The sequence below is a fragment of the Mesoplodon densirostris genome, chromosome 3, assembly GCF_025265405.1.
Source record: "Mesoplodon densirostris isolate mMesDen1 chromosome 3, mMesDen1 primary haplotype, whole genome shotgun sequence".
Classification (NCBI taxonomy): Eukaryota; Metazoa; Chordata; class Mammalia; order Artiodactyla; family Ziphiidae; genus Mesoplodon; species Mesoplodon densirostris.
In genome coordinates this window covers 134200664-134489021 of record NC_082663.1, presented here as the reverse complement: position 1 = coordinate 134489021, position 288358 = coordinate 134200664, and the positions used below count along the sequence as shown (strand labels likewise).

General features: G+C 43.7%; 5 protein-coding genes and 1 pseudogene across 13 annotated transcripts; 2 read left to right on the top strand and 4 right to left on the bottom strand.

Moving 5' to 3' along the window:
• Positions 1-46727: 46727 nt before the first annotated feature.
• MRPL22 (mitochondrial ribosomal protein L22) lies at positions 46728-91016 on the bottom strand. 3 transcript variants are annotated; one of them, XM_060093718.1, is made up of 8 exons: positions 90919-90941; positions 90802-90844; positions 67803-67895; positions 67058-67193; positions 63076-63141; positions 61973-62050; positions 60177-60246; positions 46728-47021 (listed from the first exon to the last, which is right to left on the bottom strand). In XM_060093718.1, exons 5-8 carry the CDS (start codon positions 63094-63096, stop codon positions 46810-46812), a joined length of 381 nt encoding a protein of 126 aa, XP_059949701.1. In that variant the 5' UTR covers positions 63097-63141; positions 67058-67193; positions 67803-67895; positions 90802-90844; positions 90919-90941; the 3' UTR covers positions 46728-46809. The 3 variants fall into 3 exon arrangements, with proteins under 3 accessions (XP_059949701.1, XP_059949700.1, XP_059949699.1); XM_060093717.1 differs by lacking the exon at positions 67803-67895 and having other exon boundaries at positions 67058-67175; positions 90919-91016; XM_060093716.1 differs by lacking the exon at positions 67803-67895 and having other exon boundaries at positions 90919-91015.
• Positions 91017-92592: 1576 nt separating this feature from the next.
• GEMIN5 (gem nuclear organelle associated protein 5) lies at positions 92593-135595 on the top strand. Of its 6 annotated transcripts, none has more exons than XM_060093708.1 (28): positions 92593-92822; positions 93635-93795; positions 94518-94699; positions 97536-97687; positions 97901-98017; positions 99430-99562; positions 100585-100750; positions 101619-101831; positions 103060-103145; positions 106907-106989; positions 108615-108751; positions 109991-110064; positions 110767-110948; positions 114672-114811; positions 115808-115979; positions 117805-118032; positions 119064-119168; positions 120099-120221; positions 120991-121089; positions 121516-121653; positions 122658-122805; positions 125850-125969; positions 126732-126942; positions 127994-128248; positions 129696-129858; positions 130480-130984; positions 132403-132499; positions 133278-135594. In XM_060093708.1, the coding sequence occupies exons 1-28, from the start codon at positions 92657-92659 to the stop codon at positions 133443-133445; spliced, it is 4524 nt and encodes a 1507-aa protein (XP_059949691.1). In that variant the 5' UTR covers positions 92593-92656; the 3' UTR covers positions 133446-135594. The 6 variants fall into 6 exon arrangements, with proteins under 6 accessions (XP_059949691.1, XP_059949695.1, XP_059949692.1 ...); XM_060093712.1 differs by having other exon boundaries at positions 120994-121089; positions 133278-135593; XM_060093709.1 differs by having other exon boundaries at positions 97898-98017; positions 120994-121089; positions 133278-135592.
• On the bottom strand, positions 97678-149138 carry CNOT8 (CCR4-NOT transcription complex subunit 8). 2 transcript variants are annotated; one of them, XM_060093714.1, is made up of 7 exons: positions 149001-149138; positions 144444-144625; positions 143060-143253; positions 140785-140946; positions 139903-140047; positions 139091-139201; positions 97678-97724 (listed from the first exon to the last, which is right to left on the bottom strand). In XM_060093714.1, exons 2-7 carry the CDS (start codon positions 144558-144560, stop codon positions 97719-97721), a joined length of 735 nt encoding a protein of 244 aa, XP_059949697.1. In that variant the 5' UTR covers positions 144561-144625; positions 149001-149138; the 3' UTR covers positions 97678-97718. The 2 variants fall into 2 exon arrangements, with proteins under 2 accessions (XP_059949697.1, XP_059949696.1); XM_060093713.1 differs by lacking the exon at positions 97678-97724 and adding an exon at positions 136704-137191 and having other exon boundaries at positions 149001-149136.
• Positions 149139-156592: 7454 nt separating this feature from the next.
• FAXDC2 (fatty acid hydroxylase domain containing 2) lies at positions 156593-183837 on the top strand. Its single transcript, XM_060093706.1, has 9 exons — positions 156593-156704; positions 169150-169197; positions 171236-171327; positions 171459-171562; positions 174860-174981; positions 180016-180221; positions 180718-180823; positions 181223-181389; positions 182154-183837. Exons 2-9 carry the CDS (start codon positions 169150-169152, stop codon positions 182308-182310), a joined length of 1002 nt encoding a protein of 333 aa, XP_059949689.1. The 5' UTR covers positions 156593-156704; the 3' UTR covers positions 182311-183837.
• A 3865-nt stretch (positions 183838-187702) lies between these two features.
• On the bottom strand, positions 187703-241889 carry LARP1 (La ribonucleoprotein 1, translational regulator). The gene is made up of 19 exons (XM_060093705.1): positions 241000-241889; positions 209330-209391; positions 208998-209063; positions 207880-208054; positions 206826-206954; positions 206542-206748; positions 206282-206444; positions 205311-205455; positions 201136-201310; positions 200864-201033; positions 198296-198688; positions 197370-197493; positions 197042-197247; positions 196473-196579; positions 195459-195610; positions 192549-192693; positions 190552-190661; positions 190248-190375; positions 187703-188725 (listed from the first exon to the last, which is right to left on the bottom strand). Exons 1-19 carry the CDS (start codon positions 241436-241438, stop codon positions 188516-188518), a joined length of 3306 nt encoding a protein of 1101 aa, XP_059949688.1. The 5' UTR covers positions 241439-241889; the 3' UTR covers positions 187703-188515.
• Positions 241890-253152: 11263 nt separating this feature from the next.
• On the bottom strand, positions 253153-287152 carry LOC132486897 (eukaryotic translation initiation factor 2 subunit 3-like; annotated as a pseudogene).
• Positions 287153-288358: the final 1206 nt, after the last annotated feature.

The following is a 288358-nucleotide window of genomic DNA, read 5'->3' as shown; positions in this document are numbered from 1 at the left end:
GGTCTGGGAGGTTCCCACGTGCCGCGGAGCAACTGGGCCCGTGAGCCATAACTGCTGAGCCTGCGCGTCTGGAGCCTGTGCTCCGCAACAAGTGAGGCCGCGATAGTGAGAGGCCCGCGCACCACGATGAAGAGTGGCCCCTGCTTGCCACAACCAGAGAAAGCCCTTGCACAGAAACGAAGACCCAACGCAGCAAAAATAAATAAAAATAAATAAACTCCTACCCCCAACATCTTCTAAAAAAAAAAAAAATTAAAAACATCAATTCCACTCCTGGGCATATATCTGAAGAAAATTAAAATACTAATTAGAAAAGATATATGTACCCCTATGTTCACAGCAGCATTATTTAAATAGCCAAGATATGTAACCAACCCAGTGTCCATCAATAGATAAATGGATAAAGGAGATGTGATATATGTACAAAACATAAACAGAGCTATAGATACAGAGAATAAAAAGGTGGTGACCAGAGGGGAGGAGGGTTGGGGGAGGAAATAAGTAGATGAGGGAGACTAAGAGTTACAAACTTACAGTTGCAAAATAAATGAGTCATGGATATGAAATGTACAGTGTGGGGAATATAGCCGATACCTATGTAATATCTTTGTATGGTATTACATAACTAGATTTATCATGGTGAACATTTTGGAAATGTACAGAAATAGCGAATCACTATGTTGTGTAACAGGAACCAAAAATAGTGTTGCAGCTCAATTATACTTCAAAAAAAAAAAACAACATACAAACAAACTCATGGATAAAGAGATCAGATTTGTGGTTACCAGAGGCAGGGGTCGGGGAGGGGGAACTGGATGAAGGCAGTCAAAATGTACAAGCTTCCAGTTATAAGACAAGTAAGTACTAGGGATATAATGTGCAACATGATAAATATAATTAACACTGCTGTATGTTATATATGAAAATTAAGAGAGTAAATCCTAAGAGCTCTCATCATAAGAAAAAAATGTTTCCTATTTCTTTTTGTGTCTGTGTGAGATGATAGATGTTTACTAAATTTATTGTGATAATCATTTCATGATATATGTAAGTCAAATCATTATGCTGTACACCTTATACATTGCTTTATGTCAATTATATCTCAATAAAACTGGAAGAAATGAAAAAAGAAAAAAAGAAGGTGTTTAGTCCAGAAACCATGAAAAAGTTACGAGGAAAATTAAACCTAATGGTGGTTCATATGTGACTAAAAAAGGAATACCTCTGAAGCTAAGATTCCTTATTTTAACTATATTGTTCATCATATAGTTATATTAGCAAAAATTAGAAATCATCTAAATGTTCAAAATGGGAAAAGTGTTCAATAAATTCTGATGTAGCCCTATGAAAAAATATTACATAGACATTAAGTAATCCTGCCCTAGAAGAATATTTAATGATTTGGCCATTGCTTTCCAAAAATGTTGTTTAAACAACATAATACACAACTATATAAAACATAATAATCCTAATTCTGTAAAAAAAAAAAAAAGAGATACCTATTTAGATTTATGTGCATAGAAAAAAGACTGGAAGGAGAAAATATGCTAACAGATGTCATCTCCAGTGAGTCAGATCATGGATTTATTTCAATTGGTCCCTGGTTACCTAACAGAAATAAGGACACAGAAAAACAACTTTCTCTATTTCCACCCAAACCATCCAATTAAATTCAACCCATCAAATGCCAGCTTTCTTAAAAAGAAAGCAGGGCTTATTTATTGGAGTTGCAGACAAATAAAGAAAAGTTGGCATCAACTTTATGTTTTTCTAAATGTTCTACTCTTGGTCCCAGGCAGGATGTTTTCAAATCCTAAGCATCACCCTCAAGCTAATTAATCAACATAAATCACCCTTTGTGAGTCCAGTTTGCCTTGCTCCCAGGTTCCTGCCAAAGATGCTTGTTCTGAGGAAACCAAAGTGGTCAAGGTAGCCTCAATGTACCCTCCGATCAAATGAAGGTAACCTGTAGCACCCCAGCCCATTACCTGGGCTTTGTCCTCTCATAGTACCCACCTTGCTCCTATCATCACTGGTCTCCCTCTTGCAAAACTGACTCTACAGAAGCAAGGGCATAGTTTTCATTGGTTATTTACTCATATCTAACAACCTGACTGGCACATCTACCATCCAATCAGAACAAGTACAGGAGTGTTCTGGAGGCCTTCGCTGAGTTTGGCATTAACCTTTTAGTTCTGGATCATGGGGAGGGTCAGGGACGTGGTCTTTAAGGAGGACCAGGTCAGCAAGAGTCCTGGGGAGGGATCAGGTGGGTCTCAGAGCAGCATGTATTACCAACCATAGGGATGTAACTCAACATTTTTAACAACCACTAGGGTCAGATCAGTGTACAGTACCACCCAGAGACTGACAGGAAGGGTCCTACTCTGGCCCCCACATTTTAGAAGACCTCACATGTCAGAAAAAAATATATTCCTTGACGAACACATGGGCACCTTTGTCCGTCAGTGTTCAACACTAGAGCAAGCATGGCCCGTTCCCTAAATACCTGCTTTTCAGACCAATGCCATTCAGGCTCCAGGGAAGCAGTTCTGCTCGCCTCTTGCCCCATATCCTTGAAGAGATGGCTGAGTCCAAATGCCACGAAGGTTTGTGGATCGTAGCTCTGCTGACATCAAAGACAGGAAGGCAGAGTGCAGGAGGGTTTGTATGGTGGGAGTGCTTACGTTAGAGAAAAGACTAATTTGTCAAATCCTTCCCCAAAGGTAGCATAAATGTGATAGGTTCTTGAATAATGAAGTATAATTTCCCAGTAGTGCTGAGGGTCCATTTTCTTTTTGCTTCTTTGTGTTCTAATATGTTATTCACAAATTAGCATGGTATTCATAATTGCACATGGTGACTAATGAATATTTGCCATATTAAACAATTCATCTGTGATGTACGATCCTGAAAAGATGGCCAAAATGTCTTAAGTAAAAAAATAAGATGCAGAATAGTATGTACATTATGTTCCCTTTTTTTTTAAGTTCATAGACACAGAGATACACAATTTGAACAAAGTAAATTTCTGGACTTTCTGTCTGGAATTTTCTCTTTCTGGGGGTCCATTGAGAGGGCATCTTACTGTATTTCATGCTCTTCTAAAGTGTTTGAATATTTTTTACTGTTCATAGATTACTTTTTCAATTTCAAGAAATAGTATTTAATAAAAAAAGAAATTCCTTGTACACTGAGTAATTTTCTTTTTTGTTTATCTATTTTCTGATTTTTCTACATTGAACCTGTATTATTTAGTAATGTCTAAACAATTCACTTCTAGTGAATTCATAAAAGCTATAAAAGTTATAGTCACTAGTCACTTTCCCTCATTAGCCCAATGTGCTTCCACAGGATTTTCTGTCTCTATAGCTCAGAATGTGGGTTTCTGGTTATGCTGCAAAAGGAAGCCACGATGCAGGGTGTGTGTATGAGAGAGAGACACAGATACAGAGACAGAGGCCGACAAAAACAGAGACAGAGACAGAGAGACAGACAGAGAACAATCACAACAGCTGCCACAATCTCCCCAGAGTAAACCCAGGAAAGCAGCAAAGATAACACCTTGAGAAAAATATTTCCACCTGGGGGTGTCCAGAGAATCTTCCCGGCATCACTCCTCTGGAAATCACAACTCCAACACTGCTTGGGAAGCCTGGCTAAGAGAAGCTGAGGCAGAGAGAGAACACAGTCCCAGCAGTTGATGGTAGGTTCTTATCAGCCCTTCAGACTGCAGAGGCCACTCACACCCACCAGCTTGCTAAAACCTCCCCTGTGCCTAAGCTTCCCAGTCATCCCAGCACACACTGCCGGCCCCCTAGCTTTGCACACAAGCTGTCCAAAACTCTGAAACCAAAGCAAGAAGTCTCCACAGTCCTGAGTTTCAGACCTCCAGCTCCAAACCCTTCTCTTTAAAGAATGCCTATTGGCTCCATTTCATCTCATCTCATTCTAAAATCCACTAATTCATTGGGGGAAACAAGCCTTTTGATCTCTGATTGCCTAGCCATTCATAATAGATAACCTGCCTTGGGGGGAAAAAAAAGTCACCATTAGCTGTTCCATTTGATATGCCCCAGAGCTTCAATTATGGAACCCTACTAGTGGAACAGAACTTTATTCTAATGAGGCGAATCAATAACGGATGAGGGGGCAGGGAAGAGCAAGAGAGACACAGAAAGAAACAGAGAGATAGACAGAGACCAAGAGTCCAACCAACAGACATAGAGGGAGGAGTCAGAAACAGAGAGAGGATGAATGGATCAAACCTCCAACAGCCAAAGCATCACCTAGGAAGGTTTTTAGCACAATCCTGGTTGTTTTCCAAACTCAGACTTGGTAAAAACTGCCCCGGGACTTCTTACTTCCTTCATCACAGATAAAAATGGGAAGCAGGGCTTCCTTTTCCTGACAGTTCCACTACTGCCTAGACCCTCTCAGCAATGACCTTCCAGTGTGCAGAGCCATTATCTTAAAGGCCTTGGCAGCCAGCAGCCTTGAGAGTGAGCAGTAATGGGGAATCCGTGCACACTTCAGGATGCTTACGTCATGAAAGTTTAAGTGTAAAGCAGATAAGGTTGGGGAGAAGGAAGCGTGGGGAGATGGTTCACGGGGAGTGGGGGAGAAACCTGGGAACAAGTTCAAAGGAAATACACTTTACTGTCAAGGACTTTGAAGTAATCAGCTCTTCTTTAAAGAAAGCTCTGTTACTAGGTCATTTATGTGTCTTGGGTACAATTTCACTACTCAAGAAATATGTGTACAGGGTTCAGTCACATCAGTTCTGGTGATAGGGGAATGCTTAAGATATCTGAGCAGAAGGTGCTCTTCTGGAATATTCTGTTCCAATGCAAAACACTAAATACACACACACACACACACACACACACATATCAAGTGACCTGACCCCAGGATATTTTCAGAGGCATCCAAAAGCCCCAACAGGGTGGTTGCCCATATCAAATCTTATGTACAGAGGCTCAGTAGGAAAGAAAGTTGGAATTCAACCCGCACAAAAGACAGCTTGCAGAACAGGGCTACAGCGTCTACTTAATTCCTATCAATTTGCTTTGAAAAGCCTGACACAGACATTTTTGAGCCCTAAACAGGGTAACTGCAGCTCTCCTCAGAAAATTTGATCAGCAAGCTATTTGCATTCAAAGTCCAAATCTCTTAATCGTGGGTACCATGTTTTCAAATAATGATACCACCTGGAAACTGTACAGCACTTTATGTTTTTAAAGTGCCTTCACCCACTTGGTCTCCCAGTGCTAGCAGCCAGGCAGGGCAGGACACAGAGAAGGAAGCCACTCAAGGCAATGTTGTGCCTAAGGTCACACACGTGAGAAGTGATGTCCCAACTCTACATGTGGTTGAGTCAGGGACAACTGACTCCACGGATCTTTCTGCGATGCCCGGAAAGCCTTGTACGTTGACAGAACCTCACATTTTAAACGTCATTACTCTGCTGGCTTGCATGGGCATTCACATTCACTACCTCTGCTCCTCCTTCCTTCTGCCTGGAACACTCTTCCCCCGGGGAATAGCCACTCGTTATTCACATCTTGGCTCAAATGTCATCTCCCCAGAGAGGTCTTCCCTAACTACCCTTTCTAGGAGGTAAGTCTTCACTCTGACATCCCTTGCTTTATTGCCTACATAGAATTTAGCACTTTCTGAAATTATTTTCTAAACTGGTGATCACGTTAATCACCTGTTCCCCCAGCAGAACCATGAGGACAGGAACCCTGCCTAGCTTGTACACCACTATATCCCACATGCCTAGAACAGTGCCTAGTATACAGTAGGTGCCCCCAAATATTTTCTGAATGACTAACCTATTTCATTAATACTCATAACCAACCTTGTAAAACAAACACAAAGCATTGTTATTCCCATTTTACAGATGAGGAAACTGAGGCCCAGAATGATTGACTTGCTCAAGATCTCAGCTAGAAAGTGACAGAGTTGAGAAAAGAGCCTGGGTCTTTGACATCCAGTCCACTGCTACCTGCACTATATAGCTTTTTTATACCAAAAGTTTGAGAAGTGAGAAATTCTTATTAATCAAGAATTACTTTACATACCATTCATTTACTCAACAAAAGATTCTGAGCAGTTACTAAATCCAAGAAATATATTAAACACTATGGGAGATAAAAGGATATAGGCAAGATATATCTTACCATCTTTTAGGGGAGTTAAAATAATCACACAAATATTAATAAAATAAAACTGAAAGTTGTAAGTGCTGTTATGGACTGAATTGTGTCCACCCCAAAATCCAAATGTTGAAGTCTGAACCCCCAGCACCTCAGAATGTAACCTTACTTGGAGATAGGGCATTTTAAAGAGGTAAAGGTTCAATGAGTTCATACGGGTGGCCCCTAAACCACATAACCATATCTGGAGATGGGCTTCAAAGAATGATTAAGTTAGAATGAGGCCATTTCACATATATACAATGGAATATTACCCAACCATAGAAAGAAATGAAATTGAGTTATTTGTAGTGAGGTGGATGTACCTAGAGTCTGTCATACAGAGTGAAGTAAGTCAGAAAGAGAAAAACAAATACCATATGCTGACGCATATATATGGGATTTTAAAAAGCGGTACTGATGAACTTAGTGGCAGGGCAGGAATAAAGACACAGATGTAGAAGAGAACAGACTTGAGGGCAAGGGAGATAAGGGGAAGCTGGGATGAAGTGAGAGAGTATCACTGACATATATACACTAGCAAATGTAAAATAGATGGCTAGTGGGAAGCTGCTGCATAGCACAGGGAGATCAGCTCAGTGCTTTGTGACGATCTAGAGGGGTGGGATAGGGAGGGTGGGAGAGAGACGCAAGAGGGAGGGTATATGGGGATATATGTATACATATAGCTGATTCACTTTGTTGTACAGCAGAAACTAACACAGTATTGTAAAGCATTTATACTCCAATAAAGATGTGAAAAAAAAAATGAGGCCGTTAGGGTAGAGCTCTAATCCAATAGGACTACTGTCCTTATAAGAAAAGGAAGAGACACCAGGGAAGCTAAGGAGAGAGGCCTCAGGAGAAACCAAACCTGCCTACACCTTGATCTTGGACTTTTAGCTTCCAGAACTGTGAGAAAATTAATTTCTGTGTTTAAGCTACTTAATTTGTGTCTCTCTCTCCCCTTCTTATAAGGACATCAGTCACACTGGATTACTAGCCCACCCTGTTCCCGTATAACCTCATTATAACTTAACTAATTATATCTACAACAAAGCTATTTCCAAATAACATTACATTCTGGAGGTCAGGACTTCAACGTATCTTTTGAGGGGAGGGGGGAGATACAATTCAATCCATAACAATTGGCTGGTTCAATCTTAGTCAAAAAGACTCTTTCTAAAACATTTTCTGGAATTAATGGAAAAGATAAACCCCACAAGGCTTGGGGCTTCCCTGATGGCACAGTGGTTGAGAAACCGCCTGCCAATGCAGGGGACAAGTGTTCGATCCCTGGTCCGGGAAGATCCCACATGCCGCGGAGCAACTAAGCCCATGCGCCACAACTACTGAGCCTGCGCTATAGAGCCCATGAGCCACAACTACTGAGCCTGCGTGCCACAGCTACTGAAGCCCGCGCGCCTAGAACCCGTGCTCCACAACAAAAGAAGCCACCGCAATGAGAAACCCGTGCACCACAACGAAGAGTAGCCCCTGCTCACTGCAACTAAAGAAAGCCCACGTGCAGCAACAAAGACCCAATGCAGCCAAAAATAATTTTTTTATTTAAAAAAGTAACCCCCACAAGGCTTGATGTAAAGATTATGTTAACACAGAGTGGTCAGGGCCTCACCAGCCCACCAGTGGAAAGAGACTGGCAGAAAGCAGAGCCTGAAGAGGGAGAGATAGAACAAGTCCTGATGGCTTTCTCTGAGCCCCTGGATCCACCCACACCTGATGCTGGTTTTCCTCAACAGAAAAAAAAAAAAAGAAGAACGGAGCAGGCCGGAGCTGCTGCCACCGCCATGACCCGTGGTAACCCGCATGAGCTCACCTGCCAGAAGAACATGAAAAAGCAGAGCGACTTGGTTAAGGGAAAGCGCTGAGCTGACGGGCTTTCTGATGCCGCCCGCAAGCAGAGGGACTCAGAGATCATGTAGCAGAAACAGAAAAAGGCAAATGAGAAGGAGGAACCCAAGTAGCTTCGTGGCTTCGTGTCCAACCCTCTTGCCCTTCGCCTGTGTGCCTGGAGCCAGTCCCACCACGCTCGCGTTTTCTCCTGTAGTGCTCACAGGTCCCAGCACCGATGGCATTCCCTTTGCCCTCAGTCCACAGCGAGTCCCTTTTGTGCTTCCTTCCCCTCAGGTAGCCTCTCTCCCCCTGGACCACTCCTGGGGGTGAGGGGGTTACTCCTTCCCAGTGTTTTTTATTCCTGTGGGACTCACCCCAAAGTATTAAAAGTAGCTTTATAATTCAAAAAAAAAAAGAACCTTTTTTTTTTTTTGGTGAAAAAAAGAACCATCCAAAATTTATTCTCCAACAGACAGCATCAGCAGGTAAAAACTACAGCGGTTTCTCCGTAGATCATACATTCACAAGGAATTATTACAAGTGAGAAAGCCTCTGGTGTATTGTCTGTAATAATATCCACTTCACAGTGTAAACGGGTACTATTATTGTGTTCACTTACAATTCCAGAAGGAAAGGCACAACTTGGCAAAACAAATTTTTTTTGGATCCTAAAGTCAGGTGCAATTACCAAAAGACAGACTTGAGAACAGTCGCAATCCATTTTTCCACACAGAAGGGCAGACTTCACCCAGAAATATGGGTCTTTCTTTCTCCTTCCTTGTTAAATCCTCAAAAGTAACGTTTCATCATCTGCTTAGTATCACATATACAAAAGAGGGATTAAGAAAAAAGAATCACAACAACATCTTGAACTTCCAGCTGCTCCCATCAATACATCAACTCTTAGGTTTACAACTGGGCCTAGGAACACTTCAGTGGTCATCAAATAAGAAAATAGAGACTATAGCTACAAAAATAACACGTGAGGTAGATAATTAAAGCTTTCACATCCAGTACTTGCCTGTTCCAACTTGGTAGCCTTCATGCAATACTCAGAAGAAAAAAAAATATTCATAATTACTTGGCATAAGTCACAATCAAGGAATTTCTGGTACAAATTAGTATAAGACGTTATTACTTATTAGACTTAACTGAAGTAGGGGTTAAGTCTGTAGAAGTGAAAAAGAAACATCATTCCAGGTAGGAATGCTTGGCATATAGTGAAGTGCTCAATCATGATTTTTTAATGAATCGTTAAGGAAATGGAATGATAGAAGATCATGTATGTTTGGGGAGAACCAAAAGACCAATTTGACCACAGGGATCTCACTGAGACTCTGTACACTTTATTTTTTCTAATTTCATTGAAGTATAGTTGATTTATAATGTTGTGTTAATTTCTGCTGTACAGCAAAGTGCCTCAGTTATACATATATATTCTTTTTCATATTCTTTTCCATTATGGTTTATCATAGGATATGAATATAGTTCCCCATGCTATACAGTAGGACCTTGTTGTTTATCCATTCTATACATAATAGCTTACATCTGCTAACCCCAAACTCCCAATCCATCCCTCCCCCAGACCCGCTCCCCTCTGGCAACCACACCTCTGTCTGTTCTCTATATCTGAGTCCCTTTTGTAGATATATTCATCTGTACACTTAAAATGGGAAAGTTGTATGTTATGTGAATTGTATCTTAATAAAGCTGTTTAAAAAACTGTCAAAAAAACAGTTATTCAGGTTACTACAATCTCTGTGTTCATTAATCCAATATAATTGGATAACTTAAAACCAACCATCCCAACTAATAAAGAAAATAGAATCAATAAGATTTGACAAGTACACTACAGCAGGAAAAGGAAAGACAAAGCTACCTCCAAACCCAAGTTATTGGGGGGAAGTAGGAACGAGAATGGACAAAGGGAAGTCTATAAGAAGAGTAAGTTTGGGAGGGAAAGTAATGAGGTTGGTTTTGGATTTCTTGAGCTTAAGATTCTAGGATGACATGAATGGAGCTATATTCTATAGGACATAGGAAACATAAGATCAGGATTCATGGGAGAAAGATTTACCTCCCATAAGTGTGATTTGTGCTAACACAGAGGGGTGTGTCAGAGTTCAGTGCAGGAAACCGAAGTCACTCTACGTGTCAAGCAGAAGGAGATTTAATACAGGGAATTAATTACTCAAAAAGGAAAAAAAAAAAAAAGAGCACTGGAAGGCTAGAAAGGGTAGAAGTCAGGGGGTCTCCAAAGGACTGGGGAGATCAATGACATGCTACCATAGCTGCAATCCCACCTGCTGCCACTCCTGCCCCTAAAGCCCCTGGAGGCTGGTGGCTAGGCAACGGGATGCTGAGTGAGTCACCACTGCGGTGGCCTCTTAACACATTTCCACCACCTTGACTCTCAATGGCCATGGCTGCAGAGAGATCTCACGCAAGGGCAATGAATTGGGGGAACTTACCTTGCATCTGGAATCCTAGCTGCAAGAAAGATGAGTTACCTTTCCAATCTCTCCAGGTAGAAGGAAGAGGAAATGGCAATTGAGAATGCCAAGGCATGACTTCTACTACAAGGGATATATGAATACGATGACAAACTAGGTAAAAGAGCAACTAATTGTCAGTGAGATCACTGTACAGCTTTCAACAAGTGCTTTCACACACTGAGTTTGTTTCCCCATATCTAAAATGAGGCAACTGAACTAACCAATTTGTAAGGTCCTCTTCAGCCCGGCTCTTTTAGATAGATGTCTGTGAAAGCCACTCAAATCCTGACCTAGAGTTAAACAATTTTCTTCCTGGGAGTATTAACTTCCCAGCCAACAGACCAGCCCTACACATTTGAACATAATCATTAAACACCTGGCAAGAAGTGCCACCCCACAGTTTAATAACTCACATTCCAATCCAATTACTGTGCGTTTCATAAGCAAGTACTTATTAGAATACAGTTGTTTCTCTGAGCAAGCAGCATTTTTAGAAGGGAAATTACAATGATTATCTTCCAGATATAGGCATGAATAATATAATTATTCTTCCTCTCTCCTCACTGTTAACGTTTCCCTTCCAGGCTGTCTTAGTTGGGAGGCTTCTAGCCGGTGGCTCAATGCAGTCACCTTTCCCACTCTGGACCCTTTTGCCCCTTCAACTTAGGGTCCTCCCTATCTCTTTATCAAAACACATCTGTCCTGGGTCCTAGAGGAGCTTAGGGATTTGACAAGGGTCCTACTTATTACCTCTTCTTCTCTGACTTATGACTGCATGTGAAGTTGGAGGGAATTTGGTGGGGAGACAAGCAGCACACTGACAGTGAGGCAACTGTATGGTTTGGAGCATCTGTGACCTCTTTCTGGGTCTCTGAATCCCCACCTGTATATTAAGAGGATTGAATTAGACCAGGAATTCTTAACCTGGGATACATGGGCAAGCTTTGGGGGATTTAAGGATAAGCCTAAATTATATGAAGTTAGGTCATGTGTGTAAGGAACATTCGTGTCCCCCATTTCTATTTGGGGGAATAATGTGGTCATATCAGCACCACAGCAGAGCAAGTGATCTAGCTAAAGCAATCAGTGCTCTCTATTTCCTGGCAAAGGTACTGGTTTGGAGAGGAGCATGTGCCTAAAACTTACAACCAGATCAAATCTTGTGACTTTTATTGGAAATGCTAAAACAGAGACATTCTTTCCTGCTAGACATATACTATTAAGAATGAAGTGCCAGGAGCTTCTACCAGCCATCTTGGAACCCACAGGGGAGCCAGCCTTGGGATAAAGCTGACATTGTAGGAGGCAGAGCAGAGAGACAGAAGAAATGAGTCTTGGCGAAACTGTTGAAGTGCTGGATCAAGGTTCACCTGACACCCCTAAAGTTTTTAATTACATAAACCAGTAAATTTCCTCCACTGTTTAAGCGGCTCTGAATAGGGCTTCTTCTGTAACTTGAAATGAAAAGCAACTTAAATGATAGTATTATGTTTATCTGTGAAATGCTCTAAGGAGAGAAGCCAGAGTTTTCAGGAGGTCTTCAAAGGAACCTGTGACCCCCAAAAATATTTTAAATCCTTAAACTACGAAAATCTTTAAGGTCTCTTTGCAGCATTAGCATTCTGAAATCTTATGACTCTATGAAATTCTAAATTGTTAGTTTGACTGATAATGTGTAACCCGCACCATTCTAAAAATAGCTTTTTAAAAAATAAAGTTGATTTTTTCCATTACAAAAGAAAAAGATGCTTATTACAGAAACTTGTAAACTACAGGGAAAAAAACTGAACAGAAAGACAACCACTGTTAATATTTCTGAAGTTTCCACGCAATATTTTTATTTTTCTATGCATAATCTTAGGGAGATTTTCATACAGCTGAGTTCACACTATATGTGCAATTTTGTATCACACTTTTTTCACTTGACATTATCATATCATTCCCACATCATTATAAACCCTTTGTAAACAGCCTTTTTTAACGACTTCTTAACATTCTGTTGAATGAATATTCTATAATTTACTTTATCATTCCCCAAATGTTGGGCAAAATGAGGTTGTGTCCAGGTTTCGTTTTTGGTTGTTTATTTTCTTGGGTTTTTTGTTCTGTTTTGTTTTGGCTATTCTATTTCCTTTTATAACAGAAGCCTCTTTGCTGAACGTAAAGGAAGGAGGCACTGGTCCTAGAGTGCCTATCACGATGTCAGACCTTGTGGGGAAAGAGGTGGAGCGCCATCTGGACATGGGGCAGCCTCCGCCTTGGCATGGAGACAACTCCATCAATCCAATGTTAAGCCACCTGTGTCCCTCTCGTACTTCTTCCATTTGGATGGGGCGCCACAGGCAGCATTCCTGGCCTCTCTTCACCTTGAGATGGAGTGTCTGCCCTGATCGGTGAGCTTGGGAAGGAGCCCCTTTCACTGAGGACCAGCACAGCCCTCTGTGCCTTCCTGCTTGTTTTTAGCAGGTCAGGCCCCAGTTTGGGCAGATCTGCAGTGATCCAGCTTTGTAACAGGGTGAGCAGTCTCATTCTGTTGTCCAGCAATAAAAATTCCCTTTAATCTCCAAAATGTCTGATTATGATAAAGGTGATATTTTGGTCACCTATCTCCTTAGGTTTTGTCTAATTTTTCCATTGGTTCAAGCAAAGAGGAAGGATGCTATTTACCCAACCCCTTCAAAACTACAACTAAGACAACAATATCCTCCACTGTTGCTGAATTTCTTCTGTCCTCATCCCATAAGCAGGCTATTGGGATTTGGGATTCTGTTTAGAGGACTTAGCTGAAGGTAAAACTTCTTGCTACCTGTGGATCTTGGCAATCAGTACTATGCTCAGATACCACAGATAATAGAATGTACTATTATTTATAACAGCCACTCCTGTTTCTTGAGTGGTAATCATGCACCCTGCATTGTGTTAGATGCTTTACACACTTCGTTCAGGCTAACAAAAACCCTATGAGGCAGGTAGTCACCTCCATTTTACAAGTGAGGAAGCCACAACTCAGAGAGGTCCCATAACACCCAGATTCACACCGGCAGCAGTGGCCAGGCTAGGATCCACACTTAGATTAAAGCCCATGCTGAAAGCCCGTGCTCTTAACCTCTTGGCAGCCCAATGGGTTCCTCTGAGGAGGGGGCAGGACAGGGGCAGGCAAAGGAGGAAGGACCCCCATACTCCCTCAACACTCAGGCCAGGGAACTGCACCAGGCTCAGAGCCCCAGCAGAGCCGTTATCTTTCCCGAGGCCACCTCCACAGGGTCGGTGTGGTTTAAAGGCAACTGCGGGGGTGTGTGTGTGGGTGCTATTTATTTTGGGCTTCTGTTTTATGCAGTAAAATTCATATAACATAAAACTCACCATTTTAACTTGTACAATTCAGTGGCATTTAGTACATCCACAATGTGTGCAATCACCACCTCTATCTAGTTCCAGAACATTTTTATCACCCCGGAAGCATACGTTATTACGCAGTCATTCCCCATCCCCTCCTCCCTCAGCCTCTGGCAAGCACTCATCTGCTTTCTGTCTCTATGGGTTTACCTTTTCTGAATATTTCATAAGAATGCAATTACCTGTAGATTTCTCATGGGTGATAATAGCTCACAACTCATTCGTTCTGTAGATAGGGAAGCAGTCCTCAAAGCACAGGGTAGAAAGAATTCTCCTCTTGCTGCCTACCCTGACTTCCTACTTTGCCACTGGGCTGAGCACCCACCCCCTCTCCCTACCTCCCTTATACATTCACTCTAAAAAAAAAAAAACCTTTCCCAACCAATGAGCCGATGACTAGGACATCTAATGACTCAACCCTTCTTCTCCTGGCTCAAGAAGGTCAAGGCCAAAATGACAGAGTTTTAATCACAGTTTCAATTTCATTACTTGTGATTGGTCCGTTCATATTTTCTATTTCTTCCTGGTTCAGTCTTGGAAGGTTATACCTTTCTAAGAATTTGTCCATTTCTTCCAGGTTGTCCATTTTATTGGCATAGAGTTGTGTGTACTAGTCTCTTAGGATGCTTTGTATTTCTGCGGTATCTGTTATAACTTCTTTTTCATTTCTAATTTTATTGATTTGAGTCCTCTCCCTCTTTCTCTTGATGGAGAAACAGTATGGAGGTTCCTTAAAAAACTAAAAGTAGGGGCTTCCCTGGTGGCACAGTGGTTGAGGGTCCACCTGCCGATGCAGGGGACACAGGTTCGTGCCCTGGTCTGGGAGGATCCCACATGCCACGGAGCGGCTGGGCCCGTGAGCCATGGCTGCTGAGCCTGCGCATCCGGAGCCTGTGCTCCACAACGGGAGGGGCCGCGATTGTGCGAGGCCCACGTACCGCAAAAAGAAAGAAAAAAAAAAAAACAACTAAAAATAGAATTACCATATGACCCAGCAATCCCACTACTGGGCATATACCCAAAGAAAACCATAATTCAAAAAGACACATGCACCCCAATGTTCATTGCAGCACTATTTACAATAGCCAGGTCATGGAAGCAACCTAAATGCCCATCGACAGACGAATGGATAAACAAGATGTGGTACATATATACAATGGAATATTACTCAGCCATAAAAAGGAACGAAATTGGGTCATTTGTAGAGACGTGGATGGATCTAGAGACTGTCATACAGAGTGAAGTAAGTCAGAAAGAGAAAAACAAATATTGTATATTAATGCATATATGTGGAACTTAGAAAAATGGTACAGATGAACCGGTTTGCAGGGCAGAAAATAGAGACACAGATGTAGAGAACAAATGTATGGACACCAAGGGGGGAAAGTGGAGGTGGGGCAGTGGTGGTGGTGGTGTGATGAATTGGGAGACTGGGATTGACATGGATACACTGATGTGCATAAAATGGATGACTAATAAGAACCTGCTGTATAAAAAAATAAATGAAATAAAATTCAAAAGTTAAAAAAAAAAAAGAAAGAAGACCAAAATGGCACTGATTATGTCAGAAGTTCAGGAGTCCAAATAGCCTGGGCTCCTACAGGAGTCCTCCGTCAATGAGCACACAATTCCACTGTCATGTCCACCTCCACCCATGTTAGCCTTCACCCTTGGCATGGGAGCTCTGAACACTGTATACATTCTTAGAATGTGTTATCTCTTCTTTCAAGACGCATTCAAGTCTTCCTGCAGTAGCTATGGCAGTGAGCAGTGAGCCTGGTTCATCATTCCTGTCTGTGAATGGAGGAGGGTGGAGAAGGCAGAGGAGAACTTCAGAGTTACTCAAAGTGAGACTGCCAGAGTACCGAGTAGGAGAGGCAGAGAAGGACTGACTGATGGGAAGGCAGGACCAATGAGGCCAACAGGGATGGAGGGATTCTGTGCTGGAAAAGGACTTCTACATCTTTCAGGACCACCCTGTGGAAGTATGAATTGAGACAGAGACCACCTGGCTGTCTCCGGGAAATTATACAGGCACACAGCATTTCCCTGGAATTTCTCTCCTGGTCCACACCTGACATGAAGAAAAAGGTATTCACCAAGGACTTATAAATTCCAACAAGTTCCTAGGTTGGTTCCAAATTCTCTGCATCTCAGCCCAACAAGCGAACTACCTATATTCACATGACAGAGAAGGGGAAGGAGGGAGATGTAACAGGAGAACTGGGACAGATGAGACAGAGCAGCCCTTGTCCTTGGTCCTACTGTGTCCCCTCCTGCCTTTGCTGAGTGGCATTCTGTGAACCTGAATGTCCAGTCAGGATCATGAAGGCTTCTCGCTCTCATTATCGTAGAACTCGTGTCACGCCCACCACCATCACCCACCCCCCCCCCACACACACACACCCCTCCAGTATCACTAAGTCAGTAGGCAAACACCCAGGATCTCTTTGGGAGGTTACCATTCAATGGACTGAAAATACAGAAATGAGTGTTCTGTAGCTAACAGTCCTAACCCTAGAGGCTTAACTGGGAGCACAGAACACTCCCCGCCCCACTGACACCCTGTTTCCTAGGGCTGCCACAACAAATTACCACAAACTGGGAGGCTTAAAACGACACAAACTTATTGTCTCATAGCTCTAGAGGCCAGAAGTCCAAAATCAAGGTATTGACAGGGCCATGCTCCCTCCAAAATCTCTAGGGAAGAATCGTTCCTGGCCTCTTCTGGTTTCTGGCGGTTATTAGTAACCCTTGCCGTTCCTTGGTTTGTGGCAGCATCACTGCAATCTCTGCCTCTGTCTTCACATGGTGTTCTCCCTGTGTGTGTGCCTGTGTACACATTTCCCTCTTCTTATAAAGACACTAGTCATGGATGAGGGCCCACCGTATCCAGCATGAGCTCATCTTAACTTGCAAAGACCCTATTTCCAAATAAGGTCACATTCACAGGTTCAGGGAGTTAATACTTGAAGACATCTTTTGGGGTAAAATAATTCAACCCCCCACACCCTCTAATAAGGACCAAACCAGAGGCGTGTGGCATGTTAACAATAGAAAGAGTTCCTATTATCAGTTCCTTGGACCTCAAAAATATATCATCATCGACACTACAAAACAGAAGTATTTATTTAGCATTTACCAAGTGCCAAGCGTTGTGCTATTTTACGTGGATTTTCTTGTTAATCCTCAAATTGACTCTGTGAAGTAGGAACTATTATTAGTCCCATCTAAAAAGTGAAGAAATTGGAGCTTTAGAAAATTAAGTAACTTACCCAAGGAATATAGTGATCGATCCAGAATTTGAACCCAACTCTCTCTGACCCCAAAGCCCACCAAATTTCTTCCATGCTTTATTTTTCACGCCAAGCTGTGCGATTTGGGGCAAGTAAGTACCCCTCTCTGGGGCTTCAGTAGCCCTATCTGTAAAACAGATCAGTTCCCCTAGTTTTCTAAGGGCTCTTCCCGCTGTAAGTCCAGAGCTCTTTGAGTCTTTTCACCCAGGGTGAACAACCACTCTGGCCAGCTGCTCCACATTTAAAATCCACTGCAGAGGGCCTCCCTGGTGGCGCAGTGGTTGAGAGTCCGCCTGCCGATGCAGGGGATACGGGTTCGTGCCCCGGTCTGGGAGGATCCCATATGCCGTGGAGCGGCTGGGCCCGTGAGCCATGGCCGCTGGGCCTGCGCATCCGGAGCCTGTGCTCCGCAACGGGAGAGGCCACAACAGTGAGAGGCCCGCATACCGCAAAAAGAAAAAAAAAAAAAAAAAAAAATCCACTGCAGAAAGGTCTGCTCCCGGACCCCCTCCCCTCCCCTCCCCTCCCCTCCCTTCCTTTCCCCTCCCCAGCAGTCAGACATCTTACAGAGTGTGTTTATGCATGATTCAAATAAACAGGACTGCAAATAACTTTTCCAAACTCCAATACCGGGTTCTGACAGCCTCATCAGAAGCAGGAATCATTTCTATCTGCACATACACTTCAGAGAGAGCCTAACTGACCCACAGGGAAAGACCAGCTCCACCAGCAACACGTATCTTTACAGCACTTGGGGAAAAAAAAAAAAAACCTTGGATTTCTAATTTGTTTCTCATCAGCTGTGTGCTTCTGGAGCTAAGCAAGAACCATCAAGTACGCAAAGTCTTTCACTTGACTTAAATGAAAGTTCAGGTTCCAATGCCACATTTCCTGACCCCCTCCTCCTGGCCTTTTTCCTGTGCTTTTCATGCCACTTTCCAACTAGGCCACATATGTGGGGCTCTAAATATCACCACAGGAGAGAAGCAAGCAAGGGAAGGGGATGGGGAATAACTACAAGATATGGGGCAGTAAAGGAGCTGGTGGAAACATAAAGAACATCACTAAGAGGAGCTGGACCCAAAATGATCACAAAATCATAAGATGAATCACATTTATTGGATGCTACTGGTTTCAGGCATATTTTCTCTTGTAAAGCTCTCAGCAGTTGAGAGGCTGTTGTGTATGGTCCCACTTTACAGATGAAGAAACCAAGGCTCAGCTAGTAAATGAGATTCAGGACCATGTGTGGCTGATTCCAAAGCCTCTTCCTTCTACAGTCCTGGAGCCCCCAGGGACCACAAAGAATAAAGTCCCTGTTGTGCAGCTTACGCTCTATTGGTGTCACAGCCGCTGACTTCCAGGAGTATATTCTCTACTTTTTCTCATGTAGGAAGAGACAAGGTTTTGTTTTAATGAAGCAATTAACAGGTAAGATTACCTCAGATCCAGAGTCTCAGACAGAATCAACGCTTGTCAAGAAAGTGGTCATCTTCATTCTCTGTTCTCCTCCCTCTGCCTCCTGTGGCAATGTCCAGATCAAGGACTAAAGGATGGCTGAAACCTCTCGAAGCGACAAGATTTTACTCCCCTGAGCTACACTCCCCATCCCCTCCCAGCAAAGTCACACGTTGTGCAAACCTACGCTCACGTCCTGGCTCCCTGAGCCTCCCTCACCTGTACGGTGAGGGTGACAATGCTGTATACATCCTGAATCCTACAGCTTCTCACTCCACCAATCCCTAAGGCCCTATCCGACCCCAATCTCCTGCAATAGCCACCTAATTTATCTCTTGCCTTTCACCCTTGCTCCCTATAGCCATGCTGTCTACCCAGCAGACACAGTGATCTTTTTAAAATGTAAATTAAGTCACGTAACTGTCTTGATCCAAACCCTCCAGTGGCATCTCATCATGCCTAGAATTTAAAAAACGCGTTGTCATGGGGGAATTCCCTGGCGGCCCTGTGGTTAGGGCTCCGCGCTTCCACTGCAGGAGAGCGGAGAATGAAGATGACCACTCTTTACAAGCGTTGATTCTGTCTGAGACTCCGGATCTGAGGTAGTCTTATTCGTTAATCGCTTCATTAGAACAAAGTCTTGTCTCCTCCTCCATGAGAAAAAGTAGAGAATATATGGTTCCGTGGTTAGGGCTCCATGCTTCCACTGCAGCAGGTACAGGTGACCAGGGAACTAGGATCCTGCATGCCACGTGTCTCAGCCAAATAAAATTAAAAAATAAGATAAAATAAAATAATAAAATAAAACAAAATACTCTATGTCGTGGTCTCCAAAGCCCACTCCTGCCTGCTTCCCTTACACTCTCCACCTTGATCCCTCCACGCCAGCCATGTGGGCGCCTTCTATGGATAGTTCCTGGAACTGCCAAGTCATAGCTGTCTGCACTAGCTGGTCCTTCCGGCCGGCATTCTCTTCCCCAGAGTTTCACACACTTCCTTCCTCACTTCATCTGGGTGTCTACTCAAATGTCCCTTCTCCAGAGAAGCTTTCCCTCACCTCCCCAATTGCAGCTTCCCTAGCAAACTCTAAAAACTTCTTTGCCTCATTTTTTTCAGAACATTTATCACTACTTAAAATTTTACATGAGTATAAATTGTTATGATTGGTCACTTCCACTAAAATATAAGCTCCATGACAAAAGAAGTCTTGTCTATGTCGTTTATGCAATACTTGTCAAACAGTAGGTGCTTAATAAATATTAGTATAATGAATGAATGAGACTACATAAGTTTTGGCAAAGACTGCTAGCTGTCTCCAATATCCATTCTCCCCTCTTCCTTTAAGTAATCAAAACCCCAAGCTGTAGTTCAACACATTACCACCCACCTAAAGACTATGTTTCCCAGACTCCCTTGCAGCTAGATGTGTCTATGTCACTAAGTTCTAGCCAATTAGGGTTGCCAGATAAAATACAAGATGTCCAGTTATATTTGAATGTCAGATTAACAACCAGTAATTTTTTACTAAAGCATGTCCCAAATTAAAATTCCAATAATTGTTTTAGTATAAGTATGCCCCATTAGGACAAAAAAAAAGTATTGGTTGTTTATCTGACATTCAAATTTAACTGGGTGTCCTATATTTTTGTTTCCTAAATCTGGCAACTCTATGGCCAACAGAATATAAGAGAAAATAATGTCCACAACTCCGAGGTCACACCCTTAAAACTAGGGGACGTGTCCTCACTTTCTTTTCCCCTCCTTGTTGGCTGAAACACAATCGTAGAGGAGGTGTGAGTCATCTTTGACCCTGTAGACCAGGAGTCCAGGCCCCAGGCTGATATGATAGAACAGTGCTTCTCTGCTCTCCAGATTCACCTGCTAGCTCAGACTTGTACATGAGAGAAAAACTACCTTCTGCTTCATTAAAGCCTCTGTTATTTTGTTCTCCATTAAAGCTGCCAAATCAATATCAGAACAAATGCAAAATTATGAATGAATTATGGTAATTCGTGTGCCTGCTAGATCATCAGAAAGCCTCAATAAATGTTTATTTCCTATTCTTCTCACTAACAGCGTTGTCCCCTCTTTACCAAATTTCACAGCCCTGTTTTGAAGGAATTTGGCATCTTCATGCTTTATCAGCAGCTCTTGGAAGCGCAGACTGTTTCAAAGCGGGGCTGCAGGAATTCAGCAGCCAGCAGAGGCTGTGCACCCTCTTGGCCTCTGAGGAGAGGGGCTCAAGGTGAAGCTTATTCATAGGGTAAAATTAGGTAAAATTAGGACCAATAAGATTTTCAGTTCTCCCAGCACTGATTGCCAGCTGCCTGGAGAAGCTCCGGAGTTCCCTGACACACAGCTCTGAGTCCTGGAAATACTCTCATCTATGGAAACCCAGGGAAAAGAGAAGCAGCTGAGAGTTCTTCTGCACGGGTGTCACCATCAGCTCAGCCACAGTCACAGACGCCCAGACCAGGGAGGAACCTCCGGGTCTCCGTGGCAAGTTCTCTCCTCCACGCCCATCCACTGCTCCCCACACCTTCAGATGGCTGGTCTCTACTCCAATGTCACCTCTTTAGAGATACCTCCCCTGGCCACTCCATCTAAAGGAGAAGCCCCTGTCACCCTCCATTCCTGCCTTGAACTTTACAGCATCTATCTCTTCCTATTGATATTATATATCTACTGGGTTATCGTCTGCCTTCCCCACAAATTCCCTGAGGGCAGGGAATTTGTCTCTCTTATCCACTGCTTTACACCCAGCACCTCAGACAGTGCCCAGGTGATGAGGAGGTACTGGATAAATATTTTTGAATAAACAAACAAACAGAAGATAGATATGGATACAGATATAGATGTAGATATAGATCTAGATATAAATATAGACATATCGGGGTCACCAACAAGCCAAGCAGATTTTACCAATGGCTTCCAGCACAGGGTGACAAGTGACAAAACCTCCATGTGCATGATAATACTGATGTTTTGTTAAAGAAAACTCAGCTTTTAGTGTAAGCTTTGACTCCCTATTGACATAGAAACCTCTGCTGGGTAGAGGTAACGTTTGCACAGAATGTTAGAGCCAAAGGCATCTGAAGTTCAAGTCCCCGATGGAGAAACAGAGCCCAGAGAGATGATGGCATCACACTAACAGTAGCAAGTAATATCTGCAAAGCACTTTTTAGTTTTGGAAGCATCTTCACTTCCTTATTTCTCACTTGATCCTCACAACAATTCTACTGGGCAAGTGGTGGTAATATTAATAGCATTATATTATTTACAATTGCCAAAGTATGGAAGCAACCTAAGTGTCCATCAACAGATGAATCGATAAAGAAAATGTGGTATATATATACAATGGAATATTACTCAGCCATAAAAAAGAATTTAAATTTTGCCATTTGCAGCAACATGGTTGGACTTGGAGGGCATTATGCTAACTAAGTGAAATACATGAGACAAATATTGCATGATATCACTTTGATGTGGAATCTAAAAAAATACAACAAACAAGTGAATAAAACAAAAAAGAAGCAGACTCACAGATATAGAAAACAAACTAGTGGTTACCAGTGGGAGAGGGAAGGGGGGAGGGGCAATTTAGGGGTAGGGGAAGAAAAAGGGTTATTATGGGACTACATGAAATCATGTGTTTGAAACTTGAAAACTGTAAAGCAGTATAGAATTTAAACAATCTTTCATTCAGTAAAAAATAATACAATGCAATAAAATTAAATTAAAATGTTGGTAGCATTATAATTATATTGAAAAACAATAATTAACCTCCTGAACTGTGCACTTAAAAATGGCTAAGATGGTAAATTTTATGTTATGTGTATTTCATCACTACCAGAAATTAAAATTATATATGGGTATATATATATAACTATTAGCCACAACTCTATTTTGTACATAAAGCCAATAAAGCTCAGGGAGGCTGTGATTTGTAAAAGTCACACAGTAAGGGATGTGTGGGGAAGCCAGCCTCACATCAGGACTTGCTCTGGACCTTTTCTACAGGGAGAAGGAAACTTCACTCCACAAACATGCCAAAAACCAACCTCAAGCTAGAAGATCAGTGCCCTGAGTTTTCTAAGGAAGCTTCTAATACACTTAATCCAGCACAGCTGTTCATGCAACTCTGCTGGAGAGGCCTGCCTCTTGTGTGATACTGTGCCGAGGGGTAGCTGATCCAACAGAAAACAGCTCAGTACAGACTTACGTGTCATTTACTCTCATTTCATGACAATTAATTTGCTTGGGGACCAAGGGTGTTCAGTGGTTACATTAAGATGCAAAGACAAAGTAAACATTCATGCATCCTTTATGTCCTCATTTCAAGACAGATAAGTCCCATCAGTGTCTGCAGAAGATATTCTCATTGACATTGTTTATCTGTTCCACTTGACTCCAAATTACACTTGAGAAACAAGAACTATCATACCACAGTGTTTTTATACAGCAGTGGTGGCTATAGGGGGCCAGATATTAAAGAGAAAACATCTAGCCTGAGATTCTACTGCAGCATAAACTCAGTGAGATATGACACAAAGAATCAGGCCCAAACATGCAGGAGAGCAAGAAAGCCTTCCTGGAAAAACCCATCTGGACTTGAGCCCCTGCTTAATATGCAGCACTGTGCATGCTGGGTTTCATTTCATGTGCCAACTTTGCTCCAACATCTAAATCACTGTGTTACGAAAGAGTGTGAAGCCTAATCAGAAGTTACAGTCATAGCATGGAGCATAGTACATCATAAGTACCTGTGTTCTGATCCTCCTCCAGCTCTCCCACCTCACTTAGATCATGCATCTCTCTTTCATACCGGCTGTCTGGTCTTGATTCAATATCAGGCTTCTCAAGATAGGGTGGCAAAATGGTTAACTTTGGAACCAAAGAGAGCTACATTGGAATCTCAGCTCCATACTTAGCACTTACATGACCTTGGGAAGTTACCTAACCTCACTGATCTTGTTTTCTCATCTTACAAAAGGGGAATAATATTACCTACCCCATAAGATTGTTGTGTGAATTAAATGAGATATTTGGTGCAAAGCACTGGGTACAGTGCCTGGTGGCAGCAAGGGTTCGATAACTGGGCTATTCATGATGCCCTATTATGCCTTGCACTGTTAACCCCGGGGCACATTTTCAATAAGCATTTATTAGCGGTTATCTCAGGGTCATGAGAATGAATGATCTCTTGGTTGGTTTTTACTGTACTTCATTCAACACGAATTATGCTTTATTGAGCACATATTATGTGCTAGACCCTGCTGCACGTGGTTTGTGTCTCAACTCATCTAATCCTCACACCGTCCAATCATTCTGTGGGCGGGGGGAGCAGGAACACGCACCCGGGCAATCTGGCTCCGGCACCTGCCCTCTTAACCACTGCTGCCTCTGCCCAGGAGCAGCTGCTACTTGTTTTGTAACCAGAAAACAAGATATTTTAAAAACAATGTAAGACAGTAAATACACACTTGTTGAATGACTGTCAGCTCTCATCTGAATTTGCAAGAAACTGATGACTGAGAGATCGACACTTCTTTTTAATTCAGTCGAAAATTACTGAGAGCAGAGTGTCAGGTACAAAGCAAGATGCTGTGGGAAATATAATAGAAGAAATGATGCCTTCCCTTCAGGGCCTTTAGATGTGGAAGGTGAAATATTATTGCTAGTAGCTGACTTTCATTTACTGTGTGCCGTGTGCCCAGTCACTGTGCTAAACACTTTGTCTACATTATCTCATTCAATCCTCATGACAAATCGATGAAATAGGTATGATTAACGCCCGCATTGTGCAAATGAGGAAACCAAAGCTTTTAAATCTTAATAACTTGCTGGGGGTTCCAGGAAGAAAAACCTGCACAGGTTAAGTGCCACGTGGCTGCCACAGGCAATGATTCACATCCATCTTTCTCTTCCCCACTGTCTTAAAAAGCAGGCCACCTGGTGGGTGCTTGAAACATTCCTGGCAAAGTGAATACCCACTTTTCAATACACTCTCATTGCTAGACATCCGTGCATTTACCAGACATTAAAGTTTACAGGCACATGATTACAGAGTTAGTGAGTTCTAAAGAATTCCACCTTCAGAGTTTATGGGCCTCTTCTTACATCCTCCCCACCAGCATCTCCTCTTCCACCTTCAGCATTTGGAGATGGGCCTGAAATGGAAAAGACATTGCCATCTCCCTGCTCTCACCTGTTAATTCTCAATTTCAAGATGTTCTATTACACCTGATTTATGGTCTGACACAGCTCATTCTAGCCCACGACCTTGAGCTTCTCAAATGCATGGGGGAAAATTTACTAACGACTGTGTTCATCTTAATGCACTGTAGGGAATTTTTTAAGTGAAAAAGCCTCAAGAAGCAGGGACATTTCAAACAGCCAATTATGAATAACAATCGTTTGATGGCTGAGCACTGTAGATCTTCCAGCTCATTCGGTTTTCATCTAATTAAATCTTTCATTTCCACGGGCAGCGTGCAGTACAAACTTGTGTCTCCTTTTGTTGGCAGGAGATAATCAATAGGAGACATGTGGATGCATTTCAGCATTTATTAGCAGCTCAATCGGAAGTTGTTTTATTTTAATAACATCCTTGCCTTTGTTCTGTTCAGGATAAATCGACAGCTTTGATGAATAACAGACAGAAAACTGGTTTATATTATCCCATTAAGAGTAAAGAAATCAGAGAATGAAAGGGAGCTGAGAAATTGAAAAACACTTTAAAGCTGTATTTTCCTTGTTATCAAGAAAAGGGAGAAACAAAATGCCTTCCATTCACTGTAAAGTATCATCAAACCTATTTGACTTCAGTTAGATATCCCTTCCAAGACCAAAACAATAAAATCCCTCATTCTGAAGCTTTCCACCACTTTTATTTGCTGATCATAGTTAGTAATTCTTGGTTAATTTCCACTGGAGCTGCAATATGGATCAGAAAGTGGAGAACCAGGTACAAAATGTCATTCATTCACCAGAAATGAACCCAAATGCCCAAAAGCTCACATCCTGAAATAGCAGGTGCAGTGGCAGGGGTCGGATGCCTTAAAACAAATACACAAGGTTCACCATAGTGAGGCATTTACAAGAGCCTGCTGCACTCCTTAGTCAGTGGAATTTAAACTGATCTGTGGGCCAGAAGATCTCTCTTTGAAATCTCGCTTGGTATAGCCAACCATTTACTTGACAGTGCCATGTAAATATCTCTCAGGCATTTCAAATATAACATCTAAAAATCTGAATGTTTTGCCATAATACCCATTAGGATGGAGGTTATCCAAAAAATTAATAAATAACAAGTGTTGGCAAGGAAGTGGAGAAACTGGAACCCTTGTGTACTTTGAGTGTGAATGTGAAATGGTGGAGCCACCGTGGAAAACACTTTGGTGGTTCCTCAAGAAACTTACAATAGAACTACCATACAATCCAGCAATTCCACTTCCAGGTATAAACCCAAAAGAAGTGAAAGCAGGGGCTTGAACAGATATTTGTACACCCATGTTCATAACAGCATTAAATAACAAGCAATAAGCAAGAGCTGAAAGGTGGAAGCACACCAAATGCCCATCAATAAGCAGATGAATAAATAAAATGTGGCATATACATACAATGGAATATTATTCAGCCTTAAAAGGGAAGTTCTGACATAGCCTACAGCACGGATGAACCTGGAAGACATTGTCCGAGTGGAATAAGCCAGTAACCAAAGGACAAATACTATACGATTATATAAGGTACCTAGAGCAGTCAAATTCATGGTGACAGAAAGTAGAATGATGGTTGCCAATACACAGATTTTTCTTATTGTGGTAAGACATATATTACCACAATAAGAAAAACCTGAGTATTATAACACCCAGATATAGTTACCCTCTGATATTTCCCACCTGAGCATACAGTGCATCCATTCACTCAGGGGCTCCAGCCAGAGAGCCGGAAGCCAGTCCTGGTACCTCCACACTCAAGCCCCGAGCCCTCCAGGCATTTCTCCACTAGCAGCCAGACTGAGCTTTTACAGACCTAAACCGGGTCCTACTACCCTTCAGCTTCAAGCTTCCCCTTGCACTCAGAATCCAATGTGGACTCCTCACTCTGAAGCCAGGTGACCTTGCCAAATTCTTGTGCCATATCCTCCCTCACTCTGTACTTCTGTGCTTCTCCTCACACTCTGTACTTCCACTAGTTCCTCAAACTAACCAGGTTCCATCCTCATGCAGGGCCTTTGCCTGGAACATTCTCCCCTCATCCTTTGCAGGCCAAACACTCCTTAGACTTTAGGCCTTAGCATAAATGGAACTTCCTCAAGGGTGCTTCACAGTTGCCACATTGCAAAAAGAATGCCTCTTCTCTCCTGTCAAGTGCTCTCTTAGCCCCTTGGCACTTTCTGCATGCCCCTATTTGTATATCCCTCACTACCCACGAGACGGTCAGATGCCTGAGGTCAGCGCCCAAGTCTGCCTTGATCCACAGTCCCAGCACTTATTGCAATGTCTGGCACATAGTAGGTATGCACTTGTTGATGAGTGAATAAACAAAGGAATGCATGTTCTTTTAAATCACCCAAACAACGGGAAGCAGAAACCTTGCCTTTAACCCAAACAGCCCCCACCTTTTACTTTCTTAGACACCCAGACAGGCCTTTGTACAGTAACGTGAAACACGTCCCACCTCCACTATCCCACATACCTGCTCATAACCATTGGGACGTTCGCACCCAACGGCACCCTTACAAAGGGGCCTTGCTTTTCCTGAGATGGGGCTGAGAGTGACACCTGTCGAAGACAAGGTGATTGCTTGAGTTGTTTCCTGCAGTGATACAAATCCACTGACAAGTGCCATACAGCTGTTCCCATACTCAGTTTTCAATGGCACACTGCCTGCTGTATTAGTGGGCAAATTCCTTGAAACAACATGAGATCAGCAATATTGATGGAATATAAAATTAGGTATGTAGCTCCCAAGCACCCCAGAAAGATCCCGATTCCTTACCTCAGCAGTAATGATGAAGCTGGAGGCTCCCCGGCCATTCTTCCTCCCTTTGGCAAGCATCTTCCCCTAGGTAATGCTCCAACAAACAGTAACTTGGGTTACAGTGATGATTATTATTATTATGGACTCTATTTTATTCTCATTTAATTAGTAATTATTTTAAATTACATGGCTGAAGAGCTGCTACAATGGGTGTTTCTGGCAGTCAGGGGTTAATTCTCCAAAAATGCAGAAATATGGGCTACTTTCAGTTCAGCCGTTAGACGCTGTAGTGATGAACGCCTCTCACTGCCATATGGTGTAGTCTAAACCTAGTGTCTTTTCACAACAATAGTTTCACTTCTATTACCATTAGAGAGAAATATGTAAAAACAGTTTTCTCTCTAAACAGAGCTCCCATGCCAGCAGGCCGTAGAGTATCCTAGAGAAGGAAAGCAAACAATCCTGCAGCAGAGATCGGTGCCAGTTGCTTTCTGCGCCCCCCTCAGGGATGCTCAAGTTTACAGCTGATATTTAATTGGCCATAAAATGCACATGTCTTCTTTTGGACTCACGAATCCGGTAACAAACCAGGGGTGAAATCCCAAACCCATGGGGCTCGCTGGTGGTGGATGCATGTGAAGCTACCTGGTAACACCCTGTTTTTGCATTTTTGACATTTAGGGGTGGCTTTATTTCTACAGAAATATGCTCTCCTCAAATCACTGAATCCAGGGAAATAATAAGATGAGCCTGGAACATCTTTTTGTGTCATAAAGTAAGAAAGTCCTCAAACGATGAAGAAATGTCAAAAGGACACAGGAAGCAACTTGCAATGGCTCCCACTGGCCAAATCTGGGACATCTTGAGCATGAAAAGGAATACTGATAGCAACAGATTAGTATACAGTGAATAAAGTAAGTACTCATGAAGCTATACTGATAGAAATAAATGAATAAATAAATTAGAAAAGAAAGCTATTCTTTATAGTAAACAACTAATAAATGCAAAAGAAATAATGGTTATTAGAAAATCACCATTTACTAACCATCATAGTAATGTTTAATTCAATCAAGAAACATTAAAGGATGCTAAACTCTAGTGGGTGAGAGATTGATGAGGAAAGAGATACTTACATAGTCTCAAAGTATCTCCTCACAAGATACTTATTAATTACAAAGAGACCTTACAATAATTTTACAGTAGAGACACCTGGCAGACAGCAGCACAATAAGTGAATCAAAGTTAAAAATACCAATAACCAGGGACTCCTCTGGTGGTCCAGTGGTTAAGAATCTGCCTTCCAATGTGGGGGATGCAGGTTTGATCCCTGGTCGGGGAACTAAGATCCCACATGCCGTGGGGCAATTAAGCCCGTGCGCTGCAACTATTGAGCCCGCGTGCCACAACTAGACAGCCCATGTGCCACAACTACAGAGCCCAAGCACTCTGGAGCCTGTGCACCACAACTAGAGAGAAGCCCACGCACTGCAACAAAGGAGCCTGCATGCTGCAACGAAAGATCCCATGTGCTGCAACTAAGACCCAACGCAGCCAAAAATAAATAATTTTTTTAAAAAAGAGAGTAACTTAACAAAAAAAATGCCAACAACCAAATAGACATCGTGTGCCACCCTGTGGGGTGTGATTAAAAGAAAAAAAAAGCATCTGTGACATTCCAGTCAAAACACATAACCTGAGTCTAACCATGAAGAAACTGGTCAAGACCAAACTGAAGGAGATTCTAAAAAATGACTGGTCTACAATCTTCAACCATGTCCGCGTCACAAAACATAGGATTACCATATGATCCAGCAATTCCATATAAATATATAAATATGTATAAATACTCAAGAGAAGTGAAAGCAGGGACTTGAACAGATATTTGTACACTCGTGTTCACAGCACCAATATTCACAGTAGCCAAAAGGTGGAAGCAACACAAGCCTCCACTGAAGGGTGAATGAATAAACAAAATACGATATATTCATACAATGGAATATTGTTCAGCCTGGAAAAGGAAAGAAATTCTGAAACACGCTATAGCATGGATGAACCTTGAAGACATTACGCTACATTAAATAAGTCAGTCACAAAAGGACAAACAATGTATGATTCCCCATATATGAGGTGCTTATTAGAGTGGGAAGATTCACAGAGACAGAAAGTAGCATAGTGGTTGCCAGGGGCTGGGAGGAGGGAGAAATGGGGAGTTCGTGTTTACCGGATACAGAGTTTCAGTTGGAGAAGATAAAAAGTTCTGGAGCTGGATGGTGGTGTTGGTTGCACAACAATGTAAGTGCACCTAATGCCATAAAAATGTACACTTAAAATAGTTAAAATGGTAACTTTTGTGTTGCATATATTATACGTCAATTAAAAAAAAAGTATTCAAGCTTTCGCGTCAAACCTGGGTTCAAGGGCTGGGAGGAGGAGATGGGTACGTTTATGGCTCTGACGGTAATGAGAGTTTCACAGGTGCATACTTATCTCCAAACACTTCAAGTTATATACATTAAATACCTATAGCTTTTTGTACGTCAATCATACCTCAATAAAGTGGCGAAGGAAAAAAAAACCTGGGTTCAAATTCTAACTGTGCTACTAACTCACTGGGTGACCCTTAGGAAAGTTATTGAATGTCTTTGAACCTCAGGCTTCTCATTTAGAAAATGGAGACAATATTCAAGCCTACAAGATAGGATTGTTATGAGGCAGAAGATAATACATTTAGCACAATGCCTGGCACATAGTAGGCAGTGGATAATATTAGCAAGATGATAAATGTCCCCACACATGAGATAACATGCCACGTTTTTAGAGGACGAAGCTACTTTGGTGTGGTTGGAGTATGTGGTGCTGAGCGAAGGTACTAGAATGAAAAGCAGATCTTTTATGCCAAGATGAAGAGTTTACACTTTGTCCTGAAGCCTGTGAGGAATCACTGGAGGGTTGTAAGCAGTGGAGGGAAATATTAGAGAAGAAGAGAGAGAGGGCAAAGACATCTGTATATTTCACTCCGTCATGGGCTTTCTCCTCTCAATCAACACAGATAATTAACACCACTGGCTTCAGGGAAAACAAACCATTAACGGAAATGCCACATTTAACACTCTCACTTTGCAGCAAACACCTTATCAGAACAGGGAACTCTGATATAAAGAAGTAACTAGCCACGTAATAAAGTTAGGCTTAAGCACAAACTCCAAAAAGACCGCTCTGCCTTTTTCTCCCACTTGAATCACTGGGTGGAGGGTAGAGGAGTTCCCATGCTTCTATGACTTAACCAAGGCTTCCCACTGCCTTCTCCATCTGTCCCTTAACCCGTGCCAAGCTTCCTTTGGCCCCTTAACATCTGTGATGAGCAGGGCTGGGTCAGAAGCATTTTGCTCGGGTTCAACCTGCACATCAAGAATGGCCTGTGTCACATAAGCTCATCTCGTTTCAATGTTCTAATGTGGTCACATTTTCACAACTGTCACTGAATGTCATTTTAAATAGCCGCTCTCTACTGATTTCTCTCCATCGATAACGCTTAAGCATTTAGGTGAAACTCAAGGTAATGAAAGTAGCCAAAAGCACACATTTCTCCTGGCTAAGCTGCATTTTTCACCTGGTTCTGCTCAGTACTCTAAATGAGATTTTTGATTTTACTGGGTTTTTTCCTAATTACCTAAGTAATATACATTCTACCTAGAAAATGTCAAAAATATAGAAAAGCAAAAAGGAAAAATAAAAATTACCTATAATCTTATCAACCAGATATAATACGCTTAAAAATATTGGTATACATCCTTCTAGGTTTGTTTTTTTTCCCTAGTTTTCTATGCATATTACTACTTGCTCTTTTTAAAATTGGACTCATGTTGTACACACTGAAAAACTTATGTTTTAAATAATAACTAGTAATTAGTTTTAACACTTCACATTTTATGTCATTGATAGCATAGTGAACCTATCCCTATGTCATTCAAAAATGTGCTTTAATGACTCCATAGCACACCATCACATTGTGTGTATCAGAGCCATAATCTCTGCTGTCCAAGTTGTTGCCTGCACAAGCTGTTAGGCCTGGTGTGGGGTGGGGTCCCCGTGGAATAAGAGGAGCCTTTTTTCTAAGTCACACAATGGTGCGCATTTTAGCTAGAAAACACCCAGGTACACAAAGGGAACATAACCTAGCCAGTTCCCCATCATTGGAATGTTTTAGGTCATTTCCAGTTATCTTCATTATGAATATCTTTGTACATATCTTGTTAAATCAAAGAATAGACAATTTTTGAGGCTCTTGTTAAGGTTGCTGGACTGCTTTCCTACCAAGTGTTTCAGAGTGTTCTTTTCTCTACAACTTTCCAATTCTGGACGTTTCCCTTCTTTTTAATCCTGGACAATTATATATGTGACAGGTACACACTTTTAATGTGTAACTACTTGATTACTAGGGAGAATGAATATTTTTAAATGTTTATTAGTAAAATGTATTTCTTCCCTTAAAAATGCTCTATCCATATTTCTTGCCTGTTTTTCTACTGCAGTATTGGTCTCACCGATTGTAGGGCTCTTTGCATTTCAAGAATGTTAACCCTGTAATAAATACATTTATTTATTTTTGGCTGTGTTGGGTCTTCGTTGCCGCGGGCAGGCTTTCTCTAGTTGCGGTGAGTGAGGGCTACTCTTCATCGTGGTGCGCGGGCTTCTCATTACGGTGGCTTCTCACAGGCTCTAGGCATGCGGGTTTCAGTAGTTGTGGCACATGGGCTCAGTAGTTGTGGCTTGCGGGCTCTAGAGCACAGGCTCAGTAGTTGTGGTGCACAGGCTTAGTTGCTCTGCAGTACGTGGGGGATCTTCCCAGACCAGGGATCAAACCCACGTCCCCTGCATTGGCAGGCGGATTCTTAACCACTGCGCCACCAGGGAAGTGGCCTGCCATATATTTTTAAAACATTTTCCCCAACTGTACGTTGTCTTTCAATTTTTGCTTTGATGTTTTAAAATTTGTACATTAAAAAAAATTTTTTTACCATTTTTTAATTAGTTTCTGCTTTATAACAAAGTGAATCAGTCATACATATACATCTGTTCCCACATCCCTTCCCTCTTGCGTCTCCCTCCCTCCCACCCTCCCTATCCCACCCCTCCAGGCGGTCACAAAGCACCGAGCTGATCTCCCTGTGCTATGCGGCTGCTTCCCACTATCTACCTACCTTACGTTTGGTACTGTATATATGTCCATGCCTCTCCTTCGCTTTGTCACAGCTTACCCTTCCCCCTCCCCATATCCTCAAGTCCATTCTCAGTAGGTCTGTGTCTTTATTCCTGTTTTACCCCTAGGTTCTTCATGACATTTTTTTTTAATTCCATATATATGTGTTAGCAAATGGTATTTCTCTTTCTCTTTCTGACTTACTTCACTCTGTATGACAGACTCTAGGTCTATCCACCTCATTACAAATAGCTCAATTTCACTTCTTTTTATGGCTGAGTAATATTCCATTGTATATATGTGCCACATCTTCTTTATCCATTCATCCGATGATGGACACTTAGGTTGTTTCCAGCTCTGGGCTATTGTGAATAGAGCTGCAATGAACATTTTGGTACATGTCTCTTTTTGAATTATGGTTTTCTCAGGGTATATGCCTAGCAGTGGGATTGCTGGGTCATATGGTAGTTCTATTTGTAGTTTTTTAAGGAACCTCCATACTGTTCTCCATAGTGGCTGTACCAATTCACATTCCCACCAGCAGTGCAAGAGTGTTCCCTTTTCTCCACACCCTCTCCAGCATTTATAGTTTCTAGATTTCTGGATGATGGCCATTCTGACTGGTGTGAGATGATATCTCATTGTAGTTTTGATTTGCATTTCTCTAATGATTAATGATGTTGAGCATTCTTTCATGTGTTTGTTGGCAGTCTGTATATCTTCTTTGGAGAAATGCCTATTTAAGTCTTCTGCCCATTTTTGGATTGGGTTGTTTGTTTTTTTGCTATTGAGCTGCATGAGCTGCTTATAAATTTTGGAGATTAATCCTTTGTCAGTTGCTTCATTTGCAAATATTTTCTCCCATTCTGAGGGTTGTCTTTTGGTCTTGTTTATGGTTTCCTTTGCTGTGCAAAAGCTTTGAAGTTTCATTAGGTCCCATTTGTTTATCTTTTTTATTTCCATTTCTCTAGGAGGTGGGTCCAAAAGGATCTTGCTGTGATTTATGTCATAGAGTGTTCTGCCTATGTTTTCCTCTAAGAGTTTGATAGTTTCTGGCCTTACATTTAGGTCTTTAATCCATTTTGAGTGTATTTTTGTGTATGGTGTTAGGGAATGATCTAATCTCAAACTTTTACATGTCCCTGTCCAGTTTTCCCAGCACCACTTATTGAAGAGGCTGTCCTTTCTCTACTGTACATTCCTGCCGCCTTTATCAAAGATAAGTTGACCATATGTGCGTGGGTTTATCTCTGGGCTTTCTATCCTGTTCCATTGATCTATCTTTCTGTTTTTGTGCCAGTACCACACTGTCTTGATTACTGTAGCTTTGTAGTATAGTCTGAAGTCAGGGAGCCTGATTCCTCCAGCTCCGTTTTTGGTTCTCAAGATTGCTTTGGCTATTCGGGGTCTTTTGTTTCTCCAAACAAATTTTGAAATTTTTTGTTCTAGTTCTGTGAAAAATGCCAGTGGTAGTTTGATAGGGATTGCATTGAATCTGTAGATTGCTTTGGGTAGTAGAGTCATTTTCACAAGATTGATTCTTCCAATCCAGGAGCATGGTATATCTCTCCATCTATTTGTATCATCTTTAATTTCTTTCATCAGTGTCTTATAATTTTCTGCATACAGGTCTTTTGTCTCCTTAGGTAGGTTTATTCCTAGATATTTTATTCTTTTTGTTGCAATGGTAAATGGGAGTGTTTTCTTGATTTCATTTTCAGATTTTTCATCATTAGTGTACAGGAATGCAAGAGATTTCTGTGCATTAATTTTGTATCCTGCTACTTTACCAAATTCATTGATTAGCTCTAGTAGTTTTCTGGTAGCATCTTTAGGATTCTCTATGTATAGTATCATGTCATCTGCAAACAGTGACAGCTTTACTTCTTCTTTTCTGATTTGGATTCCTCTTATTTCCTTTTCTTCTCTGACTGCTGTGGCTAAAACTTCCAAAACTATGTTGAGTAAGAGTGGTGAGAGTGGGCAGCCTTGTCTTGTTCCTGATCTTATGTACATCATTTTTAACTTGGGAGTAATCAAACCTATCCATCTTTTCCTTATGTCTTCTGCCTTTACTTTGATATTTAAAAAGGCTTTCTCCATTCCAAGCCAGATTGATTTCACCCATATTTGTTTAATTTTTTATTATACACCTCATAACTGCAACCTAGGTTCTTTTAAACTGGGTTTGGTTTATAAGGTTCAGTCTTTTAACCTGTGCTGAACCATGTGGTTGCTTTGGCTGGCAGAGCATTGGATCGGGAATGGGGAATTGGATGAGGAAATGGATTATCTTCACCAATGGACTTGGATGCTCTGTGCCTAAATCCTCTGTGTGTAAAATATAGGAAATTACATTTGGAACCCAAGTTTTACCCTTTTAAAAATTATAAAATATGGTACCTATACAGAGGGTTGCACAGTGTGATGAACAATCATAAAACAAATGTTCACATAATTGCTATCCATATTACTGGGATGGAGAGTGAGGGAGAGGAGGGAGAGAGAGGAAACGAGGGAGGTAAGAGGAGGAGGAAGGGAGAGTGGAGGGAGGGAAGGAGGGACGGAAGGAGAGAGAGAGAAGCCAGAAATTCCTACAATGGGTTCTTTCTCAAGGACTCACTCCTTTTATCTCTTGATAATCACTATCCTGACTGTTTCAGTCTTCACTTCCTTGTTTTACTTTATCCTTTGCTCTGATATGTATTCATCACCTATCTTTTCTGCATGTTTTTAAGTTTCTAATGGTTTGATTTTTATTCACTCTTATTTCTAATCCATTTGGAATTTATCTTATCATACGATGTGAGGAATCAAAAGTTAATTTTCCACAAATGGTTTATCTATTTTTTCAGCACTGTTTAGCATAATACTTTCTTCCTGAATCCGTTTTTTAAAGTCAGATCTCTCAAGATGTAATTCATCCTCTTTAAGATTATAATGCCATGAATTTTGACAAATATATAATGTGTAGTCACAACAATCAAGACATATAGATGGAGTATTTCCATCATCCCAAAAAGTTTGCTTGTGCCCTTTTGTAGTCAATCCCCCATCCCCACCTGCCAGCTCCTGGAAACCACCAATCTGTTCTCTGTCCATACAGTTTTGCCTTTTCCCAAATGTCAACCGAATATAATTATACAATGTATAGCCTTTTTTTTTCCCAATGTTTTTTCCAGCCTTCTGAGTCTGGCTTTTTCACTTACCGTAATGCTTTTGAGATTCATCCATGCTGCTGCTTGTATCAGGAGTTCATCCATCTTATTGACGAGAAGTATTCCATTGTAGGGATGTACCACAATTTATAGATTCAATCTTCCAGCATTAAGTATAATGGTAGCCATAGGGTTTTTGTAGATGTCCTTTATCAGATTGAGGAAGTTCTAGTTTGCAGAGTTTTTATCATAAATGGATGTTCAATGTTATCAAGTGCTTTTCATGCAGATACTAAGCAACACATCTTGGTCCATCTGCCCTGGGAGTAATAGACTCTGCCACTCCAGAGACTTGAGGTTGTAGTCTACTGTCCAGGGAAAATTGTCCAGGTTAGTAGGCAGGGCCTTGGGCCTCACACCCACTGATCACTGTGAACCCTGTGGGTAATTGAGTTTGCTGCCCTACCCCCAGTAGCTTAGAGCTTTTGATACCTAAAGGAGGAAAATCCAGGGAAGCCAATGGCATTTTGTGTCCCCAACATCCATTGATTGCCTCCCTCTGCCTGGACCTCAGAGGTGGGCTCAAGAGGGCCAGCTTCCTGCCCTGCACCCAATATTTCTTGTGAGCACCTGGTGGAAGTCCGTGGAAGAGAGTTTGTAGCTGAGTGGGAACTCCTCTTCTACCTCAGCTTTCCCAGATTTACACACTCACCCACACATGGATTTTGTGTTACAATTTAGCTGATTTCTTCTCCCCACATGGATAGTGGCTGTGCCTCTCCTCACCATGCTCTGCCAGAATGAAGACAGTTGTGAAGCCCATTTCTCCTCAGAGGGGTTTGTCTCTCTTCTGAGTGAGGTTACTTGGTTGCCTCACAACCTCATCTTTCTCACGAGCTCAACAAAAGTAACGATTTTGTAGTTTATCTGTCATTTTCTCATTATTAGGACAGAAGCGATGTGCTTAGCAGCTTTCTGCATCTTAAGCAGAAATATAAGAACATTTCAATTCCACCTTTATCCTAAATCATATGTATATACTTGAGCCTGTTTGGCGGGCTGTTTTTATTCTTACACAAGAATCATGCTACTTTTATTTTATTTTATTTTTTAATTTATTTATTTTTGCTGTGTTGGGTCTTCGTTTCTGTGCGAGGGCTTGGCAAGTGGGGACCACTCTTCATCGCAGTGCGCGGACCTCTCACTATCGCGGCCTCTCTTGTTGCGGAGCACAAGCTCCAGACGCGCAGGCTCAGTAGTTGTGGCTCACGGGCCTAGTTGCTCCGCAGCATGTGGGATCTTCCCAGACCAGGGCTCGAACCCATGTCTCCTGCATTGGCAGGCAGATTCTCAACCACTGCGCCACCAGGGAAGCCCCTCATGCTACTTTTATAATAAATATTTCTTTCTAGCAGTGTAAGTCACCTCTCAATCTTCTAAAAATTCTTCAGCCTTTTATTAAGCTTCCCAGGTGACCTTAGGATTATATTGTCTAATTAAAAAGGAAAATACTTTTGACACTTTTATTAGAATTGAAATGGCTGAATTATTGAGTTATGCCATCCAAGAATGTGGTATGCCCTACCATTTGTTTAAGTCTTCAAGTCTCCCAGGAAAGTTTTACAGTTTTATTTATATGGGTCCTGCATACTTTTCTTATGTCAAGTTTATTCCTAGATAATTTCTATTTTATTCTCTATTTTAATGCCTTTTTAAAATTGTATATTCTGATGATTGTTGATTTAAAGCATAAGCATTGACTTTTATATACTAATTTTGTAACCAGCTGCCTTACTGAACTCTCCTTACTTCTAATAATTCTTCAGTTGGTTTTCTTCGGTTCCTAGGGAGGTAATTATACGCAAGTAATAATTTGTCTCTTCCTTTCCAAAGATTTTTCTCTTATTTCATTTTATCTTACTGCTTTGACTAAACTTGGGAAATATTAAATAACCATGGATAGTGGGCATACTTGACTTGTACCTGACTTTGGTGGGAAACTCCAGAGCTTCGTCATTAAGTATGATGAAACCTGAGGCAGATACAACAAATTCACTTACTGAGCAGTCAGTCAAATTCCCCTCCAGGCTGTACTTGAAAAAGAAGAGAAAGGAACAGCCCCTAACATTCAGAAGCTGGCCAGGCACTCAATGCCATTATTCTCCTTTTGGACGTAAACCAGGTATCTCACAGAATACCAACTCAGACAAGGTCATTCTGAGAACATGATTAAATCAGATAGAGCAAGTCCACAACATAATTTTGTCTAAACACAGACAAAAATAAGGTTGCTGTGCCATCCACATAATACCAAACATCACCCTCTTTTTGCTAAAATGAGTGACTGTTAATTCTTTATCAATTAATGACACCTGTTTCCTCACCCTAGTCTACCCTCCCTATGTATAAAATTTGAGATAATCATAGAATTCCCCCCCACACACTTTCTGATGGCATCCAATCCAGAGCAAACCTTAGCTTCCTTAGTCTCTCCACAACTCAATCAACCAAAGCCCAAATCCTATAAAGTCACTCAACCAAAGCCCAAATCCTAATATCCTCTTGCTGAGGATTCCCCATGGTTCCCCACAGTGTGTGTTCTACCTTGCTGCAACAAGTAATAAACCTGACTTGTTCAACTATAATTGGCTGTAGGACATTGACATGTTTTAAGAGGCTAGAAAAATAGAAAGTACATTTCTATACTCCTTTATAGCTAAGGTTCAGTCCTATGACATTTCTGCCAGTCACTGATACCCATGCTTAAATTAGTCTAACAAGATGTTGGAATGGGACACTTGCTACCTTAGTGTGGTGTCTTAGACTGAGGCACCACTGTGATAGGTATCAAGATGCCAAAATGATTGTGAGAGAATCACTTCTAACTCCCAATTATGACTCAAGTTCATCTTTTGATCAATTCTAATCCAGAACTGTACAGAGAAATAGAATGATCCAGCTCATTCCTACAAAGAATTTTAAATTTTTTCTGTATGTTTTATGCCCTTGTCTCATACGTATTTTTTCATTTGTATTTTTTTTAATTGAAGTATAGTTGATTTACAAGGTTATGTTAGTTTCTGGTATACAGCAAAGTGATTCAGATACGTATATATATATACACACACACATATACTTTTTCTTATTTTTTCCATTATAATTACAAGATATTGAATATAGTTCCCTGTGCTATACAGTAAGACCTTATTATTTACCTATTTTATATATAGTAGTTTGTATATGCTAAGCCCAAACTCCTAATTTATCCCTCCCCCACCCCCTTTCCCCTTTGGTAACCCTAAGTTTGTTTTCAACGTCTGTGAGTCTGTTTCTGTTTTGTAAATCATTTGTGTCATATATTAGATTCCACATAAAAGTGATATCATATGGTATTTGTCTTTCTTTCTGACTTACTTTACTATGATAATCTCTAGGTCCATCCATATTGCTGCAAATGACATTATTTCATTATTTTTTATGACTGAGTAGTACTCCATTGTATATATATACCACATCTTCTTTATCCATTCACCAACTAACAGATATTTAGGTCACTTCCGTGTCTTGGCTATTTGTGTCATTTGTATTTCTTACTGGACTTACAAGATCTGTCCATTTCAATGATTCTTTCCCCCAAAGAACTAAGAATTAGGAGTGTTTTATTATCAAGTAGATTATGCTTAAACTTTCTTTTTAAGAACAAATTTCTGGTTTTAGGGCAGTATGATTTTAAAAAGTGACCTAGGGCTTCCCTGGTGGCGCAGTGGTTAAGAATCCACCTGCCAATGCAAGGTACATGGGTTCGAGCCCTGGCCAAGGAAGGTCCCACATGCCGCGGAGCAACTAAGCCCATGCACCACAACTACTGAGCCTGTGCTCTAGAGCCCACGAGCCACAACTACTGCACTCATATGTCACAACTACTGACCTCACATGCCACAACTACTGAAGCCCGTGCACCTAGAGCCCGTGCTTTGCAACAAAAGAAGCCACTGCGATAAGAAGCCCGCACATCGCAACAAAGAGTAGCCCCTGCTCATCACTAGAGGAAGCCCACGCACAGCAACAAAGGCCCAATGCAGCCAAAAATAAACAAAAATAATTTTTTTTAAAGTGGTCTATATAATTCTTATTTGAGAGAATGTGAGGTCTTCTTTGTAAATCAATTTTACAATTGTAGAATCAATTTAGAGTCTACAACTGTAGAATCTAAAATTTGTAGAGTCAATTATACAAATTGTTATGGACATTTGAAAAGGATAGGTATTCTCCTTAAGAGTACAAAGTTTGAAATACTTATCACAGCTGCTACTATGTAGCAAACTACCTCAAATTTTAGTGGCTTAAACAATAAGAACTTACTAATTTTTTCATGAGTCTGTAGGTCAGTTTGTGGTGGTTTACCTATTCTCACCTGGGCTCATTCATGCTTCTGTCATCAGTTTTTGCTGCATCTGCAGCTGTGCTGATGTCTGCTGGGCTCTCTGGTGTTTTGTGGTTGGCTGGCTGTAAGCTGGGGCCCACATCTCTCTTCCACGTGGTCTCTCGTCCTTCAGCAGATCAGCCTGGGCTTGTTTACATGGAGAAGCAGAGGTCCAAGAAAGAAAGAGGAAGTAAACAGGGCCAAGGCTGTAAACCTGCAAATTGTCACTTCTGCTACATTCTATTACAAAGTAAGCCCAAATTCAACAGGTCAGAACAGACTCCACTTCATAATAAGAGGCGCTGCAAAGTCATACTGCAAAGATCATGGATATAGGAAGAGGCAAGAACTATGGCCAGAGAAAATGAACTTAAATCATTTCTTATGCTGGGGTCCACTATGGAAACTTGGAACTTTTCGATGACCTTCAGGAGGTTTAGAAATGGTTTCACATTGACTGCAGAATGTATTCCTCCACATGTGCATTAAACAACGCTTTTAGGTTCATTTATGCCTTTTCCTTAAATTCCACTTTGTGATATTAATATTGCCATCCCTTACTTTCCAGAGTGGAATTTTTATGAGTCTCCTCGGGCCATAAGTGAAAATAAAAATTCATTCAAGTCCCTATTGGACAAACATAAAAAATATTTTACTTGACTGCACAAGTATGATTCATTTCCCAATATTTTCTCTTTGACCCAATGTATTTGTGATTCCATACAGATAAATCCTAAGTTATGTACTAACATAACTCAGAGTAGGCTGGTTTGCTTAAGAATAAAGGCTAGAACCTGTCTTATACAGAGGTCTGACCCTAGACAGTTATATCAGAGACAGTGGGTTAAGAAGAGGTGCCTATTCCTAGAAGTGTTAATAATGTCATCTACATAGACCAAACTACATAGTTTTGTCCTGCTTTAAAATCTTTCTGGAAGCTCACCTACGCCAAAACATTTCCTGTTTTAAACCCACACATGTGACTGAGTTCTTCTTAATCAACTAATTACAACCTCTGTACTAAAATGAAATGCATGGAAAAAAATCTAATCGTTTTCATCACATAGAAAAACATATCCCTTTTATTTTGCAATGTTTGCAGTATACTCACTTCGCATGCCTTTCCACTGAGTGTTAGCCGGAGCCTCATAAAGTTTGGTAACTCTGAGTCAGCTCCAAAGACAGTATATTCCCCATCAGCATCACACATCCCACATCTTATTTCTGGAAGGATGAAGTGATCCTAACATTTACAGAGTTGAAAACAAAACCCAAGTTGGCATTCTGACAACATAACCCTTTACTGATCCATATGACATTTGTCATTTTACCCTTTCCCCTCATTGTATCTTTAAGAAAATAAACTTTCCCAAAAATCCAATGACTGTTTTCCAGGGCACCCTGATGTCTGCTCCCATAGGCCCATGTCCCTCTGCTTTTGTAACACTCAGCACAGTGAAGACTTGTAATTAGTGATTTACTGAATTATTCTGCTTTTCCCAGCAGAGTGTGAGCTCCAGGAGCAAGGGCTGATTCCTCTTTCACTATCTGTATCCTCAGCACCAGGCATATAACAGTTGTCCAATAAATTATGTTGAGTTAAAGAAAACAAAAGTTAACTTAAAAACTAAATCTATCATGGTAGCAGTCGGGGTGATGGTTACCTTTGGATAGGTGGGTAGTGACTGGGAGGGGGTATGAAGGGGACTCAGGGTTGCTATCACATTCTATTTCTTCACCTGTTTACCTGGGCACGTTCACCACTTGATCAATTATTGAGCTAAACTTATGATCAGTGCACTTCCTGAATGTGCTACACACCAACTAAAAAAGTTTAAATCTCTCATAATTCTCTGACAAAGAAAGAAGGAAATCACAAACATTCAGATATTGCCATTAAAGAATAATTAAGACATTAGTTTCTGAACCATGTAAAATAAAGTTAATTTTAAGTGGGGACCAAAATGTTAATTTATGTTAGAAAGTGCACTCTCAGCCACCGAAACTAACCAGATGTACTTAGCAACAGTCACAATGGGAAAGATTCATTGAGAAAATGTATATATACAGTGCTTAAAACAGTGTTAGGTACCTAGTGCTGCATGTTAGCAATTAGTACACTTTAACAAACCAGAAGCAGTTCCAAATAAAGGCTGAATCTTAGATCACAAGCAAACTTTCTTCATTAGAATCTAAGATCTGTTTTGTCCTTAACTCTTTCAAAACAGCTTTAACAGCCTGATGAAGCAGCAACCTCATTTATGTAATTTATAGTTACGGAGTCCACATCACCACCTGGCGTGTTTTAGTCACGCCCGAGGAAGTCAAAACTCAAGGCTAGGGCTTCCCTGGTGGCACAGTGGTTGAGAGTCCACCTGTCGATGCAGGGGATGCGGGTTCGTGCCCCGGTCCAGGAGGATCCCACGTGCCGCGGAGCGGCTGGGCCTGTGAGCCATGGCCGCTGAGCCTGCACATCCAGAGCCTGTGCTCCACAACGGGAGAGGCCACAGCAGTGAGAGGCCCGCGTACCGCAAACAAAACAAAACAAAACAAACAAACAAACAAACAAAAACCTCAAGGCTAAAACTCATGGAGCATCTGCACTGAAAGAGAGCCCAGAGACCCTCTGGCCCACTGATTCTCTAGCCACACTTCACTGGGGCATTCATTACAAGTGCAAACCCCCTGGTCTCCCACACCAGATCCTGACTCACTAATTCTGAGATAGGGCCCAGGGATTTGGATCTTTTAACAAGACCTTCAAGTGATTCTGAAGAAGGTGGTCTACAGACAACACTGAGCCTCTTATCTTCTAGATGAATGAAATGGAGGCCAGGGAGGGAGGAGACCTGCCCAAAGTCTTCTTCTGGTTAATGAGTATGCCAGGACTAGAATGAAGTTCGCTTTCCACCACTCCTGTGTTATTTCCATGATTCCATGCTATAATAGTTTAGGACCCAGAATGAATCTGCCCTAAACCTCAGTGGCTTACCCCACTGAGCTCTTTGCCTTTTTACCCACACATTAAGGTAACTGCAGAGGCCCAGAAACATACCTGTATATTCATTAGGTATGCAGAACCAGGTACTTAAACCTAGAGTTTAAATCATAGCTCCAATATTCACAAGCTGTGTGACCCTGAGACAGTTATTTGTAAAATATAGCAGGGAGCATGTCAAATAATGAGGTCCCAGTAAATGGTATCTATAATTAATGCCATCTTAAAACATGGCACTAAAGCTACATTCTTCATGTGACTAGAGGGATAGTCTCAAAGTACAGTACCCTACAACAGAATCACCTGCAAGTGCTTGTTTAAAACAGATTTCTAGTGAATCAGAATCTCTTGGGCGAAACCCAGAAGTCTGCATTAATAAGCAAGCACCCCAAGTTCTTCCTCTACATACAAACGTTTGAGAAACACCGGACTAGGGCTGTGGACAGAGGGCCTATTGTCAATGAAAACAGGTGTATCAACGAGAACCAGGTAGTGCTCAACACTCTTAACAATTTTCTGCTAACAAGAGGGAAGTGAGTGCCACCTACTGCCTTATTTTTATTTATTATTTGTTTATTTATTATCATTATTTATTTTTGGCTGCACTGGGTCTTCATTGCTGCACGTGGGCTTTCTCTAGTTGCAGTGAGCAGGGGCTACTCTTCGTTGCAGCGTGCGGGCTTCTCACTGTGGTGGCTTCTCTTGTTGCAGAGCACAGGCTCCAGGCACACGAGCTTCTGTAGTTGTGGCATGAGGGCTCAGTAGTTGTGGCTCATGGAATCTAGAGCACAGGCTCAGTAGTCGTGGTGGTGCATGGTCTTAGTTGCTCCGCAGGCTATGGGATCTTCCCGGACCAGGGCTCAAACCCGTGTCCCCTGCACTGGCAGGCTGATTCTTAACCACTGTGCCACCAGGGAAGTCCTGTGCATTAATTTTGTATCCTGCAACCTTACCAATTCACTGATTAGTTCTAGTAGTTTTCTGGTGGCATCTTTAGGATTTTCTATGTATAGTATCATGTCATGGGCAAACAGTGACAGTTTTACTACTTCTTTTCCAATTTGTATTCCTTTTCTTTCTTTTTCTTCTGACTGCTGTGGCTAGGACTTCCAATACTACGTTGAATAACAGTGGCAAGAGTGGACATCCTTGTCTTGCTCCTGATCTTAGAGGAAATGCTTTCAGTTTTTCACCATTGAGAATGATGTTTGCTGTGGGTTTGTCATATATGGCCTTTATTATGTTGAGGTAGGTTCCCTCTATGCCCACTTTCTGGAGTTTTATCATAAATGGGTGTTGAATTTTGTCAAAAGCTTTTTCTGCATCAATTGAGATGACCACATGGTTTTTATCCTTTAATTTGTTAATATGGTGTATCACATTGATTGTTTTGCATATACTGAAGAATCCTTGCATCCCTGGGATAAATCCCACTTGATCATGGTGTATGATCCTTTTAATGTGTTGTTGGATTCTGTTTGCTAGTATTTTGTTGAGGATTTCTGCATCTATGTTCATCAGTGATATTGGTCTATAATTTTCTTTTTTGTGATATCTTTGTCTGGTTTGGGTATCAGGGTGATGGTGGCCTTGTAAAACAAGTTTGGGAGTGTTCCTCCCTCTGCAAATTTTTGGAAGAGTTTGAGAAGGACAGGTGTTAACTCTTCTCTAAATATTTGATAGAATTTGCCTGTGAAGCCATCTGGTCCTAGACTTTTGCTTGTTGGAAGATTTTTAATTGAAATTTCAATTTCATCACCTGTGATTGGTTTGTTTATATTTTCTAATTCTTCCTCAGTCAGTCTTGGAAGGTTGTACTTTTCCAAGAATTTGTCCATTTCTTCCAGGTTGTCCATTTTATTGGCATAGAGTTGTTTGTAGTAGTCTCTTAGGATGCTTTGTATTTCTGCGGTGTCTGTTGTAACTTCTCCTTTTTCATTTATAATTCTATTGATTTGCATCCTCTCCCTTTTTTTCTTCATGAGCCTGGCTAAAGGTTTATTCATTTTGTTTATCTTCTCAAAGAACCAGCTTTTAGTTTTATTGATCTTTGCTACTGTTTTCTTTGTTTCTATTTCATTTATTTCTGCTCTGATCTTTATGATTTCTTTCCTCCTACTAACTTTGGGTTTTCTTTGTTCTTCTTCTTCTAGTTGCTTTAGTTGTAAGGTTACATTGTTTATTTGAGATCTTTCTTGTTTCTTGAGTTGAGCTTGAATTGCTATGAACTTCCCTCTTAGAACTGCTTTTGCTGCATCCCATAGGTTTTGGATTGTTGTGTTTTTGTTGTCATTTGTTTCTAGGTATTTTTTTATTTCCTCTTTGATTTCTTCAGTGATCTCTTGGTTATTTAGCAGTGCACTGTTTAGCCTCCATGTATTTGTGTTTTTTACTTTTTTTTTCCTGTACCTGATTTCTAATCTCACAGTGTTGTGGTCGGAAAAGATGCTTGATACGATTTCAATTTTCTTAAATTTTCCAAGGCTTGATTTGTGACCCAAGATGTGATCTATTCTGGAGAATGTTCCATGTGCACTTGAAAAAGAAAGTGTACTCTTCCGCTTTCAGGTGGAATGTCCTAAAAATATCAATTATTTTAGAATGCAAGGCTGAGACTGGTTCAATTCCTCTCTCCATAATTGAATGCACTCTGAAAAATGAATCAATCCTAAACGAGACAACCAAGCAATAGAAAGCATTGTTTGTAGGAGACATAAAAATAGTCATTATTTAAGTAAATAAAACTTTCTAAGTTAAATGGTTTTTGGAGTTTTAGATTAATATATCTAATAAACTCCTGTAATTTCAAGTTACTGCTAAAACAGTAAAGGTAAATATAATCCCTCATCCACTGGCCTATGCCAACAGTGAAAGGAAAAACTGAACTATAGAATGCCCTAAAATACTTCACTGAAACAATGTGCAGGGATGCTCCCATCCACCACCCCCTCCCCCAGTTCCAGGAGAAAAATCAAGTGAAGTAATAAGGACAAGTTTTCTTATCCTATAACTTTCTACTCAAGTCCAGTATCAAAAGTACCACCTGCAGGGCACAAGCTAGAAAGCTAACATTGCCTTCAAACATCACTCAAAAAAGCCTTCTGAATTACGTAGTCTGTCACTATGTTTAAAGCTGATTTCTCATTGCTAGTTGCAAATACATAAAATATACCCAGAGGCTCAAGAGAGATGGGGAGAGCTTTATAAATATCCATATAAAACTAGCAGTTGTACTTCATATTTCAATAATTCAATGACAAATCATAAAAAGCATCTGTCTTTAATTTTTGTTGGTTTTAGGAAATAAATGGTAAAATATATACACTGTGGAGTCTTAATACCACCATCATAGAGTGTGAATGATGGTCCGGTTGCGAAGCTCCTGGATATACTCTTTGGCGTGGGTGACTGCTGTCTTTGGTGCCTCAGGTGGAGGTGGAGGGCCTTCCACCAACTTCACAAAATAATGGCAAAAAACCTTCTCCATAATCCCAAAGCGACCTCTGCCATGGTATCGGATGCGTTTCAGGTACTGGCCTCGCCCTGAGGTGGACTGAGCTAGACAGAGAAGAAAAAGAAAATTATAGGAAACAACTATATCCACAAGATTACAGCTTGATCAGCTGAGCAATTTCTGCCCTTTCCTCAGTTGGATTCTAAGACTACATGAGCTCACAGGCTGGCTAGAGCAGGTTTGTCTCAAGACAAGTATCTCCTGAGTCCTTCCTTACTAAGGACCAGGCTCTACTACAGGTGCTGGAGAAATAGGAGTGAACAAGAATAGCAAGGGCCCGGGCTCTGTGCAGTGCACACTCTAGAGGAGAAAGAGAGAAAACAAACATGATCATTTTAGTTAGTGACAAGTGCTACGAATAAAAGAAAACAGTGATGTGAAAGAGACTGATGGGGTGTTGGGAGGCAACTTCAGACTGGGGGGTGTCAAGAGGCATCCTTGAGGAAGAGACATTTGATCCAAGACCAGAATGAATCATTCATGCAAATATCTAGGGGCAAGGTGTTCCAAGAAGAGGGAACAGCAAGTGCAAAGGCCCAATGGTAGGAACATACTTGGCTTGGTTCAGGAACAGAACCTGATGAAGCATAGTAAGCAAGGGAAAGAGTGATACAAACAAGGGGACAAGATCAGAGATGAAGGCAAGATTACACAGAGCCCTAGAGGCTGAGGGAAGACGTTCTGATTTTATTCTAACTGTATTATATTCTAACTGTTCCTTTGGAACCAATGATTCCCAAATGCTGTCCTCAGGCTACTACATCAAACTAACTTAGGGAACATATTTAAAATGCTGATGCTGAGATCCCATCTCTAGATACTCTATATTTGGGGTGGGCTTTGAAAATTAAATCCTGAGCAAACAACACTACGCCCCACCCCAAGCAATTCTGATTCACAGCCAGGCTTAGGAACTCCTGTATCACATCTGTCCCCTCATCTCCCCTCCCTGATTCAACATGTCAAAGTTTGACCCTGCAAAATTTGAAGAAACATTTTAAACAGTACAAGAAGAAATCTGTTCACCCACAGTAAATCAGGGTAGTAATTACCTTCTACTACCTTCTGAATTTACTTAGTCTTATGTTTTTAGTTAATTTAATAAGCCTTTTAAAAAGGCAAAATCTATAGCATATGTAGCAAATTAATTCACTTCAATACTCACCATTCTTTTACTGTGACAGAACTTTATATTACAGGGACCATATCAAAGTATGTGCTCCACAACCCTCTAACTACAAACCTCTCATGAAATAGTTTCAACAGAAGCACCCTAGCTTTGCCAAAGAGAAAGCTAAGGATGAAAGTGATTAAGAAAACTGCCTAGGGGGCTTCCCTGGTGGCGCAGTGGTTGAGAGTCCGCCTGCCGATGCAGGGGATACGGGTTCGTGCCCCGGTCTGGGAGGATCCCACATGCCTCGGTGAGGCTGGGCCCGTGAGCCATGGCCGCTGGGCCTGTGCGTCCGGAGCCTGTGCTCCGCAATGGGGGAGGCCACAACAGTGAGAGGCCCGCGTACAGCAAAAAAAAAAAAAAAAAAAAAAAAAAAAAAGAAAACTGCCTAGGGTCTCAGTGAGATAAGGAGAGAACTACTACCCTTTTATCAACTTCATCTACTGGCATTAAAGAAATGAATATAAGAAATTCCAAAGATGGGGGTGGGGGACAGGTGGGTGAAATGGGTGAAGGGAGTCAAAAGGTACAAACTTCCAGTGATAAAATAAATAAGCCATGGGAATGTAATGTACAGCATGGTGACTATAGTCAATAATACCGTATTGCATATTTAAAAGTTGTTAAGAGAACAGATCTTAAAAGTTCTCATCACAAGAAAAAAAATTCTGTAACTATGTATGGTGACAGATGTTAACTAGACTTGTAATCACTTTACAATACTGAATCATTCAGTTGTACACCTGAAATTAATATAATGTTATACATCAATTACACCTCAATAAAATTTTTTAAAAATTTTTCCAAAGAAAAAGCAGCATTACACAAATCACTTTATAATAAAGTACTACCAGGTGCCCTGAATCCACTTGTCAGGAGGAATCCTACAAACAAAAACAGTGACACTGGGAAGAGTGTAGAAACTTCTAAAAAGATTTTACAAACACGATAGCTAATTTTATCCAAAACTGCTACTCTACCCAATTTGAGCACCAATTTCCAAATACCCTGAGAATAAGGAAGTATCAAAACTAGCTAACTGGGGCCTCCCTGGTGGCGCAAGTGGTTGAGAGTCCGCCTGCCGATGCAGGGGATACGGGTTCGTGCCCCGGTCTGGGAGGATCCCATATGCCGCGGAGCGGCTGGGCCCGTGAGCCATGGCCGCTGAGCTTGCGCGTCCGGAGCCTGTGCTCCGCAACGGGGGAGGCCACAACAGTGAGAGGCCCGCATACCGCAAAAAAAAAAAAAAAAAAAAAAAAAACTAGCTAACTGTGCAGGACTACATAATCTATCAAAACACAATGATCAACCCTATCAGGGTCTATGTTAACTACCATTTTCCTTCCATCTCTCCCAAAACACATAAGACACTCAATACCTGCTAAATGCCAGTTATGATTTCCTCCTTAATCCACAAAATATCATCTGTTTACCTTTATGCATATAATGCTATCCCTTTTTTATGTCAAAACAAAAACATTAATTCTTCTGGAACACCAGGATTCTTTAACACTCTGGGATGGGAATACCCAACACAGCCACTCGGACATCTGAATGAAATCAGTGCTTAGAATATAAATTCCAAATTGGTTTTTTTTTTTTTTTTTTGGCCGCACCGCACGGCATGCGGGATCTTAGTTCCCTGACCAGGGATCAAACCCGTGGCCCCTGAATTGGAAGCGTGGAGTCGTTTCAGACTGCTTTAGTACGCAACCATTTCAATTAAATGAAACAATACATAGACGCCTACTTTCAGGTGAATCTGTTAAGAATGAAACATGGGTGAGGGTAGATCTAAAACTGCTGCCATTCATTCACCCAACATAGAGAAATTCCAAGTTCCTGCTGGGTGTGAAGCTCCATCCTGGGCTCTAAGGATACAGCAGTGACCAAGATATCAAGAAGCCTTTCTGCTTGTCCCAGGCCCCACCCCTGGAGGCCTCCGAGCACAATTTCAAAAACAATGCTTAGAGTTAACAGTCTTAAAACACTGCCTTAATAACATAAATCTCTTACCCAAAAACTTCCTGTGGTTCCTCTTCAATACTGTTTTAACCAAATGCCACAGCTTGCCATGTTCAGCCCTCTGGAATCTAGGCCGTGTTCACCTTTTCAATTTCATCTCCTCTAGGTCAAGCCTCTACTTCCTCTGCACTGTTCTACTCACTGTACCACATACTTACTGCTCATCCCAACCTATGTGCCTTTGGCTTAACTGGTTACCTCACTTTGAAAATTTTTCCTCTTGTACACTCCTTCAGATCCCAAAAGCGTATCTTTAAAAGCCAAAATTTTCTAGAAAATCTCCATGACTATTTTAACCTATACTGACCTCCTCTTCTCTATTCCAACAATATCATTTACCTGTTACTCTTTTTGGTCCCAAACCATATGCTACCTTGTGTAAGTGTTCATGTTTCACCTGTAAAAGTTACTTCCTCAACAAAACTTACACTCCTCTTGTATTGTCCCCAAAGTTCATGCCCCATAAGGAACAGAAATGATTTTGAAATACAACTTCTGCTAATTAATATCATTTTTTCAATACAGATGTCTGGTAAATTTGCTCAAATTCTAAAATAAATTTCAAAGTTTTCCAAGTACATACAATACTAATAGTGTACATGGTTTTGTTCCAACTAGGGAGAACAATTTATGTATTCTTCCAAAGGGCTATTACTGTCAAAGAACAAAACTACTTGTGCTAAATGTTTTAAATTGCTATAAAAGATATACCATCACCTAATTGTGTGCGTGGTATACTCACTGAAGGCACTCAAATACTTTTTGAATGAAAGAAAAAACATAAAGACATCTCCAAAGTGGAAACGACCTTCTAAAGATAATGCCCAAGATAATGCTCTTCTAAAGATAATGCCCAGCAGGTACCATGTATTTAAAATATTGTCAATATTTCCTATTACTTGTATTTAGGTAAATACGAATCTTGACATTTTAACTTTAGAAACTCTCCCCCTTCCCCCTTCATCATTCTTAGCCCAGAAAACTGATTTACAAAGTCAGTCGTTCACTTTCCCTGAAGTGAAGTACTATAGATGCCATGAATCATGAAGCAGTGACATTTTATTAGTCCATGTCCAGTTGTTAAGGCCTGTTCACAGTGTCATTAGTCATCATTGTAAGTTTGAAAAGGAAATGAACTTTCAAGGTCTGTGGTCATGCAACACCAGGTATTAGCTTTAGACTGATGACAAGCATTTGAGGGAATTACCACATAATGAGAACATATGCTACCAAAAATGCAAGTCCCTTAAAATGCCTGTACTTACTTATTTCAGGGGACTGAAAGAGCTATTGCTGAGCCGAAAGAGTAGCCAACAAGTAACTAGTCTTTCAAAGCTCTAAAAGAAGTCTATGGAATAAAATGTCTAGGCCTTTTCAAAGACTGTAAGAAGATAAATCCATTTCCCACATTTTATAGGTAAGAATGAATAGAACTTACCCAGGCCTCTCCCCTGGGGTTTCAGATTCAGTAAGTCTGTGGTGAGGCCTGGGAATCTGTATCTTTAATAAGAACCTCAGACGATTCTTACCAGGGAAGTTTAGCAAATACAGGGATAAAATGCCTGTGTCGTGGTCAGATACTTCATCTTCCTGGGGGTACTCATCTCTTTTTCCTTCATAATGGAATTAGGCAACAAAATACTTAGCAAGTGAGTTTTTAAAATCATAAGACAAATCCAAACTTATTAGCCCTACTTAAGAAAAGAGATTTTGACCCAGAACTATATGAAAGGGAGGTATAGGAGGGGCAGAGGTTTTTCAGCAGAAATGTGCATAAAGAGACCAGTGCATTAAAGGACCATTCGCACGGGACTGGTTAAGTTGATTTTTGCTTAAAGGCAACATTGGACTTTGCTCCTTCATTTGGGAAGACAGGATTACAGTACTACAACTGTTGAAACAGATTTAACACAAATTCCATTTCACTTGCATCTGATTTCCATTATGAAATGTTGCCTATCAGCTAAGAAGCCAATATTCCTATAAAATTGAACAAAATTAAATAAATTTGATTTCATATTCAGTCATGGAGCAGGAAAGGTCACCAAGAGGTTTTAAGCAAACGGTCTTGCTCTTCATTTCATCTCTTCCAATGATTCTGGGTCCTTTTAGCATTATTTATTCATGCTGGTCCCAGAAGAAAATGCTTATGATTAATTACTATGGACTGCATCTTCTGAGTTGCCATTTGATTCCCTTCTGTATAAGAGTATAACTAGTTATACAAGATTCAGCTTTAGGGTTTCCCTGGTGGCGCAGTGGTTGAGAGTCCGCCTGCCAATGCAGGGGACATGGGTTCGTGCCCAGGTCCGGAAGGATCCCACATGCCGCGGAGCGGCTGGGTCCGTGGGCCATAGCCGCTGAGCCTCCGCGTCCGGAGCCTGTGCTCCACAACGGGAGAGGCCACGACAGTGAGAGGCCCACATAACACGCAAAAAAAAAAAAAAAAAAAGAAAAGAAAAAAGATTCATCTTTAAAATAAGATATTTCAGTTGAAAATCATAACTCATTTGAATTTCAGAAGTAGGTGTGGTTGCCAGCATCAATTCCAGGTGAGTTGAGGTAAGATATTAACTAAATCAGAATAAATATCTCCAGTGGACAGGGCCCGCCCCCGCCATCTTGAATTGAGGTGTTCTGAGCAGTGGTCTCTCGCGCACTCTCCACTGAGCCGAAGGACTGGGAACAGCCACCTAGCACGGGGAACTCTGGTCTGAAGAGTGCAAGGTGCAAGGCCTCTGAACTCGGCACCCTATGAGTAAGTGAAACTACACTAAGCACAAAGGAAGAAAAAAAGACTCTGGCCTCCTTGGAGAGCAAGCATCAAGTGCAGTCCCTCCCATCCAATTCTTGAACAGTGGACACATTGTTTCAAGGGCACTGATGACTTCCTGATCCTTCAATGGCTGGCCAGATATGTAGTTGGATCACACCCTGAGGTTACCTTGGCTTTCTGTACAGCTGCCCAGATCTTTCCCAGGAATAGAAGTCTGATCCCTACTCCAGTGTAGAAGCTGGGATGCATCTTATCACTGTGTCTGGAGAAACCATCCAACTGTCAAGCAGAGGGCTGGGTGGATGAAAGGCTCTTGGTGCTGCAGCCAGGAGCCAGTGCTGTGCCTCTGAAGTGGGAGAGCCAACTTCAGGACACGGGTCCACAAGAGACCTCCCAGCTCCACATAATATCAAGCAGCGAAAATCTCCCAGAGATCTCCATCCCAACACCAGCACCCAGCTTCAGTCAACGACCAGCAAGCTACAGTGCTGGTCACCCTATGCCAAGCAACTAGCAAGGCAGGAACACAACCCCACCCATTAGCAGAGAAGCTACCTAAAAACATAATAAGGCCATAGGCACCCCAAAACACACCACCAGAAGTGGACCTGTCCACCAGAAAGACAAGATCGAGCCTCAACCACCAGAACACAGGCATTACTCCCCCCCACCAGGAAGCCTATACAACCTACTGAAACAACCTTAGCCACTGGGGTCAGACACGAAAAACAACGGGAACTACGAATCTGCAGCCTGCAAAAAGGAGACCCCAAACACAGTAACATAAACAAAATGAGAAGACAGAAAAACACACAGCAGGTGAAGGAGCAAGATAAAAACCTACCAGACCTAACAAATGAAGAGGTAATAGGCAGTCTACCTGAAAAAGAATTCAGAATAATGATGGTAAAGATGATCCAAAATCTTGGAAATAGAATAGACAAAATGCAAGAAACAGTTAACAAGGACCTAGAAGAACTAAAGATGAATCAGGCATCGATTAAAAACACAATACATGAAATAAAAAATACTCTAGATGGGATCAATAGCAGAATAACTGAGGCAGAAGAACGGATAAGTGAGGTGGAAGATAAAATAGTGGAAATAACTGATGCAGAGCAAAATAAAGAAAAAAGAATGAAAAGAACAGAGGACAGTCTCAGAGACCTCTGGGACAACATTAAACGCACCAACATTCGAATTATAGGGGTTCCAGAAGAAGAAGAGAAAAAGAAAGGGACTGAGAAAATATTTGAAGAGATTATAGTTGAAAACTTCCCCAATATGGGAAAGGAAATAGTTAATCAAGTCCAGGAGGCACAGAGAGTCCCATACAGAATAAATCCAAGGAGAAATACACCAAGACACATATTAATCAAACTGTCAAAAATTAAACACAGGGCCTCCCTGGTGGCGCAGTGGTTGGGAGTCCGCCTGCCGATGCAGGGGATACGGGTTCGTGCCCCGGTCTGGGAGGATCCCATATGCCGCGGAGCGGCTGGGCCCGTGAGCCATGGCCGCTGGGCCTGTGCATCCGGAGCCTGTGCTCCGCAACGGGGGAGGCCACAACAGTGAGAGGCCCACGTACCGCAAAAAAAAAAAAAAAAAAAAAAAAAAAAAAAAAAATTAAACACAAAGAAATCATATTAAAAGCAGCAAGGGAAAAACAACAAATAACACACAAGGGAATCCCCATCAGGTTAACAGCTGATCTCTCAGCAGAAACTCTACAAGCCAGAAGGGAGTGGCAGGACATAATTAAAGTGATGAAGGAGAGAAACCTGCAGCCAAGATTACTCTACCCAGCAAGGATCTCATTCAGATTTGATGGAGAAATTAAAACCTTTACAGACAAGCAAAAGCTGAGAGAGTTCAGCACCAGCAAACCAGCTTTACAACAAATGCTAAAGGAACTTCTCTAGGCAAGAAACACAACAGAAGGAATATACCTACAATAACGAACCCAAAGCAATTAAGGAAATGGGAATAGGAACATACATATCAATAATTACCTTAAATGTAAATGGACTAAATGCTCCCACCAAAAGACACAGAGTGGCTGAATGGATACAAAAACAAGACCCATATATATGCTGTCTACAAGAGACCCACTTCAGACCTAGAGACACATACAGATTGAAAGTAAGGGGATGGAAAAAGATATTCCATGCAAATGGAAATCAAAAGAAAGCTGGAGTAGCAATTCTTATATCAGACAAAATAGACTTTAAAATAAAGACTATTAGAAGAGACAAAGAAGGACACTACATAATGATCAAGGGATCAATCCAAGAAGAAGATATAACAATTGTAAATATTTATGCACCCAACATAGGAGCACCTCAATACATAAGGCAAATACTAACAGCCATAAAAGGGGAAATCGACAGTAACACAATCATAGTAGGGGACTTTAACACCCCACTTTCACCAATGGACAGATCGTCCAAAATGAAAATAAATAAGGAAACACAAGCTTTAAATGATACATTAAACAAAATGGACTTAGTTGATATTTATAGGACATTTCATCCAAAAACAACAGAATACACATTTTTCTCAAGTGCTCATGGAACATTCTCCAAGATAGATCATATCTTGGGTCACAAATCAAGCCTTGGTAAATTTAAGAAAATTGAAATTGTATCAAGTATCTTTTCCGACCACAATGCTATGAGACTAGACATCAATTACAGGAAAAGATCTGTAAAAAATACAAACACATGGAGGCTAAACAATACACTACTTAATAACGAAGTGATCACTGAAGAAATCAGAGAGGAAATTAAAAAATACCTAGAAACAAATGACAATGGAGACACGACAACCCAAAACCTATGGGATGCAGCAAAAGCAGTTCTAAGGGGGAAGTTTATAGCAATAAAATCCCACCTTAAGAAACAGGAAACATTTCGAGTAAACAACCTGACCCTGCACCTAAAGCAATTAGAGAAAGAAGAACAAAAAACCCCCAAAGCTAGCAGAAGGAAAGAAATCATAAAGATCAGATCAGAAATAAATGAAAAAGAAATGAAGGAAACGATAGCAAAGATCAACCAAACTAAAAGCTGGTTCTTTGAGAAGATAAACAAAATTGACAAACCATTAGCCAGACTCATCAAGAAAAGAAGGGAGAAGACTCAAATCAATAGAATTAGAAATGAAAAAGGAGAAGTAACAACTGACACTGCAGAAATACAAAAGATCATGAGAGATTACTACAAGCAACTCTATGCCAATAAAATGGACAACCTGGAAGAAATGGACAAATTCTTAGAAATGCACAACCTGCCAAGACTGACTCAGGAAGAAATAGAAAATATGAATAGACCAATCACAAGCACTGAAATTGAAACTGTGATTAAAAATCTTCCATCAAACAAAAGCCCAGGACCAGATGGCTTCACAGGCGAATTCTATCAAACATTTAGAGAAGAGCTAACACCCATCCTTCTCAAACTCTTCCAAACAATTTCAGAGGAAGGAACACTCCCAAACTCATTCTACGAGGCCACCATCACCTTGATACCAAAACCAGGCAAGGATGTCACAAAGAAAGAAAACTACAGGCCAATATCACTGATGAACATAGATGCAAAAATCCTCAACAAAATACTAGCAAACAGAATCCAACAGCACATTAAAAGGATCATACACCATGATCAAGTGGGGTTTATTCCAGGAATGCAAGGATTCTTCAATATACGCAAATCAATCAATGTGATACACCATATTAACAAGTTGAAGGAGAAAAACCATATGATCATCTCAATAGATGCAGAGAAAGCTTTCGACAAAATTCAACACCCATTTATGATAAAAACCCTGCAGAAAGTAGGCATAGAGGGAACTTTCCTCAACATAATAAAGGCCATATATGACAAACCCACAGCCAACATTGTCCTCAATGGTGAAAAACTGAAACCATTTCCACTAAGATCAGGAACAAGACAAGGTTGCCCACTCTCACCACTCTTATTCAACCTAGTTTTGGAAGTTTTAGCCACAGCAATCAGAGAAGAAAAGGAAATAAAAGGAATCCAAATCGGAAAAGAAGAAGTAAAGCTGTCATTGTTTGCAGATGACATGATACTATACATAGAGAATCCTAAAGATGCTACCGAAAAACTACTAGAGCTAATCAATGAATTTGGTAAAGTAGCAGGTTACAAAATTAATGTACAGAAATCTCTGGCATTCCTGTACACTAATGATGAAAAATCTGAAAATGAAATCAAGAAAACACTCCCATTTACCATCGCAACAAAAAGAATAAAATATCTAGGAATAAACCTACCTAAGGAGACAAAAGACCTGTATGCAGAAAATTATAAGACACTGATGAAAGAAATTAAAGATGATACAAACAGATGGAGAGATATACCATGCTCCTGGATTGGAAGAATCAATATTGTGAAAATGACTCTACTACCCAAAGCAATCTACAGATTCAATGCAATCCCTATCAAACTACCACTGGCATTTTTCACAGAACTAGAACAAAAAATTTCAAAATTTGTTTGGAAAAACAAAAGACCCCGAATAGCCAAAGCAATCTTGAGAACGAAAAAAGGAGCTGGAGGAATCAGGCTCCCTGACTTCAGACTATACTACAGAGCTACAGTAATTAAGACAGTGTGGTACTGGCATAAAAACAGAAAGATAGATCAGTGGATCAGGATAGAAAGCCCAGAGATAAACCCACGCACATATGGCCAACTTATCTTTGATAAAGGAGGCAGGACTGTACAGTGGAGAAAGGACAGCCTCTTCAATAAGTGGTGCTGGGAAAACTGGACAGGGACATGTAAAAGTATGAGATTAGATCATTCCCTAACACCATACACAAAAATAAGCTCAAAATGGATTAAAGACTTAAATGTAAGGCCAGAAACTATCAAACTCTTAGAGGAAAACATAGGTAGAACACTCTATGACATAAATCACAGCAAGATCCTTTTGGACCCACCTCCTAGAGAAATGGAAATAAAAACAAAGATAAACACATGGGACCTAATGAAACTTCAAAGCTTTTGCACAGCAAAGGAAACCATAAACAAGACCAAAAGACAACCCTCAGAATGGGAGAAAATATTTGCAAATGAAGCAACTGACAAAGGATTAATCTCCAAAATTTATAAACAGCTCATGCAGCTCAATAACAAAAAAACAAACAACCCAATCCAAAAATGGGCAGAAGACTTAAATAGGCATTTCTCCAAAGAAGATATACAGACTGCCAACAAACACATGAAAGAATGCTCAACATCATTAATCATTAGAGAAATGCAAATCAAAACTACAATGAGATATCATCTCACACCAGTCAGAATGGCCATCATCAAGAAATCTAGAAACAATAAATGCTGGAGAGGGTGTGGAGAAAAGGGAACACTCTTGCACTGCTGGTGGGAATGTGAATTGGTACAGCCACTATGGAGAACAGTATGGAGGTTCCTTAAAAAACTAAAAATAGAACTACCATATGATCCAGCAATCCCACTACTAGGCATATACCCAGAGAAAACCATAATTCAAAAAGAGACATGTACCAAAATGTTCATTGCAGCTCTATTCACAATAGCCCGGAGCTGGAAACAACCTAAGTGTCCATCATCGGATGAATGGATAAAGAAGATGTGGCACATATATACAATGGAATATTACTCAGCCATAAAAAGAAACGAAACTGAGCTATTTGTAATGAGGTGGATAGACCTAGAGTCTGTCATACAGAGTGAAGTAAGTCAGAAAGAGAAAGACAAATACCGTATGCTAACACATATATATGGAATATAAGAAAAAAAATGTCATGAAGAACCTAGGGGTAAAACGGGAATAAAGACACAGACCTACTTGAGAATGGACTTGAGGATATGGGGAGGGGGAAGGGTAAGCTGTGACAAAGCGAAAGAGAGGCATGGACATATATACACTACCAAACGTAAGGTAGATAGCTAGTGGGAAGCAGCCGCAGAGCACAGGGAGATCAGCTCGGTGCTTTGTGACTGCCTGGAGGGGAGGGATAGGGAGGGTGGGAGGGAGGGAGATGCATGAGGGAGGGGATGTGGGAACAGATGTATATGTATGACTGATTCACTTTGTTATAAAGCAGAAACTAATAAAAAAAAAATAAATAAAATAAAAAAAAATAAAATAAAATTAAAAAAAAAAAAAAAAAAAAATATCTCCAGTGGAGCAGAAGTTATATGACAAAGTGCAATTTAGATGTTTTTTTAAAATTCTAATTTTTGAAAAACTATAAGGCACAGCTAACATCCCCCAGAATGATTCAGCCTTTTACCTTCCATTTGGAGAGTAGCAGTTCCCATATCTTGAGTTTAAAATATCTTTAGGTATAACAGTCCTTCTTATATGCAGGTTTGGCAGATTGAGAAAATTTTGCTTTGACATCAACATCTGTTTGATTACAAAACTGCTGAGGTTAGCAGTAACTGCAGTAACTCCAGCCACTGCTCTACTTTACTGTGGTGTTAGGGGAGCGGGGGGAGAGCTTTGTAATAACCATTGACCTCTTTCTAAAAGAAGAGCAGTATGAAGGTATGCTACCAAAAAATCCCTTACATTTGTACAGTGTACCAGGCTTCCCAAAACATTTTCACATACATTTAATTTGATGTGGAACAAGCATACAAAGCTGAGATTAATGCTTCAGGATGTAATAACAAAGGGGAACCAACACATCTGGGTCATCTGAGCCTTCGAAGGCCCCTTGGCTTTTATAATTCAACAGATTTTCCATTCTGGTAATTGGAAGACTAACTTATAGGATACCTTTAAGGATTAGGCACCTGGCTTGACACATTATAAATAAAGATTTTTTAAAGTCCACCTGTGATCCTTTATATATCTCCTTAGGGTTGACAATTCATTTTTTAAAAAATCAGTTACATTCTTCCGTAGTTTCATTATGATTAAAGGACCACTCTATATATCATCTTGATATCCATTATTTAATAATTATCAGCAATAGGTTTCATGATCTCAGTCTCATTACAGAACAGGTAACAATAAAGCAGTAAAGTTAGGACCATTTACAACTGACTAACATTAGCATGCTGAAGGCTGAAGAATAAGCTATTACCATCAATTTTCACTGGCAAACACAGTCCAAAGTATTTAGACATCAAAGACTGTTATTAGATGAAGAACTTGGCATCACTGTTGGAAGCCATTTTCCAAAGCTAAGAATATTAAAGATCTTACCTATATATAAATTGGATCTGAATTCCACATTGTGGTCTCTCACTGCCATATCTTGTGCTTCTAAGAGAACCTTAAATAAGGAAAAGAAAGGCATTCATATCGCTGACCTGAACTAAAACAGAATTAAATTTCTCTTTTCTTATTGTTATCTCTATGACTGCTAATCACATGCCTTCCTATTGCAGTCAATTTTAAAAAGAGAATATCAAATTATAACAGTACTAAGGAAAAGGGATACAACAAGCTTTCCTTCCTCAGACAAGAATTGCAAATGCAAAGAACACAGTCCATCCTGCTAAGTTTTAAATGGAATGTGTAAGCTGTAAAGGAGGAGATAACAACACTTGCAGCAGTACCCTTGGTAATGGGCATTATGACTTTGAGTCATAGACTTGTCAAAAAGTTCAAGAAGCTCAAGGGCTAAATCTTATTGAAAATTCTTAAACTTTAGATCCAGAATAACCATTAACAACATCAGACAAGTAGAGAAAATCATACTTGAAAATTTCCTTTAAGAATTATTAAATTTGGGACTTCCCTGGTGGTGCAGTGGTTGGGAATCCGCCTGCCAATGCAGGGGACACGGGTTCAAGCCCTGGTCTGGGAAGATCCCACATGTCGCGAAGCAACGAAGCCCGTGGGCCACAACTACTGAGCCTGAGCTCTAGAGCCCACGAGCCACAACTACTGAGCCCGTGTGCCACAACTCCTGAAGCCCACGCACCCAGAGCCCATGCTCCGCAACAAGAGAAGCCACCGCAATGAGAAGCCTGTGCACCGCAACGAAGAGTAGCCCCTGCTCACTGCAACTAGAGAAAGCCAGTGCACAGCAAGGAAGACCCAATGCAGCCAAAGATAAATAAATAAATTTATTTTTTAAAAAAGAATTATTAAATTTATACTCAAAGGATATTTTGAATTAACTTCCTCCAGAACACATTTTTTAAAATAGGACAATTGTTGTCAGAAATAACAGAAATCAGATCTTTTCCTCCTTTAAAGATGAAGAATGTAGTACAAAGCTGGGTACACAACAGATACTTAGTAACTGCATTCTGAATGGAAATACACGCATTACAATAGAGCCTCTTAGAAGTCTGAATCCAACCACCTCAAATATTCACCCACTAAAAGATCTGACTTTATATGAAAATTAACTGAACTATAGGAAATAATGCTAATATCCCCAGATGTCCTCAACTCAGCTTTTTGAAACAAAAACACTCATGTGCCTAGAATGAGTCAGCACAAATATCAACAGTCACGTGCACCTAGTGAAGCAGCTACATTTAGAGCTAGAAGTGTCTTTAGAGATCATCCAATCCAACCCCACGTAGTTTACAAATGCAAAAAATGGAACCAGACAAGTGTCTTGCCCAAAATCAGGACAGAAACTGTCAGAGGAAAGATAAGACTCCAACTCCCCTGAGTCCCAGTCCAGTGCTCTTTCCACTCAACTAGTTATAAAATCCCAAGCTCTCAGTTGTGGAACTGACAGAAAAAAAAAACTTTTTAAAAAATTTATCAAGCCCCCAATCATTAAAAATAAGATGTATCACTTCACAGACAGACCATAAAATATAAATCACTATCTGGTGCAAATAAAAGCATCTCAGGAAAAAAAAAATACTTAAAGCACAGAACATTCCTAAGGTATAAGGACATTAATAAAACTGAGTCCCCTAAATCTGTATTATATAAACTATGCATTTACACTAGCGAATTCAGGATTTAGGCAAAGCTTACTCACACCTGCAAGCCAACTATTCGCTCCCTCCCCACCAATCTTAGTTTACCTCTTTAATTATCTGGGCCCCTTTTTTGTCACTGAATTCCAACTGAGCCAGAGCCTGGTCAATGGACATTCCTTGTATCTACAATTAAAGGGTAACAGACAAGAGAAAATAAACAAATTAGTTTACAAAGTCAGCATTCCCTTTTCAGTGAAAAGTAAAAGTCTTACATAATCCAAATAACTTCTAAAATTAGCTGACTAATTACATGTTTATTACATCTCAATAAAAGTGGGGGAAAACTTTTTTCATTAATAAAAATAGCTAACTAGGGGCTTCCCTGGTGGCGCAGTGGTTGAGAGTCCGCCTGCCGATGCAGGGGACATGGGTTCGTGCCCCGGTCCGGGAAGATCCCACATGCCGCGGAGCAGCTGGGCCCGTGAGCCATGGCCGCTGAGCCTGCGCATCCGGAGCCTGTGCTCCATCCGCAACGGGAGAGGCCACAACAGTGAGAGGCCCGCGTACCGCAAAAAAAAAAAAAAAAAAATAGCTAACTAAACGCAGGCAAAAGAGAAGAAAACAAGTTTGAGAAGGGATGCCACCACCCTCTGTAGGTCAAAATCAAACTTAAAATTTTTAACCACTAAACCTGGATTATAATGGTTTCAATAATAATAAGAGAGCAGACATGACAGAGAAAGATCACAGGTTGGCAAGGATCACAGTAGGCACTAAAGGCATCTCCTTCTCCTATAGAAGAAATGTATTACATGTGTATTTGCTGCTTTTGTCTTCTCTCATATATAAATTTCATTTTCAAGGTAAAAAACTTAAAAATGCAACAGTTTTGAAATAGGTTGAATCAACTTTTACAGATACGTAAGTTTACTTCCTGGATTCTCTAACTATAGCCAGGTTCTTGATGCCTTTCTTCTAAAGTATCTATGTATCCAACATGATTTAGTTTGTCAGGAGGTAAAAATTAAGCAAAATCACCAATCTCTGAACTATCACTTTTGGATTACCGACGAAATGTCTAAAAATGTAATTATATTCCTCACTTTTTGGAAAAAACAGGGCAAGTTTTTTTGCTTTTTTCAAATCCTGGGGTAAAATTTGTAGCTCCTTTCCCTATGTATTATATGGTAATAGTCATTTTAGCTTACCAATTTTGCCAAATACCACATCTTGTCTTTGCTGTACTTTATTTGTCTTCGACAATGGTAGATTTCCTTACAAACAGGAGAAAAAATTAAGCAAGTTTATCAAAATGACAGTAAAACACTGTTAATAAAGTTTTTACTTTCTATGCTTAATGAAAACGCTGCCATAAGAAATAAAAACATTATTAAGAATTTGGAAGTCTTCCCTGTGGCGCAGTGGTTAAGAATCCGCCTGCCAATGCAGGGGACACGGGTTCGAGCCCCGGTCCAGGAAGATCCCACATGCTGCGGAGCAACTAAGCCCGCGAGCCACAACTACTAAGCCCGTGTGCCACAACTACTGAAGCCCGTGCACCTAGAGCCTGTGCTCCACAACAAGAGAAGCCACTGCAATGAGAAGCCCACGCGCCTAGAGCCCATGCCCCGCAACAAGAGAAGCCACTGCAATGAGAAGCCTGCGCACTACATCAAAGAGTAGCCCCCGTTCACTGCAACTAGAGAAAGCCCATGTGCAGCAACGAAGACCCAAGGTAGCCAAAAATAAATAAATAAATTTATTTATTAAAAAAAAAAAAGAATTTGGAGACCCTTTTTCCCTATACAAAGTTATATTTTTCCAAATTCTCACTATGTTATAAAGATTACTAAGGGAAAAACAAACTGTAAAATGGCTAGTTTGTGACAAAATTTGCAACGCTTCTATACAGAGGAATAGTAAAAGACTTAAACTAAAGTATTTTGAAAACATTTAGCTGGCTAAAAGAACAAAAGAAAAGGTACAAAAAGGTTTCTTGTTAGTGAGGAGAACAATGGCAAAATGGATAAAGTAACTATTTTCATAAGAAAACCAATATTGTAAGTGTTCGTTCGGTCAAGAGCACAGGTTCTAGAATCTGACTACCTGGGTTTGAATCCCAGCTCTACCATTTACCAGCTACAGAACCCAAGCTACTTAACTTCTCTCTGCTTAAGTTTCTTTTTCTTTAAAATGAAGATAATAGTACCTAACACATAAAATTATAATAAGGATTAAATAAAGTTACCTATATAAAGTAAGTACTTTACAGTGTCTAGCACATGGTAAGATCTTAGTAAATGTTAGCTTTTATTATCTTGTATTTATAGTGGTAGGTATATCCTACTGAATTTTTTAATCAGTCATCCATTAAACAATTTATAGTTCACAAAGCACTTTTCAAGCCCATTATTCTATATGATCTAACTCTATGAGTTGGGAGAAAAAACATTTTATAAACCTTTTACAAAATGAAAATCAGAGAAATCAAGTGACTTGTCCAAGATAGCAAAGTTTGTAAGCTAGTGCCACCCAGGGAAGTATGTGACGGGCTTAATACAAAGTCTGGCAGGTGTATCTTTAAAGTTCCCCTCATGACTCTAAAACCCACATTCTTCCTACTATTATACCATAATGCCACTTAAAAAAAATTAGAGGGCCTCCCTGGTGGCGCAGTGGTTGAGAGTCCGCCTGCCGATGCAGGGGATACGGGTTCGTGCCCCGGTCTGGGAGGATCCCATATGCCGCGGAGCGGCTGGGCCCGTGAGCCATGGCCGCTGAGCCTGCTCCGCAACGGGAGAGGCCACAACAGTGAGAGGCCCGCGTACGGCAAAAAAAAAAAAAAAAAAAAAAAAAATTAGAAAACATTTTTCAAGGCAAATAAAAGCAGAGAAACCTCAAAACTTTCTAACATTCTGACTCCTACTAGAAGTTTACAAGTGCCTTAGGATTTACTCATTGCCCCATCTACTATTATTTAACTACATATTCCAAATGCTGAAGATCAGAATGAGATAGAATAGTAAATATTATCTGGCCTTCTTCTAAATAAGAGATAAAACTAATTTTTAAAATGTTTGCAGGTAGCGGATTGGAAAGCCTAAGGGACACTGCAAATAATGGCACAGTGTATCAACTATGTGGCTAGGTGAGCAAATTATTCCCTGTTAATAAGCAAGGTGTTTATAGACATCATTAATAATTTAGTCATAACAGGTATAACTGTCACACCAAAATCAATTTACCAAATACTATTTAAAATCAGAAAATGTTAAGGTATTTTCCAAAAGTCTTAATTTGTCCCAGAAAAGGATTACTACCTCAAACAAAATCTGTGCAAAATAGAGAATTAAATTAGGTTTCTCCAAAGTGCCTATATAAAATCTAACCAAATGTCTTCACACAGGCACTTATAGAAGTATATATGATGCAAAAGTTAATCAAAATAGTTTCAGTAAATTACAATATATAACAAATGAATTAATTGACACTGTTCTTCATTTGCTAGAGTTAGGTAGATGATCTACTGTTAACTATTTGAATTTTGCTATTTAGGATGTATCCTGAAGGGTGTTTAACATCCAAAAAGACTGGTACTTACAAAATACAAAATTTTGCTTTAGATTCTGGACCTGACAAATACTATTATGATTTCTTTATTTCCAGTTAAAGCCAAGTCCAAAGAGCTCAAGTAAGAAGTAAAGAAAGCTCATTAATTATAGAAAGTATATATATTTTTTAATTTTTACTTTATTTTTGGTTGCATTGGGTCTTTGTTGCTGTGCGTGGGCTTTCTCTAGTTGCGGCGAGAGGGGGCTACTCTTCGTTGTGGTATGCAGGCTTCTCACTGCGGTGGCTTCTCTTGTTGCAGAGCACAGGCTCTAGGCGTGCGGGCTCAGTAGTTGTGGCGCATTGGATTAGTTCCTCCACGGCATGGGGGATCTTCCCAGACCAGGGCTTGAACCCATCTCCCCTGCATTGGCAGGCGGATTCTTAACCACTGTGCCACCAGGGAAGTCCCTAGAAAATATTTTATTTATGATATTTGTACAAATGTGTAAATTTTTGTAAATTTTGGTTAATTACAAAATGGAGTCAATGCTTAATAGCACAGAGTCTATGACAAATCAAACTTTTAAGCTCTGATGGCATAATAAAATATGAAAGTTAACAACTCATTTGTTTAAGCTATTAAGATCTCTTTTTCTTCTTAGTTCCCAATCAGGTAGGAGGTCTTTAAATCAATAAATTAACTCCCCTAAATGAGAAAAAAAAAAAACATAAAACTGTGCTAATTCAGATTAATATCTAGATAGCAACTGAATTTTAATGAAATGCACGCTGTCAAGTTCATATAAAAACTAAGCAAGTGACATTACTTAGATTATATTGATTATCCAGTAGCCTTAAATCCCAAAGGACCTTAAAAGATGTTTGCTAAACTGAATGATTTATAATTAACACAGTAATTCTATTTCTAAAGTACTTATCACAGTTCATTTTCTTAAGGATTCAAATGTTCCCACCTTGTTTATGCTATTATTACTTACTTAAACTTTTTAACAGATGTGTATGTAACCCACAGAAAATTCATTAAGCTAGAAATTTGTCTTTTATTTCAGACTAGAGCAATGTCTAGCAATTTGGAGAGGGCAAAGGGATTCTGAGCAACTAAAGATAAGTTAAAGTCTGGAAGGAATAAGGTATCTCTGGAAGGAATCCAATGATTAAATTCAAACCTTAGGTTCAAAGGTTTGTAAACTACAAAAAAAATAAGGAAGAAAAACCTCACAACCAAGTGTGTCTATACTCAAGTATAAAACATTGGAAAATCATACATATGATTTAAATATTGGCCAATGGCTTAAGCCATTCTTGCCAACCCCTCATGCTCCATTATCAAGCCTCTTGAAATCAAAAATCAGTCGAAACATCTCAAGCTATTAGCTCAGTTTTAGAGTTAAGGTTCCTATCTAGGAGGTTAAGTCAAGGCAAATAAGTAAAACAAAGACAATCATTTTAACTACAAAAAAGATAAATCTAGAACATTTTCTGTACCAATTAAAGGATCAAGCAAATTCCTGTATAATTTTTTTCTTTTCTTAACATGGAATAATAAATCACTGCTAGCCACATAAGAGCAAGAGTGCTTTATCAAAATCAAGAGATTAGTTCTACCCACAAACTTACAGCTGGTCTCCGAGGTTCTCCAGGCAGTTGTGGAGGATAAACAATTTTATTCTTCTTCTCCCATTTTCGAGATATTTCAAGAGAAGCACTTGTGTGAATATGTGATTGAGGTAAAACGCTGTGAGATGAAAAAAGCCTGTAAAGCAACAGACATTTAGAATCTTTTCCAAAGCTTATCTATCTTCTGAACCACATCAGCTTCATTTTGATGGAAACTATTTAAGGATCACGAGTGGAGACATTCTAGACATATTTGTTAACAAAGAATTGAGATTACATAAAATACCACAAAGAGCTAGTAGTTTACTGAAGGCTAAGAAGAGTGAAAAGTCAGTAACTCATGTAAGTCAAACAATAAACAGATATTAACCCAAGATTTTAATTGAGGTATAGCTGGTGTACAACATTATGTAAGTTTCAGGTGTACAGCATAGCAAGTCACAGTTTTTAGAGGTTACATTCATTCACAGTTATTATAAAAGTTTGGCTATGTTCCCTGTGTTGTACAGTATATCCTTGGAGCTTATGTATTTTATACATAGTATAACCTCTTAACCTCCTACTCCTGTTTTGCCCCTCACCCCTTCCCTCTTCCCACTGGTAACCATCAGCTTGTTCTCTACATTTCTGTTTCTTTTTTGTTATATACACCAGTTTATTTTATACTTTAGATTCTACATATAAGTGATATCATACAGTATTTGTCTTTCTCCGTCTGACTTATTTCACTAAGCAGAATACCAACCCAAGTCCATCCACGATGTTGCAAATGGCAGAATTTCATTCCTTTCTATGGTGGTCAATGACTATTGATTCTCTACTGTAAGTCATCTCAGTCCTAAAATAGATTTAAAGACACAGAGGATCTCTGACATGATCTGTGGAATTCCTCAACTTTGTTGAATAATCAAGACAAATAACATCACTTTCTAATCCCTAAGAAATTAATGCATAAAGGTGGCTTCATTCGCCTCCTGATGTAAAGACACCACCCACCATCCATGAAGTAGTCTTTCTGCAAAAACAAACTCGAATTAATCAAGCCTCTAGATTCAATGCAGAAAATACAGAGACAGGGAAATCTGTTAAACAACACAAAGGGGATGCACTCAGCAAAATCCAAGCTGTACAAAACTCTACAAGACGAACAGCCCATTTTCTTCAACGAATAAATTACAAGGAGAAAAAAAAAGAGCTGAATAAAGAACCTACAGATTACGAGAATTAACAAAAAAGTCAGTTAATGGGTGGACTTTTAAAAAAAATTTTATTCAATGTATTTAAACTAAAAAACAAACAAAACAAACAAACAAAAAACCCCAATTCACCCATTTCTCTCACCCCCAACCCACTGCCTCTTGCAATCACCAATCTGTTCTCCGTACCTATGAGCCTGGTTTGGTTTTTGTTTTGTTTTGATTTTTAGATTCCACATATAAGAAATATCAAATGGTATTAGTGTTTCTCTGCCTGACTTATTTCACTTAACATAATACCCTCAAGGTCCATCCTTATTGTCACAAATGGCAAGATTTCATTCTTTTTTACGGCCGATTAATATTCCTCTGTGTTTGTGTGTATGGTGAGTGTGTGTGTGTTTATATATTTACATATATTTACAATTTCTTTAACTACTCACCCACTGATGGAAACTTAGGTTGTTTCCATACCTTGGCTATTGTAATGTAGCAATGGACATGAGTGTGCATATATCTCTCCAGATTAGTGTTTTTGTTCTTTTCAGAAGTGGAATTGCTAGATCACATGGTAGTTCATTTTTAGTTTTTTGAGGAACCTCCATACTGTTTTCCACAGTGGCTGCACCAATTTACATTCCCACCAACAGTGCACAACAGTCCCTTTTCTGAACATCCCTGCCAACACTTCTTATTTCCTATTTTTTTGATAATAGCCATTCTAACAGGTGTGAGGTGGTATCTCATTGTGGTCTGGATTTGCATTTCTCTGATGATTAATGATATGGAGTATCTTTTCATGTACCTATTGGTCAATGGCATGTCTTCATGGCAAAATAGCTGTTCAGATCTTCTCGTTTTTTAATTTGATTGTTTGGGGGTTTTTTTGCTATTTACTTGTATGACTTTGTTGTATATTTTGGACATTAGCCCTTTATCAGATATATGACTTACAATTATTTTCTCCCATTCAGTAGGCTGCCTTTTCATTTTGTTGATGGTTTCCTGTGCTATGCAGAAGATTTTTAGTTTAATTAGGTCCTATTTGTTTACTTTTGCTTTTGCTTTTGGTGTCAGATTCAAAAAATCATTGCCAAGACCTATGTCAAGGAGCTTACTGCCTGCTTTCTTCTAGGAGTTTTATGGTTTCAGGTCTTACATTCAAGTCTTTAACCTATTTTGAGTTAATTTTGGAGTATGGGGTAGGATAGGATCAAATTTCATTCTTTGGCATGTGCCTGTCCAATTTTCCAAATACCATCTGTTAAAGAGACTGCCCTTTCCCCAACGTGTATTCTTGCTCTACTGTCATAAGTTAATTGACAACATATGTGTGGGATTATTTCTGGGCTCTATATTCTGTTCCACTGATCTATGTGTCTGATTTTATACCAATATCATACTGTTCTAATTACTATACCTTTGTAATAATAGTTTGAAATCAGGTAGCATGATGCCTCCAGCTTTGTTTTTCTTTAAGATTGCTTTGGCTATTGAGGTCTTTGGAGGTTCCACACAAGTTTTAAGCCTGTTTGTTCAGGCTTCCCTGTTGGCACAGTGGTTATGAATCCGCCTGCCAATGCAGGGGACATGGGTTCAAGCCCTGGTCTGGTAAGATCCCACATGCTGCAGGGCAACTAAGCCTCTGTGCCACAACTACTGAGCCGGTGTGCAACAAATACTGAAGCCCATGCACCTAGAGCCTGTGCTCTGCAACAAGAGAAGCCACTGTAACGAGAAGCCCGTGCACTGCAATGAAGACCCAACGCAGCCAATAAATAAATAAATAAATAAAATTAAAAAAACACAAAACACTGTTCCATTTCTGTGAAAAATGCCATTGACATTTTCATAGGAATTGCACTGAATCTGTAGATTGCTTTGAGTGGTATGGTCATTTTAACAATACTAATTCTTCCAATCCATGAACACAAAATATCTTTGTATTTATTTCTATCTTCTTCAATTTCTTTCATTAATGTCTTGTAGTTTTTAATATACAAGTCTTTCATCTCCTTGGTTAAATGTATTCCTAGGTATTCTATTCTTTTTGATGCAACTGTAAATGGGTTATTTGATTAATTTACCTATCTGACAGTTCATTATTAGTATAAAGAAACAAAAGATTTTTGTTTGATTTTGTATCTCACAACTTTACTGAATTTGTTTATTAGTTTTAATAGTTTTTTGGAGTCTTTAGGGTTTTCTTATCATGTCATCTGTAAATAGTGATAGTTTTACTTCTTCCTTTCCAATCTGGATACCTTTTATCTCTTTTTCTTGTCTAATTTCTGCAGCTAGAACTTCCAATACCATGTTGAATAAAAGTGGCGAGAGTGTACATCGTCATCTTTGTTCCTGACCTTAGAGGAAACGTTTTCAGCCTTTCACCATTGAGTATGATGTTAGCTGTGGACTTGTCATATATGGCCTTTATTATGTTGAGGTATGTTCACTCAATACCTGCTTTGTTGAGAGTTTTTATCAAAAATGGATGTTGAATTTTGTCAAATGCTTTTCCTGCATGTCAATATTGAGACGATCATATGATTTTTATCCTTCATTGTGTTAACGTGGTGAATTGCACTGACTGGTTTGCAGATGTTGAACCATCCTTACATTTTTGGAATACAGCCCACTTGATCACGATGTATGATTCTTTTAATGTATTGGTGAATTCAGTTTGCTAAGAATTTGTTGAGGATTTTGCATACATGCTCATCAGGGATACTGCCTGTAACTTTTTGTGTGTGGCACCCTTGTCTGGTTTTGGTATCAGGAAAATGCTGGCCTCATAAAGTATGTTTGGAAGAATTCTACCCTCTTCTATCTTTGGGGAGAGTTTGAGAAAGACTGATTTTAATTCTTCTTTTAATGTTTGGTAGAATTCACCAGGGAAGCCATCTGGTCCTGGACTTTTGTTTGTTAGATGGCTTTTAATTATTCATTCAATCTCCTTGCTAGTGATCAGTCTGCTCAGATTTTCTATTTCATCATGATTCAGTCTTAGTAAGTTATATGTTTCTAGGAATTTCTCCATTTCTTCTAGGTTGTCCAATCTGTTGGCATATAATTATTCGTAGTAGTCTCTTAAGATCCTTTGTATTTCTGTGGTATCACTGTCACACTCCTCTTTCATTTCTGATTTTATTTATTAGAGTCCTCTCTCTGTTTTCTTGTTGAGTCTAGCTAAAGGTTTGTCAGGTTTGGGGTTTCTTTTCTTTTTTTAATCTTTTCAAAGAATCAGCTCTTAGTTTTATTGATCTTTTCTATTGTGTTTTTAGTCTCTAGTTCATTTATTTCTGCTCTAACCTTTGTTATTTCCTTCCTTCTACTAACCTTGGACTTCATTTCTTCTTCTAGTTCCTCAAGGTGTACAGTTAGGCTGTTTCTTCAGACTTTTCTTATTTCTTGAGGTAGACATTTATTGCTGTGAACTTCCCTCTTAGAACTGCTCTTGCTGCACTGCATAAATTCTGCTATGTTACATTTCCATTTTCATTTTCCTCAAGGTACTTTTTTATTTCTTCTTTGACCCACTGGTTATTCAGCAGCATACTGTTTAATCTCCTGAACTCACATCCTCCTACAGACACACTGAGTCTACAGCTACATGTGGAACAACTTCCTCTTTAAAAAAACTAAAGGCTAGCTGGGTAACAACTACGTATCAGGCAAACAAGAAGAAAATGACATAAAAGCAGGTAGGAAAGGTTGGCTCACAATCCTGTCATAAACCCCACCCCCAGTATGGCAACCCACACCTGGGAGGGAACTCAAAACCCAGAGCTTCTCCCTGAGAAACAAAGGGTTCAAACCCCACATCAGGAAATGCAACTTTTAAGACACGCACTTCAGATGAACCCCCAAAACACCTAATTTTGAAAACCAATTGAGCTCATGGCCTGAGACCCACAAGATGGAGACAATCAGAGAAACACCTCTTAAAGAGTCATGCTCAGAAACTCACCTGCCCCAATGCCCAGCTCAGGGGCAGCTGATTGCACCCATACATAAAGTAAAGGAGGCTCACCTGCTTACAGTAAAACCTCAGGCTAGGGGGACTTCCCTGGTGGCACAGTGGGTAAGACTCCACGCTCCCAATGCAGGGGGCCTGGGTTCAATACCTGGTCAGGGAACTAGACCACACATGTGTGCCACAACTAAGAGTTCACATGCCACAACTAAGGAACCCGTGCGCCACAACTAAGGAGCTGGCAAGCCACAACTAAGGAGCCCTGGAGCCGCAATTAAGGAGCCCAGCAGCCACAACTAAGGAGCCCACGTGCTGCAACAAGGAGCTAGTGAGCCACAACTAAGGAGCCCACAAGGAGCAACTAAAGAGCCCGCCTGCCACAGCTAAGACCCTGTGCAACCAAATAAATAAATAAATATTTTAAAAAAAGAAAAAAAAAACCTCAGCCTGGGGACTTCCCTGGCAGTCTAGTGGTTAGGACTCCACACTCTCACTGCTGAGGGCCCAGGTTCAATCCCTGGTCGGGGAGCTAAGATCCCACAAGCCATGTGGCACGGCCCAAAGCAAACAAACAAACAAAAAAACACCTCAGCCTGTGGATCAGGTATCCAATTTAACACACACATTTAGGAGCCTGCTGGAACACTCACTGTACGGGGATGGAGACTCGTGGACGCCATCTTTGCCCTCTCCCTTTGCCGTGTTCCCTGCATTGGCAGGCAGATTCTTAACCACTGCGCCACCAGGGAAGAAGTCCCTAGGCGGTAACTCTTTATTGCCTGGCTCTGGAGGTCAGGGGAGCTTGCGCTCCTGGTCACATGGGACTGTAATAATAGGTGTCACCCAGAAAAGAGTTCATAACCCTGTTTGACACCATGATTTTTATGACTGCTCCTAGGGGACACTTCTACATCGCCTGACTCTGGTGACCAGTAGGGCTTATGCTTGTGGGCCCCCTAGGACTGTAACCAACAGAGAAAGAGTTCCTAAACAGCTGCCATCCCCAGGGCACAGCAAGAGGCAATAGACCTTTGAGGTCTGTCTTTCTGTGAAGGAGGCCTATTAGCTAATCATCACGACTGTGGCCTGGGGGCAGGCTTCTAATTAAACAACATATGGAGGGACTGACTGTATAATCCTTTATACACGGCTGGTGCAGTATCTGCGGCTGACATCCAGAGGATGCCCATCACCTGTCCCTGATGGCCAAAGGGGCTTGTGTTCTGGGGTCTCATGGGACTGTGGCAATTAGGGAGGGATGGTTCTTGGCAGGCTACCATCCTCAGGAGACTGTGCAGACAGCAGACCAAGGCACACTCCCCATTCTTTCTGTGAAGGAGGCCACTCTGCCTGTCCAGGAGCTTTTGACTGAGTGGCAGGCCTCAAGTCTGGCACACATTTGGTGGCCTATGGAGCTGCTCTCAACAATGCAGGCTGTAGACACCATCTTGGTGCTCTTTCTCTGCCTTGCTCCAGCTCACCAGTATCTCCCAAAAAAGAAGCTTATACACTCATCTGGACAGTGTATCCTGATTTTTGCAACTGCTGCCCAGGGGACAGATCATGTGGCTCTGGGGGCCAGCAGGGCTTACATTTGTGGCCCCCCAGAACTGAATATATCTGCATACTTATAAAGCTGCTGCCTGAGGGTCTAGCTTCCAGTCCGACTGAATCTAAGTGCTGAAATCCTCCTCTTTGGGACACTGTCTATTCTTGGCACATCCTCAACTACTGGGAGCTACTAATAACATAACAGGATGCTTGGACAAGCACAAAAGTTTGAGAGATGACCAAAAGCTGGGGCAGGGTTGAATAAAAAGTTTTATCTCTTACATGAGGCCACTCCTTCAAGACTGGGAGAAGTGGTTGTTTCTTCTACTGTATAGAAACCAACACAGAGAGTCAAGCAAAATAAAGAAACAGAGGAATATGTTCCAATTCAGTTAACAAGATAAAACCTCAGAAAAATATCTTAATGAAACAGAGATAAGTAATTTACCTGATAAAGAGTTCAAAGTAATGGTCATAAAGATGCTCACCGAACTGGGAAGACAAATGGATGAACACAGCGAAATCTTCAACGAAGAGATGAAAAATATAAGAAAATACCAAACAGAAGTCACAGAGCTTAAGAATATAATAACTAAACTGAAAAATACACTAGAAGTGTTCAACAGCAGACTGGATAAAGCAGAAGAAAGAATCAGTCAACTTGAAAAAAAGGCAGTGGAGCTCACCCAAGCAGAGCAGCAAAAAGAAAAAGAATGAAAAAATTTGACTATAGCTTAAGAGACTTATGGGGCAATATCAAACAGACTAACATTTGCATTACAGGGCTTCCAGAAAGAGAAAGAAAAGGGCAGAAATCTTACTTGAAGAAATAATGGCTGGGGAATTCCCTTTTGGTCCAGTGGTTGGGACTCCGTGCTATCACTGCCAAGGGCCAGAGTTCGATCCCTGGTCAGGGAACTAAGATCCCGCATGGCCAAAATAAATAAATAAGTAAATAAATAAATTACTATCCCTCTGCTCTACCATTAAAACTCCTCTTAAGAATGGACTTGAGGACATGGGGTGGGAGGGGGAAGCTGGGGTGAAGTGAGAGTAGCATGGACATATATACACTACCAAATGTAAAATAGTTAGCTAGTGGGAAGCAGCAGCAAAGCACAGGGAGATCAGCTCAGTGCTTTGCAATGACCTAGAGGGGTGGGATAGGGAGGATGGGAGGGAGGCTCAAGAGGGAGGGGATATGGGGACATATGTATGCATATGGCTGATTCACTTTGATGTACAACAGAAACTAACACAGTATTGTGAAGCAATTATACTCTAATAAAGACCTATTTTTTTTTTTTTTTTTTTTTTTTTGCGGTATGCGGGCCTCTCACTGTTGTGGTCTCCCCCGTCGCGGAGCACAGGCTCCGGACGCGCAGGCTCCGGACGCGCAGGCTCAGCGGCCATGGCTCACGGGCCCAGCCGCTCCGCGGCATATGGGATCCTCCCAGACCGGGGCACGAACCCGTATCCCCTGCATCGGCAGGCGGACTCTCAACCACTTGCGCCACCAGGGAGGCCCAAGACCTATTTTTTTTTACAAAAACTCCTCTTAAAAAAAAAAAAAAAAGAGGGAAAAAGAAATAATGGCCGAAAACTTCCCTAACTTGGGGAAGGAAACAGACATTCAGATCTAGGAAGCCCAGAAAGTTCCAAGTAAGATGAACCCAAAGAGACCCACACCAAGACACATTATAATTAAAATGTCAAAAGTTAGACAAAGAATATTAAAAGCAGCAAAAAAAAACCAAACAGAAAGTCTTGTTACATACAAGGGAACCCCCATGAGCCTATCCACAGATTTTTCAGCACAAATTTTGCAGGCCAGAAGGGAGTGGCATAAAACATTCAAAGTGCTGAAAGAAAAAAAACTTCCAACCAAGAATACTCTACCTGCAAAGTTATTCAGAATTGAAGGAGAAAGACAGTCTTCCAGACAAGCAAAAGCTTAAAAGTGTTCCTCACTACTAAACTGACCTTACAAGAAATAAGAAATGTTAAAAAGACTTCTTTAAGTGTGGACTACTATAATCTTAAAAGTACAGAAGTTATTTAACCATTGGAAATTTGAACATTAACTGGACATTTGATATTTTTTAATAATATACATGGTGAAATATTTATGGATGAAATACTATACTATCTGGGATTTGTTTCAAAATATGATGGGGAAGAGCAGGGGCTCTAGATAAAACAAGAAAACAAGATAGGCTATGAGTTAATAATTGTTGGAGTTGGGTGATGGGTTCATGAGGCTTCATCATACTGTCTACTTTTGTTTACATCTGGATATAGCCAAATAACAACAAACTCTGGTGTTTCCCTACTGCTCAGAATATAGTCTAAACTCCTTAACAAGACACAGAAGGCCTTCCACAATCTAACACCAGCCTGGCCATCTCAGCTTATTCACCTTAAAACCTAACCACACAAACATTCATTGTTCCCTGAACAAGCCACATTCTTTCGTATCTTTACACGTTTGCTCATGTTGTTTTCTCCTCCCTTATTATCTCCTAAATGAAATGCTTGTCCTGTTTTAAGTCCCAGCTCAAGTCTCACCTCAATGTGAACCTGATCCCTTCTCCAAGACAACCAATCCCCCCATTGCCTTAGTACTTTGTTCTTGCCAGCCGTAGAGCAATGAGTTGTACTACTCCTGAACTGTAAGGTGGCTGCAGAAGAATGAGTTCCTGTAGTAAGTGTATTGATTTGAGCATCTGGAGGGCAAGCATGACATCCTTTGTATTTTAGCACCAAAGACAATATCTGGCACATACATACTGAGTAAATATTTAACCCAGACTTACATATTCAAAGTTGTTGTATATTGGCAGATTCTCACACAATATATGCAATTAGATTATATACTTGGCAGTCTTTTTTTTTAGTCCTCAAACCATTCAGGCTAAAGAATTTTAAAAATCTATTCTTCTAGTGGCTCACTTCTCCTACTCTACCTCAAGTTCACTGATCAGTGCCATCAAAATACCTAACAAAATCTGTACTTTTGCCATCCACATTTAGCTTGCACTATTTTAACTGAAAAGCACAAAACCAGAACATATGATGTAAGAGGACAGAATTTTCTAATAAAACTATAAGCCAGGTGATGAGGGCAGAGACTACAGAGTCAACTAGACCTGGGTCTAAATCCTAACTCTAATACTAGATGAATGGCCTTGGGGAAGTCACATAACTTTCTAGACCTCAGTTTTCTCACCAGTAAATGAAGTAATATTTGTAATTACCTCATAGGCTTCTTCTTTTTTTTTTTGGCCACACCGCAAGGTATGCGGTATCTTAGTTCCCCAACCAGGGATAGAACCCACGCCCCTGCAGTAGAAGCACAGTCTTAACCACTGGACTACCAGGGAAGCCCCCCACATAGGCTTCTTAAGGAGCTCAAATGAGATACTTTAAGTAAAATACTTAACCTGACACATAATAGGGCTCAATAAATTTGAGATTATTACTTTTAGAATGAGAAGAATACCTACTTCATTCTGTTGGTGGTATATAAATAATTAACAAACAACACCCTACAAAGTCTAGCACAAGATAAACACTGGTAGCTAGTATTAACTTTAAATTAGGCCCTCTGAACAGTTCATGTCTCCTGTTCTCAAAAAAAAATAAACAGTTTGAACTGTTTGAGTTGTGTAAACTTCATATTACACAATTTCAAACCTTCTTCTCATGTTTATAATCATGATCATTTGTTTCTATGAAGTTGTAATTCGTGGGTGCACTAAGTTTGTCAATTTCTTTATCTATGAGAAGAGGAATTGGTGTACTTCATCTCCAGGGTCTCTCCAAACCTTAATTCTTCTTTCATCTCATGGATGACAGCAGGATTACAGAAATATGAATGCTTTGGCTTCTATTTAACTCTTCAGTGAAACCACTAATATACTAAACAGTCTGAAAGACTGCTTGAGGGTGAGACCCATGCCTTCTATATCCCCCATATCTAGCATAGTTTTTGATACTCCTCAAATCCTCAATACACATTCAGTGAATTAAATATAATGGCTAATAAATTAAACACATTATGAATTAATAATGACAAAGCTTTTTGAATGCCTACAATACTTTCAGGGCTCAAATGCTTCATAAAATGAATTATCAACCAAATACTAAACAACTGTAATCAAATCAAAGTAAAATATGATTACAAACGGGGTCTTTAATTCATAAGTGTACTAAATCAAAAAGTTGTATGCGCCCTCTCCTGGCCAACTATTGGAATAACACTAAGTTAAAGCAGGAAACGAAGCGCTCATAAAGTACAATTGAAAATAAAATTAATTCAAAATTTAAGGCTCTTTTTTTTTTTTGCCATGCCACTCGTCTTGCAGGATCTTAGCTCCCTGACCAGGGGTTGAACCCAGGCCACGGCAGTGAAATCACTGAGTCCTAACCACTGGACCACCCGGGAATTCCCAAAACTTAAGGCTTTTATGATACCACTTTATGTAAGAAAGCCTGTGAAGAGTCACTAAAGAAAACAAATTCAAGAAAAGGAAGTTGGGGGACTTCCCTGGTGACACAGTGGTTAAGAATCAGCCTGCCCCATCATCAAAAAATCTACAAACAATAAATGCTGGAGAGGGTGTGGAGAAAAGGGAACCCTCTTGCACTGTTGGTGGGAATGTAAATTGATACAGCCACTATGGAGAACAGTATGGAGGTTCCTTAAAAAACTAAAAACAGAGCTACCATACGACCCAGCAATCCCACTACTGGGCATATACCCTGAGAAAACCATAATTCAAAAAGAGTCATGTGGGCTTCCCTGGTGGCACAGTGGTTGAGAGTCCGCCTGCCGATGCAGGAGACACGGGTTTGTGCCCCAGTTGGGTAGGATCCCACATGCCGCGGAGCGGCTGGGCCCGTGAGCCATGGCTGCTGAGCCTGCGCGTCCGGAGCCTGTGCTCCGCAACGGGAGAGGCCGCAACAGTGAGAGGCCCGCGTAACGCAAAAAAAAAAAAGGTTCTGAAGAACCTAGGGGCAGGACAGGAATAAAGACGCAGACATAGAGAATGGACATGAGGACATGACGATGGGGAAGGGTAAGCTGGGACGAAGTGAGAGAGTGGCATGGACATATATACACTACCAAATGTAAAACAGATAGCTAGTGGGAAGCAGCCACAGAGCACAGGGAGATCAGCTCGGTGCTTTGTGATCACCTAGAGGGGTGGGATGGGGAGGGTGGGAGGGAGACGCAAGAGGGAGGAGATATGGGGATATATGTATATGTATAACTGATTCACTTTGTTATAAAGCAGAAACTAACACACCATTGTAAAGCAATTATACTCCAATAAAGATGTTAAAATAATTAATTAATTTTTTAAAAAAAAAGAATCCTCCTGCCAATGCAGGGGACACGAGTTCGAGCTCTGGTCCAGGAAGATCCCACATGCCATGGAGCCCGTGCACCACAACTACTAGAGAATGCGCTCTAGAGCCCGCGAGCCACAGCTACTCAGCCCATGTGCCACAGCTACTGAAGCCCACACACCTAGAGCCCACGCGCCACAAGAGAAGCCACCGCAATGAGAAGCCTGCGCACCGCAACGAAGAGTAGCCCTGCTCACCACAACTAGAGAAAGCCGTGGGCAGCAATGAAGACCCAATGCGGCCATAAATAAATAAATTTATAAAGAAAAGGAAGTTGGAATTAACAAATGATAGCATGGTTTATTGCTAGAATCCATTTTCTTCTGTAAAATTTCTTCCAACAAATATTAGATTTTAACTCTGCCTAGAGCTCTAGCTAGCTTACTGCTAGCATTCTAAAGAATGAAAATAAATTAAAATCTTAAAAAAAAAAAAAACGAAAAACAAAAAGAAACCCAAAAGGCAACCAGGATCAACTTTTATCATTTTGAAACTCAAATATCACTACTGGTATTTACTATACCCTTTCATTTACTAGGAAACCCAAATCCCTTTAACTTCACTGCATCTCCGTAAACTGGGTGAAGGAAGGTAGGCATGAACCACCACTCCAGAGCGCTTGTACATGAAACACACACAGGTTCCCACAGTACGGTGAGATTGCCTGAGCTCAAGCAGAAAGTGAATGGTATGCTGGAACTAGCATATGAATTTCCCTTCTCTCATGATTCTGGTGTTTTCTATCTACCAATACTTGAGGATTAAGTTTAAGTACCACGTTTCAAATCCTGCCCATAGTCATTAGGCATTGAAGAGTAGCAGATACCAGCCAAATTTTAGGATTAAGAGTTAACTCGGATAAGACAGAGTATCTGAAACTTTCTCATGTCACAATTTGACAGAATACTTCCTCTTTGTTACTCAAAGTTTACTTTGAAATTTAGTACAAGGTATACTCAAGTCCCAAGTGAAGATAATACTGGCCTCTGGCTCAATCTTAAGAAACTCATGTTATTAGATGCATCAAGGAAAAAGTGCTTTGTTCCAAATTTACTTCAGATAACATTAATCCCACACTTGAGGCTGAATAAAAGAACATCCTCCCTCTTGCCTCCATTAAAATCTAAAATAAAAAGCTGAAGTGATATGTATATTCTCATAACTCAGTATAATTTTAGTACTTTGTGAAAGTCAAGGACAATCAAACAAGGCAACAAGAATTTAGCAAACAAAAAAAGTGAAATCCCAGCAACTATGGACCATGGTAAGTTCAGAGTTTTTCGACCTCGGCATTACTGACATTTTAAGCAGGTCACTCTTTGTTGTGAGGGCTCTCCTTTGTCATAAGGATGCTTAGTGGCATCCCTCACCTCCACCTACTAGATGCCAGCAGCACCCCCTGCCTTGCGACAATCTTGCAGCGCCTCCAAATGTTGCCAAATGTCTCCTGGAGGGAGGTGAGAGGCAAAACTGCTCCCAATTGGAAGTCACTATTAGCTAAAGCAGCATTAAAACAAACAAACAAACAAAAACAAAACGACAGTGCTAGTTTTTGCAGACTAGGGAGCATGACCTTTCTGTTCCAAAAGGTTCCAGTTATCATGCCATACACATGTGGATGGTTAGTAAGTCAGATTTTCTCACTGTGTAAAGCAATAATGACTGAATGCCTAAATTTTACATTCTTATTCATAAGAATAAGTGGGCCCTTAAGGCTGCCTGGCATTCCTACTGTATTTCTCTAGTCCATTTACTCTCCTAGCCCCTGTAGACAAACTTCCTACCTCTTCCTTGCTAGTTAAACCTCCCATATCTCCTCCCTCATCCTCAGTCTCAGCTGAAAATTGTGCTTATTCGCTGAGAAAATTGAACAATCAAAAGAGAACTTCCAGGGGACTTCCCTCAGTTAAGACTCTGAGCTCCCAATGCAGGGGGCTGGGGTTCAATTCCTGGTCAGGGAACTAGATCCCACATGCATGCCACCACTAAGGAGCTGGCAAGCTGCTACTAAGGAGCCCGTGAGCTGCAACTAAGGAGCCTGCCGGCCACAACTAAGAAGCAGGTGAGCCACAACTAAGAAGCCCGCCTGCCGCAACTAAGACCCAGTGCAACTAAATAAATTTAATTAATTAATTAATTGTTGCTTTAAAAAAAGAAGAAGAGAACTTCCACAAGCTCCCACCACCTAATCTATATACCCACCAGCATCCATAGCCATACACACTTACTATCTTCACTTGTTACTATGAATGCAAGTCTATGCCCTAATCAGGACCAATCTCATCCCTTGCTCCCTAGATCCCATTTCTTCCCATCTACTCAAGGGCACTGCTTCGGCAATTCTTTCTTCCCCCTTTAAATCATCAATTTTTCTTCTCTATTGGAACACTACCATCAGCAAACAAATATACTCTAATATCTCCCAACTTAACTGTCCCCTGACCAACTCCCTCTAGCTACTCCTGCAAAATTCCTTGATTGAGTTACCTCAACTCCCTGTCTCTAATTCCAGCCCTCCCATTCATCCTTAACCCTCTCCCATCATTCCATCAAAACTGCTTTATCAAGGTCATCGAAGATATCTGTCTTGTAAAATCCAGTGGACAATTCTCAGTCCTCATCTGAGAATGATCTAAGTATCCCTGGTAAAAGGGCTCTCTGACTACCCAACAATTCCAGTGTTGGAGGGTGGTTCCTCACACCACCACTAAGCAACGCTCTGACACCAGCTGGGTGTCCTACAATTAAATTCAATTCTGACACTCTCTACCTAGGGACAGCATCACATTAAGGGCTCTGTCCCACAAGACCACCCTCCACTTCAGATGCCAATTACAAGCTCAGGTTGTTACCTGTGCTTCTGACCAACTGGCTATAAATCAAGAGGTTCTCATGATGCCCTTCTTGGGTTTGATTAATTTGCTTCACCAGCTCACAAAATTCAGGAAACCCATTTACTCACTAGATTACTGATTTTTTATGAAAAACAGTAAAAGATATGAATCAAAAGCCAAATGAGGAGATACATAGGGCAAAGTCCCAAACAAAGGAGCTTCTGTCTTCGTGAAACTTGGGGCCCAGCACAGTGACGTAGCAACATTCTGGTTCCCCACTCAGAAGCTCTCTGAACCCCCTCCTTTTGGCTTTTTATGGAGGCTGCATTACATAGGCAGGATTAACTAACTCATTGGCCTTTGGTAACTGATTCAAGCTCCAGTCCTTCTTCCCTCCCTGGAAACCAGGAGGTGGTGGGACTAAAAGTTCCACCCCTCTGTTCATGGTTGGTTCCCCTAGCAACCAACCCCCATCCTTAGGTGCTTCCCCAAATTCACCTCATTAGCATAAATCCAGTTGTGGTGGAAAGGGGCCATGTCAGGAATAACAAGACACCCATTTCACTTTATGGCTCTGAAGCCATAAACTGAGGACAAGAGAACAAATATGATGACAAAAGAAGCTCCCATAACCCTATGGCTCAGGAAGTTCCAAGGGTTTTGGGAGCTGTGAGCCAGAACCATGGACAAAGACAAAATATACATGAGAAATATATTTTGGCCTATTTGTCATAAATCATAATATCACATCTCTTAATATCACCTGCTCTTCCTTGAGGCACTTTCTTTACTTGAGTTCCAGGACACTACACACTCTGTGTTTTCCTCTCACCTCTCTAGACACTTCTCTAGTCTCCTTTGTTTTGTCCTCCTCAACCTGATCTGTAAATGTTGGCTGCCTCAGGTAGGAATCAATCCTTGGACTCTTGTGCTTTCTATCTACTCTCATAGTGAAGTCAACCAGACTCATGGCTTTAAATACTGTTCATACACTGATGGCTCCCGAACCCACAGGCCTTCTATGAACTCCAAACTCATATATCCAATTGCGTCCTCACATCTCTACCTGTATGCTTACCGGCTACCTCACACTTCACAAGCCCCAAATCGAGCTCTTGATGGTCTCCCCAACTTGCTCCTCTGGAAGTCTTCCTATCTCAGCAAATGGTGACTCCACGCTTCCATCTGCTCAGGTCGTAAACCCTGGTGTCACCCTTCTTTCTCACACCCCACATCCAATTCAACAGGTCCTGTCAGCTGCTGTTAATGCACTGCCAGAATCCAACAATTCACCCACCTTCACAGCCACCCTAATCCAAGCCACCATAATCTCAAACTTGAAATATCCAATGGTCTCTACTTCTATCCTTGCTCCTCATCCCCACTCTGGTCTGTTCTGAACACACAAAGAGCCACCACCCATAAACATAAGTCCGATCATATCACTCTTTTTTTTTTTTTTTTTTTTTTTTTTTTGCGGTATGCGGGCCTCTCACTGTTGTGGCCTCCCCCGTTGCGGAGCACAGGCTCCGGACGCGCAGGCTCCGGACGCGCAGGCTCAGCGGCCATGGCTCACGGGCCCAGCCGCTCCGCGGCATATGGGATCCTCCCAGACCGGGGCACGAACCCGTATCCCCTGCATCGGCAGGCGGACTCTCAACCACTTGCGCCACCAGGGAGGCCCCGATCATATCACTCTTATACTGAAAACCCACCAATGGTTTCCCATCTCACTAAGAATAAAAACCAAAGTACTTACAATGATCCATAAGGCTCTACATGATCTCCTATTCCTTCTTCTGACCTCATCTCCTACTATGATCTTCCCTCCTCACTCACTGCTTTTGACCATACTAGGTATGTTCCCTCCTCAGGGCCTTTGCACTTATGTTCCATCTCTCTAGAATGGTGTTCACCCAGATGCTGGCATGCCTTGACAGCCTGCTCCCTGGTTTCTTTCAGATCTTTACGCAAATGCTATCTTTTTTTTTTTTTTGGCGGTACGCGGGCCTCTCACTGCTCTGGCCTCCCCGTTGCAGAGCACAGGCTCCAGACGCGCAGGCTCAGCGGCCATGGCTCACGGGCCTAGCCACTCCCCAGCATGTGGGATCTTCCCGGACCGGGGCACAAACCCGTGTCCCCTGCATCGGCAGGCGGACTCTCAACCACTGCGCCACCAGGGAAGCCCTCCGCAAATGCTATCTTAATGAGGCCTTTCCTATTAAAACTGCAACCTCCCTCTTGTATACACACACTTCCTATTCCCATTCTCTGCTCTCCTTTTCTCCTAAGCAGTTGTCACTATCTAATATACTCTGTATTTTACTTATTATTTGCCTCCCTCACTAGACTGTACACTCCATGAGAGCAATGATTACGTTCTTTGTTCACTACAAAATTCCTAGTGCTAGAATAGCCTGGCACACAGCAGGCACTACATACATATTTGTAGAATGAATTAGAGAATACAGGGGACAGCCAGGTAATATAAATAAGAGGGCTGGGTATAGGTACCTATGTAAAAATTTCACACCTGGTTGGAAAATGAGGAAAACTGAAGAATATACATCCCATCTAAAGAGTGGTACACTCTTCTGCTCTAGAAAATTGTTGCCATGCTTTGCAATGCAAAATAGAATCTAGAAACCTAGATTTTCATGAGCAAGCTACTACTTTTTAAACACTGATTGAAAAAGAAGGTTTTAAACACAATATAACATACAGACAAAACATATCTGTAGGCTTGATTCATCAGACAGATCTCCAATCTGTAACCTCTCTGGGTAAGCTAGCACAGCCCCAAAGCGGCTAGCCGCATAGCACAGGGAGATCAGCTCGGTGCTTTGTGACCGCCTGGAGGGGTGGGATAGGGAGGGTGGGAGGGAGGGAGACCCAAGAGGGAAGAGGTATGGGAACATATGTATATGTATAGCTGATTCACTTTGTTATAAAGCAGAAACTAACACACCATTGTGGGGCAATTATACTCCAATAAATATGTAAAAAAGTAAAAAATAAAATAATGTCAAGAAAAAAAAAGTTTCATTCTTCCCTGCCCCCATGTTACTCTTCTTTTGCATGATATAGCACATATTTATTCATTTGTTTTTATTTTTATTTATACTTATATACTTTGGGGAGTTTGGCCCACTATAGAGGGGATGAGAACAAATTTAAAAAGTCACAATTCTCAGTAGAACAATTTTTAAAAAGAATCTGAGAATAAATTAGAAAGTTTATAAATATATTCTTGTTCAACTTTCTAGTTCACAGATCTAACACCTTCCCTCAGAAAAGCTAGTGGAAGCCTCTGGTGTCAATAATCATGTGAAAATAAGGCATTAAATCTTTCAGATCACTACTGTATCATTCAGAGCAATAACAGTCATATTCTAGTGAGTAACTAACTGCATGGGTATATAGAGCTTCTAAAGCCCTCATTTTGTCCTAAGGAATACTTAAAAGAATTTGTATAATCAGCATATAAACTATTCTATTACATAAAGCTGGAAATCTGTACCTATACTTAATTTGCCATAAGGGTTCCTTCTTGGCACTGTTGTGGAAAAACCTGAATCTCATTTCTGGCAATCTCTCAGACTACAACTTGCATCTGTTCAGGCTAACTGATGGTTCAACTTACACTTACTGACCAAGTAATAAGGATAGGGTACTACAGGTACTATTCTAGGTGATGGGAATGCAAAGAGACATAAAACCTATTTCCAGCCCTCAAGTGACTTAAAATTCAGTTAGAGAGATAAAGGATTAACCATAATGTGCAACAGGCTTAAAATGTCAGAAGAAGTCACAAGAGGGCTGGGGTAATCAGGATGGCTTTAAGGAGTTGGGACTTGAGCTGAGTGTTGAACAAAGTATGGACTTCCACATTCAGAAACCTGGTAAAAGAGCACTCCAGGTTAAAGGCATAGCAAAAGTAAAGGTGTGATTTACAGGGCATCTTTCTGAAAAAAAAGACCTGAAGATGATACAATAGACCTCTTTTTTTTTTTTTTTTTTTTTTTGCGGTATGCGGGCCTCTCACTGTTGTGGCCTCTCCCGTTGCGGAGCACAGGCTCCGGATGCGCAGGCCCAGCGGCCATGGCTCACGGGCCCAGCCGCTCCGCGGCATATGGGATCCTCCCAGACCGGGGCACGAACCCGTATCCCCTGCATCGGCAGGCGGACTCTCAACCACTGCGCCACCAGGGAGGCCCTACAATAGACCTCTTTTGAAAGAGAATATAGTGGGCGGGATGGTGGCCCCAAAGATATGTGCACATCCTTACTCCCAGAATCTGTGAATAATACATTCTATAGAAAAGGAGGTAATTAAGTTAGGGATCTTGAGAGGAGGAGCTTATCCTGGATTATCTTGTTTGGCCCTAAATGCAATTCTGTTTTTCTTAATGAGAAAGATGCAGAAAAAGTTTTAAGCAGAAAAAAGGAGGGAAAGGTGAGGTAAAGACAGAGAGAAGCCAGAAGAGGCAAGGAATGGATTCTCCCCTATAGCCTCCAGAGGGAGTACAGCCCTACTGACACCTTGATTTTGGATTTCTGGCCTCCAGAACTGTGGGAGAATAAATTTCATTTGTTTTAAGTCACCCAGTTTGGGGTAATTTCTTACAGCAGCCCTAAGAAACTAATACAGAAACCTTTCATATCCATGAGTTAGACTTGAAGGAGATACAAACTCTAACTGAAAGAAGAGTCTTGAGAGTGCTTTCAAAGGAATAAAGTGTCACATAAACAAGAGACTCACTAAACAAACATAAATATTATGGAATTGAAAATGTCCATCTATAAGGTCTCCTTGTTTTAGCGCATGGCCATTTTAGGGCTTATTGTCAAGCCTCAATAATGGTCAATTTTTCTTTTTTCAAAAGTAAATGTCAGGGAACTTGCCTGGTGGTGCAGTGGTTAAAAATCTGCCTGCCAATGGAGGGGACACAGGTTCGATCCCTGGTCCAGGAAGATCCCACAAGCCACAGAGCAACTAAGCCCGTGTGCCACAACTACTGAGGCCGTGCTCTAGAGCCCACAAGCCACAACTACTGAGCCCACGCGCCTAGAGCCTGTGCTCCACAACAAGAGAAGCCACAGCAATGAGAAGCCTGCGCACCGCAACAAAGAGTAGCCCCTGCTTGCCACAACTAGAGAAAGCCCGGGCACAGCAACGAAGACCCAGTGCAGCCAAAAATAAACTAAAAAAAAAAAAAGTAAATGTCAAGGAATTCCTTGGCGGTACAGTGCTTAGGACTCTATGTTTCCACTGCAGGGAGCACAGGTTCAGTTTCTGGTCGGGAATCTAAGATCCCGCAAGCCACACAGCACAGTCCACCCCCCTCAAAAAAAAAAAAAAGTAAATGTCAGAATACACTTGATTTCTATTTGAATCCTTTTAACTAAAACATAAAAATAAAAGATCATTAAATCATACCATTTTGATCATAGTTTGTAGTTCTTGGGGACTGTTGTCACTTTTAGGAAATACAACCTGAAGTGATGAGGAGTAAAGTACCATAACGTGTACAATTCACTTTCAAATGATTCAGGGAAAAAAGCATGTATATTTATAGAGTTATGTTTACAACTGATGACATTGTAATCTTTCAACTTTCCTGCAAGACTGAAATTTTTCAAAATATATTGAGGAAAATATTTCACCCATTAACACAAGGGTCACTGCCTGACACATTTTCCAACATACTTTACACCACTAATCATTATTGTGTAGTTACGTTTATTATTGCGTATCATTATTGTCCTTTTGTTTAGTTATGATGTCCCAGTGCAAAGATTCCTATACTAAGGATTATGAAATTACAAGCCAAACTATGAATGGGATATGCATTTTTCTGGGAACATTTCTTGTGGCTTTTGTCATACTCTCAAAGAGGTCTGTGACTCAAATTTAAGAACCACTGTCCTAAAGGGCAAGGAATCACAAGCCCTCAGATCATAGGGTAAAGATCTATTTAAGAGAGCACAAATCAGCGGGGCTGTCAAATCTGCTGGCCATAGCAATCAGAACACTGAAAGCATGGATGCATAAAAACAAGAGATAATTACTACCCCTTACACTGGAAAAGTCTCTTAAGAGTGACTCAACTGAATAGGCTAATGTATATTTCAGTTTCTTATCTTCCTGCCAATTGTTCTACAAAAGTAGGGCTGATAGATGAAATATGTAATTTCATCTAAGAGTGTTGAGTAACTACTGATTGGTTCCAGCATTAAATCTGATTCCTCTCAAGCAACTTCACAGCAATATCATCCCCAGTCAAAACACCTCCACAGTGCCAGGCGCTAAAACAGACATTTTACGTATTAGTCTCTTAGTTCTCACAACCACCCTTGAAGTTAAATATTATCCTCATTTTTTGATATGAGGAAACTGAGCCTCACAGAAGTTAAGCAAATGGCCCAAGACCACAATACTTGTCCCTGACAGAGACCTGAAATCCAGCTCTATCACCTGAAGCCCAGTATTTATTCAAATATATCACACTGTTCTCATCATTTATCCACCAAACTGCTGATTCATGACATTTCCAACTTGGTTTCTCTTGTGGAGAATTTTAACCTATGTACAGCTTAGTAACCAGTGCCTTCAAACTTTTAAACCACCAAAATATACTCTTCACTCTTTAAACTCAAACTCACCTCTTCCAGAAAGACTCCTCTGACAAACCCCTTCAGGGCTCATGACTCAGTCTCTCCCAGGATATGATACAGCACTATTTTAAGCCAGAGAATTTTTTGTTTAGATCCTAGGTTTGCCATGTAACCTTCAGCAAGTCACAAAAATTCCCAAATGCATGCATCAGTAAAATGGGAGACTTGAAATTCAAAGGTTGGAAATTGTCAGTCTGCTACCAAATATAGCCTGCAGAAAAGTTTTATTTGGTCAGCAGCATTTTTAAAATCTAATTCAATGCCTTTACAGGAGGAATGCACTCTATGACTGCCACAGGCCCTACCATTCTCTTTTTACAAAGACCACTTCTGCTAGTTCATTCATTTCTCTTACCTGTCTGGCAATTGGTATGTAATTAAGTTTCCAACCACTGACTTAGATATCTCTAAAATTTTACACGGTCATCATAAGCATTAGTTATGCCTTTTCTACTTAGTTTTCATGTGGTCATTTCCCCACTAGAAAGTTCAGAATGGGGACTTGTAAAATTATATAACTTCAAAACTAGAAAGAGCCTCCAAGACTACCTAGCAAAATCCAACCCTCTTGTATTACACAGATGACAAGACTGAAGCCAAGCTGCTTTAGTTACTTGCTCAGAGCTTCCCAATACAAGTCAGTGTGGGACAATTTAAATCAACAAAAATCAACGAAATATTCACTTTGTGCAAGACCCTATACTGGAGCTACAAAAAGAAACAAGAAGTGTCCCTAACTGTCCAGGATACACAAGGTAGCAAAGGACACAGACACATATACATGAAGCCATTATTTAAGGAACACATACTAAAGGAAAGGAGAAATTGATTTCTTTCATTTTTAGTGAGATCATGAAGGGGAAACAGTTAAAGAGGGGTCTGAATAATGAGGACTGCTGTTACTGACAGAAAGTGAGAGAAAAGTATGAAAAACCAAGAAACAAGTAAAGGCACAGCATCCTCAGAAAAAGTAAGTAAATCAGCATGGCTGGGGGCAGAGTGATAGAAGATAATCTACGAAAGCAGTGAAGACAAATCCTAAGTGCCAGTACTTCCTACTTTCTTCTTTAGCCCACCTCTTCCTCCCTCGAGCCGAGAATCTAGATATAATGGGAACTCAATAGTAGTTCATAATGATAAAAACACTAATGGCAGCTAAGATTTTGGGCGGGATTATTATACACCATGCACTGTACAAAACACTTCATAAGCATTATCTCATTTAATCCTGATTAAAAATCTATGAGGTAGTACTAATTTTCCTCTCATATCATAGAAGATAACTGAAGCTTAGAAAGAATAAGTAACTTTTCCAAAATCGCAGTTAAAATGTGGACTCACACTCAACTTATCTGTCTCCAAAGTCTATGGACTAAACCAAAATTAATGTTAACAAATACATCGATCAGAAAATTTACAATCAGATTGTCAACCTCCAAAGAGCCACAGCTGTACTCCAGAAGAACAATGAGAAGGGAGCACAGAAAGCCTCTTGCCAGTACTGACTTCAGCTGCATCCCCTAACCTTAAAGAACGCTTTGTCCTGAGGTCAAAGAATGCTCTAAAAATATAGTATAAAGCTTCAAAATTCCTGTAACTGAGGGACCTTGGGCAACTTACTTTACTTTGAGGGCTTCAATTTCCTTGTCTGAAAAAATGGGTAGAGCAGTACCTACACTACGTAGGATGCTGTGAGAAAGAGATAAGGCGTACAAAGATTTTAACACAATGTCAGGCACGATGTAAACCGCACCTGGCTACAATACAGTCCCTGCCCACATAAGCAAATAATTACAGAGATAACTAGAAAAGTACGCTCCCAGTTTGGGTGGGAGAATCTAACCATATCCAAAAAGATTAGAAAAGAGTGTTCAAAAAAGACATTTACTACGTCCCTTGGGTCATAGATAATCCTGATACCCGCAGGGCTATGCAGTACGGCGGTGAAAACACAGGGTGGCAAAGCAGAGACTCTGGCTGTCTCGTTCGCTAGCCTCAGAGCCTAAAGCAGAGCCTGGCACTTAGGCTCTAAGTAACTGAGACTAGTAAGACTAAGGCTTGGACCCTTCCCCAACTCCGAGGCGAAAGACTTACCCCAAGGCCAGCTTCCCCCTCAGATTCTGCATCCATAACGCACCTGCAATATCAACACACGCCGTCAATTCAGACTCCCACCTCACTCCCTTCCTCCACCCACCAAGAAATCCTTACCCAAATGATCCAGTATTGCCGCCGCCATCTTCCTCCCGCCCTCTACGGAAGCCTCCGAGTTCAGAGGCCGTGTGGGCAAAACGCATGCGCAATTCTCCGGATTTAACCCCCCTCTTATCGCGAGACCGAGCCGCAACTGACACGCGAGGTGTTGTCATGGAGACCCGTGAACACGCGGACGGCGCTTAAGGTGTGGTCTGATCACCCTTGCTTGGGAATGAATTACTTAACAAAGGTCAAAGACTAGCGAGTTTCCGAAAATTCGTCGGGATCCAGAAAAACTGCGAAGCCTCACCTCACAAATGGTCTGAAAGGATTAGGAAAACAAGAGACCGTGAACCAAGCCAACTAACCTGGGAGGGCTTCAGTTTTCTTAAAAGAACTAAGTATCCCTACGGCACAGGCTTGTGAAGATCACTAGAGATTGTGTGAAAGCTCTTTTAAAGAACAAACATACAAACTACTATGTATAAAATGAATAAGCTACAAGGATATTTTGTACAACACAGGAAATATAGCCAATATTTTATAATAACTTTAAGTGGAGTATACTCTTTAAATATTGTGAATCACTATGTTATACACCTGAAACTAATATTGCAAATCAACTATACTTCAATAAATAAAAATAAAGAACAAACAGTTCAAATACAAAGTATGATGCTAATCTCCAGGTTGACCTCCAAGAGATGAGTTAATAATCAGCAGGCACTTGCTACCATATATGGCCAGCAGGCATTTCACGAAATCTCATGTATTCCTCACAGCAATCCAACTAGACCTGTATTATCAGGTCTTCAATTGAGAAAAAAGATTTAGGATAGGTTAACGTCTCTCAGATAATACCTGGCAAATACAGTGGTCAATCTAGGGTTGGGTGCCTCCAAAGTTAGTGCTCCTACCTACATCCGAATAAGTAAATATATCTATCTATATCTATCTATATCTATATATCTCTATCTATCTATCTATCTTTATATATATCTTTTCATTAGCGTAGATAGCTCAGGTTTCGTTTGCTACATATGCAAGAGTTCCTGGTATCCAATGCAAACAAGCAATACGGAGTAGAAGAGTGTAAGCGCAGAAACTGAGCATTTTAGGACGTTTGAGTTGGAAGGAAATTTTGGCTCTTTTTCCTCCACAGCACTTAACACATACAGCCCCTTCATAGAGTTGGCACTTAATCAGATCAAGAGAGTCACTCTATTCTGCTGCTTCTTGGGTATCAAAAACCAGAGCCAGAATTTCCACCCAGTTGCAGAAATTTCTGATTCGAACTTTTATCTTTTTGTTAATTGGCTTCTTGTAGATACGTTTAAAGCATCTCCAGAGCTACCAAGGCGCCCCGGCACATAGCTTTTAAAATATATTTGATGGGATAGGGTTGAACAGGTCCAGAGAATAAACTAGCAGTGCCGGGAGGTGACTCCATCATTCTAACCTATTAATTAACCTTCCTTGCTGTAGCAAGTGAGAATACCTAACCAGCAGCACCAGACCCTCCCGCCGCAGGCGGCATTGGTGGGGCAAAGAGCCGCCCGCGGGGCCCAGCCTTTCCCAGCCCCGAGGCCGCAGGAGCGGCGCGCGCAGTGAGACCTGGACCTCCGCGCGCGCCGTAGCGGCGGGCCCAGGAGGCGGGGCTCTAAATTAACCACGCCCCCTTCCCGTCTCCGGCGTAGGGCTACGAACTGTCTGCCTCAGAGCCTGCTTCCCTCGTCCCCGGTTGCTCGTGATCATGGGACAGGAACCGCGCACGCTGCCCCCCTCCCCTAACTGGTACTGCTCCCGATGCAGCGATGCCGTGCCCGGGGGCCTCTTCGGCTTCGCGGCGCGGACCTCTGTCTTCCTTGTCCGCGTGGGCCCGGGAGCGGACGTGATCCCAGGGACGTCCCCATTTCGAGGTAATTCCCCACCTCTTGGCCCCAGCCTTCCTGCACTAATTGCGTTCCCCGGGGGCGCCGAGTGGGCGTGTCCAATCACCCCCCTCTCTATAGATGGGGAAACTGAGACTCGGGCAGGGAGGAGGGTCCGCTCACAGTCATCTAAACTGAGTCGTGTCCGGGTCTCCAAGGTTGGCTGTACACCACGCTGCGGCTGAGTGGTCCCGCCTCCTGGCGCTCTCACGTGGATCCGCTGGCTTACTGAAGAGTTATCCATGTGTCTCGCCAGGCATTTATAACACCTAGCCCTTCCTCCCCAACCCAGTGCGTGCGGGCCCCCTGAGAGCCTTCCTGGGGTTGGGGGCTGCCTACAGCTCCAGGTCCTAAGAGAGAGCCTGCAAATATATGATACTCATTTCTGTAAGATGAATGACTTGAGCCGGATGCTTTCAGGCTCCAAACTAGGTTTTGATTATGCCTTGGGATATGGCATGCCAGATATTTATTCTTTTCCAAATGACTTCTGGCCAGATCTAAATAGGAATCCCTTTTACATTCTTCACTTGAGCTGCTCCTCAGCCTAAGAACTAGGCACATCAAGTGATATGAATGGTATTTTATAGTTGAGAAGACTAAGACCCAAGAAGATAAAAAGACTTGTCTGAAGTCAGGTGGCAGAGCCAATACCAGCACTTGGGGTTTCTGATTGTGAGTCCCTGGAAATTTTTGTTATTCCATGGGATAAGTGAGGCCCCAATCACCATCTAACAACACAAGGACTCTGCCAGGAATCCTAGGTAGCATTTTAATCTGGAGTCTGGTTTTGCTTGAAGTCATAGGGGAGTTGGTGGGACACACCGAAAGGGTGTCTGGCTTCACGTTTTGTCATCACCCGGGTCAATACAACCTGTGCGCCACCAGCTCCGATGACGGGACTGTGAAAATCTGGGATGTAGAGACAAAAACAGTTGTGACGGAACATGCGCTCCATCAGGTACCATGACTTGCTGGTTTCTCAGACCATTATTATTTATCTGTACCAGAGTTCTCTTTCTTCAAGTATAGTTTTTCTAGCTCATCTGTGCAAGGTAACTTTTATAATTGTGTTTGTTCATTAGATTAGAAGCTCTATATTGTAAGGTACCTCAAAACTTTTTTGGAAGGAGATGCATATAAATCAGAGGTCAGCAAACTGCACTGCTGCCTGCTTTTGCGAATTCTTTCATTGGAATACAATCACAGTCATTCATTTAAGTACTGTCTACAATTTTAAGTATTGGCTGCTTGCACACTACCGTGGCAGAGTTGAGTAGTTACAACAGAGACAGTATGGCCCACACAATCTGAAATATTTACTCTCTGGCACTTTACCATGAAAAAGACTCCTGATATAAACTGTAAGTGAATGAAACTTCTTTCCAAACTAGATGATTAATTGATATACCTGCCTAGAGAATGTAGGAAAGGACTCAGTTAATCTTAGTAAGAACTTTGCATTAATCTATCGAAGGAAGAAATTTTTTAAATGGCTCTTTGATCCCCAGTAGCCTAAATTCTCCTATCATTTGGTTATAATGTAGTCTTGCTCTACAAGTGGTCCTAACAGTATTTATTAAGTACCTATAATGTGCCTAGCATTAAACAGGTTAAAAACTAAGTAAAAAAAGTTCAGCATTGACAAATGAAAAGCAAAGATATCTTTGTTTTGTTTTAAAGCATACAATATCAGCACTGCATTGGTCTCCTCTAGTAAAGGATTTACTAGTATCTGGAGATGAAAAAGGAGTAGTTTTCTGTTACTGGCTTAATAGAAATGACAGCCAGCACCTCTTTATAGAACCCAGGACAATTTTCTGTCTTACTTGCTCACCTCATCATGAAGATTTAGTAGCCATTGGGTAAGTACTGTGCCATCTGCATTGATGATCTATTTTTGTTTATGATCTTACTTTGCATTTTCTTTACCTTCTGCTGTCCCTTTATTCCTCAGAGGAAACCATTTACAGGTATTAACCACTCTCCCTTCACCCCTGGTATCATTTATTCTTGTGACCTCTGGGTCCTCACTGTCTCTCCCATTCTATTTTTGTTTCCTTGGTTTCCATGATACTGTACTTTACTCATTCTTCATATCTGATTTCTTCAGTCAACCTCCAAATGTCAAAAATGTCCTCTTTCATCTTTTTTTCCTCCATACTTACCCTTGGTTATAACATATACTCCCAAAGTGTCAAATGACTCAGCTCTGTCTCTGGTTCTTAGCTCTCCCACTCAACTGGGAAAGCAATCTGGCATTAGGATCTGTCTCCCCAGTGATCACCAAGGTTGTTTCACATGAGCTGCCTGAGAGCACAATCCCCTCTCCTTCACCACTCCATTTACTTCTCTCCCAAAGATGTTCATTCTCTCTAGTTTGAAGACTAGACATAAGCACAAGCATGTAGGAGGAGAAAGTTCAACTGGAGTGGATTCAAGAGACTGGGAGGTGAGGTAAATACATATGGAGACAACGTTTCCACAGTTGGTTGTGACAACGTGCATATAGATATGAAGCCAGAGGAGATGTATGGGGGTCAAGGGAGTATTAAATGGAAGATAACAAAGGCATGTTTTTATGCTGATGCTGAGGCAGAAAAGGGGGAGCCTGTGGCAGGGGTGAACAGTGAAGAATACATGAGTGATAATGGGAGGTCAAGAGGAAACTGGATCCAGACCACAAGTAGAAAGAACAGCTGAGAATGTGGAAATAGGTGCAAGTAGGTTCACAGATCTTGTTGGAAGAGGAGGGTGTTTCATTCTGATGGCTGCTGATATTCTTAGTGAGGCAGAAAGAGGTGGAGAAGAAGTCAAAGAGGTGGAGTCAAGTTCAGGGTGGGGAAGGAGCTGGATGCAGGAAGAGGGTATGAAAACAGTCATCTCAGAGAAAAGGAAAATGAACTTACTGAGAGAAACTGCAGGTCCTGTGGTCCTGGTTGAGTGCCAAGTCAAGGATTGTGGTCATGAATTTTAAGTAAACTACTCAAACTGGTTGAGAAAGGAAATGGTTGGATTCAACCAGGTTTGGAGTTTTGTGGAGTAAACACCCCTGAGAGAAAGGGGGAACAAAGGAGATAAGGGTGTTTTTTAAGGAGTGAATATAATGATGGATCATGAAATCTGCACTGCATGGGGAGAAGGACAGGAAGACAGGTGTGGGTGAGTTAACAGTGAAAATGGAAAGGGTCTGTGATCGGAGGTCTCCATGAAATGGGAGCATTGTCTTGGTGGGAGTATAAGAGAGGGAGCAGAAAGGGTGGTAGGCAGGGGTCAGAGAAGCGTGAATCAAACTGACCTTGAAAGATAAGCAGGAATTCACAAGAGTCTTTCAGGTGGAAGACAATCAAACAGGATTGAATCAGAATTTGTTTTTAGAGGTTCTTCAAAACAGTCCCTGAAGTCTTGACTGAAATTGCAAAACAGGTTAATCACATGACTATTAGGTTATATATCTTGATGGTTTTCAAAGTCTGTGTCTTCAAAGATTTGATATATTCTATGATTTCATGTTTTTTAAATAAAGCTGTAATGGGGAAAATTTTTTTTAATAAAAGGAGAAAAATAAATAAAGCTGTAATGGTATTTTTCCCTGTAGGACTGTCTAGTGTATAGGAAATGTAAACAGGTATGTCCACTTTGGAGAGCAATTTTGCACTTTCTAGTAAAGCGAAAATGTGTATATCTTAACATCCTATTACTAGGCATCAAACCTGAAACTTGCTTAAGTGTGTATAAAATTATTAATAGCATTTTTTGTTTGTAATAGTAGAAAAAAATGGAAGCCCTTCAAAAGGAAAATGAGTAACTAAACTTATGGTATATTCACACGGTGGAGTACTATGCAATAGTATAAACGACTGACCAGGAACTAGAGTTACACGTGTCAACATGAATGACTCACAAAAAGAATGAGTGAAAAAAGCAAGCTACAGAAAAACAGACAACATGATACCATTTATATGAGTTTCTAAATGTACAAAGTAATTCTGTATCTTATTTAGGAATATATACAAAGAAAGGTTAGGACTAATGTAACACAAAATTTAGGAATAGCAGTTTACCTCTGGGAAAGAAAGGGAGAGAGGTTTGATTGGGGTGGGATGTACAGAGGACTTCAACTGTATAGGTCATATTTTTTTTTCTTAAGCTAGAGAGTAGATATTTCTTGTGTCTGAAATACTTCATCATTAAAAAAAAACAAAAAACGATTACAATTTCTGAGTTTCTTCTGAATTCAAAAACTGACAGCCTTGGAATATCCAGATCTATAAGTTAGAATCCTGCAGCTTTTGTTAGAAAAGTAAGATCATTTGTAAAAGGAAGGAGATATTTTTAGTTTATTAGGACAAATTCATTTCCAATTAGGGAAATTGCTGGACCCCTGTCAGAACTATTCTTCTATAAGTTCCCCTTGAGCACAGGCATGGTCCACTGTTTGAGCTTCGTGCCAGGCAATGTGTATAGTATAACTTAATGCCAGCAGTTTGGCATGGGGGAGGGTTTTTTTAAAAACTGGAAAACATGAAATAAGTACTTTGGAATAAGGACAGAACAAGATTATTTCTTGCTCTTTTTCCTTCCCCCTACCCCAAATGCACTTAACTTTTAGAAATGCACAATAACTCCTAAGCCTAAATGTTTCCTAGAAAGACAGTCTGTCTTCATTTTTCAGTAATATTTCTAACTCTTGTTTTTTAGCTACAAGGATGGCATAGTGGTTATAATTGACATCAGCAAGAAAGGAGAAGTTATACACAGGCTTCGAGGCCACGATGATGAGATCCACTCCATAGCCTGGTGCCCCCTGCCTGGTGAAGATTGTTTATTCACAAATCAAGAGGAAAATTCAGGTAGAGATGATTTAATAGGGTTCAGTACTCTTTAGACCTAAAGAACAAAGTGGGTAAAATAGTATAATTTGAATTATGTTTAAAACTAGATTTTACAGATCAAATCTATGAAAACAGTAACTAAGTTTCAGGAACCCTTGCAAACTAATTTTTCTTTGATAAGTGCATGTTTAATGCAAATTAAAAACAAAATTACCATCTCTACCCTAGAAGAACTTGAAATCCCCAATGGGAAAGTTATAGCACAAACTCCAGTAAAAAAAGGCTGCTACTTAGCCACTGGAAGCAAAGATCAGACCATTCGTATTTGGAGCTGCTCTAGAGGCCGAGGTAAGACTGACATTTAACGTTTCCGTTGTGGTATAACCTATTATCAATCCAGTAGAAGTAGAAGCTTATTATTTCTTGTTATCCTCAGTGTGTGTCATCTGTCAGAAAGCAGTTCTTTACTTTTCTATCCAGAAAGTTTTAGCCTGGGCTAGAGCTCTCTGCACTCTGAACATCTGGCTTTGGTGTTGGCAATGAGGTTTTCTACTGCATTCACAGAAAGATCACTGTTTGGCCTGGAGGGCAAGATGTTTGTTATGAGAATGGGAATACCTGAACTTGGCAAGGCCTGGATCAAAGGAATGGAAAAGATCTCTAGAGCTAGAGCTTTTAATGCACAAGTGCAGAATTAATAATATATACCTAATATAGAAGTACCTGTTTAAATGTAAAAGCTCACTTTACCCAAATTACAGAGACCCTCAATCATATAGCTTTCCCAAGCTTCTCTTCGAACAGAACTTTTACCTTAAGTTTATATTGAACAGATTGAGAGGAACTCCAGGCAGAATGAATTCTACCTTTACAGTAAAAATCTAGCTTTTCTCTTTACAGCAGTCTTCTTTCTCCAATTTATGTAAAACCATGGAAGTTTTTTCATCTTTGTCCAAATGCATTAGTACACGTAAAGCAAGTAACACAGTGCTTGGCACATAGTTAGGGTTCAGTCAGTGGTAACTAGTCGTATAATTTTGGAAAGCAGAATTTTTTAAGGTTTGTGGACTGCTTTTGGACACACTTTGGCTGATACTCCCTAGCGGGGACAACATCGGGCTAGGAATCCCTCCAAAAGGGTAATCTCTGAACTTACAGATGTCTAATACAATGGTATTCAATTCTGGTCATGCAGCAGAATCAGCTGGAGGTGCCTAGACCCCACCTCAAATCTGCTGAATCAGAATCTCTAGGGGTAGAGCCCTGGCATATGTAGTTTTAGAAGCGCCAGTGGTAGTTCTCATACACAGTAGGGACTAAGAACATCTGGTCAGTAGCATGTCAGGAGTGGAGAACTTACCACCACAGCTGTCAAATTTGTCCCCTTTGTTGGATTTCTTGCCAACTAGAAGATGGAGTCCTACTCTCTGTGCTTCCTACCCTCTGTCCTTCCAACTTTGAAGAATCTTGGGTTGTGTTACCACCTGGGTTCTCCATCCCAGTTGGAACCTCATTTTCCCAGACACACCATATTCTTAATGTTTAAGTTGCCAAGACAGCCTGTAAGAGCTTGTTTGACCAAAATTTGCTAGACTAGTATTAACCACTATATGCATAAATTTCCATGAGAAAATGAGGTCTGAATTCTAAGCAACCAAACTAACAAACTTTGAAACATGAACTGTATTGTGAACTGCTGGTGGCTTCATGCATGTACTTTCATTGTCTTGACTGTCCATGGACCTTCTTTTAATCTGCAGTGGTGATGACTTTGAAATTGCCCTTTCTGAAGAGAAGAGGAGGGAGTATAGACCCAACTGTTAAAGAGCGCCTTTGGTTGACACTCCATTGGCCCAAGGGTCAGCCAACACAGCTGGTATCCAGCTGTTTTGGGTAAGTCTTTTTGGTCATGCTCTCTGACATATTTTGTTCTCTCTAGCCTCAGGAATTCCTAGGCCTTTCTTTCTAGACACAGAAGATGGAGAAAGCAGTGACTAAGGTTTATATTATAATGGGCCATTTGTAATGGAAAAATCATGGAACTAATACCTGTGCTGTCTAATAAGAGTTGTGGTGCTTAAGTGTGGACTCTGAAGTCAGGCGGAACTGAATTTCAGAATCAGTCTGTTACTTACCGGCTGTTCATAAGCAAGACCCTTCACTTTTCTGAGCTTCATTGACTTCACAGGAAAAAAGGGGAGGATATAAGTGTTTCCTCTCTCTTAGGATGAATATGGCCATTCACTAAGCAAAATTTATTGAGCACCAGATTCTAGTTGCTTGAGATGATAAGTGAATTTAACAGACAAGTTCCCTGCTTTTAAATGAGGTAATACAGGCAGAGCATATAGAAATACCCCAAAGTGTTAGTCACGACCCAACTACCGCCACTGCTCCAAAAGAGACATACTATGTCTTAAAGCCTTTGTGGCTCTGCAAATTATGGTGGCATTTTATAATTAAAGCTTTTAGGAAAAATCTGTTCAAAAGGTAGTCCAGTACAATTGTATGATTCAAAAAGAATTAAAGGATACAGTAAAGCTCCCTTTTTTTTTTTTAATATTTCGGCCACACCACACAGCTTGCGGGATCTCAGTTTCCCAACCAGGGACTGAACCTGGACCGCTGCAGTGAAAGCACCAAGTCCTAACGACTAGACCACCAGGGAACTCCAAAGCTCCCTCTCCACCTCTGTCTTCGCTACTTGGTTCCCCTCCCCATAGGCAGTGACTTTTTCTGTTTTTGTGTGTGTTTTTCCAGAGGTATTTTGTGCCTATTTCAGAATATGTAATTTTTATCTCCTTTAAGGAACAATGAACAGAAATTATTTTGCAGCTGAGGGCCCACACTCTCTGGCCCAAAATCACTTGTTTTCAGATTGCTCATGAAAGAGAATACTTGTTTTTCCTTCACAGAGGCGAACTGCTACTATGGGATCTCACTCAGTCTTGGAGACGGAAATATACCCTCTTTAGTGCTTCATCAGAAGGGCAGAATCATTCAAGGATTGTGTTTAATTTATGTCCTCTACAAACTGAAGATGACAAACAGCTGCTGCTTTCCACATCAATGGACAGAGATGTAAGAACAGCTTATTTTGCATTCAGCACTGTACAGCAGTGATTGAGGACTTGCATGGGATTAGAGAGCTTTTTCAAACCATACATCATTTCTCACACCTCACCTTGCCCCCGCATTCCAATTTCAGAGTTACTGTTACTGATTGGCATTAAATACATTAGCAGCAGAAAAGTAGGGGAAAGCTGAGAAACCACCAAATGCCTTTTTGTTAAAGCAGGTACAACAAGGAAGAGTAGATGTGTCCATGGAAGGCTGTGCGAGATCATCAAGCCTTAGCTTTCAAATACCCTCGTCTATAGTTTAGGTAGCAGAGCCATCTCCTCTTGGCACAGTCTCTGTAAGAGACAATTGGCTTTACTTGAGACACCTTTCTGTTTTACAATAAGCTAGGCTTGTTTGACCATTCTCTTCCAAGTCACTGTTAAACAAGTGACAATTAAAAACTCAGCACTCCTCTTCCACTGGCTATGAGAAAATATTTTGCTTTTGAAGATAATGATTCTGATTCTTCCACTGTCCTGAGGCCACCTGTATCTTTTTTTTTTTTTTTGAGTTTGCCAAATGAGAAAATTACCAATGCTGTAATACAGTGATACAGTAGAGTAGAAAAGCCGCTGAACTCTGGGAAATAGGAAGCCTGGGTTCTAGTTTATTGTGCTTTCGATTCACTTGGCATCTTAGGAAATAAATGTATTCTAAGATCCCTCTGAGCTCTACAATTTATAACTGATTTATTTTTCTCATTCCTACTGGAATAGTTAAGTTACATTATCCTGATGTACTCTGAGCCCATCCTATTTGAAGTGTTGATTCTTTTTCCTGTTTCTCTGACCTTCTTTATAAAGACCCTAACCCTTAATCTTTTCAGGTAAAATGTTGGGACATGGCCACCCTGGAGTGCTGCTGGACCCTGCCTTCCCTTGGTGGGTTTGCCTACAGTCTGGCTTTCTCTCCTGTAGACACAGGCTGTTTGGCGATAGGCGCTGGTGATGGCATGATCCGTATATGGAATACATTCTCCATAAAGAACAACTATGATGTGAAAATTTTTTGGCAGGGTGTCAAGTCCAAGGTTACAGCGGTAAGGAAGCTTTCTTTGAGCTTGCCACGAACTTTTTTCAAATAACTAATTCTCTTTTAGAGAGTACCTATTCATAGAAATGAACTCTATTGGGAATTCAGACTTCTTCAAGGGTATTTTCGATGCAATTTGAAAGTGGAACAGCAGAAGGACTCTCTCTGACCAAACCCATTACATACCTCCTAATTCCGAAATTTGGCTTTGTTTGTAAAATTAAGGTTTTGTTCAAGTCACACTATTTTCTAACAGTAAGAAATTAGAAATAACCTGGATGTACATTCATAGGAGATACATTAAATTATAACCACATGGGGAATAGTATTAAACTATTAAAAGTGATAATGTAGATGTTTCTTTGATATGGGAAAATGTTAATGATTCATGAAAAATGCAAATTACAAAACATGGAATGCAGATTACAAAACAGTATGTATAATTTTTTTGTTTTTCTTCAAAGTGATATCTTTGTTGTGGCTATTTAGTCTAAAAGCAATAAAGGTTTGTGGTTCAAAACGAAAACCACAGTACAGAAGTGTAGGAAGCAAAAAATGTTTCCTACCCCACCCTTGACTCCATTCTCCCACTTCCATCATCCAGAGAACCACTGTTGACAGTTTGTGACGTATCTTTCCAAGCTTTGTTAATGATGAATAGAATCATATTTTCTAAATTGTTCTGGAATCTTTTATTCCCCACTCAACAATGTATCATGCATATCATTTAAATGTTTGAACCTATTTTTTTTTCAATTATATATAAAGTTCATCCACAAAAAATGTCTAGAAAGATACAGAATTGGCAATGGGGTGTTTTGTTGGATGGTGAGATTACAGGTGACTTTTACTTTGTTTGTTTGTTTTTTTGTGGTTTTTTTTGCGATATGCGGGCCTCTCACTGTTGTGGCCTCTCCCGTTGCGGAGCACAGGCTCCGGACGCGCAGGCTCAGCAGCCATGGCTCACGGGCTCAGCCGCTCTGCGGCATGTGGGATCTTCCCGGACCGGGGCACAAACCCGTGTCCCCTGCATCGGCAGGCGGACTCTCAACCACTGCACCACCAGGGAAGCCCTACTTTGTTTTTAATACTTCTTTGTTTCTCTCTTTTAAATAGTGAGAATTTGTTACTTTTAAAATTAGAAGACAGAAAGAACAAGAAAGTTTTCCAACTGAACACTTGAAGTATAACCTAAGGATTCCCTTAACACTGCCCCTTTCCTCATTTTTTTGTAGCTGTGCTGGCACCCAACCAAGGAAGGCTGCTTAGCTTTTGGAACTGATGATGGAAAAGTGGGATTGTATGACACCTACTCCAACAAGTAAGAAATAGACGATTCCTATTTAGCCCATTGACCAAACTGTCAGTGAGTTAATTTTGAGTTCATAAACCTGGATGTATATCATAATAGGGCTAGGAAGCATCTTTAAGATTCTGACTCTGAGATTAGGCTTAGAAGTCAGAATTTTATTTAAAAAATCTTTTTCAGGTGATGGTGGTTCAGCCCATCTGACCTGTGGGAACCACTAAAATAAACCATTTGCTTTTGTTTTCCCTCAACATTTTTTTACAAAAGTTTTCAGACATGAAAGAATGTTAAAAGCCGAGAACAAAGAACATCTCTGTACCTTCCATCTTGATTTACCAGTTGTTAACATTTTGCCATACTTGCTTTATTTGTCTACACTTAACAAAAATTAACAGTAATCTATAATATGAGCTAATATCCAGTGCATATACAAATTTCCTCATTTGAGCCAAAAACATTTTCCCTAGTGGTTTTTTTTTCAAACTTTTTTCAATCAGGGATCACACGTTGTATTTTGTTATGTCTCTTTAGTCTCTTATTCTAGAATAATCCCCCACTTCTTTCCATAACATTGCCTTTTCAATTTGAAGATTCCAGATAAGTTGTTTTGTAGCATATTCTGCATTTTGGACTTGTTAAATCTTTGTGGTGACTTGTAACTCATTTCACTATTCCCTGTATTTCCTATGAACTGTCTAGAGCTGCACTGTCCATTACAGTAGTCTTTAGTCACAGGTGGCTACTGAGATGTGCTGAGTGTAAAACATACTCAAGAGTTCAAAGGCTTAGTCCCCAGAAAAGAATGTAAAATGCCTCAGCAATTATTTATTTTCATTATATTTTAAAAGATAATACTTTTTATATACTGAGCTAAATAAAATACATTCTTAAAATTGAATTTCACTTGTTTCTTTTACTTCTGTTAACTTGGCTACTAGAAAGCTTTGATTTGCAGATGTGGCTCACAGTATAAATCTACTGGGCACAGCTATTCTAGATGCTTGATTAGATTCCAGACTTGCACTGTTCAGTTTGGTAGCCACTGGTCATGTGTGACTATTTATAGTTAAACTAATTAAAAATAAATAAAATTAGAACTTGAGTTCTTAGTTGCATGAGCCACACTTCCAGTGCTCAAGGGCCATATTTGGCTAAGGGCTACTTTATTGGACAAGCACTGTTCTAAGCCAGGGATTAGAGAATTATGGCCCATGAGTTAAGAATAGTTTTATCTTTTGAAATAAATGGAAAAGAATCAAAAGAATATTTCACAATGTATGAAAAGTAAATAAAATTCAGATTTCTCTGTCCATAAGTAAAGTTTTATTAGAGCCCAACCACGCTCTTTTTTTTTCTTTTCTTGGCCGCATTGGGTCTTTGTTGCTGCACATGGGGTTTCTCTAGTTGCGGCAAGCGGGGGCTACTCTTCATTGCGGTGTGTGGGCTTCTCTTGTTGCGGAGCACGGGCTCTAGGCACGCAGGCTTCAGTAGTTGTGGTACACGGACTCAGTAGTTGTGGCTCGCGGGCTCTAGAGTGCAGGTTCAGTAGTTGTGGCGCACGGGCTTAGTTGCTCCGCAGCATGTGGGATCTTCCTGGACCAGGGCTCAAACCCATGTCCCCTGCCTTGGCAGGAGGATTCTTAACCACTGCGCCACCTGGGAAGCCACACACTCATTTTTTTCACCTCTTGTCTGAGGCTGCTTTCATGCTACCACAGCAGAATGGACGAGTTGTGACAGAAATTGCATGTTTCACAAAGCCTGAAGCACTGACTATCTGGCCCTTTACAGAAAAAGTTTGCCGAAAGATCATTTGCATCTAAGTGAGAATCATTCATTATACTGTGCAGCTAACCTTTTTATATGCCAGTTTTTTTGGTACTTATGTATAACTGAATACACGTTAACTATTTTTCTTCATTTCTAACTTTTTTTAAAACAGGCTACACTATTTCAAAGAAGTATTTAATAAAGTAAAACTATATATCAATTTAAATAGGTTTGTGTCATCACAAAACTGCTGACTAATTCTGGTAAATTACTATCATTTGGTTATTATAAGCTGAATATCCAAACTGATACCAGCAAAGGTATGTAGTAGGAGGAAGGATGTTGCTGTAGATACATTGTTAATATTGAGCCAGAAATGCTTATTCTACTTCTTTCAGCCAAAGAAAAATTGGTTCATTGTCTAGTGATAATGATAAATGTGTCAGATACATGGAAATAAAGAAGTCAACAGCTAAGTTAGTTCAGTCATAGGTTCTAGAATCCTGGAATTCTAAAATCATACAAAGAATACAGTATATGTTAAAGGTAATAACCGCACTGCCCTGTCCTGACACATCACATATCATTAATCACCATAGCAACCTTCAAAAATACCCTGAAGAGCAACATTTCTTTAAAAAAAAAAAAAAATCAAAACCTCAAAAAGAACTACCATATGATCCAGCAGTTCCACTCCTGGGTATATATCCAAAAAAAAACAAAAACACTAATTCGAAAAGATACATGCACCCCAGTGTTCATAGCAGCATTATTTACAACTGCCTAGATAGGGAAGCAACCTAAGTGTCTATCAACAGATGAAAGGACAAAAAAGTTATGTGTACACACACACACACACACACGAATAACTGCAGCCATAAAAAATAATGAAATTTTGCCATTTGAAGCAACATGGATGGGTGTGGAGGGCATTATGTGAAGTGAAGTAAGTCAGACAGAGAAAGACAAATACTGTATGCTATCACTTATATGTGGAATCTAAAAAATACAACAAACTAGTGAATATAACAAAAAGAAGCAGACTCACAGATATGGAGAACAAACTAGTGGTTGGGGTGGGGTGGACTATAGGGTGGGGGAGTGGGAAGTACAAACTATTGGGTATAAGAGAGGCTCAAGGATGTACTGTACAACAAGGGGAATAGAGCCAGTATTTTGTAATAATTAAATGGAAAGTAACCTTTAAAAACTGTAAAACAAATTTAAATTTTTTTAATTAAATAAATAAATGCATTATTAGGTAGAAAAGATGGAAGAAATGAATGTTTGTGAAGAATAAAAGTATTAATCCAAGAAAAAAAAACTTTAAAATCTATCTACTCTAAAATCTTGGGAATTCCTGGCAGTCCAGTGGTTAGGACTCCGAGCTTCCACCACAGGGGGCACGGGTTCAATCCCTGGTTCAGAACCAAGATCCCGAAAGCCAAAAGGCACGGCCAAAAAAATAAAATGAAATAAAATCTTGTCTTAGTTTAAGAATGTTATGTTAACGACAGGGTAAGCCAAAAATGACTTCCAGTCTTTTACTTGAATATAAGGTGGATACATTTGAATGGTGATAATATATGCTTAGCAGTAACCTTAGTTCTGGGCTTAACAGTTTGCATTTTCTGTCTTGTCCTGTTTTTCTCTAGTTGTGATAGCCTTTACACTGGTATATAACTACAGTAACATTAGAATATTTGACAGAGAAGGGGAGAATGACCCCAAACTGGCCAGTTGGGGAGGTTAATAACATTTTTTTATTGGGTGAAGTATGTTCGGGACTTAATTATTTTGTTAGTAGCTATCATTACATGGTATATTATTTAAGTGTTTGCTTGTTTACAGTCAGTTATTTGGAGAAGGGTACTGTTAGATTATTTTTCTTTAATATCAGCAACTAAGTTTATATAACAGGCAACTTTTTGAAAAAGATGGTCTGTTTTCCACTATATCTTTTTGTTTTAAGTCTTTCTGTTTGTAATCCCCCTTCCCCCCAGGCCTCCACAGATTTCTAGCACATATCACAAGAAGACTGTATACTCATTAGCCTGGGGGCCACCAGTACCCTCCATGGCACCCGGTAAGTGTGACTCATTCTGTAACAAACGTGAGAGTATTCTCTTTCTTTCAACTTAATCCTAGGATGTGCAACCTGGAAAGAGTCATAAATATTCTAGTGCAGTGATTACTTAAGCAAGCTGCTATGTCCCCAGGGGTCCATGAGGGCAGTTTTAACAGGTGACAAATTAGAAAGCATTCACCCAGAATAAGCCTCTCCAAACTCCAAACTAAAGCATATTTGGTCTCTTTGAGCTGAATTTTTTCATTGTGAATATAGTTACCTCATGCTGGGTCCTGATACCTAGTCTAATGATTTTCACCAAAATTTGCTATCACCTTTTAATTTTATCAGAATTATAATGTTGGGAATTCCCTGGCGGTCCAGTGGTTAGGATTCCGTGCTCTTACTGCCAAGGGCCCAGGTTCAATCCCTGGTCCAAGAACTAAGATACCACAGGCCATGCAGTGTGGCCAAAAAATAAATAAAGTAAGATAAGCAATTTATTAAAAAAAAACAAAATTTTTTTAAAAAAAGAATTATAATGTTAATGATCATCTGTTTTCACCTACAGTTAAAGCAAACTTAGAATTTCTCAAATGATCTCTTGTTGCCTTTGACTGTATTCTGACCCTTTTCCTTTTCTAACCCCTCAGCCTTATCTTTCTCTTTCGTATGCCTACAGTGGTAGGTCTTGCAGAATTTTAAAAATGAGTGTGTTCAGCAAAAGTCTTTGGTAATCTTTTCTTCACCATATATAATGGAACATCTGTAAATTTCCATAATAATGTAAACGTTTACAGTATAAATCATCAGAACTCAAGCAGCATTACAATGGTAGTTCATTCATTCATTCATTCAACAAATGTTGATCCTTGATTGTGCCAAGCATAGTTCTAACAGTGGTGAAAATAAAACTTGCCCTTACAGAAACCCACCAGAACCACTGTTTGCTTCTTAAAAATCAACAGGATGATTGCTGTAACACCAAAGAAATCTTTGCTTTGAGTACAGCTTCTTACAGTTAGTCATAGCAAGTCCTGCAGCTCCATATATTTAAATGCCCAAAGAGTACTTGTTTCAGTAAGAGAAGGTAGATTCCCCAAAACTTTGAAAACATGTTTTCTGATCCCAGCTTTGGCACCCCTACTATTTTGAGTGGCAGAAGAATGTTTAAAGCAAAGATGTTGTATTATAAATATTAATGTAGGGGCCTCCCTGGTGGCGCAAGTGGTTGAGAGTCCGCCTGCCGATGCAGGGGATACGGGTTCGTGCCCCGGTCTGGGAGGATCCCATATGCCGCGGAGCGGCTGGGCCCGTGAGCCATGGCCGCTGGGCCTGCGCGTCCGGAGCCTGCGCGTCCGGAGCCTGTGCTCCGCAACGGGGGAGGCCACAACAGTGAGAGGCCCGCATACCGCAAAAAAAATAAATAAATAAAAATAAAAATATTAATGTAGAATTAATATACCCTGTTTACTTCTGCCCCCAACAACTGTGTTCAGATGCAAAGAACAGTGACTTTATTCCAATAAATTAATGTAATTCTTTTAAAACATCTCATAGTATGATATGGTCATACTATAGCAACAAATAGTTAAGCTGGTAAAGTACAAAACTGATAAGCTTTCTTTTCTTATCTCATATAGGAGGAGAAGGGGACAGACCTTCCCTCACTTTATACAGCTGTGGAGGGGAAGGGATTGTCTTACAACACAACCCCTGGAAGCTTAGTGGAGAGGCCTTTGACATCAACAAACTCATCAGGGACACCAATTCAATCAAAGTGAGTTCTTGTGGTCTAAAGTCTTCTCATGATCTCTCCATCTTCTTGGCTTCTCATCTTGCATGATAAATGCCATTATAAGAGGTATCCATTATGCTCAGGCAGATTTCAAGCTTCTCTCAGTTGCAATGGTGATTTATTGTAAACTTTCCGATCTTGAATATAAAGCAGCCTTTTCACGCCAGCCACTTTCTCCGGAGTGAGGTGTTCGTAAAAATAATTTTGTAAGATGGTATTCAAGTGCGGCTATAAGGTATTTTGCTCAAGACAGAATTGTCATTTTGTTTTTAATTTTTTTAGTGAAATAATTACAGATTTATACAAAAGTTGCAAAAATAATACAAATAAGTTCCTTATATCCTTGACTGAGATTTCCACATTTAGCCACATTTTCTTTACCATCCTATCAATGTATCTGTATGCCAGAACTGTCTTTTTAAATGAAACCATAAATGTTGAGATTTCCTTACTCTTTCAAATGAGCCTCTTTTACTGTTGCTCATTATTTTGTATTGCTAGCATAAAAATAACATTTAATCATAAATTGAATTATTTTTGTTGACTGTATTCCTTCATGTCTTAAATGTTATCTGAACATTAACATTCAACAATGAATAAAAGAGACAAAATTCCTATTCTTAACAAACTTTTAGTTTTGTGACAGTTAAATGTATGGATCAGAGGCTCATATAAGGAGTTTGGGCTAGAAATAGAAATTTGGAGTCCCTTCACATGAATGGTAGCTAAAGAAGCTGCAGGTATGTATGAGGTGATCTAAAGAGACAAGAAAGAAAAGAAGAGGGCCCAGGCAGCTTTGGGGAACACCAAAAAAAAGTTAGGAAAAAAAAAAGATTCTGGAAAAGAAACAGAAGAGATAGGAAGAAAAAAGGGTAGTGTGTATGACTTCTATTAAAAAGGCGATGACCCCCATGTTATCAAAGCCAATGGATATGTTTCATGTCTTATTGTGGGATAAAAATCATTAAGTTCATTTCACAAGGTTATACACTGCAGACATGTAGTATTTACTGGCTTCTCTTTTTTATCCCATTTAGGAAATCGTATTTCAAATACTTGCTCTTAGTAACTCTTTGGTGAATTATGTAGGTTACTTCTAAGAATGACTGTTGTACAATTAGAACATTTTTAAACTAGGGATTTTCTTTTTTTTCCCACACTGTCATCACTGATTTGTAAGAACAATGTTTTCAGTCAAGATTGGTTTGTTTTGCTTTCTAGTACAAATTGCCTGTACACACAGAGATCAGCTGGAAAGCAGATGGCAAAATCATGGCTCTTGGCAATGAAGATGGGTATGTGTTTTGTTTCTTTAAAAAAAAAAACTTTGTAATTGCATATATATTTGATCACAAGCTAATGCCATCTGTAATGTTAGTTGGGAAAACCTAGTTGTATTTGATATTCTGACTTATCCTTGACATCCTTAAATGACTCAGCTCTCTGCATCTTTGAGAACTGCAAAATAAGTTAAATATTTTCAGCCCAAAGAGAATGTTTGCCTACTCTGTGTTTTGGCTGTTGTGTGCTTCACAGAATCCTCATCTCCAGAATTAAACTGCCTAAATCTCCCTTCATTTTTTTTAAAGTAAACCTAGGCAGAAATGCTTTTTAGGCCTCACCATGCCCTTTCCAACATCTTTTTGTTTTTGTTTTTGTTAGGTTTTTTTTTTCCCTTTCCAATGTTGATCATAATAACATAGTCCTATTTCAGCCATTTGTTTATTAATTCTTCTTTTTAGCTTCTCCCTTGCACCATTTATTATAAGAGCCTGATAAACACAACTTTCCAGAGATTGTTGAGATTTGTGAAAACTGTTTGAAAGAACTACTTTTTGTATCTGGTTCTTTGTGAGAGAGTAACCTCTGCAGTTTATATAGGGTTATCCTATTCCATTTCACCTTTCTTTGACTGATGGGATGAGGGAGATACCTGTGTGCACTGGACTGTAATTTGAGCATCCATCTTTCTTGTCTTGGTGTGTTTCTTATTTCAGATCAATAGAAATATTCAAGGTTCCTAACTTGAAACTGATCTGCACCATCCAGCAGCATCACAAGCTTGTGAATACTATTAGCTGGCATCATGAGTATGGCAGCCAGCCAGAGTTGAGCTATCTGATGGCCTCTGGGTCCAACAATGCAGTCATTTATGTGCACAACCTGCAGACCGTCATAGGTAACTTTGGTTTCTTTCCATATTGGGGGTGGTATATGTGTTCTGCTACTTCTTGTTCCAATTTCTGTGCCTTTTTCCTTTCTTTTTGGTATTAAATACTACTTTTATTATTTTTCTGCTTTCAAAAGTAGTATATTCACCTTATTTAAAATACAACAAAAGTTTCAAACATGACAAAATTCCCTAATCCCATCCCTCAGTAAAAACCAGTGTTATTAGTTTGCTGCATGTTTTCTCCAGATTTTCTAAAGTATAGTTATTGCTATAGTTATTCCAGGCCAGGGGTAGGGATATGACTTTGCATCTTGTGTGAAACTGTCACTCTCCAAAAAGATTTTGCCAGTTTATATCCCCTTCCCTCAGTGTTTCCGTGTGTGACTGCATCTAATTCTCACAGTCCTGGGAGGTAGGTTTTGTTATCTTCATTTTCCTGATTAAATTGAGGCTCAGAGAGGTTAGCTCACTTCCTTAAGTCCCACAGCTAGTATATGATAGAGCCTAGATTCAAACCCAAATTGTCTAATTGCAGAGTCTGCATGTGTTCTAGTAACTACTAGTCCCTGCCTGGCACATTGATCTTTTTCATATTTTCATATGATGTATTCCTTAATGAATCTTAAACTTCTCTGAATTTCTTCAGCACCCAGAAGAACCATAATAAGTGGTCAGAGGCGCCTGTTCTTTTAATGTGAAGGAGATGTAATTACTTTTTTTTCTAATATGAAGAAATTATAATGTGACACTAATCTGTTTCCAAAGTGCTGGAGAGTATGTACTGTCAACCATAGTGAAAATTTCAAGTTGACACTTTAAATTTCTCTAGAACTAACTTCCAGTGATTTCCTGAGAATCTTTATTTGTAATAACAAAAAAAATTTTATTCTAGCAGTGACTCTCTCAAGTTAAAAGGAATATAGGAAAACTAATAAAGTGTACATAGATTTTTCTAATAATAAATAGTAGACAGTTTGTAACTAATAAGCATGATATGTTAGAAAGCTTATCCTAGTCTTCTGATTCCAAATTAAATATCTACTTTGGCAAAGGACATAAACTTATTTTTTTTAAACTGAAGTATAGTTGATTTACAATATCGTATTAGTTTTGAGTAGACAACATAGCTATTCAGTATTTTTATAGATTATATCCATTTAAAGTTATTATAAAATAATGGTTATATTTCCCTGTGCTATACAATATATCCTTATTGCTTATTTATTTTATATACAAGTCTGTACCTCTTAATCCCACACTCCCATCTTGCCCCTCCCCTCTGCCCTCTCCCCACTGATAACCACCAGTTTGCTCTCTATATCTGTGAATCTGTTTCTGTTTTGTTATATTTATTCATTTTATTTTTTAGATTCCACATGTAAGTGAAAACATACAGTATTTGTCTTTCTCAGTCTGACTTATTTCACTTAGCATAATACCCTCTAGGTCTCTTCTGTTGCAAACAGCAGAACTTCCTTCTTATGACTGAGTAATATTCCATTGTTCATATATACCACATCTTTATCCATTCATCTGTTGATGGACATTTAGGTTGCTTCCATATCTTGGCAGTTGTAAATAATGTTGCTATGAACATTGGAGTACATGTATCTTTTAGAATTAGTGTTTTCATTTTTTTCGGATACATGCCCAGGAGTGGAATTGCTGGGTCATATGGTACTTCTATTTTTAGTTTTTTGAGGCACCTCCATACTGTTTTCCATAGTGGCTGCACCAGTTACATTCCCACCAGTAATGTACGAGAGTTCTCTTTTCTCCACATTCTCACCAACATTTGTTATTTGTGTTTGTGTTTTTTGTTTTTTTTTTCTTTGGCTGTGTTGGGTCTTCGTTGCTGCACGCGGGCTTTCTCTAGTTGCAGCAAGCAGGGGCTACTCTTTGTTGCGGTGTATGGGCTTCTTCTTGCAGTGGCTTCTCTGTTGCAAAGCACAGGCTCTAGGCGCGTGTGCTTCAGTAGTTGTGGCACACGGGCTCAGTGGTTGTGGCTCGCGGGCTCTAGAGCACAGGCTCAGTAGTTGTGGCACACAGCCTTAGTCACTCTGCGGCATGTGGGATCTTCCCGGACCAGGGCTCGAACCCGTGTCCCCTGCATCGGCAGGTGGATTCTTAACCACTGTGCCACCAGGAAAGTCCCTATTTGTGTTCTTTTTGATGATAGCCATTCTGACAGGTGTAAAATGATATGATTGTGGTTTTGATTTGCATTTCTCTGATGATTAGCGATGCTGAGCATCTTTTCATGTGCCTGTTGGCCATGTCTTCTTTGGAAAAATGTCTATTCAGGTGTTCTGCCCATTTTTTAATTGGGTTGTTTATTTTTTTGACACTGACTTCTATGAGCTGTTTAGGTATTTTGGAAATAATCCTTTATCAGTCATTTGCAAATATTTTCTCCCATTCAGTAGGTTGTCTTTTCGTTTTGTCGATGGTTTCCTTTGCTGTGCAAAAGTTTTGAAGTTTAAGTAGGTTCCATTTGTTTATTTTTGCTTTTGTTCCTTTTGCCTTAGGAGACTGAGCCAAAAAAAAATACTGCTATGATTTATGTCGAAGAGTTCTCTTCTAGGAGTTCTAAGGTTTCAGGTCTTACATTTAGGTCTTTAATCCATTTTGAGTTTATTTTTGTATACGGTGTGAGAAAATGTTGTAATTTCATTCTTTTACAGGTAGCTGTCCAGTTTTCTCAGCATCACTTATTGAAGAGCATTAACTTAATACTTAAGAGCAGTGCAGATCTTTTTCTATTGTAATACTATCACCCTAGTTTGTTTTTTATTTCATATCTACTGAATAATAGAAAAAGGAAAAAAATGGCCAGAATCCATTTCATTTTATTTTTACCTTCTTATATTTAAATAATTGAGACTTAGAGGAAAGTTGCAAGAATAGTACAAAGGACTCCCGTATACCCTTTCACAGATTCAACAACTTGTATTTTGTCATATTTGCTTTGTTCTGTGTGTATGTATGTATTTTTCCAAACTGTTTGTGTTGCATGTGTCATGCCCCATATCCCTTAATATTTGTGTATTTTGTAAGAATAAGGCTATTCCCTTACATAACCATAATTCCATTATAAACTTCAGTTAATTTAATACAATAGTTTGATCTACCGTGCTTTTTCTAGTGTTGACAATTGATCCAATATTGTCCTTTATATCTAGAACAGTCCCTCAGCCTTTTTTTTTTTTTTTTTGCCACACCACGCAGCCTGCGGGATCCTTGTTCCCCAACCAGGGATCGAACCCGTGCCCCCTGCATTGGAAGTGTGGAGTCTTAACCACGGGACCACCAGGGAAGTCCCTCATCTTGATTTTTTTGAAGAATGCCAGCCTGTTATTTTGTAGATGTCCCCTCAATTTGGTTTGGTCTCCTATTTTCTCATGACTAGATTCACGTCACACATTTTTAGCTAGAGTGCCATATACGTGATATGTTCTTGGTATCACATCCAAAATGTATTACTTTCATTTTGATGGCTTTTAGAAAGAAAGAATGATAGCTAACACTTCTTGCAGTAAGCCCATGTGCCAGGCACTGTGGATATGCCTACACACTTAACTACTAAACAACACTGCCCACGTAGAAACAATATTGAAAATCACACAGAAAGCACGTGGCAAAATCTTGACTCTTGCCATGTTAATACCCTCCTTTATGTCTTTCTGTCGTTGTTGCTGGTAGAAATGACATCATCCCCTTGTCTTACAGAGAGCAATCCTGAATCTCCAGTGACCATTACAGAGCCCTACCGGACCCTCTCAGGGCACACAGCCAAGATTACCAGTCTGGCATGGAGCCCACATCATGACGGAAGGCTGATATCTGCTTCCTATGATGGTACAGCTCAGGTACTATTGCGTCCTTGATTCAGTGGGTTCTTCACTATGTACTCTAACTTAAACTCTTCCCTCTTTTCCCCCAGTTTTGTACAGACTCCTTCCCTTACCATTATCTTCTATAGAAAGGGATTTTTCTGAGCTCTAGAGGGCATTTTAGTTTATTAAACATATCTGGGCCCTTGGCAGGCTAAGTTTGGGGTGTATTTTACTTTGATGAAAGGGGAAATATTAATAGGAACTAGCTAAATTCTGATGTTTTTAAAGATTTCATTCTGACCTACTGTCAGTTTAATGGACTAAAGTTGATGTGAAAAGTACTCCTCCCATTCTGTTCTATCACAGAATGGTGACTATAAATAATGAAAAAATATTTCTAATAATAAATTGGTAAGTCAGACCTCCAAGTTCTCAAAAATAAAGATGAGATGCCAAACCGGAGGTATGGGGTGAGTTTCGGATATCAGAACCAGAAGAGACCTTAGGATCTATCATCTGTGATGGATGTCTGTCTCAGTATTGAGTGGTAAATAAGCTATCTGCACAGAGCTGAGAGCCATGACGGGCCACCCTTTGTGCAGTGCAGACTGGAGTAATTCAAGAAACAGCAAGGAAATTGATCATTTGCCCACAGACAGAAGAATCACCTGTGAGAAGTTAGAACCCTAAGCATCCATCACATGTGCAGGTGTGGGCTCTGAATTAGAATTCTCTTCATGGTATCTGAATCCCCAGCCCAAAAATAACATATGATACTGGTTCAGGACAGTGAAATCCATAGGGCACCATTAAAGCTTACTCAAAATCATCCACATGGGAATGCCTCTATATCCCAGAATACATAAACCTCCCACAGGAAATAGCACTTTCTGAAACTGAACTCCTAAAAGTACAAATCACAAGAGGAAATAAGAGTACACAGATTTATAAGATTTTTTTTTAAATGTATACCCCCAAAAAAACAATAGAATAACCAGAAATTATTCTCTGTGTGACTTTTGGTTCTAGGTGTGGGATACTCTCCAGGAAGAGCCTCTATGCAATTTCCGAGGACATCGAGGTCGACTGCTTTGCATCGCATGGTCCCCGTTGGATCCAGACTGCATCTACTCAGGGGCAGATGACTTCTGTGTGTACAAATGGCTCACTTCCATGCAAGAACATTCCCGACCTCCTCAAGGTCAGTCAAAACCTGGAGCCCATAAAGGCTTGCCTAATTCCCTTTCTCCTTTCCTCAGTAAATGAGTTGACTGGAGTCAAGCAAGGAAGACATTCCTGCAGGGCGGCAGCAACAGGATGGTAGGGTTGGAAGCCCAAGCAAGGATAGCAGCCATGAGGGGCCTGAGGACAACACCCAAATAGTAACAAGTATACCTAGCACCCAGATCTTGTTTTCTAAATATCATTCTCCATTAAAAGGGACCGACCAGGGCTTCTGGAGAAATGGCTAATTCCAGGTTAGGACAGGAAAAATACAAGATGAGCCTGCAACATCATATGCCACAAAGGAAGGAAGTGCTCAAAGAATAGAGATCATCAAAAGGACAAAGAAGCCAGCTTGAAGGGGCTGGCTACCCAAATCTGGGACAAGCTGAACTTGAAATAATTAACAGAATTCCATTTCTGGCTGTAAAAGAATAACTGGTACCAGATTTGCCCACTCACCAGAAATAGCTAGAAAACTAGACAGAGTATATAAACAACTAGAAATATACCTGAAGAAATGAAATAATACATCCATATAAAGACCTATAAAAGAATGCTTATAGCTTTATCTATAATTGCCACAAACCAGAAACAACAACCCAAATGTACATCAGCTGGTAAATAAACTATGCTATATCCTGTAGTGGAATTCTACTCAGCAATAAAAAGTAACTACTTTTAAACGCAACAAAATGGATGAATCTCAGAAAGGATTATGCCTAGCAAAAGAAGCCGGGCACAAAGATTAAATACTGTATAGCTAATACAGAGTATGAAATGTAGTTATAGGGCTTCCCTGGCGGCGCAGTGGTTAAGAATCCGCCTGCCAATGCAGGGGCCACGGGTTCGAGCCCTGGTCCGGGAAGATCCCACATGCCGCGGAGCAACTAAGCCCATACGCCACAACTACTGAGCCTGTGTTCTAGAGCCTGCGAGCCACAACTTCTGAGCCCACGTGCCACAACTACTGAACCCCAGCACCTAGAGCCCGTGCTCCGCAACAAGAGAAGCCACTGCAGTGAAGAGCCCGTGCACTGCAACAAAGAGTAGCCCCTGCTCGCCGCAACTAGAGAAAGCCTGTGCACAGCAACAAAGACCCAATGCAGCCAAAAATAAATAAATAAAATAAATTTTTAAAAAAAGAAATGTAGTTATAAATCATATGAATTTCTAAAACAGACAAAACTAAGCTACAGTGACAGCAAATCAGTGATTGCCTGAGGCAATGAAATGCATAACCTAAATCTAATCATGAAAAACATAAGGCAGACCCAATTTGAAGGAAATCTGACAAAATAACTATCCTGTAATCTTCATGAGTTTCCAGTCATGAAAGTCAAAATAAAATCTGAGCCTGTTCAGGCTGAAAGAAAGTAGAGACATAACAAGCCAGTGCGACATGTAGTCCTAAATTGATTCTTTTTGCTATAAAGGACATTCTTGGTACAACCGGCAGAACTTAAGTGAGGTGGGAGTAGATAGGAGTAATGTATCATCGTTAATTTCCTGATTTTAATGGTTGTGCTCTGATGATGTAGGAGAATATCCTTGTTTGTAGGATACACACTCAAGTATTCAGGGGTAAATGGGCATTGTGTTTATGATTTAATGAAATCCCAAAAGCGTTTGGTTTGGTTAACACTTTGATAATATAACTAAGAATTCATTGGGAAGGAAGGGAAAGGGCCAGAATGTTATCAAAAAGAAGAGTAATAAGGTTTTGGAGATGATCTCCTAGAGTGCTTTTAACTAAGAATATATACTTTAATCTATCCTTTTCTGAATTGTGATTTCTATAGGCAAGAAAAGTACTGAATTAGAGAAAAAAAGGCTCTCTCAACCTAAGCCAAAGCCCAAAAAGAAGAAAAAGCCCACCTTGAGAGGGCCTGTAAAGCAGGAATTGTGTAACGGGAATGAAGAAGAGAGTGTAAAGGAGAGCTCGGGCCCTGTTGAGAATGGAGTGTCAGACCAGGAGACTGAAGAGGAAGCCCGGGAGCCAGAGCTACCCTGTGGTGTCACGTCGGCAGGTATGTGGCCAAATCCTGTGTTTCACTAACTCTCTAGGACTTAGTAGCCATGACCAGGAAACTAAGCCAGGTCTACCTTTGAACTGTTAAGGGGATCTAATGGATGATTGGGATGGAAATATTGAACTTCTATAGAGAAAACTTCTTATCACCTTGAGCAGGGTAAGACTGTGGGACAAAGTGAAACTAGGGCAATGTATACATAGAAACTTACATGGGGAAAGTTTGAACAATATGATGTCATCAGCCATGTTTACTGAAAGAAACCATTGTCCCTTACAAATATCTGACCTAGAAACTATCACCACTCTGGGAACTTGCAGGCAAACAATATAAATAGGACTGACTCATGTTCAATTCTACAGCAGAATATTTTGATGTGACAGAATTTTAAATGGCCAAAATATATGGTACAGAGTCCTCCCTGACCCTCTCCATCCCAAGGGATGGCCACTGGGACCCACAGTTTGGGTAAATAAAGATCTAAAAAGTTTAATGGATTTATTTTTTAGATTCATCAGAATACTTCTTTATCATAAAATGTTCTTTTACCCCTGTAGCTCAACAACTTAGTTTGGGTTTTTTGTTTTTTGTGGGGTTTTTTGAGTTCATGGTGTGTACACTCAGGATTGTGACTCTGTATCCCATACACTTTAAATTTCTATTGGTAAAGTTGTTCCTCGTTTGTGGAATTAAATATGCAATTAGTCCTTTGTCACCCAAGCCAAGTTTGGAACTCCTAGACCTATGGTATAAAGCTGTGGAGGCTAGAACCTTTATAACTTTTCCTTAGATCAATTAGTCAAAGAGATCTAAGTAATAAACCTACAGATTCCTGGAAGGCAGTTTGTGAGATGGGGAAAGGGAGACTACCCATGCTTCCTATCTGAAATATTCCATCTTATATTTGGGGTAATAGATAAAATCACACCATTAAGACTGGTATACTCTTAATTTTTAAAAAGAACTAGATTCTACGTTGTTCTTATCCACATTTTTTTTTCTTTTTCCCCATGATGTACTCTCTAAAGAACCAGTTATCTGCACTCCAGCATCCTTAGGTTTTGATAAGTCAAAAGTCACCATTAATAACAAAGTCACTTTACTGAAAAAGGAGGCACCTAAAGAAAAGCCAGGTTGGTATTTAATAATTAAAATATTTGGGGGGACTTCCCTAGTGGTGCAGTGGTTAAGAATCCGCCTGCCCCGGGAAGATCCCACATGCCGCAGAGCGGCTGGGCCCGTGAGCCATGGCCGCTGAGCCTGCGCAGCCGGAAGAGGCCACGGCAGTGAGAAGCCTGCGTACCGCAAAAAAAAAAAAAAAAAAAAAGAATCCGCCTGCCAATGCAGGGGACACGGGTTCAATCCCTGGTCCGGGAAGATCCCATATGCTGCGGAGCAACTAAGTCCGTGCACCACAACTACTGAGCCTGCACTCTAGAGCCCGCGAGCCACAACTACTGAGCCCGCATGCTGTAACTACTGAAGCCTGCGCTCCTAGAGCTCGTGCTCTGCAACAAGAGAAGCTGCCGCAATGAGAAGCCCGCACACCACAACAAAGAGTAGCCCCCTCTCACCACAACTAGAGAAAGCCTGTGTGCAGCAATGAAGACCCAACGCAGCCAAAAAATTTTTAACAACAGAAGAATAAAGAACAAATTAATTTATTTGGCTATTACAAATAAATAAATAAAATATTTTGTTAAAGTATCCTCAAATATTACATGCAACTGAAAACTCAAAAGTTTTCAGTTTTTCATTTTGTTTTAGATTTTAAATATTTGTAAGTGTTTTGATTGTTTCGATTTGGGGTCATTTTTTTAGTACTTGAGGAACTGTCATTTTGCAGTTGTTGATATTGCTTCACAAGTTTCACAGGGACACGTTTGTGTGTGTTGTGAACATTGCCCCCAGCTAATTTAATTTGAAAGCTTCCTTATAAGAGTGGGAACTTTCTCTGCCCAGCAGTATCCCTCCAGTAGGTTACATATACAATGGGCATGCATTCAGTTTTGTGTTTTTGATCAACTCTTCCTCAGACAGTCTGTACTTTTATTACATTTCAGAAGCCTTAATCAAGAAGCGAAAAGCTCGTTCCATGCTTCCACTGAGTACAAGTCTGGACCACCGATCCAAAGAGGAGCTTCATCAGGACTGTTTGGTATTAGCCACTGCAAAACACTCCAGAGGTACAGAAATACACTTCCTTGGCCCATCCGTAGTCTTCTGGGAACTGACACATAAGAAGTGCTTGTTTATATGTTGTTATGAATGAGCCAACAAATGTCCAAAATTGTTGTTTTTCTGCATCATCCCTCCCCCACACCCTGCTGCCAGGTACTGTCCGCACTCTGACCACTGTCAGCACTCTCCAGTGCCTTGGAGACATAATGCTCTGCTTTTCTATTATAAATCAAGTTGTTGCCACCCATATGGGTGCTGGAATTGGTATGATGGCTTAAATATCTCAGCGTGAATCAGTTCCATCAACTGTTTTTCCCCAGTAAACAGCACGTACATGTAGAAAAAAAAACCATTTGCTCATTGGAAATAACCCTTAATACGGCAGTTCGTTTAAAAATTTTTGATGGAAGTTTTTGTTTATAGAAGGTTTTTTGGTTTCAGTTTTTCAAAGCCCTCACCTCATGTGTGTTATTTTGACATTTGAGCAACTTTTTTCTTTTTAATTTTGAATTTTATGTGTTGAAAAGGGATGCACATGATAAAATGAAATTCAAACAGTATAAAATCTGAGCCTGACAAACCTAACAAACCTAACAAAGTATTTTCATATTTTGCTATCTTTGTAACCAGCAGGGGTCTCTGTTAGGGTAAACAAGGGCACAGGACTCTCTTTCTCAGCATCTGAAATGGGTGTTACATACATTCGGAAGTAACTGGACAGAAAACGGTAACCTATTAAATGACTTCATCTGAATTTTGGTCTTTTTGAATTAGCAGAGCCAAAGGAGGATGTGTCTGCTGATCTTGAGGAAAGATTTCACCTGGGGCTTTTCACAGACAGGGCTACCCTGTACAGAATGATTGAGGTTGAAGGTGAGACTAGTCCAATCAACGCAATCCTGTCCATCTTTACGCTTCCCTAACGCTTTATACGTACCTCTTTTACGGCTGCCATCCTGTGGTATGGTAATGGTTAGTTTTACACATCAGCTAACTAGGTTTTGAGTTCCCCTATTTGCATGTTCACAAACAACCCTCACTCGCATCTGTCACAGGACCCTAAACATACAGTGTTCATTCTGAGTGTCTGAGTGCAAGTGAAAGTGGGTGGGTGGGTGGACAAGTGACTGAGTGGGCTTCAGTCCCCATTATGAACACTCTGGGAAGTGACTTACCCATCAGCCAGTGACTACATATTATAGGAATTTATTCCTTTCGTTCATCCTGCCTTCCTTTTTCTAGAAGACAGTACAGACAGATGTTTCTGAAACATCTTCCAAATATTTCTCCTCCAAACAGGAAAAGGTCACTTGGAAAATGGCCACCCTGAATTATTTCACCAGCTCATGCTTTGGAAAGGAGATCTAAAAGGTGTTCTGCAGACTGCAGCAGAAAGAGGGGAGCTGACAGACCATCTTGTGGCTATGGCACCAGTCGGTATGTTCTTTTCAACAAAAGCCCTAGCATCTCTAGGATACATCCACTAAAGATAGACACTGTCTTGAAGGACAATTTGGCCATGTCTAATAACTAAATTTAAAATCCACATCCCTTTGACCCAGCAGTTCTAACTGTAGGAACTTAACTGCACCTACACATGCAAAATGGCAGATATATATGGACTAGGATTGCAGTGGTATTTGTCATAGCAAAAGATCGCAAGAACCTCTATGTCCATCAGTATAAGACTGGTTAAATCTTGTATATCTATACAGTAGAAACTCCTAGAGATACCCCAAAAACGAGGCAGCTCTGTACATTCTGATACAGAACGGAGCTCCAAAATTTAGTAAGTGAAAAGAATCAAGGTATAGATGCACAACAGAATATTTACTACTCTGTCACTGATACTTATACATGTGTGGTTATATATTCATAGATTATTGCCAAAAGTTTCAAAAGAAACTAATAATAACGGTTGTCTCCAGGGAGAGGAATTGGGACAAGTTTGGGTAGTAGGATGCCAGAATAACAAGGAAATTTTTTATGCCATGCCTCATTTTTTAGCTTTTTATTGAAGTATGCCAGAGAGAGAGATGGAAGTACACAGGTCATGAGTGTACTTGACTTTCACTAACTGAATACACCCTTGTAACTAGCACCCATATCAAGAAACGTAACCTTACCAGCACCCTAGAAGCTTCTCTTGTGCTCCCTTTCAGTCAGTCTACATGCACCCCAACAAGGGTAAGCACTGTCTGACTTCCATACTCACGTACATTTGAATTTTGTACTATTTTTTATGTATTACATAATCAGAGAAACGATTTACATTTCAAAAAATAGGGATGGGGAGAGGTAGATGAAACATGATCAGATGAAACAGCAACTAAATTACTATCTCAATGTTCTGCTTAATGCAGTGACTAACAACAAGCATTTTCAACCCAAATGTACATGCTTTCTTTCCTTAAATCTGTTCTTTGTTTGCTTGCTTTAAGCTGGTTACCACGTGTGGGTATGGGCCGTGGAAGCTTTTGCCAAACAACTGTGTTTTCAGGACCAGTATGTCAAGGCTGCCTCTCACCTACTTTCTATCCACAAAGTGTATGACGCTGTGGAGCTGCTCAAGGCAAACCACTTCTACAGGTCTGTATGACGCAACAGTTGGATGTAATGTGAAATTAATCTACGTCACAGTTCTGTTTCACTATAACCACCATAAAACCTTTATTGTCATTAAACATCTCAAATGTACACAAATGTACGTTCACTAGCTTAAACATCAGTGCACCCACCACCTATACTTAACAAATGGTCACTTTCAGCAATATTTGCTATTGATACTTTTTAAAATTTCTTGATTGTTAATACAAATAAAGAAAAGAGCATGACACAAATGAACAGCTTAATGAATTACTAAGAGAGGAACTTTTTTAAGCCCCACCTGGGAAGTGAGAAGTATAACATTCCAGACTTAGTTGAGTTGCCTTTCCCCAATTCTGTCCTCATCCCTTCTCTAGCAGTAACCACTCTTCCGAGACTGGTGTGAATCCTTTCTGTTCAAGTTATTATTCTTCCACTACAGTACATATTTATTTAAGTACAGAAAACAAAAGCAACAAAATACTTCTTGTAGACAGCATACAGTTGGGTCTTGTTTTTTATCCAGTCTGATAGTCTCTGCCTTTTAATTGGAGTGTTTTAATGTAAATATTAGTGCAACTGATTTAAATCTACCATCTTGCTAGTTCATTTCTTCTTTTCCTGCTTGCTTTCTGATTAAATTTTTTTTTTAATCTCCAGTACTGGCATGTCAGCTATAATCCTTTATTTTTTTTAATGGTTACTTTAGGGTTTACGATGAGCATCTTTAACTTATCAGTTTACCTTCAGATAATATTGTACCACTTCTTGCATACATCATACTTCTTTCTTTCTTCATGTCCCTTCCACTATTGCTGTCATATATTTCACATACTATATACATGTTATAACCCCACATTACAATATTAGAATTCTTACTTTAAACAATTACCTTTAAGTTTTTAAACATTTTCTTATATTTGCCCATATATTTATTTCCAGCACTTTCCATTCTCTTACATAGATCCAAGTTTCCAATTGCTGTCAATTCCTTCTTTCCCGTGAAGAACTTTAACCTTTTTTTTGTAGTGTGGTCCCACTGGTGACATATTCCATCAACTTTTGTTTGTCTATAAAAGTCTTTAATTTTGCCTCTATTTTAAAGGATCTTTCAGTGGGTGTAGACTTCTAGATTGGAAGGTTCTGTCATTTTGTGCTTCATAGATATCGTTCCATTTTTTCTTGGCTTGCATTGTTGACTTGACTACTGCATTTATTCTTATCTTTGTTACACAGGAACTATGTCTTTTTTCTCTGACTGTTTTTAGGACTTTCTCCACCACTGATTTTCAGCTATTTCATATGATGGCTTTGGTGAGACTTTCTTTTAATCCTATTTTGGTGTGTTGTCTTCCTTTAGAGAATGCCGGACTCTGTTCTGGCAAGCCGTAAAGTTACCTGCAGATCAACTTGATCTTTTCCTGGCTGTTTTAAGCTTTCTTAGGGCAAGTTCAGAGAAATCCATACTCTAGAATTAGTTTGCCCTCCTGCCTTCTAGTGTCTTTACCGAATGCCTTGTGTAAGTCAACAAATCAGAACTCAAATGTCTGGGTGGTCAAAACTCGTATGTCTCCACACCCTGAGTGAGCCCTGGGAATTATTCAGCTTATCGTTCCCTGATTATTCTTTGTACAGCCTTAAGGACTTTCCTACATATGCACAGCTTTGTGTTTAAACCAGAGACTCAACAGGATCCCTAAGCACCGTTGTGGAGCTCTTTCTCTGGACAGCTTCTTCCTTCCTACTATCCTGCCCCACAAATTCCAGTTGCTTCGTCTCCCCTCAGCCCTGACTGCTGAAGCTCTGCTGGGATTCCTTCTGGGAAAATGGTTTTAGGCGGAAAGCCAGGGCCATGATTGGGCTCACAACATTTGTTTCCTTCTCTCCGGGATGACAGTCCTGTGCTGCCTGGTGTCCAATGGCTGAAAACAGTTGCTTCATACCTATTTTCTCCAATGTTTTAATTTTGCAACAGGAGGATACGTCTGGTCCTAGTTGTTACTCCATCATGGCTGGAAGAAGAGGTCTCAAATTATGTACTTCTTAAATATTGCTGTGTCTAAACCACCTTAGTCTAAAACACTTTTATTCCAGCTACAACTTTATGTTGGCTGCAACTCAGAAGCTGTATGTCATTTGGCAAATAGTAGTTCCGTCAGTTAACACGTATCCTCCAAATGTTAACACATCTCACTATAAAATATCCAAAAAAAATCACATTCCTTACTTCATCAGAAAAGTCTTTAACTTTGGGGAAGCCGTCAAGCTCACAGTGGCAGGCACAAGTTTCCTAAAACTCTAATTTTCACCTGAAAGCTGAAATTTTATCATTAGCAACAGTACTGTTGGTTGTTTTCCATGAAATGACAGGCTTACTTTGTTCATTTTTGAGAAAACATCTGCCAAATACTCAACACTAAATAACTATAGTTTGTCATTCTTTCAAGAAGTAATGAGATTCCATCTTAAAAAAAAGCAACTAGTTCAGCTTGCAATTCGTTCATACAAGTTTTTCATAGAGAGAACCATTGTACTTTGGAATTCAGCAAAGAATACAAAATGTTCTTCCCATTTTGTCACACAGAGTATTAACAGGATGTGCAAGATTTACTGAAATTAATCATTTCTCCTTTTCAAGGAAATTTACTTTTTTTTTTTTTTTTAACGACAAGGGCCACTAACTGGATTCTTGCTCCAGATGCCAGCAGTTTACCCACCATTGCTTTCGCATAATCAGTACAAATGTCAACACACTGAGAAAAGGCAAATAACCTCTTGACATTATTGTGAAAATAGTCTTGACCTCATGAACCCCCTGAAAGAGCCTTTGGAACTCCGGGAATCCACAAACCACACTTTAAGAACTGATGACACGGGTGAAGAATTGAGCACGGCACGCAGTTCTAACTTGCCCTGTAATGCAGGGATACAGTTTTTTTATGGGAAGTTGGAACAAGACAGACAACTCAAAGGGAATGGCTTATCCTACCTTGCAGCCCCTCCTAGGGCCTCTTTCAGATTGGCTAATTACCTATTCTTGCCTCTAGGGAGGCTATTGCAATTGCCAAGGCCCGGCTGCGCCCAGAGGACCCGATCCTGAAAGACCTGTACCTCAGCTGGGGAGCCATCCTAGAAAAAGACGGCCATTATGCCTTAGCAGCCAAATGGTAAGTCTGAGGGAAACAGGAGTGCACCCAAACAAAGAAGAGCTTCTGAAAGAGCTGGACGAGGATGGAAGAAAGAAGTTTAGAGGTGGGGGTGAAATAACTAGCAAATTAAAAAGCGTATATGTAGGGCCTCCCTGGTGGCGCAGTGGTTGACAGTCCGCCTGCCGATGCAGGGGATACGGGTTCGTGCCCCGGTCTGGGAGGATCCCATATGCCGCGGAGCGGCTGGGCCCGTGAGCCATGGCCGCTGGGCCTGCGCATCCGGAGCCTGTGCTCCGCAACGGGAGGGGCCACAACAGTGAGAGGCCCGCATACCGCAAAAAGAAAAAAAAAAAAAAAAAAAAAAAAGCGTATATGTATTAAAGCCAGCTTCATAAGATTCATCAGGATCTACCTACTTGGTATTTATGTAAGTCACCATAACTTCAAGAAATCCAAGTCGTGGACTTGGAAATCACTCCTTTCTTTAGGGATGTCTTGTATCATTAAATATGGGAAATGGCAGGGAATGACTCCTTTGCTTGGGTTCAACTCAGCAACTGCTGAAGTTCCTTTATTTCCTTAACCTGTATAACGCTGCCTCTTCGGCTTCTGCTGCACTGGCCTCAGCCTTCACAGGGACAGCCGCAGGTAATGACACACCTGGGACCACAGAAAGGCACGCAAGGCAAAGTGGACAGAAAGAAATGATCCAACCCTCTGGGGAGCAGGTGTAGGCGATCTGTTTATGACACTCTGCTTGAGTTTTCTTTTGTATTTTAGCTATTTAGGAGGCACTTCAGCTTATGATGCAGCCAAAGTTTTGGCCAAAAAGGGGGATGTGGCATCACTTAGAACGGCTGCAGAGTTGGCTTCCATCGTAGGAGAGAATGAGTTGTCTGCTACCCTGGCTCTCAGATGTGCCCAAGAACTGCTTTTGGCCAGGAACTGGGTGGGAGCCCAGGAAGCCCTGCAGCTCCACGAAAGTCTAAAGGTTAGTCTGTTACTGCCTCTCCTGCTTTTAAGAGGGATGAGCCCCAAACCCTTTTCTAGTCAAATTCCAAGTGAATTACCCAGTTGCACAAGCTGTACCAATTTGGTAAGTATCCTTAGAAGTGTCCAGCAAGCCCTGGCCATACTATCCCATTTAAGTACTGTGGCTTGTCAGTTGCCACATTCAGAGTAAAAGATAATGTGGTTATTGACAGTAATTCCCACTGCTTAGCAGTCGAATAGCCTTTAGTCAGTTCAGCCCCTGTGTTTCTTCATTGATGTCATCAGCACAAAAATGAAGAGGAAGAGGGTGTGCTTTGAAGAAAATGGATTGGCTTTAACAGAAATCATGTTGCTCTACCTGTAGCAGCCCTCTTCAGCTGTTAGCTGTAATTCTGCCTATATGAAACAGAGACCTTCCCAAGCTTAAGTGAGAAAATATTATAGGGATATACAAGGAATCTCATGGCAACTGAAAACCCAGCAGAAGTAAGGATTTTTTTTAGGCCTTTTCTCTGTGCTCTCTTCTCTTCCAGCTGATTCCCTCTGTTAAACCTACTTGGATACAGCCCTTAACCACTGCCCCAGCTCTCAGATCTACACAGCTTGTCTGCTCCAGCACCTTCTGCCTATGATGCTTTAACTTCTGTATGCCTTAATCTGAAGTTTGGGCAGAGAAAAAAACTAGATGAGTCCAGCCCATCTTTTCTCAAACTGGGCCACAAGTCTTAAGTGGCTGGCCTGCATGTGGCTTTAATTTCAGTGAGTAGGGCTATAGCTGGGGTGTCATATTATAAATATGGTTGCTTAAAAAAAATGTAATAAATATGGTTGCTTGAGCTCCAAGACCTGTGGGTAGGAATCCCCCAAAAGGCATTTGGAAAAACTGTCTGTTAGATCACCTCTTTTCCCCATCCCACAAGACTCACTGGGCTGGCAGCACACTGGCTGCTGCAAATGCAAAGGGGGAGAATCTGAGAGACTGGGGAGAGCTCTAGATAATGGAGCACTTCCCTGCATAACAGCTCCTCTCCTTTGTTATCGGGTTCCAGGGTCAGAGATTGGTGTTTTGCCTTCTTGAGCTACTGTCCAAGCACCTGGAGGAAAAGCAGCTTTCAGAGGGCAAAAGCTCCTCCTCTTCTTACAATGCGTGGCCTGCAGGCAGCGAAAGGCCCTTTGTGGAAAGGGTGACTGCAGTATGGAAAAGCGCCTTCAGCCTCGACTCCCCAGAGCAGTCCCAGGCAGCATTTCAGCAGCTGCAAGATATCAAGTACCCATCTGCTACAAGTAACACTCCCTCCAAACAGGTACCCCTTCTGCATGAGCTTTTGATATTAATCACTCAGTAGTCTAAGACTTCTCTAATCCATGTCTAGTATAATAAGGAAACATGCAGAATGCCAGTTTGTATTTCAGAAAAGATTAAGCCAGGCCTAGGAAACCTGGAAAGATCCCTTCAGATTAATTAGAGCCCTTTATCTTTAAAGTTAGTCTTCGATCAGAATTCCCTTCTAAAAGAAAAAGAAAAAAGTCTAAAAACAAAGAAAAGCACAGAAACTAATATAATAATAGGTACCCATCAATTAGAATTAATTAACAGATGTTCACATTTTGTCATTTTTGCTTCATGGAGTCTTTTGGTTTTGTTTTGTATATTCTTTTGCTTTTGGTGAAAGAATCAAGTTGAAGTCCCTCATGTTCCTGTCCCCGGTGCCATTTCCCTGCCCTAGCTCACAAAAATTTCAGCCCCTGCATCAGACCACATGTGTTATTTTGTGGCTTCCTTATGTGATCACTGTTTATAAAATCTTAAACATACCTGTGCACGATGACACCCAGCAACCCCATTGCTTAGGTATTTCACTAAAAGAAGTGAACCCAGGTGTCTACACAGTCTTGTACAGAAATGTTCATAGCATCTTAGTTCATAATAGCCAAATAGAAACAACACAAATGTCCATCAGCTGGTGAATGGATATACAAACTGCAGTATATCCATATAGTGGAAAACTACACTATGCAACAATAAAAAGGAACAAATTACTAATGCAAAAAGAGTATCAGTGAATCTTGAAAGCATTATGGTAAGTCAAAGAATCAAGTCACAAAAGACTACATACTCTACTGTTCCACTCATATGAATTATAGAAAAGCCAAAATTATACTGGCAAAAACTAGATCACTGGTTGCCAAGGGATGAGGAGAGGGGAGTTGAATGCAAAGGGGCACAAAGGAGTATCTTACAATGAAAATGTTCTGTGTCTTGATTTTGGTGGTAGTTATGCCATATGTATGTGTGTATATATATATATGTATACATATATATATATACACACACACATATATTTGTCAAAACTCATCAAATTGCACACTTAAAATTGATAAATCTTAATTACACTCCAGATTTTTTTAATTACAGCTTTTAGTTCAAGAAACTCACTTTTTGTTTTAATTTTTGTTTACTTTTTAAAATTTTGTTTTAATTTTAATTTTTTGTTTTAATTTGCATTTAGCAAATGTCAAGGCATTTTCTTAGCATGAACAGACTTTAACACCAGACAGTGTATGCTGCGGTACAACTAAATATGAAAGTTTCCAGTGAGGAAGCAAAAATGGGTGGTGGAGATAGGAGGACCTTTCTTAATTGTGGACTGTGTGTACTTCCCAAGTGCAGTTAATAGGAACATTTCTGGTGTCATTCCCAGTGCCTGATGTGAGAGGATGTTTAACTGAGATTCTGGCTCCTCTCTCCAGCTCCTGCTTCACATTTGCCATGACCTGACCTTGGCAGTGCTAAGCCAGCAGGTGGCCTCCTGGGACGCAGCTGTGGAAGGACTGCTTCGGGCTGTGATCCGGAGCTACAACTCAGGAAACTTCACCATCATGCAGGAAGTGCACTCAGCCTTTCTTCCGGAGGGTAAAAGACCCCCAGCTCTGCTGGAGCACACCCACTAAAGGATGATATAAAGTGTTGTGGCACCAGGAGTACATAGGTTATTGAAAGACAGACATGGGCCAGTGTGTCATATAGTAGACAGTTTGAATTCTCTTACCCAACCCTCCTTAAGAGGTAGCCAGAATGACTAAGCTGTTTTCCTTTACCTGGTCCTACCTACCTACCTCACTGCCTCCTATGTACTTTCCTACACACAGCTCTAGAAAAATAGCAATGTGCTCACAAGTTATTAAGAATGGAGAAGACATTCCTTGAGCTGCACAATTAGTCACTAACCTAAAACACTGTGGTTTTTCAGAGACACAGTGGGATCTTACCCCCAGAGCCTTCAGTGGGACAGATGAAATACTTTTTCTATCATGCTTTAAATGGCCTGTAGCAATGAGGACACTGCCTTAGGCCAAGAAATGTTTAGCTCTGGTTGGCTTCTGGTGGAAAGCATGTGGTCCCATGGATCACTGCTTTTCTGTTTCTTGGGATCTGATCTGCCTCTTGGGTGATAGGAAACAACATGCGGGCAGGAAGCCAGATTTCTGACAGATAAAGAAATGAACAACCCTAAATCCTCTTCTTCTCTCCTAGGCTGTGACCACCTAAGAGACAAACTGGGTGGCCATCAGTCCCCCACCACACCAGCTTTCAAAAGTTTGGAGGCCTTTTTTATTTATGGACGTCTGTATGAATTCTGGTGGTCTCTCTCCGGGCCTTGCCCCAAATCCAGCATCTGGGTAAGGGCTGCTCACAGAAGGACAACCTCTGTTGAGCAGAGCCAACAGCTTGACAATGTCAGCCCTGAAGAAACTGACCCCAAAGCTTCCCAGCCAGAGCCAAGCAGAAATCTAGAACTAGACGTGACACTCACAGAAGAAGGTGAGCAAATGCTGAACGCTTGTAAGGAGCTCTTGTCAGAAAAGCATGCTGGTTTCCAAAATGCACAGAGAACCATTGCTGAAGTCCAAGATACCTTGGCAGAAATGATCCGCCAACACCAGAAGAGTCAACTTTGTAAAGCCACAGCAAATGGTCCTGATAAGAATGAACCTGAACAGAAAGCAGAACAGTCCCTCTCTAGTCCTCAGAACCAGTGGTAAGTACTGATTCAATACAACATGGAACTAAAATACCCTGCTGGATTCTCACATAGTACTTGATGAGATTGATCAGGTCACTTGGAAGCACCACAATGCAGTCATTAAGGCACAGGCTTTGAAGTCAGATGTGGGGTTCCAATCCTGGCCCTGTTCAGTGACCTCAGGCAGGAGTCTTAATGTCTCTGAGCTTTAGTTCCCTCATCCATCAATGGAGTACCAACTCCATCCTTGCTTGTTTTGAGAATTAAACAGAATCACAAATATTGTTAATAACAACAGTACAATAAAACCCTACTTTTGTGCAACAGATTCCTAAATAATCAATCATGTAAAATAGGGAGTTGCATTATTGCATCATTAATGAAAACCATTGATTTTTTTTTTTTTCGCCGTGCCACGCGGCTTATGGGATCTCAGTTCCCCAACCAGGGATTGAACCCGCACCCTCAGCAATGAAAGCAGAGAGTCCTAACCACTGGACTGCCAGGGAATTCCCAAAACCATGGTTTTTCAATTGTTCAGTACTATCCCAAAAAATACACCAAAAGGGTAGTGTACAGAATTACATACTAAACTGTAAAAAAATCCCAAATGGTCAGATTGCTGCAGCATCCTAATCATTTCCATTGAAAATAAGGGCCAGGTAGATATAGATGATTATTAATCACTTTAGAGCCCTTTTGCATTATCACAGGGCACTTCGCTATGGGCATTTGCAGTGATTAACAGTTACTGATTAGTTGTTATGCCGAGTGCCTTTAACCTTGATTATGTCCCCCCCAGCACAGGGCCTAAAATATAGTAACTAGCACAGTCAATAAACTTACAGCTATTATTACTAAACTTTTAAAAATTAAACTTACATTTGTTGCTCTAAAAATACTACGAGTGAAATCTTGAGTCAGAGTTTTGAGTTACTTCTCTAGTGAGCTACCACACTCTAGGCAGTGCTTTATGTTTGGTTTTAGTAACAAGAAAAACACAAAAAAGTTCTCTAACCCAGCGGCTCTTAACCTTTGGATCAGAGGGCCCCTTTGAGAAGCTTAAGACACTCTTCCCAGAAAAATGTGCATCCATACACCCTGAGGGTAGGAACGCCAGCTCTGTCTAACCTATTCCCCAGAGAAATACAGGCCCTTTGCATTTGGCTGCATATTGAATCCCCTAAAGGTCCTTAATTTTCACTAGAGCTCTATGTCTAGGAAGTGGGGATTTGGAAAGTGGTGAGGAACAATACTGCATTTTGAAAATTTTATATCACATCACATTAAATTCCCTTCTCTTAGCCTTTGTATTTAAAGATAAGAGATAAAGACCCAGGTGACAAAGTAATTTTATTTACAGGATAATAGATTTAAAAGTTATGTGGGGCAAGACATATAACTTATACTTTTTTTATTATTATTATCACTAGTAAAGAAGAAAAAAATGAACCAGTTTCTCTGCCTGAATTAACCAAAAGGATTACAGAGGCCAATGAGAGAATAGCTAAGTTTCCTGAGAGTACTAAGGTAAGATTTATATAGCAGTTCATTTGATAAAACATTACTTTCTTTTTTTTGGCGGTATGCGGGCCTCTCACTGTTCTGGCCTGTCCCGTTGCGGGGCACAGGCTCCAGACGCGCAGGCTCAGAGCAGCCATGGCTCACGGGCCCAGCCGCTCCGCGGCATGTGGGATCTTCCCAGACCGGGGCACGAACCCGTGTCCCCTCCATCGGCAGGCGGACTCTCAACCACTGCGCCACCAGGGAAGCCCAAAACATTACTTTTTATATTATCAATTGACTACACCAGATTCTTTAATGTCATCTGAAATCTGTACACATTTGTATGTGCTTAAAAATGGAAGATCCAGTTGCCTTTGATGAGCTAAAATGTTTTGTGAGAGTAGAATTATTGACACCACAAGCAATTTTATACCTTAGCCTTCAGAGAAATCTAACAGATTTTCTAATTACGAGGTAAAGTAAAATTACAGTTGGTACCATGTATTTGATCGCTTACAAATGGATAGGTATATTTGGATGTGGCCCTAGTAGTAACAGAAGCATCATGTTTTAAATTCATTTGAGTAGGGCTCTAGGAAAAGACTGTATCATTTGAGAGGGACATCTCAGTTTTGAGTATCATCTCTCCTTAGAGTAACTGATGAAGTCTTAGGAGAGAAATGGCTCAACTGTGCCAGAGAAGTGTCATGAGATAAGACTTGAGACACTCATGCCTTCCGTGCAGGTGTCTGTGGCTTTTTTTTGGCAAATGCTTCCTTGTTTATCCCGTGTCATCTTTCAGACCTGGCCCTTCCCAGATGTGCTGGAGTGCTGCCTCGTCCTGCTTCACATCGGGTCCCAATATTCCGGCTTCGTGACCCAGGAAATGCAGCAACAGGCTCAAGAGCTCCTTCAGAAATACGGCAGCACTAAAGTTTACAAACGACACTACCAGACCCTCTGCACGTGAACTTTCAAGGACCTCTAAGAAACTGTGCCAAATTCAAAACATCCAACACCTTTCACCTCTGCATTTACACCTCTCCAGACATTCACTTTGACCCCTGTATGTTTCTGCAGTGAGCCAGATAATACAAATGAGAGTCAAGTTTCAATCAACTCTACACTTAAACACAATGAAATCTGACTTTGGACTCAATTGTGGTTTCCTACTGGAGGAAAGTTCATGAAAAGCCAGCAGTAGTTACTCAGAACTAACAACTGCAAAGTGATTGTTGATAATCTCTAAAGCCTTGCCTTATGCAGGTTTCGCCCAAAGAGGAGAAACTTTTTTAATCACCCAAAGTGTTACATTCTTAAACACAAGCTACCTTTATAAATGCTTTGCTTGATCATAAACATGTACACTCTTGTTTGAGGGTAGAGGTTATGTCTTCCCTTTACTATTTTACCCCTAGCACTCATTTAAGAGTGTCTGGTATCTAATAGGTACATAATGGAAACTTTCAACTGAATAAGTTGGGAAACTGAAAGAATGCTCATTAATAGCTTAGACTTAAAGGACTCTAAACTGAGCTCATTGATACCAGCACTGGCTGACAACTAAGGCTTGTGATTGGTAGTTGACCTTACTGCGTTAGCAGAACACAGGAATTCAAGAACATCTGGCAGTACAATAGCACCCCGTCAGCCAGGATTTCACTTTCCACAGTTTCAGTTACCCTCAGTCAATAGCAGTCCAAAAATATTAAATGGGAAATTCCAGAAATAGACAACTCATAAGTTTTAAGCTGTGGCCATTCTGAGTAGCATGATGAAATCTCACGACGGTCTCACTCCGTCCTACCCAGCACATGACTCATCCCTTTGTCCAACATACCCATGCTGTATATACTACCTGCCCATTAGTATAGGAAAAACAAAGCATACATTATAGGGTTTAGTACTACCCATGGTTTCAGGCCTCTACTGTGGGTCTTGAAACATAACCCCCACAGATAAGGGGAGACTACTGTATATGCAGAGGCTGAATTACACCCATAGTTAGTATTCTCTTGGTTACTCTTCAGGACCATCCCTTTCTGAGGATGACCACTAACACAGCCCTACACACACATATATATACAAGGCAAAGTTCTTTACAGTTCTACTACACTTGGGCCCCTTTCTTTAGCACCACTTTATTTATTTTTGGGGGCTCTGAATATTTTATCTTAAAAAAAAAAAAAGGAAAGAAAGAAAAGGGGTGGGGGAACCGTCCCCACAAGGGGGTAAGGCCCCCAGTGGGCCCTGCCTGTTCTCCCCGGCTCCAGAGACTTCTGCATAGGCCTTAGCTGCTTGCCGGCCAATCTCCTCTTCCTGGGGCAGCAGCCACTGCTAACCATCCTATCCCCACTTCTTACTGAAGCCTGTTCCCCAGAGTCCTCAGGTGCACATCTGAGCTCCAGGGAAAGGAAGAACCAGTGGAAGTGCCAGTGTCCTGGGGCAAGCCAGAGCTTTGCTTGTCAGCAGACCCTCCACTGGCACAGCACCACTTTAATAAGCTGTTTCTTATCTCTCCCATGCAATGAGCACACCCCTACTCAACACTCAGTTCCTCAACCCTTCATCTCAACATTTCTCCTGACATGTCAGTAAGCCTGTTGTCAAAAATAAACACCTATTTTAAATCCAAATTTGTTAAGGATATATGTGTAGGGCTCACAGTCACCAGCATGCTAAAGCACCTTGGTTGAGAACCACTGACTTATGCTGCTTTACCACAAATCTTACGATAAATATATCTCTTCCAATATGTGAACATCCCAGTCAAAATCCTAGATCTGCTCCTGTACCTGACTTCTTACAACCCTACATTTTTGGGCCAATAGATAGGATTGGAAACAAAGTCCTGAACCAAGTCTAGGATATCAGACGTTCAATTTATCCAAAAGAAGTCCACTAATTAATAAGTGAATCTGCCGTATATAATGGAGTAGCACCAGGAAGTAGAATTGAAACTGATTTCCTAGTAAGGCCCAATAATCAGCGAGGCGAATGAAGTAGAGAGACAATTCCATTTACACAGCTGCTCATTAAAGGCTTCCTACAAAGAGACATTTTGTATGCAAGCCAACTTGTGGAAAATGGAGGCAAGAGTTAGGGAACAGACAAGATGCTTCCATGTCACTGACAGCGAACAACCATCTTCTAAAGCCAGCAATTCAGAGCTTTGAAAGACCAAACCTTCATGCCAGTGGTTAAAAAGAAATCTTTATTTTACAAAATTAAAAACATAAATAATATTTACAAGCATCTTAAATACCAGCTTATAATACTTGACATTTTAGAATCATTTTAAATTGAGTTTTCCATAAGCTTTTAATATGCAAGACTTCAACCACTTCAGTGAGTGACCAGTTTTCATTTCCACTATTCCAAAGGAGTTTTTGGTTTTTTGAAATTGTCCATACTGTAGTCATTCAAAAAAAATACAGTGTACTTTTTAAATGACTAGTTAAAAAAAAAAAAAACCACAGTCCTGAGCTTCCTACCCCAGTTGTAGGATATTACTCCAAGAGAACCCTATAACCCAAATTCCTTACTGTCCTGTTTACATGTAACCACTATAACTTTAAAGACTCACATTTCTGGTACTCACCATAATCCATCTCCCTAACTTCTCCTCAGTTTGCTGAAAAGGAAAGGCAGGGAAAACAGAGAAGAGAGGCAGGAGAGTACAGACGACCATCTGAAATCACATTACTGAAAACGTAACAGACTTATGATCCAAAAACCTGCTCTTAGTAATTTCCTTCGGGATCAAATCCAAGGTATTTTATGAAATGAAAACTTAAAATGATTTCAAATGATGCACATGTGACAGCAAATCTCAGTGGCACAATGGAACACAGACTTAAAGGAAGTGGTTAAGTTAATACCCATTCTGGAGTTCCTTGTGAATGAGGGGTAGACAGATTCAGTAGAATTTTGTTTTTAAGGGAAGTTTTCATTAGCTGGTCTTCATATTTCAGCACTGAGTAATTCATTTCCACGGAATAATACATGAAGACCAACAAAGTGGGAGGAAAGCAAATGTCCTCGAGAAGGGTCAAAATAAACGAAAAGAAAGGAAGGAAAGGAAAGGCTCAACATCTATAACCCGCTTCACAAGACCACCACTTGGTTCCACTTTCCCTTGAAGCCCTCAGCTCAGCTGAGAGTCACAGCAAGAAGTCTTCATCCTCAGAGATTAGCAACAAATTTAAAAGAAAAAGAATGACACAAGTAAGAGTTATACACATTTTACTAGTTTGTTTCTGACTTGTCCTGGATTTTAGAAGGTGTCAAAGGAGCCATGGATGCTGGTGGCAGGAGGCAACTGGAGAAGAGAGGCTTAGGGATGAGGAATAGGGAAGACTTGTTTACAAATTCAGAGCAAACTCCCTTCTTCTGGATCTAAAAGACATCTTTTGTCTTCAGTAAAACAAGTCTTTCTGTCAACGCAGATGGTAGGTACGGTTTGCTCAAAGAAGCGTCTTCTCTTGGGGAGGAAGGTAAGTATACACAGTCAGCACACTAAGCACCACTCTGGGACCAGGCCCGCCGCGCAGAGCCTCGCCGCCATCACTGCTGCATGTTGTTGATGATCGCCAGGATGCTCATCTTCTCCTGGGCAGAGTCCACATCCTCATTCTGCTTCTGGGCCACTCCCGTGCCTAGGCCATAGAGCCGCCCACAGTACTTGGCATCATCAATACTGTCCTCAAAAAACAACTGCAGAATAGGACAGAGAACCCCTGGTGAGAATCATGCCAAGAGTCATGCCAAGAATCAGGCCAAGCCGCAACACTACTACATCAGCACCTCCCAGCTCTCTTAAAGCCTTGAAAATCTAGCCAACTAGAAACTAACTTCATAAAGAAAGGCTCCAGACCTTTCCTACACAGTCTTTTCATGCTCCTTTCTCTCTACATAGGCTCCCCTTTCTGAACAGACTTCCACTTTCCATGAGTTTTTACTGCCAGGATCCCTGTGCTGCTGTTGCTGTTTAATACAACTGCCTCTATCTCCTCCCTTCTCTTTAACAGGCAGTGCAATGGTGAAGAGCTTGAGCTCTAGACTCAGATTGACTCACTGTGTGATCTTAGAAAAATCACTTCAACGCTCCTTAAGCCACGGTTTCCTATCCGTAAAATGGGTAATATAATAATAGGTTGTTACGAGTGAGAAAATGGACAGGAAGCACATACACAGCAAGGTATCTCACCCTTTTGGGCACTACTAGGCAGGATAACTCTCTGCTGGGGGGTGAGGAAGGTTGTCCCGTGTATTGTAGCACTGTAGGATGTTCAGCAGCATCCCTGGCTGGTAGCACACAACCCAACTCCCACAGGTCATGACAGCCGAGAATGTCTCCAGACATTGCCAAAGGCACCTCAGAGGGCAAAATTGGGAGCATGATGCTTCCAGCTATGTTCTTCCTCCTCAAGATTGCTTCGGCTATTTGGAGTCTTTTGTGGTTCCACACAAATTTTAGGATTATTTGTTCTATTTCTGTGAAAAGTGCCACTGGAATTTTGATCAGGATTACATTCAATCTGTAGACTACTTTGGGTAGTATGGACATTTTAACAATATTAATTCTTCCAATCCATGAGCCCGGAATATCTTTCCATTTATTTGTGTCTTCTTCAATTTCTTTCATCAATGTCTTAGAGTTTTCAGTATACAGGTCTTTCACCTCCTTGGTAAAATTTATTCCAAGGTTATTTTATTCTTTTTGATGCAACTGTAAATGGGATTGTTTTCATAATTTCTCTTTCTGATAGTTCACTATTAGTGTATAGAAACAACTTTTTTTTTTTTTTTTTTTTTTTGCGGTACGCGGGTCTCTCACTGTTGTGGCCTCTCCCATTGCGGAGCACAGGCTCCGGACGCGCAGGCTCAGCAGCCATGGCTCACGGGCCCAGCCGCTCCGCGGCATGTGGGATCTTCCCGGACCGGGGCACAAACCCGTGTCCCCGGCATCGGCAGGCGGACTCTCAACCACTGCGCTACCAGGGAAGCCCAGAAACAACATATTTTTTATATTAATTTTTTATCCTGCAATTTTACTGGATTCGTTTATTCTAACAGTTTTTTGGTGGAGTCTTTAGGGTTTTCTATATATGTCATCTGCAAATAGTGAGTTTTCCTCCTTTCTGATTTGGATGCCTTATATTTCTTTTTCTTGCCTAACTGCTCCAGCTAGGACTTCCAATAACATGTTGAATAAAAGTGGAGAAAGTGGGCATCCTTGTCTTGTTCCTGATCTTAGAGGAAAAGCTTTCAGCTTTTCACCACTGAATATGATGTTAGCTGTGGGACATTTGATAATTAATAGAACGTAGCATAAAATAAGTGGGTGGTTTCACAAATGTGTTCATATTATAGAAATCAGAAGAAAAGCAAATAATTCCAAGGATGAGAGGTGCTAGGAACACCAAGTACACTTGAGTGACCTCCATTTCAGAATGCTTCTTTGCCTCCCAAATCACATCTAATATACTGAACACATGCATAACAAACAAACCAAAAAAAAAAAACAAACACACTGCTTTCAAGGTGATCACCAACTTCCAAGAGAAACTATAAATTTTCAACAAACCTCAGCCCAAAAAACCTTTGCCTTACCTCTTTCATCCTGAAGAATGCCATTCCCGTTAGCAGTGAGTCTGAGCCTGCCTGGTGCTGCCTTCCAATTCTCTGCAAATCCAACTGATCAGCAACTTCCTGAAGACCTCCCTGGAGATGTAAGGAAAACAAATATAATATTACAGACCCCACTTCTCTACTGGAGTCAACTATGTCTATTCTTGAGTTTACTTCTTGTGGTGACAGGAAGTAGGAACAGGCCATTTACTTAACAGGTCTTCCCCAGCAGCATCCCCTTTTCAGCCCTCCAAATGATACACTGTGTTATATTCCACTTTTCACTCCGATCGTTCTTTTCTGTATCGTTAATTTTGTCAGACCTCCGCCCCTGAAAGTCCTCACTGCTGTAAAACAAGGTTGGGGAAATAGTAAATGCCAATCCAATTCTAGATGGCAAACTTCTTATATCAACAATTTATTAGAGGAGGGAGTTCTTAAATTGTCTCGAGCTAGGAACCCCTCTGAGAGTCTGGTACACTGTAGACCCCATTCCTAACAAATCATACATATACCTCATGTCTCCAACTGTTTCACTAGGTTCGTGGGCCCTAAGTGAAGAATGCCTGCCTTAGGGTGAGAGTAGCAGAAGGCTCCCTTCATGCCCAGGTTAAAGACAGTTACCACACAAATCCCTGTGCCAATCGACTCTCTATATACCCTGTCTAGCACCATGCTGGCACCTAGCAGGTACTCAAGGACACATGCTGAACAAACTGCAATAAAGCAAAATGATAAGTCTGCATTTTTGTCTTCTTGTTGTCATTACTGCTATTAAGAAAAATATTGTGTACCTTAAGATTTTTGCAACTTTTCATCAGGTATTTCACATCATAAATGGATGGGAAGAAAAGGTTCAGAATGTGAAAGAATTCATGTTCCTCTTCTGGCAAACGAGAATCCGTAAGTAACTTTACCATGTAGCCAAAATCATAGCCACTACGAGGAAAGGATGAGGCAGTAAGGTGAAAGAGCAGGAGTGAACAGGCCCCAGCACTGAACTGCTTTATTTCTCAGAGCTTAGGACGCTACCTCATGGTAGGAACTTTCAGTTTTCCCAAGTAGTTTATCCTGTCCTCTGAGCTTCCCATTAAATAACCACATAACAGATTAATATGGGAGATATACAAGAGAACCCAAGGGTTTATAAATGTGGGTTTTATTCATCAAAAATTTAAACGTACTGAAAGGTATGGAGTCCCCTGGGGGGGCTAGTGGTTAGGATTTGGCACTTTCACTGCTGTGGCCCAGGTTGAATCCCTGGTTGGGGACTGAGATCCCACAAGCCAGGCGGGATGACCAGAAAAAAAAAGAAAAGGTACTGAAAGGTAAAATAACTTCTCCTAAGGGGAATTTGGCTTTTGAGTACCCAGGAAACTCCAGGCCAGCCATTTAAATGACGAGAAAGAGATGACCAAGTGCTTCCATCCTTCCCACCCTCCATCTTTCCACTTGGCATATGCCCACTGCAGCCACATGATACAGCCTAGTACTGTGTGAAATAAACCAGCATGTGCTCCAAAGTGTTTTCTGAAAAACTGAAATGTAAGCAACTGTTACCATTTCAACTTTATAACTGCTAGTGAGCAACAAAAGAGTGCCAGAGGACTGCAAAAATAACATAAGAATTCAATTCCTTGCTTCCAAAGGAAGAGAGAAATACTCTCGAGACTGACCTGTGAAATGAAAGCCATTTGACATTGTCACAGAGAACCACCCCTGATGTCATAAGCAGCTCTGCAAAGTGCAATGTGTCAATCCCTTCCTCTTCATGCTTCTGAAACTGCAGTCCTGAGTTAGCAAGGAGATCTATGGAATCCTGGGAGTACATGTCCTCTCTAAAAAGAGAAGGTGTTTATTTCTTAGCTGGTGGTAAGGTAACAGAGTAGTGGGCAACAATATTACCATCACCTTATAAATTACAGAATAAGTATTCTTTTTTTTTAATTTATTTTTTTATATTTTATTTATTTATTTTTGGCCGTGTTGGGTCTTCACTGCTGCATGCGGCCTTACTCTAGTTGTGGCGAGCGGGGGATACTCTTCGTTGTGGTGCGTGGGCTTCTTATTGCAGTGGCTTCTCATTGTGGAGCACGGGTTCTAGGCGTGGGGGCCTCTTGCAGTGGCTTCTCGTTGTAGAGCACGGGTTCTAGGCGCGGGGGCTTCAGTAGTTGCAGCATGTGGGCTTCAGTAGTTGTGGCATGCGGGCTCTGCAGTTGTGGCTCATGGGCTCTAGAGCACAGGCTCAGTAGTTGTGGCGCACGGGCTTAGTTGCTCCGCAGCATGTGGGATCTTCCTGGACCAGGGCTCAAACCCATGTCCCCTGCCTTGGCAGGTAGATTCTTAACCTCTGCGCCACCAGGGAAGTCCCTAGAGTAAGTATTCTTGAAATACTTTAATAATTTAAGAATAAATCAATTAATTCCTTCCAGTATTCCAGCAAACACACAAAGTAATCTTACCTGTGACAGAAAGAAAAATGGGATTTTTCCCCCACAAAATAAGTGTCTTAATTATGAAAGATCCACATTTTCTCATTATTTAATGAAAAGCAGGACTTCCCTGGTGGCGCAGTGGTTAAGAATGTGATCTTTTGTGTCTGGCTTCTTTCCCTTAGCATAATGTTTTCAAAACTCATCCATGTATAGCATATGTCAGTACTTTCTCTCTCTGTACTGTGCAGTAACATTCCATGGCATGGATATACCACATATAGCCATTCCTCAGATCACAGACATTTGGACTGTTTCCAATTTGGGGCTTTATGAATAATGCTGCTATGAACACTCACATACAAGTTTTTACATGGATGTATGTCTTCATTTCTCTTGGGTGGAATTGCTGGGTCATATGCTAACTCTATTTTTAACCTTTTGAGAAACTGCCTGTTTTCCAAAGAGGCTGCATCATTTTATATTCCCAACAGCAATATATGAGAGTTCTAATTTCTCCACACCCTCACCAGCATTTGTTATTATGTTTTTTTGATCATAGCCACCTAGTGGGTATGAAGTAGTATCTCATGGTTTTGGTTTGCATTTCCCTAACGACTAATGGTGGTGACCATCTTTTCATAAGCTTATTAGCCATTTCTAAATCTTCTTTGGAGAAATGTCTATTCAGATCTTGTGCCCATTTTTAAATTTTATTTATTTATTTATCTATGGCTGTGTTGGGTCTTTGTTGCTGCGCACGGGCTTTTCTCTGTTTGTGGCGAGCAGGGGCTACTCTTCGTAGCAGTGTGCAGGCTTCTCATTGCAGTGGCTTCTCTTTGCAGAGCACAGGGTCTAGGCAGGCGAGCTTCAGTAGTTGTGGCTCGCGGGCTCAGTAGCTGTGGCTCGCAGGCCCTAGAGCACAGGCTCAGTAGTTGTGGGGCACAGGCTTAGTTGCTCCGTGGCACAGGAAATCTTCCCAGGCCAGGGCTCAAGCCCGTGTCCCCTGCATTGGCAGGCAGATTCTTAACCACTGTGCCACCAGGGAAGTCTTTGTGCCCATTTTTTTTTTTTTTTTTTTTTTTTTTTTTTGCAGTACACGGGCCTCTCACTGTCGTGGCCTCTCCCGTTGCGGAGCACAGGCTCCAGACATGCAGGCTCAGCAGCCATGGCTCACGGGCCAGGCCGCTCCGTGGCATGTGGGATCTTCCCGGACCGGGGCACGAACCCGTGTCCCCTGCATCGGTAGGCAGACTCTCAACCACTGCGCCACCAGGGAAGCCCCCTTGTGCCCATTTTTAATTAGGCTGTCTCTTTATTGTCGACTTGTAAGAGTTCTTTAAGAGGGACTTTACTACTTTTTCAGATTCCTTACTCCATCTTCTGCTTGACTACTCTCTCGAACCCCTACTTGGGTTTGGTGGAAACAAAACTTAAAATTAATAAAATCAGTTAGAAATCAGTCTGTACAAATATAGCAAATCTAAGAATAACATTGAAAAGTGTCTCAGACACTTACGTAAGGTTGAATTTGAAGTTGAACTGCCAAGTGTTGATTCCAGAAGGATATTCTCCCTTCTCATTCGTGAATGTAAGGCCCAGCTGGATAATTTTTAAAAGGTCAACATTGCACCGTAAAAGCTGATACTGGTAATCTATGGAACTACGAAATTCACCAATGGGTCGCACCACAACACCTGGAAATTCTGTGTCCTAGAAAAGGAAAAAGTCTCTCATTGTAAGGTTTCACAGAACACTGAATGCTGAAAACAATAACAACAACAACAACAACAAACACTGAATGCTGACTTGACCATTTATAAATAAAAGTTTTATCTCAATTTATAAAAGTTATGTGAGAAGCCCCAAGCTCAGGCACAAAAATTCACCTTAAAATACTGATTTCATTGATGTATACAGAAGGAGCAGTAGAAACATGAAGGTTTACACAACAACTTGGAGATCCTAAGCAGGATGTGAATAGAAGTAGTTGAGTAACTCTAGGTCTATTAAGAACATTCTAGGTTCGGGAATTCCCTGGCGGTCCAGTGGTTCGATCCCTGGTCGGGGAACTAAGATCCCACAAGCCACGCAACACGCCCCCAACCCCACCAAAAAAAAAAAGAACATTCTTGGTTCATATACAGTTAATTAGGAACAGTCTAGGTTGAGAACAAAACACTATATAAATAAAAATACAAATATAGGAAAGTGAAACAGCCATTCAACAAAACTAATAAATAGCCACATTTGGCTTAAAGTAAAAAACCTGGAACAAGATCAGAGAGAGTTCTGAATACCAGGCTAAAGACATAATTCTATACCCTCCACAGCAGGAGTTGCAAACCAGGCAGCTAACGTAACAGAGTAAAGTGTGCAGGGTATTAAAATGGTATGAGTAATGGGGACTGGAGCAAACTAAAGGGTACATGCCGCCCCTAAAGGAGGCTCTTGATATCACTATGATACGTGCCTCCCTCCAGCCACTCAGTGTCAGGCAGGAATGTAGACCCTATAATGCCCGATCTGTCCATTTCTTCCAGAGATACCAGAAATCTGGAATTTAAGGAAGGTCTCTTGATTTTTAAATGTTGGCAACTACTTTTTAAAAACTGCTTTAACACTGCCAGTCAAATTCACCATACCTGTGGAAGAGATGTGCCCTATGGACTGAGAAAACTTCTGCTTAGAGACTTGCAGACAAAAGTAACATCATAAACACTAGATACTAGAGGTTACGTCCTTTTCAGACACACAGGCTACCTTGATGTTTCATAAAAGCAACATAACCTTCCATGATGTTTAATTTACCATGGCTTTAGTATAATCATTTCTTTCAAAAATCTCACATTAAATATTCCCTAAGTCCATACCAGAAGGTGAGTCAGAGTAAAGCTCTTTACCATGGCAATATAACTGTAACTGAGCACGATTTCTCGGATCTTCCTCATCTCTTCTTCTAGATTGCTGGCCCAGACTTCACAGATGACCTGGCTGTTCTCCACAAGTGCTGCAGGCATCCTGAAGAAACTTGAAGTCGCCTTCAGCTGACTATGTTAGAGGGCAAGTCAATGGTTGATCTGATCTACATTCAAAAACATATTTTGAAATCACATTAATTTACATACTGGCATTAAGACATTAACAAAGACATCAAAACAGTATTTTACCATCACTTCATCAGCTTAAGCTAAAACATTAGGACTATTATATTTATTCTCCATTTTATATGATGAGGGAACCTGCCTTTGTCAAAACAGACACACATACAAACACACACACACACACACACACACACACACACTCACTCTCCCTCCCTCAGTTCTTTAACTTGAAGAAAATAAAATTACTTAAGAAACATGAAGAAACTTTTGCCCAAGCTGCCCTTTAGCATAGAAATGAAACCATTGCTCTAAACCAGTTTTTGAGCCCTCTCCAGACTACCTAAAGACTAAAATAGTCTCCTGTTAACACAAATATGCCCTTACCATGACTTTCACATCACTTTGCACAGGGACCAAATCATGGAAACATTTCTAAAGGAATCACTTTAGCCAGTTTAAATGTACTGGGATCTCCGAAAGCCTGAAAGAATGTGGACCTGAACTCTCACACTGAAGTCCTAATACCGTATGATGAATATGGACGTGGGACTTGCCCCTCCACTCCCCCAAAAAAGGAAATTCTTTTTCCCAACAATCCAAAAGTCAAATACAACTAGAGGCAAATAGATCATGAAGTGAGAGATGTAAGTTGTAAAAACCAATCCCAAGTTGAACAACCACAATGAAAATCAGAATTTATTAATGTCTACTTTTCAACATACAATATTATAAAGAAACTAAGTATCAATTCAACAATAAAAATAGAGAAGACAGCAGGTATAAATAATTCAACCAGAAGCAGAATGATTTATAGTGTATATTCTGGGAGGAAACTGGGGAGGCAACAGTATTCTACACGATAAAACTCAACATGGTTCAGCCTCAGAGTAATGCTGTTATTATAGCAATGATACACTTAGTTATAAAAAGACAAAAAGGAGCTTATCATAAGGGGATTTCCTTAAAACGCAAGCCCACGCACAGATCCTCAACACAATGTAAGAGTGGGCTCCAGCGCACATATTTAAGGAACAATTCCTAGAAAGAGTAACGAACCTTTGCTTTCTACTTTCAAGATAGGCAGATACAACAATAAGAATCTGGATCAAAACAAAATTGGCATTCTCAAGTGTCATCATTTCTCTGAGGCACTTCCGAGAAAACAATCTATTGGTTTGTCACCAACCCTTGAAGATTCCATTTATTCAAGTTGCTCTACACTTTTACAGATGCTTCTCTGAAATTACAGTAGACTTACTGTAATTAAACTTAAGTAGACTGTGGTAGCTTCCTAACAAATACGGGTGAACACTTCTTAAAGGCAGAATCCACTTCTTCTCATTTTTGTTCTATACACAATGGGCATGAATTAAAGGCATGCAGATGAAGAAATCAAGAATATCAGAAAATGGCAGAAGTTCAGACTGAGCGTGTAGTAAATTCCACTATCTGACCACAATTAAGAACATGTTGGGGGAATTCCCTGGCGGTTCAGTGGTTAGAACTCAGCGCTCTCACTGGGGGGGGTGGGGGGGTGGGCACAGGTTCAATCCCTGGTCGAGGAACTAAGATCCCACAAGCCATGCAGCAAGGCCAAAAAGACAAAAAAAGAAAATGTTGGGGCTCAGAACTTTCGATTCTAAACCATGCTTAAGGTTTTCCCCTGCAAAAGGGCATAAAACCATTTCTATGCCCATTAATGTTAAATCAGTACCACTTCGCTTCCTTATTTCCCTAACTGAAACAATGCACTCCCTTTTAGGTGTCACTTTAGACACAACCATAAACTACTTTAGGGGAAGTGGGTATCACTAATTGAAACATTTCCATAAAAGCAAAAGCAACTAAAGGGACTCAAGCAAAAAATGTCTCTGGCCTCCAAGCAGCAAAGAGCAGACTTAAAAAGAGGGCAATTAGATATTTACATTAAACCCTTAGAACAAGGCTCCCCAGCTAAGAAGCTCTTAAGGTTTTATCAAAAGAACTCAGGAAACAATATGAAGAGGCTCCCTCTCATCAAATAAAATATGATATGAACATCATTATGGATAATTACTACGATGCATCACGACTTTTCAGATAGAGATTTAAATCCAGGGGTTCATAATGAACTAAGAAAATTAACTTACTTGGCCACCATTGGAGAATGCTAATGAATGGACTTATTTTTAAAAATACGTATCTTGTCTTTCCTATATAAACTGTAACCCCAAGTAACCAAATAGTTGAAGGAAAGTTTCTCTTTATAAAAGTTGTATAAATAGAGCTTCCCTGGTGGCGCAGTGGTTGAGAGTCCGCCTGCCGATGCAGGGGACACGGGTTCGTGCCCCAGTCCGAGAAGATCCCACATGCCGCGGAGCGGCTGGGCCCGTGAGCCATGGCCGCTGAGCCTGCGCGTCCGGAGCCTGTGCTCCGCAACGGGAGAGGCCACAACAGTGAGAGGCCCGCGTACCGCAAAAAAAAAAAAAAAAAAAAAAAAAAAATTGTGAATCACTATGTTGTACATCTGTAACATATAACACTGTACATCAACTATAATTTTAAATTTTTTTGGATTATTTTTAAAAGCTAACCATTGTTATACATATCTGACAAACAAGGAAGTCAAAACCAGACCAGTGGCAAAACATTTAAGACATTCTTCCACCAAACCCTTACCTAGGAAAACTTGCAAGCCCCAAATGTAGTGCCACACAAACAATGAAAAGGAATCACACTGCACACATTTAACTTAGCATAAATTACTGGATATGCTAGCCAAAAAAGAAATAATAATAAAATAATACTAGCAATTCTGCCTGCCACTTTCCACTCAGTGAGCACATGCTCCAGTATGAGCCTAAAATGGGGATCACAAACATACCATTCCCCTTGGTTATTAGTCTTCCTCCTTCTAAGCCTCTCAGAGCCAGCACTGCACAGTGCGCCTCACAGTGCAGAATAACTCTATGCCATTCACTTATGTTTATTTGTGCAACAGGGCCCCTAAAAGTAAACCTAATTACTCTACTTGGGTTACAACCAAAGAAATAGTAACAAGTTTCAAAACAGAAGGAAAAACGACTGTGCTGGATTTACTGAGAAACACTATGGCCACCTCCAACTCCACACCTTCCTAAGGAATTTTTAAGGATAATTTTGGTTGCATGCACTGCTTGCCTTGCAGGCTGACTTTAAAACTTGACTGCCACATGAGCTACTCTACATGAAAGCAAAATACAAGCCCTGATATCTGCTGTTTCCCAGTACTAGACTGTATAAGAAGGTAACCCAGGAGTTACTGAGGTCTCTGCCCTGCACTCATCTGTAGAACAAACTGTGCAGTTCGCCCCCCAATGATCTACAGTGTAAACTTCTCCAAAACAAAGCTCCTTACTAACCCAGGAAAGCTCTGAAGAGCAAAGTAAATGATAAAGGCAACCGAAAGCTTTCTCTGCAAGCAATTCAGAGTGCCAGACCTTGCTGGAGAAAAGCACGTTTTGGTTTTTCTGATTGTATTTTGTTTAAGGCTAAGAGTGCAAGGAAACAATAAACATCACTTCCCCATTCTAGACGACCGGACAAAGGCTTTGCCGCGCATGGGTAAGATGGAAAAGGAAGTAGCAGCACTTCACAACAAATGGCAGCCGTTTGGAAGAGGGTTCTCTCTATCCACGGCCGCGGGGGCCGCAGTCCTCCGTCCCCGCCAAACACAGTATCCCAAGACACCACTCTCTTGGCTCATCCAGAGTCAAGAGCTCGGGTTCATAAAGCCACCGAATAGCAAGGAAAAGTTGCGGGGACGCAAGAACCAAGAAGGGGGAAGCCCGCAAGGTTCCAAAGTCAGGTCCTCTGACTCACACCGTCTCTCGTCATCCTTCTCTTCCTGTTCAGGATCACTCTCCCTCTTCAAACCACCCTCATCCCTCTCCTCCTCCTAACTCCCTTTCTTCTTCTTTTTTTTTTTTCTTTTTTTGTAAACCGAAGATTTTTAAGTTGCATGCCTTAAGGACAGAGAGACCTAAGTTCGAAGCCAGGACACGGACGAGCTGTGTGGCTTTGCATAAGTTACTTAACCTCTCTCGTGCCTCAGTTTTCCCTTCTTGTAAAATGGGTCGTCTAATGGTGGTACACACCTCGGAGGACTGCTGTAGGGGGTAACAGAATGAAGCATATAAGGTGCTGGCACATATCACTAGAATATTAATATCGTGTGGTAGTGGTGGTTATTATGACGACTAGTCGATGGACCTCTTTCTCTTTCCACACACCCTGTCCCTCTCGCACGCTCCCACTCCCCTTCCTCCCGCAGGCCCCCGATGGCCTCCCACACTCTCTCATCTCACGCTCCTCTCTGATAAGCGGGAGCCCGCTTACCCTGACCGGCAGGGCCCGCGAAGCGCGGGCAGACGGGCTGGCGGACACACTACCCGGGAGCGGCGTGACCCGGTGTTCTCCGCCCGCTGCCCCGGATCGGCTCCTGGAACCGAGCGGCTCAGTGAGATGAGCGCCCTCATGCCCAGAGCGACCTTACGCACAGCCCTCCAAACAACCCGGCCGTACCGCTCTACCCACCCGATCCTCCCGACTCGCCTGCTCCCTTCGCGTCGCTCCAGGCGGGCGCGCGCCTGACGCTACCTGCCCCTCCCCTTCTGCGCGCCCCGGCGACTCCGTGCGTGTTCGCCCAACCTGTGAGCTCGCGGGAGCGGCGCGCAGGCACAAAACCAAGAGGGCGCCGCGAAAACGCCGGGGCGGGGCGACCTCAGACGACGCAAGTGAAATACGGCCCCCTACGGCCTTCGCTGGGTTAGTTTCGCTGGTTCAATTCACCAGGATCACTGCTCCTCCATTTCGGTTTTACTTCTGTGCGCTCAGAGGGGGCGTGGTCTAGAACTAGCCCCCCCGTGGTGGGCGCGGCCTAGCTGAGGCTGAGGAAAGGGCGTGGCCCGTCTGACCAAATCCTCCGAATTACAACCTGCCCGTCTACCTTCTTTGGAGGGCAATTAAAATCGGCGGGAGCTGAGTTGGGAGGAGGTTCGCTGGGGGAGATCCTGACCGCTTCCTTCTGTACTAATGCGGCCCCCTGGACCCTTCACTTACAAAACCTCTACCATACGGCTTCCTTTCTGGCAAACAGTGGGTTGGGGGTGGGGCAGCACCCCGAAACCGAGTTTGGGTGACGTCAGCCAAGGCCCGCCTCCCCCCTCCGAGCCTCTGGGAGCTGAGCGAGCAGCGTTACCATAGCAACCGGCCCGCTAGGGTCAGCTCGAGTTACAAAGAAGATGCTGCCTAGGTTGGGGAGACGCAGGGCGAGCGCTGGCGCCCTCCCGCTTCCCGAGAAGGTCCGAGACCTGGCGGACGCTAAGCGAGCTCGCCAGATCTTCGTTGTGAGACCAGTGGGGTCCAGGCCTATATTAGGAGGTTCCTTCAAAGCTCCCACCCGCCCTCCTACTCTCTGTGAATCCTGTTTGGAAAGAGCTCTTTGCCAACGCCTGTCCTTAGCAGCGTTTGTTCTACAGTGGTGGGAGAGAAGACAAAGCACGACTTCCCGCACACAGCTATCAGTTCCGGGCCGCCCTCCTAGTCAGTCGCGCAAGACCTCCACCCTGTCCCTACGAGATGGTGCGGACTCCCCAGAGCATGGCTGTGGTCATACTCCTTGATGCCTTCCCTCGAAGGGGGCTGTTAAGTAGATAGCAAATTCACCCCCAAGTCCCTGCACCTTCCTACTTTTAACCATTTCCCCCTAAAGAGGCTCTCCAAAATCCTACCTCCGTTTCCGAGACTGGAGGCAGGGCAAGTCTTCAGCGGCAAATTCCAACCTGGATTCCCAAAAGCTAGTCTCCAGGGACGTGAACCGCCCCCCCCCCCCCAAATGCACTTTCTGAACACTCCTCCCCTTCTCCCCTTCACATGAGTGTCTGTCTCCTTATCTGTAACATACGAATATAAATAACTATCTCAGCGGATGTTTGCGTTAATAAATGGAAAAACCACCCCACACTGTAGAAGATATATAAGTGTATTCAATAAATAATTGTTTCTGGCCTGTCTCAGGTTGTTATCCCCGAGACATTCAGTGTTTGTTAGCTCTGCTGCAGACTTAGCACTCTTGTCATTCTGTTCAGCAATACTGTGATGCAGAAAGCAGGTAAGCCGCTCCCTTCCCCCTGTCCTGTGAGTTTCTAATATTCTGTAATCCACTCTGTAATTACATTCAGGAGAGCGTAGGCCTATCAGCAGCTAGTCGCATGAAGAGCAGCCTGTTTTTTCCTGCAGCACTGGGCCTGGTGTGCACTGAAACAATCAAGCAGGAAACATACCCCATCTCCTTCCCCCTAATGCCCCCTCACCCAGAACTGATTGTTCATTTCTCAGGTTACTGAAGACAAGGGTAACACAAACACAATGACGGCTTGTGTTTCCAGAGACCTTGGAGTGTTTGTTGCAAACAATGGATTTTATGCTGCTCTTATTGCAAAATTAGAACAATTGTGTAAATCACTGATTCCTGATGGGAGGGAGGCCCCAAACAAATAAGAGGGTAGTTGGAGTAGAATATATTCATTAATATAATATCACATTCGAAAAAAAAATATTGCTTCTGAACTACAAACTACAGAAAGTAAGGCTTAAACATCTTCTCAGCTGGGAGAGTAAAGGTTTTAAAAAACCGAGGAACATTGGTTGTAAAACGGGTCTCCTTAAGAACCAGACAGGGTGATTTCCTTAGCCAGCCAAGCCTTTCCGTTATTACCAACTCTAAATAAATGTAACAAGATGAATTTCTTAAACTGGAATATGTATAGGAAGATAAAATCTAAAAGACATATTTGGGTTTGAAATATTTTGCAAATGGAGAAAAAGGTAAATGCCTCCAGGCATATACTACTGCTATATGAGCCCAAATCTCAAAAACCTGTATAGAGTGCTGACACACCTAGATGCCTGTCAGCTGATTAATTCCATTCCATTACAGTACCCACTGCCCCAAGCTTAGACAAGATCTGTCACTTTGTATAATGTTGTTTTTTTATCAGATAATATATATATATCTTTACATTCAACTGAAGATGCATCCAGCTGTCTGGTTTCCTTGGTATAGTTGGATAAATTTCCTGCTTTTGAAGTGTGTTGTCCCTGCTTTTCCTACATAATAGAAAAACCTTCTGACTCTTGACAGTTATCAGCAGAGCATCAAACTTCCCCTAAATGTAAAGCAAAGATCATGTTTCATGACTAAGCATTTGAGTATTATTTTGATCTTTTTATTACAACCTGAAAAACCTTCTGATCTCTGATTAGATCAGAGATCAGAGTTCATTTTTTAAAATCCAGAAATAGGTATCATTTTATTTGTATCTCATTTGATTTTCCTTCTCCCTTGGAGTCTACTAAACTAACATTTCAAAATCTACCAATAGTGATCATAAGACTTATTTCCAGGGCTTCCCTGGTGGCGCAGTGGTTGAGAATCTGCCTGCCGATGCAGGGGACACGGGTTCAAGCCCTGGTCTGGGAGGATCCCACATGCCGGGGAGCAACTAAGCCCGTGCGCCACAACTACTGAGCCTGCACATCTGGAGCCTGTGAGCCACAACTACTGAGCCTGCGCGTCTGGAGCCTGTGCTCCACAACAAGAGAGGCAGCGACAGTGAGAGGCCCGCGTACCACGATGAAGACTGGCCCCTGCTCGCCACAACTAGAGAAAGTCCTCGCACAGAGGCGAAGACCCAACACAGCCAAAAATAAACAAACAAACAAATAAATTTTTTTAAAAAGACTTATTTCCACAGCTGAGAGGGTCCATCAAGGTGTCCTAACTAATACATTCCCCTAATTTCACAATAATTAAATAATTTTAGGTTACCCAGCTCCCAAAGATAGGACCAGGATTTGAGTCTTCTGATTTCCAGTCCAGTATGGGACTGGGTGTTCACCCAATCAGTTGTGTTTACGGTCCATTTGCTATGGGCAGGGCTGCATTTTGGCACTGGAGGATGCACTGGTGAATGAAACTGATATGGTTCCTGGCCTGGTGGAGCTTAACATTTGGTGGCAGGGACTGACCATAAAACAAGTAAGCAAGCATTCAAGTAAGAAATAAAAAGATAATGAAAATTGTGATAGCCGTCATGAAGGAAACTAATGAGGTAAAAGTCTTGGAGAATAACTGGATTGGGGGAAGACATAGGCAATTACTTAAAGAAGACCTCTCTGAGAAGGTGGCATTTGGGCAGAGATGAGAAGGACAAGAAGGACGAAACGAGAGAGAGAGAGAGAGAGAGAGAGAGAGAGAGAGAGAAAGAGAGAGAGAGAGAGAGAGAGAGAGAGAGAGAGAGAGAGAGAGAGAGAGGCATGAGCAGCAGTTGGGAGCAGTAAAAGGATTAGAAATGAGTTTTCTGTGTTAGTGAAAGACCAGGGCAGCCGCCAAGAGGTGGAGCAAAGGCAGAGTGGATCCACAGGAAAGCAGAGGCCCAGTGAGCCTAAAGGCTGGGAGGCTTTAAACTGCACTCTGTTCAAAGCGCATCAGGAAACCCAGAAGGATTTTACTTACAGGAATGACCTGATCCAATCTATGTTTGTTTTTTGTTTTGTTTTTTGGGTTTTTTTGGCCACACGGCATGTGGGATCTTAATTCCCCGACCAGGGATTGAACCCATCTGTGGCCCCTGCACTGGAAGTGCTGAGTCTTAACCACTGGACTGCCAGGGAAGTCCTCCAATCTACGTTTTTAAAGATTACCTTAAAAAAAAAAAAGGGACTTCCCTGGTGGCGCAGTGGTTGAGAATCTGCCTGCCAATGCAGGGGACACAGGCTCGATCCCTGGTCCAGAAAGATCCCACGTGACGTGGAGCAACTAAGCCTGTGCGCCACAACTACTGAGCCCATGTGCCACAACTAGTGAAGCCCGCGTGCCTAGAGACCGAGCTCTGCAACAAAAGAAGCCACCGCAACGAGAAGCCCGCACACCACAACAAAGAGTAGCCCCCGCTCACCACAACTAGAGAAAGCCCGCGCACAGCAACAAAGACCCAACACAGCCAAAAATTAAATAAATAAATAAATAAATAAAGATTACCTTGACTCTCAGGGTCAGAGAATGGAGTAAAGGCAGAGACATCTTAAATTTTTTAATTTGAATTACAGTAAATTTGATAAGAAAAGAAAAGAAAGCTAGCTTCCCCCAGGCATGATAAATCTGTTGCCTATGGAAATATTTGATGACAACTTAGGTAATTTTACTAGGTGGGTCTGATTAAGAGTGACTTGCCACTACTTCTTTTGATTTTTGTTACTGTGAAACTCATCAAGGCTGCTAAATGAATATTCAGTACTTTATAAAGAAGAAAGTTGATCTCTGTCTGTACAGAGCAAGGCAAATAGAAATACAAGCCAATGGAAAGAGAGCAGGAAAGCACATCAATATAGGTAAGAGTAAAACTTTTACTTTGGGACTGTCTAGTCACTTCTAAAGATCTCTTCTCTAGCTCTCCCTTCCTCTCCCTGTTCGTGAATGTAACAAACCTATCTCTGGTGTTACAGCCAGATCTCAAAATCCCCTGTGATTTTTTTTCTTTTAATGTGACCAGTGTTGAGAATCTTGTTTTGAACTTCTGTAACATTCTGTAATTTTCTAGGACCAATGGGATCCAAAGGCTTCAGAATATCTCTGAAGTTTCTAACCAGATGTGTTTGTTTGTGGGATAAGGGATATATTCCAGAAAAATTGGTAAACACAGTTATAAGTCTCAACTCCATTAGAAATAGAATGGGCCTCAGAGATCCTCTAATCCAACTGGCTCATTTTACAGATGAGGAAACTGAGACTCAGAGAGGCCGAGGTCACAAAGCTGCTCAGTGGCAATGCTCAATTTGAACCCAGATCTACCTTTTTCCAGGATCTCAGGGCCTCTCCTCCTTTAAAGGAGATCAGCTAAGGGAGGGGCCATCTTACACAACCTTGAAATAACAGGAAAGCTAAGCAAGTCCTCAAAATTAGAATGGAGAGAAAACCCAGAGGACCAGAGAGATATTCTCGTTTGTGCAAGCTCTACTGAGAACCTACTATGTGTGAGAGTTATTAGAGCCATGAAGATACATAAAGCTCCTATTTGACCTGATTACAGAAAAAATTACTTGCTACTCTAGGGAGTGTTGAATACATAAGCTAAGAAAGTTCAGAAAGAAAAGAACAAGTGATTTCCCTGGTGGTGCAGTGGTTAAGAATCCACCTGCCAATGCAGGGTACATGGGTTTGAGCCCTGATCCAGGAAGATCCCACGTGCCACAGAGCAATTAAGTCCGTGCGCCATCTAGAGCCTGCGCTCTAGAGCCTAGGAGCCACAACTACTGAGCCCACGTGCTACAACTACTGAAGCCCGCACGCCCAGGGCCCGTGCTCTGCAACAAGAGAAGCCACCGCGATGAGAAGCCTGTGCACCACAGCGAAGAGTAGCCCCCGCTCACCGCAACTAGAGAAAGCCCATGTGCAGCAACGAAGACCCAGCACAGCGAAAAATAAAATAAATAAATTTATATATAAAAAAAAAGAACCAGAGGCAGAGTAGTGGTCAAGACAAGGAAGGAAATTCTGGGTGGGAGGATTAGTATAAGCAATTACTTGGAGGTAAGCATGACAGAAAATAGAAAAAATTTTTCTGTACATAGCGATCAATAAATATTTGCACATGACAGTGATGCTTAGAGCACAGGAAAATAGGAAGTAGTGAGGAATAATGTTACATGAGAGGAGCTAGATTAAGGCAGGCCTTGGAAGTGAGGTAGCAAAGGTTTGATCAGTGCCCAAGGCAGACTTGGATGGCCAGGAATATATACATTATACAAATATCTGGAATATTGAAAAAAATATTGGTGCCTCTAAAAGGACAGATGATGAAAAACAGGAACAAGTTGTACAAAATAAAATGTGTAACAAACATTGAATGTTTACTGACCTTTGTGCTGTGCAAGGAGTTAGTCAGGGAAAGATGACTAAGACATGGTCCTTTATTGGCCAAATAGAGTATGACGCATCTAGACAACGGGACAGCACTCAGCCTTAAAAAGAACATTGTAGCTCTTAACGGCACTAATATGGAACAATCTCCATATGTGCATGCTAAGTGAAAAAAGCAAGGAGCGTAACAAGTATATATGGTAAGCTGTTTCTCAAGATGGGGAGATATATATGTTTCTATTTACAGAGACAAGCTCTGGATGCATATACAAAACACTCGTCCCAGGGGTTGCCCCTTGGGAGAAGTAGAGGGCTGGGAAGGAGTAAGAAAAGCCTTGCTTTTTACTGTACACTCTGTTTGACCCTTTTGTTTTTTATATTAGACATAACTATGACCTATTCAAAAATAATTTTTAGAAATTTAAAAATAAAAGCTCACTTCTTTTTCAAAGGTCTCACCTTTTTACATCACGGGTCAACCTGTATTCTAACTTCCCGTGTTTCAAAGTGTAAACTTCACCTCTCCAGGGGTTCCTTTCCTGCATCTAGACTGAACAGTAGTAGTTGATACATCTCTCCTCCCTTGGCTGCCCTCAGCAGCAACAGAAGCAATCAAAAATGAGAAAATGAAGACCTGTGTTCCATGTCACCTTTTCATCCACTTGAACTGCCCGTCTTCTGCCTTCAACATGATCTGACCCCCATGCCTCTTATCGAAACTGCCTCCTAGGGGACCGTGACATTTTCTTAAGTTGAGGAAGATGCGGGAAGCTTGTAAAAAGAAGAAAAACAAGCCCAGAGGTCAGCCAAATGTGCTTTCTCCAGCTCTGGCTTGAACTGCGCACTTCCTCTCAGCTTTCAGGAGATGTCCTTTGGCAAAGAAGGGCGCTTTTGTCTCTCGTCAAAACAGACCCAAATTCTTTCTCCCGTCACGTGCCTGGCCGGAGCCAGTCAGCTGCTCTGTAACCTGATCACCTTGGCCAGCCTCCCAGCCTTCCGACTAATAACAGGGCGAGGCGGCAGCACAGCGACAGCAGCTGCCAACGTCGGGGCTGAAGGAAGAGAAAGGGCTTGAGCTGTGCCAGGACCTTGGAGGAGCTGGGAGACAGCCCACTGCAGAGGTGAGCGGGAGCTGCTGGGCAGGGAAGCTGGTCGCCAAGGTCAGGACGCGTCCAAGTTCACTTAAAGAAAGGCAAAGCGTACCCTTCTCACCTCTGTGTCCTCTCCACTTACAGGGCAGGTGAGATCTGCCTCTGAACAATGTCCTGGGATGTTTTCTTAGTACACAGAGTCCCTTCCTGTCTCACTAATGTCTGCCGTCCTCTGCCCGTGTTTGTACAATCCACCTCCTCCGTAGTCTTGTTTTTCTAGCAATTGACAGCTAATTCTGTCAAACGGACTTGCTTTGGCTTCAAAACCACATGAAAGAGAAAATCCAAAATCAGAACTCGAAAATCCTACTGGAAAAAGACTGCCAGGAAGCAACTGTGGTTGAACTGTTTCTCCTCTCTAACCTGCCAGGGTCACCTGGAAGGGTTGGGGCCAATTACAACAGTCTTAAAATTGCAAAGGCCCCTGGTCGATGTGGGGACTAGAAGGTGGACAGCCACGTCAAAGCTGTTTTGATCGACATACCGGGATTTATCAACAGATGCTCCACTTTCAGACTTGCTGATGTCCTGGTAGTAGCTCAGGAAGGATTCCCACAGAGGTTACCGAGGGAGAGGAATACAGTGTGTGTAGATGGGTGTGAACAATGGGCCACTGGTTTTCAGGATGCTATATGGGTCTTTTGGGGCATAATGCAAGCAAGACAAGACAGAGACTTGTAGGGTGCTTCAGTTTCGTATGCAATTCCAACTAACTTTCTCTAGTTGGGATATAAAGATTCAATTCAATTTGGTAAAACAAGTGCTCTGAGCGTTAGCTTCTGACCTTAGAAAGGTAAGTGTGTAGTATAGGAAAAGGTGCTGAAACGTTCAAGAGCAAATGTTGGACACATTCTGAGGGCAAAAAATAAGGCTCTTAATTCTTTTCCCCTTCTTTCGTTTATTCAACAAATATTTCCTGAGTATCTGCTACATGCCAGGTTTGTGTTTGGTACTGTGGATCTCATAGTAAACAAAATAGGCAGGCTTTCAGCCTCACGGGCATGCAGTCAAGTGGGGCAGTAAATCATAAAGAGTATAAGTACCCAAGGCAAAAGCAGTGAAGGGAGCATTGCTAAAACTGTCCAAAGGGAATAATTTTTGTCTCAAAATTCAACCTTTTCCTTCATGCATTTTACCTTCTTGAATGAATATCTTCCCCTCCGTAAAAGTCTCACATACGTACAGACCTTGGTCATAGCAGCTCCTTGAAACCCTCTTCATCAGAGGCTTTAAGCTAGAGGCAGGCTGTTCAGCTTTTCCCAAGAATACAAACAGCCTGAGAACAGAGGCTGAAGTAATGGGAGTTTCAGTCCTCAGGAGAGTAGCCCTCTCCCGTATGAAATAGAATTTATGCTATTCTGAAAACACATGTGGCACCAGGCAAAGTGATAGGAAAACTGGATTTTGCCAGAAACTGTGTGGAGTTTGGAACAAGTCAGTTTTGCTATCTGAGCCTATCTCCTTAGCGATAAAAATGGAAGGGGTAGACTAGATGGTCCATCAGGTCTTTTTTTTTTTTTTTCCTGATAATTTCATGAGATATTTACAAAGAAACCATGCACATTCACATAAAGATAATATATCTTGTACCTATAAAATGGGAACCTTCACCAACCATGCAGAATATCCAGGAAGCTAGAATCTGAAAGAATCAGGCTGCAGACAAATAAAAATTAAAATTCAACTGTCTACTTCTCCCACCCTCATCCCATTCCCCTTCCATGTCTTCAGATTTTTTTATGTTGTGAACATGCACTATAGCCTCACTGTGCTATTTACCTAGATTGGGGATTCCGCAATAAATCATTGCTTTCAAAACAGTCAGAATCATCTGCTTTCAAAACAACCACACTAAAAAGTATCTAATTTGGATAATCTTATAATATCTATCGAAATCCCTTTAAGGGAGAATCAATTCATTGTTATTAAGTATTAGAATATTTACTTTTAGTGAATTTAATTTCTTTCTCTCTCTGAATGCATTCTCATCATAAATGTTATTTCATATCCTCCTCCTACATACTTTCTCACTTGGAAAATCAAAGTATATAGTATTACATTATTAAATAGGACCAAGAAGCATGTCTTATTCACGTTTGTATCCTCTGTAGCTAGCATTGTATCTGGCATACAATAAGTATTTCTTGAAAGAATGATTATTATCTTAGAAAAACCATGCTCTATTTTACCTTTTGTATTAAAAAAAAAAAGCATACACACAATATCTAATCCATTATTTGTGGCTGACAGAGGCTGATCTCATTCCTTTGTGTCCTTTTACAATCCAAATGCCCACCCTGCATTCACCGACATCAGCACATCCTATACCTTTCGCAGACTTAATCGGTATAATAAGCACTGAATTCAAGTTCTGCCTCTAAATAACTGTGTAATTTGAAGCTGAATAATGAAGATTTCTATGCCTCCATTTCTTCAAATGGAACATGGGGGCATCAGAATAGATGAGCTTAAGACAACTTCTAGTTCTTAGATGGGAGACTTCAAAAGGTAGAGAAAAAGAGAGGAGGTACCATAAAAATGTAATGATTATAGTACCTTGACATAGTAAATATTTAATAATTGTTGTTGTTGATTTTGTTTGCCAAAACTTCTAACTTGAACAATACCACTGGCAAACAATGTCAAGGAAATTCTTTGGGTGAAGACACATCGGCCCACCATGTCTGGGGTCCCCCCTGGAACCTTTCTGACTGACTCTGTTCAGTTAAAACTGAAAACAAGTCTACAGATGTAGAGAGGCACAGAAAACAAGCTGCTTTGTCATAAACTATTCAGAAGAATGATACGGTTGTGTAGCTTAGAGGAGTCAGCTACCTAGACAAACATCTCAGGAAATAGCATATGGGCCTATTGGCTTAGCCGAAGAAAAATGGCATATCACGAAATGTTTCATTGCTTCTAATGAAGTCAGATGTCAACAGATAAATGCTATGACTCCTGCAGTCAAAGGGCCTTCCAGCCACCAAAAGATAAAGAGTCACTTTCCCTTTGACCAGAAGGCTGATGTTTCAAGGTCAAGCTTATGTATCAGCCCCTAATCACTCAGTCTCAGCAAAACAGTTTCTATGACATGGACGCAGCAGGCATCAGCACCCTGCCTGTGGAGTCAACAGAGCTGCCTCCTCCCAGGGTCTTATTGTACTGACAGCCATCCTAGTCTCACTTAGGTGTTTAATTTTAATACCTACTTAATACTTTACATCCAGCCTCCATCTCAGAAGAGTTTGAGATAGCTTCCAATAAAAGGATATATGCAGTAGAACAGTTGCAGAAAAATAAAAACTGATTAGAACCCATCAGGCACTCAATAAATACCTTTTTATACTGTTTTGATGTGGGGGGGGCAGTGATCTGTAGAGAGAAGAACCAGGTGCTTTACTGCTATTGCTTTGTTTTTGGACCGTGTAAAATCATTACCAAAAAAAAAAAAAAAAAAAAAAAGAAGAAGAAGAAGAAACAGGGCACTGGTCCTTGTCATAGTTACCTTTAATAATCTAATGAATGCTATAAATATGAAAAATGAACATGGAAAAATCAGCATAGAATTTCAGGGGAGACAAAGATTTCTCAAAGCCCTTAAGGAACTGCAATTAATATGATGAAGAGTAAAGTAAAAACGAATTACTCTGTGAATCTTCAGTAAAATATTTCCTATGAATGAGCACTGAATTCATTAAAAGTTTTTTAATACTTCTGTAATTTTCTGAATAGGTAAAATATACTCATGGTACAAAATTCAAAAGGCAAAAAATAAGGCACATGGTAAAAAGATAGCCTTCCTTCTGCATTGTCCCCCAGCCACCGAATTCACCTCACCAGAAGCCACCACTGTAACCAATTTCTTATTCTTCCAGCAATAGTCTAATATTTTATGTATTATTCTATGTATACATAAACAGCACACACACACACACACACACACACACATGTTCCACACATTACTTTTTCACTTAAGAGTTCTGGAAAGTACACATAGGGCTGCCTTATTCCTTTAATGGCTACAGAATATTTCATTACTAGATGTACTATAATTACTTAACCAACCCTTTATTGATGGAATTCAAGGTGTTTCCAATTTTTAGTCATTAAAAACAATGCCACAATGAACATCCTTGGACACACATCATCTTTTATATACTGGATTATATAAAAGGAAAAAAAAATCCCAAGAAGTATAATTGAGCATTAAATTTAACTCTGAACTTACAGGCAGCCAAAGCAGAAAGGGGTGAGAAGGACCAAAATGGATTGCCTTTTTGCATTCCACAAGTAAACTTCTTCCAAAGAGGAGAACTTCTTTTAAAAAAAAAAAATTTAATTTTTTTTATTGAAGTATAGTTGATTTATAATGTTCTGTTAATTTCTGCTGTACAGCAAAGTGATTCAATTATACATATATATACATTCTTTCTTTTATATTCTTTTCCATTATGGTTTATCATAGAATATTGAATATAGTTCCCTGTGCTATACAGTAGGACCTTGTTGTTTATCCATTCTCTCTATATATATTAGTTTGCATCTGTTAACCCCAAACTCCCAATCCATCCCTCCCCCATCCTCCTCCCCCTTAGCAACCACAAGTTTACTCCCAAAGAGGAAAACTCCTGTGCACTAATTTCTTTATAAGAATTTATCAGCTGTATTCTCATAAAAAGTGCACTACTTCATTTGGGGAACTAAATAATGGGGTAAGGAATATATTCGATGGCAGTTTTGATATTCACGTGGCAGATTCTTACATCTATCTTGATTTTTTTAAAAAAGTATGATATAACTAAACCCCAGCATTCCTTGGATAAGCTAAAATGCAATTTAGGAGGAAAAGGCTTGGTTATAAGGTTGGAGACCACGAGAAAGCCTGGGCACTGTCCTCCTTTAAAGATTTCTTGGGCATGCCAGATCTCCTGCCCTACTCAGTGTTTTCTTAGCTCTGGACCAGAACTTAGGCTAGCACTTTTCATATGGATTTTTTTTTTTTTTTTTTTTTTTTGCGGTATGCGGGCCTCTCACTGTTGTGGCCTCCCCCGTTGCGGAGCACAGGCTCCGGACGCGCAGGCTCCGGACGCGCAGGCTCAGCGGCCATGGCTCACGGGCCCAGCCGCTCCGCGGCATATGGGATCCTCCCAGACCGGGGCACGAACCCGTATCCCCTGCATCGGCAGGCGGACTCTCAACCACTTGCGCCACCAGGGAGGCCCTCATATGGATTTTTGAAATGATGGGTTCATGTACCTAGACTGAGAGTTTGCACCTCCAGGAATCCTTGTACGTAGTAAGTTCTTCGTAAATGTTCCTGGAAGGAATAGATGAGCTTCAAAAGGTCAAACACCGTGTCTTATTAGCTTTGCAAGCTCTTGGCAAGGCTAATGGTGATGATAAGATATCGGGGAAAAGCTAGATGAGACTTTGACTTGTAAGTGAAGTTCCTGTGGCGTGGCATGGCATGGCAAAAAGAGTCCTGGTAGCTAAAGAAACAAACAGGCAAACAAAGAAACAAACCAAAAATCCCCTCAGCTTCCATCCCAAACAGGATGGATATCTCGACAGGGTCCACAGAGCCTTTCACACTTCCTAACAAGCACTGAGGAGGGAAATCCATGGTGATGTGAAGGTTCTACCTTTTTGCACATGGTTTGCAGACATTAAGATCTCCAAGTTGTTCCCAACTTGAGGTGTTTCCTTTAATATTTGGTTCCTTGTCATTAAGACACTTTACAGGCTTAGCCCCCAAAGTACCTAGCACAACTGGGTAGTTAAAGATCTGTGCTTTCTGGGACTCCAGGCAGAAGGCAAACTGCCAGACTGAAAATGACCCTGCTTCATCCCAGAATTCTACCACTGTGTGAAAGGTAACTTCATGAATGGGCCCATATCCATCTTGAGGATGTGGGCCAAACTTGGGAATTGGGCCAATAGGAATTGCTCAGCACAATGAAGGTGGAGAAAATCACTATTTAAAGGAGAATTCTTAAGGACCTACTGTATACCACAGTGAACTCTACTCAATACTCTGTAATGGCCTATATGGGAAAAGATCTAAAAAAAGAGTGGATGTATGTATATGTATAACTGATTCACTTTGCTGTACACCTGAAACTAACACAACACTGTAAATCAACTATACTCCAATATACAATTTAAAAAAAATTTTTTTAAGGATAATTCGGGCTTCCCTGGTGGCGCAGTGGTTGAGAGTCCGCCTGCCGATGCAGGGGACACGGTTTCGTGCGCCAGTCCGTCCGGGAAGATCCCACATGCCGCGGAGCGGCTGGGCCCGTGAGCCATGACCACTGAGCCTGCGCGTCCGGAGCCTGTGCTCCGCAACAGGAGAGAATTCTTGGGAATCCTTATAAATTCAGGTTACTGAGTAACATCTGTTGTCCCCAGTGTGGCGCAGGGCTGTTTACCATAGTTTGGGGCTGACACTTGTCATCCTGAAACGCTTGTGCAGTTATTCTCTGCAAGCCTCAGGCGGTACAGAATATGACTATAGAGCACCCCTAACACTCAGGTAAGCAAAGGAATCCTGACTGCCCTCCTGGGTCAGAACAGGGAGTGAATGCCTGCAGTTTCACTTTATTCCTTCTCTTCTGTTGTGTGTTTTTCTTTCTTTCTTTTTTTTTTAAGAACTCAGCACAGGGTGGAGCTCCACACCTCCAAGCTACAGCAGGTTCTGCTACTGCTGGCCAGGCAACAGAGGGTGCTGGAGGAGGGAGTGGAGGTGACAAAGAAGCAGGCCTAGAGGGGTGGGGCTGGGGGGCTATAGTGTGGCTGAAATCCATTCCCCTGCCTCCAGGTAGAGACTGGGCTGACACTGCACCAAACATTCAGGTGCCTTTTCTTAAACCAGATGCTATCTCCCTTACTGGGAATCAAACCTCCCGGTATTTCTCCCTGACTGGCTTTTCCTCTGAGCTGACTGCCTCCCTTCTGCTGTGATGTGAGTCACAGAGGAGCTGGTGAGCAGCTTATCACCTCCCTCTGCTGTGCTAACTTCTCAAACCCCTGGAGGCACTTTATACATCACCATTCCTCTCTTCCCTTCTCCAGCCTAAGTATTCTGTAAGAAATGAGGGTCAAGGGGAAGCTGTATCTCCTAAGGTCAAAGCTGGTAAAAATGCATCTAGAATAATAAAACCAAGCATAATCATCCACAAAAGAATAAAACATCCTTAGAGATATTGGAAGCTGGGCCTGATCCTGGCTCTGCCATCCATAAACTCACCTGGCCTCCTTTCTCTAGGTTCCTTCACCCTTGTCACATGGCAGGACGATGATCTGTAATGCTCCTCTTCAGCCAGGTTATGACACTATTCGATAGCGACAATAATAAGTGTTGGTGAGGATGTAGAGAAGTTGGAACCCTCATACATTACTACTGTTGGGAATGTAAAATGGTGTAACCACTTAACATTCCTCAAAAAGTTAAATACAGTTACTATACAACCCAGCAATTCCACTCCTAGGCATATATCCAGGAGAAATAAAAACGTGTCTACACAAAAACTTATGCAAAATTGTTCATAACATTATTCATAACTGCCACAAAGTGGCAACAACCCAAATGTCCATCAACAGAGGCCTGGATAAACAAAATATGATACATCCATATGACAGAATGTTATCTGGCAATAAAAAGGAGTGAAGTACTAATAGATACCACAACGTGGATGAACCTTGAAAACAGTACGCTAAGTATAAGAAGCCAACCACAAAGGACAACATACTGTAGGATTCCATTAATATGAAATGTCCAGAATAGGCAATGCCACAGAAACAGAAAGTGGATTAGTGATTATCGGGGGTTAGAGGGGGGTGAGGATAGGGAGACGGGAAATTCATGGCTAAGGCGTGTAGGATTTGTCTTGGGATGATGAAAATATTCTAAAACTGACTGTGATGATGAATGCACAACTCTGTGAATATACTAAAAGCCATATATATGTACACTTTAAATGGGTAAATTGTACTGTATGTGAATTTTACATCAATAAAGATATTTTTTTAAAGAACAAATACAATTTTAAAGTCTCCTCAGCCTCATCAGCAGAGCATGTGGCCAAACTTTTGGATTTTTGTCACGCTGGAAGGTGAGAAATAATATCTTATTATAGTTTTAATTCACATTTCTCTTATTATGGAGCAAGTTCAGCATCTTTTCAGTTTAGAGTCCATTGATATTGATTTCTTTTTATTATATACTAAATTCCCATGTATATTTTAAGGTCTATTTGCAGACTTTCTAATCTGTTGTATATGTCTGCCTACTCATGTGCTAGCACACAATTTCAACTATTAAAACTTCATGGTGGGGCTTCCCTGGTGGTGCCGTGGTTAAGAATCAGCCTGCCAGTGCAGGGGACACGGGTTCGAGCCCTGGTCCGGGAAGATCCCACATGCCACGGAGCAACTAAGCCTGTGCACCACAACTACTGAGCCTGCGCTCTAGAGCCCCCGAGCCACAACTACTGAGCCCACGTGCCACAACAACTAAAGCCCATGCACCTAGAGCCCGTGCCCTGCAACAAGAGAAGCTACTACAGTGAGAAGCCCGCACACCTCAACGAAGAGTAGCCCCCACTCTCAGCAACTAGAGAAGCCTGTGCGCAGCAACGAAGACCCAACGCAGCCAAAAATAAATTAATTAAATAAAAATTTAAAAATAAGAAAAAACTTTATGGTGGGACTTCCCTGGTGGTGCAGTGGTTAAGAATCTGCCTGCCAATGCAGGGGACACAGGTTCGAGCCCTGGTCCGGGAAGATCCCACATGCTACAGAGCAACTAAGCCCCTGAGCCACAACTACTGAGCCTGCGCTCTACAGCCCGCGAGCCACAACTACTGAGCCCGTGTGCCACAACTACTGAAGCCCGTGTGCCTAGAGCCCGTGCTCCGCAACAAGAGAAGCCACCACAATGAGAAGCCCGCGCACCGCAACGAAGAGTAGACCCCGCTCGCCACAACTAGACAAAGCCTGTGTGCAGCAACGAAGACACAACACAGCCAAAATTAAAATAAATAAATAAATTTATTTTAAAAAACCCTTTATGGTAAGACAAGTAGGGGGACAGTCAACCAAGTCAAGCTGGGCAGCAACTCAGGGTAAGTGCAATCCCCAAGCACCCTCCCACCAAACCCAGCCACCGTCCCAGGCTGTCACCTTCACAGAGAAGTCATGGCCTTATTTCAAATATGGAGAAACACAAAGTTTGTTGCAAAACACTTAATAGAAGTGCCAAGAAATGTGATAAAGAAGAGACTGAAAAAGGTCAAGATCTAAAAGGTCATTCAGATTGGCACAGAGAAGTCACAAGAACACGCTCCAAAGACACAAACCATCAGAAAAACCTAGCACTTAATTTTGTGAGAATAAAGCCTAGGGTAAATGCTGTGGCAGCTGGAGACCAAACTGCAGTAGCAGTAAGCAAAGGCAAGTCTGGCAGGTGTAGTCAGATCTTTGGATGCTACATTGAGGAGTATGAACACGGACAAAGACTTCTGCCTTGAAGGACAATTTAAACACCGGTTTGACACATTGGATGTTCAAATGCAACAAATGGAAGACACAATGAATAGCATTTCAACCCTAACAACACCACAAAGCCGAGAGGCTATGTCTCTTCAAGAAACACACCAACAGCAACAACAACAAAAAGAAACAGCAGATGGCACTGGCCTTAACCTCACTATGGAGCCACCACAGGGTCAGTCAGGTGGTGTTGGCACAAGAACAGGATGAACTGTCAGAGACGTACCCACATCCGTGATCAAGTGTAAGGTGTAAAGAACTGATGCTTCTGAAATATTCCCTGGGTGTATATGTATATGAATGTGTTACACCAGAGTTACATAGGAAACACTGCCTGAGTCAGCATGCATACTTGTCTACAATGCTTTCTTTTGGCTTGCTGTACCTTGAAAATACACTGGAAAATTCCAGAAAGTTTCTACCTTGCCAGATTTTATAGTTCTGTACAGTATGTGTGTAAGTGTGGAGGATATACTCTTGTAGATGTTTTTGACAGTATAGAACTAGCTTGTAGTAAAAGGAATATCATCCTCAAAACTTAGATCAAAACTCTAGTACTGGGCTTCCCTGGTGGTTTAGTGGTTAAGAATCTGCCTGCCAATGCAGAGGACACAGGTTCAAGCCCTGGTCTGGGAAGATCCCACATGCCGCGGAGCAACTAAGCCCGTGCGCCACAACTACGTAGCCTGCGAGCCACAACTACTGAAGCCCACGCACCTGGAGCCCGTGCTCTGTGAAGAAAGGAGCCACCGCAATGAAAGCCCGCATGCAGCAATGAAGACCCAATGCAGCCGTAAATTAATTAATTAATTAAAAATATTAAAAAAAAAAAATTTTGGAGGGGCCTCCCTGGTGGCGCAGTGGTTGAGAGTCCGCCTGCCGATGCAGGGGATACGGGTTCGTGCCCCGGTCTGGGAGGATCCCATATGCCGCGGAGCGGCTGGGCCCGTGAGCCATGGCCGCTGGGCCTGCGCATCCGGAGCCTGTGCTCTGCAACGGGAGAGGCCACAACAGTGAGAGGCCCACATAACGCAAAAAGGGAAAAAAAAAAAAAAAAAAAAAAATTTTGGAAACAAAGTATTGTATAATCTTTAGAATAAAGCTTTTTATTTTTTAAGTCAAAATAGTTTATCTCTGCATGCATTGACTTGTGATGCATAAAAATAAAAGCAGGGAAAAGCACACCTAATATGTTGACATGGCCATAAAAAGAAACGAAATTCAGTTATTTGTAGTGAGGTGGATGGACCTAGAGTCTGTCATCCAGAGTGAAGTAAGTCAGAAAAACAAATACCGTATGTTAACACATATGTATGGAATCTAAAAAAAAAAATGGTTCTGATGAACCTAAGGGCAGGACAGGAATAAAGACACAGAAGTAGAGAATGGACTTGAGGACACGAGGAGAGGGAACGGTAAGCTGGGACGAAGTGAGAGAGAGGCATGGACATATATACACTACCAAATGTAAAATAGATAGCTAGTGGGAAGCAGCCGCATAGCACAGGGAGATCAGCTGGGTGCTTTGTGACCACCTAGAGGGGCGGGATAGGGAGGGTGGGAGGGAGACGCAAGAGGGAGGGGATATGGGGATACATGTATACGTATAGCTGATTCACTTTGTTATACAGCAGAAACTAACACAACACTGTAAAGCAATTATACTCCAATAAAGATGTTAAAAAATATGTTTACATGGCCAAAAAAATCTCATTCAGCATATATTATGGACAATGCCATTTTTTATCCTTTTTGTTTCATTTTGCTAAGTAGAGATGCAATTGGTTTTTAATCTGTGTTCACCACCTTTTGACATCAGAATTTTTTTTTTTTTTTTTTTTTTTTTGCTGTACGCGGGCCTCTCACTGTTGTGGCCTCTCCCGTTGCGCAGCACAGGCTCCGGACGCGCAGGCTCAGTGGCCATGGCTCACGGGCCCAGCCTCTCCGCGGCATGTGGGATCTTCCCGGATCGGGGCACGAACCCGTATCCCCTGCATTGGCAGGCGGACTCTCAACCACTGCGCCACCAGGGAAGCCCTGACATCAGAATTTTTATTCAGTTGTCTAATAACTACTATTTGGATTCCTTAAAATAACTTTTATTTTTCATTTGATCATTATCTTTATATAACCAGGAAAATTCTGCAACGTCACATTAGAAAATAAAAATGATCAAACCTTAATTTCTCCACTTATTAGATATTGGTTTTATTAAGACTTCCAGAAAGATTTACCCTGTCATACTTTCAAATGGAGATCTCAAACGCATTCCTAATTATTCTCCTTCTAGCCAGTTCTTGTTTGACTGCATTTTAGAAGGAGTTTCATGCATGGCATTCCTGTCCATTTACTTGGCCATAGAATTGTTGACTGGTTTCAGGAAAACCTTGGTGGTTGTTTTTAAACTGACAATAACAAAGAATACAAAACTGAACCAACTCAAGTTAGAGCTACTCTTTAAGTCCTGGTTAAGAGTCCATTGATATTCTTTTATCTCGCAGGAACAACTCTTTACTACCTTGAAGAAATGAGAAGAGCGTAATTAAGTTTTTTAAAAAGCCTTAAAATGTGTTTTAAGAGTTGCTAGACCTAGTATCCCTCGTGCCCGTCCCTCTACTCTTCTGCTGTATTCCTGGCTATTCTTGCTTATTTGTTTCTCCATGTAACTTTTAGAATCAGTTTGTCTGCCAGGGGTTTTTTTGGTGGGTTTTTTGGGGGTTTTTTTGGTAACTCCCAGGTGATTTTAATGAGTTGCCAGCATTAAAAAACAGGGCTGGCCATTCACCTTGACTCTCTCTATTCCTTGCTTCCTTGGTTGCATGTGAAAATGACATCTAGGCTCACCTGTGCTTTTTTATTCCAGATGAAGGGAGAAGCTGGAAGTGTGCCACACAATGAGAAGCAAAAGCAGGTAAACGCGAGTACCTCACCCACCAAACTGGTGAGAATGCAGCCAGTGACCATTTCCACATCTGCGCCTGCAGCATAACTGACACCACCACCCCCAAGGTTTCGGGATAGCTGACACATTAGTGAAGTGCTCGCTTCAGTAGCTGAGCAGAATCACTTGACTCCAGCTGCCTGATTATCACTCAAGCCCCTTTGCCCGCATGAAGGTAGCTGAAGAGCCCCGTAGCTGTCCCACCAAGGTCTCATGGCCCTTAGAATGCCCCAGGCTCAGGCCTTTGGAACCACCCCTTTCTACAGTTGCTCTGGGAACAAGAGAGGCCCACTGGGGGCTGGGAACTGGGGGTGGGAACCAGCTGTTGACCCCAGATAACTTCTGTGCTGCATGCTCCTGCCCTTCACAGAGATCTTTGTCCTGTCTATTTACTTGGCCCTCAGGCTGCCAGAGAGAGAAAATACCACGATCCCTGAAAACACATCTAATCTTACATGTGAAATTGAGGTTTTAAATTTGACTTGGCTTGATTTGATTAAACTCAAATGAAAAATTCCTAGTGAATCTGGAAAGCTCATGAAAAGGGTCCTTTGAATCCTAAAAAAGGAATAATTGCAAAAGCCCAAGATGAACTGTCTGGCCAATTTGGGGGTGACCTTTGAACAGCCTGTATAAAAGAACAAGTTTCTGTGGTCTTAGCAATCCAGCCCTTAATGGGGGGAGACAGAGAGAGAGAGAAACAGAAGGTCATTTTCAGAGCTCAGAGAGAGAGAAGGTCATTTTTCAAACCTCAGGACCCGAGGGGTACTAGACCTTTAAAAACATGTCACTAGCCATGGAAAATGACTTACTAACTTCTTTTTGGTCTTCTGATCAAAGGTGGGATGGGGTAATCAAAGAAGAAAAGAGTCAGTGCAGAGATTCAGGTTGCTCTGAATGAGTCAGTCAAAACGGTCTGCTCCTTTAGATCTCCAAAGGCTGGATTAAAACATGGCCCCCTATTAGATCAGCTTCCCCTACAATAGTGTATGTGACCTGGTTCACTAACTGCACACACCTATAGGGACCACCACCTCCAGTCCTCTCTCATGAAAGAATATTAGCAGACTGCATCTGGGTGTAGAAACATAGGCTGTAATGGACATTTGTCATTCCTGCCCAAGGTACTATAGAAATTGGTGACAAACCTGGCAGCCAGGGTTTTCCTTCTGCAAGTCTGGGACCTGCTGGTTGACCGGCGAGCTTGCAATGGCCACTGTTTTAGGCTTTTGGAGGAGAACATGTAAGGACTGCCCAGTGATGGCCAGCGGTCTGCTCTCTGCCCCTAGAAGCCATCACTGTCCCATTCAGCTGGCAGTCCAGACTAATATCTCTGGAAGGCAGAGGACATATTACAAGTCAGAAAATATATTTATTTACTCTTTTCTTCAAGGACAAAAGGGTAATGGGCATGGGAAAGTAGGCCTGGCTCAGGAACACAGTTGAAGTCCCTGTGGCCTCATCAAGGATTCTGCAGATCCTTCTGTGATGGCCATCCCAGCTTCACCTGTCCATTGGAATTAGCTGGGGACCTTTAAAAGACAGGGAGGCCCAGCCCCACCTCCCCTGCCCCCGCACAGACTCTTATGTAATCAGGCTGGGGAGTAACCCGGATATTGGGATTTTTTGAAAGCTCCCAGGTGATTCCAATGTACAAATAAGCTGCATCTCTGTTCAACAAGAAGACTGGTCATGAAATCCCATGGCTCTTGGAAGGCTCATCTGCCCTTCTCTGGGTGACGAAATTGCATGCTAGATTCTCTGGATCAGGTTTGCTCTCTTCCCTCCCCCAACCTTAAGCTCTAACTTTCATACTCACCTCCGCACACAGCCTGAGAGCTCTTGATAAGGAAGAGCCTTCCACGGAAGCTGGGAAAAGGTCAGCAGATGTGCCATGGTGGCACGATTCAGATCCTGATGGCACCTCACTCCTGCCGGGCTTCAGCAGTGAGCTGCGTGGGAAGGCAGGAGGCTTGTTGGGACCTGACGCTTTCTTGTCCTCCCCTAGGAGGGACACATCTGGGGCTCCATGAGGAGGACGGCTTTCATCCTGGGCTCTGGCCTTCTCTTGCTTGTGGCCCTCTGGAACTCAGTCACATGGTGAGTCTTCTCGGCCAGCTCTAATTCGGGAGCTGGGGGCCGTGCGGTGGCGGTCTATGGGCAGAGCATGGATTTAGGAGCTGTCCACCCACCAGTCTTCACCCAGAAACATGAATGAGTTTTCTTTCAAGGCATCTTCAGAGATTTTGGGGTGCTTCTGGCTACTTCTGGCAAGCCCAGTGGGAGAGGCTGCTGTCTACATTTGAAGGGAAGGAGTGGCTCCTCTACATTCTAGGTGAGATTCCCAGACCACCAGCACTTAGGGTTTGGGTACATGGTTATAGCTTAATTCTTTTTCTTTTGTTCTCTACCTTGGGACTTCTCAGTTTATTACTCTAAGGAATGAGGACTTAAAGTTTAAGGCACTGGTAACCCCAGAGTGCTAAATTTGGGGGTTAATCTGGAATGGATGTTTAAGGATATCTAAGAAAAGAAGTTGAGACATCTCCTCCATCCCCCCAAATAGACAAATAAAGAAATAGTTTGTGTGAAAATAAATGCTTGTGAGAGCAGTAATCCTGCTTCTAGATGTCAGGTCCAGAAGTGCAAAGGGCTGTTCTGTCTCATGTGAGGCTGTGTCCTTGGACCTGGTGCAATCTAGCTAGCTGTTGGGCCTTGACAGCAAGTGTTCACTCAAAATGTATTTACTGACAGTGCCAAAGCCTGAAAGCAAGCTCAAAACATAGTAGAAGAAAAAAACTATTTTAACATCAATACTTATGACAGCATTATCTACAATAGTGACTGTCCTCCATCATACATTCATTCACTCACATAATATTTATTAAGTTATTCTGTGCCAAACTCATTTGTAGGATATAGAGATATTTAAGATAAAGTATTAAGGTAAAATGTCTACCCTATTAAAAAACTATGTCACCGTTTGACTGGAAGAAAATTAATAACTACAAAACAAACAAACCTCAACCAAAAAAACTTTGTCACGGTCTAGAATGGGAGATTAAAAAAGTGTCAGTTGTCACAAAGCAAACATAGAAATAAAATGTTTCTGATGATTGTTTTCTTCTAGGAAGAGAACTCCGAAAATGGGCTGAATATTAAACATGACAGGTTAATGGAATCTTAAGCACTCATTGAAAAAAACAATGCAGATTGCAAATATACATGGAGAGAGTGGTAGGAAAACATTTTATATGGTTCTGTTACGATGATGGGAAAACCACCTGTCATCTCAGTGATAAGCAAATACCAGAGAGAAAAAATATTTGCCATTTGAAATGTTAGAACTGGAAAACAGTTCAAGATCACCTCTTGTGATTTTCATTCGGTATTCCTCAAGGAGCCCTTGGATTGACACACAGGCAGGCACCTCGAAGGGTGGCCCACTGGGCAACCACCAACCTAACATTTTTTTTTCAAAATAAAGTTTTTTATTTCTGAGGATAAAAGTAAATACATGCTCACTGTTAAAAATAAAAATCACACAATTCAAATAAGCATAAAGAAGGTGAAAACCACCTACCTCTCATATCCAGGAAATAACCACTGTTAGTATGCTGCATACTTGGTTAAACTTAAAAGACATCTACTACTTTTTAAAATTTGTTTTATTTTTGGCTGCTTTTTTTGGATCTTCGTTGCTGCATGCGGGCTTTCTCTAGTTGCGGACAGCGGAGACTACTCTTCGTTGCGCTGCACAGGCTTCTCACTGCGGTGGCTTCTCTTGTTGCGGAGCACGGGCTCTAGGCGCTTGAGCTTCAGTACTTGTGGCTCGCGGGCTCTAGAGCGCACGCTCAGTAGTTGCGGCTCACAGGCTTGGCTGCTCCACGGCATGTGGGATCTTCCCAGAGCAGGGCTCGAACCCGTGTCCCCTGCATTGACAGGTGTATTCTTAACCACTGCACCACCAGAGAAGCCCCAACATCTACTATTTTTTTAACTTTTTTTTCATTGAATTGATTATGGACATCTTTCCATATCAACCGATATAGATTTGCTCAATATTGTAAGCTCTGCTGTCTATTCCATTGTGTGGAAATATTCTAATCAATTTAGTCCATTCTCTGGGAATTCCAGTGGTTAGGACTCTGTGCTTTCACTGCCATGGCCTGGATTCAATCCCTGGTCAGGGAACTAAGATCCGGGACATTTAGGCTACTTAAAGGTTCTACGGTGCTTTTTTTTCGATTGCTGAGATGGACATTTACGTGCATGAGTGTGTGTATGTCTTTTCTTTCTTCCCCCTCTTTCTGTCTTTGTCTCTCTGTCTCTGTCTTAGTCTGTCACTCTGATCTTTTCCTCACTTCAGACACTGCCAAACTGCCCTGAGGATGTTTGAGCCAATCACATTTCCTCACAGTGCTAGCCAAGTATTTTTCAGGTATCAACTGCCACACAGCACAGTGATTGATGGAGCAAGACGGGTACCGGAGGAAGAATAGAGAGACAGAGAATTAAGTAAAACACCCTTGCTCCTCGGAATATTGAAATTAGAGGAGGCGGCAAATCAAGGAAAAATAAAGTTAATAGTACAAGAGTTAGGTAACACTACAACATCACTTGAATAACTGCCAACTGGGGTGGACAAAGTGCTTATTTGTTCACAGGAGGAGAACAGAAATACTTGGGATGACTTCATGGAAAAGTGGGATGTGGAGCAAAAAGCCCTATCTAAATGTGTGTTGATCGGTATTTTCTAAAATACCCTGCAGAACATCAGTTCTATCGGAGGTTAATGGGTGGGGAGACCATACGACTTATCATCGAAATGGGACATTTGTGAGAATAAAGGAGGGGTTATTAATCATGATGCTGGAATGATGGATACGTATTGAAACTGTCCTGGGCAGACAGGGACGAATGGCCAGCCTATTCTGAGATGTTCTGAGAAGACAGAGTGCTGGGTAAAGAAAAGTCTGAGAAAGGTTGAGTTTAACAAAGTCAAACAGGAATTCTCAGAGCTGTGACCACACTTGTCTGGACCCTGACTCTCCAAGAAGGTAGGGTGTGAAGACTGTTTTAACCAAGGAGCCCCTTGAGAGGTAGGTTTTCCACTTTGGAAAATGCTCACTGGACGCCTGAAGTACCCCTGCTCATGTCATCATAGGGTCATGGGGATTGGGAAACCCAAGTGCCCGTGGTGAGCTGTACCATACCAAACTCTTCCTCTGCTTCTCCCTTTGCTTCTCCCTTCCTTGGCTATTCTTAAAGGGCTCAAGTGGGCACAGACACCCAAATGTCAACCGAAATTCATTTCTGTTTGGAGTGTATCATACATCTTACCATAATTTTGTGTTTTTTTCTCCAACCACCTAGAAGGTTGTTGTCCCCGTTCTACAGCTAAGAAAAGAAATAGAGACACTCCTTAAGTGACCCATCCCAGTCCCCACAGCTGGTGTGTCACCCCAAGACTGAAGGCAGGCCCCCAGCCCCGAGCACCAAGACACCAAGGCCCTGGCAAGGGCCTGCCTACAACGCAGCCTCAGTTACCACCGAGTATGTGTTCAGGGAATACGTGCGCCGCCAGCTCCTGAAGTTGTCCTGATGGTTTCCTTCTTCTTCCCAACCTTAGGTGCCACCCAGGTGCCCATTCTGTTCTTCTGGACCGTCAGTGGACTTCTACTGGTGGTTGACACAACTGGAAAGCCTAACTTCATCTCCCGCTACCGAATTCAGGTCGGCAAGAATGACCCTGTAAGTGTTGCTGCAGCTTCTCCTGGTCAAAGCACAGAAAGCAGGGGCTAAAGCCACATTCTCCAAATTCTGCTGGCTGGCCCAGGAGAGACCGGGGCCAGTGGGAGCCAAGTGATTCTGTACAAGGCTCTCCCAGGTTAGAAGATTAGAGAGAGGAAATAGTATGCCCCAAATCTCAGAGCCAGCCAGCCAAGACTAACGTCAGTCAAGACTAATCTTCTGACTCCCAGGCCTGGCTCTCTACCTGCCTGTGCTGGCCTACGGCACTGTGGTCAGCATTTTAGCAACAGAAATGACTGTCTCAGCCCAGCACTGGACCGAGTCCCAGATATGTCAGGTAGGTCTCCACCTATCCATGGGAGAAGGGACAGCAATAACTAGCTGCTGAAAACACGGATAACAGCTGCCCTTGTGAGGGAGGGACACAGCTGCTGAAATAACGGATAACCCCACTATCATATTAATTGTGAGTGTGTCGGTGGTGGTTGTTTTTTAAGCAGGTCCTCCTTCCCAATTATTCAGTACCACCAATAGTATGTAGGCCATCCATGGTAAACAAGGCCTGGACCTTGCTGACAAGGAACTCCTGGCCCAGAAGGAGAGAAAAAGCCAAGCACATATCTTGTATGTACACAGGCCGGGGAATTGAGCCCCACTGTTCACTGCTCCCTGAGCCCGGCTTGCCTGCTTAGTGCTCTGACAACCTCAGAAGCCTTTTCTTACACAACAAGGAAGAAGTTGATTCTTAAACCCAGGTATTTTTTACCCCAGCTCCACCAAAACCACATCCTGGCTTCTTTCCCAGACAAGACAATCATTTTCTTCTTCTTTTTTTTTTTTTTATAAATTTACTTATTTATTTGTTTTTATTTTTGGCTGCGTTGGGTCTTCGTTGCTGTGTGCAGGCTTTCTCTAGTTGTGGCGAGCGGGGGCTACTCCGCGTTGCGGTGCACCGGCTTCTCATTGCAGTGGCTTCTCTGGTTGCGGAGCACGGGCTCCAGGCTCTAGTTGTGGCACGTGGGCCCAGCAGTTGTGGCTCGTGGGCTCTAGAGCGCAGGCTCAGTAGTTGTGGCACACGGGCTTAGTTGCTCTGCGGCATGTGGGATCTTCCCGGACCAGGGCTTGAACCTGTGTCCCCTGCGTGGGCAGGCGGATTCTTAACAACTGCGCCACCAGGGAAGCCCAGACAATCATTTTTAATTATCTGTCCAGATGCCTGGGTGAGTCACCTCAGCTCTCAGGGAATTCTACCCAGGCCAGCACTCTAGAAAGCAGAGTGGCTGATAAATAGTGCCCTTGATCCAGGCTTTCAGGACGGTCCCTTCCTGAACCAGAGCTACTGGCCTGGCTCACAGTTCCCCTCACTTGAGACGGCAGGGGCCTCCTCCATGTCCAGCTCAGCAGGCAGGGACCAGAGACAAAGGGTTAAAAGCAGGGCTTGTTCCTTGAGAATGTTTCACCTGTCAGACCACGGAGGTCTCCTTACCAGGCACCCCTGACTAAATGCATACGTCTTCAAGGCCAAGTACTGTAAACATCTTCATCATTCACAAGAGAAAACAGAGGCTTTGAAATGTGACATGGCTTAGAACCATGATTCACACTCAAGTTTTGTGACACCAGGGCTTGTGCCCTGAACCACTAGGCCACATCAGCTCTCAAGAGAATCACCTAGTGCAATAAACTTCACAGTCTACAATGAATGGAGGGCCACACAGGGAAGGTCTCGTGGCATTTGGCAGAAGCTGAGGTTCAGAAAGGTGCACTGACTAGTTCAAGGTTAGACTGTTCTTGGAAAGGGAGCCAGGGCTCGTCTCATCTGCTCCTACACTGTGTGCACACTCAGGTAGCCACCCAAGTAAGGAGGAAGCCCCAGACGCCACTTGGTCTTCGGCCCATTCCAAGAAGGTCTGACCCCTGACCTAAGACATCAGAAACAGGTCATCGAGTGGGACCTGAACGCAACGGCATTCATAGGACACCACCAGCCGCCCCCGCCGCCCCGCTCTGGTTACCCTCCCACTCTCCCAGCCTGGATGGCTAGTTCACGCCTCTCCTCCCTCCTCAGATCCTCAACACCTGCGCCCGTCACCTCCTCCCAGAGGGTGGCCTTGCCTTAAGCAGAAGACAGCTCCCACAGCCGTGCACCACCGCAGCCTGGGGGCAGCCCTCGCGCACCCGCTCTGCCTGCCCACCTGCTGCAGCCCGTGGCCTCTCTCTGGTCCTACTCCAGCCCGTTCCTCCACTGTCTGCACGCTACACCCACCACCTCTTGTTTACTCCAGCAAGTTGCTCCAGCAATTCTTCCTTCTCTTTCTTTTGTCCTTTTTTTTTTCCTTCCTCTTCTGGATTTTACTCTCTGGCTTATTACAAACCTGCTATAAGTTTTCCCAGCTTAAAACCCAACCAAAACCAAAAACCTTGCGTCCATCTCCCATACTCACTCCCACTCCTATTTTTGGTCCCCTTTGCAGCAAAGCTCTTTAAAGAGTTGTCTATACAGTTTCTGATTTCTCCCTGTCCACTGTCTTTTCCCAAAATTTCAGAATTATGAAAAATTGAAAACACGTATACAGAAGTGGAAAAGGTAGTAGTACCCTGATCACTCATTTATATACCACCTAGATTCTCCAGTCTTGTCTTAAACATTTTACAATATGTGCTTTTTCTGTATATAAAACTATAAATATCTATGCATCTGTAATTTTTTGCTTCATCATTTGAAGCTAAGTTCAGACACCATAAAACTCTAAATCCTTCAGCCTGCACCTCCTAAAATAATCACAAAACAATCCTCTCACCTCCTGTAGAAACCTCCTCGCATCAGGCCTTCACCTCCACCGCTCCACCGCGGCTGTCCTGGGCAAGGTCACCAGTGTTCCTGTCACAGGCTTGTCGCATTAGACCTACCAGGGCTGTCTCCACAAGTTGCTCATGCCGCATCCTGCTGTAGCTTGTTATACTGGCTGCCAAGGCCCCACTGTGTCCTCACAGCTCGCCACTCACCCCTTCACAGCCTCCTTTCTGGATCCTCCTCAGCCTAACCTCCCCACCCTCTTTACGCTGACGCCCAGGGCACAGCCTCGTCGTCTTCTCTGTCCTCATCCCCTCAGCGTCGTGACTTTAAATAACCTCCTCAACGCCAACAGCTCGCCAATTTACCTCTCGAGCTCAGAACTCTCTCCCGATGCAGGACTAAACATCCAAATGCCTCCTTGGCATCCCCAACGCAACATGACCCAGAGAGAATTACTGATGTCCCAGCCTCCAAAGCCTTTGATACCCACAACCTCCCCAGTCTCAGCTGGGGAGCCTCTCAGTCCAAGGGCCTTGGAGTCACCCCTGGCGACTGTCTTTCCCTCGTACACCACATCCAACCTATCAGGAAACCCTATTGGCGCAATTTCCAAAATGGATCCGGGATCCAGCCCTTTCTTACCACCTCCATCCCCACCATCCTCTTATATGCGTACTTGAGCACTTCTAGTCTTCCTGTTTGTATTCTTGGTCTCCTACTGTCTATTCCCAGCACAGCAGCCAGAGTAACCCTGTAAGGTCCTGTCACTTCTCCGCTCACAACCTTGGGATGACCCTCGCTTCTCTTGGAATAAAAGCCAAGGTCCTCATAGTGGCCTACGGGGCCCTATACGCACTGGCTCCTCCCTGCCTCTTTGACCTCCCCTCCCACTTCTCCCCACCTCACACCTCACTCTTCTCCAGCCAAGTACGCCAGGAGTGTGGCCTGTCATAGAGCCTTTTCACCAGCTCTTCCCTTTGCCAGAAGACACTTCCCCCAGATACCTGTTTCCCTCATCTTTGTTCAAATCTCACCATCTCAATGAAGTTTACCCTGACAATTCTATTTAAAACGATAAGAGTATAAACTCAGTGAGGGCAGGAATCTTTGTTTTGTTCACTGCTTCCTTCCCAGCACACAGAACACTGCCTGAAACATAGAGGGTGCTCAATAAATATCAGCTGAATGAATAATCGTATGTCACACCCACCTCCTGGTCAAGGCTGCCAGAAGAGGTGTATGGCTTCCTCTGTGGTGCTCTCAAACCAAGGCTGCCCAGACCTGGCTTCACCATGGGATGGAACTGAAAGTTTAGAGAGTGAATTCTGGTCCATCAATATAAGCAGGACATGAAAAAGCCAGAGAAACAGGCAGGCCTGAAGTATGAGGACCACGCTGAACCCAGCCTCACCTTGGAGCAGAAACCCTCCAGCTTGCAGACATTTCTCAGGAGGGAATCCCCTTTGAGAATGCCAAACCAGTTCATCAGGACCAGCAAGTGACCTGTGGTCATGGGGCTGTTCCCAGGAGCTCCAGGGCTCTGACAAATGGAAGGGTCAGGGGTCACTGGTTCCCAAGGAAACGCTGGCTGTAGTCTTGAGGCTCGAAGGGATGTGAGCACGTGGGGCCAGCTCTCCACAGCGCTCTGGGGAGAATGCGCAGGCAGCCCCTCATCCTGACAGCCCCACCCTGAAAACCAGCAAGACCTGCTCACAGCAAGCGGGACAAGAGGCCAGATAGCAGCTCCGTGGCTCCCATCCAGGGAGGCTGGACCACATGAGGAGGCCGGCGACCCTGATCTCTGCACCTGATCCTGGTCAAGGCTCTCTGGACAAGTAGGGACCAAAAGGCTGAAGAAGGAATGAGGCTGGGAGCCTTCTCCAGCACCCTGGAGGCTCCCCAAGATGCCTGTCGGGAGTATGTGGGGTTGGGCCTGGCCAGAGAAATGGGGAGGACAGTGGTGGGAGCTGCAGAAGCAGGAAGGAGCAGGCAGCTTCAGGCAGAGACTAAGGCCGGGGGAGGGGAGTTTCCAAAGGCAGGGCATTACCAGGTGGTTCCATCCCTGGGCTGGGCAGCACTCAGGGGTTGCTGGCTACAGCCAGACATCACTCCTAGCATCCAGCCCCGAGTGAGGGCCTCCCGAGAGCTGGTCGCAGAGGAGCCTGGTTCCTAGAAGGGAAAGACCTACTACTCACACTCTCGTCCACCTCCTTTCTTCCCTCTTCCCCCCCGGGCAGGTGGACCCCATGAAACTACGCCAGTCTATCCACATGGTTCTCTTCAACCAGCTGGTGATCTCTTTCCCCATGATGGTCTGGCTCTATCCCATCCTCAAGTTGGGGGGCGACCCCTGCCGCCGAGAGCTACCCACCTTCCACTGGTTCCTCCTGGAGCTGGCAGTCTTCACGCTGACTGAGGAAGTGCTGTTCTACTACGCACACCGGTGAGCGCTTTCCTTCCTGAGCACAGCCAGCTCCTCACTCTCCCAGGTTCACCCACCAATGGGGGTGAAACCTGGCCTCCTCGGAGTTGTAGGGGTGCGACCAACAGCACCTGGAATCAAGAGACTCCCGCTAACTAGTTAACACGAAGACAACTCTTCGCTCCACAGCTGACAATGTGTGACCACCGACGAGTGTCTGGGATCTCCGTTCATGTGTGTGGCAGGGTAGTTTCCCATTCATCCCTTAATTGAATCCTTTCTGGCCATCCTCCCCATTTTACAGCTCATACAACTGAGGTAGAGAGAGGCAACGTCACCAGAACAACTCACAAGGCAGGGCTGTCGGAGCACCAATCCAGTGTGTTTTCACTGGACGTGAAACTTTGCTCCATGGATATGACCCCAGTTCCTACCTTTGGTTTCTCGTGTTCTGGTGGGGGAGGGGGAGAGGGAGAGGGAGGTTGGCTGGTTTATCAACTGTTAACTCTCTTCCCAGCCTCCTTCACCACCCAAAACTCTACAAGAAAATCCACAAGAAACACCACGAGTGGACAGCTCCCATTGGTGTGATCTCCCTCTATGCACATCCTATTGAGCATGTGGTGAGTAGAGCTCAGCTCCCCCAGAGGAAAGGGCAGCGCGCACCAACCCCCTTCCCCAAGCTAGTCTCCTGCACAGAACGGGATCACACTGGCTCTTTCTTCTGCCCATTCAACAGCTACCATTTGTTGTTGGCATATGCCGGGCGATGCTGTATGCCCAACATAAGTTATCTCATTTAATCCTCCCAACAACTGTTTAAATCCTCATTTTGCTAATGAGGAAGTTGAGGTTCAAACAGTGAATAACTTGTCCTACGTTTCATGTCTGAAGGAGTCCAGCAAATCAAGTCCAGAAACTCATTCAGCTTCCCCAGATCTGTGTCAAGAAGTCTTCCCGGACACCCACCTGCGTCCCCTCCATCCCCTTGGGCCCCTCTTCAAACCGCCCTCTCCTTGCAGGTCTCCAACATGCTGCCGGCGATGGTGGGTCCAATCATCATGGGTTCCCACTTGTCCTCCATCACCATTTGGTTTTCTTTGGTCCTCATCATCACCATCATCTCCCACTGTGGCTACCACCTACCTTTCTTGCCTTCACCTGAATTCCATGACTACCACCATCTCAAGTAAGGCACTCCTCCTCACTGCGGGTCTCTGGGCAGTAGCCCCCACGTTTACTCCTAGACCTCCTGACAGCAGACACCAGTGTCTCAGTTCAAATGTGGGTCTAGTGGAGGGAGAGGTCTGCAGGTGGGGACAAAGGTGACCATCCTGGGACCCAGATCACCTTGCCATTCTCCTTCTGATATTGGATCTTCCTGCCACTATGGGTCTTTAACCTGCACTTAGGTCCTGGACCCTTTGAGGATCTAGTGTAAGCCATGGGCACTACCAGGAAAACGCATACATGCATAGAATTCCTGCAGGCAATTCAATAGAAGTTGTGAGTGCTCTGAAAGCCTCCAGGCTCGTCGGTGTGGTCTAGGAAACTCCTGCATCAGAATCACCTGAGATGCTTTCCTCAAATGCAGCCTCTTGGGTTCCACTCCAAATACACTGAATCAAAGCATCTGGGGGAGCAGGCCTTGGCATCTGCATTTAGTTAAGTGTTCCAGGGGATTCTGATGGAGGTGGTCCCGGAACCTACCTGAACAAGCCGGCTTTGCCACAGGTTCTGACTTGTGTGCATCGAAATCACAGAGAGCTTTCCAAAGGAAGAGCATAGCTTTTCAGTCTGGAATGGCCCCAGGAATATGTACACCACCGCCTGGGTTAATCGGAAGCAGGTGGGCAGCATGGTGGGGACGGGTGTGGGATAGGAGGGCTCAGAAATGTGTGCAAGGCTGGCACAGGTGAAGTGAACGTGAGCTCGCCTGCCTCCCTCCTCCAGGTTCAACCAGTGCTATGGGGTGCTGGGGGTGCTGGACCACCTCCACGGGACTGACACTGTGTTTAAGCAGACCAAGGCCTACGAGAGACACATGATCCTGCTGGGCTTCACCCCGCTCTCCGAGAGCATCCCTGATCCCCCGAAAAAGATGGACTAAGACACGGCCCGAGTGCCATCCTAGCCGTGCCCTCTGCAGAGGTCTGCTAAGGTGGCCTGAGGCCTCCTGGTCGCACCTACCAACTCGCTCCTTCAGCCACGCACTCTGATGACGAACCACGAGGGCAGGGGGAAGGTCAGCTTCCTGGAAAAGCAGGCCCAAGGAGGGGACCAGGGCTCCCCCAACTTCCCCAATCATCCCAAAGGGGACCAGGGACTGGCATAATGAAAAAATATAGCTCCCTGGAATAGAGGCCAATCAGAGGGAAGAAGCCACTTTGAGAGGGCTCCTGGGGGGTCCCCCTGGTCCTCTGCTGTGGAAGGGGAGAGGGACACCAGATGACTCCTTGGTAGCCCTGGCAGGACAGAGAATGACAAAGGTGGCAGGAGGCCATGTGGCTCCAGCCATAGCTCCTCCTGATGCCAGGGGGTGGGAGAACCAGAAGATACTGCTTTGCCCCTTCCTGTCCCCAAAAGCCTCTCATTCTCTACTCAGGCCAGGGCCAGGACACCCTGGCAACGGTTCTGGGATCAAGTCCCCACTGCTTCCCAACACACGCACGCACGCGCACGCACACGCACACGCACAGACATGCAGTGTGATAAAGACCCCACTTCAACTCTGCCCCACTGCAATTGGACATCACCCCTCTGAAAAGGAAAATACCAATCACAAGAGCTCTTCCTGGGATTACCACTGAGATACCAAAAAGAGGCGCAGACCAAACCCCAATACCTTCAGCCACAGGCGGAAACCAAAGGCCAAACCCTGTGGCCCCACTCAGCTGGGGCCCCCTTTTAGCCACAGAGGGTAGGGTCAGAGTTGCTGAGCTTTGGGGACACCCAACTGAGGCCCCTTATTAGGCTCTCTGAAGCAGGACCAAAGGAGCTAGAACCCTCTTCCTCCACTAAGGCGAGAAATACACGGCTGAACAGAGGGTAAAATCCTTATTTCCCCCTCAAACGATGAACCAGTTGTTTCACCACCATTTTTACAGGATGACTTTAGCAGTGATGCCTTTTCCAATGAGACCTTATTGCCTACAACAAAACCACAGAGCTGCCCAGGTGGAAGCAGTCCCCACCCTGGGTTCGCTCAGCTGCTTCTGACATTGCCAGGAACCCTGTGGCTCCCAGTATCACCGTGAAGACACTCTGATTTGCAAGGCCACCATTATAGTTTCCAGAGTCTGATATTTTCCTGAACATTCAGTTCTCCTCTGTCCAGAAAACCACCCGCTGTAGTTTTATAAAATACTTTAACATCTGATAGGGCCACATCTCCAGGTAGAGCTATCAAAGAGACGACCTCCTGCCACGGGCCCTAGCTCCCCAGAGGACCTGCCCAGGAGGCCGACCAGGCGCTTAGCAGGCAGCGTCCTCCTTGGGCCTGGGTGGGCCCAGCCCCCTCCCTGGGACCGCACACCCTTCGCTTGAGCACAGCTCCTGGTGCATCAGTGCTGGACGTGCTCATAGCTGCTGACCTGCACCCACAACCTGTCCTACGAATAAACAAACAGTTGGAAAACAGTCCCTCTTCAGTGCACTGAGCGAGGGTCGGGAATGAGGAGTGTGGAGAAAGGGGAAGAGTGGCGGTCTTTCTCCTTTTATCATCTGTAGACCTGGAGGTACTGCTGGGGCGCAGAGGGGCGAGGGGCTTCGTTCTCTCACCCTTTTTCTTAGGCAGGTCGCTGGGCCTGGCCCCGCCACTGGTTACCAAATAGCCTCAAGGAAAGGTCGAGGTCTCAACACTGGCAGAAGAAAATGTGAAGGTGAATGGAGAAAGCATGGAAAACCAACCGGTCTCCTTTGACTGCAGTGGATACTTGGGTTTTTCTCTCCTTACGTGAGTCGTTCCGGCATCATGACCACATGGTGTCTGGGCGCCACAGCAGCACAAGGAAACACTCTGTGGCTTCTTTCAGAGTATTCCCAGCAAGCCATGGAAGTAAGGTTGAATGAATGTCTTCCTCTTCCCAGAGCAGCCTGCAGCCCTGCCCACTGTCTCCTAGCCTCACCTTTGGCCCCTGCAGGCCATCGGTGCTCTTAAAGTTCCTGTTCACCTGACACAAGGTGGAGTTGTCTGGAAAACCATTTCTGATGGGACGCTCAAGTGCCAGGCCCAGGAGACAAATAGCTGTCAGTGAATGAGTAAACAAGGTTCATTTTTAGTTTTGTAATGACACCCTGAGGCCAGGCCGGCATTCAGACTGTTATCACTGCTGGTGCCTGGCCCGCCAGTGGCTCAGGGGCCAGTCCCAGTGGGAGCGCTCATCCTTCCTTCCCGGAGTCAATCCTCAGGGCTCGGTGGCCGACCTGGATTCCACAGGGCCAGAGTGTTGGTCCCTCCTTTATACCCCGCAGGGAAGTCTGTCCAGTGAGGAGTCACAGCAACTTCTATCTTCCTGGCTGTGCCCTGACACCATGCCAAGTCACAGCCAGTGCCTGAAGTCCTGGAATTGCAGCTGCTGGACTGGTGTCGCTCTGGTCTGTGGCACTGCCTACAGCTCCCCCATCTCACCTGAGACACAAGGTGGACATGAATTCAACACTGGCAGAAGCTCTCCAGATCTCCGAGGAACCACCTGGAAGCACTAGCAGCCATAGAAGCTGTGTCGGGAGCCCCTGCCCTGGGCAGACTCCCCGACAGCACAGTGGCCGAGCCCCACAGAGGTTTCATGTACACATCCCAAGCGCAGGCTCCTCTGGATACATGCAGTCGGAAGGCGAACCAGGCTCCACCCCACACACCCAACAGCTGCACCCCTCATGGGAGACCAGCCAGGCTTTTTGCCTTTTCAAGTTTTTATTTTTATACATTTTTTTTTGTATTAAAAAGAAAAGCAATATTACCACAAATTACAAACGACTAAAGCAGGACTAGAATAATGAATCACTTCAGCCTGGAAAGCAGATACTCTCAATAATATTAATGTTATAATACAAGCTCATTCAAGTATTTTACATTTTTTTTGTCCTTGTGTGATATCCTAGCACATGGTAAAGATAACGTACTATGAGCATAAGGTGGAACCTTCTCCGCAAAGCCGGTGACAAGTTTTCCTCTCCAGTCAGAAATGGGCTGTATGCTCTGATCTTCTCTGCCTCTGCTATCCACACGGCTGAAGGAGAGGGTGGGGCTGGGGCACATCCCGGGCCCTGCGCACATAGGAGACACCCAGGGCCCCGCTCAGGAGGCACCAGGCGATCCAGACCGCTCTACCCAGGCTTCTGGCAAAAAGCCACCACCCTCCCCAGCTGGCCGTCCTTCTTGCCCCTCCTCCCCACTGCCAGGGCTTTCTGAGCAACTTTCTTTTTAAAAACCAATCATCAGGAAAGGGGAAAAAAAAGAGCTACAATAAAACAAAACAAAAACATAACAACTTTGACACGGGGGCTCTGCACCTGGATCTGAGCCCAAGGGGTCCAGGCTGGGGTAGGGTCAGGCAGCCCCTCTCTACTGGTAGTGCCTTTACTCCCAGATTCAGGAGAGCACGAGAGAAACCTGCCCCTTAGCAGGGCTGAGGTACACAGACCTTCTGATGTTTGATGCCCGAAGGTTGTGTTGGCATGGACCAATCTTGGAAGGGTACAGGATGAACGGAAGGATTTGGGCAGGCTGCTGCTTTGTGTCTCCGATCTCGGATCCCCACGGAGGATGGTGCTTGTCACAGATACATCGGTCCTAAATTCAAGTGTCTTCAGAAAGTGAAGATGTAAACTACTCTTTGCAACATTAACTCCGAACATGTTACAAAAAAAAAAAAAAAAAAAGAAAGAAAGGAAAAAAAGGAAGAAAAAAGCCCCCCCCCAACCCCAGCCTGTGTTGAGATGACGTCCTCACCTCCCCACCTAAAAGGGGCTTCCTCTTTGTGGGGTGTCTGTGGGGAGGATCAGGGAGAGGATGGCAGCCCCCTGGCTTGGGAGTAAACTATAGATATGCATGAACAGCCTTTCCCCACACTCCCAAGGCTTCCTTGTGCCCCCAAACCCAGCAGAGGACAAACACTGAGGTTTCTGTGGTGCTGGATACAGTACAGGGCCGAGCAACCCAAAGCAAAGAAAGGCAATGAAGGGAAGGAGGAGGGCGTCCAGTGTCTGGCACATTGTGGGGCGTGGAGAGGCCTCCAACCCCACTGTCAGAGCAGAGACCAGACACTCGTCCTTGGCTTTCGAGACAACCGGCTCACAGGAACTAAGATGGGCTTCCCCATACTAACTGCTGGGAGGGCAGAGACGGGGGAGGGCACAGGCCAAAGCAATGAGGCGCCCAAGACACAGGGCAAGCCCTAGCCAGCCTGAGATACTGTCTCCAACTCCCAACTTTAGGGCCCGACAGAGGAAGCCGTTGACAAGGGCCAAGAGGCGTGAGCACATGACCACCACCACCCTGTGGTGAGCGTGTTGGCACACCTGCATCCAGCCCCATTTGTGAGGGTCAGTTCTGGGTCACCCTCCCTAGCTTTGGATGCCAGGAGACTCCAGCCATTCCACTGTCATTCACAGCCCAAGTCAAGCAGTCAGTGGCTGGAGAAGTCAGGTATACTCTATGTCCACATATACCTTCCTGCCACAGGGCTTCTCCAACTGGCAGGATGCCCTCCCCCATCCTCAAAGCCTCCTCAATCTCTCATTCCCAGGCAGGGTCAACTGGAGGGTGGGCAGAGATGGCTTGCAGAGGCGGGGCGCAAGATGGGGATACCCACCCGGCCCAAGGGAGGAGAATGGCATCTCTCTCCACCTTTTAAGAGACAAAGCCTCCTTGAGGTCTCAGAGATCTATCAAGGGAACGCAAGAAAGGTTTCCAAGCCTCAGCTGCCAAGTGTTCACCTTTCCCCTCTGAGGTGGGGGAGACAGTCAAGCTGAGGACAAGTGTGTCCCAGATCCAGGCCAACGCTGTCCTCCAACAGTCTGAAGCAAACTTGGCCTTGGCGTTCCAAGGGTAGGATGAAGGGTGTCACGGCAGGATGGGCCCTGGCGTGAGGCAACAGCAAGCAGAGCAAGGACACGACAGCGGCAGCGCAGTGTACAGACACGGGACGTCAGCTTCACATGATGCAACAGCGGAGATGTTTTGGGCACGGCTCCGATCTGAGCCGCCCCCAACTCTCTTGCCTACAGGCAGGAGGCACTGTACATGCAACTCAATCCAGAGACAGATTCTAGTCAATCCAGCCCAGGCACATCCAGAGAAGGTGGGAGCTCTTCGAGTTGACTCCACCGAGGAAAACAGGCATTTGGGTATTTCAGATTCCCACTCCACAATAAGGCAACTTTTAAAAAAATACTATTTCCAAGAACAAAACAAGAAAATTCCAAGGGTAGGGGAAAGACATCACTTTCTGTGGATTAGGTGGGGGTTTTCTGATGGTTTTTTTTTTGGTCTTTTATGGTCGATTTTGTCTTTTTTTTTTTTTTTTTTTTTCCATTTTCCCAAGGATGGAAAGGTCAGAGAAAAATAAAATAAATCATCTTTCAATAGTCTCTTCTGGTACGAGCAGCGTCTCTCTGGGCTGGGGAGTAAGGGGCATGGGGGGAGGGGAGTGGAGAGAGGCCGAAACCTTCCCCACCCCCACTTCTAGATCCTTTGGTTTCCTTCTCCCGGAAGATGGCAGGAGGGCGTGGTAGGGACAGCAGGGCAAGAACAAGGTGATGGCAAAAGCCCCAGATGATCGAGGGGCTGGTGCTCGTGGGGCCCAGGGACGCTGCCAGAGCCTTCTGTGAAACAGTGCTGGGCAATGGGGCCCACAGGGCCTTTCTGTGGGCTGCATAGTTGGCTGGCGGGGGAGCAGGACGCAGCTGTGGATGGGGAACAGGGTTGCGGCCTAACAGCCGCGGGCAGGGCTGCAGAGTGATTTTGGTAATCCAGACGAACTATCAATAATTTAAAACTTGATATATATATATGTATATATATATATATATAAAAAAAATTTCCCCCCTTACCCTCCCCCCCCCCAGAAGAAGCTAGGATGTGAAGAAGAGCCATGGAGAGAGAAGAGGGAAGGGGTGTGTGGAGGCTCCTGCCCAGGGGCGCCTCTGATAGCCCAAATGGTGTACACACTGCTACTCAGCACGAAGGCCCATCCTAACGACTACAGGCCTGTCCCTTCTCTGTCCCCTCTCCTGGGACTGGGCACCCCCACAGACTCTCACCTACCCGCTCCATCCCTTCTCCCCACAAAACCCCAGGGCTAAAGGGTTTTTCACTTTCCCAAAGTCTGTGTGTCCGAGTGCTGGCTTGTCCATTTAGCGTCTTCTCGGATGGGCTGGCCGGTAGCTGGTGTGGGGGGTTGGCTGACCACGGCGGAGGGCCTGCCGGAAGACTGGGAGGGGCACCGCCTCCTGCCCTCGCCACTGCCACCTCCTGCTGCCACGGGGTGTCGCTTGTGGTTGCCCTCCTCACCCATGGGGGGCTGCAACAGAGGAGGGAGTCGGAGGTGATGAGGGAGCACTACTTACCCACACCCCCTTCCTTGCCAGAGCTGTCTAGAGACCCCCTAACTTCCTACCTCCCACTGTAGATGATGAAGAGGTTTATAACCCTAAAAACTAGTCACCCGTTTTATTAAGCACAGCTCCATGCCAAGAGGCCAAGCCTTGTGCTGGTTTATGCACATTCACTCCTGTGCTCTACACCACCCTTTGATGTAGACATGACCGTCTGATTTCACAGATGAGGACAGCGAAGCATAGAAAAGTAATTTGCCAAGGGTCCCAGAGCTTTTAACTAGTAAAGACAAAATCTGGACCAGGCCCATCTACCTCGGAAGCCCAGGCCTTTATCCATACAAGTTTCTGCTCCCCTTCTGAGAAGAGGTCCCTGCTCAGGAGATGGTACACGGAACGGGGCATGCAATATGCTGCAACGCCTCCGCTCAGAAGGCCCAGATGCTCCTGGGGACTGCCTCACGCCCCTCAAGGCCCTAAAAAGGACACTGATCTTAAGAGTCAGACCGGGATCCAGTCTAGCCTCACCACTGCCAAAGGTCCTGTAACCCCGAGGACACTTCCTTCCCTTTCTGGGCGCCGAGGGTGGAGCCCTGCTTGCTCTCCTCCCAACAGGTCTCCCTATTCTCTGCACATGTCCTCCCCGTTCCAGGCCCAGAAAGGAGGAAGACCTTAAGGATGGAAGACAACGGACTCATCTTTTTGTCAGGACACCTGAGCAGCGCTGCCGCTATCTCACTGGCTGGCCATGGGCTCCAGTTCATCCACTGCTAGAGTGATGATGACAGTAACCCTGCTTGCTTCATCTTATAAAGGTTAAATGAGGTCAGTGTAAGGGCCTAGCACAATCAGTGTCAATTTTTAAATAAATGTGAGGAGCATTATTTACTTCTATTTGCCCTTTTGCTAAAAGGTTTCAAGGGAATAAGATGACTGGCATATCCCTACTACATTATAAACCCTCTGAAGGAAAAAGAGTTTTACTTATCTCCGGAGTCCCTGAAGCACCTAGCACAGAAGAGGAACCAGCAGTAATAACTTTGACCCACCACTGGATGTCACTGTTGAGTCACTGCTCCAAGAAGATGAAGTGGGTGGAGCAGGGAAGAACCAGACATATTTTATAAACTTCTGGGATTAGAACTGACCTCTCCCAGAAAGACATTTACCTTGGGTACTCATCCTGATCACCTCTAACTAGGGCACAGCAGCAAGGAGGGTTAGAGGTAATAGGGAAAGAGCATTATGATGGTTTCGCCACATCCACCATGGGAGAGGGAGGAAGGAGCAACCATACACTCTCCAATTAGCCTTCACTGCCCAACTTCTCACACCCTCTGTTTAACAAAGAAACTAAGGCCCAAATGGGGGCAGGAAGGGTCCCTGAGCTAGTGGCACAGCTGGGATCAAACTCTAGGTATCCTGATGTCTGGTCCAGTTTTCTTTCTAGGACAATCAGGGTGGGAAAGATGAGAGACATCCACTCACATCCACTCGGAAGTCTTCAAGACGTCGGAATTTGCCGAGGTATTCTTGAAGTTTGGGGTCAATGTCCAAATTTTTGGCTTTGGAATATTTCAAGAAGGCCCAGAACTTCTCCAGCCCATACAGCTGACCTGCAGGGAAAGAGGAGAAAGAGGTAGAGAGAGACTTGGCTGCTGCGAAGTTGAGAATAGAGAGGCTCAGGAGAGGGCGGTATGACATGATACAGACAAGCTCAGGCAGAGCTAGGGGCCGAGAAGAGAAGACTGAGATGACCAGGGCTCGCAGAGCCCCAACTCTTGACTCTTACCAGCTTCATAGTCCTTCACGGTTTCCTCCTGAAAGTCCTTAAATATGTCCAGCCGGAACTTCTTTTCCAGGCCGTAACTGTAGTATCGAAAAAGGCACTCCAAACCATATCTGTAGAAGAACACAAGCCAGTGAAATTGGGACAGTTTCTTTATCTGTAAAACAGGAAATGCACCTAGATGATAGATGAACTATGAAACAGTTTAAACACATGGATTATTGAGAAAATGGTAAGCATACTTGGAGAAGGCTAACATTTAATGCTAGTCTCAATGAGTCCAGCATTAAATGTTTGCCAAGGGTCAGCAAACTGAGGCCGAATGAACGACAGCATCCTGCCCACACCCATTCGCCTAAGAAATATCACTGGTTGCTTTCTGCTACAACAGCAGAGTAGCTGAAACAGAGACTTTATGTCCCACAAAGCCCAAGATATTTGTTGTCTGTCCCTTATGCAAAGTTTGTCAATCACTGGCATGAACTCTCTGCAAAGCCATTTGACCATGCCAATTAGTAGGTTTCTTCATTTACCTCAGAAATTTCAATTCTAGGAACATATACCAGGGAAATGACCAAAAATGTAGACTTAGATTGTAGAGATGTACAAAATTGTTCATAGCAGCATTGTTTTGAAAAATTTAAATGTCTTAGAGAAGCGATTAAGAAAAATCATCGTGGGCTTCCCTGGTGGCGTCGTGGTTGAGAGTCCGCCTGCTGATGCAGGGGACATGGGTTCGTGCCCCGGTCCGGGAAGATCCCACATGCTGCGGAGCGGCTGGGCCCGTGAGCCATGGCCGCTGAGCCTGTGCGTCCGGAGCCTGTGCTCCGCAACGGGAGAGGCCACAGCAGTGAGAGGCCCGCGTACCGCAAAAAAAAAAAAAAAAAAAAAAAAAGAAAAATCATCGTAACTTAGTACAACAGAATAATATAATCTATTAAAAATTATAATGTAAATATACACTCATGGATACTGAGAGATGTTTACAATGTATTATAAAGTAGAAAAAACACGTTTCAAACTGTTATATGTAGAATGAACCCACTGTTGTAAATAAATATGTAAATTTTATATCTATACATGCACACAAAGTCTGGAAGGGCACAGACTACATATATTAAATATTATTGACACTGGTTATCTTTGGGAATTGGGATTTTCAAATGATCTTGTCTCATGTAACAACTTCTGTAAGAAGGCAAAAAGGTTAAGTATTTTAACAACATGGAAAAATGCTCATGCTTATAAATGATAAATAAGACATACAAAGGCATTCCTTGCATGACCTAAATATATATAATATGGCAGAACCTTAACACTGGTTGTCTCTGTACTGAAGGACATTTTCCCCCAGCTTCTTTAAACATTTCTGGTCCTTTTCAAATTGCTTACAGAGAAAACATTTTACTTGGGAGAAAAAGTGTCCCTTCAAAGTTTTTTGGTTTTTTTTTTTTTGAATAGCAAAATGTTGAAAGCAACCGAAGTATCTATTAATAGGAGACTAGTTAAATAAATTATGGTACATCTATACAGTGTACGACCATAAAAGCTACAAAAAAAGAACAAGAAGTCATTTATAAATGGATACAGAATGATCTTTAAAATACAGTCTTAAGTAAAAAAGCGAGGTGCAAAATAATATCTAATAGAGGCCATCCCTTGTGTAAACAAAAGGGGTGTGTGGGGAGACTACCTAGGTCTGTTCTTGCTTACATAAGCAAAGTATTTTTAGAAAGGACTCACAAGAGTCTAACAATACTGGCTGCCTGTGGGGAAAGGAACTAGACGGCTGTAAAACTAGGATAAGGAGACTCCTCACTCACTATATAACCTTCCGACTTCTTTGAATTTTGAATCTCATTCAAAGTAATAATTTTTACAAAGTACATGAAATATATACACAAATAGATTTCCAATTACAGTTCTGGAAGTAGACCCAACAGAGAACCCTCACCACGCCCCCAAGCCCCAGCCAGAGCCTTCACCCCAATCCCACTCACCTGTAGCCTTCTTTGGCATCCTCCAGAGCCAGCTGCTTGAACTCCTCATACATCTTTTTGTTGAAGTGATCTCGGAGGAAGAAGGACCAGAAGCGGAAGAGAGTGTTCATCTCCTGAGACTGGCCAATGCCCAAGCGTTTCCGCTCTGATTGGGGAGGAAGGAGGAAAGATGTGCTTTAGAGCCAGGCTGCCTGTGCTTCAGGGGACAAATGATCCGGGGGCTCAAAGACATCGGTCTTTTCTCCTCCCAATTCCCTTCCTCATCGCCTGCCCCCTTAAGTGTTTGGGGAAGTGTTTATTGAGGACTAACTACCCTGCGTCAGGCTCTGCTGCTGGACACTGGGCCTGAGCACCCCCAGAAGTAGGTGGCATCAGCTTCTGAACCAGGTCATCCTGGTCTAGCTCTCCACCTCAAAGGTTACTGCTCTCAGTGTAGTTATATAACAAGGAAAAGCATGAACAAATAATTTGTACACTCCAACAAATTATATTCTTCACTATATCATCAGTACCGATTATTTCAGCAGTCCTACAATATTAACAAGTAAAAATGGTACCATTAAAAAATATATGTTAAACACCCAAGAACAAGAAACAAAAGAAAAAAATAGAAAAATCTGATATCATTAAAAAATTAAGAACCTTCGTTCCTTTTTTTTAAAACTCTCTTCTCCTTTTTTTATTTCTATCTATCTATCTATCTAGATATTTATTTATTTATTTATTTATTTATTTATTTATTTAGCGTTACGCGGGCCCCTCACTGCTGTGGCCTCTCCCATTGCGGAGCACAGGCTCCGGACGCGCGGGCTCAGCAGCCATGGCTCACAGGCCCAGCCACTCCGCGGCATGTGGGATCTTCCCGGACCAGGGCACGAACCCATGTCCCCTGCATCGGCAGGCGGACTCTCAACCACTGCGCCACCAGGGAAGCCCAGAACCTTTGTTCTTAAAAGGACATGATCAACAAGGTAAAAAGACAACCCACAGAATGGGAAAAACTATTCGCTAATTATGTTATCTGATAAGGAGCTTGTACTTAGAATATATAAAGAATCATTACAATTTAATAATAAAGACAATCCAGTTAAAAAGTAGACAAAGGATCTGAATAGACATTTCTCCAAAGAAGACATTTCTTACAAATGGCCAATAAGCATATGAAAAAATGCTCAACATTATTAGCTATCAAAACCGTATCAAATCAAAACCATAAAAAGATATCACTGCATACTCACTAGGATGGCTATACTCAAAAAGATAGACTATAACAAGTTTTGGGAGGATGTGGAGAAATCAGAACCCTCATACACTGCTGTTAAGAATATAAAATAGTGCTGCCACTTTGGAAATCAGTCTTGCAGTTCCTCAAAAGGTTACACAGAGTTACACTATGATATGACCCAGGAATCCCAGCTCTTCCACTCAAGATAAATGAAAACCTATGTCCACACAAAAACGTGTACGGGAATGTTCAAAGCAGCATTACTCATGATAAACCCGAAATGTCCATTGATTGATGAATGGATAAACAAAATGTGGTACATCCATAGTGGAACGTCGTTTTTTTTGTTTGTTTTTTTGCGGTACGGGGGCCTCTCACTGCTGTGGCCTCTCCCATTGCGGAGCACAGGCTCCAGACGCGCAGGCTCAGCGGCCATGGCTCACGGGCCCAGCCGCTCCGCGGCATGTGGGATCCTCCCAGGTTGGGTCACGAACCCGTGTCCCCTGCATCAGCAGGTGGACTCTCAACCACTGCGCCACCAGGGAAGCCCTGGAATGTTGTTTGATAATAAAAAGGAATGAAGTACTGATACATAGTACAACGTATAATGAACCTTGAAATTATTATGCTAAGGGAAAGAAGCCAGTCACAACGGACTACATATTGTATGATTCCATGTATATGAAAAGTCCAGAACAGGCAAATCCATAAAGACAGAGAGCAGAGTGGTGGTTGCATAGGCCTGGGAGGAGTTGGGGAGGCAGGGGGTGGGGAACGACTAGTAAGGGGCACAGGGTTTACTTCTAAGGTAATGAAAATGTCCTAAAACGGATTCTAGTGATGAATGCACAACTCCTCAATATACTAAAAGGCACTGACTGCACTGTACACTTTAAATGGATGAACGGTACGGTATGTAAACTGTATCTCCATAAATTACATACACACACACACACACACACACACAAACACACACACACACGAAGAGAGAAGTAAGGTAGATGAACCAAGCATTTAGCAACCTTGTTTTGTTGAATAAAAGGGGGTTGAGTGACTTAATAACTCAAAGTGGGCATTCAGATTGACTCTGAGCATCTTTAGAAACAATCTGACAGAAACCTACAGTTAAAAGCTATCTCCTCTGTGATGAAAGGTAACAGGTGAGAGTGTCTAGAGAGGCTCTCTCCTTGCAGTCTCATCTAGAGCAGGGGTCAGCCATCTCTTTTTCTGTGAGAGGCTGGAGAGTTAAGTATTTTAGGCTTTGCAGGTCACATATGGTCTCTGTCATAAATTCTCTCCCTCCCCAACCCACAAGCACTCAAAAATGTAAAAAACTGCTCTCAGCTCCAGGGCCGTACAGATAGGCTGCTGGCTGGATTTGGTCCACAGGCCGTCACTGCTCTAGAGAACATGCTGTCTCATGCACACCGTTTTGTGACACCGGTGGTCTTGCCAGACACAGGAAAATTCTTGGTATTTTTTATATCAATAGAGAAAGATCAAGGAACAGGAATGTTCTAAGCACCAGATTCTTTTTGCCTCCGGTATTCCAAAACTACCTGGCTCTTTTGTCATGTCACTTCTTGCTCGGAGGTTAGAGAAAATAGTCACCTGCTCCACCAGCCCTTACACTGGATCTAAGTAGTGGTTCAGGAAGCTCAGCCCTCTCCCTCTGTGCCTCTTACCGTTAAGGCAGCGCCTACGATACTTGTGGTAGACGTGTTGTGTGAAGCCGTTCTCCTTGAGCAGCTCGTGGGAAGGATGCTGGAACTTGGGCAGCGACTGAGGGGTACAGCCATAGCTGCCAACCGCAGGCGTGCCTTCTGAGGGGCTGGAGCTGTAGAGACCATGAAACAGATAGTGTCACCAGGGTCCTCAGAGCTGCCAGCCATCAAATAGGAGGGGCCTCTCTTGCCTCTTCCAGCAGCCAAGATCCAGCCTCTCACAGTGCAACAAAGGAAGAGGCCCAGGTACTGTGCTAGGCCCGTAACTTATTATATCCATGGGTCTCACTCTTTGTACCAACCTTTGGATGCTTTTTTAACAAAGAGGTCACTGGGGCTCACAGAGACCTGGAGTCTTGCCCTGGGTCACAGAACTAATATTTAACTTCCCAGATCTGTACAATGCCCAAACCTGAGCTTTTAGCCATTTACTTATCCCGTGTTAACATTTAACTTTCCTTAATGAGCTGTAATGGGTTAACCCAAACATATTTTTCTTAAAACCATGCCTATGTTTGCGGGGAATAGACTGCATAGGTCAGTGGCTCCCAAATCTTGCTTTGGAACTGAGAACACTGGGGTAGTTTTACTGAGAAAAAATAAAAAGGAATCTGGGCCCTACTCCCTGAAGCTCAGTCAGGAGATCCAGGGTGGGGTCCAGGAATCTGTATCTTTATTCAACTCCCTAGCTATCTTGAGGGAGGCAAGAGACACCCACTTTTGAAATCAACTGAGCTATCCTCTTGAGAGAATGCCATGTGGCCGCCACACTTCAGAAGGCAGCCTTTCTCTTCCTGGGATCTGGATTAAGCTCTCTAGACTACTCCTGTTTTTTTGGATTTGGATGAGGGCCCCTTCTTTAAGTTTTCTTTAATTTGCAGACCAAAGAGTTTCTCTCTTCTCGGTCCCATCAATGTCACGGCTGTGCTGCCCGCCCTGCAGTCAGCCTGACCTCCCTTCCCCACTGTCCCATACCTGATGGAAGCAGTCCGGGGCCTGTGCTCGCGGGAATCCATCACCCAGCCCACGTGACTCTCCAAGGGTGGGTTCGAGCTGTGTCTGGTCTTCCTCTTCCGAGGCATCTGCAAAGGTCAGTCCGGGACTTGTTATTAATTGTACTCATCCAACACTGAGGAGCATCAAGCATTTGTAGGACTAAGATTCCCTCCTAGGTGTGAGTTATCTCACAATTTATAAAGCATTTTCATGTCTATTTTCACATGATGTCTACAGCTGTAAGCTAGGAGATGACACGCCTACTTCACAGGTGAGGAGATCGAGGCTTGCTGGTGACATGATCTGCTCAAGGACCCACACCTGGTCAGTCCTCCTTAGGCCTTACCATGGCTACATGCGGCCACCACTCCCACGCCCAGTCCATCTTGCAGATGTGTCACTCAATCCTGGTGGGCCCACCAGCCTAAGAATACGGAGCAGGCGGGGGACGTGGCACTTTCTTGGCTCAAGGCAAGAGAGAGAAGCAGAGCCCTGGAATGCAGTGAAGTGAGCCCAAGACTCTTAGCAGCTCAGCAGGAACGCCTCACCTTAGCATCTAGCGTCCGACCTTCCTTCACCACTGGATAAAACCGTGACGTCTGGCTTGAGTCTTTGAGCTGCGGTGTCCGGGGAGTGCGAGGGGTCCTAGCGTTGCGATAGTTTGGCGACTCTGGGACAGTGGTTGGTAGAGAGCGGGCAATGGTGGAGGGCTCGGGGGCACCAAACAGCTTGTTGGCCAGGGCATCAGTGGGAACTGCAGAGGCAGAGTGGGGACAGTAAGCAGAGGTAGGCCTGTGAACGCCTGTCCCTGTAAGGCCCCGTCGGACGGCTCCAGACCCTCGCACCCAGGCCAGGGTGGCAGGTGTCACCTCTCACCTTGCTGGAAGCGAGGCGGTCCAGGAGGGACCTCCTGGTTGGGGTCCACAGGGGGCTCAGGGGTTAGCGTGTCAAACTGCTCCCGACTGATCATGTTGACTTTCTTGAAGTTCTCGACTTCTTGCTGCAGAGGATACAAGATGGGGCGGGGGGGGTGGGTGGGGAAGATGCTGGTAAGAAGACTGCCCTAGCCTGTTTAGGGATCAAGACATGCAGGAAGCTAAAGAGGGCAGCTCCCACGACCACATACATGGAATTCTGGTCCCCAGGCTCTCAGCTGCCCCATCGCTATGCCTCAACCCCAGGTACCCAGGCATGGGTGTGCTAACCCAGAATGGGGGAGTACCTGCCCAGCCCTCTCTGCAGCAGCACTGAGGTCAGGACTCCGGCTCCCCAGAAACGTGCTGTAGACTCCCCCACCCCGATTCTCTTCCTGCAATTCTCTCCTCATCTCCACCAAACACACTACTAATCACAACAGAGGCTCACCAAAGGCCAACCGACCACCACACATACCCACTCTGTAAACACCTACTACACCAGTTTTGACTGTTTCCAGGTAGCAGTGATTTTTTTAGAAGACCTATCTTTCCTCCATATTTCACACTGAAAGCAAGTTCCTCAAAAGGCTTTTAAACTTTTATATATGCCTAAATATTTAAGAAGAGAAATGACAATCCAATCCTTATTCTATTCCTCACCAAAGTGCCTAGCCAACTTGAAGACATTAAACGTGGATGCTCACGAAGCAGAGTAACCACCTCTCATACTGGCACAGTCTACAGTGTCCACGTCAAGCACCACCCCCTTCTGTTAGATGAGGATGCTGAGGCTCTGTGCCCAAGGTCACACGGCTTGTAAGCCTTCCTCTTCCACACGTTACAGGCACCCCAGGCCCCACCACCGCTGCCATGCCCAAGACTCACCTTGATCTGGGAATACTCGGGTTCAAACTTCTCAGTCCACAGGTCCTGCTCGTAGTAGAAGAGCCCATCGTTAATGACCTTGGCCAGCTCAGCGCTCATCTTGGCACGCGAGGTGTGGTTGCCTGTGCGGTCCCCCCCCGGGTGCCGGCGCATGTAAGGTGGGGTCTGGGTGACAATGAGGATCTTGTTGACATCCCGGTCATCAATCTCATAGTCAGAGTCCTCATCAGACCAGGCGGTAAAGGTGTTCTTCCGCCCATCCATCTGCTCCATTTCCTCGTCAAACAGGAAATCCAGTTCCTCTTGCTCGTCTTGATCCTTGGATATCAGCTGCTGAGAGGGCAGTTGCTGAGGCAGAGTGGTCGGGTGGAGGAACCTGGGCTCCTCTGACTTCTAACATGGGGGCAGACCAAGGAGAAAGGGAATCACCAGGGAATCACCTTATACCAGGCTCTGTCGCTGTGCCCTGGGAGAAGCCCTGACCCCTCAACATGGGACTGTTACAACTGCGGCCCTGATAACGCCAGCAAGTCAGCCTCATGGAAAAAGGATGTCCCGTACGAGTCCAGGTTTCTCCGCTCACAGCTCACATCACAGTCATTCATAAACACTGAGATAACAAGTTCCCTGCAGTTAGAAACTGCACTCTCATTTACCTAAATGTGTATCCTCCACAGCACCTGGCCTGAGAGTGGGTACAAGTTCAACAGGCTGATTCATCCATTTGTCCATCCCCAACACCTCCCAATAAACTGGAAGCTTCATCAGGCAAGAACCACAGCTGCCTTGCCTTCCATCATATCCAGTACTTAGACTGGGATCTAGCAACAGCACATGTTCCACTACTTGATAAATGGGCAAGTACCCACGGGTACCAGGCCCTGTATGAAGACCCTAAAAGCAGAATAAAGAACAAGACCAGGTCCTTGAATTTATGGAGCTCTCAGTTTAGTGGGAGAAAAAGTCAACCAACCAACCAACTGCAGTGTGTTATGGTAAGGACTATAAATAGGCCCCGTGGGAGTACACAGGGAGTAGCACTTAACCAACTGGGGGTGGGAGTGGGGACAGTCAGGGAAGGCTTCCCAGAGGAAGTGACTATGAAAGGACAGGCATAAGTAAGCCAGATGAAGGCAGGGACAAAGATGGTGAGAGGCAAAAAACAAAACAAACAAAAACACAGCATGTCCCAAAGGCAAGAGAAAACGACTGCTTTCAGCCAAAACAAAGTATTTCAGAGTGTTGATAGGCTGAATTTATCTGAAATTTTGGAGGTAAAGCATTTGTCTACCCCATAGTATATATCTAAACGTCAATTCCCTGCTGTGCAAAGCGCTTTCTGTATAAACTCTAACCCTATTCTCTTTTGGAAGGTTCACGATAGGTCAGGTGGGAGTGGGGGCTCGAATTCTGGAATGGGGGCTAAGCACGGCTCCACCTTTCCAAAGCCTTTGCAGTCTGCAGCACTGAACTGAACTCTGTCAGGTCCTTGTGCACTTACTACCCTACCCTCTCCTGATGACTCCAGCCTAACCTCTGACACTTTCTGGAAGACTGCAGCCAGAACACACTGGGAAGTCGGGGTATAAACAGGAAGGGAGGACGCAGGAGTTGAGGGGGGTGGTCACAATGGAAAAGGGAGCACAGAATTCCATAAACCCAAAGTCCAAGGTCACCTCTGAGGCCTCCTCACAAGCCCCAGACCAAGAAGGTCTCCAAAGAAGGGATGGCAATGGGCAGTTGAATGGAGCAAAAGTCTGCTCCTGGAAAGGGGGCAGTAATTTTAGTTTGAGATTGAAACAGTTCTCTAATAGGGGACTAAATTAAATGTGAGCTATTCATATATTGCTTTACTATTTCTAGAGCAGTCTAATCCCTCCTTACTTCCATCCGAAGAAGGAGAAAATGAAGCCTTGAGATATTAAAGAAGCTTCCCAAGGTCAGCAGCCAGCAATGACAGGAGACCTGTGTTCTAGTCTAGACTCTATCCAGACCATGTGTCTGCTCTCCCTCCCTTCCCTCTTCAGAAGGTCTGAGGGGCTTATATATGGGACAGTGAGGACAAATTCAGGGGGAAGGCACTAAAAATGCAGCCCCAGGGATTTAGATGGGGTCAAAAGAACAGCCAAGGGACTTCCCTGGCAGCCCAGTGGTTAAGACTCCACTTTGCCACTGCAGGGAGCATGTGTTCGATCCCTGGTCGGGGAACTAAGATCCCGCATGCCACATGGAGTGGCCAAAAACAAAAAGAACGGGCAAGTATTAAGAAACACTTAATACTTAATGAGGCACTGCTGCCAGAGGCCGCATGATCTCCTCCTGTGAAAGATGCCACTCAGGATCTCACGGAGCTAAGGTTGTCCTGAGGGGTGATCCCCACTGGAAACGGAAACAGGCCATATCAGCCTTCCTGCAGTCACTGGTGACCTCCAGCTCGCATTACAACCCTGAGCCACCCAGCTTGCCTGCCAGCCCCTACAAGCCCAGAGCTCTGTGCCTTTGCAACACCCCTCCCCACACTCCAGGCCAGGCCCCTAGAACCTAGGGTGGGTGGCAGGCCTCACCCACCTTGGGTCGTGCTGGGGAGGGCCGAGGTCTTTTCTTCACTTCAATCCAGTTCTCAGAATCCAGGTCAGGGAGGCTGGCAGACAGGCCCTTGGGCAGGGTCTTTAGGTTGCTGACCTCCTCTGTTTTAGTTGGCACTGGGGTGACAGCACGGGGAGAGCCAGGCGCCGACTCTAAAGGGTGGAAAGGGGAGATCCTCATCCCTCCAGCCCTCCTCCTGATGGCCAGAGGACAAGGGCAACAGGGAGGCATCCACATGCCAGCAGGGTACCTACCTGTCTCCTTCTGATAGTGCTGGCGGGGCACAAACTCTGGGCAGTTGAGAAGCTGGGAGAAATCAGTCTGGGAATAATCCACTATTGGGGGACCAGGAAGAGGCCATTTCTCTGGCTCCTCCCTTCGGCGGACTTTTTCATCAACGATCTCCACCACCTTGCTGTCCTTTAGGGCCTGCAGGGGAGAAAGAGGGAGACGATGCAGAGGAAAGACACGGACAGACTGAGATCTTGGAAGCTGGTGGACGACTGAGCCCCATGAGCCCAGGGATAAGTCCAGTGCTGGCAGGGGTATAAGAAAACTGGTACCATCTTCCACGACCAGCGGATGGGTGAGATGTTCAAACTTGTAGGAGGGTACCAACATGAAAAACACACCTGCCCTTTGACCCTGCCATTCTACTTCCAGGAATCAGCCCCAGAGAAATACTTGCACAAACAGGTGACAACATGTATAAGATCTGGATACAAGGCCATTCACAGCAACATTGTCTGTAAAAGGAAAAAACTGGAAACTACCTACACTTGCCACCACATAAGCAATTTAAACCAATTATGGCACATCCACTCAACGGAACACCATTCAGGCTTAAAAATCAGCTTCAAATGTGCTGAGGTGGTAAGAGTCACAAAAAACCAGGTGTAGGTCAGTGAGTTTAAGATCCCATTGGGGGACTTCCCTGGTGGTCCAGTGGTTAAGACTTCGCCTTCCAGGGACTTCCCTGGTGGCGCAGTGGGTAAGACTCCACGCTCCCAGTGCAGGGTGCCCGGGTTCAATCCCTCGTCGGGGAACTAGATCCCACATGCATGTTGCAACTTAAAGAGGTCACATGCCGCAACCAAGGAGCCCGTCTGCCTCAACTAAGACTCAGCGCCACCAAATTAATTAATTAATTAATTAAAACGAAAAAAAAAAGACTGCCTTCCAATGCAGGGGGTGAGGGTTTGATGCCTGGTGGGGGAGCTAAGATCCCACATGCCTTGAGGACAAAAAACCAAAACATAAAACAGAAGCAGTATTGTAACAAATTAAATAAAGACTTAAAAAAAACAAAAAGAGGGCCTCCCTGGTGGCGCAGTGGTTAAGAGTCCGCCTGCCGATGCAGGGGATACGGGTTCGTGCCCCGGTCTGGGAGGATCCCATATGCCGCGGAGCGGCTGGGCCCGTGAGCCATGGCCGCTGGGCCTGCGCATCCGGAGCCTGTGCTCCGCAACGGGAGAGGCCACAACAGTGAGAGGCCCGCATACCGCAAAAAGGAAAAAAAAAAAAAAAACAAACAAACAAAAAAAAAAACAAAAAGATCCCACTGGTGTTTGAATTTTTTGGTGTTTGAATTTTTAAGTAAAAACATACAAATGCACACAAATTTTTCTGGGATTCACAGGTAAAGTGCTACAGGTGTTTATCTCTGGGAAAAGGGTGAAAAATGGAGGGAGGAGAAGAGTTTCCTTTTAAAAATCTTTTAGGGGCTTCCCTGGTGGTGCAGTGGTTAAGAATCTGCCTGCCAATGCAGGGAACACGGGTTCCAGCCCTGGTCCAGGAAGATCCCACATACCGCAGAGCAGCTAAGCCCGTGAGCCACAACGACTGAGCCTGCGCTCTAGAGCCCGCGAGCCACTACTGAAGCCTGTGCGCCTAGAGCCTGTGCTCCGCAACAAGAGAAGCCCGCGCACCGCAACTAAGAGTAGCCCCCGCTCACCGCGACTAGAGAAAGCCTGCGCGCAGCAACAAAGACCCAGTGCAGCCAAAAATAAATAAAATAAAATAAATAAATTTATTAAAAATAAAATTTAAAAAAATAAAAATCTTTTAAATGGAAGAGGAAAACATTTTAACATGTGACAACATACTCTGTTGGTGAGGCTGGGGAAGAGGCACTCTCATATACTGCTGGTGAGAATGCAAAAGGCACACCCACTAGAAAGGGAATCAGGTAACAGCTAGCAAAATTACATATGCATTTGCCTTTCAGTTCAACCATCCCACTTCTAGAAATCTAAACCAAAGACACTGGCTAAAACATGAGAAGATTATATATATATATATGCACCTGTAAATAAGAATGAGGAGTACCTTTCTTCTACTACTACTACACGTCAGCTCCCAGATATATTAAGTGAAAGCAAAAAAAGTGTGAAGAAATACATGTGCTATATGTTACCGTTGATCTAAGAAAGGGGAAGTATATAATACACACAGAGGCATTTACTTGAGTTTTTTAATAGAAAGATTCAAAAAAGGTTGCTTATAGTAAAAGAAAGGGAAAAAGGTGTAAGTAAGAAAATTTTAAGTCAGGCTTCTATGAACATACCATCTGACTTTGGAACCACATAAATGTTTTCTATAAATGTAAAACAAATATGAAGGGGTAAAAAAGCAATCCCCAAAATGTGAAAGCAAAGCGAAACTAATGAAACTAATATATATTAAGTTAAAGAAACAACCACAAAAAAATTATTTCAAGTTGAAAATAGTCACTGACTGTATAAATAGGAAAAAACCTTTTTAGGAGTAGGAGAGGTACTATAAGTATAATGTGTATAAACTGTAGAGTAAAACAAATGAATAGTTATGTTGATGTTGTTAGGAATTAGGATTTTTGGCATGGGAGAAAGTAGTAGTTACAAATAAAAGATACTTGGAGTTATGTATAGACCCTACAGAAATTTTAATAGAAAATATCAGTATAATCTCATGATGTATTTTATTAAAACAAACAAACAAACAAAAACCTCTAGAAACGTCGACCAATCAAGTAGCAATAAACACCGCTACAAATCAAACTGTGTTATCTAAATACCAAAAATACCACTTCCCCAAGAGGACCTAGAGTTCCTTAAAAAAAAACGGCCAATTTCAGATTTGGGACAGGAAATGTACAAGATGAACCAGGGTCCCACTGGCCAAAGACACAACAATTTGATTCAGCATAATAACTACAATAAGTTGAAATAAACAAAACATTTGAACCTATAAGTTTGTAATGATATTAAATGATACTAACACAAAAAAAACAAACTCAAAACTCACTGTTCACCTTTGAAGGTTATTAGGGTTCAGCTCATAATTCTGAAAACTGGTTAACAAAGGAAAAGATCAAGCACTTATCTGCCCTTCCTGTACAAAGTATATATATATACTTCTTGGTAACCAAATAGTTGATAATGCAAAGTACCTCCTTTAAGAGGTATTCCAGCTAACAAATAAAGACAGATTGATAGAATATAAACATTTTGTAGCCCCTAATGAAGTAACAGGCAGTGACTTGCAGCTTACACGGCAAAAAAGAGAACCAAGTGAAGCATTAAGTGCCATCTGAGAGAATATATCACTATCTATGAAGTATTCTTGACGAGTAGGGAAAAAAAAAAAAAAAAACAACCAAAACCTGAATCTCATCAGGCCTCTCAATAACCAATTTACAAAAAAAATTGGAGTACAGAAGAACATGTGAAATGATACCACTCTGTCCTATGGAAAATTCTACAAGATATACAGTCTAGCATATTCAAAAAACAAACTGCAAGGAAAAAGAGAGGGAGAGGAGGAGACTTAATAAGACAATATATTGGTCTTATCTGGATCCTGATTCTCATAAACTACCAAAACAAAACATTTTTGACAAGTGGGGTGAATTTGCAACTGACCAGATATTTGGTGATATGAAAGAACTGTTAATATTTTTACATGCAATAATCATATACTGATTATTTTTTTTTAACAGGCCTTTATCTTTTAGACACAGATACTGAAACATGGATGAAATGTCAGATTACCGGAGAGTTCCTTCAAAGTAATTTGGGAAAGGAAACATGAGGAGACAGATGGAATAAGACTGGTCATGAGCTGATAGATGCTGAGGCTGGGTGATGGGCTCATTACACCACTGTGTCTACTTTTGTAAATTTTCCGTAATAAAGGGATGGGTGTGGGGAGAAGAGAGAGAGAGAGAGAGAGAGAGAGAGAGAGAGAGAGAGAGAGAGAGAGAGAGAGAGAGAGAAGACGGAGGGGGAGGGAGAGAGAGAGAGAGAGAGAGGCTGGCCAAGCCTTGGAATCTTAGCATAAGTAATGAGATGGGGACTCTTCCAGGGCTTTCTGCCTTGGCCCAAATGCCAGCTCCTTAAGTAAGGACCTTTCTTTCCTCCGCACCCCAGCCCCAGGGAGGGAGACATACCGCAAAAATGAGTGAAATGTCAGTGGTAAGGGCCTGTACTCGGTGGAAGGACGCAATAAGTGTGATGGGAAGGAAACCGTCAGCATCCATTTTCCGTCGCAGGAAGAAGTCTCGCTCTAAATTGTCCACGCTGAAGTAGTATTCACTAGGTGGAGGGGAGAAGAAGTATGATTGCTTCATCATTTGTGAATATGCCTTCCTTGTTCTGTACACTCCAGGAAGCTCACATAGCCTCTGACCAACCCTGTCCCTACTGTACTTACAGTCCTAAAGGCTGAAAAGAGATGATGTTATCCTTTCATGGCTCCCTAACCCTGGGTCAAACTGCTCTCTGCCCTTCAGCCTCTTTGTATGCCTGACAAGCTCCTCATCCTCCTTTAAAACCCAGTCCCAGTACTGTTGGTCACTTTCTCTTCTGCTCCTAAGCCACTTATCACACTCCTCTGCAATGATCTACTTCCTTGTATGGCTCCCCCACTGGACTGAGAAACAACATATTAGAGAGGTTAGGAGTTAAGGTTTTGCAAATCAGACAGAAATGGACTCAAATCTGTGCCTTGTCACTTACCAGTTAGGCAAGTTACTGGGCCTGTATGCTCATCAATAAAAAGGGGATAAAACCCAGCTCATAAAAACTAAATAGACAACTATAGGACTAAATAAGAGAATGCCTATAAAGCACGGAGCACTGAGGCTCACCAATAATGCTAGCATTCTGAATGCTGCCATTACAAATAAAGGGATAAAGCAGAGTAGAATCTAGACATCTTCTCTCCTTTTAAAAAAATTAACTAATTAATTTTTTAAATAGTAGTATAGTTCTCTCAAGTTACCTTTTTCAGCTCCAGCCAGAGGCAGCAAGTGCTGCTAGCACCAGAAGGGCCTGCACAGCCCTACTCTACCAGGCTAACATCCTCCGGCAGCCCCCAATCCTACCCATGTCTCCAGGAAGAAGGCGCCTGTCCACTTACATCTGGCGTTTGATGTAGTCTTTAAGCAGCTCCTGGTCCACGCTGTAAAGCTCAGTGCTGCTGACATTGTCAAAGTAGTAGGTGATGTTGTTCATGTACTTGGGGGTGCGCGGCCCCTCTGCACCGTCAAACTTTCGGTAGCCAAACTGGTAGTCAAAATGGGCTAAGGGGGAAACGGGCGTCATGATGGAGAGGAGACCCCTGCCCGCCCCCCACCGCACTCCCTCAGACATCCCGGAGCCCAAAGGGGCCTCACGTACTTCGAGTGCCACCCCGGCCGCGTCCCCGGCCGCGACCACGCCCCCGTCCACGGCCACGGAAGGAAGCCCGCGCCCCACCAGCCCCATCACTCTTCACACTCGATGTCTCATCCTGGTCGTGCCAGGCAGGCTCCGATTTGGTCTCTGGTTGCCAGGCTGGGGTGGGGGGGGCCACGGGCACGGGCACGTAGGTGGCAGGCTCAGACCCTATGGGGAGAGGGGGCACCGGGTCAGGCCTGAGGAGGAGCCCCATGCCCAGGCCCTCCATAGTGGGAGGCGCATACCTTTGATCTCCCCGCGGTTGGCAGGTGTGTGTCGTGGCTCCGGCGGGCGAGTAGGGCGAGAGACCAGTTTCTCTCTGGGCACTTCAGGCTTCATGTCTATTTGCAACGGAACCCACTTGTGTTTGTTCCCTGGAGGACAGCATGGGCACAAGAAAGGCTTGAAGGAGAGGTCCCTCCTGGCCATCCCTACCCCCAACACTTCTGTCCCTGTCTGGGGTCTCAGGCCTGAATCACCATCTGGTGCCCTTGGGAAAATTCCTTTCCCTCACTGGACCTCATTTTCATCCCTCAAATAAGAAGGTGGTGGACTTCACTGTGATGGACACTCTTGGTTGACTCCTAACATCAATTTCTCCACCGTCAAGAGAACTCCCTCTGGAACCAGACACACGACAGCCCAGAATCAAGACTGCACCTTCAGGCTCCCTTAGACACGTGCTGAAATTCTGCCCAGGGGAGCTGAGTGGAAGCAGTCAATTCCAGGGTGAGTCCCTAAAAAGCAGGGAGCTACTCCCCCCTTTCCCCATCCTGCTAGGTGGAGTGAGTCTTCTGGAATGAGAAGAGCCAACACACAGCAAGACAAAGGAACCAAAGAGCTGCACCTGGCCTACTTCCACCCAACTCTCAGGTGAGAGAAATAACCTTCCGTCCTGGTCAAACCACTGCTCCTTTGGATATGTATGAGAGCAGCCAAACCTGTACTCTAGCCATTTCAGCCAGAGCAATGGGAACTCCTGTCTTTCAATGAAATCTAACACGGGACAGCAACGCATCAAGACACACAAAGAACACTCTGAGGCAGAGACCCCTGCCCCCGTCTTCTGCACTGCTAGAGCCCCAGTGCTGAGGACAGGGCTTACCAAATGCTTGTTAAAGAAAAGGAACTGATGGACAGATAGCTGGAGTGAAGCTTGCTGACCCAGTGGCCTACAGCCATCAGCCTCCCAAGGACTTCTTGCGGGGGCTCCTGAGATTGCTCCAGCAGCCCTGGCATTCTGACGTTTCTTGGTTCTGCCCTACCACCTTCTCCCGAGTCCTGATCCAAGTCACTCACCTTTCTTCTTCTGCCCGCCTCGCTGGTAGTCCTCATCCCCATTCTTCTCCTCCCCCGATTCATCTGATTTGGTTTTCGGGCTCTCCTTACTATCACTCCCCTCTCCTTTCTCCTGTTCCTTCATGTCCTTTTTGGGTGGCAGCTTGCGGGCAGGCTGAGACTTGTGGGACTGTGGCTGCAGCGGGAGGCGGAGGAACAGGGAGGTGATGTGAGTCTGAGAGCCTCTTGGGATGGGAAAGAAGGGAGCTCCCTGTCACTGGAAGGACGGGGTTGAGGAGCTGGAGCATGTGACGGCAGGTTGGGCTGGATGTATTCTAAGGTCGTACTTTCACACCTGAGATGCTTTCGCTGGGAAGAGTAGTCAAACAGGCAGGAGGTAGAGGACAACCTGTCTCTCCAGCTTCCTTAAGTCTAAATGACAGAGACAACCCCCAGGGCCGGGGCTGCGGCCTGCAACGGACAATTGTTTTACTCCCTACAACAGGACCACATAGTTCAGGTCACCTGTGGGACGGAGGAGATGCTGGCCCCTGGTCTGCCCACACCAACCCTGTCTGTGAACTGAAGGCCAGTGTCGCCAGAGCCCGTGAGGGACCTAGCTGTCAGCCCAGAACGGAAGTGCTGGGAAGGAGAGGACTGACCAGGAGTCCATCTTCTGCTAGGGCTCAGGAAAGCTATATAAGCTTCCCCATGACCTGTGGTCTGGAGGCGGGTACCTGGCCTAATGATCACTGACAGGCAATCCAAGTGTAGTGATGGAGAACACAGGCTTTGGAACAATACAACGCACCTGATTTCTAATCCCCAGTTGGCCATCAAGGGCTAGTAATTAACCTTCCCCAGCCTCAGTGGCCTCATCTGTAAAATGGGAATTACTGAAGGATCTATCTAGGAGTCACTGAGGGTTAGATGAAATGATGAAAAAACAGCACTTGGCAGTCCCTGACACACAGCAAGGGCGCAAAGAATGATTCTTAGCTATTTCAATGTTGCCCATATTGTACCAACCACTCCTCTTAAAAAAACAGAAAGGTAACACCTGAGGCTCTGAAAGCTTGAGGCCAAATGTGAACATGTAGACAGAATTCAAACCTGCCCATCCCTCCCCACAGACTCACCTGCACACTCTTGTGGGCTATCTCTCCAGGTGTTGGCCAGTTGATTGCATCTCCAAAGTCACCAACCTGCAAGGCACATTCTATGAGGGCTCCAGGGTAACCCTGCCTCCACCATTCAGGCCCTCATCCAAAATACAGCTCCACCGAGAGATCAGAGGCCAAAATCAGTCTGTCCACGAGGACCATCCACAATGTAGAGACCCAGAAAAAGTGCCCCTGCTATTCAGAGAGAACCCAGAAGTACCTTGCAGTCCAGAAGCACTCACTACAACAGAAAAGAGGCTACCACCTCCAGGAAGTCCCTGCTTGGGTTGCCAACTCCTATTTCTTACCTTGCTACCTTTGCGCTGTTTAGGAACTGCTGCCCTCACCACCCTGGCCGGAGCAGCATGTTCTGTGGGAACAAGAAGGGAGCGAGAGTTACGCAGAGCCCATGGGAGGGGCCCACAACCACCTCCTCAGCCTCATCGCTACCCCACTCCACCAAACAACCTGCAGGCTCCCAAAGGAGGAAGACGCGGTGGGGACGGGAAGGACACATGCTCAAACACCTCTTTCTGAAGAAATCATGGCAAGTGCGATCATGGAAGCAGCAAGCAGCCTAAACCCCAAGAACTCAACTCGGAGGACCCTCACAGCTCTATACCCTCTTGTGAAAAAGGGAACTGAGTCCATGCCAGGGTTTGCTCTGTAGTTCAGGGCTCCCGAATTGACCCAGATTCCATAAAGGGATCTGAAAGACCCTCTCTGGCTCTAACATTCTAGAAGTCTGTGTGTGAGCAGACTTAGGAAGGCAAGATACAAACCCTAAGTGGGCAATCCAAGGACCTCTTCTAAGCCCCACATGTCAGGGCCAGCCCTGTCCTCAGTGACCTGTGGTCAACAGAAGAGTGACCCATTCAGAGAAGATGTGCCTGCCTTCCAAGTTTCTGAAGAAAAAGTGAGACCCCCATTTGACTCAATGGTTCCACCTCTAGGGATTTATCCTAATGATACAAATTAGACAAGTGTTTAGGGTTATGTGCAAAGATGTTGAAAGGGCTATTCATCATTTTAAAAAAACTGAAAACAATACATGTCCAATAGCAGGGAACTGGCTAAATAAAAGTTCAACAATTTTTAGAATGGTCATAAAAAGATAATGATCTCTACTGATATGAAAAGATAAACACAATAAATGAGAAAAGTTATAACCCTATTTTTGTAAAGTAAATAAAAAACGTATACGTACACATACACACAGTAGAAACTCTAGAAGGAGATATAACCAAGTATTACCAGGAGTTAAGTAGTATGTTTACAGTGATTTAATTTTGTTTGGGGTTCTCCAGTAGTTTCAACAAGGGCAGACGGGGATTTTTATTTTTTATTTTTTTGGCTGCACTGCATAGCATGCAGGATCTTAGTTCCCCAGCCAGGGATCAAACCCACGCCGCCTACAGTGGAAGTGCGGAGTCTTAACCACTGGACTGCCAGAGAAGTCCAGGGGCTTTTTAAAAAGAAAAAAAAAAATTTAAGGCAGTGGCTCTAAAAGGTCTGATCTTTCCTACATCTACACTTATTTTTCCAACTTGGTTCTGAAGACCAAGAGTTTCTGAACCCTTCCTCTCCCAGAGATCCACGGAAAAGATACATATCCTGGGGCTCTGCTCACCCACTGCTCGCCCGTCACTTTGCCTCCATTGTTGGTCAGCCATGCCAGGGGTCAGGAGCTGCCCCCAGTCCCTGAGCGGAGAAATTTGTCCAGCTGGTCTCAAAAGGAATGTTCTATGCCTTGGTCAGATGCGTGTTCCCTTAATGAGTAGAGAGAGTCCTTGCCTGACTCCTGTAAGGCCACTGCATTCTTGGCTTCTACCCCATACCGGAGCCACTGCCCCCTCAAGACACCCCACATGCCACAGGAGAGCTGGGGCTCTGTAACCCAACCCACAGCATCCCCCATTCCCAGGGCTGGGCAGTGGAGAACCAGAAAACCCCTCTCAGTCCCAAGAGGATGAAGCCCTTAGGCCCAGAGAACTACTTACTCCACACTGATTTTCTTGCTAATTCTGGTTTGGCCCAGAGAAGACTAACACCACCTAGTTCCCTGACTAGGACCAGCAGGGGCAGCCATGAGAAGATCACCTCCTTCAGCTACACACGAGCTGTGACAGCAGTCACTTCTGCAGGGACCCAGCCTCCACACTCCAACAGCACCGCCTGCATGCTACCAGGACGAGAGCACGCCAAAAGGCCTGCAACATCCACTTCATCAAGACAAAGCTGGATAGGGGGATCAGTCAGAGGGCCAGGTGTTCCTGAAAACTACTGGAAAAGGTTTAAGGCAAAGTTTTTCAGGTCACTGTCTATTTCCTCTAATAAAAACTCTTTCAAAATTGGGAGGAATCCGATCCTGTAATCACCCTGCCTGACCTTCTGTTCACCAAGATCACAAAGGGACATGGTAAAGTACTAGAAGTTCAGTCTCCAATTAATGGGAGCGCCCTACTGCCACTGCAAGAGCCCACTGATTCCCTACTCCCCCACAATCCCAAGCTGACCAGGGGAACGTGACAACACAGGGGTTAGGGGCACCCACTCCCAACAGTCAAAAAATCCAATCGCACATCATGTGGTGCTGCTTTTACTATTGAAAAAAACACATATAAGTGGACCCACACAGTTCAAACCTGTATTGTTCAAACGTCAACTATATTTTCTATACTGCTTGTTCCAGAAAGATCCTAAAGCTGCTGATCTTTTGGAAAAAAAGCTACCTAGAAGGGCCAGTTCTAGGAGGTCTAAGGAGCGGGAAACTAGGGGAGGTTTAGGGGGAGAAGGCACGTGGGTGAGTCAAACTCATCGGGTTGTGGTAAAAAGAACTGGTAAGAGGAAAGGAAAAGCTGGAAATGAAACAGGGAGGAGTGTAAGTGAAGTGAGATGGGGCCGGGTAAGATGGGAGAAGGCCTGCAGGATGGGGCTGGCCGGAGGGAACTACTAGATTTCAGGCCTTAGTGCCAGGAGAATAGGCGAAGGCCAAATATTTATTGTGGGGCTGGCATCATCTCCTAGAGATGAGTAAAGTATCTAAAAAGACTGATTTTACCCTGATTGCAAAGAACTTCTACCTTGGGGAACAAGGTAATTTGTAGGGGCTTAGGGGCTGCATTACTGGAGTTCATACCCACCTGCTGCCATATACCTGGCCATTAGGTCGACCCCCTCGGAGGAGTCCAACCAGATCCCAGGCAAAGTGCCCTGGCTCTGCGCTCTCACTGCGTTGTGTTAGGTGCCTGGTTACTTATCTACCCTTCAGCCCACCCCACCCCTTAAGAGCAGGTACCAGGGTGCCTTCATAGCAGTGATCCCAGAGTCTAGCTCAGGGACTGGCAACACGGCTGACGTTTGTTTAATGAACGGAGAGTTCACACACCCATCTCCTCTAGGATTTCACACTAGAGAAGAAAAGAAGCTTTGCTTTCCAAGTGCTAGTCCCTGAGTCTATGGCCTTAACCCTCAGCCGGAGCCTTCCCCCCGGCAGAGAAACAAGTATCCTAGGCACTGCTGGATCCCAGGGGAACCCACGCCCCAGCCCTGCTTTTACTCCAGAGACAACTGATCACCTGATCAGTCTCGGGTCCTAGTCCAGACTCCAATACTCACCAGTTGTATAACTTTGGAGACACTACCTACCACCCCCTTCTTCTTCCTGGGGCCTCCCTCACCTTCCTCAACTGAACAAAGGGAATTCACATCTAGAGGTAGAGGGAAAAAAAGGTAAGATCTCAACCAATGAGACTTCTCATGAAAGCAGAAGAGATGCTAGCAACAAGCCGTGGTCATAATATTAACGGAGTAAGCACTTACTAGATGCCACTCACTGTTCTAATGCTGAGTTAGTTTCTCCAGCTGGTCTCATTTTACAAATGAGAAAACCAAGGTACATGGTGGAAAGGTTATTTACCAAGATCACAGTTAGCAAGCAACAGAACAGGATTTGAAGCTAAGCAATCGGACTCTAAATCCTGTGCTCTCAGCCCCCTTGGAGGCGGTCCAAATTACCTCCTCATCGTGGCCAGTAGGGCAGGCCCTCAATGGCTGGGCTGCAGGTATCATTCTACACATTGGAGAAAACCAAGGCCCACTGCAGGGAAACCTAAGGTCACAGAGCAAGACAAGCGACACTCCTAGGATTGGACACTGGCAACCTGACAATTCCCTCTCCTGCACCCAGAGAGAGGCAAGGGAAATTGCCACCAAGCAGGCCCGGAGGAAGCCCTACATGTGGCACCCCCCAGTCCCGTGAGGAAAGAGGCATTGCTTCCAGGCCCGCTTCCCAGTCCCTCCACTTCAGCATCTGCCCCAGTGAGGATGGGGGTCGGGGGAGGGGCTAAGCATCCAGCTGACACGGATTCTGCCCCCACCACTGCCTGAGCTACAGCCCAGGACCCTCACTGTGGAAGGCAGAGACACCATTTAAGGGCAGGGAGTGAGGCCAGTAGGAGTCTAGATTACATCACCCACCTGTGCCCGTCCCTCCCAGGCCAGCCTGGGGACAGAGTCAGAAAAGCCTGATGTATTTTCAGCTGTCATCCAGCCTGGGGGTGTGGTGGAGTCACAGAGGAGGAGCTTGGGGACCCCGGTCTTTTCAGCCCATCCTCACTGATCCCAACGCCACCCCCAGCCCTGGCAGGAACACTCTTCTACAGAATTTTTTTAAAAATGCTGTGTTAACCATCCTCACCTTCTTCACTGATTCCTCCCGCTGCCACCACCTCTCAGAAGCCTCTCTCTATCCAGCCTTCCCGCCCCAAGTTCCCTCAGACCTGCAGGTGAAACACGGGACGGGGCTGAAGGGTGCCCTTACAGAAAGGAGTGGACGGAGAGAAGAAACCTGCGGAAGGTCCGATCATCTTGAGGCTCCGCTCAAAGGAAGCTTCTGAAGTCTGCGTCCCTCGGCCTGGGAGGAGGGGCAGGGGCGGCGGGCTCTGGTCACATGATACCACCTGGCCCGGCCCAGCTCAGGCTCGGGCCCCAGTCAACTATCTATAGCCTGCAGTGACTCTCCCTGCCCAGACACGGACTCTGCTGTCCTGGGGTGGCTGTGGTCACTCCCACTACTGGTACCAGTCCCTGAAGTCCTACCCCAAAGCGAATTAACTAATCATCATCACAGCTGAAATATCAGCAGGCAGTGAAGCCTCTGGCCTCCGAGCACCAGCTCCCTAACCCAGCCTTTCCGAAGAGCACATTTGATTCTAGTTAGAATGGTAATCGTAATAACCACCTTTTACTGGGTAGTGACTAGGTGCCAAAAACTGGTTTAACTTGTTATGTGTAATTTCACATAATTGTTTCAGAAAGACATTCCAGTTCGGAAAATGAAATTGACGGAAGAGACTTGCCCAGGGTCACACAGTATGTATTCTGTGTGACACACAGATCTCAGCATAAATTCTTCTCAAGGCCTTCCCTAATTGCCCAACTAGCAACTCTGGATCAAGTTCTAATTCAGTCTATCATGTGGGATCTTCAGAGTACTCATTAGCCCTTGAAATGGTTGCATTTTTGTGCATCTCAACCTCACTAGACTAATCAGTTATCCATGCAAAATGCCAAAGTACTTCACATGCAGTAGCTCATTTATTTTTCACAACCACGCTAGGAGCTAGGAGGCAGGTAAGATGATGAAGACTCCCAGTTTACAGATGAGGAAATTGAGGCTCAGAGAGCCCACCTGCCTAGTAGGTAGCAGAGATGGATTGAAACCCAGGTACAGCCTGACTCCAACTTGGGCTTCACCAGCCAGCAACGTGCTGGATGTGTGGACAATGACTGGGAGTTCCACAAGGGTAGGGATCTTTTCTGCGTTTCTCATTGGCCGCTGGAACCCAGGACTGCAGCCTATACATGGCTGGCCCACAGTAAATATTTGCTGAATTAAGAAATTTACATCGGGATGGGTGCTTCTTGAAGGACTTTCCAGAGCGTACTTTTCTGGGAAAAGAGGTTAATTACCCCTTTGCATTATGTCTGAACAGCACAGCTCTGCAGCCTGGCAACTGCAACCCCTTTGGAGTCTAGACCTATGATGCCCTGTTTTCCTTCAAGTTGGAATCAGTGTGCTTCAACCCAAACACCAGACGTCAGCTGTGGAAAACAGAACAGAGAGAGTGTGCAGCAAACAAAACAGCACAGGAACTCCCCAGAGGTCCCAGACTTAAGCCGCCAGGCCCCGGGCTACACCATAAATCACAAGGCAGGCTGGCTGGCTGGCTGGCTGGCTGGCACGGCGAGCTGGGAAGCACAGACACCAGCTAAGAGGGCAGCACCCACTCAAGAGCAGTCGCAATGCCACCCATGAACACAAGCTTATGTTGCCAGAGCTTCCGAGTTTTCAAGAAAGGTAGAAAAATAAATTTGATATGGAAGGGAAATTTTCTGCTTTCTAAATATTGTTAATGAATTCACATTAAAAAACAAAACCCGGGCTTCCCTGGTGGTGCAGTGGTTGAGAGTCCGCCTGACGATGCAGGGGACGCGGGTTCGTGCCCTGGTCCGGGAGGCTCCCACATGCCGCAGAGCGGCTGGGCCCGTGAGCCATGGCCGCTGAGCCTGCGCGTCCGGAGCCTATGCTCCGCAACGGGAGAGGCCACAACAGTGAGAGGCTCGCGTACGGCAAAAAAACCCAAAAAACCAAACCCTTCTTCAAGCCGTATCCAGCTTGTGGGCTCCTGCATGCTCTCCTAAGCCCTGCCTGAGGAGCAGGCTAATCACTCAGCAGCTGGGCCCTGGACTTCAGAGCCAATCCTCAGGCAGGCTGCAATGCTCTGCTGCCCCACTGACTCCACTGTCCTTCTGTGGGAGGCTGCTGACATCAAAGCTGGTTTTCCCTTGTCCCTGTGGTCACCCACCACACCTTAGGTAACGCAAACTCATTTTTACTGTCCTAAGTCTAAGGCATTCTCTGCTGCATGAGGCTTCCGAATCTCCAAGAAATTACTTTGGATTATCCCTGTTATTGGAGTGAAGAGGCTGGAAGGGACCTGAGAACTCAGGCCATTGTACAGATAGGAAAACTGAGGCCCAGGAGGGACCAGGCTGTGCCCAAAGTGACCAGTGAATTGTTGTGGAGCTGACACTGAACATCGAGTTTCTGCCTAGTGATCCAGAGCTTTTCCCACAGGCCAGGAAGCCAATTTTCTCACTCAACAAAATATGCCCTGTGCACAACTACACGCACTCACAGGCTGGAGGGCAGGGCCTCAGGGACCCAAGCATTCCAGGTACCACTCCCCACAACCACTGATGGTGCCTATAATAGAGTCCCAGAAAGTCCCGGTTTTTAAGAACGGCTTCTCACATGGAGCTGGGATACATAACAGAAAAGGAGGGGTGCTCTGGTTGAAGTGGATCTGCAAGCGGAGCCCCACTTCCACCAGCGACTTAACTTCTCTGCACTTCTCCAGGGAAGGCTGCTGGCCCCATCTGGAAGACGTGGGGTAAGGCAGGCTCTAGAGGTTCTAACCAGCCATCTATCCAGTGTGACAGGTTGGGTACCCTCACTAACCCTCAGTTTCCTGTTCTCTCAAATGACCGGGTCCTAACAGCTCCAGCCCTGCAGGCTGGGGACACTCGGTAACAGGGAAAACTCCAGCAGAAATGGGAGAGACTTGCCAAGTGTCCCAGAAGCACATGGGGAATTGGAGTTCTTGGGTAAAGACTAGTTCCCCCAATCCAGTTCAGCCAGATTGGCCTTGCTCCCCAAAAGCCACTGATTTGTCCCTGCTGCTGAGTTTGGGCAAGCCTTGGAGGCCCCTTCAGTGCTACTTATTATACTCCAACTGGGTAAGAGAAGAGCCCTGGGACGCCATGGATAAGGAGACAAGCTGCCCCACCAGCAGACTCCCTGCCCTTGCTCACTGGTGCCCTATTTCACTCCCACCCCGCCTTCAGCAAATGTAGAGGGGATGTGACCCCTACACTACCACCCCCCCGCCCCACCCCACCCCAATTAGGCTGTTGGGCTAAGAGGCAGGACAGAGCAGCTGTTAACAGCACAGACTCTGGAGTCCACATGAGAATGCTCTAACAACCAGCTGCCATCAAATAAGTAACTCATAAGGCCAGGGGAGATGGTCTTATCTGACCAACTCCTCATGCAGCTTGTAACTCGATAGGCATTAACAGGGCCACAGAGGAATGAAAGCCAAGCAAGCAGGTTCATCAGGAGGCAGAAAGGAACCCTGCATGGAAGATCCTAGAGTAAGACTTAACCTCTCATTTTTTGAAACTATGATAGGGGTTCAGGGTGGCTGCTAGCTAACAGGATTGTTTAACAGCTTAAATACGGGCACAGTTAAACAGAAAACTACCATAAATGCATTACAGTTATTTTTTAAAATCGCTTTGAATCAATTCTTGAATCTGTCTGGTGCTTTAAAAAAATTTTTAAGGATTACAGTTGCCAGATTTAGCCAATTTCAGATAAGACTAATTTTTTAGATTATGTCCCATGTAATACTTGGGACACCTTACACTAAAAAAATTATTTGCTGCTTATCTGAAAATCAAATATAACTGGGCACGGTGTATTTTTAATTGCTCAATCTGGCCACAGTACGAAGGAAGGACCATTGCCCCATGTTCCATGACAGTGAGTCAGTGTCCAGAGCACGGAGCTAGTAGCCAGGAGACTGACGCCAGTCCCGGTGCCGGCACTACAGCCCTTGCTATTGGAGCTTGGAAGAATTCCCCTCTGGGCGCCTTCAGTTTCTCTATTCAGAGGTCTCTTCTTGGGGTGTGGGGATCTCGTCATCTTCAGTCCTAACGCCCTTTAATTCTACCCTCACACTCACTGATCACCCTAACCACAACCTTAGATGAAACCAGCTTCCCAGGGGTACAAGCTACCTCTGAAACTACTGCTACAAAGGACTTGGGCCCTAAGATTTCAGGATGCAAAAAAATTATCTATCTTCTGAGAAGCTTGTCAAAATGCAGATTCCTGGGTCCCGCCCTCCAGAGATTCTTGCTCAGGAATGGTGGAGCCAGGAATCTGCTTAGTAATTCTAAGGGAGGTTTTCTCTGGACACACTTGCAGTTATCTTGATAGACCAAATGAGTTTCACCTGCTAATTTTGATAGGGGTTACTCAGAACCACAACACCGCATTTAGTATTTTTTAAATTTTTTATGGAAGCATAGTTGATTTACAATATTGGGTTAGTTTTAGGTTATAGCAAAGTGATTGATTCAGTTATATATATATATATATATATATATTTCACATTATTTTTCATTATAGGTTATTACAAGAAATTGAATATAGTGCCTTGTGCTATACTATACAGGAAATCCTTGTTGCTTATCTATTTTATGTATAGTATTGTGTATCCGTTGATTTTATACTCCTTCTTCATCCCTCCCCTTCCCCCAAGCTTGTTTTCTATATCTGAGTCTGTTTCTGTTTTGTAAATAAGTTCATTTGTATTATTTTTTAGATTCCACATATAAGTGGTATCATGTAATACTTGTCTTTCTCTGTCTGACTTACGCCACTTTATTATGATAATCTCTAGGTCCACCCATGTTGCTGCAAAATGCAGTATTTCTTCTCTTTTAATGGCTGAGTAATATTCCATTGTATATATATCCCCCATCTTCTTTATCCATTCATCTGTGGATGGACACTTAGGTTGTTTCCATGTCTTGGCTGTTGTAAATGGTGCTGCTATGAACATTGGGGTGCATGTATGTTTTAGAATTATAGTTTTGTCTATATACCCAGGGGTGGGATTGCTGGATCATATGGTAGCTCTGTTTTTAGTTTTTTAAGGAACCTCCATACTGTTTTCCTATAGTGACTACTACACCAGTTTACATTCCCACCAACAGTGTAGGAGGGTTCCTTTTTCTCCATACCCTCTCTAGCATTTATTTGTAGACTTTCTGATGACGGTCATTCTAACCCCTGTGAGGTGATACCTCACTGTGGTTATGATTTGCATTTCTCTAATAATAAGTGACATTGAGCATCTTTTCATGTGCTTATTGGCCATCTGTATGTCTTCTTTGGAGAAATGCCTATTTAGGTCTTGTGCCCATTTTTTTGATTGGGTCGTTTCTTTTTTGATATTGAGCTGTATGAGCTGTTTGTATATTTTAGAAATTAACTCCGTGTCAGTTGCATTGTTTGCAAATATTTTCTCCCATTCCATAGGTTGTCTTTTCATTTTATGATTTCTTCTGCTGTGCAAAAAGCTTTTAAGTTTGATTAGGTCCCATTTGTTTATTTTTGCTTTATTTCTTTTGCCTTGGTAAACTGATCTACCCAATTAGTATTTTAAAATCAGGGCTGTGCTTCTTAAGAACTGGTAGTGGGTACATGGGTCCTTGTTTCAATGTTTCCCTTTTTATTTTACATTTTTATATTAAATAATACTTTCTTGAAAAGAAAAATAAATTGCAGAACTATTCTGGTGGAAATGGAACCCAAGCCCCCTTCCCACCATACCTCCCACTCAGCTGGAGTCCCTGAGCAGAAGGCTGTATGAAAACCCCTCACCTCATGCCTGTGGAAACTGGGACCAGTAAGCTAGCAGACTGGCAACACCACTTCCACAATCTAAGAACACCAGAGGAGGTGGGGGTGGGAGACCTTGGTTAAATGCAGATTCCTGCCTTCTCCCAAGCTCCAGAAAGCAGTCTGCCAAGAGGGGCAGAGCATGTGCATCTGCATTTCTAAACAAGTTTCCTGTGCAATGCTGGTGCCAATTAATGTTTGAGAACTGAGCTGCCAATGAGTGAGACTGGCGGTAAGGGACCCCCTGGTCTCCAAGCCCCAGTCCAGGGTCTCATATTTATGGACAGGAAGTGCAGACAGGAATTAACCGGCTCACAAGAGCAGGGAGGGAGCGTGTTTTAACTACACACACAGACAGCAGCCTGAGGAGGGATGTATGAGGAACTCACCACCATCCAATCTCCAGCATCAAGAACAAAGATTGGTCAGGCCAAGAAGCCACAAGCAGAGTGTCTTGACGGACGTGAGCTCACAAAAAAATCAGTCTGGGCTGAGCTTGAGGTTGAGTTTTACAGTGAGCTCCCGACTATGGCTGTGCCAGAAGAATGAAGGCTCTGAAGGGACCTGTCTGCCTCTTCCTTACAACCAAACAGCTTCCACTCTTCCCCTACACATCGCTGTTTGCGCACCCAAGGCCCTGAGGTCTGGATCTGTTAAATAATAATGGCTACCACTTACAAAGCATTTACCTCAGGCCTCCTGCTGCAGGCCTTTTGTGCATTTTCTAATCCTCGCAAGGGCAGAGCCATCCCAGTTTTAGAGGAGACCCAGAGGCTAGGTGGCTAGCCAAAGGTCACACAGTGAGAAGGTAGCTGACCCCCAAGGACCTGAAAGTTCAGGCTACCCTAGGCCTCTCAGCACTGCAGGAGACGACACGAGGTTCTTGAGGTCCCAAAGGGCTCCAGCTCAAGCTGACCGTACAATGGACTGAGGCCATCAGCACCAGAATCCACTTCTCTGAGCCTATTAGCTCACCTGCCAGGCGAGGATAATGTCACTCAGCATAGGGGACAGGAGCAAAGCACAGCCAGGAATCAAAGCACTATTTATTGCGAAGGCAACGCTCTAGGGTGGTCTGCAACCCAAAGGCCTGGGCTCTGGCTGCACCAAGCCCGGGAGAATTTTGCCCCCTCCAGCAGATCAGAAAGGAGAGGATGGAAGAAACTGCAGAGCCCCCATAGGACAAAGGACAGACAGGAGGGAGAAAGGTGGGTAGAAAAGCAGAGATTTTATGTAGGCTCTGCACCAGGGCACAGGGAAGAGCTGAAGAGAGCATAAACCAGCCATTCAGATAAATTACCCCTCCTCATCGTTGGTGACCAGGGCTAATCAGCTCATAAGGTCTACCTCAACCATCACTGCATCTAAATCTCACAATTTCAGTTTGAGGTAGGAAGGGTGGAAATGGTTCTCCCCATATTACACAATAAGACAGAACTGAGACACAGTGAGCTTCCTGGCTTGTCCCAAGAATATCAACTTGTTTTTGAAGATGCCAGCCCTAGGCTCCTGCCACTCTTATCATGAAACGTCACCACTGACATGAGGGATTTTGTGTGCCAGGCACTGGGGAAGTAATGGTAAACAAGACAGTCCCTATCCTCTGAGGGCTCAGTTTGTATAAAGTCTTAATCTTAACTCCACCTGGAAATTGGTTGATCTCAACTGCCTGGGATGCTGTACTGAGGATCCTCAGTAAACAGGCTCAGGAAAAGCCTGTGATCAATCAGCAATGTCTTTTGTGGGCATGAGAAGGGACAGCAGTCACAAACGTGTTTGTAACTCCAGTTTGGTAACAACTGAAAAATGCTCTTCATCGCAACAACCATTTAGCCCATACTATGTATTGTGGATACAAAAATGGGTACGATTGCCAAGGGTCCAGCCCATGAAACTAATGACTGACCTGAGAGCTGACATGGGTGCTGGTGGATTCAATGTACTTTCCCTCCAGGGACCACTCTGTCCTCACCCCCAGGTAAGACCTGCAGCCCTTAGGCCTGGCCTCTCCCGGAGAGATTAAAGCAAGGCTCAGGAAGAACAAACTGCAGAAACACAAGTGAGAATTATGGAATGGGTGCCTCTGTGGAAAGCTCACCTGGCTGCTACTTCCCCAAGGTCAGCCCGGATCACCCCACTTCACTACCAGCAGCAGGGAAGGCAGTGCAATGGTTAAGAAAGAGCCTGGGCTCCAGAGTCCCGGTTCTGCCAATCCTACCTCAGCGACTCTGGATTTCTGTAAATGGGAAGAGAGTTTCTAACCTACTGCGATTCTGCAGATTAAATGAGTTGATATTTGTAAAGCACTTGGGGAAGCACACAGGAAGTACTCATTCCTTGTTAGCTATTATTTGGAAGTTTATACATAGCTCTGATTAAGGCCATTGACAAATTTTTCCACCCCATCTCACTCATTGGTGAGCCTATTAGTTACTTGGTCCTGGCTGTTTGAGTGTTCCTTACCCCTCCTAGAACCATGCTTTACACTCTTTATGTTCTATCTTGAAGAGCTCATCAGTAAGGTAGAGTGGAAAGGGGCAGGTGCTGCTGTTACTGGGAAACTGAGAACATTTCTAAGCAATACCTCCTCCATTTGGGCAGGCCTTCCCTGGCCTGCTCAGGATGTGTCAACTGCTGGCCCAGTGTAGGGGAGGGAAGAAAGCTGAAAGCTTGTGTCTGGAGGAACAGGAGTCACAGCATCTGCACCGGGTCACCTTGGGGCACATGCTGCCAGACCTAGTCCCCTCCTAATCTTCACTCCTACAGCACCAACCATTCGAAGGGCCTCCCATTTCTCTATCCTTGAAGAAACAAGGCAGAAGGAAGAGAGAACCAGCATGGGCATCCTGACTCCTTTGGTGCCACCCGGGAGATGTTGGCTAACAGATGACGTCAGCTTTCTGAAAAATGAGAAGCGACCAGATGGCTTCCAAAAGTCCCTTTGGACTCTGGCCTTCCTCAACTCTAGGATCTGCAAAAAGCTGCCACCTCAGAGGGGCAATGGTAGTGATGATGCAAGCCAGGGGCTAGGACAGGGAAGACCTGGAATGGCAGAGACCATCCCAGAGCAACTGCAAGCCCAGCTGCAGCCAATGGAGAACTTTAGCAGCCAGCCTCTCCATTCCCAGCCAGGAGTCTGGCATCCCCAGGCTGCCACTGCCCTCACACTCCTTTCCCCAAGAGAACCTCCCACTCAGTAGACAAACTGCTATCCCCACAGCTCCTTGATCAAGTCAAGTATCTTTCTAAACAAATGATTATGCAGCTACTATTGAGCCCTTCAGTATGATCTGTCACTGTGCTAAGTGTCTCCCTTGCAATATCTTAATAGAAAGACTAATGCTTGGGACTTCCCTGGTAGTCAAGACTTTGCCTTCCAATGAAGGGGGTGCAGGTTCGAGCCCTGGTCAGGGAACTAAGATCCCACATGCCTCGGGGATAAAAAACCAAAACATAACACAGAAGCAATATTGTAATAAATTCAATAAAGACTTTAAAAAATCCCACAGGCTGTGGAGCAACTAAGCCTGTGCGCCACAACTACTGAGCCTGAACTCTAGAGCCCGCGAGCCACAACTACTGAACCCGCGTGCCACAACTACTGAAGCCCGCGCTCCACAACAAGAGAAGCCACCGCCTACACACCTCAACGAAGAGTAGCCCCCGCTCACTGCAACCAGAGAAAGCCCACGCGCAGCAACGAAGACCCAACACAGCCAAAAATAAATAAATAAAATAAATTTTAAAAAAGGTCCACATCAAAAAAAAAAAGTAAGGAAGGAAGACTGACGCTTATCTTCTTTTTACTCTCCTTAATTTTTTCCGTATTAGTTGTGCTTTAAAGGGGTGGGGGTTGGGGAGGAGGACTGGCTCTGCCAGTTTTTAACTCTGACCCTGGGCAGTCCTCCCTTAATCTCCATGAGCCTATGGAGAAGGAATTTCTCCATCAAAGGGGGCCAATTACCACCCCCCTCAAGGGTACTGTGAGATAAGAATAAAGAAGTGTTCTGTAAAGTCTTAAGGGCTATCCCAAAGGCAGTACCAACCCTTCCAATCTAAAGACTTGATGAGTAAGACTAGACCCCAGGGGTAATCAAAGGATGGCGGCTTAGCATCCTCAGCTCTGGCAGGCGACCTTGGGCGGTGTCCCGCCTTAGGGCAATAGAGCTCCCAGGAGTACAAACCAGCTGCCTCCTTGGTACCTGAAACAGGCCCCTCCCAGCCTGCGGAGACTTGGCTCAGGGCTGCTGGATGCTACAGTGATGGGGGAGAAAGGCTGGATTCCCTGGATCCACCCAGTCTTCAAAACCTCAGTCATCAGGAATCTGATCACCTTACCTGAGGCCGAATCCAAGGTCTGCTGGTCAACCCAGCCCTCCTATGAAGGGGCAGGGGGTGGCCAGCAGCAGGCTAGTGATTTGCCTAGAACGCAGCCCCATTCTATAGGCTGAAAAACTGAGGCAAAGATTTGGGTGTGGGGGAAGAAGGAAAAAAATGACACCAGGCTCCTACAAACCTCAGACCTGCTAAGAAATGAGGTTTTTGCCACAAAAGCCGCCTGGTGTGAAGCGTGTGTCCCTGCACTAGGGGGACAGCACTGTTTGACAAACTCATCAATTATTTAGAGATTTCTAAGTCCTGACCTCACCCAGTCCAACCCATGTTCCTTTCTGCACTCACTCTGGCCCTGTTGGTCTTTTTCCCATTGCTGGCCAGCTTCCACGAGGGATGTGCTGTGGCCTTTGGAAGTACCCCAGGGCAAACCCAAGTGGAGGGCTCTGCCCACCGCTCCCGGGTTTCCCCTTTGTACTTTGGCTAGTCGCAAACCCAAGCAGCAAGCTCTTGGAAACCAGCTGAGAGTGATGGAAAGAGCACTGGACTGGGCATCGGAGTGCCTGTATTTTAAACAACGCACCCCTGTACAACAGCCTCGGTCAGTAGCTTCCCCTGTGTGGGCCTGTTTCCCTCAGCAAAAGGGTGGTATGCGTGTGCATGTGCACAGGGTACGTGTGAATTCTGGCCGGGCTCAGTGGTCTCAGATCAACTCCAGGTGCCTGCAGGGTGCAATGGAGGAGCAGGGGCCTTGGGTAGAGAGCGGGTGTGCGCGTCTGCCAGGCAGCAATGTAGTACTGGCCAGCTCCTTAACCTTTCTCACCAGGAAAATGTAACCTTCCTTACCAAGGCTGCTTTGAGGGTTATAAGCGACTTTGAAAGCCTATGTTTTTAAGTGGGGGAAAAAATTTGGCTCACAAAATATCATGATCCCATTTTTTTAAAAGGTGTGTGTATATATACAAAATATACATATGTGTCTGTGTGTGTGTGTGTGTGACTCACAAAGAAAAATCTAGAAATGTGCTGTCCAATACAGTAGTCACTAGCCACATGTGGATACTGAACACATGTAACGTGGCTAGTCTGAATTGAGACGTACTTTAAGTGCAGAAGACATACCAGATTTCAAACTTAGTAGAAACAATTATTTTTTATACTGACTATATGCTGAAATTATAATATTGTGATTATCCTGGGTTATATTATTTAAGTTGATTTCACCTGTCTTTACTTTTTAAAAATATGGTTACTAGAAAAATTTTAATTGTATACATGGCTTGCATTGTACTTCTATAGGCAGCACTGATATAAAAGGATATGGTTGCTTAGTAGTATTTCTGGTGGCTGGTGGAACAGATTATGAAGGGATTTGTTTTCTCTTCACTAAAACACATTTGGACGTTTTTTCTACAATGAACTGGTGCTGCGTGAATAAGCTGAAAAGATTTCCCCTTCGAAAGAAGTTAAAAGATGGAACACAAGGACTTCCCTGGTGGGTCCAGTGGTTAAGAATCCGCCTTCCAGTGCAAGGGACGCAGGTTTGATCCCTGGTCAGGGAACTAAGATCCCACATGCCGCAGGGCAACTAAGCCCGTGCGCTACAACTACTGAGCCCGCGCGCTGCAATGAAGAGCCCTAGTGCTGCAACTAAGACGCAACACAGCCAATAAATAAGTAAGTAAGTAAGTAAGTAAATAAATAAGACCCAGCACATAATAGTATTTTCCATCCACTTTGACAACCCAGAGCCTGAGGGCCTCCCAATGCCAGTAGAGAGCAGCCCCCACTCCTCCCACTAGCCTAGAGGCCATGCCCAAGAAACCACAAGGTCAGCAGGGCTCTTTCCAGCAGGCTGCACATGGCCTGACAGAGCTGAAGAGGAACATCTCTGAGGGAAGAGGGGCCAGGGCTCCCCAGCAGGATCAGAAGTTCCAGAGCCTGTCTCACACTCACTGAGGGTGACCAGGGCAGGCAGAGCTGGGACCTCCAGGCTGGGCCACCGGGGCCCACACAGATTCCTGCTGTCTGAAGATTTGTGTGGGTCCTCTCTCCCCCAGAAAGTTTTTCAGGTGAGATACGTATACTTCTGTGGTCTGGGAGAATGCAAAGCCAGATGGTTAGTCAGTCTGCTGTGAGCTGGAATCCCAGCTGCTAACAAACTACTACGCAGCCTTGAGCAAATTACTGAACCTCTCTGAACTCCTGTTTCCCGGTCTGTAAAATGAGGATCATGGCTGTAGCAGCTGGATCCCACAGGGATGTGAAAATGAACCAAGATCATGAACAAGATGTGTGTGATGGCTCAGAAGTTTGTTAATCACGGGAGACGTGGAAGCTCTCAGGCAGTCTGGCATGGATCCCTGGGGCATCTGTCTTCAACAAGGCAAGCTACCCATGAGGCAGGTTCTGGAACACCTGGCTAAGCCCAGGGGCAAGATAAAAGCACATCAGCAATGGATGAGCAATGCACTCATGAGCATGGGATCCAATCCCTTCATACAAGTCGTGAGAAATGAATGTCCAGCCAGGAGAAATGTGAGAGCAGGGCTGAAATCAGAACATGGATCTCCAGACTTCCAGCTCTGGCAGCTTGCTCTGACCCCACCCTGAAGTTCTTACCTGAAACTTTCCAATAAGAAGTCAGGAATGGAAAACTGTGACCAAGAGAGCCCATGTCGGGCTCATTCCCTATCTCCAGGCCTCCCTGTGCCTGACGCCGTGCTGTTCACCCACACGCTCCCTCCACCTCCACCCCTGAGCGTGGAACCTGGGAGAGGCCAGGGGAAGCAGAGAAAACACTCATACTCCTCCTGGCTGTGGGGCTAAGAGACCCAGATCCAGGGGGAATATACCTGCCTGCCTCAGGCCAACCTTCTGATTAATGGACATAATACAACTGATCTGACTTCTGGACAGCACGTGAAGAGAGGAGGAAGTAAGAAATAGCAATTAGGAAACGTCCTCTTTAAGTGGCCTAGTCTGGATGAGGGGGGACAGGACAGGGCACTAAGTTAGTTGGATGGCCCAAGTCACTATGCCATCGTCTGTTCCTTTCCATCTCTTTCCTGGATGCCTGCCGAAGTCTCCGATGGGCCTCCCTGCAACTAACCGGGCCTCTTCCCGTCCCGACCCCAGTCCACTCTCCACAGAATGGACAAACCCTAAAGCAGAAGCCGGATCATGTCACCTCCTTCCCTGCTTTCAGAACAGCAGCCAAACTCCCTAAGCTGGCCTCCAAAAGCCTCTCGTGTCAGTTGCTTGGAGAACTCTGAATTCATCACCACCTAGTACCTGCTGTTCCTCCAGGCTAGAGTGCCTACAGCAGGCTCCTTATCAACCCCATCTTGGCTCACCCTTAGAGGTATTCCCTGACACCCTGATTGAAGCTACCCTCACCCACACAACCCCCAACACTTCTCTATTCGTGTGTTTCTTTCACAGCACTCACCACTATCAGAAAGTGCCAAGGAGTACTAGAGATGGTGGCAAACCGACACTCCTCCCATTGAAAAGCAGGGCCCATGTCCCCTCTCCTTCATTCTCAGCAGGGTCTGTGACCTCTACCAACATAATATACCAAAAGTGATATTGTGCCAGTGCTCAGGCCCAGGACCTTAGAATACTGACCACACCTACTTCCTGTCTCTTGGAACAGCTCTCCGGGAGCCCCAAGCCACTATGTAGTAAGTCCTACTACTCTGAAATCACCATGCTGGAGAGGGTACGTGAAGGCACTCCAATTCTAGCTGAACCCAGCCATCCCTGTCAAGGTTCCAAACATGTGAGTGAAGCTGTGGTGGGCCCTGTATGTAGACCAGGACCTGCCTGCCACCTCTATCACTACCACAAAGAAAAGAAGAATCACCTGGCTGAGCCCTGACCAAATCCTGTGAATAAAAGGGCTGTTTTTGATATAACTAGTAGCCTCCCTTTCCCCGCCCCACAACCCCCCAGTGAAGATGGCCATGTGTCCTGCCCCCCATCCACCATACATGGTGGGGTACCGCTCCAGGACCTTGCTTCAGACATGTAAGCTCCCCATCCATTAAACCACTGATGACTCTGTTGTTGACTCCGGGATCTTTCTTCAGTCTTGAAGCTGGGCAACAGAGGCCTTGAAGGCCTGCAGGGTGCAGCCCAACAACCAACAAAGAAATAAAGATCTGTGACAGGCTAGTTAATCTTCAGTCTTAGCAAACACCAAAATCACAACTAACTGGTGAACTACCATTGACAAAAAAGACAAAAAAACAAAAAACAAAAAACAACGCTGGAGGGCTTCCCTGGTGGCGCAGTGGTTGGGAGTCTGCCTGCTGATGCAGGGGACGCGGGTTCGTGCCCCAGTCCGGGAGGATCCCACATGCCGCGGAGTGGCTGGGCCCGTGAGCCATGGCTGCTGGGCCTGCGTGTCCGGAGCCTGTGCTCCGCAACGGGAGAGGCCACAACAGTGAGAGGCCTGTGTACTGCAAAAAAAAAAAAAAGACAATCTCTCGAGATGGGCTGGCTTCCCCTCTCACTGAACTAGTTGATACTTTGACCCTGGCCTCCACCAGTCCTAGGTTCTAAATCTCAGGGCCAGAAGGGGGTTCTCAGCAACTGCCCAAGCTAACCAGGTACAGAACCTCCTCAACAACATTCCTGCCAGGAATGAGCCACCACTTTTTGCACAGTGCTGGGGGCACTCAACAACCTTCTGGGGCAGCTCACCTCGGCCCAGAACTTCCCAGAAGCCTAGGGCAGAATACCCCATGCCTAGGTAGAAGAATCCCACAGCCTTGGCCAACCTCTTGGGGATGACACTGGCCCAATCAGGTGGGGAAAAGCAATCCCCATTAGATAAAATCTTTCTCAAACTAGTCTTGACCTCTGATTTGATACAAAGAACTTAATCCCAGTGAGAAAGGACCTTGAAAGGTCTTCTGGCTCCACCACTTTCATTTACAGAAAAGAGAAAAAAGTCCAAAGAGGTTCAGTCAGTCACCCAAGGTGTCTTAGCAATTGAGCCAAACATCTGGGACTAGAAGGCTGGTCCCAAATTCTCCTGCCCAGAGTTCTCTGTCCTAGGGCTCACACCCGTGGAGGAGCCTCTTTCCAGTGTCTGTTGCCCCAGAGAGAATTCAGTGTTCCAATGAGCCTTAGTTCCATTGCCCAAAGAACAGGATCATGACGCACAAGGCCTCTAGCCAGCATCTTTCCCCTTTCCACCCGAAACACAGTAACATCTGCCTTAGCTGCTGTCATACTCGAAGGGTGTTTGAGCTAGAAAGGGCCTTAGAGATTGCTATCAAGGATGTTACACCCATTTCACAGATGCAGGGAGGGGAGTGAAGTCTCACTGGGGCCTAACATAACTGCAAGCTCACGCCTTAGCATTCAGACAGCTTTCTACTGCTGCTCTGGGGCCTCAGGCCACAATGCCCAGTGGTGTCCTATCTCCCCATCACACCCGCTCTCCCTCAGAGAGGTGGGTACGGAGACCCCTCCAGGGACTGCATGCAATTCCTGCCCTTGGCCTTAAAGTCTTCCCCACCCTTTCCTCTCAAATTCTTCTCGAATAAGGATGCTCTCAGCTTGTGGGCTGGACAGACTGATGTCCTCTCTCCTTTGTATGATAAAATACACAAAGACTGAGCCCACAGGCCCGATGCAGGCATCCTCGTCTAAAGGGAGCTAGATCCTGACATTGGATAGTAGTCATAAAGGAACAGAGGCTCAGTGTGGCCAGGTCTTCTCATTTTTTTTCATAACAGCTTTACTGATATTATTCACATACCATGCTACTGACCCATTTAAAGTGTACAATTCATTATTTTTTTTGGTATATTCAGAGTCTGGCTTTTAAAAGAGAAGCTGCAAATCTCCAGGTTTCCAGACACATTTTCTTGATTTTAAAACACAGATGATTACTTTCAACTGTTTTTATTTTTTATTTTTTTTTTGGCGGTTCGCGGGCCTCTCACTGTTGTGGCCTCTCCCGTTGCGGAGCACAGGCTCCGGACGCACAGGCTCAGCGGCCACGGCTCACGGGCCCAGCCGCTCCGCGGCACGTGGGATCTTCCCGGACCGGGGCACGAACCCGTGTTCCCTGCATCGGCAGGTGGACTCTCAACCACTGTGCCACCAGGGAAGCCCTCAACTGTTTTTAAATGAAGGGTAATCAAACGCTGTCAGCAGGCTGAACTGGAATTGAGGCAGTAAAGGGAGTGGATACCCATTTGTAACTTCTACCTTTCAGGACAAAAGCCCCATCATGGCTTTTGTGTCTTATTTACCCCTGAATTCTGGAGCCTGATACGTAACAAATACTCAAAAATTTTGGAATGAACAAATCTAGGAAAGTACTTTGCAAATTTACAGCTGCAGAGCCCTACAGGAAACTGCCATCCAAACTCTTTAAATACTATCACCATGTCAAGGAACCCAGTACCTCCTGTGGCAGCTGAATCTGTCGGGGGCACTACTGAAAGTTACTACTTGACCAGAGCCAAAACCTACTGACCCTCCACCTCCCACCTGACATCAGAGCTTTACCTGTAGGGCCACTTGAAGCAGATCTGTTCAAATGCTGTAGTTCAGAACAACCGGCATTTCCACCCACCCCAAGCTTTGATTCTCTGGGAAAAATAATCCTAGTTTCTTCAACCATCCCCTCCCTCTTCACAGTAAGGTGCATGCATCCCAGTGAGCAGCCACCTCTTGTGTGTTCCTGATTTCCTGTCTCCCTCCCATACTCCCTAGAAGCAGCATCCAGCCTCCCACACCCAACCATGTCCAAACTCCACCCCTACACTCGGCTCCACTTTGGATAAAACCTAAACTAGGCTATTCCATCCAGATAATTGGCCTCTCTTTCTTGTATCACTGTAAAAATATATGAAGAACAGGAAAAGCGCAGACCTCCACTCCCCCAAGCAAACCCAAACCTGCAGAAAGATACCAAACATGGAGCAGGAAGGTTTCACTTCAAAGCACCTGAGGGGCTCCCTGGTGGCGCAGTGGTTAGGAAGCTGCCTGCCAATGCAGGGGACACGGGTTCAAGCCCTGGTCTGGAAAGATCTCACATGCTGTGGAGCAACTAAGCCTGTGCACCACAACTACTGAGTCTGCGCTCTAGAGCCCACGAGCCACAACTACTGAGCTCGCGAGCCACAACTACTGAAGCCCGCACACCTAGAGCCCATGCTCCACAACGAGAGAAGCCACCGCAATGAGAAGCCTGCGCACCACAACCAAGAGTAGCCCCCCCGCTCACCACAACTAGAGAAAGCCCGCACGCAGCAAAGAAGACCCAACGCAGACAAAAATAAATAAATAAAAATTTTTAAAAAAGCACCTGAGCTGGTCTCTCACAGACATTCTACCACTAGGACACTCCCAAGTGCCACAGTATGGGCTTCTCATGCAGGATTATAGCCCCAGTGATTCCTTAAATTCCCCTTCACTATGGAGTTGTGTAACAGCCTAGGGCAGGGTGGGAAGAACTGGCTCTAAGTGACATGGGCGGCTTTCCTGTGTATGCTCAGGACCAGACAGCAGGGATAAGGGGCAGAGAGGACCCAGGAAGACACAGGAAGCCTGGCTTTGGCACTTGAGTTCTATTAGCAAATTGAAGACCTGGGTCAAATTCAAGACCTCGAAAGAAGAACCACCAACACTCTTACGATGATCACTTATTATCTGCCAGGCTCTGGCTGAGCACCCACCTTCCCCTAGTTCACATTCACAGTGATCCTACGACGTGGGTAACTCCAGATATAACTCCATTTTACTGACGCCTGGAAGTTACCAACCTTTCCAAGGGCACTCACTTGGTTGGTGGCTGGGCTAAGTAACTCAAACTGGATGACTAACTCCAAAGTCGACATTCTACCACCCAATGCTATTTCTTCCTCCAGAGGAGTGAAAACAAAATCAGAGTAGACCCAAGAGACATGGGTTCAAGTCTCAGCCTTGCTTTGAACTAATTGGGATCTTGAGCAACTCTATTTCCTTTCTGGGCCTGAAGTACCTAACCTGTAAATCAATGGTTTAGATTCAATGACCTCTTGGGTCCCTTTCAGCTCTAAATACTCCTTCTCCTCTGAAAGGAGAGAAAGGAAATCCAAGCCCCTGAGGGCACAGCAATGGGAACAGAGTTGATAAATGGGCATTGGTCAGGGTAAGCCTGGCTCTCTAAAGCCCAGTATTCTCAGGAACTCACTACAGCAGCCCATCTATGCAAATGCAAACCCACTGTTAGCACAGGTGTAAAAATGGCTGAATTCAGCTGAAGGGAGGTAGCTATGATGGGAAGGAAACCTTGTGCACGTAGCTATCTCTGGAAAAGCCCACAGAGCCAAGCTGCAGAGAGGCTGGTGGCAGGCAGCCTAGATGTGGACCTAGAAGTCCCACCACATGGGTGCTTTCCCTGGTGGAGGTGGGGATTCCCGTATGGAAGCCTGTCCCCCTACCAGGGCCGCCTCCTCTTTCCACCTAAACGGCTGCAGCAGCGCAAGCAGGCGGGGGCTCTTGGCTTAAGCATGGATTCGGACTAGGCCAGTCCATCAGCAATTGTGATTCTCCCAGGAACTGAATCGCATTCCAGATAATCTGGCCTTCTGAAAGGTCAGAGAAATCCCATACACTGGAGCTGCTCCCTACCCCTTAAGGATGACAGCTGATAACTGCCCTAGACATACACTTCAGGAAAGACTCGGAAGTCTGCTCCCTTTGTAATCCAGGAACCTTGCCCCAAAGGATCAGACAGGAAACCCCAAATCATCTATTCTTAACCTAAGAGGTTCTGCCACGTGGCAAAGGCAATCTTTCAAAAGCAAAAATCTGACCATGCCACTCCCTCACTTAAAATCTTCAAAAGCTCCCTACTGCCTTCCAGTTAAAATGAGAATTTATACTACAGCCACAGGGAGTTACTCAGTCCTCTGAACCTCATGGCCTTTCCTCAACCAAGACAGCTCTCTTTCCAGGCCTCTTCTCAGATGAGTCCTACCTGTCCTTCCCATTTCAGGTTAGCCACTGCTTCCTCCAGAAGGACTTCTCTGACCTAGACTGAACTGGGTGCTCCCCGCTGCACTCCCGAAGAATCCCACAGCTTTCTTACACAGCACTTTCCATTATGGATTGTGAGTGTGTGTGTTCTTTGTCAACACAGATTTTTATTATTCACTGTGGTATTCCTCTATGCCAGACTCAAAATGTGAATGATGCCGTTAAAAGTACGAGATTCATTCATTCATTCATTAAATGTTCACTGAGCTGCCTACTATGTGCCAGGCATGCTTAGGTGCTGGGGATAAAGCAGTGGTCAAACACCAAAGACCCTCATCCAATGGTGATAAAAGCTAAGAAGAAAAATGAAGCAGGGTAAAGGGATGGGGGATAGACAGTACGGGGTGCAGGCTTGCTACTTAATATAGGGTGGTCTGGGAAGGCCTCTCCATCTCAATGAATGGAACAGGAACCTGAAGAAAGTGAGGGTGTGGCCCATGTGGCTATCTGGGGGAAGAGCATCGCAGAACAAAAGCCCTGAAGCAGGAGGGTGCACAACATGCTCCAGGAAAAGCAAGGACCAATGTTGTTGGAAGGGGAAAGTGGTAAAAGATGAAGTCAGAGCTGAGGGTCACGGCAAGGGGATGTCTGGGGAGCCAGATCGAGAAGAAACTCTAAGGACTCTGAATTTTACTCCGCTATAGAAGCCATGAGAGGACTTTAATCAGGAGTGACAGGAGACCAGTTCAGAGGTTCCTGCAACCTTCTAGCTGAGCAGTAATGGTATGTGGACCAGGCTGGCAGCCAAGGAGGTGGTAAAAAGAAAGCATTTAGCTTTGGTCGCAGTTTTTTGGAGCCAAAAGGATGTACTTGTAAATTAGATGTAAGGTGACAGAGAAATAGAGGTGCCAAGAATGACCCCAAGGTTTTTAGTCTGAGCATTTAGAAGGACAGAGCTGCTTATTAATCTTTCCTGAATCTCACTTTCCTCATCTGTGAAATGGGGATAAAAAGAGCACCTGCTGAGCAGGTTACACAGGATAACTGCAATATCACTATTACTTGTAGTGGGGTTATCAGGAGCTTCAATAAGCTAGGGTATGTGGAAAGGAGAGCAAAAACCAAAGCTCAGGTGGACCATGCATCCAGATGGCTCCTGGCAACTGTGGGACTGAATTCAGTTCCTCTGAAAAGCTTAGAACTTCATTTTAAAGGAAGGAAGAGAAATGGCTACCTGGAGTTGCTGGAATGTATGTTCAGACGGGAAGGTGGTTACCACAACAAGCTTGGAGGGTTATTACAAAGTACCCTGTACACAGGCCTCCGATGGAGGGGCCACCTGGGTTTACCAATAATACCTCAAATTGAGGTGATAAAGCCCCTCACTGTATGTCAGATTTATGTGGCCAGCTTTACAAAATTCATCATAAAAGCCCACATACCTCACCTTCCATACCGGCTTTGCCAGTCCAAAGGCGCAGTCAAAGGAAAAGTGCCACATCAAGACTGTCCCTCTGATTCTGGGAAAGTCCCTCATGGAGATACAGTAAGCTATCTGCCACGAAAAACTGGCCAGTTGGCCCTGGTAACTATTACATAGCACTGCTTGACAATGAAGTTAACTCCAGATTATCCATCCTCACTTAGGAAAGGCATGGATAACCTCTCAGAATGGGTAATTACCTCAAACTACATATACAGTTGAACCTCAATAACGTGGGGTTAGGGCGCCAACCCCCAGCTCAGTGGAAAATCCATGTGTAACTTTATAGGTTGTGCGGGCTATCTGCTGTTCCTCCCTATCTGAGCTTCTGCATGAGCGTGGACTCAACCAACAGTGGAGAGTGTAGGACTGAAGTATTTATGGAAAACAATCCACACGAGTGGACCCATGCACTCGTGTCATTCAAGGGTCAACTGAACCTGGCTTTGGAATGCATCTTCTGGAATCTAAACCACTTACATCTATCTGTGTGGAACATTTTAAGTCATGAACTGGGCTACCCCATAACGAGGTATCAATTTGATCCTCAAAACAACCTCAGCATAAGGGTTAGTCCCATTCTGGGAACAAGAAAACCAGCATGTTCTGATTTAAATCCCATCACCTACCCCTTTGCTCCTTCACCTCGCTGTTTCCTGTGTTTTCATTAGCCAGTTATCAAAACTTATTTTCTTTCACAAACCCGCAGCAGGAAAACTGTCCTCTCTCCTGGCCACTCCCTTAGATCACTCTGGACCAGCCAGGGAGGTTTGTGAGCCCTCTGGAGGCCCCAACACCCTAATTACCCCCCTTTTAGGTTGTCTGGGATTTTGCAAACAGGGGCACTCCCATCTGCCAAGCTCTACATGTTAAAGAGGTTTTTGTGGTTTCAGGTCCACTGCTCCGCCTCCTCTCCCTGCCCCCTCTCCCTGCCCGACTCCTGAAGAGAGGGAAAGAGTGCTGAGTAACAGCTCTAAAATACTTACTCTAGCCTAGGTCCCACTGCAGACAGGGGCTGGGTCAGCCAAGAGAATCCCCCCCTCCACTCCGCCCCCCAACCCTGGGAGGTTCAGAGTTCAGGACTGCTGAGACTGCCCCCTACCTGCCAAGGGCCTAGAACCACCTCCAAAGCACCTCTCCCTCCCTAACAGGCACTCATTTCCCGGTTAGCATAAAACTCAAACTCCCTGCCCAGAACAGGGGGCAGGCAGCTGAAGTTCCTGGGGAAGGCCACCTTCCCTTCTCCCCTTCAGAGGGTGTCCTAATTGTGTGCTTTCTTCACAAGAGAAAAAAGTGATTTGAACTACAGGAAAAGAGCTTCAAGCCCTCGTTTATCAAGGCTAACCTAACAGTTCTTTGCCAGAGGTGCACAACATAACCAGCTATGGAGTTTAAAACAAACAAAAAACAACCATAATGCCATTATCACCCTTGACAAATAATTCCTTAATATAATCTAAACTGATCAGTTATCCTCAATTGTCACCAAAATTTCTTCTTATAGCCTGTTTGTTCGAATCAGGATTCAAACAAGATCCACACAATGCATCTGACTGACGTCTCAACTCTTTTCATCCATAACAGTTCCCTCTTTTAAAAATGTTTACTTTTTAATTGAACGTGATGTACAATATTATATAAGTTACAGGTGGATAAGTTACAGTGAGTCATGATTTTTAAAGGTTATACTCCATTTATAGTTATTATAAAATATTGGCTATATTCCCTGTGTTGTACAATATATCCTTGTAGCTTATTTTATACATAGTAGTTTGTACCTCTTAACCCCCTACCCCTATATTGCCCCTCCCTCCTTCCCTCTCTCCCCACTGGTAACCACTAGTTTGTTCTCTATATCTGTGAATCTGTTTCTTTTTGTTACGTTCACTAGTTTGTTGTATTTTTTTTGAACGCCACTTATTTATTGACAAGATAATCTGTCTCGTAGAATTTCTCACATTCAGAAATTGGATAACTGCTACCTCATGGTCAATCAATGCATTCCTCTAACCTCACAGATCTATGGTTCTATTAGGTGTGGGTTCAATTTTTATTTGGTGGAGGCAATTTTTATAGACAGCACTGTGTACTTTCTATTACCACATTCACTGTAAGGCACTTAATGCCTGGTTGTTACACAGGTTGCTCTGATATGAACCCCCAAGCAATTGGCTTAGGTTCCTGAAGCCAGAAGTGTGTCTCTAGCACTCACAGAACCTGGATTCAAAACTGGAGTTCTTAACCACTATGGCAGATACGAATATACACATTTAAAAAGCTTTGCTTTGTAAAAATTGTGAATTACTGTTGTACACCTGAAACTTACATAATAATAATTTTAAAAAAGGCTCTGCTTTGGTTTCTTTTGTGGGGAAGGGGTTTATCGGAGAAAAAGTGGTTTTGATACTAAAAAAACTTTGAAGACATATTCCAATTCCCTCATTTTACAGATGAAGAAACACAAGTACAGAGAAAGTATGGGGGTTGCTAGTGTCCACAAGGCTGGACACAAGCAGAATTACAAGTGAAATGAACACTCCTAACAATGGTGATCATTTATTATAGCTAGCACTTATTAGACGCTCTGTACCTGGCATTAAGCTAAAGGTTATGCTAAACATCTTGATTTTCACGACCCTATGAAATAGTTACTACCGTTACTCCCATTTTGAGGATGAAGGAACAATGGTTTAGAGAGGCTGAGTAATTTGCCCAAGATTGCACACCAAGTTAGAAGCAAAGCTGGGACTCAAAATTACAGACTGTGTAATTCCACCCAGTCCACTTCTAGGGGTGAGGAAGGAAGGAGCCGGGGTCTGAAGTAGCTCTGACACCGTGAGGTCTTCATGCAATGAGGACTGACTGATCCACATGGATGCCCCACAGAGTACAACCAGTTGTGGGGTTGGTGGGGGAGGGAAGATGGGAAAGGGCCCAAACCCAGGAAGAAAACTGAGACTGGGAGTGGAGGTTTATTTGGGGCCAGTTCAGTGTGGTGGCAGATTCCTGGGGTTGCCATGGGTTAGCTGGGATTATAACCCTTTTTTATTTTGTTTCACCAGTTAGCTGCACTTCAAAGAGACACAGAAAAAAATGATGCCCAGAATATAAATATTCAAGTCTCAGGCCCTGCCCCCGACTTTCCTCTAAAGAGAAATGAAGAAAAAGATCACAGTACTGCTGTTTTCTTACTATACAAAGTTAGAAGTGTCAGACAATCAACCCACTGATTCCCTGTTAAGGTTGCTGGAAGCTTGTGGGGATGATATGCTCTCAAGTCTCTACCTACTACATGTACACCAGCCACAGCAAATTTTTAGTTCAGTTAGGCTCGCCTTTCCCCACAGCCCTGAGAGCACATGAACACTCCGCCTTTACGAACGGCAAATAAATTAAAACTTATTTTTAAAACATTCATCATAACACATTCCGAAGAAAAAACAGCCAATTACTTGGGTCATCAACCTTTAAGATTATCCATACTATGCCCTTCATGTCTGTGGATAAGCAAAAGCCCACTTTTAAGGAGACAGATCCCATATGTTTCAGGGAGTACAAATACAATACCAGAAAAGGAAAGTACAACACTCTCCAACCCCCTCATTTTACAGGTGGAGAAAACGGAGACCCAGAAAAAGTCCCAGAAAATCCCACAGTTTCAGTCTCCCAGACATGGTACAACAGAAAACACATGCCAGGCACCAAGCTAGATACTTCACACATATCATCACAGTGAATGCTCACAATGGCCCCATGAGGCAGATAAATAACTTAATTTCTAGAATACAAATGGAGAGGCTGAGGCACAGAATGGTTAAGTGTCCTGCAGGAGGCACAGCTAAGCAAGTGGTTGAGCTGGCATTCGAACCCATGCAGTTTTGACCCCAGAACCTTTGCTACGTATCACTTCTTTAACTAAGGCATCTTGCCTCTCTCATACTTAAAGAGTTGTGGCTAAGATAAGGAAAACATATTTAATGTTTTCAAAATATTCTAGGGGAAGAAAATATAAAAAACCAAAATGCAAATCCCAAGATTTAAAACTACTAAGACACAGAATTTTAAACCAGACCAGAGAACCCCGCAAGAAAGGGGGAATACAGCAAAACATCTTTTATTACTAGTTACTGCATGTGTCCCTTAAAGAACTAAAATACTAGCATCTGAGCCAAAAGGAGAGCTAAAAATAGGCATTTGCAGCAAGCTCTGGAAAGCTTTTGGCTTGCTTATGAGGCACCCAAAACATATGCATCACAGAACACAAAATTTCCCAAGACCACACTGTCATTCCATTGGCGTCTCATTTAAACTTGTCCAACCTGTAAATAAAATCAGGGCTGGAAAAGGGCCTTAGTGATTCACGTAAACTTCAAAGAAAGTGCCACCAGCTACCCTGACCACAAAATTCTCCCTCAAAAAGCATCCAAGCCCTAACAATTGGCTTAAACAGAAAAGCTACTGAATTCAGAGTTTGTCTGTCAAAGACTATTCTGCAAGTTCAAAACCAATGAGTAGACAAGACACTTTCTTACCTAACAAGAACAGAGTAAATCTACCGGACTCAGAATTTTGCTGTGGGCACTTAAAGCAAGTTGGCTTTTCTAAGAACTCAGAGGTAAAGGCGAGATGCCAGCCAAGCTGTCCTCTTCCATCGATCAATAACCCCGGTGATGCACCCTATCAAGGGCCCCTGGACTTGCACAAAATGCCAGCTCAAGCACCCAATACCACCTGATGTCATGGCTGATTTAAAACCCACAAGGTAGGTTCACCATTAGCTAAGCAGCAGCAGCCAGAGTGAGTAACCCCATTTAAACTTCTGAGGAGTGCTCTTTCCTGGGCATGATTATACCCCCTTGAGTTTAAAGAGGGGGGAAGGACCAAAGACTGTCTTAAAGTTGCTATTCCTCCCTCTGTGGGTGGATCAGGAGGGATTTGCAAGAAAATGGAGGTTTCAGCACTGCCCTTTGCATAAGAGGGTTCTGGAAGGAACGGGGGGAAGGGGAGGAGGGCAAAAGGAAGAGAACACGGTTTGAGGTACTATTAGTAAACGCCCAATGTCCCCTCCTCCAAATGAAGCAACCTTAAAAGAAATAAAAATTACAACATGCCATTTTCAGAATTCGCTGTTCTGGTTCCCCTAGGACTACAAGGGATTCTATTCCCTTGAATGTGAAGGCATTAAGCTTCCCTTTCCCCATTTTGATGGTCTAAACCAGTCAGCCTCAACCAGCGCTACAGAAGGGGAGGAGTTTTGAAAAAGCAATACGGCTATGGCCACAGGCCATCTTTCTAGCTCCAAGCGTGTTTTAACACCGAATCACTACAAAAAGACCCTGAACCGAAGAATCCAGCCCCACTGTGCCTCTACGCGCCGGCAAAGGGAGCAGGGCGGGCGCGCCCCCTACCAAAGCCGACGATCTATTTTTGGCAAAGGAAGGCCGAGCCGAACCTCCATATTCTGCACCGCCTCTCTCCCCACAGCGCCACTGACAACGCTCTGCGGGGACTTGCCACCTTTCCCAAGAGGCCGGGTCCAAAAGGACCCAAAGCCGAAGAGGAAGAGGGAGGGCGCGGGGAGCGCCGGTCGGCGGTCACATGCCACTCGCCGCGCGGGGTGGCACCACGTTGTCCCGGCTGCGGAGGAATGCCGGGAAGGAGGAACGCGCACTCACACCCGCGCACACGCACACTCCCGGCCGCGCCGCCCGCCCGCACCCGCCTTCCACCCCGAGCGCCGAGGCGGGCCCCGAACGCCCAGGCCGAGCGGTCGCGAGCAGCCCGCGGGTCCGCGGCGCGGCGCAAGGCGCCCTACTGTCACCCGCCCGCCCTCCCGGCCCTGCCACTCCCTCCCCCGCCGCCACACGCCCCTCGCGTCGCCGCATGCCCCCTTACTCGCCTCACGCTTCCCCCTCACTGGATGCCCCGCACGCTCTCCACTCGGCTCCCTCTCAAGACGGAAGGTCCCCGGGATCAGGGAGGGAAAGCACCGAATTCAATGACACGTTGGGTTTCCTCTTCTCCCCATTCTGCCCGTAACCGACCCCTGAACCCATCGCCAACGGCCATTCTACCGCCTAAACTATCTACTCGAGAAGAAAACTTGTTAACTTTTAAATCCCGAATCCGTGTGGTCGGTATGAACTCATCGCCGGGCGTTTTGCTGCCTATGACATATACTTATTAAACATTTACAACATGGGGACGATCGCAACGCTACCAAAACGAGAAGCATGAGGCGAGGTGGTAAGAGGGGGCTTCCCCAGGAAGGTTCAGGCTGGAAACCGTCTCTTACACTAACATGCGGTAGGGGGAGAGGGCCCTTTTCACCGTAACCAGCGCCCACCCTCTCCCCGCGAGGTAGGCCCGGACCACGCCGTTGCCCACTAACCGCTGCGGCCCAGGCGGTGGCCGTAGCCTCCCGGAGGCCGGGCCCTCTGGCACGGGCAGGTTCCTGAATGTGCTGGGGGACAGGGCACGGCGACCCGAATGAGCCAGGAGATAATAAAAAACAAAAATCCCGAGTCACCACGACCAGTGGCGGACCCCCGGGCCCTGGAGCCGCTGGGGGAGGGGACGCCTATGTCCCCGGAAGAGGCCCCGGACCCAGGATACCAAGCAGAAAGACCCACCTGGAGGAGACTGTCCGTTCACGGTGGCCAGGACCGGCGGCAACGCGTTCTTAGTCCACGGGTTCACCTTGGGCGGAGGGGCCTCCACGAAGTCTCGGCGCCCGGCGCCCGCGGCTCCGGCAGCTCCTCCGCCAGCGGCCGGCTCGCCGCCGCCGCCCTCCTCCCCGTCGCTGACGGCCGGGCCCTCGGCGCCAGGCGGCTGCGGCGGCCACGGGCTCTCGCGCTCCAGCTGCCCTGTGCCCTCCTTGTGTGGCTTGGCGCAGGGCGGCCGAGGTCTCCGGGCGCCGCTGTCCGGCTCCCCCCCTCCGACGTCGTTCGCCCCGGGCTCGCCCTTGCCCTCGGACGACGGCGGCGGCTTCTTCCTCACCAACCCCCCGTGCTCTTCGGCCTGCAAGAGTGGGGCGCCCCCCGGCAGCAGCGGCTCCACCTGAGTGGCCATCTGCGCGCCCGCCCCCCCGGAGAAGCCGGGCGCGCCCGAGGCTGCCTCCCCCGCCTCGAACTTGGCTCTCCGAGCGCCCGCGACGCCTTCCTCCGGGGCGCTGGGCCCCAGTCCCGGCGAAGAAGGGTCGGGGTTCACGCTAGGCGCGGCCCCCCTCTGGGTCGGATGCAGCCGCCGTAGATCCAAGGCCCGCTGGCCGGGCGGGGGGGGGGACGAAGGCCCCCCACTATGCGGTCCAGGCCTCCTCGGCGCGCGTCCCCCCCCGCCCGTTCCTCGCAAGGCGTCCCCACCCCGAGCCTGGCAGGCTTCACGTCCCGTCCCTCCCTCCCCCCCGCCGCCGGGGCGGCCCGGGCTTCCCGGCTCGGGGGCTGCAGCAATATGGACGGACGGGGGAGAGGCGCGGCGAGCAGAGCTGACCACGCGATCCGCGGCAGGCGGCGGGCGGGCGCGCGCCTCGCGACGCAGCGGGCAAGGGGAGGGGAAGGCGCAACGGTGCCGCGCCCGCCGGGGCCGGCAGCTGGCGACGGGAGGGCGAAGGCGGCGGGAGCGCGCGCGCAGGGCCTCGCAGCCCCACCCCTTGCCCCGCCCCTCGCCTCCGATTCCTCGGCGCATCTCGGGGCTGGTGGGTGAGGGGTACTCAGACCTGACGGGGGCGAGCACGTGCCTGATGCAATTCGGGAGCGGGCGGGGGCAGCGAGCCGGGCAGGAGAGAAGGGACGGTGAAGAGGGGGAAGTGTCTTAAAGAGCCAGCGCGTGAGAACGGCCGCAGGTGGAGCACATGGGAGTGGGCCACGCGGCCGGCCAGGCCTGCTCGCGCTCTTTAGGTTGGGTGCTCCAGATTCCGAGAAAGGAGCCATTAATGTCACCCTCCACTTACAGGATGATGGAGGTGGGTGCTAACGGCTCCCTGGCGTCCCGTGGGCCTGCCCCTTGCAGGCCCCGCCTGGGTGACCTTGGGCCAGCCGGCCTCACCTCCGCGGACTGTGCTCGGCTCCTCCCAGGCGGCCCCGGCCGGGACACTGCCCGGAGTTGGATTCGACGCCCGGCCTGGAAGGCGGGCCCTTAACCCTTGGGGGCATTGGGCGCCTACGAAAATGAACGGGGAATTACCAATAGACCCCAACCAGGCCAAGCTCCGAAACCGAGTATTTATGGGCAGAAAATGTCTTTTTTCTCAAGTGGATTTCATTTACGAGGCTTGCTTGGGGCGGAGACGATCAAATGCCCGATTGGGACTCTGGAGATCTGAGATTTTATCCTGACCCTGGTTCTGCCCCTTACCAACTCTGCAGCAGTTGGGCCTCAGTTTCCCTAGTGTAAAATGAAGGAATGGTGTATAACAGGAGTTTCAAATTTTAGTACACATTCAATTAAATGAATATTTACTGTAGGAGTTCTAGGAAACAGGGTTTGGAAATAAACCAGACCTACAAGGACCCTATCCTCATGTAATTTACATTCTAAGATGGAGAAAGAGACAGTAAAACAATTTAAGTGATAAACAAGTGCTTGTCTCATAGGTTAGCCTAGATCAGCTACTTTGGATGATGAGGGAAAACCTTAAATGCAGATTTCAAAGCATTTGGAATCAGGCATGTCTGGGATTGGACCCAGAAATCTGCATGTCTAGCAAGACCCCTTGGGTGCTTGTGGTCCCACACTTCACTTGGAGCAGTCCTCGCCTCTGGCTGGCTGTGATCCCACCTGCTTAAGACATAACAGCCTAAAGTGTTGGCCATCTCCAAAAGAAGGATTAGAACACCGCTGGATAGAGGATAAAGCTTATTAAAAGGCTTCCTGAAACTGCCCCCAAGGGGTGAGGCCAGTTGTAGGGTTGTTGTAACAAGGACTACTGGGGGAGGGGTGCTCCTGGGCACAGCCAGGCAATCTGTTGTTTAATCCCAACTCTTCCATAACATGGCCTCCACACCTTGGCCAGCTCGCATCACTTCCCTGGGCACCCCCTTCTCTGGTGGAAAAATGGGGGTAAATTAAGCTTGACTTGCTTCTACCGTCTCAGCTTTTGTGAGGAGTCAAGTGAGGCAGTGTCAGTCAAAATGCTGTGTATGTTATAGAGACTGAGGCCAGTGCTTCAAAAGAGATACCGGGCTTCCCTGGTGGCGCAGTGGTTGAGAGTCCGCCTGCCGATGCAGGGGACACGGGTTCGGCCCCGGTCCGGGAAGATCCCACATGCCGCGGAGTGGCTAGGCCCATGAGCCATGGCCGCTGAGCCTGTGCGTCCGGAGCCTGTGCTCCGCAATGGGAGAGGCCACAACAGTGAGAGGCCCGTGTACCGGAAAAAAAAAAAAAAAAAAAAGAAAAGAGAGATACCAAGGAAGCTAATGACTAAATGATTAAAGGGATCTTGATGAATTAAAGCAGGATTCTTCATAATGACATTATATATACCCTTAATCAGAAGGTAAATTATTGTACATTGTCACCAGAATGCACTATTTTTTATTTTATTTATTGATAAATATTTCCTGAAGAGGATTCACATTAGAACCTCTCTGAACTTTTTAAAAGGGGACATAATGGTCATTGTTGGTCATTCTTTTCTATATTCCTTTTATTATTTATTTATTTATTTATTTTGGCTGCGTTGGGTCTTTGTTGCTGCGCACGGGCTTTCTCTAGTTGCGACGAGCGGGGGCTACTCTTCGTTGCGGTGCGCAGGCTTCTCGTTGCTGTGGCTTCTCTTGTTGCGGAGCAAGGGCTATAGGCGCGCGGGCTTCACTAGTTGTGGTGCGTGGGCTCTGTAGTTGTGGCTCGCCGGCTTAGTTGCTCCGCGGCACGTGCAATCTTCCTGGACTAGGGATCAAAACTGTGTCCCCTGCATTGGCAAGCGAATTCTTAACCACTGCACCACCAGGAACATCCTTCTATATTCCTATAATTGGAGGTAGAGGGGAGAAGTGCCCCCATACACTTTGTGAGGGGACCAGGGCTCTGTGTGGACAAGTAACTTGTTCATGCTACCCAATACTCAGTCTGAGCTGAACAAGCACCACCTGGCCCTGTGTGCAGGCTGGAGGGGCACTGAGATCTTCACACCCTGGGCCTGCCGTGCCCCAGAGAGGGGCCCCTAAACACTCACGTGCCATTTTACAGATGGGCGAACTGGGGCCAGAGAAGGTAAGAAAAGGTAACCTGCATGAGACCACATCTTAAACTGAGGATGTTAGAGTGGAAAAGTGAATCTTAATGATTACTCAGTCCCCTTGTTTTTCAGGAAACTGAAGTTCAGAGAAGTCAAGTTCCTTAACCAAGGTCACACAGCTAGTCCATGGCAGGGTCAGGTCTCACACCTGAATCTCCGGATCCTAAATCCAGTAGCTTTTTCTACTGGAAATGATGGAATTGCAATTTGAATTCAGTTTTTTTTTAAATTAATTAATTGATTGATTTTTGGCTGCATTGGGTCTTTGTTGCTACACGCAGGCTTTCTCTAGTTGCAGTGAGTGGGGGCTACTCTTTGTTGCGGTGCGCGGGCTTCTCACTGTGGTGGCTTCTCTTATTGAGGAGCACGGGTTTCAGTAGTTGTGACATGCAGGTTCAGTAGTTGTGGCTTGCGGGCTCCAGAGCACAGGCTCTGTAGTTGTGGCGCACGGGCTTAGTTGCTCCACGGCATGTGGGATCTTCCCGGACCAGGGCTCAAACCCGTGTCCCCTGCATTGGCAGGCGGATTCTTAGCCATTGCGCCACCAGGGAAGTCCAGTTCTTGTTTTTTTTAATTCCTGACCTGCTGTGGCATTCTACATGCATGTGTTCAGTTCTAAATACTACTAATGACCAAATTGTTCAGAGTAGCTACTTTTATTAAGTAACTACTACATGCTAAGTTCTATGAGAAATACTTGACATACATTATCTCATTTAATCCTCACAATAACCCAATGAGATAGGTACTAATTTTTTCCACAAATATCTATTGTGTCCCTACTATGTGCCAGGCATTGGAGCTGTTATTATCTTTGTTTACAAGTGAAAACAACTGCAGTTCAGAAAAAGAAAGTAAGGTGGGTGCCTAGGGTCCCAGGCAGCAGCTAACTCCCAGGCCTGTTTTTACCTCCCACACCACACTGTAAGGCTGCCCCTCTTCCCTCCACTGCCATATCCACAGGTATTTATGGAGAACTCATCAAATACATAGGACGGGGTAACATACTAAAAAAGTTGAATCCTGTCTCTCCAAAAGGTAATTTCTAATTGGGGGGAACCAAGTAATTAAGCAATAGGTGACCTCAAGCCAAAAAAGAAGAAGTTTAACAAGATATGCTTTAGACAGAAAGCAACACGGATCAGACTAACTTTTTTTTTTTTTTTTAGCCATGCCGCACAGCTTACAGGATCTTGGTTCCCTGGCCAGGGATTGAACCCAGGCCCATGGCACTGAAAGCACCAAGCCCTAACCACTGGACCACCAGGGAATTCCCAGGATCAGACCAGCTTGTGCTGTGCCCATGGCTTCAACACATCCTAGGGTTAAAACTCACAGACACACAGAGAGAGAAAATCAAACTTAAAAAATAAAAATTATAAAGTGGGTCCAGGGACTTCCCTGATGGCACAGTGATTAAGACTCTGCACTCCCAATGCAGGGAGCCTGGGTTTGATCCTTGGTCAGGGAACTAGATCCCACATGCATGCCACAACTGAGAGTTCACATGCCACAACTAAGGAGCCCACGTGCTGCAACTAAGGAGTCCGTGTGCCGCAACTAAGGAGCCCTCAAGCCGCAACTAAGGAGCCCACCTGCCACAACTAAGACCCAGTGCAACCAAATAAATAAATAAATAAATAAATATTTTAAAATAAATAGGGACTTCCCTGTTAGCACAATGGTTGAGAATCCGCCTGCCAATGCAGGGGACATGGGTTCAATCCCTGGTCCAGGAAGATCCCACATGTCGTGGAGCAACTAAGCCCGTGTGCCACAACTACTGAGCTCGCATGCCACAACTACTAAAGCCCGTGCGCCTAGAGCCCGTGCTCCACAACAAGAGAAGCCACCACAATGAGAAGCCCATGCACCGCAACGAAGAGTAGCCCCCGCTCTCCGCAACTAGAGAAAGCCTGCATGTAGCAACAAAGACCCAGCACAGCCAAAAATAAATAAATAAATAAATAAATTTAAATTAAAAAAAGAAAAGGAAAACTTTGCTTTAAAATAAATAAATAAATAAAGTGGGTCCAAATACCTATTTATAATTATGTGCTTGTTTGCCCCTGGTGCTGACAACTTCCAAAAGAGATACAAGGAGGCTGAATGAGGGACTAGAGATAGAAGACCTGGTTTATAACCCGGTCCCATCTCTGGCTTTGCTGAATGAGTTGGGGCAGCCTCCTGAGCCTTCCTGGGCTTCCATTTCTCTGTTCACAAAACAGGAAGCGTAATACCTGCCCATTGAGCTTATGGGTGTAAAGACAGATACAGTTTCCCTGAAACTATTTTTCTGGGGGGAACACATGTAAAAGGGGAGTGGTTCCTTTATCTGTGCTTGTTACCTGTGCTTGGTCGGAAGGAAAATTTAACGTACTTGGACATTCACTTTTATTCCTCTTTGAGTTTCATTTTCCAAAGGACCTTTTGTTTCTGGAAGAACTTGGGCCGTATCACTTATCTTCTTCTGATACCAGGGGCTTCTGGGCTTGAGGCCTCTTTATACCAACATGGAAGAGTGGGTGGGGAGGGGAGGGGCATTGGCCAAACAGGGAGGGGCATTGGCCAAACAAACAGTATCAGCTAGAGAGTGTTTTCCAAAACCTGAAGACTTTTGGGCCTTATGGCACATGCCAAGAAATTTACTTCAGTTCACAAGAGGAGGCTCAGCCTAGATCTCCTCTTGTCAAATAGATGCAAAAAGCAATAGTTAACATGTAAGGGGGCTAAGGAGTAGGGGAGGGTACTGACTGTTCCCATAATACATGGTTAACCCTCAGGGCAACCCTTTTCTGTAAGTGTGATTATCCCCATTTTACAGATGAGGAAGTAGGCTCAGAGGCCGCCCAAGCCGCCCCACAAGGCTGGTAAAAGAGGAGGACAGATTTGCAAAGAAGGTCCGATAGAAAATCAACTTTTAACACGTTCACCACTGAGTTAGAGACAGGCACCATCCCACAACTCTTTCCACTCCATTCCACCTACACAGCCTATTCCCCCAGCCCCACTCCCCTCCCTGGTATTCCTGCACTGTCTCAAGTGGTCTCCTGATGAGCCTCCCCACCAACTAAATTCTCCTCCCTGCCATGCAGCCTACCACACTGCCTGAGCCAATTCTCTGGCTCTTTGATTGACGGGCCCTGCCTCTGCTTAAAATCTCCACCCACACATCCCTGCCTGTCCTACTGCCTTTAGCCACACAGGCCTATGCTCCAGCAGCAGTGGACCACTGTTTGTTTTATTCTTTCATTCGACAAATATTTATTAAGCATCTGTAATGTGCCAGCTACTGTCCAGGCCCTGGACATGGAGAGGAGGGCAAGACACATATTCCCTGCCTTTAGGAAGCTCCCGTCTAATCCCCTGTGGGTCCCATGCTTTCCTGCCTCAAGTCATGTTATTTCTCTCACTCTGACATAGCTGCGAGGTCCTGAGCGTGAATCCCAGCTTGACCACCTCGTGACTTCGGGAAAATATCCACCCTCTCTCTAAGCCTCAGTTTCCCCATCTGTCAATTGGAGATGATAATACTACTTTCCTCACAGAGCTTCAGTGAGCCTTAAATGAGAGAATGTGTGTAATTTAAAAGCACAATGCCTGACACATAGTATATGCTAAGTAAATATTACCTTTCATTATTTTTATTATTGCCAGTGATGCCTTTCCATTTCCACTTGTCCAGAATTCTACTGGTCCTTCAAGGCTCAGCCCAAAATGCCAACTTCTTCACAAAAATCTTATTTAATCTCCATAGTTCAAATAGATTTCTCCCCTCTCTTAACTCCTAGTGCCAATTTCCCTAAAGCATTTACTACTTTCTATCTTCAATTATGATTACTTATAAATATACCTTATCCTCCATCTAGATTATAATATATTTCTTGAGGGCAAGGATTATACCCCATTCTTCTTAGTGTTGCTTATAGTAACCATCAGTGCTGCCTTTATACAGCTAGCCCTCAGTATGTTTTCTGGACAAAGGAATGAATGAATGAACGGATGCAGGATCACTCCTGATCACATCAATGTTTTGGTAACTAGAGCAACACTGTCAAGGGCCAAGCACTAAATTTTAAATATTTATTTATATATAAACATATATAAACATTTAATATATATGTACTTAATGTATAATATATATAATAAATATATTTATTATATATAATAAAAATAAATTATAGATATACTTTCAAATGATAAAATATAATACAAAATGGGCTAACTTTTGCAAGTAGAAAAAAAAATTTAAGTCTAGCAAAGCAAAACCCACATATAAGCTCACAGCCCAGAAGCAATCATAGGCAAGTTGGTGTATTCTAGTCTCTTTTCTGTTTGTATTTTACATAATTGAGATCATACTGCCCATTCAACAGCTTTAGTTTTTGCTTTTTTTCCCCCCTTAACAGTGTATTACGAGCATTGTCTCCACATCGTTGCAAATCCCCTCCACATAGTCAATGAGGTGTCATTTATTGAGCATCTATGGTATGCCTCACCTCACAGCAGCCCACCTTCTATTTGTACCACACTGCATTTCCCAAAGGACTTTCACGGAGAGAGGACAGATGTGATTGTCCCCAGTTGGCAGCTGAAGAACTGAGCCCCACAGAAGTTCAGTGACTTGCTCCAGGATTCTGGGGCAGCAGAATCAAGATCAGAGCCCAGGTCTCTCCCCTCCCATTCCAGACCCCTGCATCACACCACAGGAAACAGAGATAGCACACATTGAAAATGCAAAACTCTCATAGCCAAATGAAGGTAACCATGTTTAAACATTCCAGGGTCAAGAAACATCCAAGTTCATGGGGGCAGGTGGGAATCAGCAGTCAAAATGAAGGCAGAAGGCAATTTTCTTGGCAACATGATCATAACTGAGCTCCAGGACAGCAGGGCCCTGAGCTAGGGACTGGAGTAGAAACAAGAAAGGGCAAGGATGGGAGGGGAGTTTGGGGGAGAATGGCTACATGTATATGTATGGCTGAGTTGCTTTGCTGTGCACCTGAAACCATCACAACATTGTTAATCAGCTTTACCCCAATATAAAATAAAAAGCTAAAAAAAATAAAAAAAGAAAAAAGAAAGGGCAAGACATGTTTTCTGCCCTGGGGAACAAAACTCCCTCTACCAGCACACTGTTCTCTTCACAGACCACTTGCCTGTCCTTTACATATGGCACAGAAAAAAGGGCAAAGGGTTTGGGGTCAAAGAGTTGGGTTGAAGCTCAGGTTTGCCCACTTCCAAGCTGTGTGGTATCAGGCAAGTTACTTCACTTCTCTGAGCTTCAGTGTCTCCATCTATAAAATGATGAAAAGGGAAATACTTGCCTGATAAAATTCAGAGAACATTAAATGAACCAGTGTTTGTGTAAGGGTGTTATAGTCCCAGCTCTGCCACCCACCACCTCTGTGACCTTGGGCAAGTTCCTTTCACCTCTCTTTGCCTCAGTTTTGTCATCTGTAAAATAGAGATGATAACAGCACTTACCTCTTAGGGTTATTGTGGGGACTAAGTAAGTTAATACTTGTAAAGTGCTTAGAACAGTGCCTGACAAATAGTAAGTTCTGAATAAATGTCTGTCATTATTAAAAAGGATAGTGGTCACTGGCATAGAGTCAAGGCAACCATTCTTCAAATTTCATGAAGAAAGCAGAGCCAGTGTTACGCTAATTATAGATAAGGAAACTGAGGCTCAGAAAGATTAGGTACTTATCTGACTCACACTGCTAGTTGGTGGCAGCTCCAGGACTTCTAAAGATTCTAAATGCAATGCCTTCTCCTCCAGATAACATTCTAGCTGTTGCAAGCTGCCAGCCCGCTGGCCAATTTCAGCCCACAGCATGTTTTCTTTGGCCCACACGGTATTGGGTTTTTTTTTTTAATTGAGTTTAACTGTGATTAGATGGGCCCAGCACACACTAGTGAGCCTCAGGTCCCAGCTTCCTCTGGTGTTTGTTACTCCCAGCCAACTACCCTCATTTAGATCCCTGCACAGGCTGACGCCATGCCAGTCACTAAATACATGGTACAGACAAGTTCAGGAGACTAAAGGGGAGGCAGAGAGGAGCACAGGCCAGAGGGACGGGGAAAAGGCAGTTAGGGAAGACTTCTTGGAGGTGGCTGTACTTGAGTTAGGACTTAAAATTGGAGAGTGGGGATTGTTTAGATTAAAAGGGAGGGTAGGAGGTAAGGCAGATTGATTTGGCATTTGGCCACCTTCAGGGATGTTTATGAGTTTCCCCGCCAAGACTTCCTCAGGCCTTTTCCTCGGTTAAGAAGACGAAAGAGGGCCTCCCTGGTGGCGCAAGTGGTTGAGAGTCCGCCTGCCGATGCAGGGGATACGGGTTCGTGCCCCGGTCTGGGAGGATCCCATATGCCGCGGAGCGGCTGGGCCCGTGAGCCATGGCCGCTGAGCCTGCGCGTCCGGAGCCTGCGCATCCGGAGCCTGTGCTCCGCAACTGGGGAGGCCACAACAGTGAGAGGCCCGCATACCGCAAAAAAAAAAAAAAAAAGAAGACGAAAGAAATGAGTTGCCCTTTATCTCGGATGAGGTCATGTGACTCAGGAGGTCACACTGTCAATGTTTGATGATTGGATTACTGATCTGTGTCATCATCCTTGAAGACTCACTGCACTGCTCAAGGCACCAGGAAGGAGGTGTGGTCACAGGAGCCCAAGTATGAACTGTGGCCTAACTATGGCCATCTAGAACTAAACTTCTTTCCATCCGAGCAGTCTTGATGGTAGTTTCTAACATTTCACACCTCTGTGGCAAAGAGGATGAGTGCTGGTCGCAGAAATGAAATAGGGAAAGGCTGTGGCAAACTAATGAAGCTGCCTGACTGCCTGACTCAGTGACAGTCACTGGATCAGAGAGGTTTGCCAATTCCCACAGGGTCCCACAGCACTTGAGTCTCTGGATCTGTGACACATGGTAGGAATAGGGAACTTCAAATAACGTTGAGTGGCCTAATTACCTAATGTGGGTAAAGTGCGTAGAGATCACCAAAGACAAGGTTTAGCCAGGCTCATTTTGCACCGATAGCATTGCCTGCATGTTCTCTGCAAGCCTCCAGGGTGACAGGGCTCCCAAGGAGCCCCTCCACTGGGAAAAGCAGGAAATGTTACCACACATCTGCCACTCCCATGCATAAAACCCTCCAATGGCTTCAGAGTGCAACAGAAATAAACTCCAGACCTCTCATCTCGGCCCACAAGACCCCGTGGGCTCCAGACTCCATCCACCTCAAATTTCCCCTCTCTGCTCCTCTCCCCCTCCCCTGCCCTGTGCCAGCTCCTCAAACACCGGGAACTCATCCCTGCCTGGGGGCACCGCCTGGAACACATCCTCCCAACACACGCACACAAACAGCATGCACTTCTCATCCTTCAAGCCTCAGCTTAAATGGCCCCTTCCCAGAGAGACTTCCCTTGATCGACTTGGCTGAAGTACTTCATGTGCTTCATAGCACAGATCATAATCTCATCTTTTTCCCATTTCCTCCACTAACATGTAAACTGTGAGCCTGGAGCTCGTGGCTATTTTGTTCACCCTTCGTATTCCCAGTCACAAGCACAGCAGACCCTTAATATTTTGCTGAAGGAATGCTGTGTGGTCTCTGGCAAGTTGCTTCCCCTCTCTGGGCCTCAGTATCCCCACATGTGAAATGCAGTGGCTGGATGAGGGGCTACTGAGGGCCCTTGGCGCTCTGACTGTGGTTCTGTGACTAACATCTGGGCCTTGGGCCCAGGAGTGAGCCCGGCGTGCTGCATCTCCACAGCACTGTACGTGCGCGCTGATTTAATCAGGTGGCAGACAGCCTGTAATTTAGTGCTCTGATGTCCCTCCTCCCTAGTCCCTGGGCTGGAGACCATGCTGTCAGATTTCCAGGATGATCCATGCACAGCCACCTGTTCTCCCAACTCACTGATCCCAGTGTCCACGAGGAGGGGATGGTTGGCAGGCAGGACGGGCTGGGAGAGGATGTTCAAGCCAGAAGTTTGAGAGCCAGGCGGACTTGTCAATGTCATGAACTGAAAGATTGGGACCTATGAGAGATTTCATCAAACCCTACACTCTCTGGTTAGAAGGGACCTTCCAGGACAACTGACCAGCCCTCTGCCTAAACCCTACCTGCCCTAAACAGTGCTCAGTAATGATCACCATCACCTTGATTCCACTCGAAGTGCCCAGAATAAAGGCCTCGCGCCCTCTCAGAGCTGCTCCTCTTGTCAATCAGCAGCTTTGTCAAATCAAAGCTCTTTACTCAGCAGCACAGTGAAACAGGAGGCAGTGTAGCATGGGGGCGAAGGGCCAGGGATCTGAGCCAGGTGACCTGGGCAGAATCTCAGCTCCACAACCTCCTTGCTTTGTGAGCTTGAGCAAGCCAGGAGCCCTCTTGGTGCCTCCATTTCCTCTTCTGTAAAACAGACAGAACATTCATTGGGCTGTTGGGAGAACTGCAAGTGTTAATACCTAGTGGGAAGGCCATAAACGTTTGTTACCGTTAACTGCCACCTATAAATGCCCTTCTTGGTTTTGTTATTGTTTTTAGTTCTTCTTGGACTCTGATCTCAGGGTTGCTTGATCTGTTTGCAAAAGAGTGGGGCACAGCCCAAAAACACAGGGCTGGGAAATCAGAGGGGTGTGCTCGTTGGTGACTGTAAGGACAGTCACTTCATCCTTCCGGGCCTCAGGATCCTCACCTGAAAAAAGGGGAGGGATAATCCCTGTCCTGCCTTCTGTCACAGAACCGATGTACAGAACAAATAGGAAATAGACAAGAAGGCTTTGAAAAGTGAAAAAATGCTATCTAAATGGGAGGGATTCATCTTATGTTGTCAGAGAAGCCCTTTCCTCTTTCAGCAAGGCACATTAGATTCCAAACAGCAAAAGAGCTAAATTCAACCTATTTGGCAAACAGTGTGTTTTGGGTACTTGTGAAGTTGAAGCTACTCCTTTCAGAATCTTCTTTTATTTTATTTATTTATTTATTTTATTTTATTTTTTGCGTTACGCGGGCCTCTCAGTGTTGTGGCCTCTCCCGTTGCGGAGCACAGGCTCCAGACGCGCAGGCTCAGCGGCCATGGCCCACGGGCCCAGCCGCTCCGCGGCATGTGGGATCCTCCCGGACCGGGGCACGAACCCGTGTCCCCTGCATCAGCAGGCAGACTCTCAACCACTGTGCCACCAGGGAAGCCCCAGAATCTTCTTTTATTAATGTACCAGAGCAAACAAATTTGAGAAGGGTTTACTTACAAGCATTTGATACATTCCTACAAGATGCAGGGCTTGGTTTGGCTGATTTCTGCCATCTTTGTTTATTGTTATAATGATTGTTTCTTCAGTTTCTCTTCTTCAGCAATTTGATTGGCAGGATCCAGGTGATGCACATTCACTTTTGCAAATATCAGCAGGACACAGTAGCTCTGCATAATGTCAGGAATCTTGTGTGACCTTTGTTCAATACCTGTTATGCCTTGTGGACCCAGAGACAGCCTCTTCACTGTACAGATCAGAAACCAAGGCCTAGAGAGGCGAGGGCACAGGCCCAAAGTCACACAGCTGGTTAATGTGAGGCTTGACTTGGTAACCAGCTCTCTTGACTCCAAACTCCATTCTCTTTCCAACAGTTCTGTGGACTCTTGCAATTTCTCTAAATTAGCTGACTGTGTATCAAAATCTTGTAATTCATAGGGGTTTATGTTTGTCAAAACTCATTGAACTGTAAACTTAAAATCTGTACAGTAAAAAAAAAAAGCAAAAATGAGAAAATCTGTACAGTATATTATTGTAAATTTAACACAATTTTTTTTCTTTTGGCCGCGCTGCGTGGCAGGCGGAATCTTAGTTCCCCAACCAGGGATCGAACCCGTGCCCCCTTCAGTGGAATCGCAGAGTCTTAACAACTAGACCACCAGGGAGGTCCCAAACACAATTTTTTAAAATGATAAAATGGTATGGCGGAGTCCTATTTCATGAGGGGATCAATGTCTAAGGTCAGCATTTATGGCAAAAAAAAAAAAAGTATAATATAAAGGGCTCAAGAAAAGCCTTTAGAAAGGTAGCACATGGTCTCTCAGACATGGTTTCTTTGGGCATTTTAACAGCCAACTGTTTCTTCAGAGGGTCCAGATTAAATGCTGACTGGCATATAGGGGTCAGGTTGTGAGAAAAAGAATGTGTCTCTACAATAGGGTGATATTCAGTGTGGTGAGATGCATACGTGGGAACCAAGTCTGCAAAGGGAATGACAGCTTGTAGTACCTTACCTTAGACACACACACGCAGGCGCTCGCACGCACATGCAGACACCCCCCACCCCGCCCCAGCAGGTTCCTGGATCAGGTTAACCAAGGGCCTTAAGCCAGAGACAAAGATCTGAGGGTTCCTGGGACCCAGCGTGTGAGTGAAGTAGGGGAATTTCAGGGCCTCTGCCAGGGAGGGCTGAGGGGAAGGGGTTGGAACCAGGCTGGAAAGTTGGAACAATGGAAAACACCTCATTCAAGAGGAGAGGGCAGGGATGGGAACCAGAGAAGGAGGAGGAGATTAAAGGCTTGGAGGAGATCAAAGAGAGAGACATTGGGAAGAAGTTCGGTTTTTGAGAAGGAGAAAGAAAGTATCAAGGGCTGACCTGCTGCAACATCACAAAACTAGTAACTGTCCTTCGATAAGTAAACACCCTAAAATTTGGAGTGATGGGAGGCTCATCCACAAAGCTGAATATGTTTGATGAGATTAAATTTTATAAGCTTCAGAAAGGTTGTTAGTCATTTATACATAAAAAGGAAGATTCCACATTTCTCAGTATCAAAAGGGTTTGCTCTTTTGAGGATTTTAAGCATTCCCCCTAGGATTGTGTTAAAACAATATATATGTTCACCTCATACCCATTAGGATGGCTACTATCAAAAAAGAAAAAGAGGGCTTCCCTGGTGCCACAGTGGTTGAGAGTCCGCCTGCTGATGCAGGGGACATGGGTTCGTGCCCCAGTCCAGGAAGATCCCACATGCTGTGGAGCGGCTGGGCCCGTGAGCCATGGCTGCTAAGCCTGCGCGTCCGGAGCCTGTGCTCCGCAATGGGAGAGGCCACAACAGTGAGAGGCCCGCGTACGGCCAAAAAAAAAAAAAAAAAAAAAGAAAAAGAAAAAGAAAGTAAGTGTTGGAGAGGATGTGGAGAAACAGGAACCCTTGTACACTGTTGATGAGAATGTAAAATGATGCAACCACTATGGAAAACAGTATGTAGCTGCCTCAAAAAATTAAAAATAGAACTACTATATGGGGACTTCCCTGGTGGCACAGTGGTTAAGACTCTGCACTCCCAATGCAGGGGGCCCATGTTCGACACCTAGTCAGGGAACTAGATCCCACATGCACGCCACAACTAAGAGTTCGCATGCCATAACTAAGAAGCCTGCGTGCCGCAACTAATGAGCCCACGTGCTGCAACTAAGAAGCCAGCGAGCCTCAACTAAGGAGCCTACGAGCCACAACTAAGGAGCCCACCTGCCGCAACTAAGACCCAGTGCAATCAAATAAATAAATAAATATTTAAAAAAAAAAAAAAGAACTGCTATATGATCCAGCAATCCCACTTTTGGGTATATATCCAAAGGAATGGAAAGCAGGGTCTTGTAGAGCTGTTTGCATACCCATATTCATAGCAGCATTATTCATAATAGCCAAGAGGTAGAAACAACAACAAAGTCCATCAGTGGAGGAATGGATAAACAAATGTGGTCCATACATACAATGGAATACTATCCAGCCTTAAAATGGAAGGAAACTCTGCCACATGCTACAACATGGATGAAGCTTGAGGACATTATGCTTAGTGAAATAAGCCAATCACAAAGCAACAGATACTGTATGATTCCACTTATATGGGGCATCTAAAATAGTCAAACTCACAGAAACAGAAAGTAGAATGGTGGTTGCCAGGGGCTGGGGGAAGGGGGAAAGGGGAATTGCTTAGTGGGTACAGAGTTTCAGATTTGCAAGATGAAAAGCTCTGGAGATCTGTTTTACAACAATGTGAATATACTTAACACTATTGAGCTGTACACTTTAAAATGGAAAATGTTATGTTAGGTGGCTTTTATTACAATAAGAAAAAAACCAGACAAACAAAAACCCAGTACATTTGCCTGTAGACCTCCCTTTACTCATTGAAAAACAGCTGGCTATAAAACAGCTTGCTCAGTGTGATACTGTTTGTGTCAAATGTCCTTTTTTGTTTTAATACATGTAGGTCATCATCATTAGGATATATACCAAAAGATAAACAGTGGTTATTTCTGAGTACCGATTTTGTTCTTTTGGCCAATCTGTATTTTCTAACATTTTTAAACAGAGCATTCCGTTACTTATTAAAACAACAACAAAAAACTTCACCCCATTCCAGCCCCTGTCTTGATGTCCACAAAGTTTACAGAAGTTGAATTTGTATTTTTTTAAATTAATTAATTAAATTTTTTTTTTTTTTGGCTGTGTTGGGTCTTCGTTGATGCGCGCAGGCTTTCTCTAGTTGCGGCGAGCCGGGGCTGCTCTTCGTTGTGGTGGCTTCTCTTGCTGTGGAACATGGGCTCTAGGCACGCAGACTTCATTAGTTGTGGCACGTGGGCTCCGTAGTTGTGGCTCATGGGCTCTAGAGCACAGGCTCAGTAGGTGTGGTGCACGGGTTTAGTTGCTCCGCAGTATGTGGGATCTTCCCGGACCAGGGCTCGAACCCGTGTCCCCAGCATTGGCAGGCAGATTCTTAACCACTGCACCACCAGAGAAGTCCCTGAATTCGTATTTTTGAGTTTTATTTCATATATAATTAGAAATCACTGCCAATAACTTTTTTTTTTTTTTTTTTTTTTTTGCGGTACACGGGCCTCTCACTGTTGTGGCCTCTCCCGTTGCAGAGCACAGGCTCCGGACGCGCAGGCTCAGCGGCCATGGCTCATGGGCCCAGCCGCTCTGCGGCATGTGGGATCTTCCCGGACCGGGGCACGAACCCGTGTCCCCTGCATCGGCAGGTGGACTCTCAACCACTGCGCCACCAGGGAAGCCCTAATAATTATTTTTAAGATAATAATATTAATAGTAATATTTCCTACGTAGGCAAGCTTAATCTGTGCCAGACACTTGTGCTTTTCATGAGTTATGTCATACAATAACCCTTTGAAGTAGGTACTATTATTAAACCCATTCTGCAGATGAGAAAACGGAGGTTAAGTGGCTGGTGCAAATTCATTTATAAATGTCAGAGGTATGTTCAGTCTCACAGCAGTATGATTCCAAAGCTTGTGTTATTGACAGCCTGACTATTCTGCTAGACCCGCATGACGTGCTTATCTGTCATCCAGTTTATGAGTGCCTTGTCAGCCACAAACATACAATTTATGTGTTACTTAGATTGTTCAAACAATACCTCTCACTCTCCCACAGGTTATAGGATATTTGTTTCAAAGATAACACAAAGATCAACCTCCCTCCAGAAATCCCAAGCCATCTAACATTCCAGGTGAGTCCCGACAGAGCTAATGAGCCAATCTTGGGGACTCGGAGTGGTCTGGGACCCTGGTACTGTACCCAGGACATTCCCCTTCTTCACCTATATACTGACTCCACTGCCCGCTACACCAGTCAGGATACACACTCACTTCCTGGGACCAACTTCAACTGGAGGGGAGGGGAATGTGCAACAGGAAAGGCTGTCAAATGTGGCAAATGTCATAATATGATTTATCTCAAAAGAACGATTACAATTATGTAATTAACACTTTGTATCCAGACATTTTCGTCTCTAAGGATCTCTGAAAGTCTTACAGATAACTTAAATATATATCACATACATTGCTGGAGACGAAGTCTATAGCTTCAGAAGATAATTAAAACTCCTTCCCCTTTGGAATTAAGAGAATTGCCTATGGGAAGAATATTATGCCCACCAAACACGAGTTCCTAAACCCAGGAACTCTGAACACAGGGCTGGAAAGGATCTTGAAGAGGAATATGTCCAGGAAAGACAAATAAATTTCTAATAAACATAATACCAATTTCAAATCCTCTGCTCATGGCAGGAATTATTAATCAACCATAGCACCCTTCCCCACTAAGCCTGGCCTTGTCCTCAGAATCTTTCTTAACGCAGCACTCTAGGCAGCCACCACCACCTAATCAGAGTTGAACCCTATTTGCCATGCAGGAAATTAGTCCACTGTCATCCCTCCAATGTGACAGACAGGGAACTGAAGTTCAGAGAGGTAAATTAACTTGCTCAAAGTTATATAGCTGGTAATACAAAACTGAAGTTTCCAAATGTTTGTTTTTTTTTCTTAATCTCTTCCCCTGCTCTTCTCTCTGTTCAAAATATACTTGGATTATATGCTTTGCACCAGATTTCTCTTTCCTGAATGAGCTGTTTAGAATGCCTCTTCCAAAGATTTGCTGAGTGACAATGGGCCTATTGCTTAACCCTTCCAGCGTCAAGTGCTTTCAAATTGAAAATGGAGATGGTAATCTGGGTTCAGATCCCTGCCTTCTTACTGGCAAATTGGGGTACTCTTTTGAGAAATGTGAGCTGCTGCTGAAATTTATATGACTATAGGGAAAGGATGAGACATTTTGACAGCACCTTCTCTAGGTAAGGTACTGTGTTCTGCTGCAATGTGGTTTTGCCCTAGAAACTGTAAAAATGAAGTAAGACACTGGCTGGCTATGGTGATCTGGCTATGTTATTTGGAAGACTACTTGGAAGGAGGTGGCATTTGAGCAAGACTTTGGAGATCAATAGGATTAAGTGTTTCTTTTGATTATAAAAGAGTACATGGTCATTATACAACTACTGGGAAAGACGGTATGTCAACAGGAAAAAATCACCCCTATTTCCTTTATAAACCATGTCAACATTTTGTTTTATTTTTCTCTTGTAATATCTTCTTTACTCCATGCATAGGTATTTATTTTTTTCCCTCCTTTCATATGGTTGTTGTTAATCTATGCATACCACTTTATATTTTGATTTTTAAAAAGTTTTAATATACTGTGAGAGTGCTCCATAACCCAATAATTCTACTCCTAAGAATAACCAACAGAAGTACATACATACATATGTTCACCAAAAGGCACGTGCCAGTAGTACTTTTCGTAATAGGGCCAAACTGGAAACAACCTGAATATCCACCAATAGAATAGATAAATAAAATGTAGCATATTCACAAAATTGAAAACTATACAGTGATGAAAATAAACTATAGCTACACAAAGCAATGTGGATGAATCTCACAGATATAATTTTGAGCAAAAGAAGCCAGACACAGAAGAGAACACACTGTATGATCTATTGACATTAAGTGCAAAACCAGGCAAAACCTACCATGGTATAAGAAGTCAGAACAGTGCTTATCCTTGGGGGCATGGCTAGTGACTGGAATGGAGCATGGGGGCAGGCATCTGACCGTAGTTTACAAAGCATAATCAACTGGTGGAAATGTATCAAGCTGTAGGTTTATGACATGAACTTTTCTACATATATGCTGTAAGTCAATAAAACATTAATTAAGTAGTTGCAGGAAAATACATTCATTAGTTAGACAGGGCCAAGAACATCACTTTGGGCAGAGGGAACTGTACAGACTCAAGAGTGGGAAATGGAAAACATTCCAGATTACTCACAACGTTGGTATTATAATATTTTGCATAAACAAACTATCTCAAAACTTAGGGCTTGGGACTCCCCGGGTGGCGCAGTGGTTAAGAATCCACCTGCCAGAGAAAGACAAATACCGTATGCTAACACATATATATGGAATTTAAGAAAAAAAATGTCATGAAGAACCTAGGGGTAAAACAGGAATAAAGACACAGACCTACTGAGAATGGACTTGAGGATATGGGGAGGGGGAAGGGTAAGCTGTGACAAAGCGAAAGAGAGGCATGGACATATATACACTACCAAACGTAAGGTAGATAGATAGTGGGAAGCAGCCGCATAGCACAGGGAGATCAGCTCGGTGCTTTGTGACCGCCTGGAGGGTGGGAGGGAGGGAGACGCAAGAGGAAAGGGATGTGGGTACAGATGTATATATATGACTGATTTACTTTGTTATAAAGCAGAAACTAATAAAAAATAAAAATAAAAATAAAAAAAATAAAAAAATAAAAAGAATCCACCTGCCAATGCAGGGGACACAGATTCGAGCCCTGGTCTGGGAAGATCCTACATACTGCGGAGCAACTAAGCCCATGCGCCACAACTACTGAAGCCCACGCATCTAGAGCCTGTGCTCCGCAACAAGAGAAACCACCACAATGAGAGGCCCGCACACTGCAATGAAGAGTAGCCCCTGCTCGCCGCAACTAGAAAAAGCCCACTTGCAGCAACGAAGACCCAACGCAGCCAAAAATAGAATAAATACATACATACATAAATTTGTTTATTTATGTGTTTATTTATTTATTAAAAAAACAAAAAAACTTAGGGCTTAAAAACAACTACATTCATTCGTACATAATTCTGAGAGTTGGCAGTTTGGGCTGGGTTCAGCTAGAGAGTGCTGCTAGTATCATCTGGGTTGCTCATGCAGCTATAGTCATGGGGACTGACTGGGGCTGGATAGTCCAAATGGCCTTGCTGTTCACCCTTTTTGCCTGCTCTAGGAAAATGAATCTGAGCCCTTTAAATATCCTTTTCTTGGCATGCTGCTTAATTTTGTCAGTAGAGGGAACTGGAGAGACATTAAAGTAAGAAAGGTTTTTTGCTTCCTGGTTTCAGGGTGCAGGCTCACTAGGCTCCTGCACTGCATGTGGGTCTCCCATGCCCAGCTCCTCCAAAAGATGGCTTCTCCAGGATCAGGATCCTGCAGTTCACAGCAGCCAGAGGCTTCCCGGGGAGTTCTTGTCAAGTGATTTTTGTAGCAAAGTGTCTCTGGTGAGACATTTCTCTATGAATGGCTTTCTTGGTAACTGAGATGGCACATTTCCAGCAACTTTCAGAGCATGATTTCTACCAAGTCCACTGGCGTGACATGGTACCACAGTGACTTCTCTACCATTCAGTGGGCCCAGCCATATCCTCTCCAATGAGATCCGGATCTCAGCCCTGGGGCAAAGGGGGAGGTTCTTCCTCAGGTGTTCTATGTCAACTCTAGAGATAGTTGCTGCTCCTTATATCTGCTATTCCTATATTCTTCAGAGTTCTCTTTACTTCTTATTAGTGAGTCCCTTGTTTCTCCAAACCTCCTGTTATAATGAATAATTATTTATATTAAACTTTCCCTGTTCAAATACTGTGTAGTTTCTCTGTCCTGGTTGGACCCAGACAGATCCATGCCTCACTCATCTACCTGGTGATTGTTGCTGGCTACTGGCTGTGCCTTGCTCCCCATATGTCTCCAGCAGGATAGGCTCAAATTTTTTTTTACATGGCAGCTGGACTCCAAAAGGGTTAATGCTGAAAATGCAAGGCCTCTTGAGGCCAAGGCTCAGACGTCCCATAATATCACTTCGACTGATATCTATTAGTCAAGGTGAGCCATATGGCAAACCCAGATTCAAAGGAGAAAAAATAAACTCTATCTCTTGTGGCAAAGTCATACTGCAAATGGGCATGGGTACAGGAATGGGAGGAACTGTTGTTCCCATCACTGCTAACAACTACCACAGACCCACTGCATCAGAAGCAGCAGAATACTTCCTGAAAGCAGATTCCTTGACTCTACTCTAGAGCTGCTAAATCCAAATATCTGGGGCAGAATATGAGAATCTAAAATGTTAACACTCCTCTCCCTATCCCAGCCTAGGTGATTCATACTCATATTAAAACTTAAGAACCATTCATCTATACTCACACAATATTGATACTCACTTGTCACTTTGAAGATATCTTTCTATTGCCTTCTGGCTTTCATAACTTCTGTTGAGAACCTGTCAATATTATTGCTCCTGCCTTCAAAAATTTCCCCCTTATTTTTGGTTTTTAGAAGTTATAACATAGTAGGCCCTAGTTCAGTTTCTCTATATTTGTTTTGCTTGGGGTTGAAAGTGATTCTTAAATCTGTGGCTTAATGTCTTTCACCGACTTTGGAAAATCATCGACCATCAAATACTGCTTCTGGTATCACTTCATTTCTCTTCAAGTCTCTCCCCTCCACCTCTACCTCCCCATTCTCCTTCTCCTTTCTTCCTTCATCCTTTTCTTCCTTCTTCTATTCCTTCTCTTCCTCTTCCTCCTCCTCTTTCTTCTTCTTTTCCCTCTCTTCTTCTCTCTGCCTCCCTCCCAATGGGACTTCAACTATTTGTATTTAGACATTTTCACCAAGTTCCATATGACTTGCATTACATGTGCTGTAGTTTAAATATTTTCTACTGACCTGTTTTTCAGTTCACTAATTTCATCTTTAGCTGTACTATATACTGTAATCTTACATACATCTTTTGAGTTCTTAGTTTCAATTATTGTATTTTAGGCTTGGAATTTCCATTTGATTCTCCTTGATAGATTCTAGCTCTCTGCTGAAATTCTCCATCTTCTCATATAACGTCTTAAACATATTAATCACGTTTTATTTATTTATTTATTTTAATATTTATTTATTTGGCTGCACCGGGTCTTAGTTGTGGCACACAGGATCTTCATTGCAGCAATATGGGATCTTTTGTTGCAGCATGCAGGCTCTTCATTGTGGCATGTGGGCTTCTCTCTAGTTGTGGCGCGCTGGCTCCAGAGCACGCAGGCTCAGTAGTTGCAGCACGTGGGCTCTCTAGGTGTGGCGCATGGGCCATAGAGCGCACAGGCTCAGTAGTTGCAGCACAAAGTCTTAGTTGCCCTGCAGCACGTGGGATCTTATTTCCCCAACCAAGGAACCTAAGTCCCTTGCGTTGGAAGGCAGATTTTTAACCACTGGACCCCCAGGGAATTCCCCTTAATCACGTTTTTTTTGGGGGGTTTTTTGTTTGTTTTTTTCGCGGTACGCAGGTCTCTCACTGTTGTGGCGTCTCCCGTGGCGGAGCACAGGCTCCGGACGTGCAGGCTCAGCGGCCATGTCTCACAGGCCTAGCTGCTCCACGGCATGTCGGATCTTCCCAGTCCAGGGCATGAACCCGTGTCCCCTGCACTGGCAGGTGGACTCTCAACCACTGCGCCACCAGGGAAGCCCCTTAATCACAAGTTTTAAAGTCCATGTCTTATAATGCCAATATCTGGATCTTCTGTCGGCCTTTTTTTTTTTTTTTTTTTTTGCAGTACACGGGCCTCTCACTGTTGTGGCCTCTCCTGTTGTGGAGCACAGGCTTCGGATGCACAGGCTCAGTGGCCATGGCTCACGGGCCCAGCCGCTCCGCGGCATGTGGGATCTTCCCAGACTGGGGCACGAACCCGTGTCCCCTGCATCGGCAGGTGGACTCTCAACCACTGCACCACCAGGGAAACCCTGTGGGCCTGTTTTGATTGTCTATTTTTTCCTCTTGGTTTTCAACCATTTGGTCTTGTCTACTGAGATGTCAGGTAAATTGTGATTGAATGCTAAATATTGCGTATGAAAAAAAATTATAGGAAAATTTGAGGCCCTTGATGGTATTATCTTCCTTCAGAGAGATTTATACTTTTGCTTCTGGCAGGCATTTAAACCTAAGTCATACAAAGGAGATTTAACTGATTAGATGTTAGTCTTCAGTTCTGTTGGGGCTGGTCAATTTCTAATTCACTTCTACTCCTAGGGTGTAGCCCTTTGGGGGTTACATTTGAAAACTTGTGGAGTGTTTATTAGGGACACTCCTGCTTGGTAGACCTTGAAATCCAATTTTTATACCCCAGCTTCATAACATCTCCAGATGCTCTGCTCAGATTCTTAGCCATCTCTTGAGAAACAGCATACTGAAGGGCAAAGTGGCAGCTGGATATGGGGCTTACCTCTCTGCATTTCCCTTACCTCTGGAATCTTTGCCCCTCAGGTCATTCTTGTTTTGGTTGTTCTCCAATGTCTTCAAATACACACACATAGACACATTTATTTTGTTCAGCTACTTTAACAATTTCCAGTGAGAGGGTGTATCTTCAATAAGCTACCATAATTATTAGAAATAAAAGACTCTTGTTCATCTAACATTTATGTTACATTTTTCAGTGGGCTGGAACCATGCCTTATTCTTCTTTGCAGTGCCAAGTCCTCACTTGCTTTAAGTTCTTAAAAGACACTATTTGAATAAATGGATAACAGTTTGTAAGTTGCTTTCAATTTCATAATTTTAAACCGTAGGCAGAATTAGAATTACCTTTCTCTAATCCTAGATATTGGGCCCACAGAAGACTTGCCCAAAGGTTCCCTGACTAAAGTGCATTAAGAAGTCACTGGTCGGGCTTCCCTGGTGGCACAGTGGTTGAGAGTCCACCTGCCGATGCAGGGGACACGGGTTCGTGCCCCGGTCCGGGAAGATCCCACATGCCGCGGAGCGGCTGGGCCCGTGAGCCATGGCCGCTAAGCCTGTGCATCTGGAGACTGTGCTCCGCAACGGGAGAGGCCCACGTACAGCAAAAAAAAAAAAAAAAAAAAAAAAAAAAGAAGTCATTGGCCTACCTGGGGCTTGACTCCAGAACCAGAACAGGGCTTTTCCCCACTCTGCCATATTGCACTACAATATGATGGTCAAGAGCCTCATGGGCTTGGGTGTCAAGGAGACCTGAGTTTAAATCCCAGTTCTGTCATTTACGAACTGTGTGGCCTTGGAAAAGTTCCATGAACTTTTGGAGCTTTAGACTCCTCATCTGGTAAAGTGGCAATGATAATAACACGAAACACTCAAGATAGCACTGTTGAGAAAATGAAAGTGAGCCAATGTGTATAATAAGGTACTTGGTTGAATCACTGGATCTATAATTAGAGGGTTTTTTTTTTTTTTTGCATTACACGGGCCTCTCACTGTTGTGGCCTCTCCCGTTGCGGAGCACAGGTTCCGGACGCACAGGCTCAGCGGCCATGGCTCACGGGCCCAGCCACTGCGCAGCATGTGGGATCCTCCCGGACCGGGGCACGAACCCGTGTACCTTGCATCGGCAGGCGGACTCTCAACCACTGCATCACCAGGGAAGCCTTAGAGGTTATTTTTTAACAGAGGGTCGGCATGGTGAACAAGGTGCCTTATTTCCATGAGTTTCAGAGGTAGTGCGGCACCCAATGATGTCTTACTACCTTTCCCTCCCTCGGATGTGGGGACTCTACTGCAGGATCATGGTTTTCTTCATGCAAAACACCCACCCCAAGTCCTGCTGATAATCTCACACCCATGAAGGCAAGGGTCGGGGTAGTCTTTACTTCTTTGGGATCTTCAGGACCCTACTGCCTGCTTCCCTCCTGCGAAAGGCCTTCCCTTTCGCAGACTGGGCCTCCCCTTTCCTGGCAGACTGGGGTGGTTGGAGACTCAGCAGCCCTGATGTCAGGGAACTAGGATTGAAAGACCCCAAATCTTTCTCTGCCACTAGTCCCCAAACATGTCCATATGGCAGAGCAGTTAAGAGCACAGAATCCAGAGAAAGACAGACCCAGACTCAAATCTAAGCTCCACCTCTCCCCAGTTGTGGGATCTTGGCTAAGTCCCTTTATTTCCCTGACTCTGTTTCCTTATCTGTATAATGGAGCTGATAATAATACCTACTTAAAGAACTCTTTGAAAGATTAAGTGAGGCACAATAAAAAGTACCTCTTATTTTTTTCTCCTGTTATCCCCCCCACCCCACCCAGAATATACAAGTTAGAAGGAAACAATACAGCTAGAACTAGAACCTGTGTCTTCAGACTCCCCCTCTCCCCACCTTCGCCCACACCACCCCTAAAAGTACTTGTGCCTTGGAGTGAAGACAGTGCTTCCTGATTTTCCCATCACAGTACATGATAACATTTGGTTATCCGCTGGGCTAACCTAATGAGCCTGTTTGAGGCCCGCAGGTGACTGTCCCAATGGAGTTAGGGGCCCTGGCTACCCTGGGCTCCACCTGGGACCTGAGGGTGCTATATCTCCGCACACTTGTAACTTGTCTCTGGGGACCTTTGGGTTAAGGTGTTGACAACCCCTGGTAAGAGCCAGCATTGCATTGCCTAGAAGTGACACATTAAGCCACTGCTGGTAAATCAGTCCTGGGCCAGTTATTCAGTCTCCTGGTAGGAGTTCAGAGGCCAGAGCCGAGGAGATGGAGACTGGGAAGAAAATCAGACATCAGCTCCAGTCCAGGCTCTGCCACAAACTCGTGTGGCCCTGGGCAAGTCATTCCCCGTTTCTGGGCTTAACCTTTCTGTTTGAAGCAGAAAGGAGTCAGACTAGAGGAAACATCCACAGGGTCCCTTCTAGCTCTGACATTCTAAGAATCAGGGATTCTATGAATTCCCCATTGCTCAGCTGCATTCTGCTCCTGGTGACCTGGTTTTTGCCTCTGGTTTGGATAAGCATAGCAAATGGTCGACTCTCCCTGACTGGGCAAGGTGCTCCCAACTCTCTGCACCGTTACTGGCTGGTCTCTGAAAATAACCCCTGTCTGGCCCAGACAGAGAACAGAGCCACACCTGTCCCCTGCCCCTATCAGCAGAACTCCTTGGAGTCCTCTGCATGTTCCATTCCCCTGCCCATAGCGTCAGCCTCTGGTTTCCCGAATCCTCTAGTCTTCCCACAGCTCCCAGGGCTTGTACTATTGTCTGGGCTCAGGCAGAAGGCAGGGAAGCCTCCAGGAACAGTGCAGCAGTTCCCCTGCAAGAGGAGGTGGGGATGCTAGAAAAGGGAGGGCGGGGGAGGCTGCAGGCAGATCCTGAGGAGTCTGGGTTGCCATGCTCTGGAGGCAGGACTTGGCCTTGTGTGCAGTGAGGAGACATCACAGGCCTTAAAGCAGAAGGACATGGTCAAAACTTATGGTCAGAATGTGTCTGGGCTCCATGGAAGGCAGACTGGAGCAGACAGAGAGACTGGGGGCTGTTAGAGAAATGCAGGCCAGAGATCATGACACAGCAGCAGGGACAACAAAGAGGAGGAATTGAGGAGGTCAACTGGCAGACGAGGTGACTGGCCGATTGGCTGTTCAGCCACAAATCTGACTGCATCAGTGTGTTCGGTGACTGGGGTTGTACTGTATGGGAGAGAGGGTTTGTTGGTGTTGGGAGAAAGACCCCAAGGTAGAGTTGAGAAAAGGGTCTCAGGCTTAGAGACAAATGTATTAAAATCCTTTCAATAGTTTTTTGTGTTTCTTAAAACTTTCTCATTTTGCAAATACTGTATGATATCACTTATATGTGGAATCTAAAAAATACAACAAACTAGTGAATATAACAAAAAAGAGGACTTTCCTGGTGGTGCAGTGGTTAAGAATCCGCCTGCCAAGGCAGGGGATGCGGGTTCGAGCCCTGGTGTGGGAAGATCCCACATGCCGCGGAGCAACTAAGCCTGTGAGCCACAATTACTGAGCCTGCGCTCTAGAGCCCTCAAGCCACAACTATGGAAGCCCGCATGCCTAGAGCCCGTGCTCCACGACAAGAGAAGCCACCGCAATGAGAAGCCAGCGCACCGCAATGAAGAGTAGCCCCCACTCACCGCAACTAGAGAAAGCCCGCGTGCAGCAACGAAGATCCAACGCAGCCAAAAATAAATAAAATCTACATTTAAAAAAAAGAAAAAAGGGCCTCCCTGGTGGCGTAAGTGGTTGAGAGTCCGCCTGCCGATGCAGGGGATACGGGTTCGTGCCCCGGTCTGGGAGGATCCCATATGCCGCGGAGCGGCTGGGCCCGTGAGCCATGGCCGCTGAGCCTGCGCGTCCGGAGCCTCCGCGTCCGGAGCCTGTGCTCCGCAACGGGGGAGGCCACAACAGTGAGAGGCCCGCATACCGCAAAAAAAAAAAAAAAAAAAAAAAAAAAGAAAAAAAAAAGAAGCAGATTCACAGACACAGAGAACAAACCAGTGGTTACCAGTGGGGAGAGGGGAATGGGCAGGTAAGAGGTACAAACTTACCTCTTACAAAGAAGTATAAAATAAGCTACAAGGATATATTGTACAACACAGGGAATACAGCCAATATTTTATAATAACTATAAATGGAATATAATCTTTAAAAATTGTGAATCACTATATTGTACACCTGTAACATATAACAGCAACTATACTTCAGTAAAAAAACAAAATAACCCCAGAAACTTTCCATTTCATCCTCTCAGCATCCATATATTATTGTCTCCAAGAAGCTCCAGGTTGTGTCAGATCTAGGGCCCCGAATTAAGGTCTCCTGACCCTTGGTCCCGCACCTGGCCCCAGCCGACTGCTTCCTTGGAACAGTTCGCAGGCAGACGTAGCAGGAAGTTCAACCCCGCCCAGCTGCTTCCCACCACCTCCTTGGACTCCACAGCCCGACCCTGCCACCACACGCCATGTGCCTCCAGCACCCTTCACTGCTCTAGGCCTTGGCTTTACTTTCTGTCACAGGAAGAGGCAGGCAGGGCTAAGTGAAGGTTTTTGACATTCAGACAGGAACAAGTGAACCCTTTTTTACAAAGGGGTCTCATATGAACCACAAAAATGAACTCAAATAAGAAAACCTGCTCAGGCAAGGCAGAGGTGGTGGATTCAGAGGCTGTTTGTCTAGTTGGACAGTGGTCCTCCTTTTCTCCATACTTTGGCAGCCTCTGAGACATTCCCCAAATCCCCAGTGTTCCATGGCCCACAGTTTGCAAACCACTGGACTAGCAGACTCCCAATTGAACATCCTAGAGCAAGGGAGTCTCAGCCTGGGACCACAGACAGAATTCAGGGTGTCTCTGAGTTTGCATGGGAAAACTTCCATCTTTATTTTCACTAACCTCTAACTCAAGTTAAGTACTTTGTTCCATTTGAATGTAGGCAATGACCACAGTAATTCTGATGGTTCCTGTGACTGTGAAACCAAGAGAAATCACAGGTACTTTTCTATCACATTACAGTTGTCATAGATCTTTTATGCTCACTATTACTCTAAAATTACAATGGTTATTATATCTGCTGCCCAACCTCATTTTAAATGTATTAATGAAGTACATATTATATCATAAACAATTTAAAAACTATCGTGTTAACTATATTTCAGTATGATTGGTTTCCTCCATAGTCCTATGTATTTTATTTTATGCATTTAAAAACACTCTTGAGACGGGGTCTGTAGGTTTCACCAGCTTGCCAGAGGAATCCATGGCATCAATAAAGTTAAGAACCTGTGTCCTAGGACTTCTCTTCCAGAACAGAGGGGGCTGGGGAGCTCGTTCCCAAAAGAGGGCATGTAGGACTCAGGATCCCAGGAGGCGACATGCACTCTCTGAGCCTGAGGAAAATGAGACAGGAAACTGGGGCAGGAGCAAAGGGACTCTAAGAAGTGGAGCAGAAGCCAACAGGTCATCTGGCAGGGCTCAGTCTAGTGGGACAGAACTAAACTCCTTAGCTCCAACGCCAGCCAGGCTTCTTGGGGGAGCCAGGACTCCTGGGTCCTCAGCTTGCTTCTGTCATTTTCCCTCCTATTCTCAGTTTCCTTCTGTGAGCTAATATAGTGGGAGCAATAGTGGCTTGCAGGTCAAGAGAGATCCTGCTTCTGGATCTGACTTTTCCTTGTCTTGCTGAGTATTTCGGGTAAGTCATCTCCCCTTCCCAGCCCAGTTTTCATATCTGTTTAATTTCTGGCATAAGTACTGCTACAACCCCTTGTCATGCCCAGAGTAGATACTGCTGACAGATCTCAGTATATGACCATTCCATGCTTGTATGTAGCTTCAGAAGCCTTTCCAATGTTCTACTGATTGATAGGAATCAGCAAACGAAGTAAAATATATTTGCTATTATTGGACTAGATGATCTACACATTTCCATCTCTACTATTCCATGGCTCTAAAGATCTGATCTCAGAAATGTGAACAAGACACTAGATGGATGGGAAGACCTATAAAGCATGGCTATTTCTGAACCGTGTGTGTGTGTGTGTGTGTGTGTGTGTGTGTACGTGCGTGCATGTGTGTGTTTAACAGAGAAAGAGAACATTCTCAGTTGGGCTGTAGATTTTCTCTCACGCACCCTATAGTGAAAATGGGGTCAGAAGAAGATACTCAGATTTTGAAATCTCAATCTGGCTTTCTGGAACAGGTAAACAGAGGCACATGGAACTCAGACTCTTTGCAAAGTGTTAGGAATGGACACCACACCAGGATTGGTACCACCAGGTCCTACCTGTCGCCAAATGTCCTGTCACCAGGGACATCACACATGTAGTGCAGTGGAATTATGGTGACAAAGAGCAAATAACACCAGCCACTCCTGGCGTAATGTACACAGACTCAGATCCTGCACAGCAAGGTCACCAAAATGTGGATGTGCTGGAGACTTAGGGCTTTTCCCCCAAGCAGCACAGAAAGCCACTTAGGATGTTATTTCAGAGTGTTACCTAGCCCAGGTTACAGCTACAGCCCAGATAGATGCCATTACTTATTTGAAGTCATAGCCAGCTCAAGTGCTAGGACCAGAACCCAGATATCCACAGGCCCGTGGGCCCAGGCTGGCACCATAAACGGGAAAGTGGATTGGATGGAAGAGTAGGGAGTGGTGAGGACTGTGGCAAACTAGAGGTCACATGCCCTGTTTAAAGGCAGCTGCTGATCATCAGTTCTAGTTGATTGCTGGCTATGAGAATGTGGACCCAAGTGCCACGTCTTCCTTCTGATCTTTAAAGAGAAATCAGAACCTAGATTTTTATGTTAAATAGCTGCATTTTCACATGTTGGCATCCAAATTTTTAAAATGTTACAACGAAACAAAACACTGTGCAAGCCAAACAAAACACACCTGGGAACTTTAGTATTTGGCCTGATTTGCAACTGCCAGTGGAATGGGTAAGAGACCAGGCTCTGGATGTGGACGTACAAAGATCTGAATCACAGTTCTGCCACTTGTTAGCTGAGCAATCTTATTCAAGCTTTGTAGCCTCAGGACTTCCCTGGTGGTCCAGTGCTTAAGAATTCGCCTTCCAATGCAGGGGATGAAGGCTCGATCCCTGGTAGGAGAACTAAGATCCCACATGCCTTACATTTAAGTCTTTAATCCATTTTGAGCTTATTTTTGTGTATGGTGTTAGGGAATGATCTAATCTCAAACTTTTACATGTCCCTGTCCAGTTTTCCCAGCACCACTTATTGAAGAGGCTGTCCTTTCTCCACTGTACATTCCTGCCTCCTTTATCAAAGATAAGTTGGCCATATGTGCGTGGGTTTATCTCTGGGCTTTCTATCCTGATCCACTGATCTTTCTGTTTTTATGCCAGTACCCGACTGTCTTAATTACTGTAGCTTTGTAGTATAGTCTGAAGTCAGGGAGCCTGATTCCTCCAGCTCCATTTTTCGTTCTCAAGATTGCTTTGGCTATTCGGGGTCTTTTGTTTTTCCAAACAAATTTTGAAATTTTTTGTTCTAGTTCTGTGAAAAATGCCAGTGGTAGTTTGATAGGGATTGCATTGAATCTGTAGATTGCTTTGGGTAGTAGAGTCATTTTCACAAGATTGATTCTTCCAATCCAGGAGCATGGTATATCTCTCCATCTATTTGTATCATCTTTAATTTCTTTCATCAGTGTCTTATAATTTTCTGCATACAGGTCTTTTGTCTCCTTAGGTAGGTTTATTCCTAGATATTTTATTCTTTTTGTTGCAATGGTAAATGGGAGTGTTTTCTTGATTTCATTTTCAGATTTTTCATCATTAGTGTACAGGAATGCCAGAGATTTCTGTACATTAATTTTGTATCCTGCTACTTTACCAAATTCATTGATTAGCTCTAGTAGTTTTTTGGTAGCATCTTTAGGATTCTCTATGTATAGTATCATGTCATCTGCAAACAGTGACAGCTTTACTTCTTCTTTTCCAATTTGGATTCCTTTTATTTCCTTTTCTTCTCTGATTGTTGTGGCTAAAACTTCCAAAACTATGTTGAATAAGAGTGGTGAGAGTGGGCAGCCTTGTCTTGTTCCTGATCTTAGTGGAAATGGTTTCAGTTTTTCACCACTGAGGACAATGTTGGCTGTGGGTTTGTCATATATGGCCTTTATTATGTTGAGAAAAGATCCCTCTATGCCTACTTTCTGCAGGGTTTTTATCATAAATGGGTGTTGAATTTTGTCAAAAGCTTTCTCTGCATCTATTGAGATGATCATATGGTTTTTCTCCTTCAACTTGTTAATATGGTGTATCACATTGATTGATTTGCGTGTATTGAAGAATCCTTGCATTCCTGGAATAAACCCCACTTGATCATGGTGTATGACCCTTTTAATGTGCTGTTGGATTCTGTTTGCTAGTATTTTGTTGAGGATTTTTGCATCTATATTCATCAGTGATATTGGCCTGTAGTTTTCTTTCTTTGTGACATCCTTGCCTGGTTTTGGTATCAAGGTGATGGTGGCCTCGTAGAATGAGTTTGGGAGTGTTCCTTCCTCTGATATTGTTTGGAAGAGTTTGAGAAGGATGGGTGTTAGCTCTTCTCTAAATGTTTGATAGAATTCGCCTGTGAAGCCATCTGGTCCTGGGCTTTTGTTTGATGGAAGATTTTTAATCACAGTTTCAATTTCAGTGCTTGTGATTGGTCTATTCATATTTTCTATTTCTTCCTGATTCAGTCTTGGCAGGTTGTGCATTTCTAAGAATTTGTCCATTTCTTCCAGGTTGTCCATTTTATTGGCATAGAGTTGCTTATAGTAATCTCTCATGATCTTTTGTATTTCTGCAGTGTCAGTTGTTACTTCTCCTTTTTCATTTCTAATTCTATTGATTTGAGTCTTCTCCCTTCTTTTCTTGATGAGTCTGGCTAATGGTTTGTCAATTTTGTTTATCTTCTCAAAGAACCAGCTTTTAGTTTGGTTGATCTTTGCTATCGTTTCCTTCATTTCTTTTTCATTTATTTCTGATCTTTATGATTTCTTTCCTTCTGCTAGCTTTGGGGGTTTTTTGTTCTTCTTTCTCTAATTGCTTTAGGTGCAGGGTCAGGTTGTTTACTCGAAATGTTTCCTGTTTCTTAAGGTGGGATTGTATTGCTATAAACTTCCCCCTTAGAACTGCTTTTGCTGCGTCCCATAGGTTTTGGGTCATCGTGTCTCCATTGTCATTTGTTTCTAGGTATTTTTTAATTTCCTCTTTGATTTCTTCAGTGATCACTTCGTTATTGAGTAGTGTATTGTTTAGCCTCCATGTGTTTGTATTTTTTACAGATCTTTTCCTGTAATTGACGTCTAGTCTCATAGCATTGTGGTCGGAAAAGATACTTGATACAATTTCAGTTTTCTTAAATTTACCAAGGCTTGATTTGTGACCCAAGATATGATCTATCCTGGAGAATGTTCCATGAGCACTTGAGAAAAATGTGTATTCTGTTGTTTTTGGATGAAATGTCCTGTAAATATCAACTAAGTCCATCTTGTTTAATGTATCATTTAAAGCTTGTGTTTCCTTATTTATTTTCATTTTGGATGATCTGTCCATTGGTGAAAGTGGGGTGTTAAAGTCCCCTACTATGAGTGTGTTACTGTCGATTTCCCCTTTTATGGCTGTTAGTATTTGCCTTATGTATTGAGGTGCTCCTATGTTGGGTGCATAAATATTTACAATTGTTATATCTTCTTCTTGGATTGATCCCTTTATCGTTATGTAGTGTCCTTCTTTGTCTCTTCTAATAGTCTTTATTTTAAAGTCTATTTTGTCTGATATAAGAATTGCTACTCCAGCTTTCTTTTGATTTCCATTTGCATGGAATATCTTTTTCCATCCCCTTACTTTCAGTCTGTATGTGTCTCTAGGTCTGAAGTGGGTCTCTTGTAGACAGCATATATATGGGTCTTATTTTTGTATCCATTCAGCCACTCTGTGTCTTTTGGTGGGAGCATTTAGTCCATTTACATTTAAGGTAATTATTGATATGTATGTTCCTATTCCCATTTCCTTAATTGCTTTGGGTTCGTTATTGGGTTCGTTATTGTTCATTCTGTTGTGTTTCTTGCCTAGAGAAGTTCCTTTAGCATTTGTTGTAAAGCTGGTTTGGTGGTGCTGAACCCTCTCAGCTTTTGCTTGTCTGTAAAGGTTTTAATTTCTCCATCAAATCTGAATGAGATCCTTGTTGGGTAGAGAAATCTTGGTTGCAGGTTTTTCTCCTTCATCACTTTAATTATGTCCTGCCACTCCCTTCTGGCTTGTAGAGTTTCTGCTGAGAGATCAGCTGTTAACCTGATGGGGATTCCCTTGTGTGTTATTTGCTGTTTTTCCCTTGCTGCTTTTAATATGATTTCTTTGTGTTTAATTTTTGACAGTTTGATTAATATGTGTCTTGGTGTATTTCTCCTTGGATTTATTCTGTATGGGACTCTCTGTGCCTCCTGGACTTGATTAACTATTTCCTTTCCCATATTGGGGAAGTTTTCAACTATAATCTCTTCAAATATTTTCTCAGTCCCTTTCTTTTTCTCTTCTTCTTCTGGAACCCCTATAATTCGAATGTTGGTGCGTTTAATGTTGTCCCAGAGGTCTCTGAGACTGTCCTCTGTTCTTTTCATTCTTTTTTCTTTATTTTGCTCTGCATCAGTTATTTCCACTATTTTATCTTCCACCTCACTTATCCGTTCTTCTGCCTCAGTTATTCTGCTATTGATCCCTTCTAGAGTATTTTTCATTTCATTTATTGTGTTTTTAATCGATGCTTGATTCATCTTTAGTTCTTCTAGGTCCTTGTTAACTGTTTCTTGCATTTTGTCTATTCTATTTCCAAGATTATGGATCTTGGAAATAGAATCTTGGATCAGCTTTACTATCATTATTCTGAATTCTTTTTCAGGTAGACTGCCTATTACCTCTTCATTTGTTAGGTCTGATAGGTTTTTATCTTGCTCCTTCATCTGCTGTGTGTTTTTCTGTCTTCTCATTTTGCTTATGTTACTGTGTTTGGGGTCTCCTTTTTGCAGGCTGCAGATTCATAGTTCCCGTTGTTTTTGGTGTCTGACCCCAGTGTCTGCCACAGTTTTAACCTGCACGGCACCCGGTTCCTCTGCTCCAGCCGGCACCGAAGTGGAATCGTGCGCTCGGCCCCGCCTGTTGCTCACAGCCCGGCCCAGGGCGCTGAGGGCGCTGCGGACGGCGTGGCTAATAATACTATCTTATGTGAAAATTAATTGCTTTTGAGAAGGACAAGGTACAGAAAAGCCTTTTTCAGCTCTACCCTCAGGAATGATGGTCAGATTTTGATGTTTTTACAACAAAGCAGAAGTTTGTGGAGGCCATTTGAGGGTTGGGAAGGCTGTGCTGAGGATCATCAACTTGAATCTTTTCTTTTCCTTTGTGCTTATTCTAGTTTCACCTGCCCATAGGCTGCCACATGCAGAGGCCCTGTACCCAGCCCTTTGGACCAGAGTTCCTAGAGCCACACAGCTGGGCCCGACACCTCAGTTCCACAGCCCCGTGCAGAGGCGCGGCGCACAGCATTTGAGCGTGCACTTTGGAGTTAGGCAATGTTGGGTTCAAATGCAGGCTGGGAGACTTACTGGTGACCTTGGGTGTAAGTCACTGTGCTTTTCTATGCTCAGTCTCTTCTAAATTCTAAAATGGCGGGCTTCCCTGGTGGCACAGTGGTTGAGAGTCCACCTGCCGATGCAGGGGACACGGGTTTGTGCCCCGGTCCGGGAGGATCCCACATGCCGCGGAGCGGCTGGGCCCGTGAGCCATGGCTCCGAAGCCTGTGCTCCGCAACGGGAGAGGCCACAACAGTGAGAGGCCCGCGTATCGCAAAAAAAAAAAAAAAAAGGCATATGGGGCATGTCACAAGTCCTGGCTGACATCGTTGTTGATAAGTTGGGATTTAACTTAGGATAGGGACTCAGCACCCACATATGTGTTCCACTAGAGATGCCCAGATCCAGAGGGCTCCTGACCCTTGGAGATTCAAGTGGGCCAGATAAACTGATTCAGGGCAAGACACTGCGGTCAGTTTCCCCATCTGGGGCCCCTCACACCCTTGTCGCCTTCTGGGGCAGAAGGAGGCTCCAGGGAGACGCTGGAGAAGCCAGTGCTTGGAACCAGTAAATTCCCCTGAGTGCATGGGGCTATTGCTGCTCCTTGCTTTGGGGGCCCAGCCAAGGTCCTAGCCCCTTCTATTTGGTCATTTGAGCCTCCTCACCCTGTTATCCCCTCTCCTGCAGCTCCCTGCTGAGCAAATCAATCACAGGGAATGAAGTTCAGGGGTCGTGACAGTGTCTCCCCTCCCAGCGAGGCTGCAGGAGGATGAGGTGGAGTGAGAGCTGGAATAGGAGCTTCCCAGGAAAGGGAGCCCTTCTTGTCCAGGCTTTGGGCAGATGGTGTGTGAGAGTGTGCGTGTGTGTACACATGAGCTAACAAAATTCAAGTTGAAAACTTCTAAGAGTGTGAAGGCCCCCAAGAGGTCATGTGAGCCAGCCCCCTGCTCTGGGCAGGAGTCTCTTCTAACCAACACAAGAAGGTTGCAGCTGTACCCCAGGGAAGCCTTCTAAACATCTTTCCTTGGTAACTAGCCATGGCATCTCAAAATCCTCCCCAGGGTGCATGCAGGCTGTGTGTGCGCATGTTTGAGGGCCTTGGGTGTCTAAGTTAGAGTTCCAAGGGCACTGAGCCCTCAGACCTTGCAGAAAAATAAATATGAGGTGGAGGGACTGCGGTGCAGTGAGGGGTTTGAGGTTTTCTCCAATCACCATGAAGTTTAGAGGCACTTTGGAGGAGCTACATTTATGGGGTGCCTATTATGAGCTAATGATTGTGCTAGGTGTTTTAAACTCAATACCTCATTTAATCCTCACAGTAGCCCCTTCTATTATTCCCATTTTACAGATGAGAACACTGAGGCTCAGAGAGGCTACAAATCTTTTTTTTTTTAGTTTTGGCTGCATCGAGTCTTAGTTGCGACGCACTGGCTTCTCTCTACATGTGGTTTGCAGGCTCAGTAGTTGTGGCACGCAGGCTCTCTATCAAACTCTTAGAGGAAAACATAGGTAGAACACTCTATGACATAAATCACAGCAAGATCCTTTTGGACCCACCTCCTAGAGAAATGGAAATAAAAACAAAGATAAACAAATGGGACCTAATGAAACTTCAAAGCTTTTGCACAGCAAAGGAAACCATAAACAAGACCAAAAGACAACCCTCAGAATGGGAGAAAATATTTGCAAATGAAGCAACTGACAAAGGATTAATCTCCAAAATTTATAAACAGCTCATGCAGCTCAATAGCAAAAAAACAAACAACCCAATCCAAAAATGGGCAGAACACCTAAATAGACATTTCTCCAAAGAAGATATACAGACTGCCAACAAACACATGAAAGAATGCTCAACGTCATTAATCATTAGAGAAATGCAAATCAAAACTACAATGAGATATCATCTCACACCAGTCAGAATGGCCATCATCAAGAAATCTAGAAACAATAAATGCTGGAGAGGGTGTGGAGAAAAGGGAACACTCTTGCACTGCTGGTGGGAATGTGAATTGGTACAGCCACTATGGAGAACAGTATGGAGGTTCCTTAAAAAACTACAAATAGAACTACCATATGACCCAGCAATCCCACTACTAGGCATATACCCTGAGAAAACCATAATTCAAAAAGAGACATGTACCAAAATGTTCATTGCAGCTCTATTCACAATAGCCCGGAGCTGGAAACAACCTAAGTGGCCATCATCGGATGAATGGATAAAGAAGATGTGGCACATATATACAATGGAATATTACTCAGCCATAAAAAGAAACGAAACTGAGTTATTTGTAATGAGGTGGATAGACCTAGAGTCTGTCATACAGAGTGAAGTAAGTCAGAAAGAGAAAGACAAATACCGTATGCTAACACATATATATGGAATTTAAAAAAAAATGTCATGAAGAACCTAGGGGTAAAACGGGAATAAAGACACAGACCTACTTGAGAATGGACTTGAGGATATGGGGAGGGGGAAGGGTAAGCTGTGACAAAGCGAAAGAGAGGCATGGACATATATACACTGCCAAACGTAAGGTAGATAGATAGTGGGAAGCAGCCGCAGAGCACAGGGAGATCAGCTCGGTGCTTTGTGACCGCCTGGAGGGGTGGGATGGGGAGGGTGGGAGGGAGGGAGATGCATGAGGGAAGGGATGTGGGAACAGATGTATATGTATGACTGATTCACTTTGTTATAAAGCAGAAACTAATAAAAAATAAATAAATTTAAAAAAATTAAAAAAAAAAAAAAAAAAAAAACCAAAGTGCACGCTCTAACCACTATCATACTGCCTCACGTACTAGGGCCACATTCCAGGCCTGGGTTTCAGTTTCAGAAGTCATTAGAAGATACCATTACTCAATGAGTTGTTCTGTCCTGCTTTTTGTTTATGAGTCTACGTTTCAAAAAATCCCAATAAACGGTACTTTTAAAAAGGAAAAGAAACAACAAGTAGTCACCACTCCCTCATCACTAAAATAATTCTTTATCATGGTGCTCACATTTTACAAAACATCCATTACTCTACTGCATCGATTCTAAAATGCATGTTTGTGGTTCTTTTAATCTCTGAATTTTGGATGTATTTTAAAGACTGTGAAATTTAAGCTTCCATGAAATACACAATATTATTTGGCTCTAAGAATAATCTTGGTAGGTGAACATTGCCAAGATTATAATCCCCATTTTACAGCTGGGAAAACGGAGGTTCAAAGAGGTTAGGGAGACTAGCCTGAGGTCACAGAGCTAGTCAATGCAGATTAGCCCCGTTTCCTGATTCCCAGCACAAGCTGTGTCCACCGTACACTCCTGGCTTTCAGGCCCTGCGCTCACAGTAACTTGTTCCCATCACCTCCTCCACCTTCCCCACCCCCCACCTCGGGCTACCCACCAGCAGAGGCCTGAGGGAGACCTCAGTTCCCCAACCTAGGGTTCCCCAGCCTCACTCAGAGCTGGGGAATGAACCCAGTGTGCGGACACCTGGGAAGAGTCCAACCCCACACAGGAAGTTTTCAGGCCAAAGGATCCCACTTTCAAGAATGCATCCCACGTGGCAGGCAGCACTGTAGAGATCAAAGCTGGGCTTGGGGTGTGAAGTCAGTATTTCTGCCTGGTACCCTCACACACCATGCAAGATAGATCTAGGGGCTTCTCACCTAGGGTCCCCATTTTCTGGAACTACTTCCCATGCCCTATTTCTCCTATTTCAAGAGGTCAAATGAACATCAAATATTGCTTCTAGATAAGATCTCACAGACTAAAACACCACATTTCTTTGCTATGGTTAAACTTACATCAGCTCAGTGGTAATGCCAGGGTTTGTTCCTGCTGACCAGAAAACACTGATTGATTGTGATAGGGCCCCAATTAACATACAAGAGGAAAAACCAATTAACGACTTATGTAACAGGTACAGCTTGGCAGACAAAAATCTTTCAAAACAAGGAGTGTGACAGGCGAAAGTAATACAAGGGGCAAGCTGACGTGGAAGTGTGAGCTCCTCATTTTCCCAGATGGGACATGTGAGGTTCGGAGAGCTGGAGTGACTTGCTCAAGGTCACACAGTAGGGCTGGAACTGGCACCCAAGGTTTCTGCCCCTCAGGAGAGGCATCTTCCCACCCCACCCTTCTGTGATGAGGTTCGAGAAGGCCAGAGCATCAGGACTCACCAGCGTTGCTGAAGGGGATCTGGATAGGGAAATGGCTTCTCCCTGGCACCTGTGGGCTCCTTCCTGGCTGGCAGCTGCCAAGGCCACGCTGTCTTTCCTCCCCAGGTGTCTGCAGAGGCAGCTAGGCGTGGGAGACTCCTGGAAAGCCTGCTCTGGGCAAGGTGGAGGAGGCCTTCCCGAAGAAAGCACCCTCCAGGACGTGGAGTGACCAGGCCTGGGGTCAGCGTGGCCATAGAGGGCTTCGCTACATCTAGCTTGCACAGCTGCCTCCTGGCATCTGCCTGGGAGCTCTCCAGATCGCAGGGCTGGTTTTCCTGCCAGCTGCTGGGTGCCTTTAAGAGAAGGACAGCAGTTCATTGGCTGAGCAAGGCTCCTCCTACCTCTTTACCTGAGCAGGTGAGAGCTGCTAGGCTAGGGGCAGACCAGGGAGTAAACAAACTGTGGCAACCAGCTGGCTTGCCCCTCCTCCACAGCCCTGGTCCTGGGCTTCCTTCCCCTCCCCAGCCCCCAACTCCAGGAATTAAATGGGAGTAAAGAAAGGGCAAAACATTCTGCAAAATGCTTAGTACTGTTCAGTTTAGGAAGCTTCATTATTTCACAGTCACCCTCAATCAGAGTTAACAGTACGCCTTCTCTTTCAGATGGGAAAACCGTGCTGGGAGAGGTAAAGGGCTTGTTGAGTTCGCCTGGCTATTCGAAGGAAGGTTGATGGGGTAGGATGGTGTGAGGATCCAAACCTGAATCCCCTGTTTTTGACTTCCCATAGGTGCTCTAGACCACACCACTGCCTTCTCTGTGAAACCTCTGGCAAGTCCCTCACTGCCTCAGTTTCCACATCTGTAAAATGGCACAGTCATGCTTGTGTGTAAGTTCACACTCACTGTATTGTATATTGTATTACACTCACACTTAGAGCTAAAAAGGACTTTGGAGATTCTCTAAGCCATCTATTCATTTACCAGGAATTCATTCATTCAATAGGCATCACTATTCAGCAACTATTTTGTGCCTGCCTGGCCTGTTTTAGGGCCTAGGGATACATCAGTGAACAAGAAAGTCAAGGATCTTACTCCTGTTGAGCTTGCATTCTAGAAAGTGGGGAGCTAGACCTAAACAAGCAAACAGATCAGATAGGTAACAGTCCCCTGAAGAAAGGAAATAGGCGATACGATCAAGTAATGGCTGTTGCTATTGTACATTATGGGGTCAGAGAGGCTCTCTCTGAGGAGGTGATGTTGAAGGTGAGACTTGAGTAATGACAAGGAACCAATCATTGGAAGAGCTGGATAGAGAGTGTTCCAGACACAGGGAACTACAAGTGCAAAGGCCCTGAGCAGGTGTGTTTGGAGAACAGAAAGAAAACTGCTGTGGCGAGAGTAAAGTCCAATCCCTGCCCCCTCTTTTTTAATAGATAAGGAAATGATTCAGAGGGATGACTTGACTTGCCCCAAAGCCCCTCCTGCAAATATCTCCTTCCTCTCTTTATCCTCATGTATTAGGGAGGGAACTGAAGCCTGGAGCTTACCAGCATACGTGGGTTACCAACCCAACAATCATCTCACCAGCCTACACTGCTATAAACTCCTGTTTCTCCATTCTCTAGACACTTAAAAAGGTAAAAACTATGATTTTAAGAGTGGATCACACTGAAGAACAAAATCCTGACCAACAGAATACAGTATTAAAAATTCCAGCAGTAATGCAAACTGCCACACAGTTATATGGGGTCAGCACAGACCCTTCCTGCTGAGGTCCTCTCCTGTTTCATTTTCAGAATTTTTCACTCTGATGTTTATAAAGGGCTGCCGGTTTTCAGTCATCATATTGTTAGCGGCAGCATTGGAATTGTTATTCTGGGACTGTCGGCTAGGTAGTGTGGGATGAAGCAAATGAGTTCTGATGCTGCTGGTGCTGAGAACCAGGACTTGGTTCCAGAGAAAACATATGAAGGATGAAAGGGGTTCAGTGAAAATCTTATAATTCTGGGTTTAAAATGGAAGTTTCAGGGTCAATCTTTGATGCAGCTGACCTGAAAACAGACACATATTCTCTAGCTCTGCCTACTGTTTTCAGGTCTAGAAACAATGAGCAACAATTTAGAAAGCAACTTCATTGTCCAGACTGTAGTCTCTAAATACTATTTCACACTAAAAGGAACCAGGCTCCTCAATAAACAAACAAACAAATAAATAGCTGATACCAGCTTTAGGACAGAAAATGCACAATATGTACTTAGACTATCTTTTAATGCCAAAAATCAAGGAAGCTAGTTATGGCAAAGAGACTCAGCAGACAACTGAAGAGTCTCGCATTGGCCAAAGTCAGGACAATTTGAGCATCAGTAAAGAAAATAACTGCAATTAGCTGAAAAACATCAAATATATTTTAGGGCTTCCCTGGTGGCGCAGTGGTTGAGAGTCCGCCTGCCGATGCAGGGGACATGGGTTCGTGTCCCTCCCACATGCTGCGGAGCGGCTAGGCCCGTGAGCCATGACTGCTGAGCCTGTGTGTCTGGAGCCTGTGCTCCGCGACGGGAGAGGCCACAACAGTGAGAGGCCCGCGTACCGCAAAAATAAATAAATAAATAAATAAATAAATAAATAAAATATATTTTAATCCACGAGTCTACAATGATATATTAAAAATAAACAAAAAACCTCAGTGATCATCTTCAGAAGATATTAAGAAATCAATTCATTATTTTGAAAACTAGTAAATAAAGGGAAACAATTAAGCACTTGTTCTGTCTTTCCTGTAAGAACTGTGCCTCAGGCGACCAAATAGTAAAGGAGAGGAAGCTGCTCTTTACATAAGCATTCCAACAAATAAAATGAAAAAGGAATGAAGAAGGATTGACTTGGGATATCATCACTTGTTATGAATTAGTTGATCTAACTGAAAATATTACAAAAACAGAAACAACGTGACATGATGGGCCTTTTGATGGAATCAATACCACCTCCTATGAAGAAATCATGCCTCCAAAATCAAGCAGGAGTCTAATCAAGACTTTAGACGCAGGGGTTGACAAACTTTCTCTCTAAAGGGCCAGGTAACAAATATTTTAAACTTTACAGGCTATATAGCTCTAATCTCTGTTGCAACTATTCAGCTCTGCTGTTGAATAGTACAAATACCAGGCATAGACAATAAGTAAACAAATGGGCATGGCTGTGTTCCAACAAAACTCTGTTTACAAAAAAGAGTAGGGGCTAGATTTGACCCATGGTCTATAGTTTGTTAACCCCTGTTCTTGACCGGACTACCAGCTTACAGGAAATACAGGGACTGCAGAACACATGAAATGACACCCCAGGGATGCATTTAGCAAAAGCTAAACTAGGAAGAAGTGTAACAGGAAAATCAATCTGATTTCTTTAACAAATAAATGTCAAGATACTAAAAAAGAGAGAGAGAGATTTAACGTATACATTAAAAGAAACTTAGCAAATATTAACCAAACACAATGTATGGACCTTGGGACTTCCCCGGTGGTACAGTGGTTAAGACTCTGCACTTCCACCGCAGGGGGTGTGGGTTCCATCCCTGGTCGGGAAACTAAGATCCCACATGCCACACAGTGTGGCCAAAAAAAAAAAAAAAAAAAAAAAAAAAATGTATGGACTTGTTTGAATCCCAATTCAAACAAATATAAAAAAATAGTATAATTGGAGAAATGTGAACATTGACTCGAATATTTGATAATATTAAGGAATTGTTGACATTTGGTGCTGTTTGATGATGTATTGTGGTTGTGTTTGAAAAGGGGAGGTCTTATCTTTTAGAGATGTTGCTGAAATATTTACAGATGAAATGGTATGATATTTGGGATTCAGTTAAAAACAATGGGTGGTAGAATATAAAGGGAACAAAATTGATAAGGAGTTATTAATTGTTGAAGGTGAATGATAGGTACAGTAGAAGTTCATTATACTATTCTTTCTACTATTGTGTAAATACCTGAAAATTTCCACTATGAAAAGTTAAAATATATTTATGCCACTTCACACTCAGCCAACTGACAAAATTTTAAAAATCTGACCAACTTCAGTTTTGGAAGGATATGGGGAAAGGGTAGCTCTTACACATGGTGGGAATGTAAATTCCTACAACAACTTTTGAGAGGGATTTGTGTACACCCCATGACCCAAAAACTCCACATCTGGATATACACTAAGTGATACTTTAGTCCATTAAGAGACATGCAGGAAAGTAAAAAGAGAGAGACATACAGGAACATTTTTTTTCTTAAGAAGAAAAATTTTATTTCAAACAGATTCAGTGGTATGTGTGCTACAGCAAAGGCTGGTTGTAGCAGTTTCCTTTCAAACCTGCACTGATGTATAAATTAGACATTATTTGGGAATGATTAGTTTCTAGTAAAATGTAGATTCAATCCAACATTATGCCAATTTTTACATTTATTGTAGACCCTATTTTAGAGGTTAACATTTCATCACTAAAAAATGAGAATAACCTTACAGCTACTCCTAAGGTAATGAACTGTGAAATTAATTCCTCACTATTGCTTTGAAAATATACCCCTAGGTTAAGAGAAATTCTGACTTCATCCAAATCTGTTATTTAATTCTTCAGTTATCATCTACTGTTGGCTTGATTGTCACTCCTCTTTTTTTTTTTTTTTTTTTCGGTACGCGGGCCTCTCACTGCTGTGGCCTCTCCCGTCGCGGAGCACAGGCTCCGGACGCACAGGCTCAGCGGCCATGGCTCACGGGCCCAGCCGCTCCGTGGCATGTGGGATCTTCCCGGACCGGGGCACGAACCCTCGTCCCCTGAATTGGCAGGCGGACTCTCAACCACTGCGCCACCAGGGAAACCCGTCACTCCTCTTCTTATTTGACCCCAACCAATTAAACGCCAGTGTTTCTCAACTCTTCAGCTAAGGGCAATTTTTTCTCCTACTTCTGTGCACACAGGATTAGTCAAAACGATTTTGCCCAAATCAGCCTTGACTGCACTAACTCTTCCTCCTGTCGACAGGGATCCTATGTTCACCAATAAGCACTTCATTCTTAGGCAGCTTTTGCACTTTTGCTGCTTTCTTGTCTCCTTCAGTGCGTGCACCTAGAAGCCGTCTAAGCAGGAAATAGGAAATTTCCAATTCTGTGAAGATCTCAGGTAAAGCTCCAACTGCACCAAGTACCTGCCCCACCATTCTGTCAGCCCGGCACAAAGTGGGGTCAGTTCTGTTCCCACTCCAATAAGACCTCCTGGAGCAGCATACTGAAGATCATTAATGCTCTGCGAAAAGCAATACAATTTTGGAAAAGATGGGTTTACACATGAGCTTTCCTTCACTATCTTTGGAAACAATACCAGGTGTGACTTCTATCTCCTGGCCCACCTTTAATACTCCTTTTAGAATACTACCACCAGCTACACCCCACTTAAGGTCATCAACTTCACAGCTAGGTTTGTTGACATCAAAGGATCTAACAACAATAAGTCGGGGTTCTGAAGTAAAGTCTCTTGGGGGTACTGGAATTTTCTTTACTAGGTACTCACAGACAACTTCAATATTGTATTTTAGCTGAGCAGAAATTGGAATAATAGGAGCTCCTTCTGCTACTGTACCTTATACAAATGCAAGGATCTGTTCATACTGTTCTTTAGCCTGGCTTTCTTTTGTTGGTTTTTTTTTAAGTCTATTATTTAATTAATTTCATTTTTAAAGCATTTAATACAGCATAGTTTTTTTGTTTTTTGTTTTTGTGGTACGCAGGCCTCTCACTGTTGTGGGCCCTCCCGTTGCGGATCACAGGCTCCGGACGCGCAGGCTCAGCGGCCATGGCTCACCGGCCCAGCCGCTCCGCGGCATGTGGGATCTTCCCGGACCGGGGCACGAACCCGCATCCCCTGCATCGGCAGGCGGACTCTCAACCACTGCGCCACCAGGGAAGTCCTAGCCTGGCTTTCTTTTACCAAATCAATTTTATTTTGTATAATCAAAATATGCTTCAGTTTCATGATTTCTGTAGCAGCCAGGTGTTCGAAAGTCTGAGGCTGAGGACAAGACTCGTTACCAGCTATCAACAGAAGAGCTGCATCCATCACTGCGGCACTGTCCAGCATAATAGCCATCAAAATATCGTGGCCAGGACAGCCAACAAAGGAAACAAGTCTGACTAATTTGAAGTTTCCTTTGGTCCCTGGAATATCTGTAGGAAACTCATCAGGTGTACTACTTCCACAGGATCTATAACATTCTGGCCAAGGACAACTTGGGTCGTCAAGTTTATAAATCTTAGCATTAGCATAGCCAAGTTTGATTGTAATGTTTCTTTCTAGTTCTTTTTTTTTTTTTTTTTTGCGGTACGCAGGCTTCTCACTGCTGGGGCCTCTCCCGTTGCAGAGCACAGGCTCCAGCCGCGCAGGCTCAGCGGCCATGGCTCAGGGGCCCAGCCGCTCCGCAGCATGTGGGATCTTCCCGGACCAGGGCACGAACCCGTGTCCCTTGCATCGGCAGGCGGACTCTCAACCACTGCGCCACCAGGGAAGCCCTCTAGTTCATTTTTGAACCTGACAGTGTGAACTCCAGAAATAGCTTTTACAACCGTAGATTGCCCATGAGCTACGTGACCAATTGTACCTATATTAATTGTGGCCTGTCTGCTGATGACTTCATGTGAAAGTGGCGTCAACTTGGTAACATCCAAAGTGTTGAGATCTTGCCGAGAAAGGTGCGGCTGCCCTCAAGTCACACCAGCCTCGCACCCCGCCATCTTGCCCGGAGAGGAAGGAAGGCGTCAGGGTGGCTGCCTGACCATTCGCAAGCCCCCTTGTGCAGGGCGGGGCAGCGGAGGCTGGAGGGCCAACTAGGGCCCAGGCCTGGGAGAAGAGGATGGCCGGTGCAGCGGAGGCCTCACTGCTTGGACTTTTCTCCCCATGGATTTGTACAGTGCCTGCCGGCAGAACGACTGCGTGGCAGGCCGACTGCGTGGCAGGGTTCCACTTTGCGACGACGGCGGACCCCACCTCCTTGGGCCAGTAACGTTTTTTTTCTTTTTTTTTTTTTTTTTTGCGGTACGCGGGCCTCTCACTGCTGTGGCCCCTCCTGTTGCGAAGCACAGGCTCCGGACACGCAGGCTCGGCAGCCATGGCTCACGGGCCCAGCCGCTCCGCGGCACATGGGATCCTCCCGGACCGGGGCACGAACCCGTGTCCCTTGCATTAGCAGGCGGACTCCCAACCATTGCGCCACCAGGGAAGCCCACGTTTTTTTTAAATAGGAAAAATGGAAAACAATCAAAATGGATAAATTATGGTATCTTTGGATGGGGGAGGCTACGAAATGCAGAGATTTGGAAATGGCAACTACTTGTGGAGCTAAGAGCTGGGGCCCCATCAGGATAGATTTAGCTCAACAGATGTTGACCTAGACCCACTCTGGGCCAGGCCCTCTGCTAGGTGCTGGGGATACATAAGTGATATCCCTCAAGGGATTCAAAGTCTAGATGTCAGAGACAGAGGGGGCCTAACACATCATCTAGCTCAACCTACCCATTTCACAGATGTGGAAAATGAGGCCCAGAAAAGTTAACCGACTTGCTAAGGGCACACAGTTGGTTCATGGAAGAACCAGGAATTGAGCCAGGTCTCTGATGCTCAGAGAATCAGGAGATCTTGGAGCCACGCATTCTTAAGTTGAATCCTGGCTCTGTAACTCACTAGCTGTGACCTTGGCCAAGTTATTTAATGCCTCTCTCCTCAGAAGGATAATAATACCTATTCATGGCTTGATGTGAGGATTAAATGAAATGATATACATAAAGCCCTTGCCTCAGTGACTGAAAAGAAATAAGACCTTAATGGATTGGTTATGTACTTGTATTATTATTGATATAAAGTAAGGCCTTAGTGAAGCGACAAAATGCTACATTCTATGTTATTCTCCAAATAGTTAATGCCATACTTCTTAGAGCCAGGATGGTCAAGGCTCTGTACCAAGTTGAAGGCTTGTCCCAGGAGTTAGCTGCTTTCTATTCCAGGCCCCACCCCAAGCAGCCACATGTAAGAGAATCCTCACCACCCTCCCACTCTGCTGACTGTCTGCTCTCTGAGGGCCA

Excerpts from the sequence above, each read along its gene's own strand:
- MRPL22 (XM_060093716.1), bottom strand. The coding sequence starts at position 90,946 with ATGGCGGCGGCAATACTGGATCATTTGG. Across the intron at positions 62,051-63,075 it reads TGTGGTATTTGGCAAAATTG|ATACAAGGAATGTCCATTGA; the intron begins GTAAGCTAAAAT and ends CTTTAATTGTAG. Across the intron at positions 47,022-60,176 it reads CAGATCCAATTTATATATAG|CTCAGTCCACCTCAGGGCGA; the intron begins GTAAGATCTTTA and ends TTCTCTGTCTAG.
- GEMIN5 (XM_060093707.1), top strand. The coding sequence starts at position 92,657 with ATGGGACAGGAACCGCGCACGCTGCCCCCCTCCCCTAACTGGTACTGC. Across the intron at positions 97,688-97,897 it reads AAATCAAGAGGAAAATTCAG|AAGAACTTGAAATCCCCAAT; the intron begins GTAGAGATGATT and ends TCTCTACCCTAG. Across the intron at positions 121,654-122,657 it reads TGTGGCTATGGCACCAGTCG|CTGGTTACCACGTGTGGGTA; the intron begins GTATGTTCTTTT and ends GCTTGCTTTAAG.
- CNOT8 (XM_060093713.1), bottom strand. The coding sequence starts at position 144,560 with ATGCCTGCAGCACTTGTGGAGAACAGCCAGGTCATCTGTGAAGTCTGG. Across the intron at positions 143,254-144,443 it reads GTTACAGTTATATTGCCATG|GACACAGAATTTCCAGGTGT; the intron begins GTAAAGAGCTTT and ends TTCCTTTTCTAG. Across the intron at positions 137,192-139,090 it reads CATTCTTCAGGATGAAAGAG|TTGTTTTTTGAGGACAGTAT; the intron begins GTAAGGCAAAGG and ends CCTATTCTGCAG.
- FAXDC2 (XM_060093706.1), top strand. The coding sequence starts at position 169,150 with ATGAAGGGAGAAGCTGGAAGTGTGCCACACAATGAGAAGCAAAAGCAG. Across the intron at positions 180,824-181,222 it reads CACATCCTATTGAGCATGTG|GTCTCCAACATGCTGCCGGC; the intron begins GTGAGTAGAGCT and ends CTCTCCTTGCAG. Across the intron at positions 181,390-182,153 it reads CATGACTACCACCATCTCAA|GTTCAACCAGTGCTATGGGG; the intron begins GTAAGGCACTCC and ends TCCCTCCTCCAG.
- LARP1 (XM_060093705.1), bottom strand. The coding sequence starts at position 241,438 with ATGGCCACTCAGGTGGAGCCGCTGCTGCCGGGGGGCGCCCCACTCTTG. Across the intron at positions 206,749-206,825 it reads CAACCGCGGGGAGATCAAAG|GGTCTGAGCCTGCCACCTAC; the intron begins GTATGCGCCTCC and ends CTCTCCCCATAG. Across the intron at positions 197,494-198,295 it reads CCGAGTATTCCCAGATCAAG|CAAGAAGTCGAGAACTTCAA; the intron begins GTGAGTCTTGGG and ends TATCCTCTGCAG.